Raw genomic sequence first — 272,366 nt, 5'->3', positions numbered from 1 at the left:
TTAATGTGAGCTGTAATATTTGAGCATTATGTATATTCAACAAGTTCATTAATGCTTAATGCTAAAATATAATTAGCAAATGCTCAACTAGAAAAAAATGAAAAACTCAACTGGAGCTACTCCTGCATGCTCTCTGCTTTCAGCCTATCAATGAATTTAACAAAGAGTCATTTCAGGAACTGCAGCCTTAATTGCTTAACTCACACTGTTTGGACAGAACTTATTGCAGTGAGCCTCCCTGGGTAAAGGAAATATATATAAATAAATAGAGCAAATCGAAACCAAGAGTAAGCAACGTATTTGACAGCTGTGCTTATGAACACCAGTGATGCGTAAACCCTAAATATGGCAGGGAGATAACAGCAGTGACAGACGTGTCCAACCCAGTTAACTGTCACTGGGCATCATCTTATTGCAAGCCTCATTCTTGCCAGGCCAGGTTTAAGCAAGGCCCTATCTTGCTGTTCACATATCTCTATGTGCTGTTCTCATCTCGACTTTGCTCAGCAGGCAAAGTGCAGGGTTCTCCCTGTATGTGCACACCCTATTGTAGGCATATGTATGTAGGCATGTATTGCAGCATAAAGACGCACAAATAAGGGACTGGTGAGTGTGTCCTGAATTGGGAAGAGAGGAAACTAGTGTCAGTGTTATGGCATTTCCACTTTGCAGGCATTGTCTTAGAGATCTCTGAACATCAGGAAGCAGGCAGAAGCATACTTTGCATTGTGCCACAAATTCATCCTGTAAGGCTTTCGGAAAGAATAAGGAAATTTTACTGGCATCACAACAGTAAACACATGATACTTGTGAATTTTTTAATTTAGAGGAGTATAGTTTCCATGGAAAATATTACACTGATCTCTCTCATCGTGATACTTGTTTTATACCTTATTAGAAATGTGAGACTAGGGCAAACATGATATATTTTCCTACAGCAAAATGCAGAGGCAGGTTTGAATCGTTGTAAATCCCTTAAAGTGCAGATTAAAGAATGAAGATCATACAATCACAGAATCATTAAGGTTGGAAAAGACCTCCAAGATCATTCAGTCCAACTGTATACCTATCACCAATGTTGCCCACTAACCCATGTCCCTTTGTACCACATCTACACTTTTCTTGAGCACCTCCAGCGATGGTGACTCTACCACTAACTGCTAAACAACTTCAGAAATATTTTGAGTAAAATTATGGGAAATTTCTGCTCTAGACAGATTTGAAACTATTATTGTTGTTATTATTATTATTATTATTTTAGGAGATGTGAGTTTGTGGCAAATGATTTTGTTTACATGTGATTTTGCAGAACATCTCAGTATAATTCAGTTCAAGGGTTGGTCCCTTCACTGAAGGGGTCATGGGCTCAAGGCCTCAGTCAAGTAATGTTTATCTGAAGAAGACTTCCTTTGAACCCTAAATTAGATTGCAGAACTGAGGAATGTGAAACTTGTTTTGTGAAAATTAAAAATGAAATAAAGAGATGAATATTAAGTAATGTGGGGCTTTTTGAACCCAAACCTAACACTTTCTTACTTGGTGCTTGTATAGATATGCCAGAGTGCTAGATTTTCTCATCAGCAGGACATTGCTTTGACATTCCGCTTGCTTATTTAATAGACAAGTCCAGCCAAAGAAGAAGCTTGGATGGGGCATGGCAGCAGTCTTTTAACCACAAAAGACTGTAGAGGGGAAGAAAGAATTTCCTTCTGTCAGGGCCAGGGGTGGAGAGGACAAGAACCACATTGCTACTGTATCACTAGACCAAGCTTTCCTTGTGCATTCTTGGTGCACATCTGTATGGTGTATAGGAAGGAGCTACTGGACTGGTTCAGGAGCTATGGGCCTAGAAGGGAGTCATTGCATGGTTTGGGAGTTACTGGTCTGGCATAGGAGTCATCGCCTGGTTTGGGAGTTAGGGTCTGGTTCAGGAGTTAACAGCCTGGTCCAGGAGGTACCCCAGTGCTTTGATGTCTGCCCTTTCTGCAGCAGGCAGGACTTTCTGCAGCAGGGAACACCAGAAAAGGTTGCCTTGAGACACTGCAATGCCTTACGTCATCGCTAGTTGCTAGTGACATCACATGAACTTTGGCCAAGAACATGGAATCCTGCATGCCTGAGAGCCAATGTCAGTGGCACCTGTGGGGACTGCCCTGCTGAGGTCACACAGGGAATACCCCCTGCCCAGCCAAGGGATGCCAGGAAGCTGTGAGACCTTGCCCCATTTCTCCTGCCCTAGAAAGCCAGCTGAGGGGCTGGTTACCTGCCATCTGAGTAAAATTAAGGGAAGTTTCTGCTCTAGACAGATTTGAAACTATTATTTCTATTGTTGTTATTGTTATTATTATTTTAGGAGATGTGAGTGTGTGGCAAATGATTTTGTTTACATGTGATTTTGCAGAACATCTCAGTATAATTCAGTTCAAGTGTTGATCCGCTGCACAGGGGCTCGTTTATGGCTGTCTATACATGCAGTGAGGCTGCATTGCTGCAAAGTGCCAGGAAGCTGCCCCTGCCCTGAGAGGAGGGCATATCAATCCCCACACGACTTCCAGGTGAACACTTAAAATGGAGGTGCAACAGGCAGAGGATCACACACGAAACACCTCTATTAATTTCGTATTTGCAGGGCGTTCGATTACACGATGAAATGCATCTGTTCCCTTACGCTCCCCCTCCCCCCTACCCTTCCACGCCCACCTCGCCAACAAAAAGCGACCTTTCCCCTTTCTTTCCCCACCCCCAGCATCACCACCGTGTTGACATCACCGGAAGGCGCGTCCCGTCCCGCCGGCCAATGGGGAACGGCTCGGCTGGTGACGGTACGGGGACTGAGGCCGAACCCGGAAAGCTCCGCGTTCAGAGCACCGCTGCCCGCCCGAGAGTTCACGTCGCCGCCGTCCTCCTCCCGCTTCGCCTCTCCGCGCGCAGATGGACCCGGTAGGAGTCGCCGCCGCCCCCCCCGAGGCCGGGCCGGGCCCAGCCTGGCAGAGCAAGGTGAGCGCGGTGTGGCGTGGCGGCCTGCTGGGTTCGGGCAGGCCCCGGCGGCGGCCGGGAGTTATCCTCTCGTGGAAAGGCCGGTAAACGGGGCTGTTCTCCGCGAGGCCTCGCGGGGTGTTGTTGGTTGGGCTGTCGGGGCAGCGAGCTGCCTGGGTTCCAGCCCTCCTTCCAGCTGTGTGCGGGTTTCTGTTTCTCTAAAGGCAACTTTACGGCGTAAACTTGTAAACAGACTTTGTGGGAAGGCTTCTTTCTGTCTTCAGGCGGTGGTGAAGCTTTCTTCCTTCTTGTCTGTTAGGAAATGACCATCGATGTCCTTTCAGTCACACTCTTCTCAGCTTATGGAGCTACTCCTAGAGATATGAGGGGTGGATAGTGATAGGATATGGGGGAATGGCTTTAAACTAAGGGGAGGTTTAGGTTAGATATGAGGAGGAAGTTTTTCACACAGAGGGTGGTGATGCACTGGAACAGCTTGCCCAAGGAGGCTGTGGATGCCCCATCCCTGGAGGCATTCAAGGCCAGGCTGGATGTGGCTCTGGGCAGCCTGGTCTGGTGGTTGATGACCCTGCACATAGCAGGGGGTTGAAACTGAATGATCATTGCAGTTCTTTTCAATCCAGGCCATTCTGTGATTCTATCTACTGTGCCACAATTCCTCGTACTTTCCTCCATATCTAGAGAGCACAAGCTCTTATGGGATTACACCAGCTTGTTTTAGAGCTGCTGGTAGCTAATTGTCCTTATTATCAGTGTTGCCATTACATTTCTCACTGTCTCAAACAAAATATTTATTTACAGTGTCCCTGGGGAACTCCAAAAACTGCCTCGATATCATGTTCCCTTGCTGATGTTATGAGTGAACAGCTGGCGAAAGAGCTGCAGCTGGAGGAGGAAAATGCTGCTTTTCCTGAAGTAGTTGCGTAAGTTTAAAATCCAGGATTAGTGAGCTCTGCAGTTGTAAGTCGCCATTATCTGTCCTCCTCTGTGCTGTGTGATTGTAGTGGAGCAGTGTAGTAAGTGCTTTGCCTATTATTTTCTAGCTCTGTCTTTCCATTGATGGTGGCTTCTCTAGTTAAAACTCTTCCTTAGAGACTCTTCTGTCCTTTTTTGCTATTTCTTTTCTATTATTTTGATTGCCTTAAGTCAGTCCCTAAACTGCGTTTTGACAAAAGTTGTCAGAAATGTAATTTCTTCTTTTTTAGAGGGTTTAACATATATACAAATTCAGTTTTCAAACTGTCTGGTTGTGTATCACTTGTATTCTCCAAGTACTTTAAAATTCTGAATACTTACTGCCAAGAGTTTACAGGACCTAAATTCATGCCAGTTCTACCTTTGACCTTCTCTGTGAGGCAGAACAATGCAATGCTGATTATGCAATGCTGAACTTGTTAGAGCATGTCTAAAGAAAGGCTGCACAAATCATCTAAGGGATGCAACACCTTCCCTACAAGGACAGGTTGAGAGAGATGGGACTATTCAGCCTGAAGAAAAGAAGGCTCCAGGGAAACCTGAGAGCAGCTTTTCAGTATCTAAAGGGGGGGGAGGGGGTGACTATAAGAAGGAAGGGGACAGACTCTTTAGCAGAGCCTGCTAGCAAATAGGACAAGGGGAAATGATTTCAAACTAAAATAAGGGAGATCTGGATTGGATGTAAGGAGTTTTTTTTGTTGTGGTGGTGGGTTTTTTTGTTTGTGTTTTTTTTTTTTTTGTTTTGTTTTGTTTTTTTACAATGAAGGTAGTGGGGTGCTGGGACAGGTTGCCTGGGTGCCCCATCACTGGAGATATTAAAGGTCAGGCTGGATAGGGCTCTGAGCAACCTGATGTAGCTGTAGGTGCCCTGTTCACTGCAGGGGATTTGAACCAGGTGACCTTTAAGGGTCCCTTCCAATTCAAGCAGTTCTGTGAGACTCTAGTTTTTATTTTTGGATATATATTGTATGTATTTTCTGCATGTATCTTTCTAGCTGTGTTATTTCTTTCCCTTTCATACGGGGCATCTTAAAAAATCATGCATCATGCTGCTTATAGAATGGTAAACCAAGACACTGAAGTAATGTTTGCCTTGTAAAGGAGTGGCAATAAGAATTTAGGGAGTCACTGTTAAGATGTGTTAGTTTCTATACAGCTCTACACTAGGGTTTTTTTGTATAGAGTGATCAAATCATGTGAAGCAGTGTTTCTGTGTAGATTATTGTACTTAGTTTTTTCTGCTTTGCTTTTCTATTTTTATATAGTGTTGCAGAAGGACCATTTATTACAGGAGAAAATGTTGACACTTCTAGTGACCTAATGCTAGCTCAGATGCTGCAGATGGAATTTGACAGGGAATATGATGCACAGCTTCGGCGTGAAGAGAAGAAATTCAATGGAGACAGCAAAGGTATTTTTGCCTTGGAAATATTTGAGGCATTCTACTTATACTGACAGAGCTATGAAGGAGTAGCAAACGCTAATAATCACAGATGTGCTCATTTGTTTTGTCTCTTAAGTTTCCATATCCTTTGAAAATTATCGGAAGGTGCATCCCTTTGACAGTGACAGCTCAGAGGATGAAGTTGATTGGCAGGATACTAGGCATGATCCTTACAGGGCAGGTATGTGGTAGTACCAACCAGTCTTGTGAGCATTAGTTATGTTTGCTTTGATGTCAGGTTTGACATATTTTTTCTTATTGCTGGCAGATAAACCTACTATTACACCAAAAAAGGGTTTCATAGGGAAAGGAAAGGACATTACTACTAAACATGATGAAGTGGTTTGTGGAAGAAAGAACACTGCTCGTATGGAAAATGTAAGTAAAAGCTTGGGAAAATTCACTCTGCATAGCATATGTGAAACTAGAATGCTGAAATTTAATTAAAAGGAGTAATGTTTGCCTGTCTTTACTGCTGTATGTGGTGCTGAATTTTTATGTCCTCATCAGACGAAAACAACTTGGTTTAATTATTTGAACTGGCAGTTTGATTTGTGTTTTCCCCTTCCCCCCCTTTTTTTTTTTTTTTTAAACGTCTATTTTGATAATAGTTAATTATATATTTAAAGAACTTACACAGAACTATTTTGACAAAACAAAGCTGTCAGCAAGTTTGGAACACAGGCAAATAAAACATAATTGCTATTCCTACATAGTCAAGCTGTCATGTAACAATTTTCTTTTGTGTGGTTAATTTTGCCTGCTTAGCTAAGTAACTTATTTTCAGTCAGTGGTTTGATATACAGCTTTTCAATCTACTTATCCATACTATGTGCCTTCTGTTTTTAACGTAAGTGGTGTTGCTGCTCTAAATAAGGAAATGCTGTAAGTGCTATTTCACAGGATGTTAGGTAATATCATATCAGCTTGGGCAGAACTGAGTACTGAGCTCGGAGCAATATGGTTTTGGACACTTTGAAACTCACTTTGTGGCATGTTGTCCCTTAGGTCTTAATATGCCCTAGATTCTTGCAGATGAGAACGAAAAATTCCTGCTTGTGCCAATAGTTGTCTGCTAGTACCAATACTTATCTCTATTTGTAGTTTGCACCAGAGTTTCAAGTTGGGGATGGAATTGGGATGGACTTAAAGTTGTCAAATCAAGTCTTCAACGCCTTAAAGCAGCATGCATACTCTGAGGAACGTCGAAGTGCAAGGCTCCATGAAAAGAAGGAACACTCCACTGCAGTATGTTCTTTAAATCTTTTTATCCTCTTTATCTTATGTAACAGTGAACTGCTGTTTTGGTAATTCCTTGATTAAAAAGAACTGTTTTACTAAAAACAATATTTAAATCAGTCTCTAACTCTGCTAAATGAGCTTAGAGATTGCGTATAGAAATCATCTAGCACATGCTCTGAAGCATGTGGCTCCAAGCATCTGTCCTCATAGCAAGTCTCAGGAAGATGAGGTGACTAAATTTTTCCTTAATAATTTAGGAAGTCAGTAGATAGCCTTAATGAATGAATCTAGAACTGTGCCTGTGGTAATTCCTGCTCTGAAGTCTTTCAGGCTTGAATGTTTTACTTTACTTTTGCTGATACAAGAATAATATAACATCTCGGGATGATTCTTGAAAACACTGTAGAAAGTGCTCTTAAGGAATAATCTGAATCTGGACCATGCAGCAGAGTGTACCCACAGTAAATTAATGGATGATGTGAATCTAGGAGGTCTGGGGGAGGTAGCTGGCTCACCAGAGGGCCATGCAGCAATTCAGAGGGATCTTGACAAAATGGAGAGGTGGGTAGGCAAAAATCTCCTACAGGTCAGCAAGGAGAGATGCCAAGTCCTGCGCTGGGCTGGAACAGTTCCTGGCACCAGATGGGTGCTGTAGGCCACCTAGGTGGAAAGCAGCCTGGAAGAAAAGGATTTGGTGGACAGTGAGCCAGCAGCATGTCTTGCAGTCAAGAAAGCTGATGGCATCCTGGGCTGCTTTAGGCAAGGTATTGCCAGTAGGTCAAGAGAGGTGATCTTTACCCTCTACTCAGCCCTGGAGTGTAGGGTCCAGTTCTCAGCTCTACAGTATAAGGGAGACATGGGCAGAGTCCAGCAGTGGGCCACTGAGAGGATGGAGGGGCAGGAGTATCTTTCCTATGGGGTGAGACTGGGAGAGCTGGGAACATTCAGCCTGGAGAAGAGGCTTGAGAGTGCCTCATCAGATATATAAATACCAGAAGGGAGCAGAGAGGATGGGAGCCAGGCTCTCTTCAGTGGTGTCCAGTGCCAGGATGAGAGGCAATGTGTGTAAATGAAATGTAAGAGTTTCCATCTGGCACTGGTGCAAGTTGCCCAGAAGCTGTGGAGTCTCCTCCTTGGAGATCTTTGGCAGCTGCCTGAATGCAGTCCTAGTCACCCTGCTCTGAGTGTCCTTGCTTGACCAGTGCTTATGCCAGATGGACCCAGAGGTCCCTTTTCTCTGTGCCCTTCAGCCAGTCTGAGGTTCTATGGTTGTGTGATAACACTGTATATACTGAATGCAGAATTGATAAAATACTGGCTGCTACACAGCTGACAATGTATCTGAGTATTTTTCTCCCCCACCCTGTCAATGGAGAGAGCACTCTTAATATGCTATTTTTCCCATGCAATTAGGCACCTGTAACTTACAAATACTATAAACTCATTGTAAAAGTGAAAGATTATTTTAATAATTTGTATACTTCTTTCTCACCTATAGGAGAAAGCAGTGGATCCTAAAACACGTTTACTTCTGTACAAGATGGTCAGTGGTGGAATGCTGGAGACCATCACAGGCTGCATCAGCACAGGGAAAGAATCTGTTGTTTTTCATGCATATGGAGGAAGGTAAGTATGTTGTTTGTTACTGACAGTAGCCTGAAGTGCCAGAGAGAGCCTAAAAAGGAGAAACCACAACATATTTGAACAGTCTGTGTTTATTTCATTGCCAGGACTTAAACGTTTACTTCATATGTATGCAGACAGTGATAAGTTCTGCAAGCCAAATAGTGTTTATTTTGAAGTATTTAAAAAAAAAAAACAAAAAACAAAAAACCAACAACAAACCACCTCCACTTTTTTTTCTGGAGATGAGCTAGGGACAAATCAACTGCAGCTTTCTGTGAAGGTCTGTTTCCACTGACCTAACCTGGACTAGAAAGCCACTGTGATGACCTTGGGATACCTGAAGGTTGTCTTTCCATCACACTACTTTTAACAGCTCAATCTATGCAGCTGAGCAAGAGGTGCTCTCTTATTTTTGGGTTACCTAGATGGTTACCTTTGGGATGCTGTTCACTTTGCAATTTGTGCAAGTCTCTGGTTTTAAAGACTACAATGCTCAAAGGATTTTTGTGCATTAAAGATTGCAGTGCATGGAAACATTGGTCGTTTAAAGTATATGAAGAAGGAATTAATAAAACCCAAATTCAAATAACTTGTTTAGAGATGTCAGGAGTGAGATGATGTTGGGAGAAGGTTGGTTGGTTGGTTAGTTTCTTCTACTTGACCTCTCCTGAACAGTGGTAAGAGTGACCTTTTGCTTACTGTTATTCAAAGGGCAGTGTGTTTTGAGGTGCTTAATAAAACATGGTGACACTACTATTATTGCTCTAAGACATGGATCTTTTTTCACTTGTAGTGGAAGTAATTACATCTGTTAACACAGCTACTATTAGCTATAATGCTTAATTAAAATTTTCACAGGCTGGGAGATGGAACCTATTGGATAAGCAACATGTGATCAAAGTTCCAAAAATCAAATATTTCCTATTTAAGCCCTTTCAAACTTGAAGTGATTTTCAAGCTTGATATCAAATCTTTTCCTTTCATGTTAAAAATCTCATTATCTTGCATCATTTTAAAAAAAGAGAAAACAAACATGAAAAAGCAATAAAGCAGCTGTGCATTTTCTTGCAAGGATGTGAACAGTTAATTTTATTGTGTGCTTGACTCTTTGACTCTTTCCACGAGAAGTGCAACTGAAGGTGATAAAGTTATACCTCCAGAATGTGCCATTAAAGTGTTTAAAACAACTCTGAATGAATTCAAAAACCGTGACAAATACATCAAGGATGACTACAGATTCAAAGACCGCTTCAGTAAATTGAATCCACGGAAGATTATTCGCATGTGGGCTGAGAAAGAAATGCATAACTTAACAAGGTAAAAAAAAAAAAAAAAAAGTCAAATTCTTGTTGGTTTCCTACTCTCTGTTTTAGAAAGTTAGATTATGTCTGGGTAGAAGTCTAGATTTGATGTTGGCATAGACTGAATAAGCATCTGGTTTCTTACAGTTTAATGAATTAAAAGCATCTTCTGGGATTTGGCAGTAGAATTTATAGGCCTGTCAAGTGATCAGCCTCTAGCTGTAAAAATAATTAGTTTTCCATTACCATTTTTAGGCACGCTTTGGATAACTCAAATTTTAGAGTCCTAAGTGAAATGTAGAGGGGGGGGAAATATATAATCAATTAACAATCCTGTCTGTTTCAAAGACTACTTACTTCTGGATCAAATCTCTGGCATGCGGCTTGGAAATGAACAAGCAGTACTAGACTTTTTTTTTTTTTTTAATTGTTATGGCTTTGTTTTGTTTTCTTAATCAGTGTCTATTTGTTTTTATCCACAGAATGCAAAATGCAGGAATTCCTTGTCCTCAAGTGGTTATCCTTAAGAAACACGTCTTGGTTATGTCTTTCATTGGCCAGGATCAAGTCCCAGCACCTAAACTAAAGGATGTAAAACTTAATAGTGAAGATACGAAAAAGGCCTACTATCAAGTTCTTAATGTAAGGCAGTGCTGATGTGGCGTGTACTTGTACTGAATAACTTAAAGGACAAATCAGCATTTATTTACTTTCTAGGATGCTTGGATAAATTTCCATGTATGGAGTCCAAAGGCTTATTTTGCTGCTGTTTAATGAGTAACTTAAAATAAATAAGAAATGAAGCATTAGAAAAAAATAATCTGAGCAGAGGACGTGCTTTCGAATTTGGTGACAGGGTATTTTACAACAGAGAACTCATGAGCTAGTAGTCCTCCTTTTATAAAGAAAGTTCTCTGTCTTTCTGGATTTACAAAACACTTAGTTGATGATAATTAATCATGCTCTGGTAGTAAACCACTTTTTTTTTTTTTTTTTTAAACTAGTGTAGAAATTGGAGAATGCATTAGAATATGGCATGTGTTCTTCATGGTTCAGACACGTACCTTCTAAATATCTGTTTTCTATTAGTTTCCCATAATCAAAAGAGCGAGCAAAAACCAACAGCAGTTTGGTACTGTGAATGATGTGTATGTCAAATTTTGAGACTGGTAGAGCAACGCAACCCTGTTTTCAATGAGCAGAGTATCAATACTGATCAGGATTCTAAAACTGGGCCACCTTTTCCCTGTGTGATTGGGCAAGAGTGACAGATACATTTAGAGAATGTTTTTGTCTGTCTAATGTGCTCAGTCTGCTGGCAGGGCTGATGTGAGTTTTATGAGAATGACTTGACAAAGGTCAGTGATTAAAAGGCTTGATTTGCTGGCATTTCACCAGAACTGCAATTCCCTGTGAAATGTTATCGAAGGCTTGGAAGAAATCATAGAAATGTGTGTGGGTGGGAAACACTTCATTGTGTTACAGTTGTGCAACTGTTATTTATTTGGAATTTAGCACACTTTGTTAATTGTTTTGTTTCATTGCAGATGATGCAGCGGTTGTATAAAGAGTGTAATCTGGTCCACGCTGATCTGAGTGAATACAACATGCTTTGGCACGATGGAAAGGTGAGCGTATTTTTAATGATGTAGGAAGAAAAGGTTTTGTCTAATATGAAATGTTAAAGCAAAGTGAATTGCTGTCTCTGCTTACAGGTTTGGCTTATTGATGTCAGTCAGTCTGTGGAGCCAACTCATCCTCATGGACTTGAATTTTTGTTCAGAGACTGTAGGAACGTTTCACAGGTAGGACCTCTTCAGCTGACAATCCTCTGTTACAAAGGATGTCTTTCTAAGATACAACAGCAACAGCGGAATACAGAATTAATAAAAAGTCAATCAGTATAACTCCACGAAATAATTGTGGCTGGATTTGTGTAAGATTCATCTTGCATGATGTCAGTACTGACGGCGTTCTTTGAAAGGCAAATTCTGGGGTAGAATAGGACAGTGCTGGTGGATTTAAAACTTCCCTCAGCTGTTACCTATCCATCAGCAAAGGCAAAAACATCATTTTGTCTAAAAACTTCTAAAATTATAACTCGTGGAGAAAGAGAAATATTTTGTTTTCTCTTAAGTGTTTAATGTGTGCTTTTTATTTTACGCAGTTCTTCCAGAAAGGAGGTGTGGCAGAAGCACTTAATGAGCGTGACCTCTTCAATGCTGTCTCAGGTTTAAATATTACAGCTGAAAGTGAAGTGGACTTCCAAGCAGAGGTACAACTTTGTGGTTAACGTTTCAATTTGGTTAGCTTGTAGCCACTGCAATACTTAACTTTCCAAGTTTCGTTTGTATGATTAATGTGAGCATAACTTCAGAAATCATTTTGCACCTCTCTTTTAAGTGTTGATTATTTCCTCCTTATAGAAGCAGTTTTTAGAAACTCTGACAGACTTCCTCTCTATTCCTGATGATCTGCTCCCAAATATAAAAGGTCCTTGTGCATAATTGCACTTTCCAGTGCTAAAGGAAATATTTAGTGATCCGTTTGCATTTAAAAGATAGTGTTGTTGTCTTGCCTTATGGCTTTCCTTTCTTAGAATAAGCTTTTGTTGAAACGAATAAATTGCTGCTTATTTTTAATACTTCAAATGTAAAGTCTTTCTTATAGGCTTGCGTTTTCAATCTTCAAGCCTAACATTAGACATATGAAATCATGTTAATCTAAATACAGACTAGGAGTTTGTGGTCACCTTTCACTTTTAACTGTCAAATTGTGGTTATCGCTCCTCAAGGGGTGCATCCTGTTCACAGACACTTATAAGCTGTCAAAAATTCCCCGTCTACTGATTAAATTAAGGCTACATAGCAATTCTACTTGAATCTTGATAACATTGCAGGTTTATGCTTGTCCAGGATAAACAGGTCGGAGCATTTAACTTGTGGTGCAAGTCCTTAAACTGATGAAGGGAGCAAAATAGTCATGAGAATTTCTTAGGCTATTCCAAGATTAAGTTACTGATTGATTTATTAAGGGTGGGAAGGGAGAAATTCACTCTCACTGACTTCATTGTGAGCTTTGGTACGTAGGAGTTTGTCATCTCTCTTTACCTATGGCTTTTCTGGGAAAGACTTATTGCTGTTCATGTGAAATTGAGCAGTCCATCCTTAAACTTAAGCTTTAGATTGGAGTGGATAAAATTACCTCCCACAGAGTACAAGAGGAAGTAATCCAAACACAAGCTGGAGGCTAAAATAAGCTATCCTACTGTGTTACATTGATTGTATTAAAAAATTGAATAAATAAAATAAAAAAATTAAACAATGACAGTCTTCTGCTTTCACTACTGATAATAATTGTGGTGAATTTGTAATCTTAATATTACTGAGAATTTCTCCACTGTTGTTGGATTAGCCGAGTTACAGCAGAGGTGATTAGCAGTGGAGAAATAGTTACGTGCATCGTGGAGTACAGATGAAGTCTTAGGAATCACCCTGTCTTTTCTGCAACTCCTTGTGCTTCACGTGCTGGACCCCAAGGGTGACACAAGCTAGATTTATCCTGACACACACCAGAAATCTTGGAAAAAGATATAAATATGGAAGGAAACAAACTATATTTTGCAGTGGGGATAAAATATGGCCTTGTTTTTTCCTTGAGGATAATATATATGTGTTTCAGTTGTTGTATGAAGCTGTGAGGAAGTGCAACTCCTTTTATTAACTTCTGAGAACAGGTGTTTTGAGCTGTTTCTAAAGCATATTGCCCATATGAGACAGAATAAATGAAATGTTGTAAGTACTGATCAGTCATCTCAATATACACTTCTTATACTATTTAGGAAGATTCTAGAGCAAGCGTGGCTTTCTAATTTCAACGTGAGTTTTTTTGGTTCTCTAGATTGAAGCCTTGGAGAAGATGAATGAAGATCACGTGCAGAATCACGGAAAGAAGGTGTCCACGTTTTCAACTGATGGAGACCCACCTATATATAATGAATAGCACTGGGTGTGTAGCTGCTTTAAAAACAACAACAACACAGACTTGCTGCTACTGACATTGTTGGTGCAGTGGTAAATGTCAACTACCAATGTTGAGAGAGTGGTTGACTGGGATTGCCAAAATGGAAAACACAGTGAGCGTATGGTGATGCCTCAGTGTGTTTTTTCTTTTTGTTTGCTTTGTTTTTAACCTGGCCCGCGCATCAGGCTGGCACTGGGAGGATGAAATGTCACTACTTCTGGGGATGGTCTGACAGCATCACCAATTGGCTGCTCACACTAGGCTGATATAGCTGAGGTGGTCATATTTTGCATGATTCAGAGCTTCTGTTTTAGTAGTTTTTCTTTCTCCCAAAAGTTACACATCATTTAAATTTACTGAGAAAGCACACTAGGAGAGTCTTTTTTTTTTTTTTTTCTATTGATACTTCTAAAACTACTTTAAAATTGTAGATGGAAAAAGTGTCGATGAGCATCTTGCCCTCTTCACCCCAGCCGAAACCAAAAGTCAAACTGTGTGCTGTAATAATTAAACTGTTTATTTAACAAAATAATATCTTTATATGCACAAAAACCTAAACCTTTCACTTAAGTACGTGGAATGTGGCTCTAACTGTCTCAGTAAATACAATTAGACACTACAAGAAGTGGGTCTTAACTAGCAGAGGACTACTTTGACATGCTAAGAAATCCAAGTTGCTGAACAAATTAAGTTCAGTTACCTTTGATCTTTAAAAAGAAAACAAAACAAAAAAACCAAGTAATTAAATAACTTGGTGGAAATTATAGGTTTTTTTTTTTTTTTTGCTGTTTTTAATCTTGCATCTCCACTGAAAATCTGAGTACCAAACCTCCTAGTTCATCTAGAAGAGACTCAAACTCTGAAAACAAAATACTGATCAGAATTACTTTTAAATGAAGCTTACTATTTGTAAGTAGAAAATTTATCTTTCCTGTTTTTATTCTTAATGTCAGCCTATTTTATCAAGTTTTAAAAGTCTAGTGATGTTTCTCTGCAACACATTTAAAGATGACTTGATCTAGTGGAGTGGTTTGGAGTTAAGAATTTCTGATCAACTTTTCAAACTCTGCAGTTTTGGATGCTGCTCTTTATCAAGCAAAATATAATGTTGCTGTGTGAAATTCTCCCAGTGTACTGTGGAAATGATTTGGGTTTTGTTTTTATTAATTGGAGGAGTGATGGCAAAGTAAAAACTGAAGATCTTGCAGTGGTATTCTTGCGTGGTTCTTTGTATTGTACTAGTCATCCCTGATCCTCAGTGCTTTGAATGAGACAATCTTCTTGCTTCTATTCCTTGTTTTTGGTAAAGCAGCTTATGACTTGTAGAGTTCGTTTCTAATCCCTTAGTGGAAAAAGTTGCCCAAAATAGGGACCTCAGGGATAGAACAGAAAGGGTACTGACATGGAGTGATAGAGTTAACACCTTAAGAAGGAGTGAATGCTGTTGTTGTCAAGTACAACCCAACCTTTTTCAAAGCATGCAGAGGATAAGGCTTTTTAAAAGAAAAACTCCTCATAGCTGGAGGAGAGATTTAGATAGGATATGAGGAAGAAGTTTCTTACATCCCTGTGCATACTCCAGGTCAGGTTGGCTGGGGCTCTGAGCACCCTGATGTAGCTGTAGGTGTTGCTGTTCATTGCAGGGGCGTTGGGCCAGATGGCCTTCAAGGGTCCCTTCCAACTCATGATTCTGATACAGGTTCATTGTAAGTTTTTATCCTTCTAACATTTCTCAGCAAAACAAATTTTGCAAAGCAGCTGCTACTCCACTGCAGCGGTCTTGTCAGGTAGGGGTGTTGGAGCGATGTGGATGAAATGCCTCTGAGGAGGCAGCAGCAACCATTGGAAGTCAAGGGGTCATTTTGAAGCACAGGAAGTTTCTCATGTCGTTGTTAAATAGAAGGCTTCCTTGTTTCTGTCGCTTTTAATGTCTTTGCAAAATAGATTTGTACTGCAGTTACAATAAGACAAAGCACTTAATGCTGAACTTTGAAGTGCTCTGGAAGAACACGTCCTCCCCATTTGCTGTGCGCTCATAAGCTCCCTCTGCTTCCCCGTCGAGGGTGGGCCGGGCTGCGAAGGGGGAGGTTGAGGGGCGGGGCTTCCCCGGGGGGGCGGGGCTCCCGCCTCCTTCCCCTTCCGCCGCGGCCTGTGCGCCCTGCGCCTTTAAGGCGGGCCGCTCGCGCGTCACGTGAAGAGGGAGTGTAAACAGGAAGCGGCCGCTGCCGGGAGGCGGGTTGGGCACCGTTGGCGCCGTGAGCCGCCGCCGCCATGAGCCGCGAAGCGCCGCCGCCGGGGGAGGAAGCGGCGCCGGAGGGAGCGGGAGCAGGGGGAGGAGGAGGAGGAGGAGCTGGCGGCGAGGATGGCTGCTACCTGGCGCTGTGCGCGCGGCCCGTGCACTTCGAGAAGGCCAACGCCGTCAACTGCGTCTTCTTTGATGAGGCCAACAAGCAGGTGGGTGCGGCGCCGGGGCCGGGCTGCGCTGGCCTTGCCTCGGGGGGCCGCTGCCTTTTGGGCGCCGGCGGTGCTGGGGTCAGAGGTAGAGGCAGCGGCCGGCGGGCGCTGGCGGTGCCCCGCGGCTGTGTGGGCTCTGCTCGGCCGGTCCCGTCCCGTCCCTCGGGCCCTGAGCCTTCCCGCTGCGGGCCTGAGCAGGCCGCGGGGCTGCTCCACTGCGGCTCTATTCGCTACTGGGTCTTTGGTTCGTTTTTCTTCCCTTACGAGGCGCTGGCGCAGCTGCCCATGTAAACTGTGGTGCCCCATTCTTGGAGGTGCTTAAGGCCAAGTTGGATGTGACCCTTGCCGGCTGAGTTGCTGGGGGGGCAGACCTGCCCATGCATCAGGGAGCTGGAGCTGGGTGGGAAGGTCCCTTCCACTCAAGCTATTTTGGGATTGTATGTACTGAGCATTTGGCTCATCATCTTGCTCCAGTGGGGCTGGTACAGTGTGATGGTGTGCTGCTGGAGGGCTGTGCAGCACCCTGTCACCTCACTGCAGATACCACTGAGCCTTTCCCAGATATGCTTGTTTATGTTTTGTGCTGGATGTCACCTGTCTTCTTGTTGTCCCTGCTGTCGCTGTCATGAGGTCTTTCTGGAGGTCTGCAGTGTCAGTGAATGAACTGGATTTTTCTGTTTGTAAAGCTGAGTGTGTTCATAAATAATGATATTTGTGGTTTTCTTTGTGGCTCTGAACAGAATGGATGCTTTGCTTTACGTTTCTCAACGTTAGTTCTTTGAAATGCCTTTCTCCTTAATATTGCTGTGGAATTCTCTGTAGTCAGCTCAGCATAGCTACAGGGTACGTCACGGTGCTTGGATTGATGTGGGTACCGTCAGCTGCCTGATTTCTGTAGCCATTCTGTGCAGTATTCGCAGCATTGAAGCATTCATGCTTTCTTCCCCACAGAAGTGGCACAGTTTGTGAAATATCCTTCTCTGGAGATTCTCAAGACCTGTCCGGATGCTTTCCTGTTAAACCTGCTGTGTAGGGAGCCATCTTTGCAGAGGGCTTGGACTAGATGATCTCAGAGGTCCCTTCCAACCCCTGTGATTCTATGATCATGTTTCCAGAGGGGAATAGTATTTCTGGCATTTGTGTCATGCTGCTGCTTAGCATTTAGAATGATTGGTGTCCTTTCTTTTTATAAATCTCAACCCTTATATTTTTGAGGACTGGTTGAAATGTGGGCCCTTTCATGTGCTTGTATGGAGGCACTGCATCCTAGTGTAGGTGTGGTAAAGCTGCACAGAAACTGGTTGTTAAAAGCTCACTTGAAACGTATTTTCAATTGTAAATCTACTTCTTCACGTTTTCTTGATAGTCTAAAATGGTTTAATTACCAGTGTGCCCCTAAATCCTCTTCAACCAGCAATTTCAGTGGTTGTTTTCCCCCGTTAAAACCCTGCTGAGATATCGGTCCTTGCTGTCTTTTCATCATAAAGTTTAAGAGAAAATGGCCTTAGTTTTCTATCAACATCAACATTAAAAGTATTTTAAATCAGAATTTGCCAAGGCTAAGGATTTGCATGCAGCTTATAGCCTTGAAGTCTGTATTCCTGGTTGTGCTTACTGCACCACTACCATTAGCCACACTACAGAAGAAAGTATTGATTAGTCTGAGACCTGATGTGTGTGTCTGCTGCTTCTGTGTGACTTCCCAACTCTCTAACAGCATGACATCTCTAGCAGGTTTTAGATAAACGTATGTGTAGTTGTAGTAAGGAATCCTTCATGTTATTAGTGCAAGTCAGCTGAAACATCTTATGTACAGGCGAAACTGTGGGTTACTGTTGAGCTCTTCGTATCTAAGAATGTTTTCTGACAAGATAAACTTTCTGGTTCAGTGAGTTGTACTTCTTCACTTCCTGGTCCCTGAGCTGTTTTCCTGAAACAGTGCTTACTGGCTTATCTGATGTCTCATATGTTTTTACTGATGCCTGAGTTAGGAAAATAAGAATATATAGAACAAATCAAAAAAGGTGATACAAATTTACTATTTTATTTTGCCAGCAGTTTAAGTATTGTTATGAACTTGAATTTTCAGAGGAAATAATTGAATTTAAAAATTTTTTTTTAATATATATTTATGTTTTTAATAGGTTTTTGCTGTTCGTTCTGGTGGAGCTACAGGGGTTGTTGTTAAAGGTTTGGAGGATAGAAATTCCATTTCATTCAGGTAAGGCACCTTCACCTTTGTCTGAGGATGGTATTCTGCAGTCATAAAATTATGTGGCGCTTAGGCCTCATCTATAGCTGTGAGCAGACATAATCTTCTTGCAGTTAAGCTGGCGTGTTTTTCTCTTGCGACTCTGTAGTCTTCTGAAAGTCATTAAGCTGTGGCTCTTCCTATAACAGCAATACTTCTTTAAAACATGCTGTAAATGTGTGAGTGTGGGGATTCAAATTGTGATTCCTTCAGCAACTGACTTCTCCAAGGATCTGGTTTAACAAGTCCACATGAAGTCAACTTTAAAGTAGAGGGAACTAAGGCTTCCAAATTTCATGTGTGTGATTCAAGCACAGTATTTTCTAATTGTGGATGTATTGATTTCTGCTTCTTCTTTAATCTAGTTTGCTTTCTTTTACATTTTCCATTTCTTGTTGGAAGTTTTTTGTTTTTTTCCCTGTTTGTTTTTTGTTTTCCTCTACAGAATCTGACAGCAGTGTTTTATCTCTAGGTAACTGTTCCATAAATACCTATGCTAAAAGGGTTAAAGAGGGTAAAAGCTCTTTGTTCTCTACTGTTCGTTTGTTAAGGAAAAGCTGCTGAAATCCAGATGTTTGAAGCAATTTGTTTATTGTGATGTCTGGTGTTTTGTGGGGTCTGCCCTGAAAGTTGTCAGTTCTGGCTTCCTTATTTGACTCCCTTGTCTGAAATCCTGATGGAGATGAAATTACACATTGAGCTCCAGAAGGTTCCACAACTTGTTGTCTGTCTGCCTGTGTAGCTCTCTGTTTATCTGGACTGAGTAGTGCACACTGGCAGTAAAATTCCCTTAGTTGTGCCAATTGTACTGACTCTGGTTTGCTAAGAATTGCTTTATATTTGTTGTTTTTTCCTAATGGTGTGAAAACAGCCTCACTCTGCCCTTTGACTTCAGAAATTCCTCTAGGGGATGTATCCTAGTGGGGAAGAGAGTGGATTTGGTTCCATTAGCAGCAATCCTGGTCATGAAGGAGCTGATCAGTGGATGTCAGTGAGTGTTACAGGACTTGGAAGCATTGGGACTGAATTGAGATCACAGGCTTGAATATTACGCTTTTTTCCCTCTCATCCTCTTTTAGAGGATGCATCACAGAATTCTGTAACAGACTATTTTAGATGGTATTTCCATAACTTCTTTTACTTCCTCCATAGGATGGAAGACAAAGGAGAAGTGAAGTGCATCAAGTTTTCCTTGGGAAACAAGATACTCGCTGTGCAGAGAACATCAAAGAGTGTGGTAAGACTCCTGCACCCTGCAGGCAGGGAGGGCATGGGAGCCAAAGCTTTGGTACTTCAGGTACCTGAGTAGGAGCCTCTGAGAAGAGAGAGAGTTCTGTTGGCTGTCAGCAGCTGTAGTGAAAATTCTTCCCTAACTCTGGGGCTGAGCAGCTGCCAAGCAACATTATTGTTGTGTGAGTGTCATTGCTTAAGAAAGGTGGGGTGGGTGGAGCTGGCTGCTATAAAAAAAAATTCTAGCTGTGGTGAAGTACTACGTAGTAAGTCAAGCTTAGTTCTAATATTTATCTTGTTTCTGTGATATTCCATGGTTCGTAATTGCAGTCGTGCTTCATGTGTATTGTTGCAGGATTTCTTGAATTTTATTCCAGACAGCCCTCAGATAGAATATACACAGGAATGTAAGGTAAGTGAAGCAAACATCCAAAGCTTATGTGCTTGGGTGAAACTCTAGTGCTAGTTATGCTGGTGGCCTCTACTCTCTGAGAGAACTAAGAGATACCTTCCAAAACATTATGTGGAATAAACGAGGTGCATAGTCAGTGCTGTTTATTTAAATTGAGGTAAACCAACAGATGACGACACCACAAAAACACTCTTCATGAATCAGGCACTTTAATCCTTTCCTGGAAGGGACTGGAAATGCTGTGGAGCAACAAATGTTGAGGTTTGGGGAGGAGAAGAATAAGAGTGCTGATTCTGAAAAAACAGCCAAGAGTAGTTCTGCTGATACTTGATATGTTAATTTGGATGTTTTGCCCTGATTTCACTGATAGGTGACAGTAAGCTGTTAGTAGTTTGTATACTGTTAGGTAATTTTTAATGTTTAGTATATCATTGTCTTTGGGACTTCCCAATCTAACAAAGAGAAATTAGAGTTTAGGGTAATATAATGCTAAATTAATTTTTTTAAACATTGGCATTTGTGAAGATTTTTTAATTGCCGTGGACTCTCTGGTTCACTGTTTAGGAGTATGAATTTGAATGAACTGTTCTAGCAAAGCATTTGTGGTAGAGTTCTGAGTGAGGCCATGGGAAGTAGTTCCACTATGGTTTGCATAGCTTGGAAGGAGCAGGCTTTTCTTGCCAGGAATTGGCTGAACGGGTCAGAATGGTTTGAACCAGAAGAACTTGGTTGTGTTCAGGGGGTAGAAATAAAACAGGCTGTATTATAAACCTGTAAATCTTATATGCTACCAAAAAATGAGGCAAAGAGGTATTTATGCTCATGCATAGTTTTGGGAGTCTTCTACAAAAGTTTCTAATGTGTACTGGGAATTTAGCTGGCAAATGTGTTAACTCCAGGGGCTGGATAGCCAAATAGCCTTTGATCTCGCATTCTTCATTTAATAGTGTTAGCTTGTCTGAATAGCTAATTTTCCTAGTAAAAGATTGTTTGTGTTCTTGTTTGTTAAAAGACGAAGAATGCCAATATTCTAGGATTCTGCTGGACAAGTTCTACAGAAATTGTCTTCATCACAGACCAAGGAATTGAATTCTATCAGGTAATCCATATAACTCATGGAGGACAGACGTGCTTTTGCCACTATCTCTGAATTCTTCTCTAGCTCTCAAATCAGCAAAAGCATGTCTTTTGTTGTTGCTGTTCTGCTCTTTTTTTAGGCCGGGGTTATTTTTCTTTAAGATGAATGCTTTGTTGGGGGCCGGGGGAAACTTAACAAGTTATTTAGCACAGCTAACAAAGATCCAAAGATGAAGGAGTACTGAATTAAACATTGAGAACTCTAGATGAAGAGATGCTCTTGGCTTCTGTAGAAAGGAATATATAAATTTATTGTGAGATATTGCTGCGTGCAAAGCAAATCTGCAGTGGGAAGGATTTATGCATGCTTAAAAACGTTGCAAAGGACAAATGTTGGTTAAGGTAGTGATTATCCCTCTGCGTATTGGCAGCTTCCTTTTGATTCCTTTGAGCTCCTCTGTGTTTTGTTACCTTTGCCTGTGTTTTTGGAGAGCTCTGACAAACAAACAGCCCTTTCTGGCACTCGTGATAAGGGAGGGATATTGTGAACTTCCTCCATAGCCGTGTGCTACTGATGCTGTTGGAATCAGGAGCATTACAATGGTAACATCTTGTGCTTCCAGGTATTACCAGAGAAACGAAGTCTAAAACTTCTGAAGAATCAGAGTATCAATGTCAACTGGTACATGTACTGTCCAGAGAGCTCTGTCATTCTTCTGTCAACAACTGTCCTTGGCAATGTCCTGCAGCCATTTTATTTCAAGGTAAATTCTTGTATTCCAAGCTTTTTTCATTTTATGTGCTGCTTTTGTAAGGCTGCTACTTCACTCAAATATTCTGTTGCTTTCCTCAATTTCTTTCAAGAGGGGTGTGCGAGTTCACATCTTTTAATGGCAATGAGCAAAGGAGACAAAGCAAAAATGTGTAAGCTAGTTCACAGTGAATGCCTTAAAATGGTCACTTCTTTCCAAAGAGGACATGAGATAGAAGGGTGCTCAGCTAATGTTGGGAGCTGATCTTGAGAAAGAGGAAGAGAAAATGAATGATGTAATACTTGACAACTCATACACTTATATGAAAAAAAAAAAAAGATATCTTTAAAGATATTATTTCTAGTATGGATGTTTACACTCTGTAGGGATGATTAAGAAAAAACTAAGGGTCTTTCACTTGTGATAGTAACTGTAATCCTCCATTTGTGAGTGCTTATGAGGCACTATTTATTTCTCTTGGTGCTCTTACCTGTGAACAACACTTAAGGTTACAGTGAAAGTGTTTGCTTTGTTTTGCTTCTTTTAGGATGTTTTCCCTGGTAGCCCAAGGGAATGCTTTTAAAGGCAACGTATTCAGATGGGTTTTCTGGATTGCACTGATCTCTTAGGGTCTGTACTGGGTCCTGAAATGGTGTTCTCTGAGGTGTCTCAGTATAACCTCTTCCCACTGCTTTCTCTGTAAGGACTCATGTCGTGCTTCCCTCTCCTTAATACTGTGTGCCAAGGTGTAGCTAAGGAACTAATTTTGTGTTCAGGAGGTAATCTGTAAAATAATTGAAAATATACCTCTGCTAAAGGAGAAATTTCTGTAGTGCTCAGGTTGGGAAAGACCTTGAAGATCATCATGTCCAACCGCAACCTAACCATACTGCCCTAACTCGAACAACACTAAGGTGTTCACACCTTACGCTGAAGAGTGAGTTAATGGGAGTGATTAGTGGAGCTCAGTAGAAGTCTTGGGACTTTGGCAACTCTGACATTTTGCTCAGAGTTCACAAGAGAAGAGGGGAGAGGATGCCTTGCAGGGACACGCTGTCACTGTAAAGCAGATTCTGGATTAAGCAGGAACGAAAGTAGACTGTAACTAGTAAGAATTGCTTACTTTTTCCCCTTCCCAGTAGCATTTATTAAAATTCTGGACTGCATGTTTTGCTGTCAGAGAGGAAGTGGGGAGAACTTTAATTTGAGATCTCAAGACCAATTTAAATGGAGTTAGCATGCAGATTTGTATTGACTTAATCAAAATTAAAATGTTTTGCTAACTGAAGCTGTGATATCAAGGTGAAAAAGCTGCTAAATTTATAATACAAGAAATATGTGTTTAGGATTCCTGCGGAGAAGTGCCAGTCTTTTTTTCTTTATGACTGTTGCCACTCTTCACCTCATGGGGGTGCTATTAACATAATATTTGGTTAAAGGTTGGTCCAGGCCTGCCGGTTTGGCATTGTAACGGTGGATTTCTGTTTTGTTGTTTTTTCAACAGAGTGGGACGATGTCAAAGCTCTCAAAATTTGAAATTGAGCTACCTGCAGCACCCAAGTCCTCCAAGCTCAGCCTTTCTGAAAGAGATATTGCTATGGCTACAATGTATGTATCTGACTAATCAAGCCTTATCATTCTGTGGGAAAGTATGACAGTTGGGGGGTGCTGAGACAGGGTTGCACTTGTTTTTTCCCTTAGCTGTACTGCTGCTTTAGGGAGCTTCAGTTACTGCATCGAGCAAAGTCTAAATGACTCTCTTGAGGTACAGTGGGGAGGAAAAGCTAACTGAGATCTCTTACATGAAATTATTTCTGGTTTGAACAGGCATCTTGAATGTTTCATTTCTGAACTGATTTGCTGGTAGAGTTGGTCTTGGATGTCTAACATGCGTGAGTGTTAGGCTGCACGCTGTGATTTATCAAATCTTGTTTTAGTGTTTCACTTTTAAATAATTGCTTCATTTAGGTAATTTCATACCTTTTCATATAGGATAAAACCTGGCTTTGGTATTCTGGTAGAGTAAGCTTTCAGCCTTTGCTTTAGAAGGACATCCTTGTTCTCACCTCTGTCCCCACTCTTTATTTTCATATAATGCTTTAATGCTGTTGTCTCACTAGATACGGGCAGCTTTATGTTCTCTATTTGAGGCATCACTCAAGGACCTCCAATAGTACAGGAGCAGAAGTAGTCCTTTATCACTTGCCAAGGTGAGAGAAAAACATTAGTGGCACCTCACATGTACCTAAGAGATTTCTGGCTTTTCCCTTTGAAATAGGTTTTCTGACCAGCTCTTCTCTGTTTCCATAGAGAAGGCTCCTGTAAGAAGATGCACATCTTAAAGCTGAACAGAACAGGAAAGTTTGCTCTAAATGTTGTGGATAACTTGGTGGTAGTACATCATCAGGATACTGAGGTCTGATTTATTTACATTTTCTTGCCTTACTTTCAGAAGTTACTGACATATTTTAATAGCTCTACCTGTTAGTTCTAGAGAATACTTCTGTGTGTGGTTAGCTTTGCCAAAAGCCAGAGTATTTACGGGAAGAACAAATATGAGGCTAACAGAGTCTAATGCATCCTTTTGCCTTTTATAGATAACATAGGGGTTTTTTTCTAATGCCTGTTTTTTGTTTTTTTTTCTTTTTTGTACTTCTTATTACTTTACTGTGATACTCTGCTGCAACTCTGTATGCTTTTAAGGCAGTGCAGAAAGTTAACTTGGATACTTAATTATTTATCCTGGCAACTTCTTGTATCACAGTAATTGGAATGATCAGTTTATAGGACAAATACTTCAGCTCTTTTATCTGTGCAGTCTTACAAGAACACATATGACCTTAGGCATGTGCTAGTGTAGGTAAAACTTGTCCATAGTCTCTGTAACCTGGCTTGAGCAGTGGGAAATCTAATTATTGCTTTGTGCTTAATGCATGGAAAGGCTTCGGCTTCTGGCATTATCTTCTTCTGTGCTCCTTCAAGAACTGGGCTAGCGTAAATTGTTAGGCTAACTAGTTGATGTAGCATTCATATGAATTATAACTGAGATGTATTAGTGTAAACCCAGAGCTCTAATTCTCCAGCATTTCACTCAGGATATTAACATGACCATATGAACATGGAAAACAAACACCACACTGAGTAGGTGGCTGCCAAATCGTGGTACTTCGGCACTGACAGCAGTGCTGATTTCCACCATGCAAAGCTCTTGCTAAGAATGAATGATAGCCACACTGGGTGAGGATGCTAATGAGATAAGTTGAACAAGACTGAGTGGTGTAAGCAAGAGGGTATCACAGGGGGGTACTGAATTTGCCTCATAGTGTGAAGAAGCAGTGAAACTCACATGGAGAGCACAAGTTAGAAACATGAAAAATGATCAGAATACGTGTAAATATAGGAGTGGGAACTCGTGTTTGTGCAAACTAATTTTTCTTCTCAATTTCAGACTTCGGTCATATTTGACATCAAGCTAAGAGGAGATTTTGATGGGTCCACAACCATCCATCAGTTTGTTCTTCCACCTCGGTCAATACAACCCTATCAAGTACCCATAGCAGGTAGAAGTACTGTGTAATAAATAGTTTGGCCTGTTAGCAAGACTACTGAAATGCAACAGCTGGTATACCACAGTGCTTCAGCCACTGTACATATTTGGGAAAGAATGAGGGAGGGAAGAAGATAACAGGGAACTGAAAAGAAACTCTCATCCCAAATCATGCCTACTACAGAAAAGTAGGAGTTGTTATTTTAGCTGCACACTTACCATAGTTTAACACTGTAGGAAGTGTTAAAGCAAAGATCTTTCAGTCTCTGTTGCTGTGCAGGCTGTCTGCATACCTCTTTGCTTCCACGTTAAACACAGCTATAAAAGGTCTGTACTCCAAAGCACTTCACACACGTATGGCCTAAGCTCTGGAATCAAATCAATACTAATAATGATGCTAGGATGTCAATATTTAGATTCTTTTTTCTTTGTCTTTTTGCCCTCCTGTGCTAAACGTGTTGCAGATAATTTCCCAGCTTGAAACTAAGTGTTAGCTGGAAACAGTCTGAGCACAGTTCTGCTAGCATCACTACAGAAGAAAAACTCTTCTATAGGAATGATGGTACCTTAAAAACTCTTCAGCATCTGAATTTTGAAGTCACTAAATGTACGTGTGGTAAATCGGGAAGGAAAGGCTTGTACTGAAGTGCAAAACCAATTTTGCTTTTTGAAGGAGTAAAAGTGATAATGTATGTAAGTAAAGCAAATAGGAACCTCTGCATTTGGAATCACAATATTAAGAGAGAATATCTCATTGTGAATTATTTCACTTGATTGAAAAACAAAAGCCTTTTTAAAAAGATCTTTGCTTTCCTCTACAGTTGAGTTTTCTTCAGAGATATTTAGCTACAGAGCTAATCATAACTTCTTTTTCTGCCTGCATGCTGTAGGACTGCTAGATGTGTAATTGTAGGGCTTGTAGTTTGGTAGCATGGAGAGCAGCCAAGTACTACTGTCTTTAACTGCTGTTAATTTTTCTGCAGTTCCGGCCTCTGTGACAAGTCAGTCTCCTGTTCCCTGTAAACTCTGTATCCTTTAAATACTCTTAAATGTCAGTTGCATTCTACACCTGGACAAAGACAGCACTTGATGATATCCTGATTAGCTAAATCCAGCTTTAGCTATTAAGCCTAACTACCTCTTCAAGAGGAAATAGCAAAGGCTCCTACGAAGGATATGGCGTTCAGTATCCTAAGATCCTGAAGCAGTAAGAGATGCCAGAGTGAGGGAAAGATACTGAGAAGATGAAAGCAAATACAATTCCAGAGGTATGGTTCAAGACTTTGCAAAGGAGCAGCTGTGGCAGTAAATGAAAGTCTGTTAACCAATTCTGTTTCAGTATAGTAACTGAATGTAGTAGCAGTGGTTCTGAATCAATGTTAAGAAAGGTATTGAACCTTAATATTTAGATTCATCATCATGGATTGTCTTTCAACCTGATATCATCATCAGTGCAAGTGAAGGTGAGCAGTCTGACTCTGTGGTAGTTCAATGTGGTAAAATGGGGGGTGGTAGAAGTGGTTTAACCTCAGGAGGAATCCAGATACCTGTTCCCCAGCTGGGTGGGGAGGTGAATCAGTGGCTGAAGTGGGAAAACTTGCGGGTTAAGATTCAGTTCCGTAGGGAAAGTAAAAGCTGCATGTGCAAGCTGAGCAAAACAAGAACTTTCTAATTTTAGGAAAGCAGGGCTTCAAGCACAGGAAACATTTATTGAGAAGACAAATATCATAACTCTAACTGTCCCCACTTCCTCCTCCTTTTATCCTCCCTGTTCTGATGGTTGAGCGTGACACAGGGTATGGGATTTGCCTTTGGTCAGTTTGGGCGAGCTGCCCTCCCTGGCTCAACCCCTCCCTTCCTCCCTGTGCAGCCCCAGTTTGTGTGCTGTCAGAGCAATGTGAGAAATAGGAGAGACCTTGATTGTGTATTTGCAGCTCAGCAACAACCAAAACAGTGACAGTAATCAGCATTATTTTCAATCATAAATCCACAACAGAGCTCAGGTGGTGTTATGATAACAAAACCTTAACTCTGTCCTTCTCAAGAGCAGTATACAAGTTTATAGCTTTAGTACAATGAGGGCATGAGCAGCTGTACCTGATTAAGTGACTGCTCTTCACAGTGGTAACTGGGCATGAACATATTTTTACTAAAATGTTTCTGTGGGTAACACTGCTCTAAAACAGTTAGAAAGGCAAACAATCTGTGTGCTGTGTTCTCATTTGAAGTGGAAATATCTAACCTGTACTATCTGAGGTCATAAGTTTATTTTATTCCTTCAAATTAAGGTTATCTCTGGAATCTTCAAGTGAAACTTGAGCCTGTAGTTAACCTTTTGCTCGATAAAGGAAGACTAATGGATTTCCTTCTCCAAAGAAAAGAATGCAAAATGGTTATCCTAGCTGTGTGCTCTCAAAGTAAGTGTAAAACACTTATTCTGGAAATGCAGACAGTGCTACACTGCCTCCTCATAAGTACTTGTACAGGTTAGCTGGACTGTTCTGAGATTTGAGTTCACCTCGGAAACTAGCTTTGGCGTATGGAATGGTAGATAACTGTAGTACCTTCAGTCACCATTCTAAAGAGAAATTAGCAGCACAAAATAATTCAGCTTCCCCCACCCCCATTTAGTTAAAATACATTTGATATTGAACAAAAGCTCTTTTAAGTTTAGCACAGAGTAGAGAGATTTCCTTCTGGAAGAGGTAACGTCAAAGCCCTTTGTTATTTCTCCTCATAGGTTTTTTTGTTTTTTTTTTTATCTTTTCAGTGCTCAGTGAGCCAGAAAGGGGATCACTGCCTGTGATTGCAACTGTTTTTGACAAACTGAATCACGAATATAAGAAGTACTTGGAAGCTGAGCAAAGCTATACTATGGTAAACCATGTTAGCTACAGCAGCTTACAGAGATAGGGTAATCCTATTTGAATTTCAGGTTACATGATAGCAGAGCCAAAATATCTGCTTGTGAGTTAGGAAAGTCAGACCTACCCCCAGGTCAGTCCCTGGCAGCCTCAAGCTTGCAGTAGAAAGTGTTGTGCAAAGTGCAGGTTGTCCCCCATAGGAGATAACAGCTTTGTTCAGCGCTCTGCTACAGTAGGTGTGGTATAGTTCGTCTCCAGCAAGGCAAGTAACAGACTCTAGCATATGTTAAAATGGGATAAGGGTTCAAAAAAAACAGCTTTGAATCTGTAACTATTAAAATAGTCTCAAGACTATTGAAATAGTTACCATAAAACATATCTAGTACATTTTGTCAGAATTACTTCCAGCAAATTAGCATATTCTACTCATATCTACTCATTTATCTACTCAACCTTATGCTAAAATCCTACTAAGGGAGTGGGCCTGCAGCAGTATAGTAAGCTTGCTCATTTTCTAGATTTGAGATGCACAGCAGTAGCTACATCTGTCATTTAGAAGCTGTTTTAAATTTAGAGGTCCATGCTGTGAACAGAGTGCACCCAGTGATGTGAATTCACAGATACAAATTCTCTGAATAACAAAACATGTTTTCAGCTGGGAACTATAATTGCAAACATTCTGTGTAGATAAGATTTAACCACAACTATACTCCCCAAAGTACTGTGTTCTTAACTTATTTTTTCTTGTAGGTGGTAGAAGCAGGCCAGAGTAGAAGTAATCCACTCCTGAAACGGCCAGTCCGCACTCAAGCAGTTATTGATCAGTCTGACATGTACACCCATGTTTTATCTGTATTTACAGAGAAGAAGGTAAGTTAATTGTAACAGAAATAAAACCTTCTGCTAGGTTTGCTGTGAGACTACGTGCAGGATCTTGTTTCCTGATCTGGGTAAGGGGAGAGGGCATAACTTGTCAGGAGGTTATACTTCCATGGCTTTTCCTGCTAATACTTCTTTTCTTGTCCAGGAAGCACCTCATAAGTTCACTATAGCAGTCTTGATGGAATACATTCGTTCTCTTAATCAGTTCCAGATTGCAGTTCAGGTAAAGCATTTACATGCATGAAGCACCACTGTATCATCTCACTTCATGAAGTTACTTGAAGTTTCAAACCAGTCTTGGTCATGTGTTAAATCCTATGCAATAATCCCACCTTCTACATCTGAAGACTTGTACTGAGACATGCCTTTGATGGTGGTCTTTCTGTGTTCACAGCACTACTTGTATGAGCTGGTCATCAAAACCCTCGTTCAACACAACTTGTTCTACACGCTCCATCAGTTTCTGCAGTATCATGTGCTCAGTGACTCAAAGCCTTTGGTATGTAAGGCAAGTTGCTTCCAAAAACCAGGAGTGGAGGTGAAGAGTCTTCAGAATTTCAGTGTTATTCCTGTTTTTGCTCTAGGCTTGTCTATTACTGTCCCTGGAAAGCATTTACCCTCCTGCACATCAGCTTTCTCTGGACATGTTAAAAGTAAGCATTTCAAACTGTAGAATCTCCATGTCACATGTGGCTTAGACTTACCTGACTGAGCTTCAGGTGACAAGCTTGCATCTAACTTATCTGTTAAAAAACAGTCTTAGAGCTGTGATTGATTGATTTTACAGAGGCTTTCCACAGCAAATGATGAAATAGTGGAAGTTCTGTTGTCCAAACACCAAGTTTTGGCTGCCTTACGATTCATCAGGGGTATTGGAGGACATGACAGCATTTCAGCCCGCAAATTCCTTGACGCAGCAAAACAAGCAGATGATGAGATGCTTTTCTACACTATTTTCAGATTCTTTGAGCAAAGAAATCAACGATTACGGGGAAACCCAAGTTTCACACCAGGTAAGCAATTAGAAGCTAAACAGATGATTCAAGCTGTGCAAACAGAACTGTGACACACTTCACTTATCAACTGAGCTGGTGTGTACCATGAAGATAAAATGCACTGAGTTCTGTCTATATTTAGGCTTACCTTCAAGCATACTTCCAAAGTTAACTTGGCTTACCCCTTTACACAGTGCACTTAAAGTAAAGCAAGTTGGAGCCAAATACTCTCAGTTTATGCTAACTTGGTTGGCTTGCAGTTACCTGCAGTGCTTAATTTAGCAAAGCTGGTATCTCCAATTAATGCTTCTTCCTAAAGCCACAAACTTTGTGGCTAAAGTCAAGATGCAGCATTTGCATTCAGGTGCCTGTTGCCATACAGTATAAAATGCAAGGCCTGGTTTATGCTGCTGTTCCTCTCACTTTAAAACCTAAGCAAAACTGCTTGTCCCAGAAACATTTTGTTAATCATGAGTTAGCCGGTAGACTCAGAATTCAATGTCAGCATCTTGAACCTGAAGAGTAGAGACCTTGCACAGGCACAAGTCTGTTGCTTAGAGCTGGGAACTGGATCAGACACCTGCTTTACCACAAGACAACTCAAGCTGTGCTGTCTTGCTTCTCAGTTTCTCCCTTCCCCTGTTAATATTAATTTGATTTTTCTCTTAGGTGAGCACTGTGAAGAACACGTCACCTTCTTCAAACAAGTATTTGGAGAACAAGCTCTTATGAAGCCCACAACATTCTGAAACCCTCTTCCATTGGAATGTATAAACTTAATTTATTGCATTTAAGTAGAGATTTTTGAACTACAAAATTGCTATTTTATAATAAAGTATATACAAGACATTTTGGCAAATTGTACTAAAAAATATTACAACTTGTGATGGCTTCCCCCCTAAAAATAGAGACAAAAATTGCATTGACCTGCATTTAAAATTAGTGTCAGTGGTTGAGCAGTCCACTCTCATACAAAACAGCTATTCAACTTGTAATGCAGCTGGTTTAAGTTTCTAGAAGAGATGCAACCTCTTGAAAACAGAAGTGTTTTAGTAACCTTAACACATCTAGGTTTAGTAATAATACTGTTACATGAGCCACACGTAGCATTTCCTGAGTTTAAAGCCGTGTCCAAAGCTGCAGCTGCTATCTCCTAGTTGAATCTGTGCAGGAGTCGAGTCAGTGGTGGTTACAGTGTGATAGTCATAGAACACTGCCGAGCTTCAGTTCTTAAGAGGAGTTGGGCCTAAGCCACAGTTCATAGAGTCCACTGAACACTGTTAAAAACTAGAAGTAGAGGAGTCTCTCTCGTTCTGTGCCTCTGGACCTCTCCTGTGCAGCACGAGTTTTAGCTTTATTTACTGATGGACCTGAGCAAAAGAAAACAGTGTCACTCCAAAGTCTCAACATTACAGCATATCAGTCAGCAGCTGCCCACAGGAACCATCCACAACCTTGGTCTTCTTTGTCCAGCTTAACACTGAGAAGTGTTCAGCTAGTAATAGCTGCAGCAAGGGCAATAGCTAACAGGACTGACAAAGATTTGCTGGACTTACTGAGGGAAGAGTTAAGAAGTCATACATGTGAACTTCCAGATACAAGGAAGACAGCATTTAGGCCTTCCTAATTGTGACATGAGATCATTCACAAATGGAACCACGTCCCACAACAGGTTTGTAGCTTCACCCATCATCCAAGTTTGTTTCCAAGTTTGACAGTTATGCCACACATGCCTAGGCAAACAACTCCATTATTAATGGTGCAGAGCAAGCACACTGTACAGACTGGTTGCTTCAGTTTAACATGGCTGTAACAGCATACTGCCAGTCAGTCCTGTTAATCTAAGGGATATGGCTGCTTGCAGATTCAAGTACTGCCTTTTAATTTTGCAGTCCATTTCATTTAGCTATAGGAAAGTATCTACAGGTAGCTAGATGTTTTTGTTTTAAGTGCACTTTAGAGTAGACTGTTAGATCTTACCAATGTAACTAAGCAGAACTGGAAGAAATATTAGTCCATGTGTTGCTCCCAGCAGAACCATAGCTAGATACATCCTGAAGTAAAATATCTTGAAGATCTGAGACTTGGAAAAAGCCAGTACTACAATTCCTCCAAATTTGGTTAGTGTGATCCCACTGAAGACCTGTTGATTAAAAAGCAGTTATCACTTATTTGTGAAAACAACAATTTTTGCTGAAAACGCTTACGTCATTTGAGGCTCCCAGATACAGCGTGCTGGCTTCCCTGTTAACCTTTACAACCAAAAGCCCTACTCAAGAGAGGCATCCACTTCCTAGCTCTAACTTGATGCCGCAGGCTTGGTTCAATATGGTACCAAACTGGTATAATTGGTACAGCCAAACATTCTAGTTTGATTCTGACTTCAGGCAGTTACATAGTAAATAAGCCATTACCTGAGGTGACTCACAGTTCAGTGAAGTTCCTTTCCTGGGTCAAGTATATCCAGCACTAGAACAACTTGTTCCAACCACACCCAGGGTGCTATTGTAAAACTAAGTGAGACAACAGTAATAGCCTGCTTATGTTCTCAAAGCTCCAATGCCATCCCCTACTCAGGACTTTTCCCAGACACCTCCAAGCATTCGGTAGAGAAGCACATACAACTTCAGTGGGACAACTCAATTACTCTACTGGTTCAGCTCAAACTTTTAGCTCCATTTTCTAATGCTAGGTAGTATTAATATCAGGTTAACATAAGTTAATCAAGTCTTGATCAACCCTATTACTTGTAGAAGCTTAGGTTGAGTCTTCAGCAATTTTGGTCATTTATTTTCCCCTAAAGAAGCAAGGCTGTCTTTACGACTTGATACTGACATAGTCTGAAGTTCCAGCTTAGCTACTCCTTTTCCCCTCTTTACAATAGACAGGTACTTACCGAACTGCCCATGTGAGACAGAGCTTCTTCTGCACGCTCCACTCTACTGCCCTTAGTACTAACAGTGAATGCTCTTGTCACGTGGCTGCAGAATTCCACAGCAATACCACAGCTCTAGATGGCAGAAGAAAGAACTGACTTAGATGAGCATTTTGATGGTAACATCTCTTCTCAGAACTTTAGACAGGCTATAAAAGTACAGGCTCTAGATGAGTTTCCAAGGCTGAACTTGCCACTGGAAGCTACAAATTCAGCATTAGTTTGTCACTAAAGGCTTTTGAGTGCTGTACAGCACCGGTCATTACTGAGCAGGCAATCCAATTCAACAAGTCACAACGTGGAGTGTTTTTAAGAGTTCCAAAGTTGCTTGATGTTGAAGGAAGCCAAACTCAGCAGCAAATGCTGAGTATGGTAATCAGTTTCTAGACTCTAGTTGCAGTAGCATGGCTTTACAGTAAATGAGTATATACACACTATTGGATATCATAGGGTTAGGGAGTTTAACACTTAAGGATTATTATTTCTTAAGAGAAAATTAATCATTTACTACAGTGAACAACTGGCAAATGCTACTTATACAGCAGGTAGATTGGATGAATACACACACCTAGTTGTAACATAGGACAAATTTACTTTTCCATAATATTCTCAGACCAGTTGAGAACTTCTGAAAGTAAGGTCAGCTGCAGCTCTGGCAGCACTCAGCTATTACAGTTCTACAGTGTTTCACCAAGGGACTTGCTGCCCAAGTTATTTTATCCACTTCCATATATACACATATATTTGACAAACTACTTCCACAGCCCATCTAGAAGGATTAAGACAGTTCCACTACAGTCCAAATGCATCAGAGTTTTGCGGGGAAATACTCAAGTGTCATGATACTGATAACTGTTCAATACTTGGAAACAGAAAGATCTTGTTAACTCACCATGACAAGATTTACTAGTGAAACTGCATTCAAGCTGATGCCCCAGAGCCACATCACTCCAAACATGTTGACGATTATCATAGCAATAGTTACTGTAACCACAACAGCAGCCCATATTTCAAATCCAAGCAGCACAGCTGTCACCAAAAATATTGATCCCAAGGAGATGCAGAGGTTAAAGATGGCATCATTCACAATTGTCAAATATTGTTCATAGAAGACATAAAACACACTGTAGAAAGAACAGATGCTTTAGTTAGGCATCCTACTTGCAAGGAACAGAACTGTTTCTGCACAAATCCATGTTATTTCCAGACTTCAAAACCGTTCTTAATCCCCTCTGTATTAATTCCATCATAGATAATAGATGTGCTTTAAATTATACTTCAAAGCACTGAGTGAATATTTAACAAAGCTGCTTAAGGTGGTCAGTATCTACTGTAATTTGCTATTTGTATACAAGTCTTAAGACCAGAGAACCCTGAAGACACAAACCTTGGAGAAAAAAAAAAAAAAGAAAAAAAGAAACAACCAACTACATCTGTTAGATGGAGCTAACAAGATTGCATGATCTGCATTGCTTAAATTAGGGAGATCTCTACTGATTTTAAGTGTACCTCAAGAGTACTGTCTAACTTCTGTCCAACTAGAAACAAGAAATATACTACAGAAGTCATTTACTACAGAGAAGATTATGCTCGTACTGGATTAGCTTCTGTGATAAGGATAGTATCCTTGTTATGAGGGTCACCAACAGGAACTGGCACCCCAGTGTCAGTAGTCACTCCTGTGGAACACCAGCTAAAGTTCAACTGAAGTTTGAAGTCAGTACACTCTATTACAACTTGCTACTATTCAGGGCTACGCATCTGCTTAAGTTAGTATAGCCACAGAAGCCTACTATGGAAGCTAGAAGAGGCCTGAGTTGAGGCTTGAGCTGTAACTCTAGTGAAAGACAAGCTTGTTGATTTAAGTTAGTTATCAACCACAGTGAAGAAAATTAGTGCTGGACACAAATTACTTTTCACCTACTATTTGTGGCTTTCTTAGACAAAACAGAAAACTTGGATTTCTAAGATGTTAGTCAGAAACTTGGTTGTAGAAATTAAATTATGCCCCTTAGCATACTTCTTACAAAAATGTTTTAAACATACCTGTAAGGAAACACACGATAGTTCTTCTCTTTGATACCCATGGTTTCAGTGATGTTGTCTGCTATGTTCCGAGCTTTCTTCATAGCATCAATATAGTCAGATGATTTTTTCAGGACAGTATGGTACGTCATAAAATAAGTAGCCCCAACATCAGTTTTATTGTTTATCAAGTCAACAGCAGAGCTATATGCAGCATGTCCTCTGTAGTAACAGAATTTTACATGTCAATGAACACTAACAGCATCCTGGGGTGCATTAAAAAGAAAAAAGCCAACAGGTTGAGGGAGGTGATCCTCCTACTCTGCTCTGCCTTGGTGAGGCCCTATTTAGAATATGGGTGTCCAGTTCTAGGCTCCCCAGTTAAAAAAAAAAAAAGACAAGAATCTCCTGTCTTTGTGGCCTGGTGGAGGGCCGCAAAGATAAAAGGCCTGGAGCATCTTCCTTGCAAGGAAAGACTGAGTAAGGTAGGGAAAAGAAGACTGGGAGGGAGGTCTGATTAACGTTAATAATATCTAAAGGGAGGTGGGAGGCAAATGGATGAGGCCAGGCTCTTCTTGGTGCTGTAAAGCAACAGGATAAAGAGCAATAGCCTAGAACTTGAGCATAACCTGTTCCATACATGCAGAAGAACTTCCTTAGGTTAAGAGTGAAGGAGCACTGGAACAGGTTGCCCAGAGGGGTTGTGGAGTTGTCTTCTATGGAGATATTCAATATCTCTCTGGACACACCTGTGCAACCTATTGCAGGGAACCTGCTTTAGCAGGGGGGTTGGACTTGATCTCTTGAGATCCTTTCCAACCCCTGCAATTCTGTGACCCACTCTAGCTATATAACACATCACTTTTATAAACTTATGTCTCAGAAAATCATATAAACAGGTGAGATTTAAGTGGCTTATATGAATTTTAAAGGAACACTGAATATCCACACAGAAGAATCACACTTCCAGAGCAAACATCTTTGACATCAGTCTACAACAGATATGTGAAATAGGGCTCTTACCCTTTGCCACATTTAGGATTAGGGTTGTCAGACAGGAACATTGGCAAAAATGTCATGAAGTCTTCACCCTGTGGTCTTTGCTTGCCTTCTTGAGTCAGTGGTCGACAACGAGTGCAAGATGGATCTGTGACTGCAGAAGCACAGAAGATAGTTGGAGGTTGACAACAGGTTAAAATATTCTTTGTCTTAACACTACTAACTTCTGATTTGCAATATTACCAGATACAAATCCATAAAAAGCACTTCTTTGGAGCATACAACTGAACAGGCCCACAGTTCTGCATTAACTTAGTCACAGGTGTTTTTTATTCCTACTAAGACAAGGTCCAAAAGACAACTGTTATTTACTTCTGCACCATCTACATCAGAACCAGTAAGAATTATATCTAACTGAAGGATCTGAACAAAAATGGGTAGTAAGCTTTTGCTGGTTTCATTATACATCTAACAATCCCAGTTATTTTGGAATAGTAATCCTATCGATCATCTAGGTGAGCTATCTTCCACCAGCAGCATGCCAGTACAAAACAGTTAAAGGTCACTCAAACAGCAGTTCAAACAACTTAGAGTGCAACTCAAGAGACTTCTACTCACATGAAGGAAAGCTATGTGTTTTGTGGTATGTGTCACTTGACACATACCATAAAACATTTTGTGAATGCCCTGTCAATGAGATGAATGGCAGTACCTGAAGCATTGCAGAACTGTCCCGTGGTATTGTAGACTCTGCAACAGGATGACTGTGGCTTCACCCAGTCAAAATAGTCATCAATCCAGGATGATGGGGCATAGCCTATCCTTGTGCTAACAAAATAACATACTCATTGGTGATTTAATATTTCATTCCATAACATCTTGGATTTTTCCAGTGCTAACTTATTCTCTTTCAGCTAGTTAGGATCCAAACTCCTTACCTTACCGCATAGTCCTCTACTCCAGTACCTCACCTAAGAACTAGTTTTGCTTGTTAACAGGGCAGCTAGAAAACAGTAGGAACTTCTTTTGGAGTTCCATAGCCAACCACAACCCTCCATACCCCTTGCCCACTTCACATTACATCTACTCCCAGCTATCACTGCCTGTTTCATCAAGCAGAGCTTCTCATTTAATTAGGAAGAAAGAAAGCCACTGAACTACAGCAAAATGGATTCAGAAACTTCTTTCATTTACACTAACTGCTGATCCAAATGCAATTTCCACTTACAGATGCCAAAATATTACAGATTTGTTGGGCTGGTTTATCCATATTTACAGTCTAAGCTTTTCTAGGTTTCACTTTCACTTGCAATGGCAACTACACTAAGAGGTTTTCATGAGTTTTTCCTGCAACACTTCATGATTCCTCGAAGGATCATCAAGGCCCTCTTCCAAATCCAAGTACATCAGTACATCCTACTAGTTCACACAGGATCCAGCTTCACCTAGGAGACCTGCCACAGCTTCTTCCCTTCCTCCTACCATAAACCTCAGTATATAGTGAGTACTATAGTGCCAGTTGTACAATCAACACTGTAGCACTGGTCAACTACATCTCTTACTTATGTAGAAAAAAAGCATAAAATACTTACTAGCTACCAATTTCTGCAGCATTGAAGACTTGCTGGACAAGTGAATCATTATTACATCCCGTTCCACCACACACCATGTTTTGCCCTTCCAGAGAGGTGTAGTTGTGCCCTTCTTCTAGAACAAAGTAGACAGGAGGACCTGCGTGCATGTATTTGCCAAGCTGTTTGAAGTAATTCACTACGTAGGAATCCTTAAAGAGAAAGCTTTCAATTACTGTTACAGAATCTTGAAGTAGCACAAGACTTCAAGCTTCAATTTCAGCTTCAAACTGAAGAGCAGAGACAGTCTTAAGACTTACATCTGGCATTGAAAGAGACTGATCAAGTCCAATCTCTACATTGTGTATCACTGCTGTACTGAACGACAGAACGCCCACAAACAAGGCAATCTGCAAAGAAAGCAGATTCAGGAAGTGAGAGCTGCATAAAAACAACAAGCAATAAAGTTCTAGAATTTACTAAGTCAATACCAATATAAAAAGTCTCTAGCTTAAGCATGCTACCCAGGCTTAGTAGAACAGTAGCAGTAAAACTTAGGATGACAAAAGGGACTGATTTCCTAAAGAAGAATTTACACACAGAAGGCAACAGCAAAAGATATGCCTTCTGTAAATAAGCACAGTAACTTCAAGCTGAGCCAGGCACTGTTCTGCAGCAGTGTAGAGGTACTCTTGCAGGTAGGAGATCTCATTCCAATACTAATGCTGGAATAAAAGAAATGCTAGAGTTTTGTTTTGTTGCACTGAAGATATTTCTTCAGTATAGAACTTTCAGACACAGCATTCTTGGTCAAATTTAGATGGCTGCTTACTGTAAATACAGTATACATACCACTATTGGTCTCATCCAATCCTTAAGCAGATACGGAGAATACAGGTTTTTGAAGAACAGAAATAAAATGCTCTCGGAGCGTTGGACTCCCCTCATTTCTTCACTGCCTTTGATGCAACACAGAATATCCAGTCTATTCATCTGGAAATGAATTGCAAAGTAAGCTGGTTTTAGTACAGTTCTGCAGAAGATGACATCCCTATCATACAGAAGTTACAGACATATTCATACTCACTTCTTGGCGCCTAATATCCAAGCCCAGGAGACTTACAAAGCAGGTGACTTGAAGGATAAAATCTATGAGCACAGCCATTCCAGCAAACAGGGAGAACGTGCGAACTGCTGGCATGGTAGACAGTGTCCCTGAAAAGTGAGCCAGTTGAACAAGTAAGTTCCCTCTCCTCTTGGAGAGCCAATAGCAAATTACATTAGATGTAAACCAAACTCACTGTGAGACAGGGCTGATTTACACTTGAAGGGTGCCAGCATAAGATACGCCTCCAACACACTGAGGGTGAATCTCAAATAGAATCTATCACAGGGACATCTTTTTTCCAAGCAGTGGAAAGATCACTGAGTGCAATGAAAGCACTTTCTGATATTTGGTTTGTTTCCAGCACCAAATTTTCAGTTGTAGTGACAATACAGTACAAAGCTCCAGCTTTCAATCAAAAACACATTCTGAACCTGTCAAGTTCTTCACACAGAATGTGACCTCACTGTGCCAGTCTTAGAGCCATCTCCAACTGAGAAGCTAAACTTGATTATAGCAATGAAAAAGTGAAGCTAAAACTTCCTCTAGAACTTCTGCTCTATTTGTGTTTTAGTTTTGCAGTTATTCTTAGAATATGTAAGTACAATGCAACCTCTGTAACATTTGAACCTTACCTAAGAAGAATGCCACAGTTTCAGAAAAAGATGAGAGAAACATGCTAGGTGCCACATCTCCCAGGACTCTGCCAATCTGTTTATCAAGAGTTTCACCCTCAAGACGCTCATCTCTCTGTTTTGAGAGAGAATAAATTATTAAGTTCCATGATTCCTAATAAGTTCTTTCATATGGTTTTAAAATATCCAGATATCCCAGATTATCATAGTTATCCATGCAGCATTAATAGGTGTTGTATTAGAGAATCAGCTTATTACAAATACAGCATAAACACTTCCCTTACTCCTACTCTTGCTGTCTTACTACAATATTGTAAGTTACATTTGAGGCAAATTCAATGCTTCAGCCAAAATCACACATTTGCCAAAAGCAGCACCAGGGTTGTGGTTTTTTTTTTTTTTTTTTTTTTTTTTTTTTTTTTTAAGGACATTAGCAAGCCTGTTAAGTTGGAAAGCAGATTACCCTCCCACTAAATATTATCAAAGGTTGACAGTGTGAGCATATAGTTTAGTAAATGATCACTGCTCACAACGCACTGAAATATTAAAATAGTGCAAGAGTTCTACAACTAACCAAGGGAGATGTTAAAAATTCATTGACATATCCTTAGGTGCATTCTAGAAGCCAGATTAAACAAGTTAAGTATCAATCAATAGCTAAACATGAATAAAAGTTTCTAACTTCATTCTAGGAAGGGTGAAGAGCAATTACATATAATCCTGGCTTTCTTCCAGGCTACTAGATACCCAATGAGAATCTAGAGCTGCTCACATCGGGCTGAGCACTGGAGCACTGAAGACTTCCTACTCTAAAGTAACGTAATTCAAAAAATAAGAAATAAACATTTAAAAAAACTGCACAAAACAATAAATACCTGAAGTGTCTGGACTATAATAAAAATGTTGTCCACCCCAATAGCCAGCACCAAGAAGGGAATAACTTCTGCCACAATCAGTGTCACTGGGACTCCAAAGTAACTGAAAATGCCTATGGAACATGCCACTGAGCTCAGGACAATCAGGATGCCTGCAATACCCAGGGAGATCTTTGAATCCACCTAGAAAAGTTTTTTAATTAAAAAAGTTTTAATGACCTTTAGCCAAACCAGCATCGCCACATAAGAGACTATAACAAAGGCAGAAAGATACATTCTTATGTAGAATGTAGTTAGTAAGAAGCTTACTTCTCTGGTTCTTCTGAAGAGCCAGAGTACTTAGACCTTGAGCTACAAGCCTTAAAAGTTGAAGTTAATTACACATCAAATGAAAACAGATCTAGCAGAGGCTACAAAGCACAAGTGAATTGTCAAGTATAACAATACGCTGCTTCCTTCAGCTCCTGCCCAAAGAGGACTCAATGCTTTCTGACAAGATGGAACACAAGTGTTCAGCAAAACTATCTGGAGAGCTATTTAAAACTAAAGAGTTTAGAGAAATGAGAACAATAAACATACCAGCAGCCTTCCCCAGCTCTGGATATGTCCCAAAGCTATGGAGATATACACAAACATTACAACATAGCTTATTAGAACAGTGCTGACATCACTCCTGCTTTCACGATTGATTTCATCTTCAATGCTCCGTTCAGCAGAAAATGATATAGTCAAATTTGGATTATCGTAGTTCTTCAAAAAGTTAATAAACCTTAAAAAAAAAAAAAAAAAAAGGAAGAGTCAGTCATACTTTAAAGAGTAAATAAAATGTATCAGATGAAGGGAATCTCACAACCAGTAATGGTCAGTCCTTTACATGTTATACTGTTTCTCAAAACATCCCAATTAGTTAGACCAATAAACAGCCAGTGCAGGACAGCTGTTTTGCATGCATTTATGTATAAAAGTTGCTTTCATTTCTATATACATTTCAGAATACGAGAAGGCTACTTACTCTTTTTCCCATGCCAGTGCTTTCATTATCTTCTTGGAGTCATTGTAGTAGTTATTAACAGGAAGAGTAATAACAAGAGCAGTAGCATTATTATAGTTATCACCTGTAGAATAGAAAAAAGTACCAGGCATTATGAAATTGAACTTATATTGTAAAATAGGCAGGTGTAATTAGGTTTTAAGGGGTATTGTCCAAAGCAATTCCACCACTAGAATTCCACTGACTGTAATCTTTTCAATCACACTGAATGCTGAAAGATGTTACTCAAATAGAAATGAGTTGGTAAGCGCTCTGGATTGCACTATAAAAGTAATCAGTCATTACCTATGACGTTCATGGTACCCCAGCATTAAAGTGCTGCATGGTTAGACAAGGTGTTGTTATTTAACTAGTGCTTATGACTTAATCTGGTAAGAAACCGGATGCAGTCCTCCACATTGTACTCTTGCATGCTTAGCATTTACTCAAAGTATGTAGAAAACAATCTTCAGTTAATCATGTGCTTGACTTTAATAGCTGTTTCAAACATTTGACATTCCAATTAAACACAATTTGATAGACAAGTTGCTTGAACAAAATTTAGTCTTTCTAATAGTCATGGAAAAGCTTCCTTAGCAAACATCTTTACCTGTTCTCAGCTGCTTTTTCAGATCAGTGACACAACTATCTCAGAAGTAAGATACATGCACATCCTAGAATGTCAGCTTAAGATACTTCACATCTACTTTCTTGAAACTAGAGATCCTCAAGCAGGCTCAAAGCAGATTACACATTCACATGCATGTGGTCTAACTGAAACATGCTCGTCCTCTTAATAAGCATTTGTCACTTCTGGAGTTGTCTGCCTTCCTTCTCAGCACTGACCTACTAGCAGTTCAGTTAAAATATCCTTACTTAGTTGAAACTTAACAAAAAAAATAAATCAAAGTTTCTCAGGAGTGCTTTTGAACAGTCACATCAGTGAGAATGCAAAATGCAACAAAAACAGCAAGCAATAAGGTACTGAAGATTTTAACTGCACCACTGTTTCATCACTTACCATCATATCCCCCCAACACCAGCCATGGAAAGACAGGTCCACCAAATGCTCCTAAGCAAGGATCGTGAAGCAAACTTGTGTCATTCAGTGATGCTGGAGCCCTGAAGAGATGACCAGCAATAATTATCAGCTTACACTTAGCAAGTGAAGCACAGCACCACCAGACAAGAACAGTAAGAAGCTGATATTTTACAACTGTCCAAAGGAAATAAGATAAGTCTGCTAGTGATGCACTGTCCTTATGCTATGTTTGCTTTAAATTTAATCAGTTTTCAAAATGTCTTCTAAGCTTTTAGGGAAAGGATTGGCTTCTACCTCACTATAAACTTAAATGAAAGCTTAGCACGTGTCTTCTCCATCAGAATTCTATTTACCAGACGTGTTTGAAACATGCTTTAAGTAAACCACAGCTAGTGGTTTAAACCAAAATTAGCCTGAAACCTCAACAAAATAACTCCCACTGAAGTACTAGGTAGAGAAATAATAAGACAAACACACTACGCTGATCTGTACTTTAACATAGTATTGTGGAATGAAAAAGGAATAAGTAGTTCAAGGAGTTGACAAGAACTAGCTAGTTTTGTCTACCAGCATGAGAAGAATTCAGCTTGTCTACAGTCTGAAAAACACCTAATCATACTGCTTACCGAACACAATATAAGAAGTGAGTGTGATAGTCAGCATAGACAAAGAACTCATCCCCCACAGCGTGATCTAGAACAGAATGACTGTTTTGGAAGTAGTTGAGTACACTCAATATAGTGCAGTTGTTGTTGTAGGGAGCAAGAGGAGCCACACAGATGTCTTTCAGCATTACAGTTTCATTGTCAAAAGATGCAACAATGTTCACGATAGCATCTTGCAAATCAAGCACCTGAAAAAAAAAAAAAAAAAAAAAAAGAATTGAAGTCCTTGTAAGACAAATTCTTTCTTTTGCTATTCTTACGCGTGTGTTGTATTTCTAAAAGTTCCCAAAGGCGATGGCAAAAGTCAATAGGAGTGTAAAACTAAGTCACTCTTACTTTGCTGTTCACATTAAAATTGCTGCATTAGCCTGCAAGCTTACCTTGAACAGAAGATAAGACACAAGGCTTATCACAAGTAAGGATTACAGCAAATAACGATTTTATAGCATGATTTCTGATGTACCTAGAGATAACTAATGACCATTTGGCTAGACACATCACCTTACAGATGGAAGACAACTCCTTACAATTACAGCTATTACCAGTGTTTGGGTTTTTGCTTTTGAAGTCCTAGTTACCTGATGGAGAATATCCTTATTGAGTGGAGGTCCAAAAGGCACATCTGCTCCTGATGGGTATGGTGAATAGATGTCTGGACGGCTGTTTGGGGCTTGAATAATAAGTTGTTCAGTACGAAAGAAAGGCCCAAAGTGTTTGTCAAAGTATTCCTTCTCCTTGCGGGCTTGGCTGCTTGGAGCTGACCAGAGATCTACAGGGTTCGTAGTTGCTTTAATATATACAAAGCCTGAACAGCACATAGCAATAAAGACCACAGAGAAGAGGATAACTGGGCGTGGGTTTCTGACACAGAAAGCACCCCATGATGTAAATGTCATCCTTAGGCCATTCTCAAACCTTTCACCAAGCCTCTCACCACAGGTAATTTTCCCTGTAAGAAGTAAATAGAGAACGTTTGAGTAATCATTTTAACAGCATTTCTTTAAAACACTTTGAAACAGCAGGATTTAAGCACTTAACCACTTAAGCACTGGAAGAAGCATTTGCACTGACAGTCAGATGCAGGGATTAACCTTTTACTGGGGTCAAGGGCCAGAAGCCAGCTCATAATTACATTGCTTCTTCTAATGCAAGAAGATACAAAGCACTCTAGAACTTCATAGAAATATTACTACACCCATAACCTGGGCAGCAAGGGCTTCTTGTATCCAGTATCTTGCATCCAGTAAAACAGAGTTAAGTACTATTGCAAACCTAAAGCAATACTAGGCAAACAATTTAAATATAGTACTTTAGGAATAGATTATATGGGCTAGTAAAGCTAAATGTCTCAAGTCTACCCATAGAAGTAGATGAATTTAAGCCAATTTTAATAAATCTGATGCTTTCATCCAAGACATACCATTATCACGATGAGAGTTCACAGAAAAGGCTACATTACTGTCAATTGGTGTATACTCAGAGACAAAATGCCGCCTCCTGTAAGAGAAAAAGACTGTGTTACTCTAATTCCACAAGATTCCTTGCACATGTACAGCAGAAATAGTTTCCAATGCTAGTAGTGAATTGGGCATATGACTCGCCCAGAAAGCTTAGACATCTTCCTTCCATCCTCAGTCAGTCAAGTTGACTGAGTTGTCCTGCTAATTTTATCACTCTGCTATAATCATTGTAAGGTTCTCTCTACTGTGAATGCTACTGGTGTTCTAAACTTTACATACAGAATATATTCTTGATCCAAGCTAGAAAAGCTTAAGACAGCTGACAAGGCTGCAGTCTGTTCAGAAGGATTAAAAGAGCTTGATCCCCAGCAAGAGATATCCACATTAGAAATATTTGACTTCAGTAATAGCTTAAGTTACATGCACTCAGGCTAACAAAATAACAAAGTGAAGCAAGAAGAAAAAGCATTATTTTTCTGTCCTGAAGGCAGAACACTTATAGTTGACCTATATTGCTTATGGTCTTATCTAATACCTAGAGCAGGAGATAAGCACTACGCTCTCTTCATAGCAATCTCATCAATAGGCATCCAAATTAGGGACAGGTATTTTTGGCTATGAATCAGACATATTGAATACTCTCACTGTTTCAGTTAGTTAGCCACGTTGTTTAACAAGTTTACCAGACAAGGCTAGTAAGCATGGCATAATGTTGTTATACATTTGTTATACACACTTGTCCTCCTTGTCCACAGAGATTCAAATATTATTACACAGCAATTTTAGATTCCTAGTCATAACTGAACAACATTAAAGTTGCACAGAAAAACACAACCCTGCTTAAGGATGTCAGGCAGTTGAACCCTCTGGAAAATGCTATCAAGAAATATTAATAGGCTTCCATTGCTCATGATGGCTAGTACAACCACACCAAAGCATTTCTAACATAGCTGCTTCTGATCTTACTAGAGAGCATTGTGTAGCACAGAGAAAGTGCTTGCTATATATTACTTTACAAAATGCTATAATCACAGGAAGCTCAGCATTAGTATTTTCAGAACAGGATGATAGAGAAAAGCAGCCAAGCAGCACTATCTGTATTAGGGCAGCGATTGTTTTGGTACAGGCATTAGCCTAAACATACATTTCAGTTAGTCTGCTATAACTGCATGTGGCCACCAATATCTGATATTGCTGTCTCCCAGTGATTATGAGTTGAGTTTCTGCAATTATCTTCAAGAAACTTTCATTTCAGTGATTCTTCCCCCAGCCACATGTCTTGACAAAGTAGGATTGGGAGAATACAAATACTTTGTTTAATATCTAACAATAGCCAGAAGTAGCAGAGGTTTTAATGAAATAGCCTCTCCATCACTGGAATTTCTTAAGTCACTTCTATTACTTCATGAACAACATAGTTTGAGGAAAAAAACAGGATAGCACTTTATTTACTATATATTTACTATATTTATTTACTTATACACTAAATACTTTATTTATTTATTTACTAATACCTATATTTATTTACTTATATTTTACTCTCTTGTAGCACATTTGACTTACCTAAAAATGTGTACTTTAGGATTAATAGAAATATGAAGCCCCCTGAAACTGTTTAGAGCATCAAGAACAGTTCAACAGTGAGAAGCATGAGCTTGTTTAAATGTAGTTGCTGTAGACAAGATATTAGTGAACTAAACTGGTTTTAAGCACTTGTAACTATGTGCATATGTAAGTAAAGCCTCTTGGCTTCTAGAGTTTGACATGATTGTAGTTTACTTCACTCCTGGAAGGCAGTTCTTTGATGTCTTAATTGATACCATCCAAAAAAATGATACAGTTCAAGTGAGACTTTACTCCTTACCACAAAAGCCTTATGTCAATCAGGGGAAGCAAATACACACATTTCCTCAGATTTTCATAAGCATGAACTCAAGTATGCAAGTCTTCTGCAACTGCACGTGGCCACCAATATCAGATATTGCTCTCCCCAGTTGCGTTGAGTTCCATAATTATACTATGAAAGTTGAAAATTAGCCTAACTCGGTCCTGAGCTAGGCAGCAAATGAAAGTTTCATATCAGCTCAAACCTCCTGTATTCAATTCCTACAACATACTTTGTAGTATTCAAACAGCCTCTGCAAGCATAAGCATCTGCCATACAACACAGCTTTAGGCTAGGTGATCCCAGAAGCATAAGCATTCCGTACAAGGCAAAGTTTTCACAGAAAAAGCAAGTTACTTTCAGAGCTGTACATCTTAAGTGTTTTACCTGTAACACCAGACTCCAAAAACTAGAGCAAAAAATATGAGTAGAAACCCCATGTAAGAGATCCACATGATGATATATACAGCATCCAAACCAAATAAAAGCCAAGGAACAGGTAATGGAGGGGGCTGAGGTTTTGGACCACAAACAATTGAACAGTCTTGACAGCTGCACGGTCCTGTCGAATCATCCACAGACTCATTACAGCCTTTGGTAGCATTGTTCATAGGATTCATTCCATGGACAGGAACATCTATGAAATATAAAAGTCACACATGCAGAGTCAGTTTACTACAAGGTAAAAAATATATAAATAAATGTAGTTTTACAATACAAGCTTCCTAGTTTAACGAATGAACCCTTTACATGAAAGTCCCCTTCAAAAGCAGTAGCTTTTCTCAGTCCTGTAGCAGATAAAACTATTGCTTTCCTGCATGCAGGCACTAACTCCTTAGATGCGTATACCTAGTAATCACGTTTTTAGAACACTTTAATCTGAAGAACTAACAAGCACTCCTACCAGCCCTAACAATAAGCTGTCATCTGTTCAGACTGAGGAATAGAACAACTTCCTTATAAAAACCATGAAAAATTAGGGCACTGCCCTATATTTCCAAACAATACAAACTACCCAGTTTTTCAAGATCAGTCCATCTCTCGATGGGTTTTAGGCATCTACAGTAATAAGTTGAATAGAAAACAATTACAACTTTGAAGAAAAAAAAAAGGTAAGATTCAGCTTAGGTTATATTGCTTTGAAAGCCTGACTGCGGATACTCATCACTGGACAGCCATTTGATGAGTTAACATACTGACTATTGCATACAGCCCATGACAGAAGATTCACAGCCAATTCTTATTTTTTCTGCTTTTTTTTTACCTGAAAAGATAGGAATAATGCTGAAAGGAGTTTGTCCATTATCTTTACTAAACATGTATTCAATCCAGTTGGTAGCGTTGCAGTCCTTGGCATCCTTTCCACACAGCAGCCCCAATGCCTTAACATTACTTGATGGAGCCTCCACATCTTTGCAGGCATTATACATTTCTAGAAAGAATGTATGAAGACAGAAGTAATTAAATCAGTATTAGCACTTGAACAAGTATTCTGAATTTGGGAACTAAGTGAAGACTCATCAAGTTAAAAAAAAAAAAAAAAAAAAAAATGCTTATAGCTTTCAAGAGGAAACGTTGTAAGATAGCAAAGTAATGCTTTCAGCTGTATATACAGCAATCAAGGTTACAGTGTTTTGCTTCAGCTATCTTAATTTAAGCAGGCCAGCTGCATCTCCTCTGCACTACCAGAACCTTCTTTATTAGATCATGTTCCTTCTAACAATATGAAGTGTCTCTTCTGGGAGAGGTTATGACTAAGACAATACTTTTGACCCCTTGGCCATAAGTCACTTTCAAATGCCTCAACTTATTTACAGGTCACTGTACAAAAAACAAGAAGAGACCAAATTAGTTCTTCATGTTTGCTATAAAACTAAAATATAGACTAAATCACCTGTTTTTAAGAAAAAAATACTTGCATTTAGTAAGAAACTATAATAGTATCTTTTCACAGTGAAATAATCTATGTGACTCAGAAATAAGGTACAAACAACACAGTACAAACTTCGTATAGGTGAGTTAGCATATTAGGCATGCTTGTGATACTCAGAAACAATTTTCCTTTTCTGAAGATAAAGTCATCAATGTTATCAGCTATTAAAAGTCACAGACGTTCAGTCTCAGCTGAGCCTTCGAAAAAACAAGTGTCAGCATAATGTCTCCTATCAAATCTAGATGTTTCAAAGGAGACCTATGGCATCTATTTGATGCCTTGTACTACAGAAGACAGTTGTCCCCTGTTCACCTCCCAACATATCCAGAAAGAGGCTTGTTCCTGTTACCTTGATAAAAGAGCATCAGCACACTGTTTACTCACCATTTGCAAAGCGTTCCCCAATGAAGTACTGCAGCTCTGTAATGCTAGTTTTGTTTTCTTTTGAAACTGGATCATAATAAGGTATGGTGCTTGTAACATTCAAGAACTCAGACTGATTTGGACTGCAAGTCAGTTCACAGAAGAGGTTAATCAAGTTGTAGAAACATGATGGACACCTGGGTAGGAAAGTTAATGAACAGCAATCAGACTAAGAAGTAAAAATGAAGCATATCTGATTCGACTTACACCCCAACTGTAAACATTCTGCTCAGTGCTAAATAAAAACTTTAAATGCTTTGTTTTATCATATTAATACATAAAAATTGAATACACTTAAAAAAGTAGTTACCCAAACAACAATAATTGGTGCTTAAAGTTGTTTCATATTCTTCAGTCAGAAGTATCAACATTACTTACTAGAAAATTCCATCTACCTCAAATAGCTGCTACAAGCAACAGTTGACAATTAAAAGGAAGCTTAACTGCTGCTACTAGAAAGGCTGAACAGTACTCTGTCATCCTCTTCTGAAGACTTCATTACAAATGCAGTAGCTCAAGACAAACTAAATCAGCGTTAATGCTACCAACTCACTCAGTCCAGACCGTAAGAAATCGCTTTACAGAGTTAAAGTTTTCTGACAGAGATAAGAAAGTCTTTCCAAGAGCTCACTGCAACAAGCCTTAAAATGAAATTACCACATCTACAGTTTGCTTCAACTGAAGTGTCCTGATGTGCTTTCTAATTTTAAAAAGCTCTGGCTGCTTTGCCATTCATTAGCATACCTGGAAAGAAACTGCAAAGGCAGCTGCAAGTTGTTTTTCAAAGTCTGAAGCTGAAGGATATCACAGCAAGTACTGACATTGCCAAAGAATAAACCTGGACAGAGTTCCTAAAATATAAACAATACTGAGATTATCACAAGGGAAGGAAGGAAAAGCATGCTTAAAATCTCAAAACTCATTGAAGTTTTATTTCAGCACATTGCAGAACATAATTGTTGTGGAAGATGAATAAAAGAATCAGTCCAGCCAATAAAATTCATTAGAGAATATGGATAGAAGAATTATTTGTACTATTCAGGGTATCATTTCCTTTAAGAAGCTCCTTCAGATGATCTTTAGTCACCAGGGTCTATATATAGAATGATAATCGTATTTGAGAGTCCATCAGTAAGAGGACAACACATTTACCCAACTCTGAAGTATTCCTGCAGCTTATCCTTCAATGCATCTCCTGAACAGCATCAAGTTCAAGTCTCAGAAGACAAGCCACTAAGCAGAGTCACCAAATACATGGAAAAACTATTTAATATCCAGTTTATAGAAAAGAAATGCATTTATTTTAACACTAGTGTTATCCATACTGCACATTTCTTGTATGTTATTAACTCCTCCAAAAGTGTAACATAGCCAGCTCACCTACATATTTAATTTGTTACTGCTAACAGCCAAGCCATTACTTTGTAGTTATTCCACACTAAGGCCTCAAACCATCTGCCAGAAGATGAGTCTGGCAATATCACCTTATGTTAGGCATCAAAACCAGAACATATTTTAACTTCAGTTTTGTTCATCTTGGAAACAAAAACTCCGATAGGGAAACACTGTCTAATACTATGCACAGCTACAGAAACAAAACTTGGACAAGGTTTGCTCCATTTGAATGACTGGTGTCAGTTACTGCCTTCCTAATTAAGGAAGGAATCAGAACCATTATCCGTCAGAATAGAATTTTAGTCTTCTTTAGAAATACAAAAGACATAACTGATAAACATCACAAATCAGAGTCCTAAAAACAGACTAACGAGTGCGAGCGCTCAAAGCAGTGAGAAAATAAACAGGGAAGTGCAGCATTCCTCTATTTAGAATTTTTGTGAAAGTTTGTATGTAGATCACATGGTTTGGAGGCATTTCATACACCTGAATAGAAACAGCAGTCTATCACCTTCACACAGCTGGGGCTACAAGCTAGATCTGAGAAATGAGAGAATCAATGTTCACCTTCCAAAAAAGTGAAAATTAGATAGCTAGAAGTCACAGTGCAGGTCCAACAAAACCCAAAACAGAACTCTCAAGTACAAGAGAAGTACTTTTCAGTGGATGTACAGAAGCAGCTCACCTGCATCAAGTCATAGCCATCCTCTGGTAGAGCTATAGGTGGTCCATCATAAGCACAGTTGTATCTCTTGTCTCCAGATGCAATTCCACATTCTCCGTACCAGACGCACTGTTGTGGAAGTACCTAAATCAACATGAGGAACCTGATTAGCAGCAAGGAATAATTACTTATTTTTTCAACTACTAGATAGTTTGCACATTACTATTCCAACAGCCACTTATAGTCCAGATTAGGTAACTTCTTGTAATTCAAATATACATGCTACAGAAAGCATCCATCAAGAAAAGCATGTATTGACATGGCATGCATGAACAGCGTTGCATCTCCAGCTCAGCGTTCCACCCCTCTCTGCCCAGCCACTGACAGCATTATTCCTAAGTGCTAGAGTTATTGAAGAAAAACCTAAACCAATACTTGCAAAGCATTCCCAAATAAAAGGGAAAAAAACAGTTTATTTATGTAGAACAATGCACGTGATTAGTGGGTTAAACTTATTTCAGTGCAAGTCAGTGAACATGAAGAGAAGTACATTATTCACATGTAATATTTTCAGTTCTCTCTACAACCTTTTAGTCCTTCTTGCAAATCCATCCACTCACTGACAGATTTGGAGGAAGTAACAGCATAAGAGAATTCCAAAACAGGACTTCACAGCTCTGCATTCACCACAGAATGTCATTTATTGCAAGAAACTGAAGGGATGCCCTCCATTAACTCTTGTGCTCAAAAACATGCTGCATCCAAACCGGGAAGGCCAAGCAGCATTTTAGAAATCCCTACATCAGGAGAAAAATTCCAATCAGTCCTTTATTGTACGCATAAAATGAAGGAAGTTAAAAGAGCACAGCTGCACCTTGACTGCATTGCATTTCTGTTCAGAAGTGCTTGTACTGAGACACCTGAATCACTAAATCAGAGTATTTATCCTTAAAATTAAAACCTTTAAGAAAGAATGCAACAACACACTGTTTATAGTGAAAGCTATAGAGAACAGCTCCAGAGTTTTGCTGAACACCTGGACTGCAAGCAGAATGTGGACTGCATAAACATTTACTGTGTTTCTGCAAGCACACGAGCATCAGAAGACTGCATGGTATGGTTTAAAAGATAACTGACCTATTTTTATCTCCTGAACAACCTTGACTTCACATCTGTAGAAACACCATATGCTTATGCAGCAAGGACAGACTGCTGAGCTGCGCACTTGACCATGAATAAAACTGTTTACTGACCAGGGAGGCCCCTGAAAGGCTGAATTCATCATATCCTAGAGCTATCTATGATTACAATAGCGCTTCCATGACATCCATTTCTATGCTGAATCACACCAAATTCTTTGCAAAAGCATACTGGTAATTGGATTCTTGTGACTGATGAACACCTGTTGACCTGAACTTGTTAGTTTCCCCCTTTAACTTAACCTAAGAAACACAGCCCAAACCCAAGACATTCACTGTAAACCAGAGGGTTCAGAATTCAATCTGAGTACCACACGTCCAGACTGCTACTTCATTTCTCTACTTAAGCATTTCTTCTAGCTAAACCTGGAACCAGCTGTTAAGTATTCCCATATTCTTATACACAAGCTGGCATGCATCCCTTAAAAATCACATTCTAAACACTAGATGTTTAACATCCAGCATAAGCCAAGACTGGTAAATTCTGCTGTTTTTACCAATGTTACCAATTCCTCGGTTATAACTACACAGGCACAACAAAATCAAATACAGACTGTATTATAGACAACTACATGATAATAAATTCACCTGTAAGCCTTTCTACTATCATTCCAGGATGAAACATAAAGCAGCTTCCTTGCACAAGAAGTCATGCAACAAGAAGCATTCAGCTAAAAACATGAGAAAATAAAACAAGACAAGGTATTTTGGCTTAGTTGCAAGATTATACTTGTAACTTGAACATACAACTTAAAGCCCCATTACTGAAGTTTGAGGCAGATAAAACTTACAGTGGAAAAAAACAACACACTTCCCTCAGACTTCTGGCCTGTTTAGAGAAGGTGAATGTGTCAGTTACCTGTAATACATCACTTAGACCTAGAACTGTAACTTATAAAACTTCATTCTACTTCCGTGTAAACACTAATAATCCAATTCCAGTGAACAGATACTCACAATGTGACCCAGCAGGATGTCACTAAAAGGAGTCTGAATTACCTCCCTGGAGTAGCAGGGCTCTGGCGTTACCCGATTTACAAGAAATGGGTCAGTATGCATAAAAGCCAATCAAATCATTTGAAGTCATCAGTTAAAAGTCAGCAACACAGCTCTCAGACAGTGGCAATTTAACAGCAGGCTCACCTCTGAATCAGCTACAAAGTACAGGAGAGGGCTGGGCTCCTGGTTTTCAGAGAGCAAGCAGGGATACCACTAGTCATTAAATAACTACTTTATCACTGATAAGATAGAGCTGAAAGTTCTTTCCTGAAGCCCTGTAACAAAGGCTAAGTCAGAATAAATACTTTGTTCTCTCCACTCTTCCAGAGAAGCATTCCTTCACAGGTAGGAAAGGATACAGATGAGTAATCGTTATTGTAAATAAGTCACAGGGAACAAAGCTACTGCTTGTAGAGTCAGGTTTCCAAACAACTTCATCATACTTAAATGTGCAAAAGTTCCCCTGGTCCCAGGATACAATAAGATATGCTATACTGAACCAAATTCCCTCCTAAACAATGCAAGATACTCCAGAAAGCTCCACTGCAAGTATTTGGGAAGACCACATCAAGTCCTCAGTATTATGAAATGAGACTTCCATTAGTACTTTTCCAAGCAACAGAAAGTTAGCTTTGAATTAAAGCCGTTTTCCCCTGCCCAGTAGAGTTCAGAAACCACCTGGCACTACCACTATCCTCCCATATACCCAGAGCTGAGGAAAGTAAATTCCTACTTCTGGTAGAACTATTCTGTCTAAAGAGAAGCTTCACTTCGGGTCTGGGCTCCAGGGATCCCGATAATAAACTTGCACACAAGCACATATTAGCATTCCATGACTATCAGCAACACTCCACACAGGTTCTGCTACAACTTTCCTGTTCCCAGGCATTATCGTTTGTTTGTAACAGAACTGGCATTTCAACAGATCATAAACACATTTACTTCAGTCCAAGTTTCTTCAATGGCACGTCAAAACAAATCCATAACCTTCAATGCTTCCAGAAACATTAGCCATCAGCAATGATTATGTAGCTGTGAAGCATACAAAGAACAACAACATCCCTGTATACAGAAACAGAGACTACTTGTAACTCTGCAAATTCCAGAAAACAAAAGAACTTTGTTTGGCTCCCCAAACTAAGATTACTAATGTATGGAAAAGGCAGCAGCATCAGGTACAGCTGTTTCCCCCTTTCTTCATCTAACATAGTACATTTGAGATATTATATGGCAAGACAAGCAATTCCAAAGAATAATATACTTCCCACTCTACCTCCATTAATACCTAGTCCATATCACCCTTCATAGTGGATATGATGCCTTGGCTCGAAGAACTGAACTCTAAGGGAACATGGTACTATGCCATCTTTAATAAATATAGTATCGGCTTATGGAGGCAGGTGACAAGTCCGTAGATCTGCCCACTATCTGACAGCTCTCCCTATCACAGGGGGTCCCTGGACTAAAGAAAACTATACAGGTTTCTAGTTCTTACACTGTCTCTTCCAGTCCTCTGTACAAATGCAACCAATCTGGAGACAAGCTCAGTCAGCTAGGTTCCTCTTGTACCTTCGCCCACAAGTAAGTGACTGTTCCCCTCTAGAAGGAAAAATAATTAGGTACTCCTGGTCAGGCAAAGCAAGTCCTAGCTCTGGAGTTACCCAAGCACATCACAGGAACATGACAGTCCAGTAGGAAGAAAAAGCTGCAGTAATTATGGTAGTTGAGTATCTGGGGAAGCAGGCTGGTGTTAACTGACAGTGACTTGATTTTATTGGGGGAACAGACAGATGCACTACTACTGTGTGCACAGTCTGAAAGCACAAGGCCCCAACAGCATTGGCACAAGAAAATATCTGTGATGCCCTACAAAGGAACAGTAAGGACACCTAGACGGAGTGTTTTGGCTACTTGGACGGTCAAGCAATGTTCCACTCATTCACCTCAGGCATTTCTCCACTCCTAAGACACCTTTCTCACTTTCCATCCAGAATGACAACGAACAAGTCACTCCTGATTTTCCAGGAAGCATCTACTCCTACCGTTCTGTTGAGAAGTTATGCTGCCACCCCTGACATGCAGGTTCCTTCACAGAGGCATTTCAGACCTTCCCACCATAGGCCACACACAAAACTGCAGGTCACCCGACAAGGCTGGGACTGAGCAGCATCAGCCACTAATGCCCATCAGTAAGGATTTCAGAAACATTTAAGTTAATCTCACCTTGTACCTTGGGATCCCAGTTACTGATGGGAAACATTGTCCAGCCTTGCTTAACCGCTAATTGACAGCCTATGTTTTGGTATAATTGCCAACTGCATCAGCTGACATTAAGCACACAAAATGCCATCTAGCATATTAAAAAGTTGATAAGAGAACAAGAATTTAAGAGGCTTGGTATTCTTTACTCCTTAACTTAAAGAACTTACAATCCACACTCAAAAAAAAAAAAAAAACAAAAACCAGGAATAAAAGAGCCAAGGCTCTCAATGCAGCTCTTACATGGGTAGTTAGCTCCCAGCCAGCAGCAGGTTACTTGACACAAGTTTGGCCCACACCACAACTGAAAGCATGAAAACATTCTACCAGCATGCTTGAGAGGGAATGAGTTAACCTTCAGAAAGCTTCTTTTCGGCAAGCAAGCACTATACAGGTACAGCCTAGTTGGAGGTCTAGCTTCTCTCTGAGATATATCAAGGTTTACTTCTGGAATGTTAGGATGTAAAAAAAAAACCAAAAAACACATAACAGCAAAGATTTCAAGTCAAGTTTGTTTTCATTCCCCTACTTTGCCACTCGAATTTTGCCTTCTTACATTAGGCATACAGGCTTCAGTCTTGTAAAGTCACTTTGTCATGTTAACCTCTTGTAAACCACAAAGCCACGTCCCCTACAAGATCCTGTAGAGATCAACAAGGCCCTTCCGCAATGGAACTTCTTTCACACTCCTGGTGGGAGGAGGATGTTGAGCTATAGAAGTACAGTATTTCTTCGGTCCTGCCCAGCCCAGGGCACACTTCATCCCTATGCTGTTCAGTATGTCCTTCCAAAACCATTACAGAAAGGAGTGCTTGGAAGGTGCAAAGACTATCAGCTACCCACCTGGAGACCACGAGTCACCAATGAACAACCCAGCTTCTCTGGAAGGAGTTTCTTGCTTTCTACTCAATCTCCAAGGAGGAGCAGAGGCTGCTACCACAGGAGAGCCTCAGCACACACAAGGTGACCAACTCGGCAGCTTAAAGTGAGCTCGGTATAAACCCTGACTTCGTGCATTTCTAAGTCAGTTAGAGAAGAAAAAGATGACACTGAGGTGTACAAGATAGTTTGTTTCTCAAGAGCATGTCAGAGCATCTCACTGCCGCCTTGAACAACGAGGCAAACAAACTGACCGAGAAAGGGATTAAGGTGTTCCCATTCCACCCCACAGCAACTTAGCAAAGGAATTCCAACTCGTAGCAGACAGAAGCGCGCACACGCCGATCAATAGCAGGCCTCACAGGGAGCTGCCACCTTCCGCAGTAAACACTCGCAGCAAGCCGCGCCAGGCACCGGTGACACTCGCAATGCTCCGCGCGGGCACGTGACTGCACGGCTACTCACACGCACCCGGCATTGCATAACAGGGCGCATCGCGGCAGCCAGCATCCGGACAGCTGCCGCTTTCTGCAGCAGCAGGGCACAAACCTCGCTCAGCCCGCACGGCTCAGCTTGCTTTCTGGGCCGCTGGGCCCCCAGGCCAACCGCAGCCATGCACCCGGCAGTGACACCGCGCAGCCCAGCCGCCGACGCCCCACGGCCCCTCCGGCGGCCTCACACCGCAGCCCGAGCGCGGGCAGGCAGGAGCCCGGCTCCAGCTGAACCGGCGCTGTTTCCCCCCCCGTGCCTCCATACCTGTGCTGGGGACAGCAGCAACAGGAGGAGGAGAAAGACGAGCAGGCGGCAGGTGCCCGGCCCGGGGCTGCCTTGCGGGCCCCCCATGGCGACGCAGCAGCGGGCGACAGCGAAGAGAGACAGAAGGGAGAGAAAGAGAGACGGCCGCGCAGGTCCGGAAGGGCAGCTCCCGCCAGGCCGGGCGGTGCTACAGTCCCGCCAGGGGCCGCTTCCAGCCCGCCGTGGGGCCGCACCCGTTCGTCTCCGCCAACCGCCGCCGCCTGCGGCCCGCCCCTCCCCGGCGGCGGGCGGGGCCGCGCCTCACGCCACGGCCGGGCCGCCCCTCACGCTGCCGTATGAACCGAGTCGGTCGCCGGTGCCCTCCTGGCGGCCTCCGAGCGCTCGGTCCCGCGGCCTGGCGCTGCTCGTGACCTCTTGAGTTACGCCTCACGGCTTCCCTGTGGTGTCAGCTGCTCTGAAAACGCCCCGAACGATGGCAGTGCTTGCTGGAGCGTCGAGATGAGGCAAGCTGCTGGGTTTTGCCAGTGGCTCAAGCCTGCAGTCATTGCCTCAACGACAGTGGTACGACCACGAAAGTACCACGCTGCCCTCTCACAATGGCCGCCTGATAGTCGTGTCCTGAGCAAGCCAAGCCCTAGAGATGGAAGTAAACTTGCTGTTAGGGGAACTCGTAACTACTTAATTTAGTTGGGTCTCATGATCTGCCTGAGTCTCGTGGCCTGCCTTTGCTGCTTCTTTGCACACGGGTAAAGGTTTAGTGACAGCTGCATGCAGTGGTTTGCTGTCTTCAGAGCAAAGTTGTGCCTCCTCAGAACGAGAGGGATGTGGGTTGTACCAGCAGTATGTTTGCTATTTTCTTATGAACATGAAAGTACTAATCACATGGCTTACAATTGTATTTTTACTGTAACAGCATAGGCAAAGGCTTCTTTTTTTGGCTTTAAAGTTGTTAGCTTACAGCCCCATGTGCATGTGGCCAGGTGCCACGGCAGTACAGCTGCAATAAAAATAATGCCCAAGCGAGGCAGCTCGGGTTGCATGGCAGAAATCAGCTCTTGGTGTTGATTTCACAGGGACTTTGCTGCCCGTGGGTTTGTTTTCAGGAGTCTGTTTGCTGCGCCGATCCACTGACATCAGATGGCCTGACCAATGTTGCAACCACTGGGTGTAAGGAGATTCCACTCTGCTGATCTGTTTGGGATCTGCCTCAAAGGAAACGCGACAAACAGGTGTGGCACATTCACCCCAGCTTCTTGCTGATTCCCCCTTTACTTTTTTTGCCTTTGTTTCTCCTTAGTGCACATTATACTCATGGAATAAAATCTGTAATTTAAATGCTATTGCCATCTTCTGAAAAAAATGCAGGTTGTCCTTGGTATCATATATTTAAGGGCTAATTAATGTTGGCAGGGACCTCTGGAGGGTCACTGTAGTTCAGCTTTCTGTTGAAAGCAGAGCACATTTAGGTCAGGTTGCACAGGGAATTTTCCACTTGTATTTTAATTGTTTCAGAGATGGAGAATTCACAGCCTCTCTGAGCAAACTGTTCCACCGTGTGACTACACAGATAGTAAAATGTTCTGTCCTGCAGTTAAGGAGGTTTACCCATGTTCCAGCTTGAGTCTGTCTACCACTGTGCCTGTCAGCAGTGTGACTCCAGCTTCCCTGCATCTTCCCATTTTGTGGTCATGGAGAGCAGTAACGTGTCCCCTGAGCCAGGCTGAAAAATCACAGTTATTTCAGCCATCGTGCTGGCATTAAACTTGACTTGCCCTTGATCATCAGTGTCTTTTTATTACGGGGAGCTCAAAACTGGTCATAGGAATCCAGGTGTGGCCTTACAAGTCAGTGAGGAATAACAACACTTGACCTACTGGCTACGCCCTTCCTGGTACAAAGTAGTTGTCTTTCTGCAGTGTTGAATCATGTTCAGCATGTTGTTCAGTCCAACCACCATGTTTTTGCTACAAAATTGTGTGGCAGTTTCCACCATGAGCTAATTAAGTCCATAACATCATCGTTGTCTACCACCTATAGTACAGAGAGGTGGTAATACTTTAACCTTTCTCTGAATTCTGGCTTGATACCTATATTTAGAAGGCTGTGTACATTCATGTTGTTATTCCAGTGCAATCCCTTCATATAATGCCTCCAGATTTTCTACACTCACTCCCAAGAGAAAGCAAAGTGGATTATAAGCAAAGACTTATTAACAAACGCTGATCAGACTAAGCCTATCTTGGTCAGAGTGAGTTTTGAAATCTTTTTGCTTGGCAGATGTGGAAATCTGAGCATATATCTGTGCTTATGTTGCCTCTGCATGCTACCAGCCCACAGAACAGGGCTGGGTATTCTTTCAGTCGTACTACAGCCCTTGGTCTTGGTTTCAGCTCTCTGCCACAATTAGGGGATGAGTATACAAAGCTAGCTGTAGCTGCTCCCTGGTGTCTAAGTGTTGTGAGTGTTGTTGTTATGAAGCCAGCACTTTTGACTGCTTCATCTTTAAGTTAGCTTAATGTTAGGAAAAAAGTAGCCCCAAAGAGTTAACTCAGATCAATGCTGCCAGCAGCTCATTGCCTTTTCTGTGGTACAGAAATGCCTGTCTCCACGGCCAGCTATTCTTGCTTAAGGACATCTGTCAAGTTACATTTTTTGAAGCTCCTTTTAAGCCCGAGGTTATACGTAGCTTTCAAGGATTGTCTCCTTGGAAGGAAGGGGATAGTTATTTTGATTCTCAACCGGTATACACACAATTAAGTTTTCCTGCCTGTAAGAAGGTGCTAATTTTAATTCATAGTGTAGGATGACATTTGGTGTCCTGCTACACCAAAACAGTCCTGACAGTTGGACTAGATGGTCTTAGTGGTCTTTACCTACCTTAATTACTATGATTCAATCATCCACTAGGATCAGATAAACACTTTCCTTCACTGAATATCATTTTGGTGCAGAAGTGTCTGCCTGGAAGCTAGCATAAAATAAGTACCTGTTTTCCTTGTTCTACTTTGACAGAAAGCCCTGAGCTTTGCATTCAGAAGTGTTTTCATTGCTTTATGTGCAGAAATGAGACTTGTGTCATCTAGTGGTAATGACTGTGCAATTTTCAGATTGCAACCTGTCTGAAGAATTAGTTGCACATCCAAATGGAAAATGTACGTGATCACTTTGCAGCAAAGTCAATTAAAATGTCCATTGCTGCTTTTTTTTCCTCATCATTTATTACAAGCCTTTATTATTTCTGTTGCGATAGCACCCAGAGGCTATTGCAAGAAGTGGGAGCTGTGTTAAGCAACATGCTCCACAAGCACATAGGAAGGCAGGATATTCTGCTTGGAAATCTTGCAACCTTTGTGGAGACAAGCTACAGCAGGTGAGTTTGCAGGTTTCTTTCAGTTTCTCACACCTCCACATTTTGGTAGAGCCAGTCGAAACCACTGTAACATGTTCCAAGAATATTTCTCCAGCTAAATCAGAGTAGTACTTGTACTAAACAAAGCTGATGTTTCCTACTTAGCATTGTAAGCAAATTTTTTTTCATTTGTTAGCCTTCCCTACCTGTGGAGACCTGTTTGACTTTTAATTACACTCACCTCAGTGTAGCTATTAATTTGGTCAGATGCTCTTGGCTTCAGACTCTCCACATGGAATCAAATCACACCAAAGGAGCTAACAGCAATCAGCCTGAAGCTGCCAGTAGTGTTAAATATACGTGTAGCGTGTCAGGTGGTGCTGAATCAAGTCCTTTTATCTTTTCATCTTTGTATCTGCCCTGGTGTATTTGTATGGCTGCTCCACCAACCTGTTCCACTGTGTCCCTGTCTAAACTTAGTAAGTCCTATAGTCACATATTTTCTGCATTTATTTTTGACACAACTACATTCTTGGTGGAGATATTTATTATCTAGTTGCATAAGCTTGGGAATTGAATTCAAAAGATTCAAAGCTTGACCCAAGTTTGCAGCAGACTTGCTGAATTATCTGAGTGGGTCCTAATCTCTCCAGTACAATTTGCTCTTCCTTAACATGGTACCAATTGCATGGCAAAATGTGGTCCAAGATATTAAAAAGCAGGTATGGATCGGGGAGCTGTTGAAGAAAAACATTGTGATAAGGCATCTTATTATTGCAGCAGAATTTGGAGATAACTGATATGTTGCTACAAGCAAATACCTAAGTGTGTACCTGTGCTAGATACCATGCATAAACACTAATATACTAACCAATTCAGAAGTTTACCCTATAAATGGCTTTTTAAGGCCCTGGGTTTGCATTAATATCAGGTTACTGTTCCTTGAGTACCATGCTGCCATTTGATGTTTAACTCAGGATTTGTTGTCAAAATAGAGAATTTAAGCAGAACCATCACACAAAGTTCCTGTGGACACTGCCAAATGCAACTGGAGAGGAGGAACAGGAGTCAGGTTCAAGATCCGCAGTGTTCTTGAAGATCAGCCTGTTTATCTTTGGGCTTGGAGATATTTTGTAAATTTTAGAAGTTGTCTCAGTAGGATTTGATGGACAATCATGGGTAGTGAAGGACCTTCAGAAACTGTTCTTGGAGTCCTCAGAAAATGAGTTGTTCTTTTGCTTCTCCACGCCATACAGTCCAGACAATCAGAAGATGAGATTCATGTATCCCATTTCTGAAGTGATTATAGAAATTTATACATATACATGGACACCAAGTATGCACACATATATATAAATATATGTATATGTATGTACCCTACAAGAACAGAAATGTGCAGTACATATAAAACCGCAGACATTTTCTGGCCTGTGTTGTATGTTAGTGTCATGCTCTATCCGTGTATCTGAGTCAGTGAAACATTTGCCGTGGCAAAAATCTGTTCTGACATAGCTGTGTTCCCAGCTGGCACAGCATAGGTTGCTGTGCTGTTCCCTGCTCGCTGACAAAGCACGGCACTTTGCAGAGTTTGGAGCAGCTCTGGGTGAACATTAAAAGCAAGACATTATTAAAGCATTAGTCCAGTGAGAATGGCTTGTCAACATAGAGCAAAATCAGTTAGTTAACAACAGCTTAGATACGTGTCTGAGACTCCATTTTGCTGGGCAGACAAAGTTGCTAGGCATGGGACTTGTTATTGATCTCCTGAGAGTTAGCATCTCTTTAAATCAGCGAGAAGATAAAGCAACAAATTTATTGACACATATATTTTAAGGTCAAGAAGGCTATTATTATCACATAATGTTACTTCTTGGATATTGCATTATTTCATTCACAAAAATCATAGAATCACAGAATGGCCTGGGTTGAAAAGGTGATCAGATGATCATCTGATTTCAACCCCCTGCTATGTGCAGGGTCGCCAACCACCAGACCAGGCTGCCCAGAGCCACATCCAGCCTGGCCTTGAATGCCTCCAGGGATGGGGCATCCACAGCCTCCTTGGGCAACCTGTTCCAGTGCATCACCACCCTCTGTGTGAAAAACTTCCTCCTAATATCTAACCTAAACCTTCCCTGTCTCAGTTTAAAACCATTCCCCTTGTTCTGTCCAGGCTGGCCATTTTAGCTAGCATGCTTTGAAAGATGTTGCTTCCTGTATATAACTAGCAAGCCATCAAATATTGTCTCCTCTTCATTCACAAATAAACTTTTGGTTTTGCACAACATTTGGGGAAATTAATAGATTAAGCCTTTAGATGCTGCTTTTTCACTCATGGACAAGTCACAACCCTTTTCTTTGATATTCTCTGAATAGATAGAGATGCTTTCTTGAAGTGTGACTGTATGGATTTTTGACATTAAATCAAAATATAGCTCATCAAAACACAAAATTGTACAAATGAGGCAAATGGCCTGGGATGTCAGACACAGACTTTGTAGTGTGGATTTTCCCCTTTTACAAGAAGAATCCACGGCTTACTATAATAAGTATATTGGCAGGATGTAGACTTTTGACTGAAAGAGATTGGATCAGCATAAGAGTCAGCATTACATTTACGAATAGTAACTGAACCACCAAGACTTGTTTGACTAACTGAATAGAGATATAGTCTTACTCCTTTGTTTCTTGAGTTGCTTTTTTGAAATCTTCCCTTTAGATCTGACCTAATGGATATTAATGTCAAGGGAAGTCTGTCAGTGATGTCTGGATCTGTGAAACAAACCTTATTTTGTCACGCTAAATTAAATTTTCCTGTTTTTCAAGCCAGAGCATTGGCTTTATTTGTTTTGTGAATGCTATCTCACCCGAAAAGACCTGGAAAATAAATAGAAGTCTAATGAACCAAGTAGAATAGAACAAAGTGGTCTTAACATGAATAGAACATTAATTCTGGTATTCTACAAATAGAAATAACAGAATACAGAAAAATATTGAAATAACAGGTGGCAGATAAATATTGAAGTGGATGGACAAGTGTGATAAGCTGAATAATATAGTCATTTTTATTGAAACAATGGTATGGAAAAATATGTTTTAGCAAAGCAACATTCTTGTTGTAGAGTATCATCAGGCTTATGCTGCGTTACATTTATGTAGGTTTTATTGAATGTGTAGAAGGACAGGTCAAAAGAAACTGGAATTCAGACAAGTATGAAACTAAGATGACATTTGAAAGGACTGAATGCAGAGGTGCTGTGAGAAGGCACAACTCTATTTAGTCCTGTATGTGCAGTATGTTACTCCAATGCTGGAAAAAAGAGCCATATATATGATCTTTGGTTGGATTGTTAGCACACATTAGCATTTTAACATCACTGACTCATGGAGCATGGGGTAATGACAGGGGTTCCAAACAACAGTAGTATTTTGTGTCTGTTCGGAGTTTGCATTAAGTGAAGGACAAAAAGTTTTTGTGCTGCTTCATTTTATGTACAACAATTCTGAAACTTCCAAGACAACATGAAATTTGATTTACTTACTGATTTCCTAGTAGTCGTTATGATTGGCTGAATAAAGTGTGAATTATTCCTGCAAATAGATTCTGAGACAAACAGTGATTGTTACAGTGCATTAAATCTGACCTGCGGCTATTTCATCTGGTGCTCTGATCTTCTCAGCTCTTCTAATCTAAACAAAGGTGGGTGGATCAATAGCAAGGCAATTTTGCTCCAGGGAAAGAATGACATGTGCAAGAAGTGGCATTAGGTCAGGAGGTACGACATTACCTTTTGTAACCCAAGTACCCATCCCTGTACATTGCACAGCAGTGATCATCCTAAATAAAGGGCTCCATATATCTGTGATCTCTGAGGCCATACCACTACCACATCTCCGATGGGATGCCAGTTCTCTTTGTACCCACAGGTCTTTCCTTGTGCTCATCTCCATCCTACAATGGCTAGATATCTGAAACACAGGCACAAAGCTTTATATACTTTTCCTTGGCTCATGTGGAGCTTGTTGCACAGCCTCTGTATTCACTTGCAGCTGATAGGAAGTCAGCAGCCCATAATACCTGCGCAGATCCCAGATAGAGAGGGCAGCAGGCTAGGTCACTGGATCTCAGTGTGCAGAGAGGCAAACCTAAAGCATTGTGCTACTGGCACTGTTGTTTTCTGTGAGATACACATATTTATGGCACTTCTTGGAAAGCATTTTGACTCTTTGTCCTGTTTCATTTCTACTTCATGTCCTTAGCCAGTACCTACCTTCTTTCTGTCATCTATGAAGTGGATTTGGTACCCCTTGATTTCTGGTCTAAGTTTATTCTTGCCTATTAATGTGAACAGGTGAGCAGCTGCTGCGTTTGTTTGGTGTGTGAATGAACTCATCTATTTCCCTGCCTATCCCAGAAATGCAATTTGGAACTTCCAAAGATGATTGTGTCTGCAGAGCACTTTGAATCCCTCACACAAAAAGCACTACAGCAACATGAAGAGCTACTGTTGATATCAATAAATCACTTCAGCCAGAAAAGGAATGCGGCTTTCCGTTTTAGAACAACAAACAAACCACAGCAATATTTACTGAGCACTTTAAAGATAACAGTGGTTACATAAACACTAAGAATTATTAAGGTTTCTTTGTGAAAAGGTTAACTGCGTGGTGGTAAACAGTATTGCAACTTCCAAGCCCATCTACAGCCAAAATAAGCACCTTTTGGTTACAGGGAACTCAAAGCCAAATCCAGCCCTCTCTTCAAAGGCTCCAAGATGAAGCGAATACCAGAAGGTCTTCATGCCTAAAAACCCCAAGCTGGATGAAGAGGGTCTTGGCTGAAGCCAGATTCAACTTCAATCTGAACATGGCAGAGAAATGTTTTCCTGACACTTCTTTACCACTGTTGTACAGCCTGTGGACCTTACCATCCAGCATTAAGGAGAGCCTAGAGGGAGCTACGAGCCTCTCCCTTCAAACTGTGGCAGAACCACATTTTAAATATTCTTTAGATACAAGAAAAGCCTGTTACTACAGCCCAACACTACTCAGAAAAGAAGATCTAGTAAGTGCATCCCATAAGAAGGCCATCAGATACCCATATGGGACGTGTCATCCCAGATGTTCTTCACCTGCTGCATTAGAACATAGGCTGTGGTAGCCAGTCATGGAGGCAGCAGGGAACAGGACCTGGAAAGTCCTGCTGTGAATGGTGGGGAGCATTTTCTCATGGGCAGGCATAGCTCAAGTAGCTCTTTTGTTGAGTAGCTGCCCCTTTTAGGGCGAGACTACCTGAACAAGAAAATATGCCTGGCAGAGAGGTTACCTGCAGCCCATCTGATAATAATCGTTGCTCACCCAGAATGGCTGGCTACTGAAGACCCTCCAGTGATTATCCTTCCCCTTCACAACTCTGACAGAGCTTTTCGTCTTAAGGATGTGTTTTTTTCCCATCTCTATATGAAGAAACTTTAGGGAGAAATATCAGTGTTGTGGCAAGGCTGCCTGGAGTCCCTGTAGCTTTCTCCAGAACAGTATGTTCACCTTCAGCCCGCTGTGGCCTCCAAATGAACTTGTTAAAGAAGTTAGAGTCCAGCCCTGTAAAATGCTGTGCAACAAACTTTCCCAATAAGGCTCTCAAGATTTCTACGTGCTCAATTTTTTTCAGTCTTTCAGAGGATTGAAACCTGGATACAATCATCGTCCACATGTCTTGCATAATTCTTTGGTTCTGTACCAATTCATCTGCGAAGTTTCAGCGAGGCACAACATTATTTTAATTTGAAAAATACAGCAGCATGTATTACCTAAGCAATTAGATTTTTTCTGATGTTGCCTTACACTGTTGGAAAACTTAAAGCTTTCCTTTCTAATGCTGAATTAAGAGAAATTTCAGCTGCCAAGCAGCTCTCTTTATCCAACCCTGACTTCTTACCTCACTTACTCACAAAAATAATAACTTTATGATTTGGTAATATATATGGCTAATTTGCTCTACCGTAAACTGCATTTCTTTGCGCAAACTCACTATTTTTTTTTTTTCCCTCCAGACACTGAAGCAAAAGTGCAAAAATTGAGCTAAATCCTAGCTAAATCCATTTTTAAAGCAGAGCATACTTTGTGCTTCCTTACATTTTTTCTCTGTCCTCAACATCTTACATAATTTTTCAACAATTTGTCAGAGTCTGAAGACAAGTGAAATGTCTGGACTTATATTCTGGATTAACATTATATCTGAACTCACTGCAAAATAATCTCTAATGTGTTTGTGGCTAACAAGACTTAGTATGTTTATGTTTTAGTATATACTGCAGAAATGTCTGGGTTTTAATGTAGCAACTTATAGTAATATGGTTATAACAGCTCTTTACAACACCTTAACAATTTGCTCTGCTTTCTGCACACAGGCACCAAGTAGCATGTCTCATTCTAAGCATCTCAGCCACAAAACAAAGGACAAATTTGCTGTTGAGAATTCATCTTCCAGGCCCACATTCATTAGTGGGCCTGTTCAAGTGTGGCTACATGTAACCCTCTCACCAGCTGTTAAAAACACCTGTATGCTGTGAACTTCTTCATTAACTCCCATCACAGAAGAGTGCATTGCATAGTAGTAGTGGATATCAAACCATAGTGTAACATACAGGGAAGGGCATGCAGAATATACGTAGATTACTTGTAGAGCATCTGTACTGTTGTGTCTGACAGCCAAACTTCTGATGTACTTGATTTGCTCAGAAACTGATCCTGTCCTTTCCTGTGGAAAGGCGGGTATGTATGCTGTAGGGCTGAGGATACCTTCCCACAGCACTGCATACACATTGCAAAATGCTGCATGCTGTCCCACTGTGTCTCTGTCGCTGGACAGAGGAATCAGTCCAGGTGCTACGTCAAGGAGGAAATCACTTTTAGTTATTATTTGTTTGGTATCTTTTGGCATAATTCATAATGCTCTGGATCATTTTACAAAGCTCTACGTAGAAACCAAAATGTTACCAAAGCCTTGGGCTGGCAGGAGGACTTCTCCTGTTGGGATGTCACAGATGGGATGTCCCTCTAGCCTTGTGTGGCACTTGGTGGTACAGAGGAATTGGCAGAGCTAGCGCTGCCAGCAAAGGGATTGCAGCAGCACCATGGGGACCGACTGACTCCAAACAGCTGCAAGACCTGTGTGTCCTTTTGGCACAAGGGCTGAGTGCTCCCAGCCCACAAGTGCACCCCGAGGCACTCATCACTAGGCGTGTGGCCATGCCAGTATGGGAATGTGTCTTTGAAACACTGGGAGCACTTGGGTGTGGGGGGATGCACAGACTGCAGGCGTGGAGGAGCTAACGTCCCTGGTGCATAGGCAAGTCTGTATGCAAACACTGCTCTCAGGCCAAACCCTGCTCTTGTCGTCATCCTTCTGAGTTCAGAGATGCCATGTGGAGGCGCAAGGGCATGGTGGCTCCCTGGCAAGGGCCTCACATGTTCGCAGTCATATGCTGGAGAGGCTGATCAGTTCTGCAAACTGTTTCAAAAAGCCCTTCTTGGTCAATCTAGGTTTACTGTCATGCTAATGTCATCGGGGCTCAACTCTGCCAAAACACATTTGCTGCATTAGCTTTTCCTTTGTTTTTCCTTTGTGCGGAGGAGTCGGAGAATACGTTCATTTTTTGTTAGTTCTGCTGGCAATTCATTTGCCTGGAACAAAAAACCTCGAAGTTAGGAAAAATAAGCAATTATTTCCTATACATTCTTTAAAAGCATTCAGTTCTAAAGAACATGGTGCTGAGCTTAACCATTACCTGCTTATTTCAACGTTGTCTCTACCACTGTTGGAGATATCTCAAGAAGTAATCTTTGCATGCAGTGTGCAAGTATCACTCAACTCTTCAGAATAATCTTAGCCTGGGATCTGTCTGGTCAGCTTATTTTGTGCTGCCTGCCCAAACTAAATCGTATCCTTTGAGTTCTCTTTGCTGCCGGCACAAAATTTAAAGAGAACATTGCTGCTGAGTTGTTTTTTTGGGAAATACAAATCAAAAGAAAGACTTTAATTGCTATGAAATAGTCAGCCCTATTCTTTAGGATAGATAATATAAAAGCAGAGTTTGGTCTTCTTTACGTATTGAAAAAAAACAACCTGATAACAGAAAATACTTATAATGAATCTACTTCTGAAAATCAGTAATTCTGTTTTGCAAATGTACTCTGTTTTACATCAAATTAAAAAAAAAATGGGTAGGTTATAAATGCAGACCTTTCTATGCTGCACACTCTCCTACTGCAGATTGCCATCAACAGCAGAAAAATCTTGCACCTTGGAGGAGAAGAACAGCAAAACTGCCATACAAGCAGCATTAACTCTGCTGCCATCAAGTGGATTGATATAGAAATAACATGCCGATTTTATCAATGCATATGCTGGATTATTTGTATTATAAAATTTCATTGACATAATAATAAACCAGAAGTAAATACCAGTGAATTCATTCACAGCTTAACTAAGCCAGCCAGATATCAAATGCCAACAGCAAATAGTTCATAAAGACAACTCAGAGGAAGATACTTCCATAGAAATGACCAAACATACAGTATTAAAACATTTTACAGAATAAAAAAAGCCAAATTTCTGCAAATGAAGAGTTGCTGTCATAAAAAGAATCTGAAACTATTTCAATAAACTAACATATTTACAAGAATGTGGTGGAAAGGTGTGTAATTTTGAGGTATTTTTAATATTAAGAATGTGCTAAATCCTAAGCAAATTGTACCAAAGGAGCCCGTATACACATTCCTTACCACAGAAATATCCTCCTTACACATCTGCCATGTAAGACACAAATATAAGTTACGGCTTATGGAAACAAATAACAGATTACTGTTCCCCAGAATATAACCTAGCTACCATGTGACATGCACAGGTGCTCCAAAGCTCAGTGCATCCTTGCACAGAGTGTCATGCCGGGACGTACCTTGTTCCTCAGACATGGGTCTGCTCCTGCTTCCAGGAGCAATGCCACTGTCCTAACATTGCCACTCAGAACAGCTGCGTGGAGAGCAGAAGTACCATTCTGGAAAACACCAGTGGAGACGTTTGAAATCAAAAGAGCAGTGAAACAAAAACGTTCACAATGAACAAACATACAAACAGTAAATAATATGGAAAAGGTTATGCCATCAAAGAGGATGACTGTGATTGAGACAGGGTGCAGGCAGGCTAGTGAATTACAAAAGAGATGATGTTAAATGCTTTAACGAAGAAAGTCAGGGTGTTTTTTATCACAGTAATGTCTTCTTTTAAAAGTTGCCCTTGACAATAGATCAGAGGTGAAATGAACTCAGCACTTGCTGCTGCCTGGCAGTATCAGTCATTAGCAAGTGAAAAACAAGAACAAGCAGTAATGGAAACCATCTGTGCATATTATTTCTCTTCTCTGATGATTAATGTTCTCACTGGCAGACAGCTGAGTGGTGATTTTCTTTTTTTTTCCATAGCTGACCTTTTGCTCATGTCTGCAAACTGACAGCTCAAGTAAGTGTAGAAGATATTTCATTCTTGTAATTAACAACTCAGCTAACGACACCTGAATTTTCAAGTATATCAAAACTGCAATTAGATGCATCCACAGGGTCTATCAAAGTGTGTGATTTATGAGTACACTCAATTTCATTCGCTATTAAAATGCAGCTTCCAAAGAACTGCTATTATTTTTAAGTCATGTTTTGAATTCAAAAACAAAAAGAGAATTGCTCTCAGATCCCAGGATCCCTCAGGATCCTAGTTTGCTGACTAAAGTCAATAAAGCGCAGGGTATAATGCTAAAAACTGCATCATGAGCAATCTGTTGACAGATTCTGTCAGCTGACAGAAACTAAGATAATTCCTTCCACAACACAATGTGCTTCCTCATTCCAAAAATCAAATTCACAGCATTTTTTCAAGTGATTTGTTTGTATGTAGCCCCAGTGACTAAACAAGTTAATTCCATTTTTCTCTTGACTTTTTGAGTTTGAGGTCTTTATTGTCTTCCACTTGCATAATTAGGAACATTAAGGACTTTCATTAGACTCCTTGACTCTTTGTATTTGTCTAAAATTGTATGTTTCAATACTAACCTTCAGCAGACCAAGAGTGGGAGAAAATTTCAGTAACTCTTCTATCACATTGTTGTACCCTTTAATGGCAGCCTTCAGTAAAGCAGTGGTACCATCCTTTAAAAAAGGGAAGAAGATCAGTTCAGTTGTAACAAACATTTTATCCTCATTCCCATAGTCTGGAGGGCAACAGCAGCTGACCCCTACATCCTGGGAGAAGGGTCTTACTCTGCTTATCACCTTTGAGGGGGCATCTCCACAACACATGCTGCTGATTTCAGGGCATCTGGAGGATTGTACCCCCAAGAGGTGAAAGCTTCAAGGAGAAATAAACCAGTGATACTCTATTTCATGCTTGTTTCTCATTTGTGTGGACATCTCAGAGGGCTGCAGCACCTCTCCTGTGAAGAAAGGTTGAGGGAGTTGGGCTTGTTTAGTTCAGAGAAGGCTCTGGGGAGACCCAGTTGCAGTCTTCCAGTACTTGAAGGGAGCTTATAAGTAGGAGAGGGACTGACTACTTACATGATCTGTTAATGCTAGAACAGGAAGGAATGGCTTTAAGAAAAAGAGGGGAGATTTAGCTTAGATGTTAGGAAGCAATTCTTTATTCAGAAGGTGATGATGCACTGGAACAAGTTGTGCAAAGAAGTTGTAGATGCCTCATCCCTGGATACATTCCAGGCCAGGTTGGATGGGCCCTGGGCAACCTGATCTAGTGGGTGGCAACCCTGCCTGTGGCAGGGCGATTAAAACTAGGCAATCTTCAAGGTCCCTTCCCACCTAAACCATTCTATACTATGATTCTATCTCCAATCCCTTATTCCAGACGCACATGGAGAAACAGAGCCCATGGGAGAATGTTACAACCTGGCAAACAGAATAAGCTCTGGGAACACTGGGCCTCCCTTCAGAGAGCTTTGCAGCCTGAAAACAAACCAAGAAGAATCTGCAAAGTGCAGCAGTGCTACTCACATCCCGTGCAGCGTCCCGCTCAGCTCCCCGGAGCAGCATGACTCGCACCACTTCACTATGGCCCATCTGCGATGCAATCCACAAGGGTGCTGTCCCATCCTTCAAACAAAATAAGACTGTTGAAGGTTTCACTTTTATGTGCTGTACTTCTTGTCTATGGATACAGATGAACTTCAATTCCTCAACAAACTCCTGCACCACAGATAGACAGATAGGGACTGGATGGTTTAGAGGTCTTTTTTGACCTTGGTGATTCAATGATTTTATGAAATGCAGACATGAGAGCTCACTGCATGAAGTCAAAAGTTGTGGTGTAGGGCTACCCTTAGATATTTTCTCTTGCACAGTTGACTTGAAACAAGCATTACTCTTTGAATTCTTAAAGCCATCTCTTAAAGCCCAGATGTGCCTTAAATACATAGGGAAGTTGGGAACATAAAGGCCAAAGGTATGCTGCATAGTTCTAACTCTAGGTGGCTAGATGTGGCAGAAGATACAGGTAAACCTCAGCATGCATGGATGAATTCAGCAGCTGAGTGTTTGTACGTACTCAATGGAAGCTGTTTATAGAAGCTAAGGAAAGATTTTAGATGATCACCAACTTTCAGTGTTGAGTTAAACCGTCCCTTCTTAGGGAACCTAATAAAAATGTCCTGACTTACAGTAATAGTGAGCACATTAAGGATTTTATCTGCCAGAGCTCTGCTAGAAAACAAAGCACTTTTCAAAGAATACAGTGCAAACCAATCTGGTTTAAAAAAGCAAATAATAATAATAATAAAAAATCTTATATAATCATTATTTGAGCAGAAAATCTCAGAAAATAAAATGTATGCTCAAAATAAGCTAAAATTATTGTTGGGTTTCTATCTCAAACGCAAAGTATTTCTTGCTGCAATTGGAGTTCAGTTTCATGATCATTTCTCCTTTTGCTTATAAACAGACAAGTTTGCTTCTCAGAACTAAAAGAGAACTCCAGCAGTTATGTGGTGCCAAATTGATTTTCATGGGCCTTTAACTAGAGGCTTTTCCTGTATGGACTTCAACTTTTAAGTGAGGCCACAAGTAGCAGGGTGCCTTCTTGTGCCCTCAGTGCCTGCCAGTTCCTCTCGCCTCACTCAGCAGCCTGGAGACTTGGCAGGAAAGATAGGAGACAAAATATACTGGTGCCCCCAAAACAGCCTTAATGAGAAGTTTTGGAAGAAAACAGCTTTTTATTTTAAATGAAATATTTCCACCTTGATCAAAGAAGCAAACTTTTCAGTGCCAAATGAAGATTCATGTGACCTACTAAAGCTATTCAAAAGCCTTGTTGAACCAGTGCTCTGCCTTCTATGGGCTGGTGGCTTAATCCAATGGAAGAAACAGAAAACTTATTTCCTCTTTTGGTGAAGTATTTTGGTCTTTCCTCTTTCTGATTCTGAGAAAGAGCAAATGTGAGTCCTGCTATCTTCAGTCTGTGCAAATGGTGAAGAACAGGGTCTTTGTCAACTCTTCTATCAAATCTCTATAAATGATCACATAGAAGTTAGTGGCTGACCTCATTCTAGTACATAACCTGTTAATACAATGAATGGTCTTTATGATTCAAAAATAACAAAGGCTCTCTTACACACAGAGCATGTGATTTTAGCGTGATAGCAAAAACCCTTTCAATTTATACTGTTTAGTAAGCTGTTAGTAAGCTGACACCATACTTTTTTTCCACCAGAGGGCTCTAGAACGTAGCAAGAGAGACACTAAAAAGCCTGTAGAATTGGAAAACATCTGAGAGATGTCTGCACCATGTGATGTGCATGAGGAACTAATGCTATGTGAAACCATGCTTCTGTTTGCATAAGAAATGCAAATACAGGAACAGCATAGGGAACAGGACAGCTTTCTTTCACTTACAGTGACATTTATAAGAATGAGTCTTTTCAGTTATGAATGAGAAGAAGTAGAAGGAAACACTTGTGTTAACAATAAACTGTCTTTTATCGTGCTGCTATTAGACATCATCAGTTATAGGGCAGAGGCAGAAATACATTGTGAGAAAGTGACCATCTTGGAGAACTTCATTTAAAGGGAAGAAAGATGATGAAGATGATGGTGGGTTCCCACTGAGTGATGCCAGCTTCTGTCTTTTAAACAAACAGTGTCTAACATTCAGGTTTATGTAAACACATTTATATGGAGTAGATTCGATTTCTATCCATTTTCATGTTTGTGTGGGGAGCAAAAGAGATATTACATACTACTAAGAAGTGATGTGAGGATTCCTGTATAAACAGATTAGAACTTGAAGATGAGTCATGAAAAAAGCAAGCTCGGGGAAAGAAGCAGTTCGAAGTATACTTTTGTCCTTTCGTCTCTGCCGCCAGCAGACTGGAGACCTCTACATTTATAGAATAAACAGTGTTAAATACTGCATACGTTTTAAGCTGTGTTTATTTCCTTATTTTATAAATTATCTTATATCTTATATTATTTTATAAATTATTATTATTATTATAGATTATAAATTCATTTTAGATACAAACTATATTTCATCTCATCATGTCCAACAATCCCCAACACATCCTGATGGAAATTTCTGATGCTCCTTCTCAGTGCTTGCTGGTGGCTTGACATTTTAGGAAGGCCTGGATTAATGCAGGAAGTGAAATAACTCCAGTATTCTCACTGATAACTTTCTGGGACAGAGAGCCCTTGCTATCAGGCCGTTCAGTGTCACTCCTCCCCTGCCTATCAGTCTTCTTGTATCATTACACCAGCTGAATTATTGTTTATAATAGGTAAGCCAAGTCTGAAGTCTGTACTCAGTGTGGTTTTACTGGCTTACATATATGTGATTACACTGCATGTGTAAAAATATTAATTTTCAGAGTATTTTGAATCTACTCAGCCAGTCAAACTAAAGCTTGCTAGGACACAGGCTGTCAAAACACAGTGTAAAACTCACTGGCAAATACACTTCTAGCTTTGCTTTTGAGTTAGAGAAGCAAAGAAACAATGCCTACATCACTCTGCAGTCACTGTCCCAAATTCTGTCTAGACAATAAGATGACAAAAAAGAATTCCAATCTAGCTCCATGGAGACCCCATCACAATGTCAGGAAGAGTAGAAGTAAACTAAAAATCAAGAGAAATGACATTTCCAGGAAAGAAACTCTCCAGAAGGCTTCACTATTCAGCCTTGTGAGAGCTGAGTCAGAGGGCCTGCACAAAAGCATCCAGTGCCACCAGAGATGTGCCCATGTGTCAACGGAAACCTTGAAGGACTAGAAAGTGGGGCACAAGACCCACTGTGGAAGCAGGAATACATGCATAATGAACATGCACATGGTCAGGAAAATGAATTATGACCTCAAACTCACAAGATGGAGAGGAAAATGTGGACATATGAGGAAGGGAAGAGAAGCATGAACTGATGCTGGATGCCCTACATCCAGTGTTAAACAGCTTAAAATGGTTTCCTACAGCAGGAAGAGCAGCACAGTTTATAACTGATGGTAAGGGCCATTTGGCATCAAAACTGCCCCATCTAGGCCTACATTCCTGGTGACCACCATGTCACCTTTGAACAGAGTACAAATTTGTTAGCAAGAAAGAGGCTGAAGTCCATCCAACCATTACTTTACTAATTAAACAGTGAAAACATTTGATTTGTTAAGGAAATCCTTCAGATTACAGTGGGCCTAAACACAAATGCCTCAGACCTATCCAGCCATAATCTTAGCAGGGATCGGAGGTACCCTGAAGCAAACTAAGCCCATGCTGTCAGAGACAAAACATAGCCAGGAGGAACATTCACATGGAGCTGAGCCTCTGCCTCAACTAAGATGCATCACAAAGCATTGTGTTATAGAAATTGTATTGGAGAGCTGAAAAGTACTGTCAGAAAAAATTAGCTGAAGCATTATAATTACATTTTTTTTTTCCCAGTAGCTGGCATAGAGTGTGGTTTTTATGGTGACATAGACTAAACTGGTTGAGGTAAATCTAAGGTTCCCCAACTTTGCTTTAACCCACTCAAAAGGCATTAATGCATACAGTGATCTATCTTTCCATATTGATTTTTTAGACTACATTAACTAACAGCCAACAACACTCCATAACCTTGACCTAGGGAGACAGCGTGTAAGCAGCCTAGGAGCAATGAGAAGATCAGTGCAGGGCATGCAGGGCATAGCTGCCAGCCTCCCTCTCTGTTGGATAATGCTCCAGCCTGAGTTTCAAAGTGCACAATGAGAGTGCATAGTAAAACTACATGTGAAAGGCTTTGTCGAAGATTAGGTTTGATGTTGATACATATTTTCAAAACCAGGTATACTAAATACAATACTGTATTTCACAAGCTTTTCCAAGTGTTTCCAAAATTTTCAAAGAACAAGGACGTGTTAACGTTCACAAGTAACTTGGTACAGCAGTGCAAGAGGTAGTGCAAGGCACTTACATCATCATCAAATACAAATTGAGAGTTTCATTTTGATTTAGCCTGGTAGCATGGCCCAAGCATACCCAACCTGCACGTGGTTCAAAGTTGTCCAGAAGAATAGCCAGATGTCTGATCCCTGTTTGGTTTGAAGCACAATTATTGGACGCATAAAAAACACAGCTTCTAGTTTCACTTTTTACAGAAACAATCTAGGTTGTGTGCAAGCAGAAATGACTGGGGTGCTTCTTTCAAATCCACACTACCAATCTGAACTAAAACACAGGTACACGCACAGCCACATTCCACCTTCCAGTGAAAGCCCCCCATGGGAACCCAATGCCCAGTAAAAATTCCAGTGTTAACTTTTAATAACTGTAAAGTTTAGTAATTAGATACCAATTCTGCCTTGAAGGGTGGAGCTTACCTGCCGAGGCTGGTTAACTTTTGCTCCTGAAGAAAGCAGCAATCGGATGACATCCAGATAGCCTCCTTGAGCTGCCAAGAAAATTGCAGAAGCTCCATCCTAAGAACAAATACCTCCAGCTTACACTGTGTTGCAATGACATAATTTTTTAATTAAAATAAAACCAAGTATGTTCTCCCTTCTAATCCATTATGCACTGGAACATCATATATACAGCTAAGCTCAAGAAACAATGTCTAAAATCACAAGTCTTGTTCAACCAGGCTGGATGGGACTTCGAGCAACCTGGTCTAGAGGGAGACAACCCTGCCTGCAGCAGGGGGGTTGGAGCTAGGTGATCTTAAAGGTCACTTCCAAACAAAACCATTCTGTGATTCTATGATAACAAACTATAGTAATAATTTCTTTCAGCATGCATAAATACCAGCTGCCATTGTGTATCACACTGAGCATTAAATCCTGGGTCTGGAATACCAAACATCTTGTTTATCACCGAGGTATAACTTCATAACTAGAAATCCATTCATATTTAGCAAAATGTTTTTATTTAGGTTCACTTAATTTTCTGTGCCTATACAGAAGTGCTCTGCCACACAGATGCACATGATGAAAACATGTCCAAGTACTTTGCAGGGCTGAAGACTTTAGCACTGAAGCCTGCCCTTTAGACTGAAGGAGTGAGTACAGTTCTACATTGCTGTGACACGCCAGCAACTACCATGTTGCTGCTCTGGCACATCTTGCAGAAGAGACTGACTCTGTAGACAAGCATGTAAAAGTAACACATGCAAGACAGGGTATCTCCTAGCCTATCAGAAACCATCATTTCCCTATGGAAGGCTTGTGAAAGAATTAACTAATTTGGGATTTATTTTTCCTCACCATGTCTTTCACATGGAGATACCAGCATTAGAAAACGCACAACGGTTGGATTCACATAAGATTTTTTCCACAAGAAAAAAATTATGAAGTTTAATATATATATATATATATTTTATTTTTTTTTTTTAATGAAAAATATTCAAACTACACTGAAATCCATCCAAGGGCAACACACTGCATTTTGAGCATTCTAGGACAAGTATTCCCAGAAAGTGGGATGTTCTGGTTTAAGTAGAGCCATGAGTGAACACCCCACCATGTCTCAAATGTACAGGTGTATATCTTATGGGCACCTCCTGTTTGTATTTTCCAAAATACAGGGCATTTTGGCAGAAACCCTTTTTCAACTTTGTTGGTATATCACCAGGTTGGAATGAATGCTGTTATCTGCTTACACATACTGTTGAGGTCCTCCTCCTATAAAACTCAGGCCTGAAGCATGAGCTGAATAGAGAGCCCAAGAATTGGAGGTAAAAATTTTGATCTTGATTTCGTGACAACTGCCTTGGTAAAGAAGAGAGATATCTGCTGGTACTGCAGATGAATATTTGCCCCTGGGTCCTCAAGGAGGCTGTTTTCTTGGACTGCTTTGCAAATGCATGAAATAGGGTGATGATATTGGGTGCTTTGCAGGCTTCCTCAAGAGGCACATATAGCAAGAACACATCCATTTAGAAAGTTTACAAGGTTGTGTAATATTAAATGAGATCTTAATTATAGCATCAACCAAGATAGAGAGCTTTGGTTTGCCTATCATTCAAACATTTTTCAAAACTAATTATTTGGTTTCTGTACTTGATTTGAATAGATGCTGCAACAAGCTGCTTAGAGGCCATTAAATATTTCTGCAAGTGATATTGTTTAGTTATTCTCTTGTCTTCTCCTCTACTCCTCACATGAGTCAACTTAAAATTAAAACATCTATCTTGATCATCTGGGGGAGGACTGCCCAAGAGCATGCTCAAAATCCTTCTCCTCTGGCTGCCTGCCATTAAAACTGCCAGCCAGATACTGCTGCACAAAGCTGCTTGGCAATGTCCCAGAAAAGGAGCCAGGTTAACATTCATTTTTAAGAGATTGCGTTCTTATTTTTGAGGCAGCTGTTACTGACCGGTTTTGCTTAATGACTGAAAGTCATAGAAATACATCTCTAAATCTGAACGCAAAAATTTCTCATTCCTAGGAGAGGCAATAAGGAAGTCATTTTACTGCCCGTAAAGTATCTGCAGGTGTGATAGTACTGCTATTTTTAACCAGGTGGAAAGTCCTGGGATTACCAAGCACAGCATGACAAACTGCCTTTAGGTTAGAAAGGTTGTTGCTACTTGACAGCAGTGACAATGGAACACCCGTCTTTATAAATATGGGGTGGTGGCCTCACAGAGCTGGGGACTCCTTGTGCAACCAGCACATGGCCCCTGGCATCTTGGTGACTTCTGTCGTCACCAGCCCTCAGACTGACAGCATCCTGCAAATCCCATAGGAATGGCTGAAAAACTTTGTATATTCACAGTGAACAAATTGTTCTTTGTCAGCCTTGTCGTCTACCCTGGAGTAGGAGAGAGAGGCGGGAAGCAAAGAAAAAACCTGCCACTCCTTTCTGTTGAATGCTGAAAAGTTCAACTTATTTGAGTTTCTGTTGAAGTAAATTAATACTTCACTGGCTCAATCTAGCTTTCTGAAAAGCCAACTAAACACTGTTAGTTCAGTCATTTTAACATTCTTTGCCAAAAGAACTGACAAAATAGAGATGCAAAGATACCAAATAACATCTTTTTAACTGATATTTAAGGAAAAAAACACAAAACAACTGACTTAAAGAAACATAATTTCTGCACTTCTTGGCAGAAAACTGATGAACTGATTCTCAAATACCTCAGTGGGCTTAGAGTTATTCACACTTCTGTCTGCAATGTAAACCTGATGTGACAGAAAACGACATTTTGAGCTTTTGTTCAATAGTAAGAGACATCACAAATCTGATGCAGATTTGAACTCAGCCTTCATGCAGACAATGAACCACAAGGAAGCTAAATCATCTTTTCTGTTTTTGTAGCACTTTTCCCAAAATAACACAAAGCAGACAGTTAACAAAAAAAATCACAACTTAGAGCAGCAGAGAACTAAAAAACCACAATGTTTGGCAAATGCTTCTCTTTGCTGGAGCTAGAGTATCTGCTGCTGTCCAACCAACAGCACATTTGTTCCATCCACAGTATTATCAGTATTATCCGTGTCAAGTAACTCACATAAAGTTGATCGTGAATGTTGGCACCATGTTTCAACAGAGTTTCCACTACCTTTACATGCCCGTACTGACAAGCAGCTAGAAGAGCAGTACCTCCATCCTGTGAACAAAATGAAGAAAGGGTACAGAAGGTTGAAAAAGAAGATGCTGGACTGAACTTCACCTTACAGCATAAGCAAATTTTAAGGCTTGCTTTTCAGAGTTTGGCACACAATACACCCTTTACCTGCTCCAGAAGCTACCAATCATCTTCTCTTCTTTGACCAGAACTTCATGCCCTGTCATGTTCTGCTTTTCAGCTGCTGATTGTTGGCCTGAAGGAGAGCATGGAGGATGCATCTAAAAGCGTGCTAGCTAAATGTGGAGGCTTGTATCAAATCAAATCCATAATCATCAGTGATATCCCCAATACTTTTCTGTGGCAGTTACACTGAAGGTAGGCCTAGGTGTGCTCGTTGAGTCTGGCTTGCACAGCTGATTCCACAGGAGACATCTGGGTTGGAAAATGCCCCGTTGTTGCTGGCTGACAACTCCAAGACAGAGGAAACAGTGGAGACACAAATGCAGGGGTCACCACGTCCTGGTGAATGCGCTCAAAAATTGCCATCATTTCTGACATTGGTATGGAGAGGTTCTTTATCTTCTGCCTGGGACAGCAACATGGATGATGCACACCCCACATCGTTTGATACCAAACATTTCCTCTTTCCTTCCTTAATTTTTCCCAGTCTCAAGCTGCTCTTCCACAAAGCATTTTAAACAAATGGCTTCCACAGCTGTTATTAATGTGGGCAAAATATTGTATTTTCCCTCAGCCTTGTTCTCTGAAACAGTTCCAAAGTCTTGTCTGAAACTTTCCACATGGACAGATAGCCAGCAAGAGAAATTACACCCGAATGGCTGAATGAATTTTTTATAAAAGGATGTGCCAATCAAACTTATTAATCTATGGTGCTATTTCATGCCTATAACTCTTGTGAAAACTCAAGGTCTGACATGGCTGAAATAATCCACAGAGACTGTCTGTAACTACTCTTAAAGTCTCTTACCTTTCCCCCATGCAATATTAAAAAGCAAGCAAGGCATCGCTGTCAGCAAAGTCACAGATGTGAAACCATTACGTGACAATTTAAGAATTGCATATTAATTCTGGGATATTTAAGTAAATATAAGCAGACAACCTGGTCAGTGAAGTTAATTTGCTCTGTAGCTACAGTGAGTCTCTAGATTTCCTGTCATATTAATAGGAACTGCTGGAACAAAACATGAAAGCAACCACAATAGTTCCCGGATTGAAGCAATAAAAACAATGAAAAACAACAGAAAAATACACACAAAAAAACCCCTACCTCTACAAACTTGAAAACAATAGCAAAAGCTAGTAGCTTCATGAAACCTATTTCCTATCTACAACCAGCTGAAAGCCATTTTGCTTGAGTACTGAGTTGCCAGATCAAAGGACTTCAAATGGAAAAAAAGAAATAACATGGATATTTTAAAGAACTTTCCCTGAAGGAAACTGTACCTCTCCATGTTGATAAGCTAAGAAAAACTGAGCTATCAAGAGTGGTCATCCTCTGTAGAGATGTAGGGAAGGATGACTTACGAGAAGCTTAAAAATATTGAGGCTCCCCATTTGTAAAGAAATGGGCGCATTCAGATGCATATGGGAGTAGTTTGTTTATTGCTTTATGACCTGCTTATTGCTTTATGACTTGTTTTTCATTTTCCAAAACCCTTGTGTTCTCCACAAACTGTTATTTTAAGAAGATGGTTTGCTTATTGACATAATTTCTGAAGGCAACCAACTGACAGATCCCAAACAAAGAGCAGGCCTAACCACAGTCAGCACAGCAGAGCATAAGCAACGTGTCTGGAGCAGAACTGTGTGATCCCATGTTGGAGATGTCACAGCTTTCACACAGGTGGAAGTACCACTATGATAAACAGCAACAGGTCTTGCTCCAAGAAAGGAAACTGTGGACAGGAATCCTTTACACAGAAAGCACCTTATGGAAGACAGCATTCAGTTAAATCAAGGAATTCACAATGTTTGATAAAATGCTACAAAGTTCCACATTTTATAATAGAAAAAAAAAATCATCCTCCAACTTCTATTGAGCTTTCATCTTGCTTTCCCTTATGCTTTCTTCCCCTTTGGCCAGCACAAGAGCCTTTTCTCCAGAAAATTCTGTCTGGAGAGCCCACTGTTTTATAGGCTACAGGGAAAGTAGATGGAAGGATGTAAAAAAAAGAAGTAAATGCCTGAGTTTTAAAATCCCTTGCAGCCATGTGATTCCCACTTTATTTTTTTTGGCCTCAGCTGAAACAAAATGCAGAAACAACATCCTTGATACTGGCAAGCCTCTTGGAAACTCCGAGCAGGGCAGAAAGTGGAAGCAGCGACATGTGAGCAATCACAGAGGCACTTCTAGGGCAATAATTGCTCTGTAGCAGGAGGTTAACAGGCAATAGCACTGAGAGAAAGTGCTCAGCCTTGTGCTCATTTGCTGCTCATACCCTGTTGTTTTGACACAGTGTAGCTTCCAATAATCCTTCACTGCAGACCATTCCAGCAAGCTGGGAACTCAGAGAGGAGCCAGTCCTCTCAGCTAACTCTGCTGTTCTTTTCTTGAAACAGTTTTATCTTATCCCTACCTTGTTCTCCCTACTGGCAGTGCATACATTAGCTGCCAGTCTCCCACATAAGCACTTGGACAGCATCCAATAAGAACATGCTATCTGGGATGTACCTCTCCATTTGCCTGCCTCTTCCTTTACCTCTGTCATCATTGCTTGCAAGTACCTTAGAAGTACACAGTGTTTTACTTTCTCTGAAATGCACTACAAGGGAGGGAAATTGGTTTTCTGCCATTACTACCTACTGAAAAATGGTCTCCAACACACCGTGTGACCTGCAGCATCGCTCAGGAAATATGCCATCATGGAAACCACACACATGCTCATAACATGTCACAGACTAAGAAAAAAAATAAATCTCTAATCCTTATTTCTAGGGATGTTCACTTTGCCTGTGTTGTGGTTTAACTCGGCAGGTGGCTGAGCACCACAAAGTTGTTTGCTCACTCCTCACTTCTCAGTGGGTTTGTGGAGAGACGAGTGCAACTCATCAGTTGAGATGAAACTATTTACTGAGATAAAGAAAAGGAAAAGAATAATACTCATGACCACATACACATATATATGAATGTATATAGAAAAGTGATGCACAAGCAATTGCTCACCCCTCCCATATCAATGCCTATCTAGCCCTCCATGCAGTGGAAGAGTGCAAGATGCACTCCCGCTCCCTTCAAAACTCCTTCTGCTTGATGTCGTATGGTATGGAGTATCCTTTTGGCCAGTTTAAGCCTGTTGTCCTAAGCTCTGTTCCCTCCCAGCTGCTCGGGCCCTTTGCTGAGAACTTGGCTCTGTACTGAGACTTGGCTCTGTACACTGCTTAGCAGAAACTGTAAACATCGGTGTGTTATCAACATTGTTTCTTTTCTAGAACCAAAACATGGCATCATAGCAGACACTCTGAAGAAAAATTTATACCAGTTGATACTAGACAGACTGTCACAGTGAATATCAACTGAAATGATACAAAGCGTAACAAGAATTCTTGTTTGTTCTCCTGAACTCTTGCATATAAGTAACAAATGTAATTAAAATTTATAGAGAATAGCATTGCAAAGAAGACAGTGGGGTTTGCATTGCCTTGTTTTAAAGTGTCTATTTCCTAAGTTACCTTTAATCTCTGATCGTATTTTAATTCCACATCTTCATTTATAATAGAAAGTCTTTTGTAAATCGATGAGTTTTGCAATGCCCTTTGAAAAGGGATCCAGGCAGGATCCTCATCTTTTCCAGCGCTGCTCCCAGCTGAGTGCTTCAATCAGAAAATGCCTTATCTCTGACTTAGAAAGGCATATTTTGTTAGCTTTTTCATCTCTGGGATTTGGAGGGTGGGATAGAGAAGCCTGTTATCTTAGTAACCCATTAACAGAAAAAAAAAAAATTGATGTAATAATTTCAAGCTATGGAATTCATACTATTAAATCAGAAAATTGGACACCAACAACAAAACAATCCAAAAAACCAATGGGAAATGCATGCCATCAATGCAGTATGTTATCAATGGTGCCTCAAATAGAACTGCATTTGTCCAATAGTGGAAGGAATCAGGAGGGACTGAATGCAGGATTTTCCCGTCATTTGAATCTTTGCACCTTTTTATCTGTCTCAGTGACTCACAAATTTGTTTTGCATTCCTCAAAGCAGATCACATTATTGTCATGAAGGATCAGATGATTGCAAGCCTGCTGTTCATCTTGTGGGCCAAGTCTCAACTTGTTTACAAACACCTAGTTCACAACAAGCCTGTGCAAAGGCTTGTTGAAGATGTGACTGTCCCTATACACATAATAAGGTACTAAGCCTCTGCTTTCCATCCTTTCCTGCATTTGCTGCATTCCCTCCCTCAGTAAAAGCACTGCCCACCTTTATGCTTTGTCCCAAAGAGTAGTCCAGGCTTTTTGTGGCTGGGACACATTTTCTCCTTCAGTAGGGTTTTTGTGGCCTGACTACAGGTCAGATGATTCAAAGAACAGTGTAAATTAATTCACCCAATTTTATACAGCTGAATGTGAGAAAAGAATATTTTTCTGAATCTTGCTAACTTTACATATGCTTCATCCTGACTCTTGCTACCCTCACTGTGATGCTTCACCCCACAGTAAGACTAAGAAGCAAAACGTATTTTAACATGCAGCTTTCTCCAACAAATGAGGTACCCAACCCTTTGAAATCCATTGCAACCTCCTATGGTGCTAAGTTCTAACACTGTACTCCACATTGTGTTAAATCACAATTTCATTCATGTTTTTAATTTTACTCGTTGATGCTTCTGCTGTGGTCATGATGTTCCTTACCATAAGCTGCCAAAACACAGTGTAAAACTCCCTGGCAAATAAACTTCTAGCTTTTCTTTTGAGTTAGAGAAGCAAAGAAACATTGCCTACATCACTCTGCAGACACTGTCCCAAGTTCTGTCTAGACAATAAGATGACAAAAAAAAAAAAAAAAAAAAAAAAAAAATCCAACCTAGCATAATTCTCTGCAGTACCAGAAACAATGCTCACTCTACTGTACAGACATGCATGAGCTACATGACCACAAAAACCTATATGTTTTTGATCAGTAATATCTGCTACAATTCCTAGAGCTTGAAGAGTTCCCAGTGATGTTCCATCAGTTCTCCATGTATTTAAAGCCTATGTTTTAAGGGATCCTGAAAAGCAGGTATGGGTTGAGGTAGCTATGATGACAACATCTTGAAAAAATGGTTGTTGTTGAGTAAAGAGCTATTTTTCTTCACATACATGTCACTATAGATGCCAAGTTAAGTGACTGGTAGTGTCCTCCCCAGATTATGGAAATGAAGAATTTCAGCTACATCAGCCCCAGTGCTCTGAAATGTGGCCACCACATCAAGGGCAAGAATGCTTCATGAAAATCTGGTGCTTTTGACTCTGCTTGCTGAAAGCAGAATGTCAGTACTGCCTTGAGCAAAGAAACTGAGTTGATGTACTGTGGCCAGCATACCTGCTCTTAATGCCATTTATTCTGTGAGAGATGATGAACCAGACCCAAGCTCTTTCAGTTACTTTAAATTTTGAAAAAGGGCCAGCCTGAACAACAACAACACCAAATAGACATTATAAGGTGTATTTCATCTTCCTGTCACAGATGGCTAAATGGTAATTTAGGGAGAACTGAAACCATTATATTCTTATGTCTGCTACGGTGGTATGTAAAGACTTGCCAAATTTCTGTATGCGCAAGCGGAGTAAATATACACCTAAAATAGAATCCTACCTGACATGTACAAAGAGATCCCTTCTTCTCGTGTTGTAGAATGTCTTCAGAGGAAAGATTGATCTCACCATCAGTAGTCTGATCTCTGACCAAATTATGCCATTAAGTCCAAGTAGCATAAGTAAATATTTTCACAAGTTAATATTTTCAAAATATATTGTACTACTCACACTATTCAGAAAATGTTCAAGTGAGAAAATCTTTTTTATCATCTTGCTACTGCTAGAATACATTTCAAACAAAGAAGAAACAACACCCTTGACAGTTAGAATGTATCAGCACACAAAACCAGACTCTTCATCTCACCTTATTCTTAAATTCAGTGGAGGCTCCAAATTCAAAAAGAAACTTCACCACATCATTGTGACCTTGCTGTGCAGCAAAGAACAGAGCAGTTGCACCTGACTGTATGGATTAATTAAAAAAAAAAAAAGGATTAATAAAAACCACAAACACATAACATGCTTGACCACAGTACACATTTCAGATTAAAACTTATTAAGCATAATCAATGGAACATCATCTGAAAAGATACAATGATTTTGAGGGCTCCAGAGGACACAAAGTATCTTAGGTGAGGGGTCAGTTTTCTTCTCATTGCACTGAGATAACTGGTTAGCATCACATACTGAATCATAGAATCATAGAATGTCCTGGGTTGCAAAGGACCACAATGATCATCAACCCCCTGCTATGTGCAGGGTCACCAACCAGCAGACCAGGCTGCCCAGAGCCACATCCAGCCTGGCCTTGAATGCCTCCAGGGATGGGGCATCCACAGCCTCCTTGGGCAACCTGTTCCAGTGCATCACCACCCTCTGTGTGAAAAACTTCTTCCTAATATCTAACCTAAACCTTCCCTGTCTCAGTTTAAAACCATTCTCCCTTGTCCTACCACTATCCACCCTCATAAACAGTCATTCCCCCTCTTGTTTATATGCTACCTTCAAATATTGGAATGCTACAATGAGGTCTCCTTGAAGCCTTTTCTTCTCCAAGCCAAACAATCTTGTTTATGCTTGGAGAATCACAATAAAGTTACGCTTTTGTGCACAGTTTCTCTTATACACTTCTCAGGATTCATCTACCTCTCTTCAGTCTTCAGACAAGGAAAGAAAGCCCAGAGGTAGAAAACAGCAGTGTCACACAGGAGACAAACAGCCATTTGAAATCAAGCCCTCTACCACCTGTCGCTACAGTCTGAGATAAACAGGAACACGGAATGAACTTAAATCTAGGTGTGGAAAGACCACAGGGGTTATTCAGCATATCAGAGCTCCACTTTGCTTGACTATGCACTAGCGAAACATTGTTTCTCTTGGCATAAGTCATCCTTTTCTTTTGGATGAATATCTTCCCATCCAGCTAAGCAGCCTTCAAGCAGCCTTCAAGCCAGCCCTGTTGCTCCTACTTTCCCTTAGCCTTGATAGAGAAATGAAAGTGCATACTTTATACTCGTTGCATATGATACATCATTGCATTGACATTTTCCTGAATAAATAAGGAAAAAAAAATGACTTCGGAAGATTTTAAAGGTTGGACAGAAGGGAAAAGTTGTAAAGAGGAAAGAGAAGCATGCTTTCAAAATTTTGAGCTTTCTCATCACATGCTAAAAGTGCAGGAAAATGGAAGTAAAGATGAAATTCTCCAGTGCCAAAGACTTCTGTGATAATAGCACATGACCCATAAAGACCAGTTTAGAGCCCCCTCTCACATGCTTATCTATAGGGCTCCCCTTTCCATGAGGTTCATAACAATTTTGGGGTACAAGAGCATTGGTTTGAGTATGTAGATTTACTTTCAGATTAGTGCCCTTGGTCTTCAGGGCTTAAATTTAATCTATTTTCTTTCCTCTCAGCAACAGAATGATTCTGGAGGATTACAGTGTTTCTATTTTTATTGACTTGCTGATTCAATATGTCCAGAGTGATACTCAACAGGAAGTCCATAAAACTGTCCACAACTTTTACTTTTGTTGCTGCTTTTCAAGCAGTGTTTATCTAAGGGAAAGTACATGTTTAAATACATGTTTTGTTAGGACAGGATACACTGAAAGATACTAGCAATCATAGTTAAAGCAAGCTTAGGCCAGTTAGTACAAAGACATTAAACGTGGCATCATCAAGTTTAGCATTCACTGACTCAGTGACATCATCTCAAGATTAATGATCATGTTTCAGGTAACAAAGGAATATGAGAATCATTTGCTTGGGTTGTTAAAGTGATAAAAATACTGCTGTCTTGCTCTTCCTGCCATCTTCCCATGTCACTGCATGTCCTCATCAAACTGCAATTCTTTTGGGACAAGTACAGCTCTCTTTGTTCCAGGGCACTGTGCTCTCTTGTAGTCATCATGCAGGCCAGAATGGTCGTAGGTACCCCTTAGTATTACTTGAGCAGAATACAAGAGGAAGACACTTTCACAAAACTAAGTGCTGATATTTTCCCTTCTGCAAACAAGCACACAGTGGTGTGAGAGATGTCTTGAATGCAAAGCAGACAGGCAGGATAGGGTATGGGTGATTAAGAGATGTGATATTTAGAGTTGGCTCAGAACGAGAGGCAGGAACTCCTGGGAATAACAAGTCAAAACAATGCCTGGGCTAGCAAGGGCACTCCATGTTAATGACCAAATTCTGCAAATCATAAGGTAAAGGACTTCTCCTTATCAAATTACATTGATGCTGTCTGAGGTGTTGTAAATTACTGTGACAATTAGTAACATGATAAATGCACAAGTGATGTAACCTGAGGGTTACACCTGAGATATTACTGTTCCACACCAACCTCACATGCTGCAAATGTTTAATGAATTATTTATAAATATGGCATCTCATTTTCTATTACAAGTTCCAGACATCAGATTCCTTGATGCCCTTAGGAGAACAGACCCTGTTCATACACTGCACAGCAATTGCAGTTGGCAAAAAGCAGCAGACAACATATTTTTCTTACTTGCAGTAAATCAGTAGTCACTTAATCAATCCCTGTTTCAACGTAGAACTTCTCCTACCTCCCTCTGCAGGTTGATATCTGCTCCTTGCAACACCAATTCTCGTACACAGTCTATGTGACCGTAGTAAGATGCAACCATCAGAGCTGTTGTGCCAAGCTGGGAATAAAGAAAAATAGATCAGTATTTTCAGTAGACACCTCCAGCAATAAATCAAGCTTTCTGAAAGAGCTGAATCAATAAAACAAGCTTTCTGAACAGCTGAAGGAAGCTTATGGTCAGTGCTCAGAGATCCTGTTCACTCTTTTCCAGAAAGGGGGAGCAGTCTTTCACTGAACAGATTCTCAGACAGTTTAAAACTTTCTATCAAGAACACTTGGAAAATGAGTAATTAGCAAGTGTTAAAGCAAATAAATTACAGACTTGCCTGCAGTGCAAAGCCTGATCATTCAGTGAACATTTATCCAATGACTTTACATTACTGTCCTGAAACAAGTGTAATAAAAATATCAGTAATATTTTTGGCTTATACATTGCTTTTATCTGAAAATCTCAAAGATCTTTATATCCTTTCCAGAAGAATAACCTTAGATACAGGTTGCAAGTGACTTATATGAGTTATTTAATTGTGAGTCATAGTCAGCATTATGACCCAAGTGTCTTGAATACTAATACCCTATCCAAATGACTACAGCAAATTCTTTCTCTCTCCATGACTCTTCACATTGCATCAGAGAACTTTCCAGACCAGAACAACACATCCATGTTTCTTCAGTACCCCAGTAAGTCCACTGTTGCATTAACTGAAATAAGACTTATGTTACATGTATATGGTGTACAGGCAACATAAAGACCACACATGAAAGTATAAAATGTATCAGTCTAAAATCTTCATATGTACCAATTCATCCTAAAGAAAAAAATGTGTGATGCTGCAAAAAAGCAGCATACAGCCTTAACCATATTAAAATATTTTAGTAATATTTTAGTCTAGAAAATGTGTATGTCTGACAGGATGACAGGATATTTTGCATCACATTGTAAAAATTCTTAATCAAAGTTTGTCTTATGTTGAGAAAAACTGAGCAGTAGCAGAACTTCTTTCTTTACGTCTATTTCTATCCTGCTTACTTCATGCATCCTTTCCTCCCTTGTCAGAATGACAAGCATCATCTTCAGAAGTATTGCATGACAAGTCATTGTCTACAGGGTAAAAATGAAATACAGATAAATAAAAAATAGCTTAAAGCCAATGAGCTTAGAAAATCCTTGCACTTTGAATGCATTCAAAGTAAGAGAGGATGTGGCAGGTTCATGTTACTGGCTAGAAGTTCACATTAAGGCTAGATTTACAGGCATGACTGCCTGTAAGTTAGTCTCATCACCAATCAAAGAAAAACCGGGCACTTCTCAATCTTTATTTTCCCTGGCTTTCTGCAGTAGCTTGGCATAATCAAGTAACTGTCCATATGGTAAAGATACGCACATTATCTCTACTCTCAACCCATTTTAAATCTCAAAACTAGTTTCAACTCCTCCAATTACAATAAGGAAAACCCCTCTAAATCTGTCAGTCATAGAATCATAGAATCACACAATGGCCTGGGCTGCCCAGAGCCACATCCAGCCTGGCCTTGAATGCCTCCAGGGATGGGGCATCCACAGCCTCCTTGGGCAACCTGTTCCAGTGCATCACCACCCTCTGTGTGAAAAACTTCCTCGTAATACCTAGCCTAAACCTCTCCTGTCTCAGTTTAAAACCATTCTCCCATGTCCTATCATCATCAACACACATAAAAAGTCATAAAGATGTAAACAAGTCACGTATCTGTGCTTCTCTATACTGGGAAATCCTGCTGTCTCTTCATTCTAGGCTCAGTGTAGGGGACACTGGGGCAGGAGGAAGAAGAAGTTGAGAGGCCAACAGTTCTTCTGTCACCACCACAGGTTGTGTCTAGCTCACCACATGCATGTGAGGTGGGAATAGCTGCACATCAAGAATGACTTCTATGTTGCTTAAATGGAAACTGCGGTCCAGGGTTATTTTTTAAAAAGCTAATTACGAGGAGCTCTTTTAGCTGACAGAATCATTGCTGCTAGGGCTTGGTTGAGTTGGCTCTTCAGAGTGATCTATTACCACAATGATATTTCCTTGCAAAGAGAAGCCTGAGGTGCTAGAATCTGTGTTTTTAATGTCAGTGCCACAAATAACTATGTAAGACACATTTTTGAGTGCTGGCAAATTCCTAACCCTTTGCTACTGATGTAAATCATCATGCTATTTTATCTTGAGTTTCAAACTTGCTTTCTGACAAGAAAAGGTTTTAAATCATGTCCAAGTGTCAAAAGACTCTCAGTGTCTGAAGTCAGATCCCTGCCACACCCCTGTGCAGCAGGCTACAGAAAGCAAAGTAAAATCAGTGCTGTGGTTATATGTGCACTGTGTGCATACACTGTCTTTGCAGTCTACATCTACTCGCCCACTGTTCAGCAGCAGCTGGAGAAGAGCCAGGTTTCCTTTTCTTGCAGCCCAAAATGCAGCATTGGCGAGCGGCGTTTCTTTCTGGTGAAAATAAAAAGCAGAAACAAGAAAGATTTTGTAAGATGCATTGGACAAACACAAATATGTGTTGATAGTGTGCTGATCTTTTACAGCTAGAGCATAGGAGGAAGGTAACTTGATTTCGTTGTGCAGCTAAAGAGATTAGTCTCTCTGTGCTGCCTCATGCTGTTTCATGTCTTCCCTGTGTCCATAGCAGCATGACTTCTAGCCTGCTCTGCACTTAGAGCTGATGATGCTAGTCCAGATCCCCAGGGAAACATCACAAAAAACAATGAACTGGACGGTCTCCTTCTGAGGCGGGGCTAACCACAGTTACAGAGGGTGAATCATGTCCTGCTGCAGGACATCTTCCTGCAATTCAGCCTTCTGCCACCTTTTTCCTTTCTACATATAAAGTCCCAATATACAAAAAGTATTGTTCATGTATCTTCAATACTATTAGGTTTGTCTCTTCCCACAATTAACACCCTGTAGCTGTGGGCTTAAGATATACCTGCTGGATGATGCTAGAAAATGAAGGCTAGATTCTTGCTGTCTACAGACTTACAAATTCATTTACTATACATGCAAGACAAAAATATAAGGTAAAATTGGAAAACTGTGAAATCTTGATATCATGGACCAGTGTTAGGCACACTGGTAGCTTTCTCAGTCCTACAAACAATGCCACAAACTGGCTTCTCCTTTGTATGAGTAAATTATTACCTCCCCAGCATAGAAGAACAGCAAAAAAAGGACACAGATTTTGCTTGCAACTTCCTAGTCTTATCCACCTGGGCAGCTGCCAAAACATCAGCCTGATGGATAAGCGATGTAGTGGCTGTAGTGCTCAGATGACCTAAAGCTGAGGTGGCAGTGGTACGTACATCCCAGGGCAGGCTATGCCTCTTGTTTTTATGATGGCATAAAGGCCCAGTATCACTAACAGTCTGGGAAAGTGTCATTTTACTGATAGTAATCTCAGGCAAAAGAGTGTCAATATAACTAAGTATCTTACTCTCCAGTGAATCCTGCCCCCAAGATAACCCAAAGAGAGCAGAGTGGAGATAAAAGTCAGTCATTCTGCTACAAAATATTTGACACATATTTTCCCATATCTTAATGTTGATGCACAAGAATAATGAGGTAGACAACCAGAAATGAATAATTTTTCTGGTTGTTACCAGCAGACACAAGATCAGTTATTTGTGAACCTATTATAGATCAGTCACACCGAGCATTTCTAGTTGGTTGCCTTTTTAACACTCAGAGGCATTACCAGATTGTTGAACAGGCTGCTGTGTGAGACAAGAGCTCTTAAATTTCATCCATTCAATAAATTTTAAGATCATTAAGATTAAGAATTTCAAGATTTTAAGATCATTAGCAGTATTTATTGTACCCATACCCGTAAGAGAAGGAGACTGAAAATTACAGAAGGAACAATGGGCTAAATTCTTATCTTCCTTTTACAGCTCATAAATTGCTTTTCCTCTTGTGAACTGCTAATAGTGTCGATTAAAAGAGAGCTTGCATTCTATACCCTCCTTGCTGGTAACTGGTCAGGAAGTAGTTTGTCCACCTTTCCCCTTACAACCACTAAAATTTTATGTAAAAACAGACAGGTGACCTAAGCACACAGTGGTCTATGTTATCCTTTTGCTCTAGTTTATTAGGCAGATATTTATTTATAAACATCACAGTCAGAAATATAGTTTATATTCTTTTATTACGTGGAAAACTATTGCAAAAGAACAAACTTTTTATCTTACAGAATGGGAAATCAAATTTTATTGCCTAACTCCATCCCTTAAAGTTTTGGAAAATTGCAGGGTATGATAATATATCCATAGAAAGATTTATTTTATCCAACTTGGTTGTCCGTGAAAGGGCACAACAGCAATGTGATTTTGTTTTATTATACAATACTTCTATAGATCAGGCATGACTATTCAGAAGCTCTTCACCTGTGTTCATTAGCTTACATGAAGAGAGAAGAGAGCCAAGTTGCTAGAATCAACCCAGTCTGAAACCAGACATCCAGAGTTTTCAACCTGGCAAATCATGAACCCCCACCTCTTTATTACTTCTGATACCCCTAGAATAGTCCTCCAGCAAAAGCATCCTCATACTTTGTATCAGATAAAAGGTAGGGAAGAACTCTCAAAAGCATCAAGGACACAAAAACAGGTTTTTCCCAGTAGTGTTTCTGACCCAATTTGGAATGACTGCTATCAGTACTTCCCCTCGTGCCCCCACAGTGCTGGGGATTCCTTATTCAAAAGCTGTATATACAGAACACTCAGATTATCTATCAGCTATGCAGTGTTTAGATAGAAAAAGCAAATTAATCGGAGCTATTCTATCTATTCTATACTCTGAAATGAAAAGAATTTGCAAAATCATTTGTGCAACTTGGGAACTTTAAAGAGATGACCACATGAAGTGCTATGTAGTGATTTTTCTTCTGCCTTCAAACCAAAGATTTACGACTGTGTGCTCTTTACTTTCAGTTACTGGCAGCAATGTTGACATCACTAGAAGACACAATATGAAGTATTACCATGGGATTAATAATTTGATTAGCTGAATAGCTTGTAAACAATGAGCTGGTTTTATACCAGGGGAAATGATATGATATAGACTGCTGTTGTCCAGTTAAGAATTCAGTCTTGTCATGTCAGATACCTAAGGAGAAGTAATGTTGAATTTCAAGAGATTAACTGTTTAAAATGTTGGTAAAAGTCCCTGCCCTACCATTACCTTGCTGTTTGCAAAGAAGTAGCAGCTCATAGTAGGGTAGGTAACAGCTATGGAAGAAGAGTGTAGTTCTGAAGCAATGAGTTTAGAGATGAAAGAAAAGAAAGAGACTAAGGACAGGAGAAAGAGAACACTACTCAAGGACTGGTTCGTCCTACTGTCAAAATAAAAGAAAATACCATTTTCCCATTCAGTTTCCAAACCAGTCCAGATAGAAAGGAAGAGCTGAGAAAAAAGTTTTAAAGAAAAATAACTGGAAATCAGAATCAATTATGACATAATGGGAAATGCTAGTGGAATGTAAGAGGAAAGACAGAGGTCTTTATTAGATACTAATGCATCCTATACAAAGGGTCATGAGTAAAGAGAAAAGTAGTTGAAGGTACAGACATTAAGCTTAGGCAGGCAAAAGCACAGAGAACGTGGTCTAGAAGAGAGGATGTTGGTGTATATAGGCAATGAGAAAAGAATTTTGACTTGTGAGTAAGAAGGATAAGACAGAAAGCATCAATAGACAGCCACAATAGGAGATGTGTCAGACTCCTAGGTAAGCATACAGACTTCTGAGAAGAAGAAAATACATCAAGTAAAAAGACAGAAAGGAGGGGACTGCAGCTCTCCAGATGGAAAGGGAACAGGCAGTAAGCCACCTTCAGCAGGAGGAGACAGAAAGTGGGCAATAGGGCATAGAAAGGAGCAGATGGGGATGGACCGAGCATACAAAGGTGGGTTCTGATGTGAAATGAAGGTGGGAACAACTCATGGAGACAGAGCAGAGGGACAAAAGAGGCTAAAGAATTATGGGGCCAACGAAGGACCAAAACTGGGGCAAATACTGAGATTTCAGCACTCTATGCAATGCAGATGCCATGCTCCCCCATATGTGGGCTTGAGCTGCAGGTGGGACCCACCTGTGGCATCGAGCAGCCCCAGCATAGGAATGATACAGTGACAGGTAGGAGGAGGCTCAGTGAGGAGGAAAGCAATGCAGCACAACCAACACGGCCAAGGGCTGGCACGGGGCTGCTGATCAATAAGAGAAGAGCGAACGCAGCATCCAGACAGAATTGAGGAGATGTACATTTAGCATAAATGTTCTCTGTTACCAGCAGTTATTACTGCTCGCTAAGCTCTTTGCCAATTGATTTTACTAATCCTGTCCTCGGATTTAAAAACTTATTTTGGGCAACCTTTCGAATACGGCTGCTTTTGCATGGCTTTGGAAGCACGCAAAGCGACGGGAATCGCAGCGAATCATCAGTGGCCACCGCAGCCTGGGACGCAGAGCCACGGCCGAATGCCGCTCCCAACTATTACACAACCGATCTGAAAAGTCAGAGGGAAGCTCCGACCGCACCAAACCTGCGGCACAGAGGCACAGACCCTAAGCGAGCGGTTTATGTAACGCTAGACACGCATCCTTCCCGGGATGGCAGCTGCGGAAAGAGCCGGTTCCATCAGCAGCTACCGCAGAGCTGTTGGGGCACCCTACAGCCCGGGCAGGGCTCACAGACGCCACCGTTTTGCTAAAATAAATAAAATCAAGCCCACAAATCTAAAGATACGAGAGGGCAAACAACGTGAAACACATCCACCCCTCCGTCCCCGCGCCCGGCTCACCTTGAAAGACATCCTGCGCACCGCCGGCCCCGCCCCGCACTGATCAGCGCCTCAGCTCCGCGGCCCGGGGCGGGGCGCGGCCCGGCGCCTCCCTCCTGACGGGAGCTGCTCGCATCGGTCCCGATCGCAGCTATTAAATCGAGGGGTGCAGATCCCCCTCATCCCCTGCCCACCCCCGCAGCAGGGACAGCATCACCCGGCAGCTGGCTCAGAGCTGGAGACCGGGCCTGCACCTCGGAACCAGCAGTGAAACGGCCTCAGCCCGCAGCACAGCATCCCACCGCCAAGTTGCTGCTGTCCCAAGGGCACCTCCTGTACGTTCCTGTCTTTGCCCTTCACATCCAGGGGAAAAACAAACAAACAAACAAATAACCAAAAGCCAGCACTGTACGCTCAGCACCCTGCACATGATGGGGAGCATCCCATCATCCTGCACGCACCTCCACCATTACCACTTGTATGGATGACGCTGCCCTTAGGAAGCCAGTGAATTCTTATTGGCTTAATTTTAATTCTGTGCCAGCACATGTCCTATTCTGCCTGGCTGCAGGTTTTCACTCCAAGCCTGCATGATATAAAGTAGGCAAAGCGAGGCTTGCTGTGGTGGGGGATTCCTGAATGTCTTTGCTTTTGTTGGTTTAAACTGAGCCCTGGGGGATTTTCTTCTGTAGATGTGCACACATAAATCTCATTCACAAATTATGTGTGTGCATTGAGAGAAAATGTTTGCTGGAAGATCCAACTCATTTATTCCACAAATCTGCAAGCAGAGGATTTGCTGCAGATCTTTTTCCCGAGGCAAAATTCATCTGCGTATACAGTAAAATGAACTACAGAAAAGCAGATGAAAGCTGCTAATAGCATGAGCTCACCTTAGACTGTATGGCCTGGGGTGAACCTAATACTAACCTCCTTTGCCCAGGTGGTGGACTCACCCTCCTTGGAGGTGTTCCAGAACCCTGCGGATGTGGCACCGAGGGACTTGGTCAGTGGGCATGGTGGGGATGTGCTGATGGGTTGGACTACATGATCCTAGTGTTCTTTCCAACCTTAATGTCTCTATAGCTCTGATTACTGTGTAGATCATACAAACGAAGTTGATCATTCTGATTGTTCCTGAAACTTAACAATACTGAATGTGCTCAGCAGATTGCACAGTTAAGAGTCATCCTTGCTCTGATCCAGTTGCACAGCTGTGCTTGCCCATTGATAGAGGAAAATATTAGTAATCTGCACACACTCCCTGCCTCACCCCTGGAAAATCCCCATACTTATCCAGCCTATTGTAACATGCCAACCATTTAGCATTCTTCAGCCAGTATTCTGACAAGGAAAAACAAAAAATTCTTTGGATGAATGACAAAATAGAAGACTAATGCAATACAAGCCTTTCCCACTCTCTCTCCCCCCCCCCCCCCCCCCTTTGTACTTATTTTAAACATCAAGGAACAAATTGTGAAGTGCCTTTATTAACTGCCCACAAAATCTGAAACTACACCTATTTTCAGTTGTGTATGGTCTGTGATTAAAGCAGACGCAATTACTGTGTAAGAAGAAAAGATAAGTCTATGTAGAAAAATAAATCTATGTTAATAATTACGCAGTTAAAACAGTTATAGACGTCCTCATTTCTACTCCTTTCTCTGATATTATCCTCACCTTTTCCCTGCTCTGCCAGGTTCTAAAGTTGGAGGTTTCATTCTAGTAGTGGCTTGGGATGTTCTGGTGAGTCGCCAACTGTCCTTCACTATGGGGAATATGATGTGCATGTTGGTGTCTGCTTACTCCTTCTAGGATCTGCACAGGGTCATCTGATATGTTTGCTTACATGCTTTTACATGTTGCTCTTTATTCACTCGTCTATGTCACAGAATCACACAGAATCACAGAATTGCAAGGTCTGGAAGGGATTGCAAGGGATCACTGAGTTCAACCCCCTGCTAAAGCAGATAGCCTACAGTATGTCACACAGGTAGGTGTTCAGATGGATCTTGAATATCTCCATAGAAGGAGACTCCACAGCATCTCTGGGCAGCCTGTTCCAGTGCTCCATCACTCTTACCATAAACAAGTTCTTCCACATGCTTGTATGGAACTTCCTATGCTCAAGTTTTAGGCCATTGCTCTTCATCCTATTGCTACACACCACCAAGAAGAGCCTGGTCTCACTGATTTGCCTCCCACCTCCCTTTAGACATTTATAATCATTTATCAGATCTCCTCTCAGTCTTCTTTTCCCTGGGCTAAACAGACCTGAGTTACTCAATCTTTTCTCACATGGGAGATGCTCCAGGACCTTTATCATCTTTGTGGCCCTCCACTGGTCTCCTTCTAGAGATCCTTGTCTTTTTAAAATAACTACCAAAGTCTAGGAGCAAAAATATGCTATTAATTTCAAGTGAAATTGTTGTTCTTGCTCATAGTCTATGGACAAAATTTTCAGTAACATAACTTCAGGAAGATCTGATACTTGAGATACTGCCATTAGAAAATCCTACCATGTGATGACAACTTGTAGAAATAATTGATAGGACTGCATCAAGTTAATTAATGTTGATACTCTTTTCCAGTATATTTGCACTTTCTTTAATGAGACTGATTGGAGGTTTTGGGAATGACTTGTATGGGAATTCCTTAAGGAACATCACCTGGATTTGTTGAAATCTTTGTTGTACAAAAACCTAATTTAATTTCATAATGAAATACTGATTTAATTTCATAATGAAATACTGAAAAAAAATCAGAAAAAGTTAATCCAAATAGATTCAGAGACTGTTCATTTTGCAATTACCAGTAACAAAATAGTCTTTAACTCGTACATAACACTTTTTTATGCAAAGATCTTAAATTACTTTAAAACAGTCATACAAGTTGGGAGGCTTAATAAGAGAAACATTTTTTTCCCTAGATCATGTCAAAAGCTTGTAGGAAGATCCAAATTAGATTATGTGTTTGGCTGAAACAGTGTATATTCCATGTAAAGTTTTGAAAGTTTACTTCTTGTTCAGTCCGAAAGTTGAACTCCAGCTGCACAGCATCCGCACGTCATCTCCACTGACAGTAGAATAGGCTTCTTTACTAGAGTCCTTTCCTGTGTTAGAGATACAGATACCATGCTGCGTATCATTAAGAAACCTGTGTACTGTAAAGAAACCAGAAATTCACATCACAGCTCTTTAGCTATGATCCAGTATGAATTATACCTACATAATAAAGCAGGACAAGGTCTCTCATGAAGCTAGCATAGGACATATTTCACTTCCAGTACTTCACAGAAAGAACTGTGAACAGAAAATGTAATGACTGGAAGTTTCTGCCTCTTAAACAGTACTGCCCTTTCAGCGATACATTTTTCTACCTGCTCTGCTTTGTTCAGCAATTTGAGTTCCAGCTGCTCAGAGCTATATAACACAAATCCCTGCATGATACAGCAGCTGATTCTGACTAACATTTCATGAGATCTTTTCAAAGGCAGAATGCTGTTATTCTTCTAAACTTTGTAGTATATTTCACATTACCTGATTTTATTATTTTTAGCAGACCGAGAAATCTTGAAATTTGAATGTGCTGGAGATACCTGTGAAATACTCAAATTTTAGAAGAACCTAATAGAAAGTTACTTCCTTACAGTATAAGGTGGGCATTATAAACATCCTACAAATAAAGTGCTGCACAATAATGGGCTTGGTTTAAGTTTTTCTTGTTCAGACAAACACATTCAAACCATCATCAACAACTAAAACAGTCAATAAAATAATTTCCATCTGGCCTATTTTTTATATTGATTTCCCCTTTTCTAAACTGCAGTATAACCTGCTGCGTGTGGTTTTTTTTCTTGCTGTTGTTTGTATAATATTTACAAAAGTACAGGCCAATTCTGCTAAAACTTGTCATGTAAACAATATATTTTGAGTTAGTCTTTATTTTAAGAAATACCTTTGGAAAGGAAGAGTGATAACAAGAGAAATAGAAGAAACAACTCCAGAAACAAATTCCATAGCTTCTCAGGCAAACTAGGTTGAATATTTATGTATCCTACAAACCTTTTAAAAATAGTATGGAGAATTTACAAATCTGAACCTGAAAAAGGAAAAGTTTATCTAATAATAGAAATAGTTTACCCAACATGTTCATAACTGTGTGCTTTCATCCTTTCAGGAATAAACAATCTTGAATTTTCCTGTTAGCTCTGTGGTTCTTTTGCTTTTATGATATTTTTACGACTATTCAATATCAAAATTTGCTGGTATAAGCCAGTGTAAGAACACCAAGATGCTAGAAATCACAAGTGCATTATTAAATGCTTTCTTCATGTGGACTTCCTAACTGATGTTAGAAGCTGGCATTTTACTTGAATACAAAATAATTTCCACAGATGTTCATTTGAGTATTTCAATACATTTGCTCTTTTATTTCCTCCTTCTCAGTTACTCACAGTAAATCAATGCTTTTAGACACAAAGATTGTGACACATTGAAGAGCTCAATGAAAAGTCTACAACTATAAGCTAAGAGTAATTTTCAGTCCAGCATATGCACCAGTGTACCATTTTCCCTTTTGTGCAAATACATTTCAGCACTCAAGCAGCTGAGCTTAAACTTTACCCGTCTGTTAACATCTGTACAGGTATATTATTCCTTACTTTTTTAATTCTTCCTCAGTGTTGGAACTTTGCCTTCCTGAAGTTTTACCACTTATGTTACTGTGTACAGATCAGCTATCATTTCCATTTCCTTTCCCTACTTATCCTCTGTATATGTTGATTTTATGACTCAGTTGGAAGTTAACTGTTTACCTATCTTCCATCTGCCCAGCTAGAGAGAAACCAGGGAGCCTGTATTCAGGTGCTTTGTGTCTGTGGACATTCAAACTCTATGCATACTACCTAATCAATAACTGATATTGCTGCAGATATTCATAGCTGCAGTTAAAGTCTACGGGGAATAAAAATACCGTGGGAGGGAAGGGACCCTTAAAGATCATCTGATCCAACTCCCCTGCAGTGAACAAGGACTCCTACAGCTACACCAAGTTGCTCAGAGTCCCATCCAGTCTGACCTTGAGTATCTCCTGGGATGAGCATCCACCACTTCTCTGGGCAACCTGTTCCAGTGCCTCAACACACTTATTCTACAGAACTTTTTCCCTTATATCCAATCTAAATCTCTCCTCTTTTTGTTTGAAGCCATTTCTCCTTGTCCCATCACAACAGACCTTGCGAAAGAGTCTGTCCTCTTATTTCTCATAGCACCTCTTTAGATATTGAGAGGCCTCTCAGGTCTCTTCATCAACAGGCTCTGCTTTATCAGCTGGCCTGTAGTAAATGCCAACCAAAAAGGCACCCTTTGTTGCCTCAGTCTCTAACTCTCAACCGTAGGTTTTTAACTCACTTATGGCCATTCTTCAGGGATAGCTCTTCACACTCTATTCCTTCCCTGATGTAGAGATTATATGGGCCTGAGAACACTCACTATTTGTTTTGTTTTGTTTTAAGATTCATCACACATCTGAAACACCTGGTCTGTGCTTTGCTTATTCTAAGGTAATAGTTTTCAGGAAATACCTTCCCAAATGCTTATTTCCAAGAGTACAGAGAGACAGGGGTGACAAAGAAGAGTTTAATGTTCAAAATTAAGAAATACTACATACAATCTCTGTAATTAATGCTGTTTTTTTCAATTTAAAACATTCATATCAAAAGAATTGTTGTCAATATAATCAACAATCGCACCACAGGTGTAAACTAATTTCCCCAAATGTTGTGCAAAACCAAAAGTTTATTTGTGAATGAAGAGGAGACAATATTTGATGGCTTGCTAGTTATATACAGGAAGCAACATCTTTCAAAGCATGCTAGCTAAAATGGCCAGCCTGGACAGAACAAGGGGAATGGTTTTAAACTGAGACAGAGAAGGTTTAGGTTAGATATTAGGAAGAAGTTTTTCACACAGAGGGTGGTGATGCACTGGAACAGGTTGCCCAAGGAGGCTGTGGATGCCCCATCCCTGGAGGCATTCAAGGCCAGGCTGGATGTGGCTCTGGGCAGCCTGGTCTGGTGGTTGGTGACCCTGCACATAGCAGGGGGTTGATGATCAGTGTGATCCTTTTCAACCCAGGCCATTCGATGATTCTGTGATTATCTGGCTACTCTGAGTACGATGATTTTGTAATCTGCATAATTTTAATCTTCACCAGTTCCTCTTAATGACGTACTTCATAGTATTTTTTTTCCTTAAAGTACTTAAACATTTATTTTCTACCAGGAATGTGCTCTGTTCAGCTTTCATTCGATTTTTTTCTTTATTCCTATAATGATAGAAAACACAAATACTCAGCAAATTAATAGATAGAAGGGCACACGTGCTCTGCACTTAAAGGCTACTTAGATACTTTCAGATGTTTTAAAAACTGATTTACTCCAGATACCTTACTGTTTAACAGATTTTTAAAAGGTGAGTGCAAATCTGATCTGATAGTTTAGCATCTCATTTAATGGAATATTTAAAGATGATATTGCTTAATTGTTTTTACAATTCTCCTTGCTTTAGCAAGGATTTGGACTTCACGATCCCCAGATGTTCCTTCCAACCCCTGGCATTCTGTGATTCTCGTAGTTTTTATGAAGTACAAAGTATCATGGGAAGTTATATGGCAGACATGTGCATTAAGATAATTTCATTTCCCCCAAGTCATAGTTGGGAAAAGAGAATATTTTTAAGCATCTATTGCAAAAATACCCAAGTCTGATGTATTTACAGTGGAAGCACACAATATTTCCTACGGAGGACAGAAAAATTGCTTCCCACAGATGTTTCTATGGTGTGCTAAAGGTGTAGTGACACAGGGCAAGAGGTGGTGATATTTGCTTGCAGACAGAATCAACAGCTTGTGGTTGGCGCTTCCTGAAATAGATCTCCCTTGCTAGTGCTATGTGACATGAAGCATAGCTTTCGTGAGTTATGAAATCCTTTGCTACTCACATGAATCTCTATTAAAATATTAGAGCTATGTGTATCTTTGTGTCTGAATCCTATGAATTTTGTTAAGAAATCTGAGCAGTGGACGTGTGACCGTGCAGGGGGGAGGGAATGGGAATGGGTATGAAAGAGGATAGCAGTGTGGTGAAGCTGACGGGAATGGTTTGTTTTTTTAGCCCCTTTCTCCTTCCCCGACTTTGTTTTCTAAAACCTGTGCCAAATACCTTAAATGAGATGGCAAGGTGCCTTCCCGAGAGCCTGCAGACAGCAGCAGGGCACACCTTGACTGAAACTGTAGGAGAAAGCCTGCAAAACCTTAATTTTATGTGAGACAAGCCATGGCTTGCGAGGGTGGGATGCTCGGAGATGTCTCTGCGCTCTGTTAGCGATATGTTTCCCGAGGAGGGGGAGGATCAGCTCGATATGGCTGCGGGGCGCGCACCTGAGACAACCCCAGCAGCCCAGAGACCCTTTCGCTCGCCCTGGCAGCCGCTGCCATGCCGAGCCCTCGCCTCCTACCGAGGAGCTCCGCGCTCCCCTCCGCCGCCTCGCCTCAGCGGGGGTGTGTTCGCGCCTCTCCCCGCCCCGCACACCGCGGCCGGGCAGCCCCCGGCCTCCGCCCGCCTCAGCTATACGGCCGCCCCGGGGGAGGCGAGGGCAGAGCCCGGCTCAGGATGGCTGCGACGCGGGGCCGCTTTGCCCACGGTACCTCATCGCAGGGCTGCCGGCTCCTGTGGGCTCTGCTCCCGCCGCTCTTCTCCCTGTGCCCCGCGCAGACGGAGCCCCCCGACTCCCTCGGACTCAGCCTCCACCCGCCCTACTTCAACCTGGCCGAGACGGCCGGCATCTCGGCGACCGCCACCTGCGGGGAGGAGGCTGGCGGCGGGCGGCCGGAGCTGTACTGCAAGCTGGTGGGGGGGCCGGCCGCAGCCCCGCTGGGGAGAGCCATACAGGTAACGGGTGGGGACGGGCAGGGGAATGGTGATGGCGACGGCAGGCCGGCTCCCACTTCAGGGGTGAGGGCAGGTTGCACCTGCAGAGGGACAGAACTCCTCCAGAGGCGTTAATGGAGATACATTTTTACTGTGGTAACTCTCCTTGCGTGAGCGTGCCTGTGGGAGGGCAGGCAGCGAGCAGCAGGTCAGTTTTGTGATGGACTGGGGTGATGTTTTATATCAGCTCTGTCAGAACTCTGCTTGCCTCAGCCCTCCCAGAGCTCTTCCATTTGTACCTTGCAACTGCAGAATGCCCTCTCACAAAAAGCTTGGAGTGCTTTGAGGTGCTTTCAGGCTGAGAAACATAGTTTACCTATTAGCAAAGCTGGGCTGCAGGTAGTAAATACTTCAGCTGAGGTGCAGTGATAGGGAAACTGCATGGTCTGCTGTTTGTGACGTGATTATTTTTGTATTTATTCCCTTGTGTACTTGCATCCCATTGGAAATGAGGGCTTGCTTTCTGTAGAAAGAGAGTGAAAGGATGGGGTTCCTCTTTTTAAATTTTGATGTTGCAGGCCCTGGGTTAGAGGGCAGTTATGGGTCAGGGTTGATTCCATTCCCTGGAGGACTGCTGGTGCGAGCCTGCTGTGCCTCCTGCCTTCGTGTAAATGTGGATGCAGCTGCATTGCTCTCTAGTTCTAAGAAAACCCCACTGAGGTACAGCACGTGAATACATCTGTAGTTGTTGTGGTCTGAGAAAACTTGGAAAATTCCTTCCCCAGGCCAGGGAAATCCAGCCATGGAAAATGTGATAGCAGCACAATGTGCATATTATCAGTCCCCTCCACTTCGTGAGTTCAAAGTCACTGCAAATACAAGAGTCTTGATTTTGTTTTTTTATTGGTGGAAAATTGGACAGAAGCACATTAAAGTGTTGCAGAAGTTGAGCCTATGTTGATGGATTTAGATCGGCATAAGCATTTGTGTGTTGTTTCTTAACAGTCTGAGGGAGGATCAGGCAGCTTTTACATATGGTGGCAGAGATGGGGCTGCTGTGACAGTCTCAGACTGAAGTTGTGCTGTGCACCTGAGTCACTCACCTCTGGAGTCTGTCCAAAGACGGATGGCGCTGCTGTGCCTATGAGCAGGGAAGTCAGAAAGAAGGTGAGAAAAGGGAAGAGACAGCTCCGTTACGGTACCAACACAAGCAATTAAAATAAGGCAGAAAGAGCAGCTCAGCCTCATTTCTGCTGCTTCTCACAGAATTATAGAATGCCTTAGGTTGGAATTGCCTTAAAGCCCACCCAGTTCCAACCCCTGCCATGGGCAGGGCTGCCACCCAGCAGGTCAGCTGCCCAGGACCCCATCCAACCTGGCCTTGAGCACCTCCAGGGATAATGGGGCACCATAGCTTGTCTGATAAACATGTTCCAGTGCCTCACCATCCTCTCAATGAAAATGTTCTGCCTAACATCTAACTGAAGTCTCCCCTCTTTGAGTTTAAAGACACTCCCCTTGTCCTGTCACTGTTAGACCACAAAAAAGTCAATCCCTCACCTGTTTATAAGTTCCTTTCAAGTTTCTTGCATTGGCCTCTTCTTTTCATCTTGTCTTTTGGTTCTTTATATGATTTATTGTATTCCTTAGCAGAGCTCATCATCCCCAGCAAATCCTGGAAGAGCAGTAAGAGGCTGTTGGAAGCCCTTCAGGTGTGCCATTCCTTCAGGTGCAACTTAGTTCAGCCACCAGGTGTAGTCTGAGGCTTGTGAGGCAGTGCTGGATGTACGCTGAGGAAAGCAGTGTTTCTGTTACTTAGTGTGTTGGCAAGAGGGACAATAGCTTAATAAGAGCAGTGCTGAGTGAACAAATGTGCTGCAGTGCAAAATATTTCAACAGCTCTGGCAGATAAATGGCATGCCTGGCTTTGCCTGCAGGTCTGTCCACAGCAGTGTGCGGGTGTGAGTTAAAGTTAGTTGCATGCCTGTCCTGCCTTGCCAGTGGGTATGGCTCCTCTAGGTATTTGTGAACAAATCCTTCATCGTTGTAGCTTTTTACTATATACAGATGAGACTTTTTTTCATCATTTTCAGTATTTCAGCAAACTGCTTTATGCAGTTTCATTTCTCTCCTCCATGCGGGAGAACTGAGGGAAAGAGGGTAACGAGGTCACCAGCGGATGCACACCTACCTGGCCGCTGAACTGCAGCCAAATTCAAGCAGTGGCTGGGTGCCCAGGGTCCTGGATGGAGATGTGTCCTGTGGCAGGCAGGCTGGGGGGAGCATGCCTGCAGGTATTGCCAGGGGAGAGCAGGGAAAGCTGCTCAGCCCAATCATTTATTCTTTCTTTCTTTCTTTCATTTCTTTTTTTTTTTTTTTTTAATGTCTTTTTGGCAGGTTTGCTGGAATGTACTTTAAATAACTGAAACTCCAGTTGTTGAAATGAAATGCTTTGAATTATGTGTTCAAAAAGAAAAAAAAAAAAAGTATCTTGAGTTCAGATCAAGTGTTCTGGTATACTGAAATACAGAGTAGATGTATGTAAATGTAACTCCCCCATTGAATACTCCTCACTGCTTTCTTTTCATTCAGCCTTTCTTGAGGCTGTGGCTGGATCAAGGCTGGAACTGCCATGGCAGCAACTGTTTCCTGTGTATTTCCAGCCAGAGCATTGTGAATGTGGAGTAAAGGTGATGTTTCATGTGTCCTATGAAACTGTTTAGGATAGGCTTGTGGTGGTGTACTACCTATATCAGAACTCTAAGCATGCATTCACCAGAAAATCTGAACAGTAAAAATGCACTCATGTGGTGGCAACTGCTGTTTTTGGTCCCTGGATTCATTTCTCAGCGTATTGCTTTTGCGGATTGTGACACAATGTTCTCTGGCCTCATTGCAGAAGCTGGCAGTGTTACTTGTAGCTAGCACAGCCTATGTGGTGTCAACTATGTTAGAAACCCATAGCGTCCTGGCATACTACAGTTGTTTGTACAAAAATCATCCAAATCTTCTCTAACAGTTAGAGGAGGAATGTGTTATAACTTGATTGCCGTGGTTAGCCAGCCTATGTGCGTACAGATTTAGTACATTTTTAAATAACTTTTTCAAATTCATAGAATCATGGGAGAGCTTGGGTTGGAAGGGACCTCAAACCCAGTCCCACCCCGTGCCACGGGCAGGGCTGAGACCCAGCAGCTCAGCTGCCCAGGGCCCCATCCAACCTGGCCTTGAGCGCTTGCAGGGATGGGGCACCACAGCTTACATGGGCAGCTGTGCCAGCGCCTCACCAACCTCCGAGTGAAGAATTTCTTCCTAAAATCTAAACTGAATCTCCCCTCTTCTAGTTTAAAACCATTCCCACTTGTCCTATCACTATTAAAATGAGTTAAAATTTGATTTCCCTCCTATTTATAAACTCCCTTCAAGCACTGCAAGGAATTCTCAAGATTAATGATTCAGATCAACTGATCAGCTAATGGTGGTTGTGTCTTTTGGCACCAGTGTCATATTCTGAGCTTGCCAGAAGAGCAGGATTAGGACAGAACTACTGCTCTCATTCCTGTGTTAGAAGTGGACAAGTGTGACCTCTCTAGTTAATTTGCACTGATTAGTGTGACAGCAGTGGCAAACAAAACAATGACAGTTGTATGGAAGTGTGTTAATACTTCCAAGGCAGGTGCATATTTAAGGCTAGACAACAAGGGTTGTGGAAAACCTTTTAACAATCACATCTTGTTAAAAATTTGTTCAGTTAGAAAAGGAGAAGGTTCAAATGTGACATACTACCTTCTTTAAAACACAAATCCAACGCAGTGTCAGCATGTCACAGACTGAACTGTTCAAGCGACTGTCTGGCTGAAGTAAACTAAGGGGATTGTAGCATTTAATGAAAATGTCATTTTTCTGTTGAGGTTCTACAAAGAAAGATCTGTGCCTGGCACAGTTTCTCTCACATCAATTATCTACACCCAGTGACTGGAATAAGATGTGAATTGGACAGTGAAAAGATTCCTTAATAGCTAATTTTGATTCTTCAGCACTAATCTTAGTAGACTGTACAATGCAGTTTCTTGAAGATAAAAATACTGCTATGAGACAAGCCAATATGCCAAATTAAAATTAAGTTTCCTGAAGTTTATTCATCATTACGGTATGGAACAGCATAAAGACCTTTAGAAACTACCAAAGAGAGATTATCAGGGCATATCCGGAGTGTGGCTTTAATAGTGGATTAAAATTGTGTGGTAACTTTGGCAGATGAAGATACAATGGGATTCTTTCATCGTCCTTAAAGGGAACACTCTGTGTAATCCATAGCACTTTCCATAGATGTGTATTTCTTCAGGTTTCTGATTCAGAATGTGTTATATATGTAACACGGATATATATTTTTTCATGCTATAAAATTGTAACTATAAATTTACGCATTCGGAAGTTGTAGATGATTTTTTATGGGTTTGTTACTATTGGTCCATGTATATACGTTGATGTTTCACAGCCTTTTAGGAGGATTGAGGGTAAATTTTATGTTGGTGTTATCCCAGCTATAAGTGTCTTTGTTTCATTACATTCCTGTGGAAGTGCCTGCAGATGTAATACAGATAATTTCAGCAACAAAGTGTCAGTAAATGTATTAATAAAATAAAAGATGTATTGCTTTTTCTTTAAAGAGATTTCTGAAATTTCATTCTGTATTTCAAGGTATAAATGTGAGTTTTAATTGCAAGAGAAATCATTGTACAAGCACACTATATACATAGAGAAGCAAGATTTAACTCAATTTTTAGGCTGGGCTCCAATTCAGAACCTCAGTGAACAAGAGCATGCATCTGCAGCATGTACAATCTTGACTGAGACAACCTCTTTAATTTTCTGTGTTTCAGGGACAGTTTTGTGACTACTGCAATGCTGGTGATCCCAGTAAAGCTCACCCAATCACTAATGCCATTGATGGAACGGAGAGCTGGTGGCAAAGTCCTCCTCTTTCTAAGGGCTTAAAGTACAATGAAGTCAATGTCACTTTAGATCTGGGGCAGGTGAGTGCGTGAGCTGTTGTTTAAGGTATGATCATTTCATTTCTTGCATCTACATAAAAGCTGCGCAGTTGGGAGGGATGTTTGAACAAGTGATTTTAACTTCCAATACCATATTTTTTCATCTGTTTCATGTTCTCTTTTTTCTTTAACAAATTCAACTTTATTAGAGTGATTATAATGATGTAGATTCTTGCCACAGGTATCGCCCTGATTCAGTGACGTTATGCTGTCATGAAGAGACATTGAAATTTGTTAATCTGAGGGGATTGGCCAGGTGAAACTGGGGCTCTGCTTACATTGCAAATTCTCCTTTTTCATGAGTCCATAAGGGAAGAGATTTCATGATCCTTTGCATACACGCAATTTGAGAATAATGTCCAGAGTCTGCTTTTGCCTCAGGGATTCTTCTGGTTCCTCTATCATCCAGCAAGATCTTCAAGATAGACAGAAAAATATTGATAACATGGCCTAAAAAGGTGGAGACAGCAAAAACAGCGTAATAGGAAATAGTATGATGATAGTAACAAGAACACCTGTATTTGTTCAGCAGGTGATAGGCAAATAGCTCACAGTAAAACCTGTAAATGTAGCTTTCAAGCCACAGGGCTGGATTCTCGGCTGCCTTAATTGGGCACTGATCCAAAGAAATTAGTTATGCTCTGCAATTTTACACCAGCTGAAAATATGTTGCTATAAATATATATTGGGGGCTACAATATATGTGTGTCTAAATATAATTGTTTTTTGGTCAGTAGTAACTATTTACTGATACTGATGATAGATAGGACTGTTATTGTTATTATTGTTTTTAAATTGGCTTTCAATTTAGTTAATAGCAAGAGGAGAATAACAAAGGAAAAAAAAAATCTCTATGAGGCGTTGCTGCTACTTTGTTGGGGATTCAGCTGCAAACCTTTTTACCTCTTCTAGAACTGGGAGAGAGTCATGTATAAGCTGATAAAGTTTTATGCCAGAGTATCCTCACTAGCATAGCACACCTTGGTCTGATCTCTCTGAGTCATGCTGCTCTTTCTGATAAAATGCACTATTGAGAAGTATAGCATTCCCTGATACTTCGTGCTCCCAGGAAGTGAGCTGCTTGCACCCATCGTGGTCTTTGCAAAACATAGAATAAGGTTGCAGCCTAGAGTCTGTAAATTGCTTTGCTGTGTAGCCCTTCATATTTGCAACCAAAACTTGAATGTCATCATCAGAACATTATGTAGCGCCCACAAAACTATTCTAAACTGATCCAAACCACTGTTTCCTCTGAGTCTTTACTAGCTTCTTTGGAGGAGCTGCTGATAGTCACTTAATCTTTTATGGGTTGAGTAAACTTCTGAGAAATTGCTTTCTTTCAGGGTAGGGATGTTGACTGAATGTCCTTTTCCTGTGGGACTCCTTAGAGACCAACTTTGTGCTGAAATTCTCGTTAAAGGATTTCTCAGTAGGAAAGACTGTATTTCTCTTTACACTGGTACCTCTTAGAATGGTGACTCCAAAATCCCTTGTGAGGAAACGAGGGAAACAGAAGACTAAGGTCAAAATGATTTCAGGTCTCGTGATCAGGAAGGGATAATTTTATTTGGTGAATGGATGAGGATTTAGTAGGGCTCATATGGTTTGTTTCTTTTTCACTTCACAGACATTTTCATATCTGTGTTCAGTCAGTTAAACCCTAATCTCAGAATTGGTTTGAACTTGAGATTTACTTTTGACGTTTTGCTCAGTATTCTCCCATTCCAAGTTCAAGCTGTAGTGCACATAACTAATAATAAAGAGGAAAAGTAAATACTGTGACAGAGTAAGTCTACCCAAGCAAACAGGTAAATACTGAGACCTCAACACTCCTTACCTTATTTCAGGTTCCTAAAAATTAAGACCTTACTCTGTTAATCTTGCAGACTTTCTATGCAGTTGACAGTGACAGGCAGACAGATACTTTTAGAGTGCTATTTTGCTTTTTATTTAAGGTAAAATTAATGTGCTTGAAATCAAATGTGTGCCTAAATGCCTTGCAGAACTACATGCTGTGATACTAGAAAGGTATCACAAATGTGGTTTTACTCACTGATAGTTTGTTCTTTCTTTTAATGTCACCTTTTTCTGAAGACAAAACAGAGAAGTACTTTTGCATGTTTATGCATGTCCAAAATACAGCAAAGAGTAAGGTACACATGCATGCAGATAAGCAATGACTGAGTTGTAAGTTTGTTATCAAATAATCACAATTAGAGGAAGTGGAGCTTAGAGCACCATCACAAGACTTTTAATTTGCTGTGTTCCTGCCATTATGTCTTTAAGACTCAGAGTGGAGTCCTAGTGGAGTCTTTTGCTAGTATTCTGAAGAGAATATTTAATTGAATAGTTGAAAGCTTGAGAGTTTATTAAAATGGTATTAGAGCACCCACCTGCTACTGTTCCTGTTTTAGAAGGACTGGGGGAGATTTTGACAGTCAAAGTTCCTTCAGGATCTTAAATCTTTAAATTAGAAGATTGCTCACTTTGTTGTTCCTGGTAATATGAGGAAAAAGCAAAAAACTTGAAGCCCTGCTTTACTTCCCTTTCTGACTTTCTGCACTACAGTTACAATTCTAATCAATCACAGACCTGAATAATAATTATAATGTTGATCCCTGAGGCAGTGTCTCAGTTTACATACTTACTTATGCTTTGGCTGTTCCTCACTTGTTTAAAATATTTGGATCGAATGAAGATTCACATATTCCTTTAATTGATCAAAATCTTCCCAACATAGTTGTCAACTCATTTTTAACTATTCGGTAACGTCTGAGTGAACTTAGCTGCAGTTTCTGTGATGCTTTGGATTGCCTGACTATAGCAGGTGTGCTCTTGTTTTTGGCTTTCTTAATGCCTAGCAAATATTACACCAATATTCCCCCAGGTGTTTTTTTCCTGAGCTCTTCTGAAGTAGAAGGAGAAGTTTCTGGATTGTGTTATAGTGTGTGGTGCAGAACAAATCTAACTAAGGTCTAACTGTTAATCTTTATAAAGTGTTGTCCATGATTTTTTTATCATAGCTTTTAGTTATCTGTACTTTTTTTACGGTGCTTTTTGTGGCGATAGTATGGTGCTGAGAGACTTAAGACTTAGTGAGATCTTCTTCAGTAATATGTTAAATGCTATTTTTTGTAGTGATGTTATTAATTAGGTAGTATTGTAAATTGAAGGCACGAAATGGAATGTAGTGTACAAAATAGTACTTTCTGTAGGCAGGGAAGGAAACTGAAATAGATTTCAGATTTATGGTGTGGCCTGTGGAGTACGTCATGTTTTTGTCACTCCCAATTGAAGCATGTAAAGAATTTGTAAAAACCTCTCATGGTTGTATATATTCTGAGTTGCTTTTTCATGGTAGATATTTCTTATGGATTTAGTTTTTGTTTTATAGTAATCATCTGGGTGTAGCTTGACAAAAAATATTTTTTGTTGGGAATATTGACTGTGTTTATTAAAATAATTATTCTTAACTTATTAATGCTCTGACACTATTTCTTAAAATGGATCTGAAATTACAGTTGTTAATTGAACAACCATTCTGTAAAATATAGTGTCTTGTAAACCCTTCTCAGGAGAAGCTATCAGGGTAAGCTGTACTAAACTGCCTCCAAAAGTAGTAATTGCATTCACTGTACTTGGCTGCTGACAACAGTTTATAAAAGATGATCCTGAAATTAGATCCAGATAACAAATGCTCCATTTATTCCTCTGCCCCAATACAACCATCCTAAGCAGAGTTGACAGATGTAGTCACCCTAAAAAACCCTTCCTTGCTCATATTTTATGCTCTGAGAAAGGCTATTTGCTGTTCTCTTAAAAGTTTAATTATAAAAGACAAGTTGAATGGCTTGGTTTATTATTATTTTTATGTTTGCAATAAGGCATATATTGGTGTTGAGAGAATTTAATTTTTAAAATGTACAGACACATACTTGAAGGATTGCTCTCCCTAGATTTCCTGATACTACCTTATTCTGGTTTTTCAGCATCCAGTTAGGAAGACTTTTGTTCCCATTTACTGATTTCACTTACTTCCCTCAATGTCTGTACTTCAGCTTCTGCCATCTCCCCCTCTGTGGTCCATCTCTATGTTACTTTGATCTGTGATGCGTTGTCTTCACTTTCAACTCAACATAATAAAAGCAGAACCTCTGTTGATAGCCTTCAACCCTCCATGCTTCCCCATGTTTTCTTCCAGTGCTGACAGTACTTCTGTGTTCTTTGAACTTTGGATTGTAGCCTTCATAAGGGGGTGTTTATCTCCTGAACAACTGAGGTCTGAACTATATAAATGCTCTCCCAAATGAATAGCTTCAGTGTTCTGTGAAGAAATAGGCCATATGTAAGAAATAATTATGAGCATTGAGTTGGTCTTTGTCCAATTCCCAATGGAAAAATGGCTGCATGAGAAGTTACAGGATTATAACTGACAATAGTTGATGTATTTGCCTGCAGCCTTGGCAAAAAGACCAAGGACAGATTGAACCTGGACAATGGACTACCCTTTCATTTCCAAAAGCATTCCTTCCAGAATACTGCCTGTGAAATGTGGAGTGATTCTCCCTTTTGATCCTGCACACTGACTGTGATATAGAGAAAAGAGTTAGCATCTCCACTGAGGCATGTTCACAGGCACGATCTTAGATAACTAAATCTAGGAGCATAGCTTCTTAGCACTGGTGACTGGTCGAATGAAGAAGTGGTATGAATACAGCGTGCACAGTTCTAAGTGAACGATGTTGGAAGTCCTCTGCTTATTTCTGGCTTCTGTACCCAACGGGGTGAGTCTAACGTGTAGGGAATGGCTTCTGTGTTCCGCAGCGTGAGCTTCTCCAGTCACTGTCGTCATTTCTGCAACATCAGCACTGCTGCATATGCATGTGTGTCATTAAACTGTATGAAACACATTCAATTGATCTGATGCCTCTCAGACACTATCCATGTGGGCTTTTCTCTGAACCTCTACAGTAGCTTCTTTTCCAGATGCCTGCCAAAAATGCTGTCTCAGCTCTCTCTACTTGACGTTTTTGAATTTAATCTGTAAAATCCATGGTTAGAGATCGCTAAATATTGATTGTTGGGAGTGACAAGTAAGTCTCTGCATTTATAAGAGTGCTTCAGGTCCTACTGAGAGCTTACAAATAAAGGGGGTGCTGAACTCTTTGCAACAACAAAGTTTCAGTTGGATCAGTAACACATAGGATTCTACTTCATTTAAATATATTGTTATTTTTATCAATTGGTCTTTGAGAAAAATCAGTGCTTGAGACCTTAATACTTCATTACAGCAAGAAACTTTTGGGCATGCACATGCCAACCCTGAGAAATTGGTGGTACTGAGGAATGTTTTGGAGGAGTTGCATAAATGATAACTGCTGTTATTGTGAGGTAAGAGCAATTCACGCTTCCTTAAAATCCCACTCCTGCATTGGCCCACATCTGAGAGTTTTGTTTTATCGACTGAATGATCATCAAATTTTTACCACTTTCTCACCTGCTTTTCCAGTTTACACAGCAAGTACAGTAAGATCATACCTTTGCTGTTAAAGGACATAGTTTGCAGTCATCTATCAGTGTAGGAGCCTCACTGTCTTCTGGGTAATGTGCAATGCCAGCCACGTTAGCATCATATTGGAAGCAACAAGAACAGTCTATTACACTGAGGTAATTTTGGTGGTGTAGATATACCTGCTAATACTGTCTTGAGGAAATATTCTCCTTGTGGAAATAGCTGTTCACCATTCTTTTAACATTTGGATTATATGAAGAGGAACTGTTGTGGTATCTCTTTAAAACACATCCTGAAACCTTCAAGTTGCCTCAGATAGATGGTGTATCTGACCTCAGTTTTCTTATTACCATATCAGAAATTGTTATTCTCCATGAACCAAAAATGGAGAATGATCCTTTCCTACATCTGCAGCACACAGCAGAATTGCACAGAACAGAGTGTGTCTTTGTTTTGTACTAGTTTATGTACTGTACTTAATGAACAAGTCATTTCATTCTGTTTTGAGTTTATGGTGGAGGATGGAGAAAAATAATCTATAATTTTGTATAGACACATCTAACTTTCTTATGTTTGCAAATACGTGTCAAGAATCAAACAAGTCTTGGGAATTCCTCATTTAGAAAATTGTTTAAAATTTTAAGGAGAAAATAGAGACACAATTTTAAACAATTTTATTATACTATTTTAAAATTCCCATGAGGATACAATATGTTATAGGGAATTTTGTATTTTGTTAGCATAAATAATATGCATGTCATTAGAGATCTCTAACATTGTATCATTACAATCGTGGTGGTGTGACTATCAATCTAAGTGAGCTCTTTTAAGAGTCTGACAGTAACCTACGAGACTTTCTGTGGAAATATTTCTCTCTTTGTGGTAGTTCTTAGTGATGAATTTGTCATTTCTGTTCTCAGATGATGAAGATATTTTGCTTATTTTTCCGGCTTATTTTTTTTTAATGTCAGTTTTCCTTTAGGGAATTTCCAACGCCACTACTTAGAAGAACATTTCAAATCTGAAAAAACCTTGAGCAAACAGGAAAATGTCACATCAGGATGGAGCTGGTTAAATTCCATTTGTTGGCAATCCAGGATTTAATCTGTGCTGATAGTTTACAACTGGATATGGTGTGGGGAAATTTACAGGAATGCATCCTCTTTCAAGCATGTATTTTCAAAGTGGAACAATTCTGCTACTGGAAACAAAGTTCGGTTTTTATTTTTTTTTTTTTAATTGAGATGAGAAAATGATCAGAATTTTGATTAAACCATATTTTGGATTTTTTTTTAATTTTCCCCCTCTCTTTATTTTGATGCAGACAAATGCTATGGTATGCTTGTACCAAGATAACAGTTATTTTTACTGCTTTGCTACATTTCTTAACTGTCCTAAAAACCTATCTCCCTGCTCTTTCTGAATGTGGTCGTACAAACCCAAGCAGCACTTCAAACTATGGGATGCTGGGAGAGCCTCACGTGGTCTGAAGGTTCCCATGTGCATGAGTAACTTGAAGTTGCTGTACTTTACTTTGTTCTTTTGTGGTTTGCATGGAAGCCTGCAAAATCTGGTTCTTTGAGGCAGATCTTCAAGGTCTAGCAGAGCTGGTAGAAGAGTGGGCTCTCGATGTAACACACGTTGGACAGTACTTCAGCTTCACATGCATGGTACAGTCCTAGGCTTGAGCCAATTCCAATTTGCACAGGAGTTGGACTTGATCTCTAGAGGTCCCTTCCAACCCCTACAATTCTGTGATTCTGTGAATTCCACAGCTGAATAGCAGTTGTCACACAGCTGTTTGAAGAGCACAGTGTGTTAATCCAGCTGTGTTACATAGGAGACTACTGTGTGCAATCGTGTTGGCCGCTGTTCTCTTTCAGTGTGTTTAAAAGGTTAAAGTCTTGGGTAACACTGATATGTAAGTGAGCATTTGTTATAATTCAGTTTTTCAGCAGTGAAGAAGTCCAGTGGAAACAGAATTTACTGCTATTATTTTGCTTGTGCTTACAGAATTACCTGTTACAAGATGAGATGGGCTGTATCAGCACTTTGAGTAGCATCAGAGGAAAAGAATACAATGTGTGACAGGCTGAGACAGGTGCCGCCAGCTTTTTTGGAGAGTAGGTAGAAGGTCATTGTTGTAGTGATTTAATACATGGCTACAAATAGCAGTGCACTGGAGGACACAGCCTGCCTTTTTGTATGCTTCTTTTGTGTCCCCATGAGCTTTCTAAATTGCTTGTCTTGATGAAGTCTGATCTGATTTGATTGATGCAGAATGTCCTCCATCCTCAATAGAGCATGTGAGGATGGAATTCCTAAAGGCATTAAAGCACAGGGGAAGTGAGAATACTAATGGGTAAGCAGTTGCCTGCCCAGTGCAGACCTAGCTTTGAGAGATCCTGTTGTCCAAAACTGAGAACATAAGCCTGTTTTCTTTTAGGAATTACATAACCGTGGCCCTTCTCTGTGAGGATACCCGGTTTCAGTCTGAATGGCCATACTGAATTGCATGTAAGGGCTGTATGGCCAATATCCCTACTCTTACACTTGGCTGCCAAGTGGCGGAAGCTACTTTGGCTGAGTATCAGAAACTCAATAGCAGCAAATTTCGGCACAGTCTTCAAAGTATTCAGCTGTTTCTGACATCTGGTTTGGGGACTTTCAGTCGGTAATTTAAGGACATTACTTCACCTGTGTAGTCACCATGTCTAGCCCTTGGAAAAAGAATGATGTTGTCAACAGAATGACTGCCATTTAATTTGCTTGATACCGTTACTTAGTAAATCATGTACAGTACTGGATGGGGACAAAGATTTCTGCTCCTTTTTTTTTTTTAATAGGCCATTTGCATCTGCTTTTGGTGGCTCTGACTGCTGTGAGAGCTGCTGAATTGGTCCTGGCTGACAGCTGAATGGGCCAGGCATGGCAACAGATGGCAGTCCTAGTTTGTGATTGGGAGCTTGTACATATTTGTAGTTTGAAATCTAATGATCTAAATTTGTAATAATGAACCAAATTTGACTTAGAGTAGGATTTCATGTCAAATCCGTATTTGCTTTAGTGTTTGGGAGCTTTCTGCCTTGCGGTCTACGTCCATATTCTGAGTGGTTTCAGAATATGGAAGATCTGCCAGTCATAAAAATCTCTCCCATTATATTTGATACACATGAAACTCTGCAGAGACTTGCTTTTGCTACTCACAAAGTGGCAAAATTATCTAGAAATATCTTTGTAGTGAGGGAACAGATAACGTGAATTATTATCAAATACAACCAAAGGAATATCAGTGTAAAGACTGTGTGTATTTTTACTAATGTGATTTTCCTTAACTACAAGCACAGTTATATGTCTGGAATATAACAAGCAGAGAGAATGTGCCAGGATTCTGTAAAAGTATTTTATCTAAGTGAATTGAGATGCTAATTTTTCAAGGCTAAGTACTATACCCTTAACACACCCAAGCCATCAGTCAGATGTGGAACAGAACCACTCTGAAATGTAACGGATGGCTTATAGCGCAGTTCTACTGCAGCTTTTTTAGTGTATTGGAGCACAATGCCAGTTGAGAAGGGTTGATACAAATACTTAGAGAACACCAGCTTGGAATCTGGCCTATTATTTTAATGGGAATGAAACAGCAGAGGATAACTTTCTCACTGTACACAGCAGAAAAGGGATTTACTAGCATTTGTTCTAGTATGTGGTACTTCTGAGGTGTTCAAAAAGCTTCTAATAATACTTCTGTATGCTCTGTTACCAGCTCTTCCATGTTGCCTACATTCTTATCAAGTTTGCAAATTCTCCTCGTCCAGATCTCTGGATCTTAGAAAGATCAGTGGACTTTGGAAGAACTTACACTCCCTGGCAGTATTTTGCTCGTAAGTATTAAGTCTTGCATTGCTGCTCTTTTGTAGGCAAGTTTCTTTAATCGTTTGCCCAGTAGCAGGAAAATCAGGCCATGTATTTTGCTGAATGTTTTAGCAGTAATGGAGGCAGTGGGTGTCAAAAACGTTTAGTTATAGATGATAGTTTACAGTTTATATTTAGGAATTTTCATTTTTATGCGCTAAGTGAAAGAATCAGTTGTTGTTTCTCTTTAATTAGGGGAAGAAATTCCCTGAGCTTTTGGGTAAAATTTCTTTGTTAATTCAGATTAGAACAATAGTGTATATTTTCATATATAAAAATAACTCTGATTTGACCAGACTCCAAAGCAGATTGTTTGGAACGCTTTGGAAAGGAAGCAAATGTTCCCGTGAGGAGGGATAGCGATGTCATTTGCACTACAGAGTATTCTCGCATTGTGCCTCTTGAAAATGGAGAGGTAAGTGCTTTTAGAAAAATGATATGTAATGGTGGAAGTGAACAGTTTTAGAAGTTTGCAGTTAAAATAAAAACCTAGAACATAAAGTAATTTATTGGTTATTACTGCTTGAAACTAAATTAATAAATCCATAACCATGACTTTAAGTAGATGGTGAAATTTTTGGAGGATGAGCTGACTTTTCCTAACTTACACCAGTGGGCAGGGCCGCATGTATGGATTCCTTGTTGTGGTTTAGGTTACCTCTCTTAAGGAATATGCATTTGAAGATACTGACTGCATTTTCTGTGTGGTTTCTGCGTCTGAATTAACTTACTGCATATGAATTCCTCATGGGACCAAATGCTGTAGACCACTCAAGAATAAGTAACTATTTAAGAAAAAAATATGTAAAATACTACATTTTTAAAAATAATATACTACATGTATATATATATACACATATATACACACTACATGTGCTTGCAAAAATATTGCTTTGAGTTTAGTTGCTGTTCCTTGCTAAGCAAAAATGTGGCTTGTGTGACTTCATTTGAAGCTAAACTCCTGGCTGTACTGTTCACTCTTGCTGATGTTCTTGTTTTGTGTCTTAAGCAGTGAGAACACACATCTAAACCACTCCAGAATTGTCCAGAGTTTTGTGCATATGAATCTGGAGTTGTAGTTTAAAGTAGATATTGCCTACTAATGTAACTGTAAAATTTTTAAAACAACAGTTTATGTAGAAGAACATTGCTGGTGCACGCTTCAGATTATTGCAGATGTTTGAAACTAGAAATCTGTTGTCTGACTGTTTTTAAACAAAGTCTCTTACTCAGAGGTCTACATGCACACTGGATTGCTTATTTAATATAGATTCATGGTTACTAGGCTGCTGGCACCAATTTCTTCAAAAATAAAGAAGTGCTGGAGCACCTGTTTGGGAAGTCAGATAAACCTGCTTTCATGTGAAAGGATTTTGTAAAGTAACACCATGTACTTTCCTTAGGAGACTGTTAATGTGCTCTTAGGCATTGGACCTGGTAACAATAATATTTTCCAGGAATGTTTGTGCCTTAACCCAAAAATAAATGTGCTTTGGAAAAGAGCCAAAATCTGGCGTTTTCACTCAGGCAAAACTTCCACTGACACCATCAACTGTTAATGTAACTATTTGTAGCTGTTCCTGTTTTTTTTTTTTCCCTGTCAAATTGTGTTCTTTCCGTGTAATCACTATTGTGGGTACACTATTAAGGCAGTGTGATATGAGCAATGAGAATTCAGGAGAGTCCAAGACATGTTTTTTTTTCCCGGTGCATTTTATGTTTTGATTTCAGCGTGAAATGTGCTCAGAAACAATAGTAAACCTTTTGGTTCTGTTATTAATCAAAACTTGGCTCTGTGCCCAGTACTGATACTTACAGCTGATAAGTTTTAATAAAAATATACTTACTTCTCTTGTTAGATTGTAGTCTCTTTGGTAAATGGCCGCCCAGGAGCAAAAAACTTCACTTATTCCCCTAGTCTTCGAGAATTCACAAAAGCAACAAACATCCGCCTTCATTTTCTCAGAACTAACACGCTTCTTGGCCACTTGATATCAAAAGCTCAACGAGACCCTACTGTAACCCGCAGAGTAAGTACTGTTTTTTCACAGAGGTGTATTCGATATTCCTTTTTTTAAAGTTTGCAACATTGAAAAAAATAAAAATTTGCAGTGACCCATCTGTAAATCCCATTATTTTCTTCAGGTCCATTTGAGGTAAGAAGGTGGCTGAGATAGCACAGGGTTAGAGAGGGGAAGTAAAGATTTTTAACAGACTATCTTCTTTCCTGGTTTCAAATATTAAAAGAAATTGGATGCATCACTGGAACTGTTAGGAGCCTGTCCAGAAATCTTCTGAGCTGTCTTTCACAGAGCTGAGGAGCTAGATTTCATCAGCTTTATTTTACATTGCTTTCCCTTATTTAAAGAGATTTTCATGAAATAGTACCTGAGTTTCTAAAGGAGCAGGAATCAAAGAGCATACTCAAAAGTTGCCATTTGTACACTAATTATTTGAGATGCATAGGAGTTTTCAGTGAATCTGGGGCTATCCCCTGGGGCTGAACGGCCAGAGCCCTGTTCCCATGTAAGGAAATCCCTTAAGGGAACAATGCATAGAAATTCATATACTACAGAGGTTGTAAACTTCATATTATATTGTTATTTTTAACCTTTTTATTTAAAATGAAGAGTCAGTAATAATTGGAGGAAGCTCTGGGGTGAGGCACTGTGTATGTGTGTGGGTTTCTGCATCAAAAGTAACTAAAATGTTCCAGCTTCTTGATAGCATTCACATTAAGTACCTTTATTGCCTTAAGTAAATTTTAAGTTGTTGCTTACAGGCAAGTGTAAATGCAGTATTTACCTGGCAAGGAGCATAGTCTTAATGTAAGGTACTTTTGATGTTATGGCTATGGCATGTAGGACAAATGAAAAAAACATTGAGTGTTATGTTGAATTGCTAGAAGAGAGCACAAATTCTCATTGTGGAGACCTTCAAAGTCTAGGAAAGAGTTAATATTACTAAGAAAAGTCTGAGTGTTCAACTTAGTAGAGAAACAGATGAAAACCAGACGAGTTCTCTTATCCTGTCCAAGTAACTGTCTGTCTTCCATTAATGGTTTAAATTCATGGCACATCAAATTTTATAAGGTATGTTTTATGTCTATACTGTGACCTATTAATTGTTTTGGCCTATTACTAATATGATTTATTACTAAGCAGTAACAGTACAACTACTGTTAGTAGTACAGTATAGCTCTGCTAAGCTGCACGTAACTGTAGACCTGGTTGTGAAAAATCTTACTATAGAAAAAAAACCCCAAACAGTTAAATATGATTACAAGAATCACAGTAGTTATTTCTAGCTGTGCTTGAAGGCACTGGAAGCACAGATTTTATTTACAGTCTGAAAATGGTAGGCACAGTAAGAAATTAAGTTGTATATTTGAATAGAGATTGTTCAAAAAAATAGTGTAGATCTCATTTCCCATCTTCTGTTTTTTACCTGCCTAGAAAAAAGTAGCTTTACGGAAGCCAGACAAGGGAGTTGAAAAGGCTCTCAGCCTTGGAAAAGCTTCTTTCTGTGCCAGACAACTTCACCTGCAGTGCAGTGTATAGCCTCTTACATGGGCTATATTGTGAACGGGAGAGCACAGGAGATATCCACTATTTTTATCCACTAGTGGCATTAAAACTGTCCCTTTAATTTTTTTTTCTGGAGGTACACTGAGATCAAAAATTACAACCAGCTCTTTGTTCTGCTTGGTACATTAAGTAAACAACTTCTCAGCTACAAAAAATATGTATGGTAGTTACTATTGATATTATGTGCTAATGAGGTTTTTAGTGAGTTGAACTTATTATATTTTTATCTTCTGTTGCCTGGATGCCTGAAAGGCATTAGGATGAGTTACAGAGCAGTTTGATTTCAGGTCACAATTTCAAATCTAGCTTGAGTCACAGTGACTTTTGTCAAAGAATTGATCTTCTAGAACTGTTTCTAGTGCTTAGTGACAACATATGATTGAATGGGCAAAACAGTGCTGCGCACACAAGCGTGTCCTATTTGCTGACCAGACCAAGGTCTCACAAACTGATGCTGATGATGTATTTTACTTCTCCATCCTCAAGCTGGCTTTTAGCAAGTTTTGGGCTCAGGTACTGATGGTTGCGTAGCTGCTGGAGAGTGGAAGGCTAGAGCAGTATGCAATTGTTGTGAGCTGCACAAACCTGCAAATGGATTTTGTTGCTATATGGGCTTTGACTTCGATTTGCTGGAACTCACACTGAATCATAACATCAATGCAGATTTGACTATTGACTGCTTGGCTTTGCCCCTTTGTAAAATCATGCCTTTAATATTCTGATAGGCAAGGTTTAACAATGTAGATATAATTGATGTTGATATTCATACCATTATACAAGAATATAACTCTGCTTGTTCCATAGTATTACTACAGTATAAAGGACATCAGTATTGGTGGTCGATGTGTTTGCCATGGCCATGCTGAAGTATGTAACGCGAAAAGCGCTGAAAACCAATACCAGTAAGTAAAGTGAGCATGATGTTAATTTCATGCCTGCAAATGTTTTCAAATGGCCTTTTTTTTTACTGCCAAATGTACATTTTCATTATATTTTAAAAACGAGAATCTGACAATAATTGATGTGAAAACATGTCAAGAACTATTCTATATGAAATATCACAGAATCATCGAATGGCCTGGGTTGAAAAGGATCACATTGATAACATCTATTTTCAACCCCCCCCTGCTATGTGCAGGGTCGCCAACCACCCCACCAGACCAGGCTGCCCAGAGCCACATCCAGCCTGGCCTTGAATGCCTCCAGGGATGGGGCATCCACAGCCTCCTTGGGCAACCTGTTCCAGTGCATCACCACCCTCTGTGTGAAAAACGTCCTCCTAATATCTAATCTAAATTTCCCTTGTCTCAGTTTAAAGCCATTCCCCCTTGTCCTATCACTATCCATCCTCATCAACAGCCGTTCCCCCTCCTGTTTATACACTCCCTTCAAATATTGGAAGGCCACAATGGGGTCTCCCCGGAGACTCCTCCAAGCTAAACAAGCCCAGTTCTCTCAAACTTTCTTTGTAGAAGTGCTCCAGCCCTCTGATCATCTTAGTGGCCCTCCTGTGGACCCGCTCCAAGAGTTCTGTGTCTTTCTTGTGCTGGGGGCCTCAGGCCTGGACACAGTACTCCAGATAGGGCCTCACAAGAGCTGAGTAGAGAATAATAAGTATTAGATTTTCTTTTTATCTGAAATAAGATTTAATAATTCATTAGAAACCTTTAATCCTTTTTGGAAAACGTAGCTGGATATCATCTCCCAACAGAAGAAATTAGAAGGCCAACTTATGAACAAAGTGAACACACTGGAGATATGGAACAGTATGGAGCTCAGACAAGATCCAATGCTTTTGACAATTATTTGGAAAAATAAAGACAGAAACTGAATGAATTATACCCTTCTCTTAGAACCATAGAATCGTCTGTGTTGGAAGAGATCTATAAAGGTCATCTAGCCCACATCCCCTACAGTGAACAGCTTTTGTCTTGTTGATGGTGAAATGGCACTTCTTTTGAGTGATCTGACTATATGAATACTTATAAAAGTAACGCATTTCTTTCAGTATTGTACTCTTAATTTATTAATGAAAACAGCCATAAAGTTAGTAAAAATGTCTCCATTTTTCTGCTTGAATCTTTTGTTGGAGCAGAACTTGGGACTGATGACTATTTGTCCTTTGGATATCTGGCTCTAAATAATATTTGTTTAGAATAATAGTTGCAAAAACTGTATCTGGGATATTTTACAATTATCTTTACAGTCTTTTAATTGTTTAGGAAGTGTTTTTATTGTCACATACATGAGCAATTAGCAAACAAAATGTTATTTCAGTCATTTGGCAGCAGGAGTATACTTATGTCAAAGAATGGTTATGTTATCTTACTGTACCTTCATTTATAAATGTACTTTTCTGTGAGTGAGCCTGACTTAAAAGCAATAACAGCTAGTAATTCACTTATCTGTAATCTAAAGGAAAGTTCCCTTTCCCTGTGAATTTTATGATTTACATATTGATTTCACAAGGACGTAGATTAGGCCTTTGTGGTTCATCTGCTCTAGGAAAATGGCTGTGAATAATCAGGCTTTCCAAAACACATTTTAAGAGCCTAGTTTAAAACAGCTGTTGCTTTTATCCATGGTGGCATTTAAACAATCAATGTAATGTAATAATTTAAATTGCTTTCTACTGAAGAATAACTGGGCAAATGAGTACTTTTCAGACGCCTATGCTGGGGAAAAGTAAGTGCAGAAAGTGTGAAATCTACCAGAAAAGAATGATCACACACTAAAATTCTATTGCCCCTCGGTTATTAGGCTACGCAGATAATGGGGAAAAGCCTTTCCAGTCTCAGGGGTCTATTTGTTACTCCTAGGACTCAGTTGCTGTGCATGATAATAAGACCTAGCTCATAATAAGAGCCTGCATTTACGGAGGCTATTCAACTAAATCAAAATAAATATGGTGTATGTTTTCTTGATGAATAGTATGAGCTACTTTAAATGTAACAAGGTGAACTTCTTATTGTGGTTTAATAAAGACAGTAATTGTAAGCCAAGCATAACTGAAAAATGACGAAAGCATGCATAGAAAAGGGATAGATGTTTTGATTTACTGTAGGTCAACATGCCTGAGCCTTGGAATGAAACTAAAATAGGGTACATCCTAAGCTATTGATTTAGCTTAATTTAATATTCTAGCGTAAGATTTCTTAATCCAGTCTATTGAATCCAGTGATACATGTTCTCTATAACTCGTTTATGCTAACAAGCCTGTAATCATATAATTAAAGTAACCAGTCATGAATAATTACAAGCAAGTTCTACTATGCTCTAGTATCACTCTTTGAATTCTCTGCACATAAACTTATGTCCTTTTCACAATACATGTGAATCTTGGACTGCAAAAAGATTAAGGGAAAAAAAAAAAAGATTAAGAAAAAATAAAATCCAACTTCAGTATAATAAGCGACTTGTATTTTGCAGGTTTCATTGTGAATGTCAGCATAACACTTGTGGGGAAACCTGCGACCACTGCTGCCCTGGATATAATCAGAAACAGTGGCAACCTGCGACAGCTGGGAACACAAATATATGTGAACGTGAGTAGTCAAAAATAAGTTAGTTTGAAAGGGACTTTGAGGGGGTAGGAATTAGCCTTGGTGAGTACCTAGCACACAGTAGGTTTTGACACTTTTTTTTTCAGTACTGAGAAAATTCTTTCCACACAGCAATAAGGACTAAATGATGCAGTGAAAATTATTTGTGTTTTTTCTCTTCTCGTTAAACAATGAATATCATCATACCTGTGAGAATATTGCATAAGCAAAGTGGAAATCCTGTAGTATGTTAAATCAACATCTCCACCTAGTCGTCACTGTGCTGACAAACCATGGGTCTTCCCTAGCAGAGCAGAGATTATATGCATCTTGTACAGCTTTGAAACTTGCCTCCCTGTTGCCAAAGGTCTTTGTATTCAGAAGAGAGAGAGAGACTGCATAAATACTTAGTTTTATTAAACTTGCAAACAGTTCACTCTAACTTGATGTGTCAAGGGAGAACTCTTACTGTGACTTCTAGTTTTTGCTACTGTCAACAGAGGGGACTCTGTAGGTTTACCTGTGTGGCATGAATTTTTGTTTTTGGAGGGAATAAGAAGTACTTAGTGAAGTATAGCAAGATGCAGTCAGTCCCCCTTATGAAACAATGAAATATTCAGTAAGAGTTTGCAGCTGGGAATTGTAAGACATAATGATACAGTCTTTGCTGTCTTTTATTGGGAAAAGGATCTGAGTTATTCATTGGTCTTGTCATTGTAGCTACTATATCTTTAATATTATGAAGGCACACAGTTCAAAAGTTTCTCTCATAAAACAGTTTTTTAGAAGAAAATCTGTCCTTTGGGAATTGAACATGCTCACTGTTTCAGGAACCAGTGCAAAATGTCATCTCTCCAAAGACTCCTAAATTTACAATGTAATAACCATGAAATGCATCTGAAAATCCTTTCAGCAGTGGAGTCCTGCCTTGGCGGTATTACACATTACCCGTAAATCAGTGCAGTACTTCTGCCTTGCTTGTCTTGGGCTCATAAGCAATCTACTCTGAGCTTCCTGTCATTTTAACACTGACAGGGGTCTGGGTTGTGCTCCCTTCTCAAGCCAGCAGTTGCCTCTTGCTGACCTGATGCAAGTGGTCACAAAGATGTTCCTGCTGAGGAGTCCCCTCCACATGTCTTTCTTTCTGTGCTCTTTGTTAAGGAGTTTCAAGTGCTTTAGACCCACAGACTGAACAGTCAAGCTGGAGAAGCCCCTTGATCTTTTTTCCATCTTCCATGTGTTTAATCCTTTTGTTAAAGAAAATGTAAAAGTGAAAGAGTGACCACATGGACCGTCTTCTCCTTGAGGGATATGTAGTGTCAGACATGAGTGTTGTGCGTCTTTTTGACTGGAAAACAGTGTCTGTGGTACGGTGCTAGCCATCTCTGTGCATGTTCTGCTCTGAGCAAATGTCTTGGTAGCATCTGGTTTCCCTGATGTCTGGCCTAAGCTATTTAACTTGTCTGTAAGATTGTTGTAGATTGTGGGTACAAACCGTTAGCAGGGGAGGCTTATCCAAAAGCCAAATAGATGTACCTCTGTAATTAGTTTGAGGAATAAAGAGACTGCCTGTTGAATCTAAATTGCAGTGCTTAGAGTGTTGAGAGGAGGGAAAAAAGAAAATAAATTATTAAAACGTTTGATCCAAGATAGGCATGTTGGGACTCAATTTTTGGACAATGTTTGAAACCTCATCTGAATTCCCCTCTTTGAAAGAAAAATACTTTCTGTCAGGAAGAGATAGACAAAGAGTATAAATAATGTCACGTCCTTGAAAGAATGAGTTTATAAAAGTTCACCTGCAAGATCCAGAGCCAAAACAACTTAGCTTCTAACTGCCTCTGAAAAAAATATGGTTGTTAGAATGGATTGCTTCTAGCACTTCCAGCTGATTTGCTGAGAATGTTGGCCAGGTGCAGGCCTCTTGTGGAAGCTGGTAGTGAAGGAACTAAAACAGATTCATTAACTTCCCAGCAGCCTGAGATTCCTTTGGGGGAGCTGGAAGAGCTTGGTGGGAACTCGAAGAGATGGGGCCAGTCTCTATAAGTTTCCTAGAACAGTGTGGGTCACCAAATGGCTCAAAGTTGTAAGAAGCTGCTTTGTGAAGTAGAAGGGTTTTATGTTCACCTGCCAGAGAAAATATTACTTTGACCAAATTATTTCTCATCAGTGTTAACTGACATACTTGTGAGCTGTGTGTAGCTCACAGAAGATTTGGCTAGAAAGAGCTTTTGTTCACAGTACAGAGAAAGGGAAATGTTCATTTCTGTGCACAGATCCTCATTTTGTCTGGCAGTTGGGCTGAGGGTGAACAAAACATCCTATCTTCATTCCTTTCAATTCCTTCCAGCAATCACTTTTTTTTTTTCCCCCTCCTGTGTGATCGCTTCTTTTATTTGCTAACTTAATGTCTTGAACCAACATCTTATTTGTCAAAACCCAGCCAGGGAACCTGAGCTTGACCTATCTGGTTCCTGGCAGCAAACCATGAGGGAATCTGATCGTTTTCCTCAGCTCTGTTTTTGACAATTTCTATGAAAAGGCTTCCTTGTCCAAAGCTATTAAGACATGAGGGCATAGAGGAGATGCAGAGAATGATTCAGTTTCCCAGCTTTGTCTGTACGATCACACAGTGCTTGGAGAATGGGTTTTCCAAGAGTTATGCTCCCAGTCGTACTAGGTAATTTGAATAGTATTTGGTAGGATTACATTATAAGGAAATTCTTCCCTCATCATGAAATAGGGCCAGAGTTCTCACCTTTTTTTTTTTGTTTTGTTTTGTTTTGTTTGTTTTGTTTTGAGGCACTTCCAGGAATCCTTTTATTTCCAGATTGTCTTATCCCCTAGTCCAAGCAAAGGGAAGGTTTTCCCAAGTGTCAAGTCCACTGCTTCATAAAGTCAGAAGTTGAGGAACTCCTAGGAAGGTTCTCTTGGAGTGCTTAGCATTTGTAACAAAATCTTATGTAGCATCCAGATGCTTCTGGAAGCCTTTTTTTTTTCCTGGAAGAAAAAAGAAGGAAATAAGGTAAGTTTGTGTTAAAACCATGGTCCTGCTTTTGATTTGTTCTGCTTGTTTATTGTTATGGTTCATTCTCACTCATAATTGTATTATGAGTATTGTATTCCAGTTTTGGAATGTTTCAGTGAAGACAGAACTTTCCTTGAATGAAGGCATCAAAATTAAGAGATTAATTCTGACTAATATCTTCCATGATGACCAAATTATAAGTTACATATAGCAGATCTATTGTAAATTAGATACGTTTTCTTTACTCAAACTGTACTTGTAGGATCTAATAAAAATGTAGAGCTATTTGTCAACTTAACCCTCTTCTACAAGCCTGTCGTGAACATTGGGCTAGTCCTGGAATTTGTATTGTTTGGCCTTTTGGCCAAAGTTAAAACAGTAAGGGATTTTCTAGCTTTAGGTCTCCCACCTTGATTGGTAAAGCCAGCTGATGCATATACAACACCACAAGCTATCAGCGGAAACATCTCAGATGTTCTCAGTAGGTGATCTTCCTAGGCCAGGGCATTTGCAAGTGACATTAAGGTGCCTAGAAGCAAAGTCTCTCAGATATGTCTCTTTCCGTCTCTTCAGTCTCTTCTGAGCACTGCAATATAGACATCTGTTAGAAGGAATCAAAAATGTAACAGAACAATTATTCAGAGATGGAGTGACATGTATATATCCTCTGTGAGTTCAACTGTTACCTTTACTTGGCTTAATAGAAAGGAAAATACAGGAGATGAACTAACCACGTAGTACCCAAAGTAAAATTTGTCACAGCTGAGGCTGTAAACAACCATAAACTGGGGAAAATTCATTTTCTCAATCACCTAATTCTGTCCTTTTTAACATTGCAAATATTATTATTATTACTCTTGTTACTGTTCTTTATACCGTGTTTTTTCAGACAGTACATCTTTTTGAATCCAAAATTCTCAGGCATTAGAATGAATTTATACTTAAAACTTCTCCATTAAGAGAACAGCAGCTGGATAAATATATAGCTAAATTTGTTGATATCTCTTTATTTATGGTTATGTGAGTTCCTTTTGTATATATCTTTTTATTTAAATATGTATAACTTATCTATAACTGTTTATTTGAAATAAATACATAGTAAATGAGTGAATGCAGATACATCAACCCAGATGTATTTTTGGAAATGGAAAAATAGAATAAGCATTTGAACATGTTTTTCATGTATTTTCAAAACTGCTGAGACCATACATCTGGAGATTTCTAGTTCTGCTTTTATGCATATAGTTTTGAGATGGTGCAACTATTTTTTTCTCTAAAAAGCCTAGCAGCATGTCTTCCTCATGTCTAGATGATCTTCCTGTGTTTCTAGCATGAAAATCTAGTTGGTGATAGGTAAATATATGCTCTGGAGAGTACTACAAAACATATGAGCGTTTGTATATATAAATAATCTAGTTGTTTTTTTCACCTCTTCTGTATTGATGATGAATGGAGTTGAATCTGATGATGTCATGAGTGGCATTCCTCAGGAAGTCAGCACTGGGGCCTGTTTAGTCTTTGTTGATCTAGTTAAGGGTATTGAGTGCACCTTCCGTAAATGTGTGGATGACACTAATGTGGAACGAAGTGTCGATTTATTTGGAGGCAGGAAGGCCGTACAGAAAGATCTGGACAGGCTGGATAACTGGTCTGAGGCCAATGGGATGAAGTTCAACAAGACCAAGTGCTGGGTCCTGCACTTTGGTCACAACAACCCCAGGCAATGCTACAGGCTTGGGGCGGATTGGCTGAAAGACTGCAGAAGAAATGAACGTGGAATTGTTGGTCAACATTCAGCTGAACATGAGCCAGCATTGTGCCCAGATGAAGAAGAAGTCCAATGGCATTCTGCGTTGTATCGGAAATAGTATTGCCAGCAGCAGCAGTGAAGTTATCAGCACTCTATACTCAGCACTAGCGAAGCTACTACTTGAGTACTATGTTCAGTTTTGGGCCCCTCACTATAAGAAAGACATTGATGCTCTGGAGTGTGTTCAGAGAAGGGCAACAAAACAACAAGTTGCCCAGAGAAGGGCAACTTGTACTCCAGAGGGGTCTGGAGCACAAGTCTGATGGGGAGTGGCTGGGATTGTTCAGTCTGGAGAAGAGGAGGCTCAGGAGAGACCTTATCACTCTCTACTGTGGCCTGAAAGAGGGTTGTGGTGAGGTGGGGTTGGCCTCTACTCCCACATAACTAGCAGTAGGACTAAAGGGAATGACCTCAAGTTGTTCCAGGGGAGGTTCAGATTGGATGTTAGGAAAAATTTCTTCTCTGAAGGAGTGTTTTGGTGCTGGAATGGGCTGCCCAGGGAGGTGGTGGAGTCATCATCACTGAAAGTGTTCAAGAAATATTTGAATGTTGTAGTGAGGGACATAGTTTAGTGGGAAATACTGGTGGTAGGTGGATGGTTGGAGTGGATGATCTTGGGAGTCTTTTCCAATCGTGGTGATTCTATGTTTCTATGAATTCTAGCATGATAATGAAAGCTGACTTGGAGTATTACTTTTCCAGCCTGCAATTGTCATGGACATGCCACTGACTGCTACTATGATGCTGATGTTGATCAGCGTCGAGAAAGCCTAAATATTCATGGGCATTATGAAGGTGGAGGAGTCTGCATTAACTGCCAGGTAAAAAGATTTTGGTCATTTAAGTGAATGGTTTTTGGAGAAGGTGTACTATAGTGTTGTTGTGCCTGCACTGATAGTTATGAGGCTGACCAGTTTAGATAGCTCCATTCCTCTACTGTTACTGCTTGTACTTAGAGTAGCAAAATAGGTGTCTGAAAATAATTTGCATCATACAATATTCCTTGTCAACGTATAATGATACATAAATTATGTTTATGCGCAGTTCTGTGTGACTCAAATAAGGCCACACAATAAAACAATTAAATTAACTACAAAAAATTCCCCTTCCTGTTATTATGAAGTCTGCCATTTCTCTGCTTAATAAAGGGAAGTAAAATTTCCTAAATAAAGTACCAACGCAGTCTAGTTGATTCTTTATTGAAGCAAAACGCCTCAAAACGGAAGAGAACTCTCCTTCATCATCAGGACTAAAGGAGGACAAAGGTGGTACCAAGAAGGAAGGTTTTTGGTATTGAAAAAATGTGGAATTGTAGGATGGACCTCTGGAAGTCATTTGGATTAGAGTTCCATTCAAACCAAGGATAGATGCAAGTAATATCAGTTTGCATAAAAAATGTCCAGTCCAGTTCTGAAAATTTCCAAGGATGGAGATTGCATAGCCTCTGGGTAAATTTATTATAGCACTTAAGTACTCTAATGTTAGAGAGGTTTTTGTTGCTGTTCAGTGGGAATTTCTCCAATTGCATCTTGTGGCAGTTGGCTTTTGTCTTGCAATGCATGTCTAAGAAGACATGGCTCTGTCTTCTCTGTAACCTCCTCCTAGCTATAGAAAACTGCCACTAGACTCTGTACTGTCCTTAAATGTATACTCTCCAAGCCAATCAAGGCTCTTTTCTCAGTTTCTCCTGACATGTTATGTGCTTCAGACCCTTAGCATCCTTAGAGGCTTGGCTGGTTTGGACCAACAAATGTCAATTTGGAGTCAGAGACTTCACACTATATGTCATTAATGAGTAATACATTCTTGTAAAAGAATCCTTCTCATCCTAAGTAACTTTTATAGTACTATGACTACTATCAGAAAAAATCATACAAAACTCTAAACGACTTGATCTAATCCTGGTGTTATCTGTGCTTTGAGTGAGGTTGGATCACCTGAACTGCTGAGGTTTCTACCAATATAAATTTGTAATTGTCTGTGATTTCTGGGTTAAATATAGCCAGAGAGATTTAAAAATCTGTCTTCCTTTTGTTGTTGAGTCTTCAGAAGTATGATGATAAGGGAAAATTATCATTAAGCCTATTCTCCTATGAAACCTACAAATAATGATTTGTATCTATTACCGTGTTGTGCATTTGAAAATATGGCTGTATTTAAGAAGCAAAAAAAAAAAGTTGATATCTAGTAAAATTTAAAGGGGTGTTTTCCATCTTATTACCACAGTATAATCAAGTGTTGTCCAAAAAGCAATCAGAAGATAATAGAACTATTTTTTACTAGCATGAGCAGAAAAAATGTTCTTTTTCTCCCAGTCAACATTTCTGTGCACAGCTTTGTTCATGCTGTCTGGTAGGTTCATCTTGTTAGTCCTTCCTGCATGTCTCAGGATCTTAAAATTCAGTCTCGTGGTCACTGCATAATGCTGCCCTCAGCTTTCACATGTTCTCCCAGTTCTTCCTTGTCTGTGGGAGTCTTCTTGAACAGAGTATCTCCTCCTTCAGGTTCATAAGCCCCTGCATCCTAAAACTGCCTGTGATAAAGTAAAATTAACTTCTGAATTGCTTACTCTCTGCTGCATTGGGATGGTTAAAATTATCTTTGAGTATCAAGGCCTGTGATTGCAAGATCAGCTGCCAAAAAAAAAAATACTTCATCCACCTTCTTGTTCAGGCAATCTGTAACACACCTATTGCAGTATCAGTGGTGTTGTTGTGTTTTCTGACTCTTATCAACAAGCTGTGCCAATGTTCATCACCCGACCCAGAGAATGGCATTCACCACCTGCAGCTCTGTCCAGGATGAGGCCTCTAATGTGCCATGGGTGTTAGGAATCTCTGAAGACCATGCCCTGCAATGTGTTGAGTCCACTGCTGCATAATCTTCAAGTAGTTCTGCAGTCTTAAGCAGTGTTACTGGGTCTTGCCAGGCTACGCGCTGCAACAGCTGTTGTGTCTCCATCTACTGTGAGATGTGAGGAGCACCTTCCCTAATCTACTGTTAGCCTTTCTCAGCAGTAACTCAGTTGTGGAGGTGCTAGAGGAAGCACCTGGCAGAACTACTAGGACTATTGAGCAATGTGAGAACACCAACCGCAATAGCAACGTACTGAGTACCCTGCTCATCAGCTGCCCAGCCAGCTGAACCATTTCGTCTCTGCAGCCGTGTGTTGCAGCATACCCTGAGGAGGAACTAAACAGCACGAGGGGGCTGAGGGCAGATGTCTGCTGCTTTGCTTGCTCCAAAGCAAAATTTACAACCTTCTCTCATCCCTTGCTCATGAGACTGACTCCACCGGTGTTTTGTGACTCCTAATTACTCAATTTATGAACGCCATTACTGGTGCATGCTCCTGTCACCTTCACCATGAGGGAGAGCTTTACTACAAGAGTTACTTTTTTTTTTTTTTTTTTTTTACTCAGGACTTTTTTTCACCTGAGATGTATTTTTACTGTATTTCAAAATACGTATGATGTTTTTTTCTGTGTTTCTAAAACGTATTTGTAGAAATGCATATTTTTGTAATGGAATAACTATTTTGTCTGTGTTTCATGTAGACTGCTTAGGTTTTGGATTATATTGAGGTTGCTAATATTGGATAGTGTATTCATAAGAAATAATAGCATGAGGAAAACTCCATGCAGTTGTCTGTATGATGTACATGTTGCAAAAAACAAAACAGAAAGCAGTATAAAATAAATATAGTGATAGTGTAAAAAGGAGGAATTGTATTACTAAATTAAAATTATTTTCTGTTAAGTAGCTCATTTTCATAATTTGAAGTTAAAATTTGGCTACTTTATGTGAGAGTACTGCAATACAGAAAGCTGTACAGATGAAGTAGTTAAAGAACATCAAATGACAAATGCTGTACTTATTGTGTAAATACTTCTTTTTTTTTTTCCTTTTCCTGAGATGATCCTTTCTTAGTTGTGTATAGGAAGAGTGTTAAGGATGTTATTGTTTCTTAATTCTCCTTCCAAGTTCCCTTTTTTAGTTCATATTCTCCTCCTGTTTTATTTTGCACAGCATAATACAGCTGGTGTTAACTGTGAGAAGTGTGCAAAAGGTTACTATCGTCCTTACGGTGTTCCAGCAAGAGCTCCTGATGGCTGTATATGTAAGGTCTTCTGTATTCAGTATCTTCTCATTGTGGTAGTGATGTTCTGATTTAGTGGGTTTTTGTTTGTTCGTTTGTTTTGTTTTTTTTGTTTTTATATAACAAGTGCAGGGGATGCATATTTTTGGGAGGGAAAAAAAAGATATTTGAAAAGAACTGCAAACACATTGTGTTGCTTTAGACCCCCTCAATGATGTTCTTCTCAACATGTGTGGCTTCAGGCCAGCAGCAGGACAATAGCAGGAAGTAAGCCATAAAAGGCTGCTGAGGAGGTAGGATCAACTACACGCCCCACAGCTGGCATGACCTCTGAGAAGCCACTCTTATCTCATAACCTCGTGACTTTGCTTCTCTTAGCTCTCTTATTTACATATCTGTTGGCTCTTAGTCACTTGTAAATTTTATTTTATAACTCAAAAGGTTCTAAGGATTGTTGCTCCTACTTTATCTAGTGCTGAATCATCTGTAATAAATAGTGCAATGGGATAATTGCTAATATAGCATTTAAAAAAGATGAGCTGCGTATAGATAAGAGCGAAGAGCCAAATTATGAACAGGCTGATGGATCTTTGTGTTAAGTAGGAGGAAGCTATGGTTTGTTGTATTTGATATGGATGGAAGGTCAAACAGTGATGAAAGTTCTACTGTAATGCTGCATGTGATGTGTAAGGGAAGGTGGATCCTCAGCCTAGACTTTGGAGAGAGATGAGCAGAAGCCACAGAAAAAATAGATGCTGTGCAGAATAATAACGTAATGAAGTGCAGCTTTCTGAATTAAAAAAGTTAAACACTAAGAGCATCTCACCTCTAAGGGGTGTTGTAAAGATTAACTGATGATATAGAGTACTTGGGGAAATATGAAATGGCATGCTGGTGTTAATTCTTGAAATGAGGAGATACTCACAACTGTAAATAACATTATAATGCCATGTTGCAATGCTCCAGAAGACAAATTAATTCATTTCCAAGAAGTGCTAAATTTCTTATCCTTGCTTAGCTTGCCCTTGTGATCTGGAGCGTGCGGAGGGCTGTGAGGAAGGATCAGGCCGCTGTTTCTGCAAGTGGAATTTCCAGGGAGAAAACTGTGAACACTGTGCTGATGGATTCTATAGTTTTCCATCTTGTATCCGTAAGTATGAAAATAAAAATGTCTCTTCTCTTGCATTGTAAATGTGCTTTAAAGGACTGTTTTCCGTACACTTGATTTATTTCATCTGTTTGATTCATCTGGCATTTCAGATTTTCATGTTCACATTTTCTGAGAAATCAGTAGTCATAACACTGAAGAGTTTGGTTTACTTACGAAGCAGTGGTTCCCTGAAAATCAAATAGGTTGTATTGCATTCTCAGAATTCGTCTCTGTCCCTCAGTCACGCATTCCAGTCCTAAAGCCATTGGAGCAGTTTTTCAAATGTGTCTCAGGGTCATTCTGTATTACTTACTTGAACTAGAAAGTAGGCTATTACTAGGGAGAGAAAAAGGAGAAAATGGTTTTGTGTTTTCTAGGTCTCAAAGGATTTGGAACTTGCAACCCTAATAAACCAAGTTTGTGGGCTTTCAGAAGATTCTAGAAATAATTTAAAATAGTTGTAAATTACCACCTGCATAATGTTGGAAAGGCCCTCCTGGCAGAGCATAAAGCTGTCAGTGGTGCTTTCGTACTTTTGCTGGACTGCAGATAAGTGCAGATAATATGGTTGAAGGGAAGGCTACAGGTTTGTTTAAGATTTAATTGATTCAGGGAAAGATGTTTGTAAAGCCAAAGAAAATAAATGCATGAGAAAAAATAACATCACACAAATGCCGAGTGCCTCCATTTATTGAAAATGGTAACAGAACGAAATCAAATGTCATTAATTAATTGAAAATTAGATTTTTACTTTAACACAGATTAAAACTATGCATTGGCAATTGAGAAAATTAAATGTTTTCCCCTTAGGAAGATGATATAACATCGGAATTGTGTTTACTGCAAAAAAGCTTATGACTCTGTGATCTGATTCTAAAAATGCAACAGTGAGAGTATTTTGTCTCAGATGCTGGGGTTTTGGGTACTGAGTCATAATGGCAAATAGCAGGAGATGAACTTTCAACTGGAAATAAAAACTTTGAAATAAATATGTAGTTTCCCAGATACTCTCTTTATGCTGTCAAGAACAAGAAAGCTTTCTGTATGGGAACAGAGAGAGCAGGAAAGCAATGTACTAGCATTTCCAAAGGATGTTTGGCCTTTCATGCGTTTCTTTGTGGACAGACTTTTACCTGATTTGGAGAACAAAAGTTAAAAGTTTCTTAGACTTTCCTAACTGAAAGAGAACAAAACGGTAGTTGATTGCTTGAGTCATGTAATTATCATGCTCTTCGCCTCGACAGGACAGTGCTTTATAATTTGTCATGATTTTTACTGAAATAAGTGCATCTCTTTAAACTATACTTTATTGTTTCTTTTGTTTTAAAGATATTCCTGTTTATCCTTTTACTTCTCCAAATCCAAGAGATGCTATAGCTGGTGACATAATAGGCAAGTTCTTTGTGTTTTGTTTATCTTCCCACTTTAATCATTTTTCATTATTTCAGTAGTGCTTGTTCTTTCAGGAAGATTTATTCAGTGTTGCTATTTATCTTTTGAAGCGCCTTTTTTCTTACCAGAAGTTCATTACATAGTCTTACTCATATTAAACACTTTAGTAGGTTAGCTCCAAAAAAGTTATGGATCAGAAACAAGTTTGGCGACCCTCCGGCAAACATCTGCAGAAGATCCTGACCATCTTGTTAAATACTCATGAACAGATCCATCAAGGCTTTCTGACATGTACCACTTGTCAGCTGCTTTGCAGTGTAAATCTCTTAGGGCTAACTGGCCTCTGTTTCTAGGCTGTCTTCTTACACCTGGCAAATTGTACATTGCCTTTGGCAGTAAAGAACTTGCATTTCTGAGGGATAAGTATTTCTTATTTGGCCCACCCCGAAGCTGTCTGAAATACAGTGATTGCCTCGGTGGGTTCTTTAGCATATGTCATCATACTGCAGTACTAAGACATCACAGCCTGTGCCAGAACAAATGACTACTTCAAATATACTACAGGATTAATAACTTAAACAGACAGACAAACAACAACAACAAATATTAGAATACTTTGTAATATCCTGAAAGCAACATAATTCCACTTAATTTTCCACTGGTTTTTGCAAAAAACACCCACCAAAACCCTTCCCCCCCTCCTCCCCCCCAAAAAAACACCACAGAACAAAGCAGGGATAGGTAGAGAGTGCACATCCATTTACTAGTTCTAAATCCCTTGAAAATGTCTGCTGCTAGTATTACAGCTCACAAAGCTTTAGTTTTGGGTAGACAGTTATCATCCCTGGATAGCATCAAAAATGTATCATGTAGACTTAAGGTATACTCTGTTGCATATTCTCTTACATATGTTTAAAATAAAGAAGAAAAAAAATTGCAATGATAAAATGAGGAAAAGTATGCAGAAGAAAACAGGTCTTAAAACTATTTACATTTTCAACAGTAGTATCTCAGTCTGAAGGCATAGGAAAGGTGGGTGTCTTTAAATGGAAATTTTTGTATCTGAAGAATTAGTGCTCTCAGACTAAGCTTGTGATTATGATTTACTTTTGTAATGAGATTTGTGTGTAAGGATCATGCAAATACTTTTGTTAGCTCAGTAGTAATAATTACTAAGGACCAATATCATTTTCTCTGTAAAAATACGAGGAGTTGCATATTTTCATGTCCTAACTTCTGTTCCTTTCTGTCTTTTTGTTCCTACTATAACTAGAAGGTGGCTGCAAAGCAGGATACTTTGGCCCCCAGTGTCTGCGTAAGTTCTCTAGTTTCTTTTATGCTTGGAGCCGGATTTCCAGTGTAAGTGCCAACATTTGGCTTTCAAGTGAAATACTGTAAGATTCGTAACACTGCAGATGTTTTCTTTGCAATGTTCTCTCCAGCGTGCCAGTGCCACGGTGCAGGAGTGCTGGGTGGAGACTGTGATGGAAATACTGGGCAGTGCAGATGTCGAACTGGATTTCAGGGATTTTTGTGTGATACCTGTGCAGCTGGCTATTTTCATTACCCTTTCTGCCAGGGTAAGCCAAAACATTCCCTTTCAGCAGCTATATCCAAAAATAAAGATCCACACTTTGTACTGAGAAATGAAAATCTTTTGACAAGGAGATGTGTTTATAGCAAACTCTCCCAAAACTCATGGAAGTCAAAAAAGAAGAAAAATTTGATAAGGAGTGATTCCTAACTAAAAATGCCTCTATTAATTGACTGCTGACTATTTTATGATGCAGATATCAGATTACAGTTAATTTATGCTTGATGATATCTAGAATACCAGTTGAAGCATTTCTGTTACTTATCTTTTTTTAAATTTAATTTTAGTTTGTAACCTTACTTTGATGAGAAAGGGCAGCTTGATGTATCAACACCAGAAAACTGTCTCTTTTTAGAGTACTTTAATTATTTGTACTGCCTTCTTATGCATCTTACTAACCCTTCCCTCCTGAGACTGTAAATCCCAAACCATAAATTGTTTAATTTTAGCCTAGAGAAGGGGGAACTGCTTTCAGTGGTTGAAACACCACTTAGGATTGATGAGTCTGTCCATGAGTGAGGACAGACTGTGTGCTTTTGCACTGGCATCGAACTCCATAGTTACTTTGAGCCAGATTCTTTCTTTAATAGATTTTCATTAATATCTACCTCAATACTAATTCCTACTGATGAGCAATCAATAAAAGCTAATAAGAAACAAATCTGACAGCCTGAAAAGATTCTGACCATCAGAGAATGTTTTTTTCTTTCGTTCTTTCTTTCTTTTTTTGTTTTTGTTTTTGAAAGATGAAAGAAGAGAGCTCTCTAGAGACTGCATCTGAAAATTCTTTTCTTGGTTGCAGTGTGTGAATGTAACTCAGTGGGTACCCAGCCTGAAGTCTGTGATTTTCTTGGAAAGTGTCTTTGTCGCTCAGGGGTAGTTGGACTTCAGTGTGACAGCTGTCAGCCTGGCCACCACTCTTTCCCTGTCTGTGAAGGTAAGATTGCAGACTGCATGTATGGAATCCAACAGACCCTTGAGTAGGCTAACTGCAACGCTTTTAATGTTGAAGGGGGTTGAAGTTGTATTCACAGCACTAAGTGAGCAAGACACTCTTCTTTTTTATAGTGAAATCCTCATGCATTTTCATTCTCTAAGCACTAATTCCAGGCATTGTTTCCGTACTAGGGAATTACGCAGGCTTTTCTCGTAATCAGACTGATTTAGCTTCAGTTAGCACAGCTGCCTTAATAATAACTAAAAGATATGAAAACTGTTTTAATAATGGAGGCCTAAAACAACAGAAAATACTTGATTGCTGGCAAGGAACTGGCATGGTTAAAAAAAAAAAAAAAAAAAAGAGCTGTGGAGAACTAATCTACTTTTGCAGAAGATCTGTTTAGTTCCTCACACAATGTGTCTTTTGTAAATTTGAAAGTGACATTTTGCCCTTCACAGTGATTCCTTACTCATTTTAGCATCATATAGCAGGCCTTGAACATATAAATGTGAAGCATGAATGATCTCTATGTAGTTTTACCAGTGTATATGATGTCAAGGACTAGCCTACTGTTTACATGAAAGGAAAATCGATCAATACCAAGGGAGTATGCTGTTGAAAAGCATAATACTTCTGTGTGTTCATGAGGGTACCATCGAGTCCTATCTGCCTCTATGTTCTGTCTGCCTTTGCAGTGAATGAGAGAGACCCTTAATCCTCAGTAATTCTTGATAATCCCTGCCCCCAACAGTAGCAGGGGAGTGGAAATTGATGATCTTTAATTGATGATCTTTTCATTGATCTTAAACCGTTCAATGATCAGTGAATTTTACACTGAAAAAGAATGTAAGATATTGCTGAATTTTGATGCTTAATTTCCTGTACAGAATTTATATAGAACATCGTGATTCGCCACTTTCTTCCTTATTACTTCAGACTATGGCAGTCTTCTTCTTTTTGGACTTTGTGTACTTGTTTATATCTAGTAAATAGCTGGATTCTTTAAGCACTCTCAAAGACGTATTGCACTGTGTTACCAAACACAATGGTTAGAATAAAATAATACAACATGACTGTATCTTAATAGTCTGGAGTAGATTAGCTTTTAAAAAATGAAAAACATAAAATCAAGTTTTGTGTTGGTGCACCATGCTTAGTGGGCTTTAAAATATTGTAATTTTTTTCTTTGAACTGAATTAAGTAGAAATCTTTAAGCAAATCAGATCCGTATTGAATATGTTCAAATTTATAACAACAAAAGCAGAGAAGAGACGTAAAAGTTTAAGAAAGCATGCAAAAATGAATAGCAGAAGGCAGGCAAAATAGTTGAAAACACAACCAGTGGTATTACTCAAAACTGCTGCTGTTTGCAACTTGTTCTATTAAAATAAGCTGCTGTTAGTCAAGTTTAAATTAATGCAGCATGCTGTAAACTGTGGTCGAAGATGAGCAGCTCAGGCTAATACTCCTTGGAGCTATCGTATTCTGAAGGGAGGTAGTTCTGATAGCTTCTTGGCTGCTGCAACTAAAACTGGCCTCTCTGATCTTGCCTTGTTGAAATCTGTAGTATTCAAACCTATTCAATAGCAGCAAAAATCAAAGTAATGCTTTTAAATTAATTAATGCATTTAAAATAAGGAGAAAACATTATATAGTGTTCAGCTGAGAGTAGACAGCTGTGGTAGTGATGATTTTGGAAGCTTCAATGTTTATATTTTTCTTATGCTAACTTCCTAGCAAATCCTGTGTCTTTCCATTATACTTTGAAGTAAACACAGCAAAGCATAATATCCTTGGCTACAGTAAAGGAGGAACTGAAAGGGGAAGCTGGGAATATGAACATGGAACAGAAAGATAGTACTTGAGCAGTGTTTGTTTTGTATTTCTGTCAGACAGTCATTTCTGTTAGCTGTATAATACAAGTGATTAACTGCAGACCTTAGCAACTGGGATTCCCAGATGGGCTCCCATTCATGTACCTTAAAATGTTCACTTGTGTAAATTCCAGCATCATTTCCATAAAATAGCAGGTCTTACCTATGCTAGAACTATTAGCCTAAAACTGATAAATCCAAGGGAAGTACCCATCCAGCTAGTTAAGTCTTACAGTGTGCCTGCTGTATCATACTAGTAAGATTATTCTCAGGCATCAGACCTAGTTTAGCCTTGTAGTTGCTTTTTGTCAGAGATTATTTTTTTAAAATGTTGAGTACTTCTGTCATGTGCCTTTACTTTCAATTTTAAGATGCATTTCTGTTCCTTACACAGATATTTTGTGAGGAATAAGAACAGATCTAAAAACTGTATACCATAGGGTTTCAGAAAGAACATGATTATCAGTGTTTGAGCAGGCAATTATATTATAAACATTTATTTCAAGATATTTATATTTGGTGAAACTGCTTTGTCTGGATTCCCCATGATTATTTGACATTTAAAGGTGACTTTTTTTTTGGCAAATTCTATTTTAAAATAACTACTTAGAGATGCATCCCTCGGGTTATTTAGCTATTCTTTTTTTCCTCTGTGCAGAATGCAATTGCGACTCTACTGGCTCACTGGACAATACATGTGATCTTAGAGGACAGTGTCAGTGTCATACTAACTATGCTGGATTTAGATGCGACCAATGTGCTCCAGGTTACTACAGCTATCCCAGCTGCTTGCGTGAGTACTCTCAATGAGTTCTCAGGATCTGTGCACAATCTGTGATTGCCCCAACCCAATTGCAGCACCTTACACTTGGCCTTCTTGAACCTCACTCAGTTCATGTGGGCGCACTTTTCAAGCCTGTCCAGGTCCCTTTCTCTGGCATTCCTTTTTTCTGTCATATCAATTATACTTATTCCTGTCAATAAGATGAAAACAGTGTCAGGATGGAACAGACCATCTCCAACTTCTACCAGCAGAGCTGAGAACCCTGTGAATTACTAATTTCAAATAACAATGAAGAACTCTCTATGAAGTATTCAAAATCTCTACTGTAATAGAGTTTTTGAAAGTTATTGCTTGATATGTACAAGATGAACACTACCAGTATTTTTGACACTGTTTTATATTGTAGCTTGTCAGTGTTCTCCTCGTGGTTCCCAGCACAGCATATGTGAGCCAACGATGGGGCAATGCGAGTGTCAAACGGGCGTTACAGGGAGACAGTGTGACAGGTGCATTTCTGCAGCCCACAATTTCCCCTACTGTGAAGGTAATGCTTGAGATGGAAAATCCTCCATTTAACTTATATCTCCCCCCATTTTTACTGTGGGATTCTCCTGGACATTCTGCTTTGTGGAATTTTGTAGAAACTTGCTGAAGTGTGGGAAGGGAGGGCCCCATATGGAGTCACAAGGTGTGCACATTAGATGAATTCATTCATCATTCTCTATGTTATTCTAAGAAAATATCTCTCAGTTGTAGGTTGATGCTGTATTTTTCCAAGTGACTGCATTGCATACTGAAACAGTCTAAACTAGGCTAAGTAAATGTTTGAATAACCATTATAAAAGGCTTCTGTTGGTCTTAAAGTATTTAAGTCATTACAGGGTGACTGGATTAAGGAGCCCTTTGAAAGTTGCAAATGTTATATTGTACTTTTCCATTACTGTATTTCACAGCTGTTTTTCAAAAGATCTTTTAATGTTTTGTTTTTTAAATTTCATAAAGGAGTCAACAGTGAATGTAACCCTTCAGGTAGCATTGATTCTCATTCTGTAAGTATTCTGTTGCTGCAAAGAGCAGTATCTGTTAACAGTTCATGTACAGTCTAGGTCTTTGCTGGCCACATTCACTTCATTGCCTAAGTGCCTAAAGCCTAATTTTCGACTGCGAAAGAATTACACAGACTTATTTGTAGAGTGAGAGTGGAAATGACCTTTGTGTTTTGCTCTTTGATTGTATCAATGCAGTTCCCTCCTGAGGGTGATGGTGGTTGTTCTTTTTATATATTTTAAATGTGGAATATGCATACTGTTTATGTACTTGGTGTTCTAGAATCATAGTATATGCATGCAGATATGCGTTCGTGCCTGTGCATGTCTGATTCTGGGTTGATATAGAGCATTTTAGCACCAAATTATTGAAAAAATTATTCCTACTAACTGCTGATATTCTGCTATCATCATTTTCAATTCTGTGATGGTTATTAGTAGCATGCTATCAGAAATCACAGTCAGGATCAGAAACTCTTATAACCTGTGCATATGGATTATGATGAAGACTGGCAGATGGCAGAGTTAGGTTCATGTACACATTTGTGTGCGTTTTCCACATTTTCTTTAAGTTAACCATATTGTAAGATAGTTACTCCCTGGAAACAATATTGATATATCTGAGCAAATAATACTGCTGAGAGACATCTATGACTCTTTTACGGAAAAGGATAGAAAAAAAGGAGGTATGAAAAACAGAATTCAGTGGTATTTGCCTCTGCTTGTCCGTGAGAACAGATGCATATAGGAATAAAAAGTGTTGTTGTTGCCTCAGAAAAATATGATTTAGCTCTTAATAATTATTTTTTCAATTATTTATGAATGGAGAATATGAGAAAATATGGTGGAGAGAAATAAAAATGTGCCTAAATCAATTCTATAGAAAGAATTGGACCTCATATCTACTATTAGTATGCCATTACTATAATTTGAAAAAAATTACTGGTAATACTAACGTTTTTAATTTGAATTGGTTCACATTACTGCTGTCTTTTCTACTGTGCCCTCCTAAGAAAAAGAGAGCAATAAAGGAGGAAAAAAGACATGAAAATTAATGACTACTTTTAAGGAAAATTGTATTTTAAAGTTTTTGCAAAGCAGTTAATGCTTTAGAGCAGTTCTAACAAGTCCATAAAAGTATTGCAAAGTGCATCTGTTGGGAGATTTATAGTAATTAGATATGGGAAAATAAGCAGTCTGAAATAGTCCTGTGCTGATAGCATGAGAAAGAAAATCCAAGAAGTCTAAATCTGCCTCAGTTTCCATGCTTCTGTGAAAGTCAGTAAGCTGCCTGAGTTGCTGTTAATAAAAACAGTAAGAGCTGTTTTTGTGAAACAGATGAATTTCTTTTAACTCGTTTCTGTCATTAGGGCTATTGTCAATGTCTTCAGCACGTTGAAGGTCCTACGTGCAGTAAATGCAAACCGTTGTACTGGAACCTGGCTGAAGAAAACCCTGAGGGATGTACAGGTATGGCTTCACGACGTCTTTCTTTGGGTAATGAAATGTGCTTTATTCTTTTGAAAATATCTTTATTAGCTGTAGCCGCCTTTGCTACGCAATGACTTTTTCAACTTGTTAAGAGCATGTTTTTCCACATTATTTAATTTAGACACCTAATTACTTGTGACAGCAAGGGATATTATGTATGACAGCAAGTGTTCTCTGTCTTGCAATGATTTATGCTTCCTATGGTCTTACTGCAGTTTTACAGCATTTCTGTACTTAACGATTGAGACCAGAATCTGGCTTATTATTTTGAGAAAGCAGGTTCTTATTCATTTATTATTATCTCCTCGTTTGTGCATACATCTTTCATTTTCGATATTTAACAGTCCAAGCATCTCAGATTTTGTTTTCCAGACTTCTCATGTAATTGGTCATCTTTGATTTCAGTCACAAAGTTAGTACTGGATTTCACCAAACCTCTAGGTCAGCATAGCTCATTCCCACAACATTTTCTTCATCTGTATTTCATATGAGAAATTGTGCTGGTCCCAAAGTAGCACTGTAAAATAGGAACTGCCACTCAGGGTGAAAGACACAATTTTGCTTCAATTATCTTAATATTTCTAAGAAAGCAAGCAATTCCAAATCCAAACTCAAGACAGTTTTTATTAGATACAATTAGAATTCTTTAAAATACATCAGTTAACTGCACATGCGCACAAGTTTTCATTCTTCTTTGCTCTTTCTTCTCACCTTGTGCCAGTATCCATTTGCTGTTCTGAACCTCCAGAGTAAAATCCCCCATGTTGCACTATGACTCAAAATTTGCAGGTTAAGGATGGTAGTGGTTGTTGTTTTCCTGCTATGTATCTTGGAAAAATGAAATGCAGATTTTCTTTTTCTCAGCATGCCTGTGCGATGTGAGTGGAACACAAAGTGGAGTTGGGGAGTGTCGGCAGGTAAAGTGAAATTCTAAGAAAGCCATGAATTCAGTGATTTCTATAAAGATAAAATACTGTAACGCATGGTAAGGTAGAATTGCTATGACACAATAAGTGACTACTGATATCGTAATTCTAAACATTCTTAATCATCTTAAACATGGAGATTTTCTCATCTTTTCATTAAACTTCATGAATAACAAAAGTTATGTCCAGATAATACTTTTTTTAGTTGAGATTAGAGCAATTTTTATTCTTTATAATTGCAGTGAATGCGAAGTATTGAAAGAATGAAGTTCTGGAGAAGGTGCCGAAACATTTTTGATTAAATTATTTTCTTTGTAGGAATCTGGACGTTGCTATTGCAAATCTAATGTGTGTGGAGATTTCTGTAACACCTGTGAAGCTGGTTATTATGCTCTTGAAAACAAAAATTATTTTGGCTGCAAAGGTAAAGAATGTTTCTAGTAGCACACTTGCATTTAACACAGAAGCGTTCAGCATTCCATAGGTTACTTTTTCAGATGTGGATTTATTTACTGAATCACTTTTTCACTGTATTTTGTACTATTGCTTGTAACAGAAGTGCAAGTCTCAGTTTGAGCTGAATGAATTTCGCACGTGAAAATTTTCCTTTGTCTTCCAAAAGGAGAAAGAGCAAGGCAGATGTTACCACTGTAGTTCTCTGAAGTTTTGTGACTTTCAAACTTGAGAAAATTTGTTTCACTTCATCATCTTTTGTCTCTCCATCCCCAGTACCTTGGTTTACTAACACCTGTCTGAGGATTTGTTCTCACAGCCATTTGTGTGATTGCACAAGGAGCTGCTGAAGGTTGCCCAGCGCAGTGTAAATCAGTGTAAATTTGTGCAATCCTACTCTCTGTGCCTGGCATTCATTCCTGCATGTGTGCTTGAGCCTCATTAATGAAGCTCATCTCATTAATCCATTTTGAAGTCTAATACCTCCCACTCTGAGAGGGTTTCGGTGGAGTCAGGAGTTAAAATTCAGTACAAAGTATAATGAGATACATAAAACTCTCAAAATACTTCATCCTAGTAGAATACGTGTCATAGGTAAAAGACAAGAGATAAGGTAATTGAAAGTCATTCCTTCTCTTACTCTTATCGGAACACAGGGCAAGGCATGTTTGATTTTCCTGTAGGCATTATTTGTAAGGGTGGTAGCTCTCTGTTCTGTTTAGCACTTTTCTGAAGTCTTCTGTTGGATTAAAAACTTACCCTGATATTTTTTTTTTCATTTTTTTCTGATATGTTTGTGTATTGCTTTAGGCTGAGGCTCAATGTGTTTTGAAGCACAGCATAGCAATGATATAAAGGAAGCAGTCATTCTCCTGAAGGATACTCACTCTGCCATGTATCTTTAGGGCTGTAGGGCTACATCAGTGGATCCTGTCCTTCCTTGCCCCACCTGGGATTTGGATTTGTTCAGTTTATTGAAAACACTTTCACTGTCTTCAGTGTCCAAGGACGATGCATTTATTTTTAAAGCATGATGTAATTTTGGCAATTATTTTATATGTGCAAAGTGAAAAAAAAAAAAAAAAAAAAACCACAAAAAAAACAACCAACCAAAAAACCCAACAAAACAAAGACAGATCTATCAAGTAAACCTTCCATGCTTAATTTTCAAACTGAAGATCTAATGAAAAGGATCTGTCTTCACAAAGTTGAGGAGTACTTTAGTTCTCCTTGATTTCAGTGAGATTACAGATGCTCAAGATTCTGTAAATATGCTTAGGAACTCTCAACCTTTAAGTCAGTTTTCAAATATTTAGCTTGTTCCTTAGTATGATATACTATGCCTCATTATTAGAGGTGTCCTTTACTTCTTGCCAGGAGACCTGTCTCCTGCATCAAGTCATTCAGTGCTTTTCAGTATTGGTTAAAAATGTGTATATGCACGTATGATTTTGTTATGTTGTGGTACTAGATTCTGAAAAATGAACTTCTTTCTCCTTTTGTAAGCTAGATGTTCTTTTAAATAATCAATCACCCTGATTTTAACACAGAAATTCTTGCTTGTTAGCAAAACATTTGAATGGCTGTTCTACACAACTGTGGTTCAGCATTTAATACATGTGGCTTTTTATTTGTGATTTAAAAATAAAATAGTGGTCTAATGTTACAAGCAGAAAAAAAGAAAACAGCATTAAAAGTGAGAAGCCAGAAATAATTGCAGTTTATCTGTGGGTGATTTGATTTGAGGAGGTCTAAAGGGCTCCGGAAGGAGGAAATGAGTTGATAGTAGTGCTTAATTAGAGGAAGTGAGGTGTGTTTTCTGGGAAGTTTTACCATTTTTTCTGATCAGATATTTGGCTTCTGTTCTTTACCTGGCAGGCTGTCAGTGTGATGTCGGAGGATCCATCAGCTCTGTGTGTGCTGAACCCTTGGGTGCCTGCCAGTGCAGAGAGCATGTTGTGGGGAAGGCCTGTCAGGAGTGAGTCTGACTGTAGCAAAAAGCTTATGCTTCAGAATAGTTCATTTGAAACTGCACATCAGTTCTTTGCTAGCTTTTTACACAAGATTGTAGATTTATTGATAAATAAGCTGGTAAATTGTTGTATGCTACTCATTTTGTCTAACAGTTTTCTTCTTTTGCCTTAGTAAGATTTTTTAAACTTGGTTTTCTTAAATAACCAATACAAGTTTTGCAATCACAGTGCACATATATCAATGTATCTGTATCTATCAACAGCTATATAAAAAGGCATAGCTGTAAAAGCTCCCGATAAGGGAATTTTCATTCAATTTTATTAACTGCTATCAGGATTCCTCAGTGATCAATCGATCATTTCCCTTCATTTTTTTATTCTTATAGTTGTAGACCACACAATGATTGGTAATTCTTTCAAATTATCATGGTGGTTGCATGGAGGTTTCTTGCCAAAACATGCTGGAAGTAGGAGTGATACTCAACTGACAAATTACAAGGAAATGCCATAAATAGTTAGCTGTTAGCTTAAATAGTGGTGAAATGAAAAATCATTTCAGAATGAATCTGTTTTAGCTACTGAGTGACATGGTTTAGGTGCATTACTTAACATATCCTTACTTCCAAGTTAATATTAAAGGTTCAATTAGTGGTTATATTTGTATTTTACACTGGTAGGAATTCCTAAACTGACAATGAGAGCAAACATGAAGATTCAGAGGAAAGAAAAGTTTAAAGTTTCCTTGAAAATTTAACTTTTTTTTTCTCCCTTCTTCTTGGAAGACCTGAGAAAAACTATTTTTTCCCTGATCTGCACCACATGAAGTTTGAGATTGAAGATGGTACTACAGTCAAGGGAAAGGAAATTCGGTTTGGCTATGATCCTGAGGAATTTCCTAGCTTCAGTTGGAGAGGATATGCCCGGATGTCTGCTATACAAGTAAGGTGGTATTTCGCTCTATGCTTTGGGTGAGAACATAGATGTATGATATGTGTTCCCCCATTGTACTACTTTATGTGCGCAAGGTCATGAGCAAAACTGAAGAAAGGACAGGATCTCACTGATCTGAACATTTTGGCACTCTGTCACTGTTTCAATTATTAACTGTTCGTGTTATCTAAAGTTGATTGTTGCTAGTGCAAATGTGTTCTTTAGCAGTGTCATTTGAGAATTGGTTTGGGGTTGTGTTTTTTTTTCTTCTTGAGATGCATTTCAATGTAGGTTTAAACCAAAGAACTAGTAGATTTAAAGTATTAACTGCAGGAATTAGTATCATTATGACGACAGCCAAAACAGCAGAAGATTGACATTTGGCTAAATCACTTGGATTACAGAGATCCATAGGAGTCTGTATCCATGAGATTTTCATCACAAAGGCAATGACAAAGCCTTCACACTTGCGCCTCGTATTGACAAGGAAGAGAAATTTTCCAGCTTCATGAGGAATTATACCTTTCCATTACAGCAAACTGGAAAAAGTGAGTCAGTAAAACAAGATGAGAGCAGCAGCTCTCACTGGCAACATTTTGTCTCTTGACAGTCTAGAAATAAACAACAACAGAGGGAATAAGTACATTGCTAGAAGAAAATCAGCAAAATTTAATTGTATGAGGACCTGTTCGTGGACTGAATTGCTAAGCAAGTGTACCAGGACTTTAAAACAGTAGATTTGAGCAATATGGAGCAATATTTGATGGAATCAAATGGATTCCATCAAATGGATTCCATCAAATGGAGTTTTTTCATTGTAGTCTCGAAGTAGTACTCTGCTGTGTGTAGTACTCTGCTGATGAGATTTTTCAGTCCTCAGTTATAATTGTACTCAGCCTCTGTAAGCTGTCTGAAGGCAGATGGGCCACTCCAGACAGACACGAGTACATAACCATTGTGCAAGCTGACTGGTTTTCTTTCTATTATTCTTTTTTTCATTCTTTCTTTTTCTTTTATTCCAGAACCTCCTTTGTGTCTGGAGTTGTTGGTTTTGGTTGTTTTTTTTGTTTGTTTTGTTTTGTTTGTTTTTGTTTTTTTGACTCTTCAGAATTATTTCACTTTCACAAATGAAGGCAACTGCTCAGCAGCTGTGATTTCTTAACTTCTGCTTTCTAACTTGGAGACTTTTTGTGCTTATGTCCATCTGGCATTTTGTGAAGAAGTAGTGAGCAGTTTCTAATCTTGCTGGTAGCATACATTACTTTGCTCACCTGAATAAAGCTTTTCAAGTCGTATAACTAATTGCCATATCTAGGCACTCCACAGTTAGATCCTTGCATAAATAGTTGTATGTTGTCCATTTCAAGGGGCTTTCAGAATTTTGGCATAGCTTGTCTGTATCTTACTGAAATATTCTTGATATTTATTTTCTGAAAGATCAATAGCGTTACAATATCTGTCACACAAAATTCTAATGTAACAACTTTTTGTGAAGCTAATTTTTTTTTTTCTGAAGTGAATAGCCTGTGGATGGTACACAGTGCTGCTATGCTGCATCCATGCTGCTGACATGGGTATTTCATTATGGACTGAGAAGCTGAGAGCTGTATCAAGATTTTAAAGCACTGCCAAGAACTACCTAAGTTTGTGGCAGAGTTCAAAGAATAATTTTTCACCATTTCCTGCTTTTGCTTGAAGCCAAGAACTGACATGTATTTCTCCCTCATTGCTCATGTATGTCAGTTTTCTTTCTTCACCTGTGTCTTCTAGATATTCCACAAAAGCTTAGGAACCCTTTTGTTAAACTTTCTGAGGCATGATTATTTCTTTCACCTTTTCTTTTTTATTTCTATCTATTTTAAAGTGTTCCCTCGGTGCCTGTCTTATCCTTCAACAGTCATTCTTCCCCATTTAAAACAACGGTTGTAAAACCTTCCCCCACGTTTGTTTTCTCTCCTGGTCTGCAGTTACTGATATTTTGTCCATCTAACCTTTGTAGATCTCGCATCCCTGTGATCTATTGTATGTCTGTCTTTGCTTTCTGCTTTGCTATTTAAAAAGTGGAGATATCTGTGATGATCAGAATCATACAGCGCTGGCACTGTAACAGTTTTAGCAGGAAGAGGAAATTTATGCTCCCTTTGGAAAGGCATAGAATTTGGAAAATCTCTGTGCTTTTGGAGATAGAGAATCAGCCACAGTGGTGGGAAGGTTAACATACCAGAAGTGTCTTGAAATGGGATGCTGAGTGGATTATGATGGTGGGAGTTGGATTGTGATGGAGGCTTTATAATTTAAGATGAAAAAAAGAAACCAAACTCTTGAGAATGCACCAAGCATTTTTTTTTTCTTTCTTTTTTTTTTTTTTGTCTGCCAGCAGCATTTGAACAATTCTTTGCTGATTCTGTTCTAAATAATGGGAGCTGTGTGAATTTGGTCTCCTGTGAGCTCAATGCCAGACCAGGGCTGATGAGACCTTATAGTTCCAGAGATGTCAGTTCAGCCTCATGGCAAAACAGTCATGGTATTGCATATCTAAGATGCTGAGTGATGTGGTAGAGGACTAGAAGAAGTTGCAGTATCAGTCTGAAATGTCTGCATGCTGTGGAGCATCGTGTGTGATCTCAAAGTAAAGTCTATTCCCTTAATGCCGCATGTTGCAGAGGCAATGTCACATAATGCAGAGGCAGGGAGAATTCCAGTAAAACACTGCCCTTGTTTCAAGGTGTAATATCAGCATACATGCTAGCTAAGTTATTCTGTATCTTTCTGGGTAAGCTATTAGTCAACAAGAGTTTTTACAGGAGGTTTAGTTCCATATTCTTTTGTAAGCTGCCTGAGCCTTCCTTTTCTGTTATAGAGTTGTCTTTGCCAAATGGTTTTTCTTTCTCTGGGTGCTAGTAACAAATAATATACTTTCCTTTCCTCCTTTTTCTCTTTCTTTTTATTTTTCCCAGCCAGAGGTGGTTGTGACTGTCACTGTGGCTTCCCCTAAGCTCTTCCACCTAGTCCTCCGCTATGTCAACCTGGGTTCAAAAAGCTCTAAAGGAAAGATTTCAGTTGCTGAGGGAAAACATTTTGGCACTAATTATACTTGTAAGTGAATTAATTTTCTCATTAGGCTTACCTGTCTTCATCTGTTATACGCAGCACTGTCATTCTTGTATGTACTTGTCTGCATGTGCATTTTTCTTGTAGGCAATCAGTGTGGTGCTTGCATGGCTTCTAACTGTTCTTCTGTTTAGCACTTTATGGCTGTTTTTGTTTATTAACTTCAATTTTTCAGAACGAAGTGAGGATATCTTTGAATGTGGAAAAATCAAACCTCTCCTTATTTCGCATTGTCCTGAGATATATTAACCCTGGAGGTGAATCATTATCTGGCCGCATATCTGCTTGTCAAACTCGGCCTGAAACAGGTAGGTACGACTCAACAGCACAGCAGCAGATCAGATAAATGATAGATCAGAGAAGCCATTTCAAGATACTACTAATTCAAATTTGTATTGTCACTTAAAATGCATTGCTTTTAACAGTGTCAGTGCTTCTGTGCTTTTCCTAATATATTTTGCTGTAACTGATGTGGCTATGTTTGCATGAAACTTCTGCTTGCAGTGGGAATCAACTTTTGTTTTTTAAAAGTTTACCAAATTTGGTACTTTCAGTTCTGTCCACGAAAGCTCTGAACTGTGTGTTTTTAGGAAGATTTCAGATAAAGGATAACAGCACTTGATTTAGTTGCCTTTAATATTTCAGTTTAAAAGTAGTTTCTCCCTTCCTGCCATGAATAATACTTATTTCATGATGAACCCTATCAATCAAGTTAGTTCTGCTTACAGACCTCAACAACATGTGATGACAACGTGTGCTCTGGTAAAAGATAAGTACTCCATATCCTTTGAATGGCAGAGGCATTCCAAGTCTGCATTCAGGATTATCTTGTATTATGCCTAGCATTATCAACCTGCTGAGAATCAGTGGAATTTAGTCACAGTTCCTCTCAGTAGTTTGGAGAGGACAGATCTGAAGACAGATCTGAAGTCAGGTACCACTCATTAGAATAGAAGCAGCTTCATAGTCAAGTCTGGCTTACGTTGCCTGGCAGACAAGGGAACCTGCTTTAAATAAAGCTTTTGTCTGTGTCTTGGAGCTTCCAAGAGGAAACCTTTGCTATCCATAACATTTTAGGTGCTTTTGAGAACCTCTGGTATCTAAAATATGCAGCAGAAATTTGTATAACAGGCCTTGTGTCTGTCACTAATAATGGGAGATAGAGGGTAAGAAAACATTTCAGAATATTGCAAAACTGGCTATTATAAGGGAAAAAGCTCTTTATTATGAGAGTGGTAAGGTGCTGGAACAGGCTGCCCAGAGTGGTTGTAGATGCTCTGTCCCTGGAGGTGTTCAAGGCCAGGTTGGATGGGGCCCTGGACAGCCTGGTCTAGTATTAGATACGGAGGTTGGCAGCCCTGCCTGCGGCAGGGGCGTTGGAGCTTTTGATGATCCTTGAATTCCCTTCCAACCCAAGGCATTCTATGATTCTATGAAAAATTTGCTTTTCTGAACCAATTTGCTCAAGACTAATGAGAGTGAAGATTACAATAATTGCATAATTCTGTTATTTACTGTGTGCAGTTATTAATATGTATTAATAGAAGAGCATTGATAAGCTCCTACTGGACCAGGTATAATATATGTAATAATAAGTCTAGAGCAATAAGCAGCTAGAGACATTTTACAGTCTTTTATTTCTATTTTTATTTATTTATTTCTGCTTGCAGGTGCTTCTCAGAGCAAAGAGTTTGTCTTCCCACCCAGCAAGGAGCCAGCTTTTGTCATGATCCCAGGAAAAAACTCCACAGAGTCTTTCTCACTGGTTTCAGGCACGTGGACTGTCAGTATAATAGCAGAAGAAGTCCTCTTGGTAAGAAAGCAATTGAGGAAAACAAGTGGTTGAAGACTGTCATGATTCTGTAATTATTTGCCAGAAAGAAGTCTGGAAGCAATTGAAATCCAGCATTAGTGAAAGGAGTACAGTGGCATGATTACTTTCAGACTCTTAGTCCTTTTTCTTTTTTTTCTTTTTTTTTTGTTTTGTCCTCTGACTTTTATCTGCTCTAATTTTTCATGTACTTACAGGCTTTCAGTCTATCCAAAATATGTACCTTCAAAGGATGAAGCAGTATTAATATATGCAAGTGGTTGAGCATAAAAGCTCATATAAATTGTTAATTCTTACGTATCAGGTGTCATATTTAAAGCTTTGCTACAGATGCTTAAGTTGTTAGTTTTCTAACAAAAATTCATCAGAAAAATATTAAATGGTGGGCTTGATAATTAGAAGGTGATTTTCTAAATGTTTTTAATGCTTCTTCCACACACTTAAGCTTTCTGTGAAAGCAGTTCTGGGAAATTCCTGTTTAATAAATAAATTAATAATTGTGGTGATCGTTTGTGATCCGACATCTTTAAGTTTGTTTGTAAAGATACCACACTGAAATTCATGTGTGTATTTTATAGAGCTAACAAGTACCCACTATCTTTAGTCATCATCCCTGAGGCTCTGTTAAATTTATGCAATATTGTGTAAAATGTTACTAAAAAGCTTGCATGCATATTTCTTACTGAAAGTGACAGTACTGTTGTGCCTGGTTTTTTTAATAATACCTTTGAAAAGGAATTTGTTAATGATCTTAGCCCAGAATGTTTTCACACACACACACGCACAAAGTTTTTTTAAGTTAGCTTAAATATATTTTTATTGAAAAGGCAGAGCAAAAACAAGCCAGCATGTCTTACCAACACACAAAGCACATCTTAAATAGATTAAGCAACTGGATCATTGAGGTTATAAACCAAGATCAACCTTGAGTTAGAAGATATGTGTTTCAGAGCTAACTCTTAAGTAGGAGAGGCTTTTAGTTTCCAAGGCTCTGGGCTTGATGTGTCCTGTAAGGTGGTGGGGATATGGTGGAGAAGCTCTTTTATGAACACCATTCTGTACAATACATGATGAAATAGTGGCTGCAGAGTTTCCCCGCTCACAGAGCAGTGCCTTTCTCCCGTCTCTGTGAAGATACAAATAGAGTTAACAAAAGATAAGTAACAACAAAAGCATGTGTCTTGCAGATAGATACTCTCCATAAAATTTGTTTATGTAGTTGGTTTTGTGCATTGCTACATTGTGAAAGTCTGGAGATGTTTCTTCTGTATTTTTCTGCATGGTCTTGCAGTTGTTGTATTCTTTGTTTTTAGGATTACATGGTGCTGTTACCTAGAGATTATTATGAAGCATCCATCTTGCAGATCCAAGTTGCAGAGCCTTGCACCTATTCGGGGCATGTTTCAACAGAGAAGTCAGTATATATGCTGGAAAATAAACCATTGTGTTGGATTATATTGTTATTATCCCGCTGCAACTGAAAGCAATAATAATGATGTGCTCTGTTTTTTGTTTTGTGTAAGCTGCTTGCTCTATCAGCATTTGCCATTGGGCAAATTTTCCTGTGTCCTTGCTTCAGAGGCACTATATTTCAGTCATGGTGGAAGACATGGAATGCCTGTCCGACAGCCAACTCCTGATCAACCAGTGATGTCACATATCAGTGGAAGTGAGGTTAGATTCCTGCATGCTAATTGCAGTCCCATCTGCACTATTAACTATAAAACTACTGGATTAAAACAGTTGCAGATTCATGGCTTAGGATTTGCAGATCTTTAACTCATCCCTACAGCAGACTCTGTGTTAAGTTCTAAATTTTTATAGATTTTAAAAGATTAATATAGGCACGTCTATAACCTTGACCAGAGTAGATGTTTCACTCTGACATAACTGTCTTATTAAATAAAAATCTCTGTGTTTCAGGCATACTGTGTTATTCAGCATACTGCTTAATTATAGTAGAAATTGCAAAAGGATTTGTCATCAGTGACTCTTAATCTTTTTTTTCTTTCCCTTAAATAGCTATAGTTATGTAAAATTTTTACTTCATTTAAAAAGCAGGCAGAAGAAAGTATGCCACTGCTGTAGATACACTGAAAGAGAAACATGTTTTATGAAATTGAAAATTATACTAGAAACACGTTTAGTTTGGGAAAAAAAAGAAAGAAAGAAAGAAAACATTTAATTGTGTGATAATTACATGTAGAGTGATGATTATGTCCTCTATTACTGTGGTATTAGCTTTTAAAAACACCAAGTACAACAAGGATACTTATGTGCCACAGGCCCTGGTGCTTGTTTGCAACTACTGGTAATTTCAGTGAAGTCAGGATGGCTGTTGACAGAATTATTTGCTTGCTTAAATGTTCATAGCTTCAGGACATTGAGAAAAACATCTTAAATTTGAATTGTATGGCCAAATGTAACAAAAAACTGCAACCACAGCACTTTCCATTCAACTACTTTGGAGTATTTTCTGTAAAATATTACTTTAAGCAACTTGCAGAGATGAACTAACAGAAAAAATAGTTTTTTCAGAAAGTGGCAATGGCTACGTGGAGAAGGTGCTTTCAGTCTTCATAGGGAATCAGTACACACTACTTCAGAAGTAGGAATTATGTTCATGGAAATGTTTATTTAGCAGAGAATTATAGTTCGCTTTTATTTGTTTTTAAAGATAGGCTGGAGATGAGAATGACAATTTATTAGCACCTTTAGAATTTCCTCACTGGTAAATTCTACTGTTGATAACAGAAATAATAAGCCTCAGCTTATCTTGCAAATCTGCTGTTATCTTCCCAGAACTGTTAAATGGCAGCTGTTTCCTGAATTTGATTGACTCTCATTAGTAGACAAAGTGATAATTTATAAGCACTACTTCTATTCTGTTGGATTGTCCTTTGCTGTGACAGTACTAGGTTGGCTCTAGACTAATGCTGATTGGTTAGGTTGGAGAACAGGAAAAGGGAGCTTCCTGCAAGAAAAAAAAATGAAAAATCTAAAGACTTTTTTTCAACATTGCTTGACCTAGGTCAATTTACAGATGACCATAAATGTTCCTCAAGTTGGTCGCTATGTTCTTGTTTTTGAATACATCAATGAAGATGATCAGTTATACACTGCTGAGGTAGCAGTAAATAGTCCTGGACCTATCACAGAAGGCAGAGTGAGAATATACAGTTGCAAATACAGGTGAGAACTTCCAAGTTAAATAATAAATGGTTAAGCAACCATTCAGTATATAATTGTACCTTTTATATTTTGGAATCCATTGTGCTATATACGTTGTTCAAATACTGGATTGACTAAAAAGCAAATACGTGATTGTCTGGGTATTGTATACATTTTTAAGTCTGTGCAGTCAGCACATTAAATATTGCTGCTGCTTTGGTGAACTTTTTCTGTACAAAGAGATTTTTTATATACACTTAAATCTTTATAAATTATGAATCTTGGTGTCCAGTAGCAGGGCATCCAGCAGCTCTGTTGGCAGCAGATGTCTGCAGTATTTATACTTGTTTAGTTAAAAGCAGTCTGAGGGTTTGGGCTATAATGAAAAGTAGCAGTCAGTATTACAAGGGTGTTCCCACTGTTGTAACAAGATTTTTTGAAGCAGATGTATAAATGTTTCTCTGAGTTTCTGAGTGTAACCATCCTTTGGCTGTTGGGCTGTAGGCAAGGTTGTAAACCATATGCTGATTTATCCTTGTTGACTGCTGAGATTACTGGAGATGTTTCAGAGATTTTGCCTGTCCTGGTGAGATTGTCCTTAACACTTGAGCAATTCAGAATATGACTCAAATGTGATACTGCAAGTGTCCGTGCCCCTGGGAGCGTGAGGAGACTGCTGCCATGCATTAATTTTTCTTGTCAGCCAAATTTTGGACAGATTGGAGGCTTGAGGCTGTTTAGGATGAAACTGCCCAGTAGGAAAAAATTGTTTTCATCAGCATATTTGTGATACAGAGCAGAGCTATGTGAAGCAGTGACCTTGCAAGGTTATTGCTAGACAAAGTTCTTATTTTAGCCTGTTGTGTAGTACTTTGAGCCCCCAAACACTTTTTATAGAGCTTCAATTTTATTGCTTTTATAGCAAACATCTCTTATGGGCTTATTTTGATCTTACTCGTTAGTGTATCTGTTACACTAAGAGATTAGTCATGGAAAAAAAGCAACAAAGAAAGCCTTTGCTACTTAAATGTAGCAATGCAGTAAATCCCTTCTGCTGCCATTCTACATTAAGCTAATAGTCACATTGCAAGTAAATTGCTGTGTCATCTTTCCTGAGCAGAAAGATGTGTGTCCCTTCTGTTAGAAAATGAAACAGTTGAACCACAATGAAGTCTATGCACATCAGAGAAACTTGAGAAATCACAAGTAAAGTGTGTCAGGCCTTGCTCAAAGGGAACTGTTTCCACTCCTGTAAGGCTGTAGGAGTCCTGCTCCCTCAATAAAGCAGGGTTCCAAGCCTCTAGCAAGACCCTTCTTAGTAAGTATCTGTCTTTACCGAAGATCTAGAGCTAAATGAAGGTAGTCAATAAGAGACACAGACTAGCAATTTTTCACTTGCATTGAGGAGAATCTCAGAGGACAGTTTCATAAAATCAAGAATTGCGCAGGTGCCATTGAGTGGATAATAGCTGCTAGTCCACACAATCAACAACGTGTAGTGATATGAAAGCAGAGGCTGGTACATTCTGGTACCTCAAGGAGCACAGACCAGGTACTGGATGTTAATTACATGCCATGTAACATCTGCAGACGGCATGTAAGTATGTTTCAGCATCAGAGCTGAGGTGTGGAGGTTTGAACTCTGTGTAGATCAGCCTAAAAAGGACAAGCATCATTTTATAGGTGGTGCTTCCTTTGTGAGGTTGCTGCGTGTTTACCAGTGGCCAGCCACAGTTGTTACTTACAATCCAGCAGAATGACCGGGCACCAGTGGTGAGGCTAGCTAGGCAGCTGAGTTAGGCAATAGAATAAACAGCATGGCCTTGCCAAGAGGCTCATTTTAATCCTGTTTTCTGTCTCAGTTTCCTTTGTCGTAGTGTTGTTGTTGATGATAGGAATCGCATTGCAGCTTATGACCTTCTAGCAGATACAAAGATACATCTTAAGGCATCATCAATTGATTTTCTTCTGGTAAGTTTTCATTTACTTTTCTCTTTTGTAATCCTTATTCCCCAAGCAGATATACATATGATTCTATGATTCTTCTTATGTTCATGTGTTCTGTGAAAGCATGTAATTTAGATGCTTGAAGATGTTGGTTTATATATACACAGAGAATACTGAGTCAGGCAAGAAAGGTAAATTCCTGTTTATATTCTGTATCACCAAGAGTATTCCCCCCTCTCTTATTTCAGAGAGGCTTTATTTCAGTGCCCTTCTGTTTTCTATATGCAGAGTTTAAATTAAAAACTTCTGGTAGTTTTTTCTTCTTCTTTTTTTTTTTTTTCTTTTTTTCCTAATCCTCAAAATCTATCTGAGAGTTTCCCAAGTCTCTTAGTTTCAGATAATAAATTCATTTTAGAAACGACAGAACTTTGAAATGCTTGGAATAAAAAGCCTTCGCTGCCATCTTTTGGTCCACGCCAGTAATACGTTTTTCTGGACACTGATTTTTTTCCTAACTGTTTCTGTTTCAGAAACATGAAGACGGTTGAAGTCCAGAGTTAGGATTAAATTATAAACACACAAGTAGTTTCATAGAAATGTTATGAAGAAAGCATTATATCAGTTATTAATCCTTTCTGGAGGCAGTGTTCAGTGTGAATAAATACCATTTGAACTATATGTTAACTCCCTGTAGCAGTTGCTGTGCTAATGTGATCCATATCCAGAAGTTCACAGAATCACAGAATCACAGAATCACCCGGGTTGGAAGGGACCTCAAGGATCATGTAGTTCCAACCCCCCTGCCTAGCAGGGCCACCAAACATACACATTTAGATCAGGTTGCCCAGGACCCCGTCCAACCTGGCCTTGAACACGTCCAAGGACGGGGCATCCACAACCTCCCTGGGCAGCCCGTTCCAGGGCCTAACCACTCTCCTCGTAAAGAACTTCCCCCTAACATCCAACCTAAATCTTCCCTCCTTCAACTTGGATCCATTTCCCCTAGTCCTGCTATTGTCAGCCCTTTTGAAGAGTTTACTCCCCTCCTGGGTGTAGGTTCCCTTCAGGTATTGATAGGCTGCAATGAGGTCGCCCCGCAGCCTTCTCTTCTCCAGGCTGAACAAGCCCAACTCCCTCAGCCTGTCCTCATAGGGGAGGTGCTCTAGCCCCCTGATCATCTTAGTCGCCCTCCTCTGGACCCTTTCCAAAATCTCCATGTCTTTCTTGTACTGAGGGCTCCACACCTGGACACAGTACTCCAGATGGGGCCTCACAAGAGCCGAGTAGAGAGGGACAATCACTTCCCTGTCCCTGCTGACCACCCCTCTCCTGATGGAGCCCAGGATCCCATTTGCCTTTCGAGCTGCCAGAGCGCACTGCTGGCTCATGTTGAGTCTCTCGTCCATCAGGACCCCCAGGTCCTTCTCTGCCGAGCTGCTCTCAAGGACCACTCCTCCCAGCTTGTACGGGTGCCTGGGGTTCTTCCGGCCCAAATGCAAAACCTTGCACTTTGCCGTGTTGAACCTCATTAGGTTCACCCGAGCCCAGCTTTCCAGCCTGTCGAGGTCCCTCTGAATGGCATCCCTTCCTTCCACCGTATCAACCGCACCACTCAGCTTGGTGTCGTCAGCAAACTTGCTGAGGGTGCACTCAATTCCCTCATCGATGTCATTGATAAAGATGTTAAAGAGCACCGGTCCCAAGACAGACCCTTGGGGGACACCACTTGTTACCGGCCTCCACCTGGACATAGAGCCATTGACCATCACCCTCTGTCTGCGGCCTTTCAACCAATTGCTTATCCATCGGGTCGTCCACCCATCAAATCCACTTCCCTCCAATTTGGAGATGAGGATGTGGTGGGGGACCATGTCAAAGGCCTTGCTCAGGTCCAGGAAAATGACATCGGTAAGTTGTTGATACTATCAGGCTATATATCTAAGTATGGAGGTTTTATACTAAGAATATCTTTATTTTTATTTCTAAAATGCAGCAGTATTTTTCTGAATAACTTACTTCGAGATTGGTTTGAATACTCTCCTGATATATAGGAAATATCTGTTATTTACAATACTAACTGTGCTTATTTTTCAGCACAAGGTTTGTATTATATCAGCTGAAGAATTTTCATTAGAATATGTGAATCCTAAAGTGCACTGCATAGCTGTTTATAGGAGCACTCATGAAAGAAGGTAGTGTAACTGTTCTGCTTTTTTATGCTTTCTGAAAGATATCGTGAAAGGGAGACCTTTTTAATTTCATTCTTTTTAATGAACCTTTGCTCAGTGACTAAAAGTTGGCTCGTAAGCCACTCTTACAAGGTAGAATTAGTAAAAAAGTTGAAATGTTGTTAATTCTGGCCTTTTCCTTGCCTATCTGAACTACTGAGTGCTAATGCACTAGAAAACAAAAGTATTTCATTTGCTGTCCAATGTGGTAAGTGTCCAAGCTCAAAAAGCATTTCAGCTCCTGTTAATCTTGCCTGCATGTCCCTAGTGATTTGAGTCTTAAGCCTTTTTTCTGATTGATCTGACAATGAGGAGAGCCTCAAAGTAAAAGTTAATATTATTTGCAAGACTTCAGAGGCAGAAAGTGACTAAGTGGCTAGGTCTGCTAGTTTTGCAGATGGTAATTCCTAATATAATGGCTGAATTGAAATAGAAAACAGAAAAACCTGGATAGCAAATTGGATAAAAGTATGCAACTGTACTTGGCTTGCCAGCCTGCTTCAGTCTTACAAATGAGAGTAGCTTTCTAATATGGAATGTACTTGTCCTGGCATGATAGGAATTTTGCATTCCTAGGCGATATATACACCAAGTAAAATGGGGGAAAAAAGCTGGATGTAAAACATGATTTAAAATAAAACTAATGTAGATATATATAACTTGGGTTTTTTTTAGTCTCTTTCTATATTTGCATATTTTGCTATATGTTTCTGTTCCATTTTTAAGACCAATACCTGGCATAATTTTTGCTCTCCTCAAAGTGTTTATTGTTCACCAAGTTGAAAGATGCAGAATCTTGGCTCAGTTTAATAGTATTAGAAGCAGATGTTGCACATGGTTTCCTGCACAAGCCTGGCAAATAGATCTCAATCTCAGAACTGGAACACAGTTGGCATTCCAGTTCCTTGTCTGTCCTGAACAAAGAATTATCATTGTCTTCTGAGTACCTACAAAAATTGAACAAACACCAGCGTGAAACCCTCAAATAACATTTTCTCTTGAAGTTTTGTAAAACATTTATCTCAATCAAATTATTAAGAATTGAGTATACCAAGTAAAAATTGGTTAAACACAACAGTGGATGACTTGGGATGCTTTCAAGGAGCACTATTTTGGCTTCGGTTCTACAAATATTTTGAGTACATACTTAACTTTTAAGTACATAAGTAGTCCCACTGGCTTTGGTGGGAAAACTTACATTTTTAAAGGTCATACCTACATAAATATTTGCAGAACTGAGAACTCGGTGTTAGCACAGACTCTGCTGAAGGCAACTAACAGCATCATATAATATTTTTTTAAATTATATTTTAAAACTCTTGGTTTCTTTAGAAAACTATTGATAGCTGTTTAGTTTATGGAAATTTTGAGTAAATAAAATCAGTCCACATACATTTTCCCCTTTGTAAGTTAGCTCTGTACCTATTGCTTTCATTTACTTTCTGACCATGTCCATAAAATTCCAAAGAGTAACAGTGGTTACTGTTGCATTGTTAACTGTATTACATTCTACCATGTTAACTTCCGGGATTGAAATGCATTTTCTTTCATGGTGCTGAAGGAATGTTCCCAACCCCAAGAGTAATTAATATTATTCTGTTTTTAGTGTAACATGCATTCCCTCAGTGTATGAAACTCCACCAGCAACTTTGATTTTGGATGCATTTGGGGATGGGAAAATCTCTGAAGGACAAAGAAATATACTTCATCATCCACTGAGTGCCCCTTTATCTTCTGACAAAGTTGATGGAGTCACCTTGACATCATTACAGGTAGTTCATATTTTGGAACTACTGTTTCTAAAGTCACAAATGATGTTCTTAGAAAATTTCTTTAGATGAAGCATTCTAAGAAAATAAAAACTAAATGAAGTGATCAAAATAATATTGCAGACTGAGTAAGCCACAAAGATAATATACCAAAAGAGAAACAATGTGCCAGTTTCTTTCTAAACCTATACTAAACTGTAAACCTACTAAACTGTAGTCTTGGAAACTACAGAAGTGCATTATATGTGCTTGACATGTTAACAAGTAGGAGCATGTAAAGTCTGGATGTAATGCTGTAGCCTTTGAAGTTATTGTTAACTTCCTGAGAAATACCAAGTCCCCTCTTTACTGTTGCAGCTAGGAGATATATAGAAAAAAATATATATTGTATATATAGAAAAGTTGATAAAAACAATAATATTTCACAAAAGAAATGTACTACTAGAGCTGTTCTTGCTTCTGCAGAACCAGGTAACCATGACTGGCAGAGTGCCCCGCTTGGGCAAATATGTATTTGTGGTACATTTTTATCAGCCAGCACATCCAACATTCCCTGTACGCGTGCATGTGAATGCAGGACATGTGTGGTCAGGTAGGAATCCAAATTTAATCTAACTCCTTTCTTTTCTCAGCGTTTTGACATACTGGTCATTGTTTGGCATTACGCTTCTTCTAGGTTCCTTCAATGCTTCATTCTGCCCTCATTCTTCTGGCTGTCGGGATCAGGTGATTGCAGAAAACCAAATTGAGCTTGACATTTCTGAACCTGAAGTCTCTGTTACAGTAATGATACCTGACAGAAGAATGCTGGTTTTGGTGAGTTTACTACGTAAGTGTACTTGAAAATACTATTGTAACTTCACCAGCCATTTAGAGATAGGTGCAAGGATGAAAACTAACAAGAAAGTATTTGATTTTTTTACATAGTGTTTCAAATTGTTAGGATCTTGTACGCTGCTTTTAAGTTTCTAAAATATCATGCATTGCTTTTATTGTATGCTGATTTTAGAGTAAATCTGAGGAGGAGGGTGGGGATACAGCTTCCGAGTATGTTTTCCTACCTTTTTGTTAAAATGTGATATTCTTGGGGGGCAATCCAGTACTCATAAAGAAGTAACATTAAAAAATATAAATGCCTCAGCTTTTTTGCGTTTTTTTTTGTTTTGTTTTGTTTTGTTTTTCCCTGAAATGTACAATTCAGCTTTTTCTGTTTTAAGGAAAGTGTCTTAGTTGTTCCAGCAGACAACTACAGTTACAAAATTCTTGACAAAAAGACCATGGACAAGTCATTTGATTTTATTACCCAGTGCGGAGGAAACAGTTTCCACATCGAGTAAGCATCACTTCCTAAAAAACTGGGCTTTTGAAAGCTGGTATTTAATATTATTTTCACTTCTTATTAAAGAAAAATAAGTAAAAACTTCATCCCTTTGCTGTGTTAAAATGCTTTTCATGGCTCATGCTGGCTCATTAATATTGCATGAATCATTTTTCCATGACTTTCTATTGTAAATGAAATGTAAAGGTAACTTTATTACTCACAGGATGGAAGAGGAAAATCTATGTCATCTTTCTGTCTTTGGTATTTCCATCTTTGGTATTTTGCTTGGCCTGCTGAACTAATATGACTAATGTACATACTTTCTTTGAAAAAATCTCTTACCTACTCTTACCTATCTACATAATGATCAAAATCATTTACTACTAATATAATTAATGTAAGTATGTCCTTGCACGCCATCCTTGTTTCAAAGACTTGTTTGAAAGATAGGACCATAATTTACAGAACCACTGCAAAGTATTCTGATAGCAATTTCCAAGTTGCAATACTGACAAAATTTATATTTCAACTTAAACAGCCCAGAAAGATCATCAGCCTTCTGTAAGGATTCTGCAAGATCACTTGTGGCGTTCTACAACAATGGAGCAGTGCCATGTAATTGCCATAGCGAAGGTTCCATGAGCCCCACCTGCAGCCCTCTGGGAGGACAGTGCATTTGCAGACCTAACGTCATCGGGCGTCAGTGCAGCAGATGCCAGACTGGCTACTATGGATTTCCATTCTGCAAGTGTAAGTACATGCTCTGGCTTATTCATACTTGAGAAGACCTTAGTTATTTAGTTCTCTCATTTCATTGCATGGGCACCACACCTTCACTCTTTTTTACAGGGCAGGCTGGTTGAGTCATCTTAGATTTATCATAGCTTTCAGTTTGATGCAGAGATAAACTCATTCCCTTTAAGTGCACCTAGTTCACAATGAAATGTGTCTTCATGTGAATTATCTGATTGGGACTTACAGTTTTACTGGTTATAATCCATATTGCTTCTCAGTTAAGTTGATTTTTCTGCACTGACTTCTTAGTAGTTGCTGTGTTAACACTACTATATCTCAATTTACACCTTCAAGATTTTCCATTGATAATCAAGGACACATAGCATTCTTAATTCCTCTCATTGTGATATTGTTCTTAATAACATCAACAGATCTGTAGATCATGCCCCTAGTCCTCATCTGCCTTCCATATATGATTCTCTGTTAATATTGCTTTGTAGAAGTGATCATCTTGAAACCAAAACTATTAATTGTTTAATACTTGACAGTTTGGGGAAGTTTGAATTCAAGCGACCAATCCATGAAAAAGAGCCAGGGTCTCAAGCTACTCTTTGGAGCTACAGTTACAGTCACATAATCATGTTCCATGGCCTTGGCTGATCTCACTCTCATATCATCATGATAGCTGGAGTTGAATAAGCCACTTAATAATAAACCACCTAAAGTTTGAAAATTGTGAAAGAGAGAAAAGAAAAAATGTAGCTTGTGTTTGTTTTATATTAAGATTTTATAAGAATATATCATTGTAAATTGAGATGTGATTGATTTGTAGAATGTTTTCTTTGACATAGTATGCAACTGTGGGCAGCGTCTTTGTGATGACTTAACTGGCAAATGCATTTGCCCTCCTCAAACTGTGAAACCAAAATGTGAAGTGTGTGAGAAACATCACTTTGACTATCACCCTCTTGTTGGCTGTGAGAGCTGCAATTGTTCAGAAAGAGGAGTTGTTAATGCAGCAAGACCAGAATGTGAAAAAAACAAGGGGCAATGCAAGTAAGTTTGAATTATGTGCATTATACATGATGTATGAGTTGTTTGCTTCACTATTCTTTTTGGGCATGTGGAGAATGTGGGAGGATACAGGGAACTTTTACAATGATTAGCAGAAATAGAAGCGATGTTTGACAATAGGTAGAAGTCAGCTGTTACAGGGATACATGCATTCCTCTGTAGAAATCTGTTTTGTGCGAGTAACTAATGGCGGCATTTGAGATACCCAGGCGTGCATTTTGTTTGCTGGGGATGTGTCATGTAAGCTTATTCAGTGCCCGGATAGCAGTTCACCACAGCCTGGAACTCTGACATATCATGGTGTATGTTATCTCCCAAATTCTTAAAAAAACTTTGCATCTGACATTCCACAGTCTAAAGTGTGGGTTTAAAATCCAGTAATGTTTTTAAGGACTATAAAACTCATGTGTTTGCATTGCAGTGAATTTTTAAGAGCTTAAAATAGATGCTGTGTGTATGGAAAATATCGTACATTTGGAATTGCTTTATTATGCCTTCTATATGATATGGTTATTTTTATGTATCTTGGTATGCTGAGGTAAAATATTTTCCTCTATTTATCCTGTTGGTTATATTGTCTAAATTAAGTAAAGCATACATTCACAATTGTAGGGAAGCATCTTAAATTCAGATGCTGTCAGTATTAGTATAGTTGAACATTTCTGTTTATTTCCTTGGGGGAGATAAACAGAAAGTATACACGTGTGAGAGCCAATAGGTTGCATAAGGCTGAATTTGATACAGTTTAATTGGATTGGATATGCTTTTGCAGAGTCCTAATGAAGAAATATAGTCTTTCCTACTCTGCCATTAGTCCCATGTATACAACAGAGAATACTCACTTTCGGAATTCATATTGGAATTCTGTATTATTTCCTGAAATTGAACTATTTTTTCATGTCTGTTGATTTTGCATGAACTGAATAATTGTTTTATCCCGATGACGAAACAGGAAACTGTTTTCGTAGATAGAAATCAAAATCAGGATTGAAGTGTAGCATATATGGAACAGACTGCCCAGGGAGGTGGTAGAGTCACTGTCCCTGGAGGTGTGTATGGATAGAGTAGGTGTAGCACTTAGGGACATGGTTACGGGGCAATATTTGGTGGTAAATGGACGGTTGGACTAGATGATTTTAGAGGCCTTTTCCAACCTTTATTATTTCTTTTATATTCTGCACTGATACACTTTAATCTGATGGGACTCTGCTTTCGTTTCCCCCCATAACTTATTCTTACACAGGCAACAAAGCTGTACAAAAATAGATCAAATCATTCAGTCAAATAAAATCTAATACTTTAAAGATAGGGCTTAGCACGTTTCTGCTCGAGTAAAGCTGAGGATAATTTCTGCAGAAATAGATTTTCTTTCTCAGTGAAAAGCTGTACTGCCTGATTGTAATGATGATATCTCTAACATGCAGCCTGTGACATAAACGAGATGACAGCTTACCTGTTAAAAAAATATATGTATTCTAAAGCAAAATCTTACATTTGGCAAATATTTTTGAACTGATTTGGAAGTATAAAGCCAGCTAAGGCATTCTGATTAATACTTTTCCTTCTGTGGATTACATGAAGTTCAAAGTCCCCATCTAACTCCAGTTATTTATGTGTAGGGGGTAATGCATTCAGAGAGACTCTGAGAAACCTTACCCATTGTTTGGTGAACTGAGTAATTGTTTTTGTATTTTACATGAAGTGCAGTATACCTCGTCCACACACTTAACTGTTTGTTTCCATGTTTGTAGTGTAGCGCATGTATAAATTCGGTGCAGAAAACCAAAGGAAACTCCAACAAATCTCTGATTGTTATAAGAGTGATGTTGTCACAACCAAAACATAAAGATGGTGGTGGTGATGGAAGACATGCTTTATAAGTGGGAATTTACTGTCTTGAAATCTTTAGGCTATTAAGGGCAGATTACTGGAATAAGCAAGTTAGTATAAGCAGAAGGAAGAAAGGTCATCAGACCTACAACTTCATTGCTCTTATCAGTCCGTAAAAGTTTGTCCCAAAGGCAGGAGAAAGGCTGTCACAGAAAGATATTTTAGGTTTTCTCAAGCCTTGTTTTTGTAGTTTGGTGTCTTTTGCATAATGTACACTTCACTCAAGTAAATCCTTAAAAAGAGGGCCCACAAAAACTAAGGCCAAGTGCAAAGTGTTGAACTTAAGTCAGGTACAAGTACAGACTAGGAGATGAGAGTAACCCTATGGATAAGAACTTGGGGGTGCTAGTGGAGGAAAAGCTAGACATAAGCCAGCAGTGTCCTCTTGCAGCCTGGAAGGCAAACTGTATCTGGGGCTGCATCAAAAGAAGGGTGGACAGCAGGGAGAGAGATGATTGTCCCCCTCTACTTGGATCTTGTAAGGCCCCATCTGGAGCACAGTATCCCAGCCTGGGGCTCCCAGTAGAAGCAGCATGTAGAGCTGTTGGGACAGGTCCAGAGGAGGGCCATGAAGATGATCAGAGGGCTGGAGCACCTCTCTTATGATGAAAGGTTGAGTGAGTTGGGATTGTTTACTTTGTAGAAGTGAGGACTCTGGGAAGACCTCATTGCAATTGTCCAGTACTTGAAAGAAGCTTACAAACAGGAAGAAAACTGAGTTTTTATGCATGTAGATTGTAATAGGACAAGGGGGAGTGAATTAGATTAGATCTTAGAAAGAAATTCTTTGCCTAGAGAATAGCAAGACACTGGAACAGGTTGCCCAAGGAGGTTGTGGATGCCTCATCCCTGGAGGCATTCAAGGCAAGGCTTGATGGGTTCCTGGGCAGTTTGATCTTATTGGTTGGCAATCCAATAAGTAATCAAAATATCCCTTGTGAACAGTTGCAAACTAACACAAGACTTGTGTCAAGTTGATGTCTCCATAATTATTCATAAGACTGGGATTCTCCACATTTTTGTTAGCAGGTGAGTGCCTTGGGAAATGCCCAGTCACATCCTTCAGCTGTAAATCTCCCAGGTGCTCTTATCTGTATATAATATTCATGTTTCACTCTTTGCTGTACAGAGTAGCTCTGTGATGCAAACACTGATTTGCTGCAGAATTCTAATTCCATTGTGAGCTTTTATATCTTTCAAAATCGAATCCATAATTTCCATGACCACTATAAAATGTTGCAGTTCTTCTCACCATTCCACTGAGAGCAGTACTAATCTGCTGCTGTTTCTTCATGAAACTCAAAGTTTTTTCAAAGACATGCGTTTGCCTCAAAAAGCCACCAGCCTCCCACTTTCTGTTCCTGCCTCTCTTGTTGATTCCTTCCTGCATGTTTCTTTGTTTGATAAAGATGCAAACCAGGAATAAGAGGACGACAGTGTGATCAGTGTGCTCCAGGTACTTATGGTTTCCCAAACTGCATACCATGTAATTGTAACAGAGATGGAACAGAACCAGATGTTTGTGATCCTCGAACAGGAATTTGTCTCTGCAAGGTCAGATAAATCAAATTATTTCTGCACTCATAGGCATTGTTTGCACATCAGTGGTTATTTCAGATTTAATGGTGAATAGTGTGTGTTGACCATTAAGAATTAAATTCGGCTGTAGAAAGGCACAACTTGTATGTGCAGATTATCTGCATTTATTTAAATGAGTTCAGTATCTGTTGGTTTTACAGTTCATCTCAGTTTTTACAGGATGTTACAGCAATACAATGAAGATGTTCATTGATTTACTGAAGCAGTCTGTACCCTGCACAGATCTGCTCTATGTATCTGCATTTCAGCTTTTGGATGTTAACCAGGTCCTAGGCTTTTTTTAGCTATATTATGTCAGTTGACATTTCACTACAGCATTGTATCCAGGAAATCTTCCTTTGTTCTGATTTGCATAATTAGATATGATAAATGTGAACTTTCACAAGTGACCTTTTATACTGTAGGTTTCAAAAAGCCAGCAGGAGGGTTTTGGCAGGGAAGTTACCAGCTGTCTCTGACTAATAGGTATTATTCAGCAGTTAACTTTACAGACCGTAAAGACAGCCCATGACTAAGATAGTCTCAAATCAGTCAGTTCTATTTGTATTTGGAATATGGAATATACAGACAATCACATTTCATTCATGTTTCCACGCACTTAAATAAATATTCTTTCAGAAGATTTGTTTTATGTGCAGGAGGTTTTGGGGGCCTTACCAAAATCAAAAGGAAAACTCTGAGAATTCTTTCAACCATGCCTTAACAGGAGAATGTTGAAGGTGCAGAATGTGATATCTGCCGACCCGGATCATTTTACCTGGACCCTTCTAATCCCAGGGGATGCACCACTTGTTTTTGTTTTGGGGTAACAAGCAGCTGTCGCAGCACAAATCGCCATCGAACCAAGGTGTATTTGATATTTTTTTTCTTTGCTGTCATGAACCTACATTTATTCCATTATGGAAATGCCAGATATCTTCTGAAATTGCAAATACTTTTTATTAGTTGTGAAGGATGAGAAATGTTCTGTAAGCAATGGTGCAGATTTGGTGCAGCATGATTAAATCTTAGGTGTAGTCTGAATGTGCCTGTTAGTTGAAATGACCCTCTTTTGTAGTAAACTTGAATTGATGTTTAGAAGATTTCATCTAATGGTTACTGAAGACTGTTCTTGAAAACCTATCTATCTGCTCATCTTACTACTCTGAGATGTTCTGGTAGATAGGCGTTATATCTTCTTTTCCCTAGCGTAATAATAAATAACAGGTTGTATAGTCCTTAATGAAACAAGAGCCAAAGTCTGAACAATTTTCTCCCCCTGTTATAGTGTTAATTAAGCTTAATAGAAGATGAAACAAACTTTTATTTCCTTCGATATATTTTCAGTTTGTGGACATGAGAAATTGGCGCTTGGAGGCAGTGGATGAAAATATTGACATTCCTGTCACTTTCAATCCAGTCAGTAATAGCGTGGTGGCTGATGTTCAAGAATTGCCTGCTTCAGTGCATAATTTGTACTGGAAAGCACCAACATCTTACCTGGGAGAGAAGGTAAATGACACACGACTCCACTGTTTTAATAAACTGTTCTTTAGTTCACTTTTGTTTGTGTGTGTGCCAGCATTGTTGATATAGAGTCTCTTTGTATTCCTTGGATGCTCTTCTCTCTCTCCTCACTAGATTCTTATCTGCCTTTCCTGAATTGCCAGCAATCATAACATGTGACTTCTGAGTAGAAGGTTGTGAAAAGCATGATAAGGAACTGTGGTTTGGAGAGCTGGTACCTTAAGGTACTTCCCTGAAATTCAGAACACACAGAGCTTGCCAGTGCCATAATATTCTTTAGATTCCCTAGAGCGTACATGTGCAACCCACTGATTTTATGTTTTTGTTGCCCTCTTTTTTTTTATATTTTAATAAAAAAAATAATAATAATAAAAAGATTTTTTACTTATGGATGTTAACTATATTATAATTTGTACATGACTCAGGACAATTCCTCTTCACTCAATGCAGCCTAGGCAAGCCAGAATGCTGGACACCCATACCCTAGAGTATTCCAAAAGAATAAAAGCTCAACAAAGAATAAAATACTCAGCAGCCAACAAGGAAAAAAAAAGAAAGAAAAAAAAAACCAACCAACCAACCAAACAAACAAAAAAAAAACAAGAAAAAAGAATAAAAACCCTTATTTTTTAATATGTTGATGGAAAGGCTGAAAGTTGTGTTGCTTGGTTGCTGCATTACACCAGTACTACATTTCTTGCTCATAAACTGTACGTTTGTTGTTTCTGTCAGATGATGTTTCAATGAAGGGAAACACAGCACTTTCTTTTTCATGTCTGTATTCTTTCTACTGCTTGCTTCTCATTCTGTTCATAGATAGAGGCAGATGCTTGCTCAATGTTGGTAAGACATTTCAGACTGGAGCCAGGAGGATTTTGCTGCTGGTGTCTCAAAGGCCCAAAGTCCTGGCTTCCTTCTTTGTACAACAGTGTGCAACTGAAAGAGTCTACAATTGCTAACCAGTTGTAGGACATACAGGTTTTTCAGATGCAGTTCTGATATCACATATGAGAAAACAATGAGAAAGGCATGATAGTATTAAAAAGGAAACAATTTTTCAAGTTCCTCTTTAGTTCCCATTTTAAGGACTAGACCACTGTTTTTTCATCCTGTTCTCTTGAGCTTAGGTATAAATACCTTTCAGTTGAACAACATCTGTAAGCTTTCTGTTTATATTGTAAGGCTTCTTGCTGCAATGCCTAAAAACAATTTTCTGAAGTAATTTCACGAAGTATACTTCATCTACTATAATGCTAATCCAAACAAACTTCTTATTCCCATTACAAAATGTAAATTGATCTATTATTGCTTTTAAACACAGCTGCAAAGAACAGTGCTATGATTTTTGTATTCTATGTCGCAATATCAAACCAGGCATGCCATGTCTGTTTTTCATCAATAACTGTCTGTAATTCATCAATATATATAGAAACAAATAGAGCAAATGCTGGTGTCTACCTGCAGAACACTATAACCTGACAAAGCAATTTTTCGCATGTCAAAACAAATACAAGTTATAAAAGCAAGCAGGAAAGGGTTGAAAACAAAGTACTGTATCTGTGGCATGTATCTGTTCATTTTTCTTCAAAAATGAATTTCTCATTTCTCTAGAACCAAGAGTCAAATTTCACATATTTCACTTACAGCTTATGGTGTAGTATTTATTAGCCAAAATCAAGAGTTAGCAAAATATTTTCAATTCTGATAAGTGCTGCTTCTGATTTTGATCGTTCCCTTTCAAAGTGGCTGGAAAATCTTTATTCTTAATTCTGTATGGAGAGCAGACTTCCAAAGGGAAGTTCATAAATTTCCTGTATACATTTCAGGCATAAAATACTCTCATATTTATGTGGAGGATTTGATGATGTCATCTTTTCTCATAATCGTGAGAAAAGGAAATTTAAAGTGTTAGCAATTGCTGCATGAGAAGATGTTAGTAATGGAAACAGGAGATTTTTGAATGTAATATTTTCCATCACAAAGACTGCAAAGGCTCCTATATGGGTGTTGGAGAGATCAAGACATAAGAAGCCCCCTACTAGCTCCTCCAAGGTTTGTGTTTCACCTAGCACCCATAAAACTTTATAGCAAGCTCTTCTTGGAAGAATAAGTGTTCAAGCTCTGCCTAGAGCATCTCTTTGTCTCTATATAGTATATTTTAAACAGAAATTCTCATACAACCCAGAGAAGCTGTTTGACAGATGATTCAAACATGCTTGCCTAAGTGTTTTATGCAGTGGAATGTTAATCTGGTTTGGTTTGAGGCCTTTTGAGGTCTTCTATAGCTGAGCCAAAAGACAGGTGGATTCAGCTCAGCCTGCAACAATGGTCTGTTATCATTTTGCAATAGAGATGATGCCAGTAGAAATTGTATCATCTACAAAGTGGAGCAAAGATTTCCTGTTTGGATTCATACCAGCAAGTTAGGAAAATGAGTTAGCCAATGAAACACATTCAGACATGGTTAGTTTTTGACTTACCCATATATGTTCATTGGGTATAAATGACCAATTCAGTAATCAGTCTGATATCTGCTTTTGATGAGCCAAATTTGTTCTGTAGTCTGGGGAGGAGCAGCATTTATGCAATTATGTGATTTTGTTCCACAAAGCAGATGGCATGAACCAAGATATAGAAATAACAACATGTATTTTCACATTTGGCCTAAAGAACAGAAAAATAATATATTGTTTACAGTTCTTGTGGTGCAGTAAATTTGAATACAAATTATACTAATATCAAGCAATAACAAGTAGAGTAATTCATGTTATGTGTATTTTGATCCAGCTTTCTTCATATGGTGGCTTCCTAAGTTACCAAGTGAAATCTTTTGGCTTACCTAGCGAAGGCATGGTTCTTCTGGATAAGAGACCTGAAATAAAACTAACAGTAAGTTTTAAAACACTTTTTTTGTCTTTCAAGCAATACCCATACCATGATTTTTTTTGCTTGACAACTGTGGCAAATATTGTACCTATATTACACTTAACTTTTTATAGCAACTTGCTACATTTCTATAAAAGTGATTTTATTGCATTTTCCTCGGAGTGATCAACATACTTCTCTGATACCAAGGTAGCATATTATTAAGCATAAATAACTTCAGAGCAAATAAAAATTTAGATGAATTACTGTTTTTTTAAATTCCCAAGACAATGTTTTTGTTTCTTGGGACCATCAAAACATTAATTGAGTGTTCTAGAATATGCCTTATGCATTACCCAGTCATTTGAGCAGCAGGATGTGAAGTCAAAGTGTTCCTCAGTCCTATATTTGTATTTTGTATTCCTTTCTGCATGCCAACCTTTTCTAACACATGAGACTATGAAAATGCAAAAAACAAAAACAAAAAAAACAAAAAAACAAAAAAACAAAAAAAAAAAACCCTGGAACTGGTATCTAATTTTTAATGGCAAGCATTAATCAAATTATCTTGTGTTTTATTTAAAAGCAAGAATGTCAGTGGGGTCAAAGCAGAGAAAGCACTTCTGACAATAAAATAGTGTTCATTACTTTGCTTGTTATGCTTTCCTTACAGAGTGATATACAATTACTATTAGTTGTTATTTTCCAAATAACAAGAATAATGTGCTTTATCAAACTGTATTGCATGTGAACACTTTGCTATTTTACTGCTTTTTGTGGCAATGTTATATCCTTATTCTCATGCAGGGCCAGCAAATGAAGATTGTTTATGTGGATCCTAGCAACCCTCTGCCTGACCGTCAGTATTATGGCCTTGTGCAGTTAGTTGAGGTAAGAAATGGAAATGGAATGGCCTTCCATTTTCTTCCCTGTGGTACATTTACAAGTAATATATAATTGAATACCAAATACTTACTAATATTAACATAAATTTCAATACTGCAGGTCACAAGTATAGACTTTTTTCTCTCTTCACATTGAACCTAGGTTCTGTTTCAGGCTATCTAGTTTTAACACTTCTGAGTTAGACATTCTGTCCAACTTAGTCCTTGGCACTCCCTCCAAAGCCAGTGGTGTAATACTGAATTAGTCACCACTGGAAGATGACTCAGTGCAGCCCCGGATGTGTGCTTAATAGGGATCATGGAATCATAGAGTGACTTTGCTTTGGAAGACACCTTAAAGATCATCTAGTTCCAGCCCCCTGCCATGGGTAGGACTGCCAACCACTAAATCAGGCAATAGATCAGGCTGCCCAGGGTCTTAACCTACCTGGCCTTGAACATCTGGGATGAGGCATCTTCAGCATCTCTGGGTAACCTGTTCCAGCACCTCAGCACCCTCTCAGTGAAAGATTTTCCCAACTTCTAATCCAAATCTCCCTTTTTTGTTTAAAACTGATGGAACGAACTGTTTCCGGTTTTCTTCCTATGAATCTCAGAGGAGTCTAGGTGCTTAGTTTAGATTAGGCATCCAATGTCTGGGGAGGTGAACCTGGCAAGGATTATTCCTTCCTTAAATCTGTGCACAGAAGATCAAACTGAGTTATATCCGTCTCGTGTAGGTGAAAAGATAATGTATCTATGAATTTGGATGACTGAAGAAGAACTTGTATGCTGCTTCACTTTTTGATACCTCAAAGCCATACGTACCTTGCAAAGCACATCTCTTTTTGTACTCATTATTCCTTTCCCCGCCTATCCTGTGTTTACATTCATTGTTCTTATTGTACTGATGTTTGCTTCCCTCACACCACTGGGACTTTAGAACTTTGTTCACTTTTTTTTCTCCTTTTTTTTTTTTTTTTTTTTTTCCTCCTGACAATCCTGTCTTCTTCGTAGGTTCTCTTTTTAAGAGTCTGTAAGGCTGTGCTCATATTGTATCCTCCATGCGCAGGGAAACTTCAGACATGCCAGCAGCAATAACGTTGTATCCAGAGAAGAACTGATGATAATTCTGTCTAGACTGGATGCCTTACACATCAGAGGCCTTTACTTCACTGAGACTCAGCGGTTAACCCTTGGTGAGGTTGGGCTGGAGGAAGCGACCAGCATAGGAAGCGGCAGCATTGCATACAATGTAGAAACATGCTCCTGCCCTCCAGAGTACGCCGGTGACTCATGTCAGGTAGGAAATGTTTGCCTTCATACCACACCATTACCTGCTGTCTTGCCTACAGCTATACATACTAGTTTAGTTAGAGGAACAGGCTAGTTATTAAAGTACTTAAAGATCTTTTAAGTGCATGCACTTTTGATGGCTCAAATACTTTCACTGTCTAAGTAAAGACCTGTAAGGCTATTCAACTCTTAACCGCCATTATGGAATTGTAAATGTCATTTTATATGTGTAAGGCACTATAATGTTGTCCAAGAGAAACAGCCTGGATACTGTCCTATTCTGATAATGACTGATGCTTTTCCTATTTTTATTGGAAAATGTTTGAAAATTGAAGTTAACATATTTGCTAAACTGTTTGGAGATATTTTTCTGAAAGAGGATGTAAACAATGCAAAATAATACTGCTATCTGAAGAACGGTGGAATCATAGCCTCAGTTGTGTATTCCGTCCCTGATGCAGTTCCTGTAGATGTAATTGTTTTGGTTGTCACTTCAAAGCAGAATAAAGTACTGGAGAGATAAGCAGTGTACAAAACGCACCAATATGAGGAATTATTCTCTCAGAAGATGGTTGATGGTTGCCATAAAGCAGCAATTGCTGTGCTAACCTTACAAACATTTTTGAAATGAGAATGAAAGAATAATAGCTACACCGGAGTAGCTGCAGAGAAGCTGAACAAAACATTTACAGTTGGCTTTTGTCTCCTATGTGCATCCACTGCTCAGGGTAGCTATTCATCATCTGTCAAATGTCATTTTGGAAATATTGCTAGAAACTTATTTTTCACACATCTGGTGTTCTCTGCTATGTGCAAAATGAGAATTGATTGAAGTCCCTACTGCCATCCCATTGCTTTCAACATACTGCCTGCATTAAACTAAGGTGGATTTTTTTTTTACACACACTGATGAAAATACATAGCCAAAGGAAGTGATCAAGACACTCACCTGGGTAATTCATAAGAGCTGTATGTTTATGCAGTGTTACTCAGGCAGTGATTTACTGTGCTAATCATCTAGCTCTGTCTGACTGCATTAGGTGGAGAGAAGGTGATGCCTGCCACACCCTGAGTTAGGTATATATTGAGCTGCAGGAACTGCAGAGTTACTTGTTAACTTCAGGAACTGCAATGTGTGCCGTACAACTTGACTCACGTATAAAGTTTAAAGGTGGGGCCCATCTCAGCATATAGCCTCATTAATCTGAGTCAGAAGCTGGAGAATAAGGGAGAGTATAAGGGAACGTGTGAATACTGAAAGAAAACTGCATGTTAACAGTTGAGCTGAAGTAAAATGATGGCCCAAGCAGAGGGGCTGAAAAACACAGGCTGGCAAGTTGTTGCATTAGTAGCCATGGGATGTTGTTTAACACAAGCTATGCAGCAGAGGTTATTGTTTCCTCATCTTCAGGATAGAAGTCAACAGCAACAAGTTCAAAGGGATTTTTACCTCAGACAGGTAATTTATTCAATTTTTTCTTCCTCGTTTTCTTCCTTCATTCTCTCTGATTTTTAAATGATCCATTTTTACGACAGGTAAAAGTAATAAGGCAAATCTCCTTACATCTCACAGTACTTTGCTAACAAAAGTATGTGCATGTAGTTTCTTTTGAATTGTTGTTTACTAGAAAAAGATCAGCCTGAACTCCTATGTACTTGAAAGTGCCTAGAGTTTTCTCTTCACGTGGAATAAATTTTTCAGTATGAAGAATGTTGCTTCTCAAACAACTTGCCCACGCACTCCAAACGTGTTGGTTTAAAGTTTAAAGAGAATGTAAATAGGAAAAAAAAAAAAAAAAAAAAAAAGCTGTGTAGTTTGGTTTTTTTCCCCAAATGCATTTTTATACACTTCTAGAACAAGTGATTCTTCTTGCTTTCTGAAATAAGACTTTCAGTAAAGAAAATCTATATGCATTAGAACCTATATTTTACATAGTCATGCTGTTTAATGTTTTTCAGCCCCTGATTTCTGCAAAGCTGTGTACACTGACTCCCTGTTTTAAAAATATATCTGAAAAATTCCAAGTTGGGGATGCTCATTCTAAATAAAGTCCTTCCTCACACTGAAGCCAATATAAAAAGAGCTGTTGGTATTGTTAGTATTCTGCACACATTTTTTTCCTCATTTATCCCATATGTGAGGAAAGCAAAGATGCCACTAGTAACTGTTGTTTAAACAGTGATAACTCGGTATTCCTTTTGGGATCTGCTTTGGAAGAGGTGATTTTTTGTTGTTGTTTTTGTTTTATTTTGTTTTCTCCTCTCTAGTTGCATGGTTAATAAGTTCACTGGTTATTTCTGTCCCTGCTTGAATACTTTTGTCTCAACCAACTGCGGCACGTGATTTGAGGCGCTGTCCCTCAAACTCTTTGCTCTTCAGATCATTCCCATCGGTCTTGGTGGTACAACTGCATGAAAAAAGATTTATGGCTTTGGAGTTTCACGGTGACTTGTTTTCAGAATGTTGTTCTGGGAGTTACAGGTGAAACGTAGGTACAGTGCAGAACTGCATCACCTGCGGCAAGAATGTGGGAGGTGTTTTCTTCATGGGGAGCACAGCTTTCTGCTTGCTTCCAGATAACCTCTCACTTTCCTTGCACCGTGACAGCTTAGATACTAGTGAAAAAATTTAGGAAATAAAAGCTCATTTTCAGTGTTGTGGGTATGCTAGGAAGATATTTTAGCGGAGGATATGGGCAGGAATTTTTGAATTGGTCTGTGTACGGTCTGGAAGAATTCCTTCTATTTACCCTGCCCTTGTACTTTTCTACCCACGCCAAGCAAGACTCTGTTTTTTTAAATGCTAGTTAATACTTATCTGATGCAAGTTAGCAAACCAAATACCTCTTGATTCATTCATAATGTTCATTCCTTCAGTTCTACCCCCTGTTTAAACCCAACTTTGATCTGACGTGCTATGTTTCTGCTCATGTGCTTTCAATAGCTGAACATTCTTTTCATGCTTCCTGCGGCTCTGGGACAAGCCTGTACTTAAAAATTAGACCGCTGTATGTTTTGTAAGATCACCAAGCTCTTTGTCTAAGCATGGCTTTGTCTAACTCCAGATGGACTTATTTTGGAAGTTATGATGAATTAATGTAAAAGATATATCATAGAAGTATTTCCAAGGAATACACAGCAGTTAAATTAGCATCAGGATTTCACATAACCACTAATGGCTAACGTGTGAGACTTCCACGTGTTCATCTTTGCGAACATTGTGGTAGGAAACAATGTTCAATTCTTTTTCTGTGGTTCAAAACTCATGTTCTGTACCTTTGTACATACCCACAGGAAACGTGTCCTGCTCAGAGGTCAGAGTCAAAATTAAATCGCTGCTACCACAAAGTGTAGAACACAAGGCACAGATATTTAGGCTGAAACCTCATTACCTCTGTTCTTCACTGCTATTTGCCGAGTTAAAAAACTATTTAAGCAATAATATGGACTCAGAAAAATTTGTCAAGAAATATATATCTCTACTCCTCCTTGAAAATGGCAATTTCAAAATACCCATCCCATAACCTGTAGAAGTTTCTTTCCACCAATGCTCACTGTTTTTTTGTTGTTGTTGTTGTTTTTTTCTCTCTGCTTACTGTCTAGGAATGTGGCCTTGGATTTTATCGTGAAAATAAAGGATTATTTACTGGACGTTGTGTCCCCTGCAACTGCAACGGAAATTCAAATAGGTGCCACGATGGTACTGGGAAATGTATTGTAAGTAAATATTAACATTCAAAAAATTGAGTTTGAATAAAATCAGAGAAAAAGCATGTACCTTACTGCAGTACAGAATGTTCAGCATTGCTGAATTCCTAGCAACTAAAAATACCCCTTCCTGTGCCTCATTCTTTGAATCTTATAGTGCTAAGGAGCCTAAATTGTATAAACATTTATGTTATGCATGTTTAACATAACTGTGGGTGGTTAGAACCATTTGTACTCTCTTTTTTTTTTTTTTTTTTTTTTCTTTCCTTTCAAAATATCACCAAATTAGCACATATGTAAATGTTTTCAGTTACTTACAGTAATTTTGGAATCTTATCCTTGCATACGCAATCTTTCATTTTATAAATATACACTAGGGTTTGCTGAGGATGACAAATAGTGTATTCATGCACTATTCTTTGCAGAATCTCTTGTTTAATTAGTATCATTAAATCTCCACTAATACAAATTTACAGCTTAAAAAAATAGCGAAGTAAATGATAAAGGAGATAAAAGTTAGATTAATTAGAATATGCCAACTGTTGCGGGAGATATATTGGGGCAGAGTCTGCTCCCTGGCATACCATGCTAAAGGTAAAGCAAACTCAAAGGAGCTGATCAGCCCTATTAACCTAGGGAATGTGACATCTGGCTGACTGTGCTTCTCTAGCTTGTATCTATGACAGTCCTTTAAACAGTTTGTTCTGAATAAATTCCTACTTGAACTTTTTTCACTGATTTTTTTACGTACTAAGTGAAAACAAGAACCTTGCCAAAGTCTTTCGTGGTTTGTTTTCTCTGTTATTTCTTCCTTGTTCATTCTGAATCCATTCTGCCTGCGGTGCATTCCTACGCATTATGTAATTCCCCTCGACTTTGTCTCAACCAACCCTGGTGTTTCAATGGAAGCTGTAAACCAATTCAGCACATTCTGGCAAATGACTTACAGTCTGCTGCAGTGGTGAGGCTGGGCAGGCCGTGACAGGAAAGTGCTGCAACAGAACTATAGAGATGAGGAAGTTTTAGTTCTAATGAAAATTATGAAGCCAGAAAAACGCATATTTCACATTTGGCCATGAAATGAAATGTGTTTTAGGTTTCTCTTTATCCCTTCTTCCTCCCAGCTGAATCAACTTTCAGGTAGATAGAACTAAATTGACACTTAAACTTGAGACAAAATTTAAGGCAGGCAAAGTCACCTGGTATTATGTGGTGAAAAATGAAAGCCTGGAGGGCCTGTATTTCCATTATGAGCCTCCATCCAATAAAGACCAGGTTCTTCTCTCTATACAAGAGCCATCAAACAGAGACCTGCAGCAGTGCTGAGAAGGCAGCACAGAGGCATCAAGTTTCTGGTGTATCTGTTTCATATCTGAAATGTAAAGCTTGGCCTTCTCATTCCTGCCCCTCACCTGGAGCACTGGACTCAGTACCTTCTCACATCAGCTGGTCTCCAGTGATGGCCTCCATAGAAGGCTATTTGAGCTAAGCCCCAGCCAACTCCTCATGGCAGCAGTAAAGTGCTCCTCAGTTAAGGCAAATAAGCTGCTGCATGGTGGTGGAAGGAGAAGAGTGCAGTGCTGCCCTGTTGAATGGGCAAGAGGATGGAGGATAGGAGGAGGTGTTTCTGCTGAGGCCCTAGCACACTGTATTCTCGCACCCACAAGGGTGTCTGGAAGTCAGCTTAGAGTCTGACTTTCAGAGTTTGCAGTACTGGACAGCAGGGAGATGCTGTGACACCAGAGCTGTCTCTGCTCTTATCTCCCATGCAGGCCCTAGGAAACTTGAAGGAAGACCCACGTGGGAGTTGCTGATCTGTCTTCATTTCTCTGTGCTTTGGGAGCACTGGGTTATCTTCTTCACTCTGTATATGCCATGTAACCAGAGGAACACTGTGATACATTCAGAGTGGCTTATATACGTGAAATATCTTTATTCAGATATTTATGGAATTGTTTCAGTTTCTATAAACATTCTTGAATGATAATATCTTCATATTTCTTCAACTTCCCCTAGTTAAATGCCCCATATATGAACTGGAGCTTTTCCTGTTCTTTCCCAGGGCCTTTCACAAGTGAGCCACATAATCAATCCTTGTCCCGAAACAAATTATGGGTTACTATGTGCATAGTCTGGGGCAAGTACTGTTGGTGTGTTTGAGAGTCTGGGTGTGAAGAAAAATGCAGTATGAGAGAAGGTGGGAAGGACAGAAATGTTGTTCATCCACAGGGGAAAATGTCCATCTGCTGCAAATCACAGTAATAGGGCCCTCAGCCATAGCTTGAAGTCAGTGTCCTAGCAGTGGGAGTGCAGTCTGCTCAGTGACTGCTTCCAGCCAGTTTCCCACATTCTTTTTCACTTTATCAGTAAACACTCAAATCTGTGGAACGCTGGATTAGTCTGTTGCACATTGAAGAAGACAGCTGTAGAACTAGGGAGCCTCATGGATGTTGGGTACATGGAATTTTTATGGCTGCTCAAAATGTATTTCAACAACTTCTATTTTAAATTAGGACCTCTCTAGATAGAGCAAAAGCAAGTTGCTTATCCTATCCTCAGAAATGTGTTTGACATTTGGACAACAAAAGGAATAAACATGGTTTTAAAATAAATTGAATTTAAATAAATATTATAAATATGAATTTCCACAGTTTTGTCATGGAAAAATATTTCAATTGTTAATCAATCAGTTTTAATTTATCTTACAGGCTTTTCTTTTTATTATTTATTCCAGTTATTTCAGGTTACAAATTATGTGTACATTGGTGAAAGTGCATGAAATTCAATTTTAATCTTAATCTGAGAAGATATTTAGTTTTGATGGTAATTTCATGGGATTTTTAGGAATGTTCTTGAGCTCAATTCATTGCCTGTTTTTGAATTGTCTGTCTTCTAATTACTGTTAAGATGCAAAAGTTGTGTTTAAACTGAATTTTTCATAGATACCATTGAAATACCAAGAGTGTGTATCAAGTGAATGATAACCAACAAACTATGCATCTGATTAAACTTCTATTTTTGTACTGCTTGTTTATCTGTTGCTTTTTCATAACAGTGAGTAAAATGTACAATTAGAGAACGATTAGAATCAATCTATCCTGGTAGTGAAAGTAGTTTAGTGAAAAATGCTTATTTATGTAGAAAGAAAAGAAAGTATCCTCCAAGCAAATTTGCTATAATTATTTAAAATAAAGCCATATTGAGTAGGAAAGCACTGCTAACCATCTTGTTTGTTTCCTTTTCAAGAACTGCCAGTATAATACCGCTGGGGAAAAATGTGAGCTCTGTAAAGATGGTTATTTTGGAGATGCCACTCAAGGTTCCTGTCGGATATGTCCTTGTCCATATACTAACAGGTACTGTAAAATATTGTGAGAAGCCAAGGAGAGGGTAAAGGGTGGGGGGAGGGAGGGAAGAACAAAATCCTGCTAATATGATAAGATAAGGATATTTCCTTATATTCATGTATCACCCAACACAGTGGGGCATCAGACCCACTTGAGATGTTGGTCCAGAAGTAACTTAGTGTTCGATGTCATGGCATTGCCAGTTTTAATAAGCTGAATATTCCAATTCTGATTCAGTTGCTGAAACACAAAGTCATGCTGTGACCTGGAAGATCACCAGGCACTTGTGGTGTGCCTATTTACAACAACATGAGTAACTTCTAAGTAGTGAGTAAGGCAAGGTGGAAGCATTTTCCATTACTAAGCGAATCTAGAATCTTTTTTTAAATGGAATGCTAAGTGTAAGTTATCTTTAATCTCATGTTGAACGCCATCTAGGTAGGAGATATGTGGCAGCGATGAAAGAAGCCTTTTTGATGAATTCAGAAAATTAAGATACAGAAGATAGAAAACACACACCAGGTAGCCATAAGTAATAGATCTATGCTAGCAGACAATAGTCAGCTTTTTTGTTTATCAGAGAACTCTTCAGTACATCTGTTTTTGACATCATTGGCCTCTTCTGCAGGTGCTTGCCTGAGGCTGAAAGAACATATTTTCACTCATCTTTTGGCTTAAGAGTGTTGAAATATCTGAAGAGGCCATGAAACCTGCAATAACTTTATAGATGCACATTAAAGTGATAAAGAATATTTATTATGTAAAAAATGCACTCCACCTGGCATTACTGCAGTTGCTTTATGCAACTGTTAGTAAGTTAAAAAATGAAAGTAGCAAACGTGCCTTATCCCCTCTTCACCTCCTGCCTTCTCCTTACCAAACACTGGCCAAGTAGTTGTTTTCCTCAAGAAAAATTTGAATCTAATCAAGTCTTCCAGAAAGAACAGAAGAACAGATAGAAATTTCCATGTTATCAGAAATACTCCCCAAATTGGTGTGCAACTCCATTCTGCCTAAGTTTAAAAAAAAAGAAGAAGAAAAATGCTATTAGATACATAAAAGTAACCTCTAATTTTTCAATCCATTAAAAAAAGCAAAAAAGCTATCTGAACAGGAAGAAACTTTGTTCAGCACAGGGTATTGATTCTTGCCTGGTAAGATAAAATAGCTGTGTAGAGTTGTTTTATTTTACAACATCGTTATTAAGGTTTACTTTAGGCATTGCTTTGGGTAGTGAGCTATAATACCCAGCTCAGAGGGCCAGGAAATCATTGGTTTTTGGTCCAGGGATAGAATTTCAAGGAAACATAAGAAAGAATTCAAAGAACTAGTCAAATCAATTTATTTGGAGAAATGTCTTCAAACATGAAGAGGAGGCATTTAGACTGAATATGAGGAAAAAGGGGTTTTTATGGTAAGAGTAGGGAAATACTGGAATGGGTTGCCCTGTGACTTGGTGGGTGCCTCATCCTTGAAGACATTAAAGGTCAGGCTGGATGAGGCTCCATTCTAGCTGTAGGTGTCCCTGTTCATTGCAGGGGAGCTGGACTGGATGACCATTAAAGCCCTTTCCAACACAAATGATTCTATGATTCTGTGATGTATTGATGATTTAATTAGCTGATGGAATGAAAAACATTTAATCACAAAAACATTTATTTTTAGCCTCTGGACTGTAAAATCTGTTTGTGCTTTCACAAAAATATTTTGGTTTCTTCTCACAGGTTTGCAACTGGCTGTGTGGCAAATGGTGAAGAAATTCAGTGTCTCTGCAAAGAAGGCTATACTGGAGTTCGTTGTGAACGGTAAGTGACTTGATTCTCAAGACCAATAAAAGGAGGTCTGCATTATATATTGTTGTATGAATGTACGTAATATGCAAACACTTAAGGAATATATATATATGTATGAACAACTTCTGTAGTGTGGTCCTGTTGTGTAATTGTAGGTATAACCCAACACTCCCTTAAGAAAACCGTTCTCCAAAGACTGTTTAGTGAATACACAATTTTTACCAAAAAGGGAAGTGTCAGCCTCTTGCTGAAGTGCCCTGAGTGTTGCCTTGACTTCTGACTGTCTGATTATAACAGCTCCCACTTAATTTGTCCTTGTTTCAATTGAAAACGATTTCCCATTTCTTCCAGCATACTTTATGGTGCTTCAGTGTTCTTAATTTGTTACCAGTAGCAACTATGTAACACTTAACACCATACCCTTCACCCCAACCCATTTTGGTGCACTTCCCAGCTGCAGTGCACAAACACAATACTGAAGCTGTCTCTTTTGCTGGAATGCCACAACAGTTTGACAAAGCAGAAGAGGTCCAGCTATTATAGCAGGATTTTATATATATGGCATGTACAGCAGTTTATAGCAGGAAAAGGAAACAATTCTAGCGAGTTTCAAGTCTAAGAGGATATTCAGCATAACAGAGTTGTCTGATTTGGAAACTTGAGGCCAGTGAGTCCTGATGTCTCTCCTGAAGACAATACCACCAGTAGCACATTATCTTGTACTTCAAGACTGTTACATTTGACATCTAAACTGTAGGTTATAAATTTTCTCTTCCAGATCTAGCCATAACTCAGCTCCTTATCATGGTCTCTAGATTTACATGTTACTACTCCTATAGATCTTATAGCAGAGTTACTTTGAGGAGTACTAGCTAGCAAGACCAGACAATACATTAACCCCGTAATATATTCAGGGAGCACTCACACAGACTGCTTTGCTGACAGATGGCAAAAGGAGATATCACCCAAGAGATGGGTGGTAACGTTCAGTACCTCTGATGTTTGAAAACTCAATGCATGTTTGCAGTATGACTCTAGTTGATATTTGATTTCTGGTGGGATCACAGATCAAAATGGTGTTGTTATCCCAGTTAGGTGTTGTAAAATTCTCTCATTATGTATGTATCTATGTGCATTGTATTTTTACACATGAGATGAATTATTCTTATATGAGTATTGTGGGAGTTTTTATTTTTAGAAAAATTTCTGCAGTACTAGAAAAGAGATTTTTAACATATGGCAGTGGATACTGAAAAGCAAAAATACCTTCGTTTTGTGTAATTCAAGGTGTGAAATCAAAGTTCCTGACAGTTTCTTCAAGGGAAAGACTTGTTTATTTTTGTCCAATGAAAGTATATTTGACAAAAATGGGTTCAAATATTTAATGGGGAAAAAAAAATGTCCCTCTTTATCTAGCTGTGCTCCAGGATATTTTGGAAATCCACAAAAATATGGAGGCTACTGTCAGAAATGTAATTGTAACAACAATGGACAGCTGGCTAGCTGCGACCACCTGACTGGAGGTATGTAAGGGTCTATGGATGTGGAAGGTAATGTTGATTTCTCTCAGAGAAGCAAAGAGGGAAGGTAATTAAGTTGAATGGAAAAAGAGCTCTCAACATAGAATAAATGTAAATCGTTTCTAACAAAACAGAAGATTTCCTAAAACATAAAAGCAGAGCAACATACGGCTGGAAACTGCAGCATAGGAAGTTCCGCACAAATGTGCGCAAGAACTTCTTTACAGTGAGGGTGACAGAGCACTGGAACAGGCTGCCCAGGGAGGTGGTGGAGTCTCCTTCTCTGGAGATGTTCAAGACCTGCCTGGATGCCTACCTGTGCGACCTGCTGTAGGGAACCTGCTTTGGCAGGGGGGTTGGACTCGATGATCTCTGGAGGTCCCTCCCAACCCCTACAATTCTGTGATTCTGTGACATAAGGATCGTTCTGAGTCATTGAGTTAATCTTTGTAAACCATTTTATCATATATTTCCCTTCATAAGTAATATTGATTGTATTTTGCTCTTAAGCTTCACAGTCACGTATTTGGATTCATTAGGATTCCTCTTTTGACATACTCAAGTCATATCTTGCCAGTCTGTTATGAGCTTATGAAACAAATCTTACAAACACTCAATATGTCTTTTTTAAATGTATCTGGGACAGATTAGTGATATTTTCAGAGTCTGCATCAGACACTGCCATCTTAGGTATCCAAGCTAACTGTGTTAACAATGAGAGTCAAACATCTTACAAGGGCTGTTTTATAAATCCTGCTATACACCTATATGCAATCTGAGACATCCTTGGTATTTCCAGTATCAGTCATATGTACACTCCACTTATAATAAGCTCTTAAAAGAATATAATGCCAGAACTATATTATTGTACCTGCTTTATAGATTACTGTTCTGAAGTAAAAGGCTCTATCCTGCATTCCTTAGACTGGCTTTACCTCAATTCACCTCAGTCTCCTTAGATAAGATACTGGTTTATATTTAGAAACACACAAGTCACTGCACTTGAAAAGAGCCTTGATTCCCCCAAGTTTTTTTTCTCTTCAAAGTTGTGCTTTTCTTTCCACAGATGCATCTTTTCTTTCTGGTGTGTTTAGTGACATGCCAAACCAATAACTCTTCATGTTTGCACATTATTCATTTCTCTGCACTACCGTTCATATTGCATTACAGTGACTTCAAGGATCACCTTCATTTTCTCTGGTCACAGAAATTAGGAAAACAGTGATGTGAACTGCTGTTGGCACCTGGTGCAATTTTTTCAATAGGTAGTTCTCATTTTGTATTTCATTGAAGTAATAAATCTTCATTATTTTTATACTTCATGTGGAACAGATCCAAGTGGCGTTTGATGTTTTCTCATTCCATTCTTCTCGAAGCAAGAGTTTGCAAGGACAAACTGATCCGTAGGGCAAAATTCAACAAGCAAGTTTCTTTTCAGTTTGATCAGATGGAGACAGCCATCTCTTTCTCCACGTTAGCAATAAAACCCTCTGTGATCATCAGCACGGCAAGTTCTAGCAGGCTTCCATGTGCGTGATGTTCGGCACTTGGCCAGATCTATTTTATCATTTCTTGGCTGATGTTGTTTGTTCACGAGCTGTAATAGTAGTTTTATTTAATTGGTACTTCATGGTGACAGCTGAAATGTATCTTGTGTAAGCCTGAATTATACAGCAGCAGAACCACATATGTATTTGCATTTAGAATAATCTCCTTCCTTCTCTTAAAAATACATTCTTTGTGACTTGTTTTCTTCTGGCAGCAGCACTCAGTACTCATACTGTTTAACTTTCTGATGACTTAATGTGAAAGTGCCAAAGGAAATGGCACAGCGAGGCATTTTGTTCCAGGCTGTTCCATGCTGCTGTTAAATTTCACATTCCATTTTATCACTGCATCCTCTCACAGTTAAAAGCTGTTGTTGACTCTTGGCAACAGCAGCCTATGCCAAGTGCATCCTTTTAATTCAGAGTAAAAGATGTGCACAGCCCTTCTTGTTTTCAACAGGAGTTGGCAGTACAAGCAGTTTTGCAGTAGCCAGTAGGACCAGATCTGTAAAGGGAACTTGCACATCAAGACAGGGAGATTCCCATCCTATATAAAGGCACTTTTACAAGCCCTTTCCAATCCTGCCTCCTAGAAGTTAGAATCCTGGCTTATGATTGTACATACACCTAGAAAGTATCAAGCTTCTTATAATGGGATTTGTAAAACAAGCAAGCCAAACAGTACACTGAACATATAATTGCTTGTGCTAGCCTGTTGGGAAGGGCAATGAGGGCAATGTCTGTTGCATACTACTTATACCAATGGCCCAAGCACCATGCTTAAGTATAATGTATAGTGCCTCCTTCCATACATAGTCTGGATTTCATTCAAGGCTGATTAATCCCTTAAACAAGCAAGCTGGAACACATATGAAAGAAGGCTATAAATGTTTCTCAGCATCTAAAGGGTAAGACATCCTTGTGGGAATTAAGATTTGTGGTTTGGATGTGGATGTTAAAGTAGATAACTGTTTTGCACCTATGTCTTCTGTAAAATGCTTTAACTAATAGGCAGTATAGTCTTGGCTCCTGTCACAGTATTATTACTCTAGGCAAATTCTAGGAATACACTCAGTGCAAATGATATGAGAGATTCTGCTTTTATAGAAGTTGCATATCTACGGGTTACAGTCAGTTTCCTTTTGAAGGATAAAAAAGATGTTGATCTCATCAAAGCATAGGTAAGAGCTGAATTTTTCAGCATGCTCAAGCCTTATAGACATTCTAGATCTTGCATAATGGACGTGGATTTATGAAAGGAGAGCACAGTGTTTTAGTATCTGCCAGATGAAAAAAATGAGGGTTAAAAATGCAGTCAGTAGTGGAAAGCTTTGGTAACTGGTGATTGTCTTTGGATTCCAGAATGTTTCAATAATGAGCCAAAAGATGTGGATCCCAATGAAGACTGCGACTGTAAGTAACAACACAGAATTGCACAAAGATGTCTGCTGTTTTTGACTACATGCCGGTGACTCTTTTAAGAGTGACAAAGTTGAAAAAGAAATGGTGGTGTTCTGTAATGAATGTTTTAAAAGCAAAGATTCAACCAAACAATTGGCCAAAAATGATGACAGAATTCAGCTAGCCAGATGCAGATGGTGCCTTCTTTCTCTTCATTTCTGGATTTGGTACTCTCCTTAATACAGTGGGCTTTGTTGTTTCCTGCGTTATTTAGAGAGGGTGACAGGCATCAAATTTCTATTGCATCTCAGTTGTTAATGTGTTCAGTGAAAAGTTCTCTGTACAAATAACTTTAGTATGTATTGTTTTCCTCTGCTTATGCTCCCTTTAGCTTGCGATAGCTGTGTAATTACATTGCTGAAGGATCTGAGCACAATAGGTGATGAACTTCAGCTGATTAAGTCCCAGCTGCAAAATGTTCGTGCTGATGCCAACACACTAGAGCAGATGAGACAGTTGGAAATACGCATCAAAGACTTAAAGGTACTGTGAAGTAAACTGAAAAGTTGATTCAGATGAAGCAGATAAGAGTTGAACGTAGGAATTCATGCCATCTTTTTATGGGCTTGTAGGGAAACACACATTAACTTTGGATTTCAAATTCTGAACTCTGACAGCAGTGGGTTTCACCTATGGGAAGAGGGTTATTAGTTCAGCACAGAGCTCTCGAAGGGACCCAGCATCACAAGGCCTGCTGGCCTTGGCAGCTGTATCTCTGAGGTTTTCCTGTAGGTCTTTTCTTCTGGCACTTTGTGCCTCTGTGTGACCAAAAAAATAAAACAACCCCAAATTCAAATTTCCAATACCAAAATTCATCCTTAAGGAATTTTCTTCACTTAGAACAGCGGTTGCTGACCTCACAGAAGGAAAAGCCCAGTTTTTGGGTAACAGTTGATCAGGTTTGATAATCACTCGTTATCTCCTGTGTCTTGGTGATTCACTGGATTTTGTTTTTTGATTTCTTTTCAGGTCTTACTGAACAATTACCGTTCTGTTTTACATAACCAGGGCTCAAAGGCAGATGAACTGGAGAAAGAATTCAGTAAGCTAAATCATGATGTAAATGCTCTCCAGGAAAAGGTAGGTGATTGACATATTAATTTAAACATGTGCACCTCTTAACTATATATTATTAGCTAAATATTTCCACATTTTTTTGAATTATTTTTTTTTTCCTTTGCTAGGCTGAGATGAACTATAAAGCAGCTGAGATACTCTTAAATAATTTTGGACAAACTCATCAAAAAGGAAAGGATTTGGTTTCAAGAATACAAATAGTTGTCAATAATATACAAGGTAAAAATAGTAATAATAGGTTTTGTTTCATTAGTTCATTAAAACAATATTCTTAATTAAGCATGGGATTAATTTGTGTTTTTTTGTTTGTTTGTTTTTTTAAGAAATGACAAGTTAGACCTAGCTGCAGAATTCACTCTTCTTATTAAGAATCTAATACATTATGCTAACTTAGGAGCCTGCCTTCCCTTTTGAGTGAATAGGTACAAAGAAACTTTACCAGTGGGAAATCTAAGGCACTTAATTGACTATCCTAACTTCAGCTTTATTTCCATCTCTGTTGCTATTATAGGCTTTCCTAAATTAGAAGCTTAACATAATTGCTGAATTTGGTCATTCAGGAAAAACTTCATGGCTGATGTTGTCTTGGTAACACGGATACTTTTTAGCTTAGTGCAGTTAGTGCAAAATCCTTTCTGATCTACTTCATTAAAGGATTCAGGAATAGGCATGTCTTTTTGGAAAAGAGACCAGCCCGTCATTTGAATGTTCTGCATGGTGCATTCTCTGTTTGAATTTGACATTGCTTTTTTTTTTTTTTTTTTTTTTTTTTTTTTTTTTTTTTTTTTAATTCAGTGCTCTTGGAACAAATAGCTAGTACGAACTCAGAAGGTAACAATTTGCCCTCGGGTGATGCTGCCAAAGAACTGGCTGAAGCTCAAAGAATGATGAGAGAGATGCGAAATCGCAACTTTGGCCAACTGCAAACAGATGCAGAGAAGGAGAGAACAGAAGCTCGGCTGTGTAAGAGCTTGTTCTTTAAGCTTCGTGCTCTCTAGAAAGATCAATTTTAAACCTGAAGCATTGCTGGCTGTTTGCGATGAAGAATACAGAGAGGGACAATTTGCAGTGTATTGCTGGGACTTGTAGCAGTTAGCCAAAATGAAAGCAGTAGTTCTGGAGGAGATTTAAAGGCTTTCTTACTTTGTTAGTAATAAACTGATTTGAAATGGGGAAGAAACCCAGTAGAGCCCTCTAATAATGAAATGAATCTCAGTAAAGATGTGGCCAATTATACATAGTTAGCCAGTGCTTCTGTGCATTATAATATATATGATACAGCATATGAGGTTGTTACAGAGAAATTACACTTGTAATTTAACAACAGATGTTAAGAAGCTCTTAGAGTAGTACATGGGTCAGATCATACAAGGATGGTTAGGCTAGTTTTCTGTTTTCTGTTTTCTGTTCTCTCATTAACTAGTTGTAGTCCATTTTATGTTCTCCGTATGTAGTTGGCTGGGACATTCATAAACCTTATATTAATAACAGTGAGGTCAGCACAGTCACAGGCTTATCTCCTAACAAGCACTGTAGTAGAGAAATGTGAAAGACGTGATTGATATTAATTTCCCCTAACTCTGAACTTTGATACCTTCCCATCAGTAACTATTCTGTATCCTAACATGTAGGCATTGAAATGGACGCTCTTGAAAGTGTGATTCATTTGATCTATTTTATGTTTCTGCTTTCTGTGAAACATGCCTGAATCTGAGCTGATTACAGAGGAAGCTTTGATGTGTAGCTCAAATGTAGACGTCTACACTGCAGGTGAAATTGGTGATGAAACAATTCAGTATTTGCAGAAGATTAACTTCATCCTTATTTAATTTAGAAATAGCCAAATAAACACTGATCTGTGCTCTGTGTCTGCAGCAGCAAATTTGTGGGCAAATTTAATCCAGTGAGATGCTGAATAGTATCTCTGCTACAGTAACACTGGATCTAGTGCTGCAAAGGATGTTCTGTAATTTCTGCAACCCTTAGGTTTTTTTTAACCCTATATGTCAGACCTTTCTAAAGGTGGTTTGTTCCAGTTCCCTTCTTCTCTGAACAAAGCTTTTCTTTCTGGTCCCGATAATTCAGTACTGGCACGTGTTAAGAGTGAACTGCAGAAGTACCACCAAGAAAATCATGGACTTGTTAAAATTATGAGGGATTCATTGAATGAATATGAATCCAAACTTAATGATCTTCGTGAAGCTCTGAATGAAGCAACAGGACAAACCAAACAAGCTGAGAACTTAAACAGAGAAAATGGAGTTCTATTGGAAGACATTAAGGTACTGCTGGAGTTTGAGAGAATAAAGTTAAGTTTCAGGAGATAAAACTACTTTTTATTGCCACATTTGACTGTACAAAGCCAAGTAACACTAATTCTTCACACATATTTTCCCAAGATCTCTTTTTATCTTTTGATGTATGCATGTATGACCAGGTATAAATGTAGTCTGCTCCCACTTGCGACCTTTTGATGTAATGAGAACAGGGTGATAAGGATGCATTTCTGATGAGAGGGCAAAAAGAGTCTCTGCTTGACCATTATTCTTTAGTTGCCACTGCTTTTGTTTCCTATTGTAGATCAAATCGCTGGTTCTGATACACATCCCATAGTAAGTTTCTTGATGTAATTGGCCACAAAAGCTGTAAAAGATGAGGAAAATGTGTCCAATACTGTTAAATTATTTGAGATTAATAGTCCACAGAACTGCTTTTGAAGTCTGATGAGAAATGTGACAATGCTTCCACTCCTGAACTCTACTTGATTTCTCTCAAGCTGATAGTAAAAGAGAGATGAGTGTGCTTCAGGATGCATTCTTTTCAGCAAATTGTATTTTTGCTGAAGTGTCGCTGTTTTGTAACTCTCATGTCTAGCCAGTTTGCTAACACTGCTTGAGCAAAATAATTTCTATGTTCAACTGCTCTTTAAATGTTGGACTGCACCTTTATGTGCATGGACTATACAGTGCATGTGTTGGCTGAGTGTGCACAGTTGTCTGAAAAGATGGATGCATCTGTTCATGTCATAAATCTGCTGCTACACTTCTCTGTTAGAGAGAGACTTTTTAGAATGACAGAAACACAACTGAGGAGAGTTTAATATCCTTACCTGCATTACCTCTTGTCTAGTTGTGTGTAATGCTGTGCCATTACCCTAGAGCTACTCTGTAAATTGTCACAATTACTGTTCTAGACCAAGGACTTCCATTTGTTTTCCCATCAAGAAAGTAAAACGGGAAGGGTTCATGCCTCCTTTTTAGCGACATCCACAGATGAAGGGATGACTTAAAGATCTTATTTCTACCTTTCAGAGAGCAGAAAAGATCAGATTTGTCACTTGGGAGGTGTATTTAAAGATTCCAGGTTTGCAAGGACAAACCCTTAAATGGTCTTCCCTGACTGTTGATCTAGGCTGACACATACTACTACTATCTCGACTGAGTAACAATAACTGAACTACTGTGGTCTTGCTCAGCTGTCTTGGTGAGCTATGTGCTATACCACTGCAAACTCCCAAGTTCTGTCACTATTCTAATCCATAGGATTAGATCCTAGACACTACAGATAAACACAGCAGTAGCATCTTTGGAAAAAAGCCTCTGTTATGCTCTAGGTGATTTGTGTGTCCTGATGTGCTCACAGATGTGATTTTCCTGCTTCTTAATTATAACCCAATCATCCGATATTCAACCATTTATTTTTCCCCAGAAACGAATTGATGAGACAAATGTACAACAGAACAGCATCTTGGATATTTTGAGCTCTGCCCGGACTTCCCTGACACAAGCTGACAGTATGCTTGGATTACTGCTGAAGAGCAAAGAGGTATTGTTAACCTGTTTAGGTTAAGATTTAAAAAATCCAATACTTTGCTGATACTTTAATATGTAGCTGAGCTCAGTAAAAGCAGTGATCTCAGCACATTCTATACGGAGAATCCCTGCCTGCATAAATTTTTGAAAGAGCAGCTTGTTAAGGGTTGTTATGTGTGTCTGAGGTAGACCCTGAGCTCTGGATATCAGAAATTTGAGAGAATGTTCTTGAGAAATACCAGAAATGATTGTGCTGTTCCTGTATTTCTTTCTAGGCAATTGCTTCCACCTGGGCAATATGCTAGGCCTCTGACTTAGAACAGCAGTTTTTGTGCTTCTGTATCCATTGTATTAAAAAGATAATGTAATGACTAGCAGTTGTTTCCAACAAATTCCAGAGTATGGGAAGGGTTATTTTTCTCCTTAGTCTTCTCAGGGGTGAGACTTACATAGCACTGATGGTGATAAATTTATTTTTTTCTTTATAAATGTGTAGGAATATGAAAGCCTGTCTGCTCAGCTTGATGGAGCACGGAAGGATATGAATGGAAAGCTCACGAATAGCTCCTTATCAGCAAGCAAAGAACCTTTGGTGGTGAGGGCTGAGGAACATGCCAAATCTTTGCAAGAGTTGGCAAAACAACTGGAAGAGTATGTTACTGTTCCTGTAAATGAGACAATTCTGTACACAATGTTCACAGTTGCAAAGCTTTGTGTGTAACTTCACTTGCTTTAATGACCATTTGCAAAGTTAGGAAAAAAAAGTCATTTTTTTCTGCTTCTGCAGAGATGTTTTCTTTTCATCCCAAACCCGAGTCATCTTGTACTTTTCCTAGTCACAGGAAATACAGCTCCATTTTACTGTACTAACTATTAACAAGAGAGATTGTCCTCAGGTAGAGAGCAGATAAGTGCTAATGGTATATTTTTTTATGATGTTAATTCCTGTATCTGTAGTCAGGGATGCCTTTATGATGTCATTGAATTGGGGTAAATAACTGTAAGATAAGCCTTTTTAGATTTACTGAGGAAAATAATCCTATAGTTTTCTCATCCTTCAAGGAATCTTCTGGAAAGGCAATATGAGGAGAAAAAAAAAAAAAAAGAGAAATCTGATATGAATCTGTTATTTCTCCTTTACTTGTACTTTATGTTGGAAATATGAGTGAGGTTTTGGAGGCCTTTCACAGTATATCTGTATCACAGTGTATCAGGACAAAATGAAAGAAAGTAAAACCTTTTTTTTTTTTTTTTTTCTGTGCAAGTTGTTTGCATTTTGTCATCACGCCAATTAGAATTGTCTGTTGTTTCTGGCTCCAGAGCTCATGCACTGTTTCTTTGGCAAAAACACAAGTGATCTTGAAGCTGTTCCATTGTGTGTGTCATCTACCACTTCTGTAGAGTGCTGGAGCAGCCCGAGATCATCTGGAAGCCACTGTTCTCTAAACTCCTCTGAGCTGACCTGTATTTGGGAAGCTTCAATGAAGGAGGCTTATTGGCCTTGTGCCCTGGGGAATATTCCCCATCCAAATCAGTTAAAGACTGTTTGGAGGCCTAAAGTCGTATTTTTCCAAGTACTTGAACTCTTCCAAGTTCTGAAGAATCATTTTGTATATTGAAATTTTCTACTTTTAATCAAAGTTCTAAATGAAAAATGTTTCCTGTATTAGCATTAATTAGAAAATACTTGGTTCAGGTCTCTTCTCATAGTCCACAGTCTTTGCAGAAGGGTACATTTTTTCACTCTTTTCCCCACAGAATAAAGAACAATGCCAGGAAGGATGAGCTGGTAGGCTGTGCTGTGGAAGCTTCTACTGCCTATGACAATATTATTAATGCCATCAAAGCTGCAGAGGAAGCAGCCAACAAAGCTGGGAGTGCAGCTGACTCAGCTTTGTCAGTAAGTACCTACAAGCAGCTAAAATGATGGTACAATAAGTGTTGTTTGTTTGTTTGCTTGTTTTGTTTTTTTACTCTCTGAGAAGCACCAAAATTGAAGTCCTCTGTGTCTTGGTATGTTGTATTGATTTGTGGCCATTATTTGGGGAAGCTGCTATTCTTCACATTCATGTATTTGCCTTGCTTCAGCACAATTCAGACTTATTACTGCCTTTCTGATGAGGCTGTCCATCTGAATGTTTCTTGTCCATTTCAGTGCAAAATAGAGTGATGAATGAGGCAAACCCAGTGATCATTGAGAGCTCTTTCAGCTATTCTCTTTTACTTTGCACTAGTAATATCCATAAGCTCTTCAGCAGAGGATTAGCATGTAATAGCTAATTGGTTTTTAAGGTATTATTCTTTGTATAAAATCACTGTCCTTCTATAGCTGTTTTTATAAAACTGGATTGGGCTTTCTCTTTTACTTTTTGAATGTCAGATTAATGATTAAAGCAGTCTTACAATCCTATGCTTCTATGACCAGACTGTGAAGAGAGAAGACCTATCAGGAAAAGCTGCAAAGTTGAAAGCTGAGAGCAGTACACTCTTGAATCAAGCACAGGATACTGAAAGGACATTGAAAGGTACTGAGGAATAAAGTGAGAATAGAAATGTTATCATAGACTCACAGAATCATTTAGGTTGGAAAAGACCTCTAAGATCACCAGGTCCAACCATCAACATGACACTGGTAATTCTACCTTAAAATCACATCCCGAAGTACCACATCTACATATCTTTTAAATACCTCCAGCGTGATGGGTCAACATCAGAAACCTTCATTGAATCACAAATCTTCACAGTTCCACAAAGCTCTGTAGCATGTATTTTATCAGAAGAGGATAGTTCCATTACTGCGGGACACATCATGATGGTTATTTCTAAAATAAAAAGACAAGAAAGTGAATTTCTCACCTTTACTGTGCTGTCTATATTCCTTTGCAGCACTCAGGCCCAGCAAATCCTTAGACCTGCATAAATGTTTTACAGTGCATTCAAGCCACACAACTCAGCCAACAGAGAGGTGATATTTCTGTATAATGTTCATAAAGGACCTTCACTGTTTTGCAGCTATTGGTCCAACCCTCGAAGACATAAAGCAAAGACTTGGAGTCACTGATGGAAAGAAGAACACGCTACAGATTGATCTTGTTACTCTTCAAAATAATCTTAATGGGATAAACAGAGGTCAGTTACTTACTCATCACTTCTCTTTTGCCTCTTTCACCAGTTACTGTAAGAATCTACACATGCATTTTTGTGCCTTTCAGATGACATTGACAGCATCATCACCAGTGCAAAGAACATGGTAAAAAGTGCCAAGGACGTGACAACTAATGTACTGGATGAACTGCTCCCAATTCAGGAAGATGTGGAAAAAATGAAGGGTACTTATGGAAGCACGCAGAGTGCTGGCTTCAACAAAGCATTGACAGAAGCAAACAATTCAGGTTGGTGTTGTTTTCTATTGTGGATTCTTGCTGTCTGCTTAGTCTCTGCTAATCATCTAGAAGTTGGCTGTCTAATCTAAGCCAGTATTGTGAACTTCCTCCACTGCCAGTCAGAAGGAGCAAGCACTGCAGAAGGAGAATTAGTCTGTGTTAAAAGGTAATATCATGGCTCATTTCAGAAGACTTGGAGGCCTGTTATCAGTGGTGTACCTAGAGGTCCATACTGGTTCCAACGCTGCTTAACATGAATGACCTGAATGGTGGGGTAAAATGTACCCTCAATAATTTTACCAATGACGCAAAACTGGGAGGAGTAGCATTACTCCACAATGCCAGAGGAATTGTGCTGCCATCCAGAGGCAGTGGTTCTACAGGCTGGAGAAATGGGCTGACAGGATTTTCATGCTGTTCAGAAAAAGGAAGAGGAAAGTCGTGCACCTGGTGAGGAAGAACCCCAGGCACCAGGACATGCTGGGAGCCCCCCAGCTAGAAATCAGCTCTGCAGAAAAGGACCAGGGGATCCAGCAAGTTGGATGTGAGCCAGCAGTGTGTCCTTGAAGCAAAGAATTCTGTAACATGTGCCCTACTAGGTCAGACCAACAGTTCACTTATGCTGGTATTCTCCCTCCAACAGTGCAGAAGGACATGCTACTTGGGGGGATGCACATAGACCTGATTCCTCTCTGCTGTTCATTATCCTCATCATTATCTCCATTATCCTAATGAAAACAGTTCTGTTATCACCCTATTGCTTTTCAATTATGTATTCATACCCCATAATTCTATATGTTTTCCTGCTCCATTCTACCCTTACTAATGTGGATTTTTTTTCCCATTACAGTAAAAAAACTGACAAACCAACTTCCAGATCTGTTCAGCAAGATTGAGAGTATCAACCAACAACTAATGCCAATGAGCAATATCTCCGAGAATGTAAACCGCATAAGAGAGCTGATTCAGCAGGCAAGAGATGCTGCAAATAAGGTCTGTCTTGAACACTGCAATCATGCTTGTTCTTAGTGTTTTGGACACTGCAGTGCTTTTGTTCCTCTTTATAAATCATTTTGTTAAAACATTTGTGAAGGATCAGACATAAATTTATTAGCATAACCAAGCAGTTAAATTTAGTATGTTGATGAGAAGTGTAATTCATACATAAGAATGGCTGGATGCAATAGCATCCAGTTTCATCCTTCTCATACAGTCTAATTTTCCAGATCAATTTTCAGATCTTATTTATTCAAGAACCATTTTTCTTCCAGTTACAACAGGGTAACTTTGGCAGCAAGGGGCAGAGTCAGTTCTGCAGGCTTAGAGGCAGGGATCTCTACCCATTTGTGGCCAGTGGAACGCTGGCATTTTCAGAAAACGTGCAGCCTTGTGCCTTTGTATCTCCATCTGCCTTGACATTTCAGGCATCAGCTATAGGCGTCTCGCTCTTTCTCCATTTAAGCAACTGTGGTAGTTATAGTATCAGTGGAGGGCATGGCCTCAGATGACAGCAGAAACATTACTGAGGTAAACACAAATAACATGCAGTATATGAGAAGAATTTGTGACTGTGCTGTAAGTAGCAGTAATAGGATATGTATTTGTTATTATCAGAGGTGCATTACAATTTCCAACAGATAGTCAAGTCCAGAAAAGTGAAGCACTGAGATATGTATGTAGACATGTAAATAATTAATAGGCTTGCTCTTTGGAGCCACAAGGCACATCCTGTCCATTACATGTAGTGAAAGTAACGATTATTTGACAGAAGTAAGGTTAAGGCTGGTTAGTGACTGGAGTAAAAAAAAAAAAAAAAAAAAAAAAAGTGCTGTGTTAAGTCTTGAAAATACAGAATATGGCATTATCCATTCTGTTTTCTAGTTATGTTGTTTGCTATGATCAGAGTCTAAATCTTTAGTGACTGGTAGTAGGTAGGTTACTTAGCGATTGAATAAAGAAATAAGTAGAAGCCGTAGTAATAGATTCTTCTGAAGTATTGAATTTTATTTTTCTTAACAGGTTGCTATTCCTATGAGGTTCAATGGCAGCTCTGGTGTAGAGGTTCGACCTCCAAGCAACCTTGAAGATTTGAAAGCCTATACTTCACTTACTTTTTTTCTCCAAAGACCTCAGAAAAGATTAGATGCCCCCCAGAGGGCATCAAATAAGTTTGTCTTGTATCTGGGCAATAAAGATGTAGGTATACTCAAAAATGTAATTTGATTTTTAGAACAGGCAACATGCTTTAAGGAACAGATGGGAGAAAATTTGTTTTGACTGAAGTTCATAGCCACTGATAGCCTTCTTTTTTTAATAATTGCCATCATGTGGTGGAATAAGTATTTTGTGAAGAACAGTTCATTCCTCCACTGGCAAGCCAACTTACTGAGTGATTGACTGCTCATCTCTTTGTTATTTTGCTGTTTATTTATTTTCCTGGAATTTATTTCTCAGTCATAAATATCATCATACAGTCTTGTCAGAACTATCAGCATTTGCAGCCGTCAGCACAAACAACGTGACCCTACTCCCACTTCTTTGGCTCTTACTGTAGCACACACGACTGTGAATTTCTCTTCTGGTTACGATAAAAGGGTCGGTTCCCCTTCAGCTCTTAATTTCTCTTCTGAATATGCAGAATAATACAGAGTTGCTTATGCATTCATGCTTGCTCAGGAACCATCATTTTAAAAATATCCTGCAACGAGGTTCCTAACAACGTGTTTTCAATTCTTGTTTGCAATTGTTTCTCTAGTGAGTCTCATTCACATACAGAAAGCTGATAAAAGTAGTTATGCTATATAGACTCTCACCTTTTTATCCCCTGATAAAAAGGATGCCCTATCCAGAGAAGGGCAACAAAGCTGTGAGGGGTCTGGAGCACAAGTCTCATGAGGAGTGGCTGGAAGAACTGCAATTGTTCAGTCTGGAGAACAGGAGGCTCGGAGGGAGACCTTATTGCTCTCTACAGCTGCCTGAAAGGAGGTTGTGATGTGATAGGAGTAGGCCTCTTCTCCCTCATAACTAGTGGTAGAACTAGAGGGAATGGCCTCAAGTTGTTCCAGATGAAGTTCAGGTTGGACATTAGGAAAAATTTCTTCTCTGGAACAGGCTGCCAAGGGTGGTGGTTGAGACACCATCTCTGGAGGCTTTCAAGAAATGTTAAATGTGATACTAAGGAAAATGGTTTAGTGAGAAAATATTGGTGGTAAGTGGGTGGTTGGACTGTGGATGATCTTGGAGGTCTTCTCCATTCTATGATTCCATGGCTCTAAGTCAACTTAATAGGAACGGAGTGTTGACTGAGTGCTGTTCCTAGCACCTATTTTATTTCATGAATGTTGCATCTAAATTTTTAGTAAATGCTATGGCTTCAGCTGAAAGATGTTTTAGAATTGAGAACTACCTTAACTTTTACAGCTTTTTATGTTACAAACATAAAAAGCCATGCATGTCTCTTCAATTAATTTATAACCATACTCTCCAAATATTCTCTCCGAATAATCATACTCAGTGCAATGCATCATTCGTTAAATTAGCACAACACATCTGACTACAATTTAGAATAGAATAAAATAGTTAAAACAGAAGGGGCCCAAAAGGATCATTGAGTCCAACTACCTGAACACTTCAGGGCTAACCAGAAGTTAAAGCATATTATTAAGGAAATTATCCAAATACCACTTGAACACAAACAGGCATGGGGCATCAACAGCCTTGTGAGAAAGCACGTTACAGTGTTTGTCCGTCCTCACAGTAAATACTTTTTTTTTCCTATTGTTGAGTCTGAATATTCCCTGGCACAGTTTTGTGCCATTTCCACACATCCTATCATTGCTTACCAGCAAAAAAAGACTCATAGAAATCTCATAGAAAAGACTCATAGAATCATAGATTGGTACCTTCTTGTCCATTTCCCCTCCTTGGGAATTTGTAGAGAGCAATGAACTAACCTGCTGGTCTCTTTTTCTCCAGACTATTTATTATTCCCAGAAAAAAACTGGTAAACTTAATAAAATTCTCATCATTGGGTGGGTGAATTGCTTTGTGACTCATTCACAGTATGATGGTGTCCCTGAGGAAGGGATGTTGTATTCTAACTTCATTAACATTAGTCATTAATTAATGATTATTTGCTTTGCTGTTCTTAGGCTTCTAAAGGATATATTGGTATGGCAGTAAAAGACGGTCATCTCACTTGTGTCTATAACCTGGGAGATCGTGAAGTAGAAGTTGTTGCGGAACCTCTTGTGATGGAAAGTGACACCGAGGAAGCCATTATGGATCAAGTTAAGCTTGAAAGGTATAAGATCCATAGCACGCAACAGTCTTTTCCAAAACTTGCTCGGAATGTCTTTTATTAGTGTGATGTGATATTTTGCCTGTTTGTTTTGGTTTTAGAATTTACCAGTATGTGAAGCTGAATTACATCAAAGCAGCAACATCAACTTCTCCGGTGTTTGAAAAGCCTTTGACTGCAAACAGTGGAGATGGAAACACTCTCCTAAATCTTGATCCAAGCACTGTTGTCTTCTATGTTGGAGGATACCCACCGGATTTTAGGGTACAGAGTCATTCAGTCTTTAAAAGAGATTTCCGTGTTAATCATTCTGTTACTCTTACAAGTAAAGGTTGGAATTAGCAGTCTTTCAAAGACTATAAAAGTTTGATCATGCCAGCAGGAATAGGGTGAGTGCAAAGAAATGCTACTTCTTACAGAAGCTGCCTGGCTTGTAGTTTGCTGGAACTCAAAGAAGGGAATATGATGGGTTTTATTCTTCCAAGGACACCACGAAACCTGCCAGCCTGCTGAGCACTCTCCACAGTCCACTCATACGATTCTGCTTTAAATTGTGCTGCAGTGCTCCTGGGGTGTTATCAGATGGTTTGGTTATTATGTCCAGAGATACAATAATACAATAATTTCTTCAAATTAGAATGACACATTCTGTGTCTTAGTAATACTTGCAATAGGTCCTAGCAGTCACATTTCAATGTAAAATTTTGTCAGCTGATGTTGACAGCATGTTTTTTAATAACACTGTTTTTCAGCCTCCACGTAAGCTAGACTATCCTCATTATGAAGGCTGCATTGAATTGGACAACTTAAATGAGAATGTTATCAGCCTTTACAACTTCAAGAGGACATTTAATCTCAATACCACTGAAGTGCAACCCTGCAGAAGGTACGATACTGAGGTAGAGAGATTGATGGTTCTGTGACTTTATCAGATTTTTGTGTCTTTTAATATCCAGAAGCATAAGCACTGCAGTTACATGAATGACTTTTTTTTTTTCTACGTCTTGGTCATTAATACGTATCATAGAGGAAATCATCAGAGTTGGTGTTATTCACATGTACAGCAATCTCAGTCCATTGGCTAACAATTTGAATGATAAAATAAATCACTAATTATTTTAAAATCAGGTTTTTCCTCTCTAAAGATCATATGTAAAATTAATAGAAGCCAGTGGAAAGGTTTTTTTCTTTGCTTGGATTAACAGCTGTCCCTGTTAGTGGCTCTGCACTAAATGCTTTAAATTCAGTTTTTTAAAAATGTTAATGACAGTAAATCCATGTGGTAGTAGATTTTACTCTTGTATATTCACGCCTGTGACACTGAATTATTACAGGTACAAAGAAGAGTCTGACCAAAGCTATTTTGAAGGCACGGGTTATGCCAGCGTCTCATCTAAAGAAACAAATGCAAATGTACCAATACGCTACGAGCAGACAATTCAGACTACTGCAGATGAAGGCATAGTGTTTTTTGCAGCAAATGAGGTAATGAATGCGTTGTTTAGAGGTCTAGGAAGTTTTTTAAAAAGTTCATTGGCATGAGAACACATTAGATTTACTTACATGTAGGTTGATCTGATAGTAAAGCTTCCATGGAAACTACAACAGCTACGAAGAGCACAATAACACTATTTAGTAGAGAAAATTCTCAGCTATGAAACACTATTTTTTAACATGCACTGATGCCAGCAATGAACAAGAATCTGCGTGCTGTGCTCATAAAAATCTGGACCAGTGGAGGTGACCCGCTGTTTTACAACTGCTACGGCAGCATTGTCGCTAGGAAAATGTTGCCCATGCAGTCCATTTTGCATCTGCCTGAACAGGTTAAAGTCAGAAGGTGCCAAATCGGGACTATGTGGTGGGTGTGGTAGGACAATCCAGCCAAGCTTGGCAATGTGCTCCACAGTCTTCAAACTGGTATGAGGCCTGGTGTTATCGTGTTGCAGGAGAAAGGTTGTCATCTTCTCTGGCGTGACTTTGGAGGTGTGAACCTTCATCTTAGTTAGCCTTGCAATGGAGCAGTCAGAGTTGATGTCTGGGTATTAGGAAATCCAGAAGGATCATTGCTTTCCTCTGATGTTGTGGGCCATCATCATAAAATAGGAGGCATTACTTTCAGAGCAGCCCTAATAACTTCCATAAAGTTGCTTGAAACTGTTATCTTTGTTCAAATGGCAGATGAGTAGATTCTGCTGGGTGTTCAATTGCTGCTGAATACTGACTTTGTCAAAGCTAACTGAAAATTGTTCTAAGTAGTTCTTCTGATAGGCAGTGCACAGGATTTGGACTTGTGTGACAGAGGGAGGGTGCAACTTGAATCAAACCAGTCTCAAAATACTGAAATCCTCCAGAAGTGCAAATGCTTTTTTTCCCAAGTCTAAACTAAGGGAGAACGTAGGAAGTGACATGGTGACACCACGGTCACTTATACCTGTGAAAATTGCTGAAGAACAATAGCAATTCTGTTTATGTAATAGTATTATAGGAATGATAACTATCACTGTGATATCATTTAGTAATATCTCCACTCTGTTGAAGTAAAAAGAAAATCAGTAAACATTCTGAAATGAGAAAAAGTCCTCTGGAGATTTGACAGCTACATCTCGAGCTGATACTAGATCTGTTTCTAAGATTTTTTTAAGCATTCGAAATTAGTCTTCTAAGTTTTACTGTTCTTGCTTTTATGCTTTTAACCAGAATAAGATTGAATCAGCTAGATAGCTTCGTTACAATAATTCATGTGACACTGACATAAATATGAAATGTTGAGCAGTTTGTGCTTTTTCTTGCTGCAGGATCAGTACATCAGTGTGCTTATTAAAAATGGCCATCCGGTTTTTAGATACAAAATTGACTCTGAGCTTCCAAAAGAAATAGAAAACAATGTGACTTTAAATGATGGGACATATAAACAAGTAAGTCATTTTAAACAACTGATTGATTGCTGTTTGTGGGAATATAAATTTTCTTGAAGCTAAACCTTCTGTTGTAAAGATTTGTTGTGAAGTTTTTGTGTTGAGGATTAGTTTGGATGCAAGCCTTCACTATTTGCTGTTATGTTTATCTGTGAGTAAATTTAGTTTTAATAAAGCAGTTTCCAAAGGATCAAGCCCTTTGTGACAGAACATTGTTTTATGTGAAGAGATCTGTGATCACTGTACATACCAACATTATTTTAAAACTTAAGTTCATGCTTTTTACCATATAAAGGTGTATTTCTTCAGAGGTTACTTAACAGTAACAGAGGTTACTTTTTCAAAGTCTTTGTGTTGTTGCTGACTTATTTAGCTTCAGTTTGGCTGTTTTGTACAGCTACTAACATGAAATCCTAAAGACATTGTTAAAATCTCTGATTGCTATTTTGATTAGTTCTCCCTCTTCCCCTTCTTACATTTCCAACTAAGTAGTGTAGGCTGCAGTGACTGCTGGAAGAAGTCTTTATGCTGCTCTGGGCTAAGTTGCCTCCAGTCAGCTGACTGATTCAGCCTTTGCAGGAGGCAGCAGCTCCTGAATCTTCAACTGCAAGTGGAAGGCGATGTTTGAACGTTTAGGAACTTTGTCCTAAAAATTCACCTCATCTAAGTACAATAAACTTCACCTCTTATTTGAATAGTCAAGCATTTTGTGTAGATGTTTGCTTTGACTAAGTTCCTAAATTTTGCCAAGTACCTTTGAACTAGTGCTGCTATTCTGGTTCAGAGCATTAGTAAACAAGAGGAGGAAAAAAAAAATAATGTGTCCTACTCTTTAAATGTAATCTGCTATATCTTGCTCTTCTAATGTAATATGCTTAATAATTTTGTTCCTAGTAAGTGAAGTAATTCTCATTGTTCACGTATTTCAGATTAGAATATTGATTGCCCGAAATAAGAATATTGTTTATGTCAGCTCTGATATTACAGCCAACGTTAAAGTCTTTGATTTCACTAAATATTATCTCGGTGGCATTCCATCTTCTCTAAGGAAACGGTGAGTAGCTATAAAAAGACTGTAGCACTTCGTGTGGTAAGTCCATCTAAACTCTTTCCTTAGGCAAGTTCTTTCGTGCTCTGTATTATGTATCACAATCATAATCTGTGATTTTTGGCTAATGGTGAGTTTGAGTGTGCCCTGTGGAGCAGGTTTGATCAGTATGAAGTATGTTTGTGCAATACAGATTGCTCGTTTTATTTTTCTACTTCTTATATTGCCAGCATTTACCGGTTGTTATACTGGTATCTGTTTTGAAATAGCAGTCTACTGAACTCTTTCTCCTCCCACTCCCTGAAACCAGCTTTGATATAACCGTACCTCCGTTCCGAGGCTGTATGAAGAATGTGAAAAACCCAAAAACTGCATCTGTTGTTTTTGATGAGACTGTTGGTGTCAGCAAGAAATGTTCAGATGACTGGAAGGTAAATAAAAGCATTCTTTTAAAATGTTTGGTAAAGTTCATAGATTCTGGTTTGTCTGTAAAACCTGGGCATTGTCTTGTTCAAATCAAAAACTGCCCTTGGTTATCATGTGATGGCCAAGAAAGAAGCCAACAGTAGTGTGAAGATACAAAGAGAAAGGAATCTGCACTCCTGCTGTGATAGTTTGCTCCAGTACATAGTCCATCCTCTTAATACTGTATACTACTAAGAATTCATATTTACATTTGTTGGCCTCCAGTTGCTGTTACTGATTGGGCCAGAATATGTAGTCACTTAATACTACTCAGGATCTTTCTTCTCGCTGAGGTGCTTATGCTTTATAATTAAGTCACATCTCAATCTTTCTCCTTGACAGAGCTAAGCTTCCACTGCAATCTCACATAAAAAAAAGCAATTGCTCCACTTACGTGTGTTGTGAAATCTCCTGTACACCCACGAGTTTTGCTACATTCCTTTTAAAATGAGACAGTGTGGCTTTTTCAGTGTTGTCTTACCCAGTGCTGCATGGAGAAATGAAAATCAACGTGTCTGCTTCTACCTATTGCTCCTTACGTGGTTTCTTTCTCCAATGGCACTGTCCCGACATTTTCATTCCCTCTGTGGAATCTAAACAACCACCATACAGGTTATTTCTCTGTGCAGAAAATCTAGCCTTATTTCTCTTTCTGAGTCTGTATAACTCCTGTATATTAACAAGTATTTTGTTAAAAAAAGGCCCAGGTATGATCTGTCCTATGACTCGCATAGCCTCAGATACTAGATCATCTACATAGCTCAATGTGTACAAACCATTCCTCCAGCTGCTCACTTTGGCATTCTCAAATGCGAAAACTTTAAAAAAAAAAAAAAAAAAAAAAAAAAAAAAAAAGCTTCCCTGTCAGTGCAGACAGTAGAGATGAACGATGTGTTATGCTCAGCTGCCCTCATCTCCCTGTAGAGCTTTGCACATCAGAGCTAATGATACTGGAATGCATTCAGTCTGTCTGTTCTATACTGGAATTTTGTGCTTGCAGTTTGCCTTGCGCGTAGTTCAGGTGGGAGCTGCTTGCAGTTATGTTGAGTAGTGCTTTTGTTGTCCTCCGTTGCCAATTCTTCATATTGGAAGGAAAAACACTGAAATTGTTCTCTTTCAGCTTGTCAGATCTGCAGCTTTTTCCAAGAAGGGCACACTGAGCCTGAGTGCAGCGAGTTTCCCATTTCCCAGAGATTTCCAAGTTGGCTTTGGCTTTCGAACAATGACATCGACTGGAACACTCTTAAGTTACAATCTATGGGTATGAAACGAGTTCAGCTTAGAATATGTACATTTTTATTTCTGGATCAGTCATGTTTGTCTGTGACCATGTCAGTTTGTCATCACTACTAAGTTTTACATAGATTCCCATATTTTAAGGCAAGAAATAGCTAGTATAAACATCTCTAGATGCTGTCATCTTGCATGTCATAGGATGGAGAAATTCATCCTGGCAATTTCTTCATTCATACAAAGCTAATTTCATGAGTAACTGATCCTTAACCTTGAGAATTCTGTATCACAGCACCCCCATCCCAATAAGGTGACTGTTGCCTAATACAGTTGGCTGGAAATATTCTGAGTAAAACTGGCCTTCTGCCCATGCAAAAATGATACTGTGATCAAATATGCAGAGGAAAAGGCTGATTTGGGCCATGACCTGTCAAAACACAGGAAGGTTCAAGCTGAAACGCCGTTCTTGCTGGCTGAAAAAGAAGATATGGAAGTACACACTTGATATTTAAGAAAAGAAAAACTGAGTCCTCTGGTATTATAAAAACAATTCAAACAAGTATTTTAAATAACTGGTTACTTAAGAGAGATTTTAAAATGTGAACTATATTCATCATAAAGAACTGGGAGTAAAATCTGGTACTAGATGACTGTGAAATGCAGTTTTTGTCTGAGAAAATAGAGACCACAGAGAACTTTATTAATGATGATATAATCGAGAACTAAAGGCATCTGCATTTAAGGATTATTTTGTGCAATTCTTTTTTAGCCTAATATTCTTACCATCTACCTGAGCCCTGGCTTTGTAAATGCAAAGATAGGAGAGAATGAAATGAAAGTGAAGAAGGAGTATGAAGATGGGTCAATGCATTATGTGACAGTAACAAGAAAAGCTGACATGTGAGTCCAGTCCTTTATCTGAGTGTTTTATGTTGTAGTTGGAGAAAGATTAAAATGTTGTCTGACTTGTAATTTGGGTATACAGGAGCAGAGCGTGCTGAAATAATGAAGCAAAAGGAGATTTTTGGACAGTGGGTGTGCATATAAGTCCCTGTGATATTTCAGCTGACGATCTGAATTCAAAGCTGATCGATATGCATGTCTGATTTATTGAGTTTTGTCTACTTGTTAAACTGGAGCTTGGAAGCTCTTCCACTTCCCCATGGCCTTTACATATGTCACTGTAAGTTAGAGGTGCATCTAATATGGGTCCAGAGAAGAAGCTAATATTGTCTGTTTTTTCAGTTGTGATCTATTTCATAGCTATCAGAAAAGTCAATTTACAGGAAAGCTCCTAAGTCTCATTGATTTCTGTGCCACACATAAAATGAAATAAGTGCTCATTACAGAGGAAAGTTTTGAATAATTGTAACTTTGGATGATTATAAATTTCAACATTATCTGTAGTTGCTGCTGCTAATGCAATTTTGATACAAAGAACAAAGAACCATTTTGATACAAAGAACAAAATCTTATCCTGTAGCTGTCAGTGAGAGTTTTCAAGAATTTCATTTGGATCAGGATTTCACTGTAGGACTGAAGGACTGAAGACAGTCCTTGCTCAATATCTACCACCAAAAAGCAGAGTAATTTCACATAAGTTAAATTCAGTGTAAGTTTTTATGGAAAGAATCCCAAAAGTAAACAAATGAAGCTCTAGTGTATTTACAATGCAATGAGAAAACACATCAGTCACATGTTTCTTTTTAAAATATATATTTCATTCAAATCCATGGATGTTTTTCTTTAGGTTTCATGCTCATTTTTCTTTGCTTTTTTTCAGAGTAAAACTGCTGGTTGATGATGATCTTGATTCAAAATCATTTGATTTTCTGAGGTCACAGACGTTCACTCAGCCTATCAGATTTGGTGGAGATGATTTTGAAGGTTGCATCTCAAATGTTTTTATAGAAAGGTATTTGGCTTGGTAGTCTTTCAGTTCCATACTTTTTTTGTCTTGTGTTCCTTTTTAAATCACCTTTTTAAAGATGCTTTCTTTCTAAATTGCTTTTCTTCTACATGTATGAAATCTTCATGAATGTTTAACTCTGCTGCCCCAGAGTATTTTCTAATCCAGACAGTATCAACTTGTAATTAAATCTGTTGTTCAGATGTAATGGAATTTTTGTCTGAAACAAGTTCAGGTTCTGCTCCCAGCTCTACCACTCTTCTCACAGAAAATGACGGGCAAGGAGTTTCACTGCATTTTCTCAATTGTAAAGTGTTTTGTAATTTAATCATCAAAGATGATCCATGTGACTTATAAAATGATAGTATTATTTAATAATATTCTTTATCCACAAAGGAAATTGGTGTCGACAGTCTTTCTGATATTTTGGCTTTAATACCAGAACTGCTTATTAAGTTGTGATGGGCCTTATGCTTTGACAGCTCTCATTACAATGTCTAATTTGCACAGGAGGGTAAATTACTGTTTCCTTTTTTTTTTCCTTGATCTGCCTGGCTATGCACATACTAACGAGTAAAATTTCATTGTCTGATCCAGAAATCAAGACTGCTTTTATTAACGTTCATTTCTGTTTAAGTAGATATCTTTTAGTACAAAAGACTGTGTTTAGAAGAGATGAGAAGGAAGCATCATAATTTGGATTATTTTTTTGTTTTGTTTTTAAGCCTGAAAGGAAATGGGCAGAAGTAGGACAAACGTGAATATTTTTTTGCAGTGTTGAATGTGAATTTTTCATCAAAAGATGAAAATTAGTGTTTTAACATCAGGTCACTGGGAATTCCATTTTGTACAGAACACAGTTTTACAGTATGTAGTTGATTACATTAGAGAAAAGGTAACCTGTGTCACAGAACGTATCGCTTTCCTCACTCTAGGACAGGTCAGCTCCCTGAAGTTCAAAATCTCATGAATTTTACTGCAAAGACTGATGTATCCCTTGGAGCTTGCCACCAGTATGAGAACCTTGAACCAATGCTGCTGAAAGAATTCAAAAATCCACTCAGGTTTAAGATGCTCAAGGTATGCCTGTTATTACTGTCATCTTCACTCTATGTTGATGCTGAGGCTCTGTCTGCACAGCCATGATTTATCGAGCCCAATATTACTGTTTGCCTTCCATCTCACTTCTGAATCAGGTTCTCTTTGTGTTGAAGTTCCACACAAAGTCTGTACTTGCTCAAGAATGAGAACAGCTTCTCTGTCATTTAGAGAAGGGCACTGACTGCCTCAGGTGGAAATTCTTGTGTAGATCGAATTTATTATTTTATGCTCATCCATAGTAAATGTTTTTATTCTGCCTCCCAGGATGAAAAATACTTTGATCGTTTGACATATTCTAATGTACAGCATGACCAGCAAAACTACACTTTACTAACTCAGTTAAATGTCAACAGTGAGGCGTATCTCCTTGGAAACACCCCCAACAGTTTTATATCCTACACGTTTTCTTCATCTGCACCTATGGACAGGTAATACATATGTTATCTCTTCACCTCCCAATACTTGAATCTTCAAAGCTGCTTGAATCTGTAAGTGCTAAAAGCCAGGATTCTTAGTCATGTTTCCATCTTTTGGCACAACAGAATAGTGATTCTAAAGGTTCAGGAAATTTTCTTTTTCCATACTTCCCCAAACTATGTAGATTGACTTGGTTATGGTGGGCAGCTATGGTGCATATTGATGCCGAGCTCTAAGCCTGAGTAAGTCAACTTTAATTCACGTTCAGAAGGTGGGCGATGCAGAACACTGTGATTCCACCCAAAATGTCTTCTGCAATTCACAAATCGAGTTTCCCTGATGCTTTTCTGATGAACAGGGAGAATACAACACCTGACAAAATAGACATATGTTTGAGTATGCTTACTTTCCACTACAGGTTACATTTTTCTGTGGATATACGAACGCGATCATCAAGAGGATTAATCATTTTTATGGAGGGAAAGTCTGAGAACTCTTACACGGCTCTCCACATTTCAAAAGGACGTTTTGTCTTTTCGCTTGGTTCTGGAAGAAGACGAATCAAAATCAAAACTAGTGTTAAATACAATGATGGACAATGGCATACTGTAAGTAGTATGACACAGAAACCACGTTAATCTATGACTAGCAGTCATGGTAGGCACAGTCTGAATTTCTAAGTTATTAGGCAGAGGCAGGGAAGAAAAAAGTGAAAGTGTTCCTTGTGGTGACCTGAAGTTAGTTCATTTGCCTCAAAGCTCATGTGACTGACAGGTCTCTGTTAGGAGAGAACTTGCAGAGACTGATGGTCACCGCATTATTTTCAGTTCAAATATTTCAACGTCTCCCATACAGATCACTAAGATGCAGAATACAGTGAGGTGTTTGGGTCAGGCAGAATTCTGATTTCAGTCACACACAGAGTGAGTGTGAAGTGACTCCATTTGCAAGCCCCAGCAAGATGACCAGAATCTGAATCTCTGACAGTCTGAATGGTTGACTTGCAAGATGCTCCTGGTTTTTAAATCATCTTGATATTCAATTGAAATATCTTATTTATCCTCTTCCATTTCTACTTTTGCTAGTTTCAGACTATCCTGAAAATATTCTCTCTATTTATACTGTATATGATTCACTTTTTAAAAGCACAGTTTTTCAGTTCCTGTTTGGTACACTAGCTCTAATGGCTTTCACTGGCATTGGGGTTTCTTATTCTATTATTTGTTGCACCCTTAAAAGGTGGTATGTGGCAGAGATGGGAAGAATGTCCTCCTGGTTGTTGATGGTCTGAGGGCTCAGCATGGAAGATTAGGAAGATTAGCAAGAGGTTCCACCACTGAAATTAAGTCACCAGTCTACCTGGGAGGGCCACCATTGCTGAAAAGACAGGTAAAGAGCTGATGCAGGCACCTCTACACACTCCCCAAGCTGTACTGATTACATGCAAGTGTTAATATGAAGGATTTCCATGTTGAAAAGCTTTAGTATACATTTCCAAGCACTGACTGAGCACCTTAATATTAGTGTGAAATGTGTGTTGTTCCTTTTACTTTAAAAATTAGACAATTAAGACAAGTTAAAATAAACAGCCTCTTAGGAAATGTTGTACTTGAGATCTGACAACTCCCGTTGTGTTGAAACATCATTAGGAAATATCTGTGCTGCAAGCAGGAGTTACATCAACTCAAATTTAGCTCTTACTGTAATGCTTAAAGCACTTTTTATTGCCAGGTGTCTTTTCACATCAGAGATGGGGTTTAGGTACCCTTTATGACAGATGGCTGTCTGTAGTCCAACAATACAAAAGATCTAATGGGTAGTCTTACTAAAAAGATGGCCATCATGCTTTGGTATTCACGTTTTGAAATATGGTTTCAGAATATACCAATGAAGAGTTTCAAGGGTTGCCTGAGAAATTTTAAGATGAATGGAAAAGTCATGAATGCACCTCAGCAAAAAAAGGATGTGCTTCCTTGCCTGGATGCTCCCATGGAGATGGGGATTCATTTCTTTAAGGAAGGAGGATACATTGCTGTTGGTAAGCTATGTAGAGATTATGATATATGGAATTATGCCTTAAATGTGTATGTATGAGTGTAGAAGGATGTTTTCTGTATGTATTTTTATGACGATTTCCAGTTTTTCTTCTACCCACTCTTTGACTCTCCACAGGTAATTTGCAAATGGGCTTAGATTTTAGGATTGTATTTGCCATTCGTCCAAGGAGTTCAACAGGTGTACTCCTCCATTCTGGAATCAAGCCAGGCAATTACTTGACTATTTACATGAAAGAAGGAAAGGTAAGAACAAGCTGCGATTCCATTACAGCTGTATTACTCTCATTCAGCAGGGAGGAGTTCTGACCTTGAACTCTGGGCTTATGTATTACGTTTGTCTCCAGGTTTAACACTGAACAACTTCCTTAGAGTGGTTTCAAATCACAGCATAGAAAATTAAGCATTTAACCTGTCTCTATGCCTACACTACCAGATTCCATTGTGTGCATGCTAGCTCACACATGTTTTCTTCACATGTCAGCAGGAGGGCACAGTCTTCATTTTCTTAGGCTTTTCTTGATACTATATAATCTAGTGGGATCATACGCTATGCAAAAACAACCAATGTCTCCCAGATTTGCTTGCAAGCTACTTCTCTAGTTGACAGGTATGTCGTAATGTTGATTTTTTTGTTTTGTTTTATTTTGGCTTTTTTTTTTTTTTTTTTGTAATGTGATGGCCTCAGAATCTGAATTTTGGACCAGAAAACCATTGTGCTTGGTTCTGTAGGGACCTCAAATAAAAAGATGTCTCTGCTCAACAGAACACAAATGCACATAGAAGCAGGGGCACCAACAGTTGTGAAGCACTTGTGGGTGAGATCAGACACTTTTTTCAGCAGTAACTTAGATTCGTGCTGGCTGTTAGCATGGACAGGATGCAATAGGAAGTAAAAACAGGTCAATGGAACACCATCAGAGGAACCTGGTAGAAAATGGATTTCAGCATATCAGCTACTTGGCCATTACCAAAAGAGAGGAAGATGTCGATGACAAATAGCCTGCTTACAGGGAATAAAGAGAAAGATGTGAGAAAACACAAGGAGATTCTTGTTGGAGATGTCATAGTAAGTAATCAGGCTGCAAGCTTCCTGAGTGAATTAATGTGAAGGTCCAGGGAAATATATTGCAGTGATTCTATCTGGAGATGTGAAGTGTGTAGGTGACTGCTTTAGGAATTGAAAAGTAGGTGTAGAAGAAAAGACTTTGATGCAGAGAGATTATTTCAAAACCATTAAAACCATTTTGTAAGATGTATTTTTGCTTTTAAAACTTGTAGAATATTTGTTCCTGAGAATCTGCTAGCAAAATTTCTGGAATACGTATACAATGACTGACTCTTAAACTAGGTGAAACCTAGCCCTCCACAAGTTCAATAAATTACTTCAACTACTGCATTTTTCTGTTCCTTTCTTTGCAGTAACTTAACCCAAAACTGTTTTACAGGTCATTGCTGCTGGAAATGGTAGAGCAGGAGAATTCCAGACATCAGTCACACCTCAGCAATCTCTGACTAATGGACAGTGGCATACAATCACAGGTACGTTGTATCACACCAGTTCTTCTGCAGCTTGGAAAGAAGGGGGGCACAGAGCGTTGCAGCCACAGATCTTAGTTAATCATTTCTTCTGTGCTTATTCTTATAGCGCTCTTAAGAACAATGTAAGTGTTTTGTGTTAATTCAAGGCTTTACATAAGAGGGCTTTTTTTGGCTGTATTTAGCCCCAGAGTACCTAAATGTGTCAATCTGACTTTGAATTGAAATGAAATCTGTTTTTCCTACAAGTTAAATTTTTTCACGCCGGTTTAAAATAGTGTCCTAGCTGGTTGGTTCTTCAATAGAGTTGAGAAAGAGCTCTCATTTACTTTTTTTTTTGCAGTCTCTCAGAAGGTGAACACTGTGCAGCTAGAAGTAGGCACGGAGAGTAACTACACCATTGGACATCCACCTTTCTCTCCTGAATATGTGCATCAGGCTCTCTACTTCGGCAAAATTCCAGGTAAATTATTGCTGCTTTGCTTTTAATGTATCTACTGGCTTTTATTCCGTTCTGAAATGAAAGTTCTGTTCGTGCATTCAGTTTTATATCATTCTCCCTCTTTTGAGAGCTTCACATTAGTTCATCTTTAAAATCCTTCTTGTTTTATTGACTTTATCCTTCTATCTCATTTTAGCAAACTTGGACTCACACTGGCTTCCCGTCAAAGATCCATTTTTTGGCTGTCTTCAGAATATTAGCATCAATGGCAAGCCTGTCTCCACCAAGAGAATTTCAGAGGTTCACGGGGCTGTGAGTTTGCGTGGGTGCCCGGCCACGTAACTTTGCTTGTACATTCATCAGGTTGGGTCTGCTGAAGTACTGTGTGAATTCATATCTTGTGGGTTCCCCTTTTGCTGCTTGCTGTGTCACAGAGTAGTTGGTAAGAAAATGAATCCTTTGGATGTGGATTGTGCCAAAGCAAATTTGAAGTATCGGCTTTGATAAACTCCCTATTAAATGTCATTGATTTCCAGGGTAATCCATCGTGTCTTTGGAAACATATGCAGAAAAAGCAATTGTATATACCCTGCTGGGTCAAATTCTGCTCTCACCCACAACAGCGTATAGTTGTGTGGAATTCCAGTGTCTTAATTTCAGGAATTTGCCTTCATGCTAAACTTGAGAGCAAATACGATCCGCCGATGTAAAGAAATTTATAAAAATAGTCTCTTTGGATTGATGAACAGAATTTTTATACAGAAATGTACATTAATGTTAAAAATAATAATATAAATGGAGTTTGAAGCACTTTAAGGAGTGAAACTCTGAGAGTTTGTTGAAATACTAGAAATTCTGGAACCAAATAAAAGTAGTATGTTCTTAAAGCCACCCATATTCTTGCCTGGTTATTTTAAATCAAGTATTTCTTCCTTTTTTCAGACACCTAAATCCAGCTTGCTTTGTACATCTGGTTTAAGGATCTGGTTTGCCTAGATAAGCAGGAGTCCATCACTGTTGCTTCTTAGAATTGTGTCACCTAAAAACCTCAGAGAATTTTTTCTTGTAAGCTTCTTAGCCAGAAGTTTCTTCCATCGATTTTCCTTCTGATTAAATGAAGGCAAGTTAGATTATGAGCAGTAGTTGCACATGCTGCAACTCTCAAGTGTGAATTGCAGGATGAAAACAGCAGACTGTGTTCTTTGACATTCACATCTTTGCACCCGATCATGATCCGTGGTGGAGTGGAGGAACCCGGTTTCCATTTTTCTAAATACAGGGTTGGCCCAAATAAACTTGACAGGGCTTCTCCTTTCTCTGTCCTTGTACTTGCAGCTGCAGGTCTTTGGGGTGGGATAGCTGTCAGAAATCTCTTCATTGCAAAGTCCTGCAGTACATCTCTTCTACAGCAACTCCATGGTGCAGAGGGTTCTCAGCTGCAGAGCTACTCTGCTGTAATGGGATGGGGTGAAAGTGAGTGGGGTTGAGGTCTTTAAGCAAGCAGAGGAGTGGCACACAAGGGGAGACACCTTCTGTCTGGAGATGCTGCAGAACCACTTCTCCTCTGTGGCAGCCTGCCATGTGGAAAAGGAATACCCAACTGCCTGGAGGAGTTGCATTTGGAAATCATCTTATCAGAGAGCAACAACTGAATCTTTTCTATACCTGATGCCTTGAAGTAACCCCCTGCCTTTGAAGTACATTGTCAAATATTCAGATGACCAAAAGTGAGGAAATTTTCATTTTATTTGCTGGCCTTAGCTGGAACTGACAATTCTTATGAGAAGAAAGGGAGAACAGTTAAACTTAATCAAGATATCCTCTAGTAACATTTCAATATCTCCTGCCCATCAGACTGCTCTCTGAAGCAGGTTTTCCCTAACCACAAAAAAAAAAAAAAAAAAAAAAAAAAAAGCCTTTTCTCCACACAGAAGAAGTGAATACAGCAAAAATGTTTGCATCACAAACTTGGAGCCAGGCCTGGATTTCAGTTCCCTTCCATTTGATTTTATTTTGTCAGAACTAGTTTTAATGCTGATAGAAAATAAATTTAAAACGTAAGAAGACCTCAGTAAATCTATGGTGTAGTAACCAGTAAGTGTCAATCTTAATACATAACAACAAAGTTGGAAAGCCCCCCCAATTTTCAGGGTGGTTTGTTTTCTCTCCTCCATGATTACTTCAGTTGTATTGTTTCTGAAGAGTTGGGCTGTCATAAATTGTTGACACAATCACTAAAGGCCAGCCAGAGTTCTGAGCTTTGTACCTAAACATGGCCAGCTCTGTATCAGGCTGATACAGATCTCTTAGTAGAAAGAAATTGACTCAGAAGAGTCAGTGGATAATTTTTACGTGAGGAAGGAAGTTGTCCCATTTAGGTCAGTCTCATGAAGAATTCTCAAGAAATCCACGTGCACGCTGAGCTGTATTCCATGCATTTTCTGATCCGTGCTCAGAACGTTCTGAGTTCACTTACATGTGAAATATCTTCTGAAAAATGAGAGATGAATTAAGTAGTATTTCAAGTAATTAATGGTGCGTGAAATTTCAGTTGTGAAGACATCTTTTGTTCCAGGTTCACCAGGAAAGATCTCTGGGAGAATAAACAGTTTGCCCAATGCACTGCAGACTGTAAGTGACCAAATGTACTAAAATGGAATGTTAAGTGAATAAAAAGCGAAGCAAGCCTTGGGTAGACCTTTTGTCATGTTATTTTTATTCTTATAAATAGTATTTCCAAGGCTTTTGTCATTTGAGTATTGGCATTTGCTAGTTAGTTCCATATATTATTTACTTCTTTTGACTATACCACTTCATATGGACCCCTAAGTCTATCAATAACTCTATTATAATAAAAGTAAACAAATCCCACAAGAGTTTTTCCTCTCATTTTTTATTCTTTAGTCATCTTTACTATTTGCAATTTGAGCCTTTAAGTAATGCTAATATTTTTAATTGCAAAAACTCTCAGCCTTGGCCATCCTTTCTAAGCCTGCATTATTACTCATCACCTGTATTCAGGGGTGCAGCGGTATTACAGCCTGAATTTTGTTTCTGTTGTTCACCTTAAAAATAATTAAAAAAAAATTATATACCAGTGTGTGTTTGTTCCTCTTTCAATTCAAGCTTTTGAGGAAGGTTTTGAAAAGTTTTATGGGGAAATATGAAATACGGTGCTCAGTGCACTGCAAGTACATAGCTGAATAGTTGGGCACGTTAGCACTGTGTTTAGGTTGACGTGATGACTATTTGAAAGGCACATAAAATGGGCAGATTGCCTCTCTAGACTGAACTGCATTGGCTTTGCTATTGCTCTCTTACCTGTGTAAGAATCAAGAGCAAAGGATTCCTCTCCAGTTGATTTGGATTAGATTCAATGGGAGTGTGCTACCTGAGGTGAATGACACCAAGTCCAGTGAGTTCCCATTAATTACATCTACAAAATGCAGCCAAATGATAATAGGAGCTGAAAGATAGTTAGCAGAGCTAACAGTGGGAATTGCAGGCAAACAAAATGTAGTAGGTCACAGGGCATTCTCAAAAGAAACATATAGTTACTGTAGGAAAAAAAAGTGTGTAAATACAAGGGAAATATAATTAACTCACTGCTTATTAATGATATTATTACTTCTGGCTCTAACAAACAAAAGTATCCCAGTGAAACATCTTCAAAGACTGCTTGAAGACTATGCTGCTGCTGTGGAGCTTTCTTGCAAATGCAGAGCCCCCATGCTTTTACTTCAGTAGGAAGCAATGTGAGTTGCTCGCTCTGCTTTTGTAACCGCTTGTTAGGAAGGATTCCTTCTTGGAGCTTTGCCTTGTCTGTAGTCCCTGGGGAGTTACTTGTTGGTTGGTTTGTTGTTTTTTCACCCTCTCTATTTCCTTTTTGCTCCTCATAAAACAGTGGTGTAGCCTGGAAAATGTGGTCTCACTAAGAAATCTGTAAATGCATTGTGACTTTGTAAATGAGCTCAGAGCTTTTTGCCTCTTACCATTTTCTTTGTGGTTTCCTCATTTAAACAACTTCAACATCTTTCTCCAGTGATGTAAAGAAATTTAGGGCGCTCTGACCCAGTCTTCTGTAGTTTTATCTTTGTTTTATCTTTGTGTTCCAAAAATATACCAAATGGATGTCCCTGGCAAATGGAAATGCTTTGTTACAGGAGGTAGTGCCATAATACTACAGTATAGCTGCACTTGGGGCATTAAGATTGCAAGATGTAAGCATAAACCTACTTTGCGCAGCTTGCCCAGACATCTTAAAACAGCAAGAAGCTACTTGCTGCCAGAGTTGCACTAAGCATCCTCTGACTATAAAGAACTGAAGGCAGAATAACCAATGAATTCTGATTTCTCTGCCACTTTTTGGGACCCTCTGTACCAATGAAATCAAGTTCTGACCTGTTTTCATACCATGCTGTCTCTCTTGTTTTGCAGCTGGTAGCATTCAAAGTATTTATTTTTTTAACACCCATCTACTGCTACTTTACATCTCAGCCAATTACTGTATTTTCCTACAGGTTCTGAATGTGAAGCGTTCTGTGAGATGTAGCTTCTTTGTGGGGATGTCACCTTCTCGTTGATAAAAATTGAGCATTATTACATGGGATGAAAAGACAGTTGGCGTCCATGAGCTTCTGTCTCTGTTCAGTTATATTTAACTTGGAACAGCAATGGGTTTCTCAATTGTGTGTGAGCCCATGCCAAAGATTCCTGTCACAGAACTGTGTGCTGCTAAGAATGAATAATTGCATGCATGAGAATCTTAGTTCTTTATAAATTAACAGGGAAGACAGCTGTCACTGTTGGAATTTAAGCCTGGAAAAAACTTTTCAGATCTAATTGTTGAGGCTTGAATTGATAACAAAGAGCAGTTTTAAAGTATACTGAAATAAATGGCTCTGTGTCCAGCTTTTGCAGACAGTTGCAATTAACACTGTGTTAATAGCATAACTATTATGTTATTCTAAACACGGTTGTGGGCAGCTGGCTGTGGGTGACTTGGCTTGAGCAGTCAATAGACCAGATGACCTCAACAGGTCCATTCCAAACTCAGCCCTTCTGTGGTTCTGAGCCAAGTTCAGTATAAGGTACTTCTTTGTATAGAGGATTTACCTTGTGAAGTAATGACACCTGCCACAAATCTTATTCCTAGCCCCTTCTGATTACTTTCCAATGGGAATTGCTTTCTGGATACTAAATACCTGGAGGGTTAGCAGTATTAACTATCACCAATTCCTGGGGCTAAGGCAAAGCTTCCGAGGAATAGAACTTTGCTCAGAGCAAGGTGACAAGTATGTAAGAAAGTTCTATCTTTCTCTTTGCTACATTCAGTTACACCAAAGGTAATGGCACGCCTCTGGAGACAGAGAAACTGAAGTAGAGAAGTTAAAGGCACTCCGGGCAGTTCTCCAAGAAAACGTGTAGGCATGATCCGAAGTTCAGTGCCTTAATGGGAAGATGTAACCACTGCACAGGACTTTGGCTCATACACCTTATTAAAACATGCATAAGGCTCTACATACAGTTTATAAAACTGTACTCAAACTTATTGGCAAGCTTTATAGAGAATTTTTATTGCAGATTAAATTGATTATGCAATAACTGACAGGACAGAAGCTGCAGAAATCCTGACATAACACTTTTCTCCATAAATATGCATAAATGTAAACTTTTCACCAATACAGATGGTGTTCACAGCAGCATTAGGGATGGAAGTAGGGAGGCCAAGGAAATAAACTGTGAATGACAGGTTTTGGGGTGAGGGTGAGACTGCGGGGGAGTCCCAAAAAAACAGCCATGAGCCCATTCCTCTGAGCCTACCTGTCCTCAGGTTCTTCCCTGCTCCTTCACATCTGAAGAAGCTGCATTTGTGCCTTTGTCAGGCTCAAAGAAATAAAAATCTTTCTGGGAATTGTGTTAGCTCTGTGCACAAAAGAAAGAGGTGATTGTTAAATCTCTGTATATTGCATTTATTGTGAAAGATAAAATGAATCAACATGATACATATGCTCAGAACAAATTTAATTCAAAACAGACACCACAAAAACACTAATGATCATAGCTGTTATTTAATTAAATGGGAATGAATAAGTTAAACCTTTCAAAGAGAGGTTGAATGCCTTGAAGCAGAACAAAGGCCAGGTGCAGGATCAGTATAAATCAGCATTGCTTTATTGTTACCTGATAAGGGCTGACAGAAGAAGGCAGTAGTCCTGTTTGTCTGGACTCCCGGTTCTGAGTGTTGGGAATGCAATGTGTAGATCTTACAAAAAGCATTTTCCTACAAAGAGTTAAAAGAATGTTCAAGTCTGTTTCTGTGATAAAATACTGACTTCTTAGCAGTCAGAAAAAAAAAAAAAAAAAAAAAAAAAAAAGCAGTAAGAACAGATGCGAGCCTAGACAGTAGAAAAGGACTTGTGATGAAGAAGAAAGAAAGATGAAGAAGGAAAGGTGAGCCTTAAGACTGCTAGGAGAGGAGGTACCCCTACCAAGGGAAATGCCTTGAGGAGAAAAGCAAGCCAGGAACACAGAGAAGTGCTGCTCTGCTGGACAGTTGCAGGCTGTGTGGGGGCAGCCAAGAGCCCAGCCCCTGCTCCCTTCCAAGTTGCTGCTGGGTGCTAAACCCCATTCATCCCACCTCAGCCCCTGCTGCTGGCCTGGGCTGAGAGCTGCTGGCAGTGGCTGTTCACAGGCTTCACTTCTCTATGGATGTACAAATCCGCACTTGGAAGTCAGAAAAATGGTGGGACAGGCCTAGCATACAGTAGGAGGGAATACAGCATGAAGCTGCCCCTCCTAGCCCCTCTTAGTCGGCTCTCCGAACCTTTTCCTTTAGTTTGTCGTACTTTGTATTATGCCAGGGAACATCTGGGCTCTAGTGACTGCAAATGAAATTTGCATGCATGTAGCAGATAATTAAACACGTGTCTATCCACAGCTGCAAACAGCAATTAGTCATAAGACAGTTTCTCACACCCCTTCGTGCCTTTCCTGCCATCTCAAGTGTCCCTTGAGCAGACATATCTGCAAGGCAGAATATTGTCCTCCTTTCTGTTTGTGTAGACAGCTACACAGCTGAGTTTAAACCCTGCAATACAGCTTTGACTAGCATGAATGTCCTCTGATATACAAATTTCTAGAGGAAACTGCTTTCTGTGTAAGTCGTGATACAAGTGGCCAAAACTCAGATTCCTCTGCCTGCCTCCCAGCTGAGCTGGTTTTGTTCCCAATTGTACCATTCAACTGCTCACTTTCCACCATTGGTATCTTCTGTGCTCGAGAATCTCAGCAGACGCCCTTGGCAAAAGCTGGGTTCTCTTCTCCTTTCATCTACTAAGAAGCTTACATTGACCCTGGAGCTTCCACTCCAGACCTATGAAAGACATTTTAAAATCATCCCATCGTGTAAGCACTACATCTGTCTTACCAGAGAACCCTCTGGCAATGGAGCTGTGGGCAGCACTTTGTAGCCTAGGACAAGTGCCCTGATTTCTCAGGTAATAGAGTCACATTCTTTAGACAGGCAGAATAGAAAATGCCCAGGGCTACAACCAAGAGATAGCATTTGGTGTCATTTACAAAGCACAACTAAATTCTAGTTTGGTGAAAACCAAAAACTGCGTCATCTATTTCTGAATTATAGCCCCTGGCTTTGTATCTTTTAATTTATCTGTATACTAAAATAGAACATACTAATAGGGTGGGCTGTGACAAAGGCAGTCACGAGTTGGAGAGAAAAGGACTGGGATGTGATTGAGGGCACCGCTGTGCCTTGCGCAGTGCTTAGACTCAATGGAATTGTATCACAGTCTGGACTATGGTGATCATTCCATGTGGTGTCAAGCAGTTTGAAAGTATAACTGCAGCTTCAGAAACTTATTAAGACCTGTCTGGAAACAACATTTTCTTTTCATATAGATTAAATGAAGCCTTCTGTGTTTCAGTGGGGAATGCTAATGTGGGGCTCTTGTGAATGTCCTGTAACAGCAATGCATAAAACCAGCCTGGCTGGCACCAACAAGCACTGTTACATGCATCTGCAATTCAGGCATAGCTATGCTTACGAGAGCACATTCCACCACCAAATCCAGACAAAAATGTTAAGACTTTTACTATTAGCATAGGTTAACTCATTATTTTTTTATCTGGGATCCACAGAAAGTTCCAAGATATGTGGACCTTCTTGATTTTAAACAAATGGAAAGGCTAGACAAGAGCTTGTGTGGATATGACACTGCTCAGTAGCACTGGGACTTGTGATACAACATCTACTTGAATTCAGTAAGACCCATAATGTTTTCAGAGAATGGTTATTCATCTCACAATTCTATTTACATAAAAATTGGGTATCTACTCTAAGTTGTCCTTCTATCACCTCTGTGGAGGGAAGTTAGTTACTCCACTCCAAAACATGCAGCAATACGAGGACATGGCAGCAACAAACCCAGCTTCAATCTCCCAAGGATCCATCTGGAGCAGCAAGAAGTTCACTGAATAAATTCCCTGAAGGTGAATGCAGCACTTGACTACAGGACTAATAATTGCACTGCCTTGCTACCTAGCTGTAGAAAAGCCATTGTACAGTGTTGTCAGCAGGCCACAGCAAAGAAAAGAACAAGCCAGAAAGAATTATCTCACACTGCCAATTACAGGGAAGATACGTCATTATAAATGCGTTTGTTGCTGGTCCTTTCTATTATTGAGGTACCCAGATAAAGTGCAGCCAGCTCCTGGCATCTCTGTATTATGATGCTGCAGTTCCTCATGTTAATTTGGTGCTTGGATCCATAGCAGTAGGTCTGCCAGCATTTCTCTACCTTCTTATTTTTCAGTGCCTTGGTGCTACCACTGAAAGAAATCTCTATTGACTGTACTGGTTTTGTGATGAGCCAGGCACAGAGATAGATGGGTTCATGTGCATCTTCTCAAATTTGACCCTACACCAATGAAAGTAGTATATATGAACTGCTTTTGTGCTTTATATGATTTGAAGCTTGAGAACCCATGGAGAAAATTTCGCTGAACCCCACGTGAAAGGCATGTAAAATAGATGCGAGATAGAATATATATTTCCATGTGCTTACAACCCTCTAAAAATAGGTAAGTGAAAGACTTAATAAATGAAAGGAATGGAAGGATAAAAAGGGGAATGTTTTCTGGAAGCATTTGAGAAAAATGCTAATGGAATGAAAAAAGGGAGAGTGTACTGAAAAAAAATAAAAGATGATTTCTTCTTGTGCTATGTCTGGAAGAGGAACACAGGAAAAAATGGCCTGTAGTAAAAGCATAGCTTTTCTCACTGTAATACTCTGGTTATTGCTGTGCATAACTCATAATAGCTAAAATTACGCAACACAGCTTAAGGTACTTACATGGTTGGTAGCTCTCAGCTTCACAAAACACTGTTGGTAGAAGAATAAATAGTGAGTCAGTACAGAACAAGTCACTTGATATATGGCTTTAAAGGGCACTGTGCTGTTTAAGGGCAGGAATGCTTTCAAAATCCAAATACACAAAAAAAAATGATAATAATTAAAGGAGGGTATTACGTTTGTCATTCTGCTGATTCTGCTGTTATTTTCATAAGAACTCTGGCATGTTAAGATCTGCAAGTGATTGTGATTGTGATTGCCATTAGATGCACACAGTCTTGACGTTGCCATTTCCCTTTATCTGCAATGCAGTGTTTCTCTTGCTGAGCACATGCTCTATGTGCCACTTCTGCTACCCACATTCTGATAGGCGTTGTTCACAAGAATGTTTCACTCACAGAAATGTTTGTTAACTCACATACTTCCCTTGACTGACAAATGCCCAAATAGGAACATATTATAAACCAGATGGGACAGAGAGTGTATTCCAAACAAACAGCCTGTGTTTCCAGAAGTGGAAGAATGGAAAAATCTAATGATAAACAAGGGAGAAATCACTTTATTTTAGAGAACAGACCCTTAGTCAATGGTATGCTTCTGCTGATTTCATTAAGTATCAAGAGGTAACACTTGGTTCTGCTTAATTTCCCTTTGAAACTCACAATCAAGCCAGTCAAACATCAGCTTCTAGATTCTCAAATTCTATTTCAAATTAAATGCCAGGTGCCAAAAATAATATCTTCAAACAACAAATACATACTTTAATGTCTGCTTTATAGTTTTGCACATCAAAATGGGAAGAATGTTGTATGAATTTAATCAAATATTTATGAAAGAAAAACTAGTAGAATAAAAACGATGTGAGCACACATCTACCTAAGCTGTTTTCTCTAGAGAATGCTGTAGCCTGAGTGTATATAAATAGACATACTGTTTGAATATATACTTAATAGAAGATGATCTCTTTGCTGTAAGTTTATACAAATAGATGACTTTTCTTGCATCCTCTAATTAATGGTACAACTAGTCACGTGTTCTTGAGAGAAGCAGAAGTGTTCAGACCAAAGCCCAGGTTTTGCAGATGAGAAGTTACTATCCAGAAATAAAAATTCTGATATCTGGGGTAGCATCTGTCTCTCAATATGCTTTTCTGGCTTTTTTTCTGTCTTATGATACATGCTGTAGATCATACTGCCTCTTTTAAAAGCCAGTTGCCATGTCTGTGTGTGCAAGCCTCGGAGAAGAGTTTTGTAAAGAACAGAGCACTGTGTTCCAGGAGACAGGATTAAACTCTGGAAACATAAGGAACTGAAATAATCAGGGACAAAGATATCAGTAGCTAACAGAGTGCATACACAGGGGAAGAAGCTCGCCATTTTTGTAGGCATATACACTGCTGGCAGGGCTGCTGAAATGAACGTAATCTCCGTGGTCTGTTCCAGTTAAAGAAAGTCAAGATGCTTTTGTCTGAGGTGGCTGCAGACTGCTGAATCTTACGGCACCAGTACTGAAGCACAGACGTTACAAAGTTATCGCACGTTACAATAGATAAGAGAACCCATTCATAGGGAACTTAAGTGACTTGATAAAAGAGCAAGGTTTCCTTGTTGCAAGTGACACAGGGTAACTTTCAGGTGGCCATGGTTTGCGTGATCTTGAAGAGGAACCTACAAAACCTACAGCAAAAAGAAACTGAAAATGCAACTGAAGAAGGACATCTGCACAGGAATCCACACTTTGCAATTTTCCCTAATGCCAGGAGATTAAAAGTTCTACCTCAGCTCCTTCATATGCCTTCTTCACAAGCTGAGCTCCTGGTGCCTTTCACAGCCAAATGGCAGCTGGTCTCTCCTTCATGTTTTCTCTTTACCTCAAGAACTGGTCATGGCAGTTGTGACTACCTGACTACCTCTCAATAAAAAGACCTGGATGATGTATCTATGCATAAGAAACAACAACCTGCCTACATAAATCTGTGTTTTGTGTCACAATAAGGTTGTTGTCAATGGGGTCTACTGATTTTTCCTCATTAGGATTTTTAACCAAATATTCCCTGCTCTCAGAAAGGTGAGTTAAAGGGACTGCACATTTCAAAACTGAAAAACAACCCTGAAGTCTAACATGACCAGAAAAACACCTCTGTAACCCAACAGAGGCCATTCTACTTTTGCAGTGAAGGACTGAGGAATAAGAAAGTGGAAAATGTGAAGATGCTAAATATAAAGTGCATGTAATGCCAAAAGTTCCAAACAAAAGTAGAAACGTAAGAACGTTGCCGACAAGTAACCTTTAGACAATCTCATTTCAAATTGCATTATGCATCGAGCAGCTTGACACCTTTGAAAAAAATATTTACTGCTAAACTACTACAAGAAAAATATGCCTTAGCAAGATGTCATTTCATTCTAAATACTTAAAAATATGCTCTACTAGGATTTCTGATTTCTAAATTACAGAGACTAAGAGGAGTACCAGCACAAAGGGCACTTACCAAGGCTGCTACATTTGCTACAGGCTATCTGTGGCCTTGCTGACTACTCATTTTTCAACCTAAATTTGAAAGCACACAGGCCCATCCTCAGTAACTGGGCAAATGACTTGTTTGTGAACACTACACACATAGTGTAGTGTATATACACACATACAAGGGAATATATTGAGATAACTCCTTTTCAAATGTGTCAGAGCTTAGAAGTGGCTTCATGCACAAACAAGAAATGCAGGAAGACTGGAGAGAACCTCCAAAGCAGATCAGCAAAAATGATTAGATGTTTAAGATTTATATCCTGCTTGCAAAAGATCAGGGTAAATGGCTTTGTTATTTGTTCTAAAATAAGAAACATTCATAGGAACCCAACCAAGTTCCCACAGTATCAAACCAACAATATTGTATGGAACAAATAATGTTTATATATCCCAGTATGGGCAGCCTACCTCTCTCTCTCATACACCAAGTCACCGAGCTCACCAGTTTTCATTTGCTCTTATCCCTCTTCTGTAGCAAAGATGCAATCGATTGTTTTCAGTGCTCACTGGAGGGAGAACAAGAGGGAAATCTAATTTGCAGACACTCAATAGTGAAAGTACTTCAAGGACATTTAGAGAAAAATTTGTCTGTTATGACCTACATGAACTCATTCTGACTCCCAAGAAAGGGCCGGACAAAAATTAGTTGATTTCTGGTAATCACTTTATTCTTTGTATTTCACTCCCTCTGGAGTGCCTGATTGAGCAGATATTTTTGCAATCAAATATAGCTCTGAAGCCTGTAAGAAGTTATTTCTCCAAAAGTAAGACATCCTAAATTGGCTCTTAAAATTCGAGTCAGATGATGATTATTTTGTGTAGAAGCTTTTCCAATTAATTCTCATATAACAGGCCAGCATGTGGCTGCTGCCTCAGCAGAGCAGCTGTAAGTATTTAATACTTTTGCATTCCTTTGTTTTCTCTGGAACTGTGTGCATATGCTTGGTGATTAGCAAATTCTGAAGGATAAAATAAGCAACACACTGAAACGCCCTGCCACTTACCAGATTTTATATAGCAAAAATTACACACCTTCATATGCTTGAGTGAAAATAACTCTGTGACTGCACACGAACTCATCTCATTATGTGACTGATTATTCAGCCTAGAGCAACTGTATGTGTGGATAAAAAGAAACATTATCAAACATAATCAAAATATTAACTACCACCACCAACAAAACAGCAAAAACTGAGCAGCAGCACCAGCTAATAATGGTTAGAAATGCTCTTACTTGCTCCATCTCACGTTTCACTTTCCTTTTGACTTTACAGGAACTTTATGTCCTCTGACCCAGCCATCCCCATGACTTCTTGGTGCAAAACTGCCACGGTTACAGACTGCATGTTCTGAGGAAACAGAAAAAAGGGCAGCCACAAACGAATGCTCAAGAGAGCAGGACAAAGGGATTGGTTGCTTTTCAGCTGGTAGTTCTCAATAAAGGAAGGGCTGCCTATGAAAAATAAGCAAGAAAACCCGAAAGTTTATGAGAGGAAGGAGTAGTAGATTCTGGACTAAAATCCTCTCCCACAAGCAGAAATTGTTCTTTTAACTGCTACTGTTGTAACACTCTTTAATCAGAGGAAAGAGTCAAGAGACTCAATTTCAGTACCCCTGGAATAATGTGGATGAAGAGGCTCATGAAGTGTGTTTTACCAGGAGATGTATGCATGGCCTCTATTTATTGACAGAAGAGATGGTCATTTCAATGCATGTCGTTAGGTAGGGGTTTAGCCCTTAAAATGACAATAGATGTTAATAGGAAAATACAAAGAGAAAGCTCTGAAGATTGGCTTAGCTTTGTAGTATTGCTTAGTTGCTGCTCTGTGTGGAAAATGCGTAATGATAACAGATGTAGAGCTCACCACTCATTAATATTGAAGCGATAAGACACAATAGGCAGAAACCTTCATTACTGAGACCCACCGCTACAGTCTGAGGCACAAAGCACAAGAACAAGTGGCTCTGGCTGCTTGAAAATTACATTTCCTTAGAAATGTACTTAAGGATCTTGATATTCTTTTCCTTACAAAATACAATATATTCAAACAGAGAGGATACTCACTTTCGTGTATTCACCAGCTTGAGTCCAGCTTGACACAGAGAGCAGTGCTTCCAACAGCTGGTGCAGAATAGAGAGCTACATCCTTGATTCCTACACCCCTGCATAATTAGCAGTGGGTATCACCTGATATTTAACTGGAATGGCACATCTTCCAAAGGAATTCAAAATTACAGCAGCTCTCTCTGCAGGCTTGTATTAGCTGAAAAAATGTGGGAGAATCTGAAGATTTTCACTAGTATTTTCCACACTTTATATGCATATACAGTCAGGCTTTCTGCACTGCAGAAGAAATGCTAATGCAATCCTGCAAGATTTTACTTCCCTTTACTTAAATGAACAGTGGCTCTTGCTTAAGTGCTGGTGATCAAATATTCCAAATTCAATGCTGACATTTTATCTCTATCTTAAGAAGTGTAAGTTGAGCCAGGCTTACTGAGGTGTTCCGGAATAGATGTAGAATTTTGGAACAAAACAGGCAAAAAGAAACCCAACAAAATCAGATTTAGGGCAGTCTGAGCAAGCAGCAAGGGGTTGCATTGCCTCACCCAGACACACTGGAGAAGGGCCCTGGGACAAGTGGGATTTAATTTATAGAGTGAAGAAATGAAACTCAAAAAAATATTACCATAGGACTTTCTTGTTTCTAACTCCTTCTCTCAGATGCTGTAGATAAATCTTTATGCTTTCTTTAATAATTGATTCTCTCTTACTACCATTTTTGCCATTCTCTGTGACTCATGGAATTTATAGTAGTGTTAAATTCCAGTTAGACTTATGGAGGAAAAATATTGCTGAAAAGTTATTAACTCAGGGATTCTATAAAGATTGCGACTGTAGGAATTTTCCCTGTCAGAAGCACAAAGACAGGTCAGAAGCTTGGGAGAGAAATTTAGTATCCAACGACAGACAATATTGAACTACAACAACATCATCCTGCAAAGGCACTATAAAAACACTACATTTTCATCTCGTACAGAATGCAAAAACTGTAGCTACTTTGCCTTTTATCTCTTTAACAAGTGCTAAGAAAAACAGAGTAAAGATCTTAGAGATTTTAGACCAATTAATTTATTTACAGTACAGTTCTTGCTCCCCATCATTAACTCACTGTATTGTCCTTCAGTGATTACAAACCAATTTGCTCAATCTCTTTATATAAGAGAGGTAACAGTAACATAGATTATCCAATGCTGAACTGCATTGAGCTGTGGGGTAAGTGGAAAATTGGTCACTGGTTGAACCTCTCCTGAAATTACTGGCTGACATTCTTGTGAGCACCTATCACACCGATAATGCTATGCTGTCAGAGATTAAAATATATGTATATAACAACAAAGATGTCTATAGTGTTGATATTGGGAAGTACATATCAACCTAGGTCAGCCAGTACAAGTAACACGTGTCACTCCATTTATTTCTGTGCTCCCCAGACCGTTCTTGGTAGGCTGAATCAGCAGTACCACATCCTGCATGAATAAAACTAACGGTAACCCATCACAAGACCTCGTCTGCTGATACTTGGCAGACATACAGCCCTGCTGGTTTCTAATCAAGTTCTTCCAAAAAATGCAGTTCTAATGCAGTCCATAACAATATGGGCACTATAAGACTGCTGTTGCTACGTTCTTACATGCAAACTGCAGGTGTCACACTGCTTCATTAGTGATGTTTACATATGTTACTTTTCTACCAGAGCAGCTGAAATACAGAACTATTCTGCCCAGTTCTTCTACAGATTTAGAGCCATGTTTCTGGAGACTTGATTCAAATACTCATAACTGGTGTTTCAAAATGAATAGCTATCTACCGAAGAGTTATAAAAGCATATGTAACAGAAAACATGATCATTGCCTTGCCTGAGCACAGTCTGGGTGCTAGAAGGAAAACCACAAAGAATTCCTGCTCCTTAGTGCAAGAACCCTGCAGAACAAAAAGCCTGTAGAGAGCACACAGATCCACTACACTATTACTCAGCCAGGGGGATGAGGAAATAGGGTCTAGCTTTGGAAAAGAAGCAGTTGTTTCACAAAGGACTTGGCTCATCGCTGCTCTACAGAAATAGTACTCTGAGGTAGGAGCTTGCATCCTCTGTCCCTGATTCTCAGGGAACCCACCAGATTCATTGCTTCCTGGCCAAACTGATTGTATATGGCTAAGGGAAATCAAAATATAAACCACTCCCTGCCCACAAAATCCTGCACAGTAGATAAAAATAAATAATTAAAAAAAAAAGAATTACTTCTATATGGTTATCTGCAATGCAGTGCCCTACACACAGCTGAAACAGTGAGTAAACTGCAAGCTGCAACTTCCTTTTTATGAGGCTGTTTGAATACGGGAGGCCAACTTTCACAGATGAGAAATAAATGCACAGGAGAGCTTGTGGTTCCCCACACCCTCTGTGCTGACTTCCCGAAAGCCTTGGAGATGTTCTTTGGTAGATATGCAGTGTAACAGAAGGTATGCTCTATTCAAACCACCTGAGTATCAAGCTTTGCTCGGAGGAGCTGGGAATCAGCCAAAGCACCTGAGTAGTACCTGGCAGATTTCAGAAAGGCTCCCAGCATTACACATCCCTCACTTTTCAAAAAGCACCTTTCCAGGAGGGATTGGGTACAGAATATTTCCCTAGGTGATGGTAGCTATTCCCACAGGAATTGTTGTACAGATATACTGCTACTTGATTCACAGGAAAAAGATGTTTTTCTTGACAAGGAAGAGGGGATGTTTCTAAAAATAGTCTGTGGTCCCATTCTTTTGTATTTTAGTGAGGAAGAAAAGAAAAAAAAGAGCGATACTTCAATTTTCACAAGAGCAGCTGAGCTGTAGCATTGCCCTAGCTGGCAGGAGCAAGACCAGGCTGTAGGCAATAGCCTTTGTCTCTACCTAAATTTATTTAAGCACAATAAAGAAATTGTTCTTCCTGCAAAGGGCGGTGAAAATATCACGGGTGAATTTTCAGTCCAGGTACTTGGCTCTTTGGAGCTGGAATGGATCTATTTTTGCAGGTGTACATTCTCACACATCCATTGTTTGGAACAATGTGCAAAAGTAGGCTGAAGACAACTTGCAAAACGCTGTGATTATTGCTGCCAGCTCCATGGGCAGCTTCACATTACAGCTAATACAGGTGTTGAGGGGCAGGGAAAAAATACCCCAAACCTGTTGGGCTTAGGCTGGGAAAGTCAAAAGCCCTGCTCTAGAAACAAGCAACTGCAGTCACTGCTGAGTGAATGCTGCCACTAATTAAAATCGCTATTTAAAAATGAAAAAAAGAAGAAGAAGGCGGCTATTTTCCTTGCAAAAGGAAAGGCACGTTAGAAGAGGTCTTCATTACTTTTACACCAAAGGAAAAACCTAGTGGATTCTGTGGAAACCCTCACATCTATTTGCTGTTTGCCTACGAGGAGGGTAGTGCAGCAGGAGGCAACGCTGCAGCAACTGAGGAAAGAAAGAAAAGGTAAAAATACACATATGTACGTGTGTGTGTGTGTGTGTATGGAAAGAGCTCCACAAAAGAACTCCCTCCAAGCTTGCATCAGCACCCGCTGGGGGTCAGAGGAGGGGCAGCGGCCATATGAGGGCGGCAGACCTTGCTACGAGGAGGAATCCCAACGTCATCCTCCTCACCTGGTCACTCTCAACCGACGGAGCTTCCTCTCTTCAGAGGACCCAGCAGGCTTCTAGACCTCCCCAACAAACCCACAACCCCTCACAGCAACTCCCAAAGCTCGCCGGCTCCGCACAACCCCTCCCCCGCCTCATCCCTCGTCCACCCAGCGCAGCCGCGGGCGGATCCAACCCCCCGCCCGCTACCACCCTCGGCCCGCCGGCCGCCGAGGCGCATGCGCGGTCCCCTCGGCGCCTGCGCGGTGCGGAGCGAGGCGGGCGCCGCCGCGTTCCGAGGGCTACGGGCGCGAGGCGGCTCCGCGTCGCTGCAGCGCGGGAGGGCGGCTGACGGGACGCGGCCCGGCCGCGGGCACCCGGCGCCTTCCTCCGCGGTAGAGACAAGGAAAGGACAAAGCCGGCCGCGTCCCGCTGCCTCCTCGTCCTTATGGCCGGCTCGGAGCAGCCGCCGGCGCGGCGGGAGGACGGGGAAGCTCCGTTGCCCATCGAGGACTCGGAGCTGGCGCTGGCCGGTATCAACATGCTGCTCAACAACGGCTTCCGCGAGTCCGACCAGCTCTTCAAGAAGTACCGGTGAGCCCCTGGGCGCCTCCCCGCCCCGGGCTGGGGGCGGCGGCTCTGCCTGCCCTCGTTTGTCTGAGCGGGGCCGGGGCTGCTGTAGTCGTGCATCTCTTCTGAATAATTGATGTGCTCTGTGCGGCTGTTGTCTGTGTGATTAAAAATACCTCCGCTGGCTTAGAATAGCGCTTCGTCAGCGATGCTGTACTTCAGCACTGAAGTTTTATTTGCTAAAGATGAAGCTTGGTGCAAAAGGGTGGCTGGAAGGGGACTTGCAGCTTCAGAACCCCCCCCCTTCATAGCAGAGTATTGCATCGCTGTGCACCTGCCACAGCCTTAAAGGTTTTGTTCCATCCTTGGTGCGTGTTGCCCTGTTCCGTAGTGCTGCCTTGCTGCCAGCTGGTTGTGTGGTGTAGAGCTGATTGCAGCGCTGCAGGTGATGAGGAAGGTCCCAGCTCTTGTGTTGGCTGATGTCATAGGTTGCTGTAGGTATCTTTTTTTTTTTTTCTTTTCTTTCAGGGTGCCAGTTAAGGAAAACCTTACTGTTTTTCTTGCTCTGCCCTCTCTGTGGTTGTTCTTTCTCTCACTGATATGAATCTAGGAGCAGTCCAGGAATCCTAGATATGCAGTGTTCTTGTGTTGTAGAATAATGCTTGGGAGTACAATGGGCATGGTTCCTGTTCCTGTGTTCAAAATGCAGTTTAGTTCTCCCTGCAGTACAAAGAGAATAAGTAATGATATCTTCTACAAATTCTATTCTTGTTTATCTGTAACATTTGCTTCTATAGATCTCACTTGAGAAGTGCAGAAGCTTTTTTTTTTTTTTTTCCAGGTGCGGGCTTCTTTGTTTGATTTTTATCAAAAGGTGTCCTTTAGCTTAAGTGTATTGTTTGATCTTGGCCTTTAAACACTACCCACAAGGAGTAAATTGGAATTCTTTCATTAGGTTAAGTGGTTTTGCCATTCATAAATTAATAATCACCATCTTGTTTTTTAAAAATCTCTGCAAAAAAAAAATTCTGCAAAAATCTCCAGCCTCGTCCCAAAATATGTAGCAGGGTTCTTGCTGGAAACTGACGGCCCTTAGTTGAGATGCAGGTTAGGTGTATATTGCAGTTTCATGTAGAGGTGAGAAAGAAAATACAGCAAAGCATGCTTAATCTACAAATTCCAGTTCTGGAGACATCTGGGGAATGGAACTTCCCTTGGTCAACAGCTTTCAGTTCAGTACTGGTTTCGGACATGTTCTTCCCTACAAGGACTTAAGTAATACAGTTATGTGTTTATTTGCATACAGCCCTAAATAAGAATGTTTTTGTTGGTATGCGCTTGAAATTATCAAGTAGAGCCTATCCCAAATGGGATTGGTAGGCTGAAGGAGCAGCTTTTGGGAGTTCTCCCTAGTTTGGTGTTGATGTTTGTCACTTGCAGCATTAGGGCTCAAAGCTGTCTGATGAAATGCAGCTTTTTGAACTTAGCTTGATGTGAGTGTGTGTTAACAGTTATGCCTTCACTTTTAGCAGTTATCATCAGATAAACGGAAAAAAAAAACCACCGAAAAACACACTACAGAAACTTTTCAGGAACCTATAAGGTTATTTGTTTGAAAACTTAACTACACGCTGAGACTTCGGTTCTCTTAACCACATTGTTTGATCAATCAGAATTGTTCCCTAGAGACTACTGGTTTTGCTTCTGCTTTTTATTTCTTATTTCATTATTACCTTTGTTACTTCCTCACTTGCTACCAGAATGATCTTGTGAAAAATCAGTGCTGCTTTGAGACAGTGGACAACGTTGGTGACTCTAAGGAGAGCTGACATTCCAAAGCGAACTCAAACTGGTTTCTTTGCTACATGGTGCCTGTGGATCTTCCAAAGAGCTGTCTGAGCCCCTGATCAGTTTAAAAAAAAACAACCCGTAACTGCTTGTAATGCAGTTCTTGAGGAAACAAAGGTGGAAATCGCAGTGTATGTATAACTGCAATGATAAAATTCTGCCTTTGAATTGGTTGGCTTTGGAATCATTGTTACTATGTCATGCAAAGACATAGTTAAGAAAATACTGTGCCTTTTGATCTTTAGGGTTTGTGTATGCCTGTTTAAAACCGAAAGAAGTCACGTGCAGCATATAGCCAGAACTGGATTGATTATCACTGTAAAGCCATTAGTCTTTTGTCAGGTGTAGCCCGTGACTTTTTTTTTGTTGAACCAGACTTGACAGAAGTTATGGGAGCTTGAAAAATCATCTGCAAGCCACATTAATAAGTGCATACATTTTTTTGTTTGTGATTTCTTTTTTTTCTTTTAAGAAACCTAGATTCCCCACCTGATGGTTTTGTGGACTTTCTGATCATGAGCTCAATATGAACAAATACAATATTTTCATAGATCTGCAACAGATGGCACCACTGCCTTTAATTCCTTTAGCGTTATCGTTATAAATTTATAGTTTAAACTGTCAGAACTGATATTAATCAGTACTAGTATTAATCTTTCTATTCAATATGGGCAGTATTGACACCATCTGAGTTCTGATGGGGTTAAACTGGTGGTGTGGAGGTTAACCAAGGACTTGGCATAACAAGTGGAGCCCAGAGCCAGCCTGCGGGATGGCATTGCTTTGGTGGACCACTTTGGCACTAGCAAGAATACTGAAATGGAGTGTTCTTTCTGCATTCCTGCTTTGTGGGATTCCTTAACATTTAAGAATAGAAGAAAGAGGCTAAAGGCGTTTTTTGCTGATTCTTCTTTTTTTTAAGAGCATTTCCAATTCAGAAATGGTTTAAAAAACGTCCTTCAGCTAAGAAGAGAGAAGACTGTCAAGTATAATCAAAAGCTCTTTAACTGAACGTTGACTCACAGCGTAGAGCAGAAGATTAGGGATATTATAAATCCAGCAGCCTTCTGTCTCCTGCTGCAGAAATGTTTGGCTATTATGAATGGCTCTTACTTCTGAGAGGGATTAATGAAGTTTTCAACTTTTGTGTAAATGAAAGGAGGAATGGAACAAGGTGGGTAAGTGAGATGTATACTGTAAGGTCTTCTCAGAAGAAAATAAGGACAGTGTGGTGGAAATGTGATTCTAAAACAAAACATGTACAGGTTTAAAGGATGGGGTCGGCAAAGAAAAACGTGCTGTATGACCTGTTTGGTGAAGGAGATCTTGCAGAAAAATAAAAAATGGAAGAAAATAAAAGAGAACCAATAGAAATGCGTAGTACATGAATTTTTAAAACCTGGAGTTTTTTAAGAGGTAACATTTTAGACAACAGATGAAAGTAAGCAATAAAAATACAAGGTGACATTAAGCCAGCATTGATCAGTAGGTAGATTGTCTCACTGCTGTTGAAACTCTTGTTTATGGAGCTCAGCTAAAGAATGTTAAGAGGGAAAATGAAATGTAGATGTTTCAGTAGCTTCTCTAAAGATAAGGGCAGGAGAGTGGGAATTGACGTAAGTCAGTGGGGTGAAGGCTGATGGCATCCTGATTGACAGCATGCAAAGAAGTCCTGAATGCCCTAATAGCAACCCAGTGAGCTATTATTTATTACAGTGACAGAGACAGGAGAGCAGCTGCTAGATAGGAAGGAGATTATATATATATGAAGGAAGCTGTTTTTAGCAGCACTGTTTAACATGTGTAGTAAATGTGTATCTTAAAGTAAGATTTCATTTCTCAGGGTTAGTGCATTGCACTAAATGGTGCACGTAACTAGAAAAGTGACCTGCATATGTGGCAATCATGTTGAATGTGACACGTGGTTTTTTGGCCTTCAAGTTGGAAACAGGTATTGCTGCCAAACAAAGTGGTAAAAAGGGTGGAGGGGAGGTAAAAAGATCTGTTGGCCAAATGGAACAGACTCAGACAGTTCATGGGTAGATGACAGAAAGGTAAACAGAAATCCAAGTTATTAACTAACTTCTAACTCAGAAGTTAGAAGGCAGGCTGGTGGAGATTGTAGAATTGTGCTTCTATGTGGATCTTATGTTAAAGCCAACTAACTTATTTTAAAGAAACTGACTTTGAAGGGTGGCTTGCTATTTCATATGCCAGTGTCTGCTGAGATGTGTACTCGTATAAAGAGCCAGCCTATGTCTGTAATCTCACAAGTAATTTTTGGAATATATTTGAGAAAAATCTTTGGCCAGAGGAGCGGTGTGTTTTTGCAGTAAATTCCTTATGGTTGTGTGTATGTTGCGTTTCTGCTTGTTTTAAAATATTCATTAGCTGCTTCTATTTTTATCTATGAACTTAGACAAATTCTTAATTTTTCATTACGCTTCCGTCTCCTACTTTGGAGGAGAACAATTTATTTTGTTTCATCCTGAGCATCACCATCTGTGCGACTGGAATTCTTAATGGGTCGTGGCTGAAGCAGCAGTGCCTAGAAAAGCTGGGGGTCGTATTGGTGGGTTAGTCACTCTTATGTTATTTAAAGTTAAATGTGAGATGGACTGTAGTAGCTTTAGAATCTAATGTTTGATTTGCAGGGGAAATACTATCATGGAAATGGATATAGGAAAAAATGCTGGGACATTTTTTTATTTTTATTTTTTTTCACTTTTAGTGATAAAATAGTGCTGTATTGTCTCAGCCTTAGTAAACAGAGGCTTAAAAATCCAAAATTTGTTATCATCATGTGTGAAAATAGGGCATGGTCAATGCCTTTCTTCTGAAAGTGAGCTATCATCTTGAAGCTGTGCAGTGAAAGGAGGTGAATGGCTTGGGATTTATTGGAAGAAGCAGTGCCTCGTGTAATACTACTTTCATATAGTTGGAAAAGAGATCTATTTCGGTGAGTTTAAGTTTAGTAAGCTTAGTATTCACAGAAAGCAAAGGTGGGAACTTTGCTGTGATGCAAATGCTTATCACCAGGAAGGTGGTAACAGTAATAAAAGAACTTATTTACCATTTGATGAGCATCTTTTGAGGTATCACAATGTACCGAACACCCAGCATCAGTCTAATATTTTAAGAATTTCTTTGTATTGCTGAGCTTTTTTCACCCCTGCCATCAAGTGTGTTTGTTTTGAGCACACGTGTGGGATTTAAGAAAGCAGTAATTCCTCAGAGCTGAAACAGTGTCTACTCCTTATCTGGTGTTATGAGTTTTATATTCATTTCATACGTTGCACAGGCTTCATCTTCCCAGCACTTATGCCTTGAAAAGAGATGGTGGGTGCGCACAGCTTACTTCTATCCTTTCAAGAATGCCTGGGTAATTCAGCTCTTTGGAAGCTGGCAAAAAGTGATTGGCTACCTTCAGTGTTTAGGATCTTTAGTGTTATGGTGTTGTGGTGCTTTGTAGCATCCCTGAAGTGTGATGCAGGTGAGACTTGAATTGCACTCTCCCCTCAGATATTTGTGAACTTTGATGAGTTTTCCCCTGAGCCTCCTCTCCTGCAGGCACAACAGACTCAGCTCTCACAGCCTCTTCTCACAAGAGAGATGCACCAGTCCCTTCAGCATCTTGGTGTTCCTCTGCTGGACCGTCTTCAGTGCGTCATACTTCTCTTGAACTGGGGAGCAAAGAACTGGACCCAGTGCTCCACGTGCAGCTTCACCAGTCTCGAGTATAGGGGAAGGATCACCTCTCTTGACCTGCTGGCAGTGCCTTGCCCAACACAGCCTTCTCAGCAGCAAGGGCATGTGGCTGGCTCATGTGTACCTCAGTGTTCATCAGAGCACTGCAGTCCTTTCCTGCAGGGCTACTTAACAGCTGGGTTGTCCACAGTGTGTCGTGGTGCCTGCGGTTATCTTTCTCCGTGTGGAAGACTTGTTTTATCTATTTGTTGAACTGCATGAAGTTCCTGAGAAGACAATGCAAAGATAACACAGGACAGTCCACAAAACTATATGCATGAATTTGTGAGAGAAAATGTAATTCACTGGTTTCAGTGTGGGATTTTCCTGATCCTGACACCAGATTTCCCATTTAAAAGTCTTGTGACTGTTCTTCACTCAGTGTAGGTTATTGCTTCAAAGTGGTAAAGACAACTTGGATACTGCAACATCCCCGTGTTCATTTGAATTGAATTCTATAACTCATGTCCGTGTCAGTATAGCCATTATTTTACTGTTAGTGTTATTTCAAGTGATGCTTTTTCTTTTCTTTTTTTTTTTTTTTTTTTTTTTAATCTTACATCTTTTGGGGTTTTTGAGAAGGATGTGAAGTTGTGTCTTCAGAATACGTTGAATGGAGGGTTATTTTCTTGGAAGTGTGCTTTTCTCAGAAACTTATTTTGGTCATCTGTCATGTGTTAGTGGTTGCTGCGATTGTACTGTATCATTACCAACTTTTTCCTAGCTCTAGAGGTGAAGACAACATTAAGCTGTTGAAGAAATTATTTAGTAAAATGTTTGTGAAGATTGAATACTAAGTGCAGTTGTTGCTTAAAATGGACTTTAAACACTGAAATTACGTCTACAAATGGTTTTCCATGAAGTTGCAACTGTAATTTCTATCCAGTGACTAGGCAGGAATATGGTAAAGCATTCCTTATCCCATGTATCATAGAACCATAGAATCCTTAGAGTTGGAAGGGACCTCTGAAGGCTGTCTAGTCCAAATCCCTTGCAATGAACAGGGACACCGCAGCTAGATCAGGTTGCACAGGGCCTGATCCAGCCTTGCTTTGAAAGTCTTCAAAGATGGTGCATCAACCACATCTCTGGGCAATCTGTTCCAGTGCCTCACCACCCACACTATAAAAGATTTTATCTAACCTAAATCCAGCCTCTTTGAGCTTGTAACCATTTCCCCCTCATTCTGTCGCCACAGACCCTGCTAACGAGTTTGTTCCTTTCTTTCTGCAGCTTCCCTTTAGATATTGAAAGGCTGCTATCAGGTCACCTTGCAGCCTTCTCTTCTCCAGGTTAAACTGCCCCAGCTCTCTCAGCCTCAGTCCTCGTAGGAGAGATGTTCCATCCCTTACATCACTTTTGTGGTCCTCCTCTGGACACTCTCCAACAGCTCCATGTCTCTCCTGTACAGAGGACAGCGCATCTGGATGCAGTACTCCAGGTGAGATCTCACCAGTGCAGAGTAGAGGGGCAGGATCACCTCCCTTTAACTGCTAGCCACACTCCTTTTGATGCAGCCCGGGATATACAGTTGGTTTTCTGAGCTGAGGGCACATTGCTGGCTCATGTCTAGCTTGCCATCCATCAGTAACGCCAGGTCTTTTTTGGCAGAGCTGTGCTCAATCCTTTCATCCCCCAGCTTGTATTGATAATTGGGATTGCCTTGACCCAGGTGCAAGATCTTGCACTTGAGTTTGTTGAACTTCATGAGGTTCACCAAGGCCCACTGCTCAAGCCTGTCTGGGTGTAGTGATTGCACCCCACAGCTTGGTGTCATCAGCAAATGTGCTGAGAGTGCCTTTGACCCCAGTGTCAGTGTCACTGATGGAGATATTAAAGAGAATTGCTCCCAGCACTGACCCCTGGAGACACCAGTCATCACTGATTTCCATCCAGGCATGGAGTTATCGACCACTGCCCTCTGGACTCAATCCTGCAGCCAGTTCTTTGTCCATCAAGCAGTCCACACATCAAATCCATATATTCCAACATGAAGAGAAGATGTTGTTGGGTACAGTGTCAAAGGCCTTACTGAAGTTGACATAGATGACATGAGTGGCTGTTCCATTGTCCATTGATGCAGTGACACCATCATAGAAGGCCACTAGGTTGATCAAGCAGGATTTGCCCTTGGTGGAGCCATGCTGGTTTTTCCATGTCAGTTCCCTGCCTTCCATGTGCCTTAACATAGCTAAGGCGAATTCAGTTGTGATACAAACTAAGAGCAAGAGTCTGCTGCTGTGAAATTGCCATGATTTAGTTGCCAGACTTTCCTGGTCTCAACGAGAAGCATCTCCAAGATGCAGTATAATGTTACATGTTGTGTTTTCTTGCTTCAGGGCCCACGTGTTCTGTATTGACAGTGCTTTTATATGGCGTCGTCTTTAATTTTCAGTCATTCAATCTGCAGCATTTTACCTCATGCATTACACCAAGTGATCTTTTCAGAATGATGATTTTTCTCTCATTTTTCATTGTCTGGGTAAGAATTGTAAGTCATAGAATCACAGAATGGTTTGGGTTGGAAGAGACCTTTAAGATCATCTAGCTTCAACTCCCTGCTATATGCAGGGACACCTCCCTCTTGACCAGGTGGCTCACAGCTCCAGCCAGCCTGGCTTTGAATGCTCCCAGGGAGGGCACTGAGAGTTTCAAAGAGCTGTGTTGAAGTGTACTGACAAATATTTATTTGAAAAATTTCTCAAGTTTTCTTAAATCAACTTAGGCAAATATGCTTGAAAATCTGTCTTTCTTAAATTTTTTTTTCTTTTAATGATTGTTACTTGCTATAAGCAGTTCAGAGTCTTGTAATCCTGGAAGAGCAGTTGACTCTTAAATGTAACTACTGCTGTATTCAAATTCTCCCAATAGAAATATAAAGGCTTTCAAAATGCATGTGTAGGCATCAATATTTCAATACATATATGCACTCTTAAAAACAGGTTCCTACATCCTAAAAAGGTAAGGCAAACAGGTATTTTGGAAGATGTTGGAAGGGCCTGCTCCTTTTGGTGTTTCTGTTGAGGTGCTGGATGAGATGCTGTGCTGTTTCAATCTCCACTGTTGTGCTGTTTATGCAGTTTGAACAGCTTTGCTCCCAAACGTGGCCTAAATTCACTCGCTCTGTTTGAAAATATTGTTCCCTTGGTAGGGAATCACTTTACATCTGAATCTGATGTATTTCAAGCTTTTTAAGCTTCTGCAGCTATTTCTGTAACAGAGTATCTGTGTTTATATATATTCATTAAAAAAAAAAAAAAAAAAATAACAGCCTTGAATTGAAAATATTTTCATATGGATCAGTTCTACTATTTGTTCTGTAGTTCCACAGTATTTAATTTGCGTTTATACTTCAGTGAGAAGATTCCTGTATTCCTTGCCAAGTCCTAAGGAACGCGTGGATGCTGCTTCCTTCTGAGAGCCAAATGTTGCTGCATGTATTCCTTCAGTTTCTGCGTGTGGAGGAAACAAACCCTCCCCATCTTGGTTCTGTTTTGCAAAGTTTTAGTACAAGGCATAAAACTTCAGGTTTTTTTTTTTTTTCTTTCATTTTAACACATGTTGAGACGCTTGAATTTTAATTTCTCCCTTAAAAAAAGTAACCTCTTGATCCGTGCCTAGTAGCAAAGTGACATTTTCAGTGTGGATGGAAGCTGAAGAATGAGCTCGAGAAGTGCGTTCTAAGGATGTAATGGAAAGTACAATCATTATTTATGGCACACCTTTTGGCTTGTTGATCTTTTCCCCCGTGTTTTAAAAGTCTGTTGAGGGCGACGACTTTGAATTTGCTCTGAATGGATTTCAGTATGAAACACTGACTATCTACAGGTGCTGAATCAGGATTCTGACACGTCGTTTGAAAATACATCTAGATATTTATCCCAAATTTGCTACCTTGTTTGCCTTGGCCGTCCTGCTTTCTCTCTGAATACGCAGATCTTGGGAAGCTGAAAAATCTTAGGATCATAGAGTCACTCAGGTTGGAAAAGACCTTAAAGACCATCAAGTTCAACCACAGCCTATTCATACTACCCTAACTCTAACAACTCACTGCTAAATCATGTCCCTGAGCACCACATCCAAACAGTTTTTAAGCACATCCAGGGACGGTCACTCAACCACCTCCCTGGGAAAACACTTACTTTATATTTGAGCTTTCTTGAAGGTATGATGTAAGTGTGACTTTGTACATAAGGGCACGAGCGTAACTATTTCTTGTGCTGGTCTGTTGGGCAGCTGTGGGCGTGCAGTGTTGGTGCTGCAGTGCTTGTGCCCTTGAGATGTATGGTAGAGGTTACACACTCTGGAGCAGGGTGGTGAGGCTGGGAACTGCATGCCTCATGAGTTACAAGGAGGATGATGAGATAGGCAGCGTGTGCTGAGAGTGCTGGAGGCAGCACATTTAACTTGTGTAGCTGACTGCTGCTCTCTTTATAACACAGCTGTTGGTAGGCAGCAGTCCAGATAGGGAATAATAGCAGAGGTTTCCTGGTGACTATTCACGTTGACTCACAGCAAAGAGAACACCTGATGTAGTTTTTTAAGCAGCAAATTATCTTAGAACTGTTCCATGTAGTGGAGTAAGATATGTATTCTTTCTTTAGAATAGAGCAGCAAAAACCCACGTGCTTTGTTGCAACTTAATTTCTAACAACTTCTGTGGCATGTGATTTATTATTTATAATTGAAATGAATTAGCTTTATGAGTGGAGGGAGAAGTGGGAATCCTTTAATAGAACCACTTGACATTTGTGTGCAAAGTCAAAATAGTAGTGATAGATGGTGAAGAAGAGTAAAATCAGTGGATTTTGAAAGTTTGCTACCTTGAAATTATTTTTTTTGGTCATGTTCGAAATGTGTTTTCGTGGCAGTGGCTGCTCTTAATAAATAAAATCAACAGCTTAATGTGCAAAAATTATTTGAAGATATATTCAAGTCCTAGTAGAAATGATGAATAGGTATGCCCACATATAATCATAATTTGCCTTTCCATTTCCATTAGGTTTTGCTGAAGGATGCAACTCAACACCTAAAAAAGCCAACCCCACCAACCAGCCAAAAAAAACAAAAAATCAACTACATTTATTTACTGACGTATTATTCAAAATCAAGAAGTGTAATATCAGTCTTTCCAATTGAAAATGTGTGTAGAGTTAACTGCTCTTTGTTTCCTTTTCAGAAATCATAGCCCGCTAATGAGCTTTGGAGCCAGTTTTGTCAGTTTTTTGGTGAGTAGATGGGAGCAGAGAGTAACCATAGATCCCTGCTCTTGTGGTTGATGTCTGTACGTGAATGCTGGAGTTTGTAATGGTGGAGGTGAATGTTTGTATGTGAATGCATGAATTCATAGTAATGGATACTTTAATCTGTTTGTTTTTATGAGACTTAGTTTTTTCAAAGTATTAGGTGAAGGGTATGAAGAAAACAAGTCTTTATGTTATATAAAACTTGTTTACTGATGTGGTTTAAATAGAAAGTAAATGTCTGAGAAGCTGAATCACAGAACATATGAAATATTTATGTGTTCCAATAAGAGAGCCATAAGAAAACCCTCTCTTGTATGTGCAATAGAGGTATTATTACAATAACACTCATAACATTTTCATAATAGCTTTTGCTGTTGCAATTAAACTGTATTAAAAATGAGAATATCTTTTTAAAAAAGGGAGTAGATCTTAATTTTAGACTGTCTTTATCCTGATATTGCTGCTTAATGTTAGATTGCACCAGGAACTGCCAGTGCTAATATTCTTTTTAAAGTCAGAATTTATGCCATTTGCTAGAAATAAATAAGTTGTAAATGAAGTTAACTTGAATTCTCTGTAAGGTTTGTATGCAGTACAAGGGAAAATATTGATTAGGAAATCTGTGGTGTGTGATTTGGTTTTGAGTCCAGGAAGGGAGAAGGGAAAGAGGAAGAATCTCCCAGGTTTGCTTATCTGAATTGATGCATTGAACCAGTGTAACATCAGAGAACAGCATCAGTGGATCTTGAACAGATTTTGCTTAGCTACTGTTCTAAACATAGCTGCAGCACTCTGCATGTCTGTGTCTTTCAGGGCTTTTGTTTAGTAAAGCAGTGAGAAGTTACTTGTCCCTAAATTCTTTCTGAATTCGTCCAGTGATAGTTGGTCTGATGCATGTTTTCTTTTTTCTAATTGGTTTTTCCTTCTTACACATGTAGGAATTCTGGTTCCTATTTACTTATTATGCAGTAGCTGTCACGTATTACTGACTAGGTTGCCCAAGGAGGTGAACAGTTTCAGAGAACTTGATAAACAATTGCTGAGTGCTACTCAACTAAATAAGAAGACAGGATGATTCAATGGTCACAGGGCTGGAGCACATCTCCTATGAGAAAAGGTTGAGGGAACTGGGTTTCTTTTAGCTTGGAAAAGAGAAGGCTCCAGGGACACCTCATTGTGGCCTTTCAGTATTTGAAGGGAGTGTATAAGCAGGAGGGGGAACGGCTGTTTATGAGGGTGGATAGTGATAGGACAAGGGGGAATGGCTTTAAACTGAGACAGGGGAAATTTAGATATGAGGAGGAAGTTTTTCACGCAGAGGGTGGTGATGCACTGGAACAGGTTGCCCAAGGAGGCTGTGGATGCCCCATCCCTGGAGGCATTCAAGGCCAGGCTGGATGTGGCTCTGGGCAGCCTGGTCTGCTGGTTGGTGACCCTGCACATAGCAGGGGGGTTGAAACTGGACGATCACTGTGGTCCTTTTCAACCCAGGCCATTCTGTGATTCCATTATTTCTATGGATGAGTTACATAAAAGCAGTATCTTTTGCATGGAAGCAAATGGTGCCTTACGTAACAAGAATTGAAAGCGAGTTTTCACAGATTCCTCTTGCACTTAATGCAGTGTGACAACATACGCAGTTTGATAGCATATGAAATTTTATTAAGACAAGGGGAGAAGTCTTAGTTAATAGGATATGATCTGGTAAGTTGTATGGTTTTGGTAAGGCACGCTCTGGTTCTGGTTCTGGTTTTGTTCTTTGGTTCTGGTTTGCTTCTTTGTAGAAGTATACGTGCTGATGTATGTGTTGATGTTGATGCGTTAATGAAAAAGGAGATTTTGTAGTCAGATTTCATGAAAGCTTTCATCGAAACTTCCTGCAGCTTTTGCAGGAATAGTAATATTTCATTTTTATCTCCCAAATTTGTGTTCTGTTTTTTGGCAGAATGCCATGATGACGTTTGAAGAGGAGAAAATGCAGCTGGCATGTGATGACTTAAAGGCTACAGAAAAGCTGTGTGAGAGTGACGAAGCTGGAGTTATTGAAACAATCAAGAATAAAATTAAAAAGAATGTAAGAGCATTATCTGTAAAATATGGAATCATATATTGGATAAATGTTTCTGGAAACTTCCCTTCTGTGCTTTGTTGGCTGTTTTTTTTTTTTTGCTAGATGGTTTTTGATATATGAAGAGCACTTGAGATAAACAGTAAACGTAGAAAGTAAGTTGAACATCACAGTTTGAAATCTTAAGTGTCATACAGTAGTCACATTTAAGCATTTCCTCTTTTAAAGTGGGATGTTATGTCAATGTTAGCAGTTATTTTCATCAGACCTCAAATTAGCGAGCTACTAGAGTTATTTCAGGAAGCTCGTAGCCTGGCTGATTCAGGCTGAGTTTCATTCATACACGCTCTAGCAATGCCCAAAGGATAAGATTGAGCCTGCATGAAAGTGCCAGGCATATTCATAGGGAGTTTTCCCCTTTCTAGATTTTTCATTCTAAATAATGAAGGAAGAATAAAGCATGCAGACTGAGACGTAAGACATGGTATTGATAGGAAAACTTTGAATATTTGCTACTTATTAATCAGGAGTTTGTTTAATGAGTTATCAAAGAAATTTTAACATGGTTTTGCCCATGAAAATGCTTGCGGTTGGTTTTGGATTTGTTAGTTGTCAGGTTTAGACTAGTATTCTTTGTTATCTTTGCTAAAATTTCTGTGCTTGTGTTATTCCAAACAGGTCGATGGGCGAAAGTCTCCTCTATCCATGATAGATCGTCTGCAAAGACAAATCATTGTAGCGGACTGTCAAGTCTACTTGGCTGTGCTCTCGTTTGTAAAACAAGAATTATCAGGTGCATTGTGGCTTTAATGTTTGTATGTATTTTTTGCTTGTTATCTTTGTAGTAAAGCTTGACCTTAATATGGCAAGATAAGTGTTCACATCAATTAAGTTGATTCTGTTGTAAGAGAATAGTTCCATTTGAGACAAAGGGTGAGTGTCCCCAGTTTGGTACGCTTGGAGAGGTATTTTTCTACCATTGTATATGTAATAGTATGATAAATAAGTTGTATTGGTACAGATTACAGCTTTTCCTCTATTTTTTTTTTTGGAACCAACAGATTCACCTTAGATTGGTTGGAATCTTTTGCATAGTCCCATATGGGTGTTAGAGCAGTTGGTACAAAGGTGGTTATCATCTGTGTGCTACTTGTGGCCCGCGTGAGAAAAGAGGCTATAAAGAGCTGAAGCCCAGCCACCTGTGTGTCCCATAGGCATTATGGCTGTGACGACACAGATGACAAGATGACAGTGAAAGTAATTTTAAATGAACCATGTTCAAGTTTAAACTGATGAATCAGTTCTTACTCTTCGGTCACCCAGGTGTGTCCTTGTGTGCCAAAGAGGTTAATCCCGTCTTACTGAATACAAACCTCCTTGTCTCATCTGAAAAGCTGCTCAAAAGGTTCTTCTTATGCACAGTCCTAAAACACTCCTTCATTCATGAGTTTACAGAGAAGGCAGTACAGGTCACGTGCAAAGGGAACACGTTTCCAGGTTCTTGTAAGAATTAGTGAACATCAAGAGGTGGCAGCCAGAGCAGGCTATCAGGGAAATCCCTGCTGGTCAGCTGTAAGAAATTTGGGGAAATAACACTAAGATCCTTTGAAACATTAAAATATTCCTGTGAAGGACAGAGTTACTTCTGTAAGACAGACTTGGTTTCTTTCAAGCCAGGTTGGCTAGAAGAAATTCAGGGCATGCTTTTGATTGCCATGTCGATGTCAACTGCTGCAGAAAGGTTTTCTTATTTTTCATGCTGTTGTAGGTCTTTGCTTTCTTTTTTTTTTCTTTTTGCCTCCCTTCCTACCCTCCAGCTTTGTAAGTGGGTTGGGTACTATAACTGACTGGTGCGTGTGCCCTTTCTCTCCTGTGTACTGCTCAGAGAACTGAAGTGGGTAGCAGAGATCTGCAGAGCATGCACTGTATTTGGGTTATTCTACTGAGGAAAAAATAAACCTGAAATCTTTAGTTAAAATTTAAAACAGTTACATGCAGTGTCAATGACTGTTAGTTACTGCCACTGTGACACCGTTTAGCTAAATTGTTGGGTCAGTTATTTCAGGTTTTCTGAGTGTATTATCTTTCTGCTTATGTATAAACATCTTGCTTTTGTGGTGATGTTTCTGTACTGAAATAGCAACCGGATTACTGAAGTGAGTCTCATTTCAAAGTAGTACGGAGGCAGATACATTTTGCTGATCAGTGGATGATGAGTGAAAAATTTCATACGTTTTTCTTCAGTTTGACAAGAAGCATATGATGACATGCAAGCTGCTTTCTCATATGCCTAGCACATTTTCAGTTTTCCTCTCCACCCTCGTGCATGTAACAAAAATAGTTTCATCAAGAAGTTACTAATACAGCAACTTGCAGTAGCTTCCAACAGCAATATTGAACTACCTTTTCTTAACTGCTGTCATGGACATGATAGCTACTTTGAGAAGTTCTTCCTGAAAAATCTCAGCTTGGTGATTGGGCTTGGTTTCTTTCTTACGTTTAAAGAATCATAAATTCAGTTTTTTATTGTATTAGATGATTTTATCTGAGCATATCAAATCTGTAAATCTCCTGGTCTTAACAAGCTGTTAGTGGCAGCTCACTGGTGAAGATAAAGCCTCGAGTTATACTATTTCCCACTCATGTCAGTTCTGCTTGATGCCCATGCCTGAATATAGTACTTTTTCAAAGCTATTAACAGTAATGTGATCTATAGGATAAGTAAAACGTCTTGGTTATCTTATTGGCAACCGTGCACGTAGCAGGGGGGTTGAAACTAGATGATCATTGTGGTCCTTTTCAACCCAGGCCATTCTGTGGCGATTTGTCTATTGCTTTACTATTAAAAGTTGTTGAGTATTCATCTTGTGGTGAACCACATAATTCTTGAAATATTCTGCACAGCCAAAAAGTGACCTAATTGCTGAGAACTGGACTAACATAAGTCTCATAATGCAGCTGAATCACGGCAGCAGATTTGCTTTTATTCTTGTAACGGTTTAATACGGAGCTCAAGATACAGGATTCATTTTAGAGATGCTTTCTGTTCACGTTGACAGCACCCTTCTGTCACATCCGGGAAAATAAATGTTGCCATCTTTCTCACTGTAATTTGAGATTATCAAACCAGCTTTGCATAAACAGAATTGAAAAAGGAGTAATCTAATCAGTGGTGAATTTACTTATTTATTATGTCAAATACAGAGTGGCTGGGAATCAGCATTTTCCTGTTATTTGATGTAAGCCACAATTTCTGCTCTACTTCTGACATCACTGATAACGCTGATCTCTGCAAACTCGGTGGTACCCATTTAGAACACCACTGCTCTGTCCTTTTATTTTTTCTCATTTTCAGTCCTTTAAAACCTCTGTCAGTGCAGTTTGTAATTCGTGAGGCTTGAACACAGACAGAATGCTTATGTCAGCTTCTACAGTGAATGCACACAGGTATATTCTCTGTTTGCTTTCTGTTCACCATTTCTGCTATTCTCCAGGGATGTGCTGTAACCAGGATGGGTGCTGTGCAAGCACAAAGATCTGGCATCATATTCTGCTGTCGTGTCCTCCTGTAGAGTGGGCAGGAAGGCTCAGGCTTCCCATTCTAAACTAGGAATGGTCAAGACCAAGTTTTTAGGGACATTTAAGTACCCAGCTTGCATTTGAAATTTAAGAAGCTAGGCAACTGAAACGTATTTGAAAACATAGATTTTTAGTCTTTTTTTTCCCCTTTTCTGTTTTTATCAATTATTTTTTTAAATTATAAATTCCTGTATTTCACAGTTTGAGGGATGGGGGTAATAATGATGTTGAAATCCTTGTTGTCTGACCCAAGGGAAGGATTTTTGTTTCTTTTCTCCATTTTAAGTGTTCTTCCATAAACTTGCTTTGAACGTGATTGGAACTTCAGGCAAAACCTCTTCCAAACATTTCTCTGCCAAACAGTGATTTTGTCTCTATTGTGTAGTGGGACAGAATCCAGCATGAAGCTGTTTTGGTTTCTGTATTTCTTCCTGCCAGTTGTACTGCTGGATAGCTGCAGGAAAGTCCCTTTGTGTGGCGCACTGTTTAAAGGTCTCTGAGAAGCACTGAAGTTTGTATGACTCAATATGAAAGATCTCTTGTACGTGACAGTAGCAGCTCGTTTTGCAAAATGCTTTGTGCAGTGTTAATTTAATGCTGATGGAGAGCATCCTGGGATACGTGAAACAGCATTTCCTCCTGATTGTGTTCCGCTTCTGAAATACCTTTCTTGAAATGTTTTTTTCCTTGACATTTAGCATACATAAAAGGTGGATGGATCCTCCGAAAAGCCTGGAAAATTTACAATAAGTGCTATACGGACATTAATACACTACAGGAGATTTATCAGAAGAAAGCTACTCAGGAATCCTTGACTTCTGACGCTGCAAATGATAATCATGTTGCTGCAGAAGGTGTAACGGAGGATTCGCTAAACAGACTGAAAGGTGCTGTTAGCTTTGGATATGGACTTTTTCATCTTTGCATATCCATGGTGCCCCCAAACCTGCTCAAAATCATCAACCTGCTGGGTTTTCCTGGAGACCGCCTGCAGGGGCTTTCTTCACTGATGTATGCAAGTGAAAGTAAGGACATGAAGGCCCCTTTAGCTACGTGAGTAGCTATATTGAAATGCTTTGGTAGATAACATAGTACTGAAAGTAAGTAAATGGGGGAAAAAAGATCAAAGCCAAAAAAAAAAGTCATGTTGCTTTAAAGAAAACAACAGCAGGTAAAATAAACTTGCAGCTTGTTGTTTAATATGCCATGGTTTAGTGAATTAATCACTTACTAGTGCACTAGATCTCTTTGCTGACAGTTGTTTGTGTGCTTGGGGTTTGTTGGTGTTGTGCTGTATTCTTCAGCTCCTTTTATTCTGGTGTCTAGTAACCCATATGTTAGTAAATACAAACATCCCTGGAATGCTCAGTAGATCTCTTCTATGGGGAGAGCGTACCGTTTTGTATGAGAGTAACTGATGTCAATCATTTATCCTTAATACTGACCAACAGTCTTTCCAGTTTATTTTTAATTTTAGATCTGGGGAAAATTGAGTGTTTCCTTACTGTCTTTTTGTTCTTTGACCTTTCATATACCTATTTTTCTCCAACTCTTTGTATTACATTCAGGTCTTTTTCTTAGATGAAGGGTTACTCTGATGTTATTTAAAGCTATTTATGAGAACAGTTTATCACATTCTCTCCAAATTAATGCTTCTATTGTTGGACCTACTTTAAGTAATTTCAGATGTCGCTTCTGAAATATTGACATCAGAGCTAGTTTCTTCTGCTTGAGGAGATATATTTCTTAAAGATTAAGAAATGTTAAGAAAAACATTAAGGTTAAATGTTGCTTTTGATTTCTTTTGTGTCATTTCTGGGGGGGAAAATGCAGCATTCTTTTCCCCAGCGTGATGGTGAAGCAGGTATTCCTTCAGCTGGCCCTGGGAAGCTCTGTGCTCTGCCCTTCTTTTCTTGTGAGTGATGTAGGTCATGTAGATGTCTGCCCTTCCAAACACCAGATATATTTCTGTTTTACATTGATTTCAGGTGTGTATATGTGCTGGGGAGTGGGGTTGGTTTGTGTTATTTTTGTTTCCCAGTGAACGATTACATTCTATTGTTTTCCTGTGGGTTTTCCTGTTTTAAAATCCGTAGGCTTGTAAAGAGTTAATGGATATGATGCTTTGATACGTACTATGAGCTTGATGGTTACTTGCTTTTGGTTAAGTGCAGTGAATTGTACGTACGCTGTGTGGTGGCGCATGGTGGTAGAGTTGTGTTCTATAGTCAGGCTGTATAAGAACTTAAAGATGCCTCTCTTTTGTTTTTCAGGATCATTATCTTGAAATCTCTGTTTATGAGCTGTAATCACTTCTGCTCTTGTGTTCCTTTCAGATTAGCTCTGTTGTGGTACCATACAGTTGTTCGCCCCTTTTTTGCTCTTGATGGCAGCGATAACAAGGCAGGATTGAAAGAGGCAAAAGAGATTCTTGCAAAGAAAGAATCTGCTTACCCAAATTCTTCTCTGTTCATGTTCTTCAAGGGAAGAATACAACGATTAGAGGTACTGCATCTTTCTATTCTTTTGGCTGATGTTTTACCCATCTCCTCCCCCTGCTATCTGATGTTTTTCTGATGTGAATGAACTGGGCAAACTTTAATAAACTGTGACTGAAGATACGGATGTACAGTAAGATAAGTGAGAAGAGAGGATTAATTTCTTCCTAGTTGCAGGTTTGCATGCCAAATCAACCCTTGTGCTCCTGTCTGTTTTATTAGCACTTTGAAATTCTAATTCTTACACTGTATTGTAACTCTGTGCTGTAAGTAACCTTGTTTGGTAACTTCTTGTGGTACAAATAGGCATTAGGGTTTCGCTTGTCAAGCTGAAATCTGAGTATTAGCTACTGAGTACATAGCATTTATCTTCTGCTTTTCATTTTATGCATTGTTCGCTTACAGCTAAATCATCTTCAGTAATTTCCCTCGAATAATTGCTTTTGCATTTAAGAGAACAAAACAGGATGTTTTCTGTTGCTATGGTGAGCCATGACCCAGCAGAATGCATTCCATGGAAATGTGGTTGTGAATGCTGTTGCAGAATGGTATTCTTCTAACATTGCAGCAACCTTGTGGCTTTTGGCTCAATTATTCTTTAAGAATAATCCAAGATGGTAAAAGTACTCCGGACAACTGCACTGCTGTGTTTATCAGTCCAGAGTATTTCTAAGGCATTTAGGCATTTGTAAGGCATTCATCATCAAGGAAACACAACCAAAGAGCACAAAACGTTCTTCTCATAATTTAAGAACTTGATATTGGTGGCCATTCTTTTGCTACGGTTTGCAGTTAATTATCACAAATGCAGCTTAATTTTGAGGAAGGTAGCTGCAGCAACAGAACAGAAGAGCAGTCTTCTGTGGCCTATATCATTTTGCAGGCATCCTCTTGCATGTGGCTTATTTATTGTGATGCGTTTCTTCTGTCATTCTGGAAGCAGTAGAGAATTATACTGTTGCAAGTGTTATTTTAGAGTGCTTGTATATAAAATGGTGCTTTTTATAGATGTCAAAGTCTAGCTCCAATTAAAATAGTGCTAGAGGCCACGTGGCAAGGTTAACAAAGTAGTTAGCTTGAGTAGGCAGGATACCATTTGTTAGGCTCTGTAGCCATGCCATGGTCAGCAGAATGCTTTCTAGTTGTAACAGGAATTTGGTCCTTTCCTATACACACATTTGTTTGCATGGGAGCTGACCATTCAATAGTTGGGTTTTTTCCCTGCTCTTGCTTTGTTTTCATGAGTGCTGTAGTGCTGAGAGATTGTTGAGTGTCCGTATAAATATTGCAGATTTGGGCATTGGTTTGCAGCATTTATCCAACTATCTGAGCCAGAAGTGTGCTTACACTCACACTGTAACTAACATACAGCTAACTAGTTTCTACATCATGGAATGCCTTAGTTTGAAGAGACATAGAAGTTCGTCCAGTCCCACCCCATGCCATGGGCAGGGCTGCCACCCAGCAGCTCAGCTGCCCAGGGCTCCATCCAACCTGGCCTTGAGAGCCTGTAGGGATGGGGCACCACAGCTTACATGGGTGGCTGTGCCAGCGCCTCACCAACCTCTGAGTAAAAAATTGGGAAAAATAGTGTTCTGGATCTGATGTATTTCTGCCTTTTAGCTTGCAATATTGCTTTCTCTTTTATGTAGACAGCAACACCTTTTAAGGATCTTAATCTGCTTTTATAAATTGGACAAAACAGCCCAAACATCTTAAAAAGAGACTGATAGGTTCATGTGGAGGGAGGTGAGGGCACAGGGCAAAACCAAACTATGAAAGAATCCCGAATTGAGCAAGGTCACTTCTCTTTGCCCATATTCTGGGTATGTATATATAAACACCTCTTTGGGCTGGGACGAAAACAAAACGACAAACAACCTCATGTTCTGAGGCTTGATCTGTTAGATTCTGACATAGTTGAAGGCAGAAAAATTACCAAGTACTCCTCTGACTGGCAAAACACCACTGGTTTGCTCAGGTGTGCTATAGTGTTCAATCTGCAGAGTAATAAAAATGTCCAGTGATATTACATTCCTAAATACACTGCTGGCACATTCTCTTGATTTTTTTCATTTATCTTTTTCTAATGTAGGGTTGGGGTAGTGTGGAAAGGAGAACTAGGCTGGGCAAGAGTAAAAAGAAGCACTGAAACTGAGAGTGAGTTTTTTAGAATGAACTTTGTATTGTCTTTGTGTTATGTTCAAGAGAAGAATAAGTAAAGACCAAGGAATTACACATTTGTGTGTACATTTGTATTTGTCTAACTCTCATTATTTTAACTGTAAAAAGTCAGCTTTGATGTTCTACTTGCTGACTCATCTGCCTGTATAATTCTTATGTTCTGCTCTCTGAAACAGTAAGTAGGTGGTAATTAATTTTATTTTAAGAATTAACAATATGAGTAGAAATTCGTATTTTGCATGTTGTCCCAATGCCTGGAGATAATTGATACTTTCAGTTATTGAGGAATATTTCTGTAGCATGCTCACTGAGCTTGATGCTTAAGGAAAGCTTATGCAGAAAACACTTGGCACTTCTGTTCAGTTTTTTCTGATAATGTGTGTTGAGGAGCCTGTGCTGCTGTAGAACAGAGCAAGCTGTGTATTGCACAGGCTCCCTGATAACTTTGAGGGCAAATATGCTCAACAGAAAGGCAGATGGGTTACACTCTTCTGTCATACCCACAAACATCTTCATTTAGTCATTGCTTTGTTTTCTAAGTATTCAGTGTTTATACTGTTACAGCTACTGTAACTTTGGCAGTTGTGCTGTCTTGATGCAGTGTAAAGCATCTCAAATGGTTCTCCCTGAGGAGACAAATGAGGAAATCGAATGAAATCCTCTAGAGCTGGGCAGGGGTAGGGCAGGGAGCAGTGGCATGTCCTAAGGTACAACTCTGCCAAGTTTTACAGTGAATTTCAGATTTAATAGTGAACAGAAGGAATACAGACACTGGTCTCGAAGGCTGAGAGGTTATCTTAACAGACTGGGAGTTATGGGTGATCATTGTTACATTATTAAACTCCTCCAGTATCCTTCCACTTCCCCCTTCTTTCTCTCTTGACGTGACTTTTTGAAGGCAGGTTCCATACCATAGATTCAATTTTTATTTTTGTATGTGTTAGAATTGATTATTATTACTTTGCAGGTACGTGCTTTGTGTTCTTGTGTAAGATTTCATTTAAATATAGATATATAGATATATTTTATAGAGTTGTTTTTTATTAGTGATACTTCCTTTTTCGCTTTTAATTTGGTTATTGTATTATGTTTTCTTGTTATTGTATTACATTATATTGTTAATATGAAATGTGGGGAAAAATCCTTCAGTATAGGACCTATTTAAGAGGTGTGCTCATTGTTGTAAATAAAGGCTTTGTCACAGTTTGTCCCTGCTTCCATTCAGAAGTGATCAGATGTAAATAGGTGGGAGGAGGGAAGCTGGCCAAAGTGCAGTGTGTAGCTGGTATGCAAAGGAGTGTTATCCCTTCTCTTTCAGTTAGCTCCGTGGTGACTTTTAATTGGTTTCAAGTCTGAAATTGGTGTTTGGTGGAGAGGAAATTTTCCTCTCACTGCCTCTCATCTAATCAAACCAGAGGCTGCACTCTGTATTACAGTGCTATCTGTTTTCACTCCTTTGTTATTTTTAAACTCATATTAACACGAAGCTGATTGTGTTCTTTAAAATGTGATGGATGATTTGATTTTGATAACTTCAGATATATTAATTTTTTTTTAATCTTTTTTCCCCTCCTCCCTCTTTCACCTTTGTTAGTGTCAAATCAATAGTGCCTTGGCTTCGTTTCATACTGCTTTGGAGCTTGCAACAGACCAAAGGGAGATTCAACATGTCTGCTTATATGAAATAGGTAAATGGGATATCTTTATGCTATAAATATTTCACTTTCAAGTTTTGACTAATAACTTCAATAAAGAAAAGGAACAATTTTGGTTAGGGTTATTAAAAAAGGTTTTAGAATACTGGCTCCTGTCTCGACCAGATAACGTTAATCATAGAATCACAGAATGGCCTGGGTTGAAAAGGACCCCAAAGATCATCCAGTTTCAACCCCCTGCTATGTGCAGGGTCACCAACCAGCAGACCAGGCTGCCCAGAGCCACATCCAGCCTGGCCTTGAATGCCTCCAGGGATGGGGCATCCACAGCCTCCTTGGGCAACCTGTTCAGTGCGTCACCACCCTCTGTGTGAAAAACTTCCTCCTCATATCTAAATTTCCCCTGTCTCAGTTTAAAGCCATTCCCCCTTGTCCTATCACTATCCACCCTCATAAACAGCCGTTCCCCCTCCTGCTTATACACTCCCTTCAAATACTGAAAGGCCACAATGAGGTGTCCCTGGAGCCTTCTCTTTTCCAAGCTAAAAGAAACCCAGTTCCCTCAACCTTTCCTCACAGGAGATGTGCTCCAGCCCTGTGACCATCGAATCATCCTGTCTTCTTATTTAGTTGAGTAGCACTCAGCAATTGTTTATAGTTTTCAAGTTCTCTGAAACTGTTCACCTGCAGAAGATTATTTAAAATGGAACCCCTGTTTCTATGTCAGAAATGAAAAGATTCTAATGGAGCTTCAAAGATTGCAGGGCCTATATTTTGTATTTCATTTTATGTTGCTGATGGAAGGAAATTACTAACATCAACAAAAAGTGTCATTCTTTTCTCTGCTTTTAATTTTCATGGAAATCTTTATAGTAGAGAAGCTTTAAATGTGTCTGGTTAAAGAAGAATAAGGGAGCTGGTAGTAGCTAAGGAAGAGCTTTTGGTGACCGTTTAGATTTGTTGTTAGTGTGAATTGGTTTCTTTGTTTTGTACAGCACGAATAACTCAATACTTTGCAGTTAATTTAAACAAGATTTAAAATGTGTTATTGATTAGTTTTGGCTTTAAATTTTCCAGTTATTGGTATAATTGTTAAGCTAGCTCCAGCTCTCGTAAGCAGGTGGTATTCTTCAGTAATGTTTACACCATGTTTGAATTACTGTGCTTTCATTAAGTTGGTCTCTTTTAGGCTGGTGCAGCATGATAGAGATGAATTTCAAAGACGCCTTTGAGTCCTTTGAAAGGCTTAAGAATGAATCCAGGTGGTCTCAGTGCTATTACGCTTATTTAACAGCAGGTGAGTATTCAGTAATGGTTGCAAGTGATAAATCAGTGATGTGATGTGGTACTTTCGGTGTTCACTTGTGCTCTTAGTGTGTTCCACACTGCTGCTTATGCAGCTATCAGACTGTACTTATGTAATTTTGTTTATGCAATTTGTTAATGCATGTGTATATAAGCCCTTGCCCTCCAGATATGATTATTACATGACTATTGCTAAGCTGACAGCATACTGAAAAGATTTACTTAATAAATCCTTAGGTGTTAGGTGATACTATGTCCTTTAATGGGTGTGGAAAACATACAGACTTGTTAATGATCTCAGAGCATACCTGGGAGAGTTGGGATTTCTGTGTTCATCAAGTCCCGCTCTAGGTCCTTTGCAGAAGTGCATGTTTTTTTTTCCTCATAACTCTGATGTCTGATCTTTTTCCCCTCCCCTCCCCTCCCCTCCCCTCCCCTCCCCTCCCCTCCCCTCCCCTCCCCTCCCTCCCCTCCCCTCCCTTCCCTTCCCTTCCCTTCCCTTCCCTGTTTTTTTAATCCCAGCAGTTAACACATTTTTGTTTCTGTGTCATAGTTTGTCAAGGAGCCACTGGAGATGTCAATGGTGCTCAGAATGTGTTCAAGGAAGTTCAGAAGCTTTTCAAAAGAAAAAATAATCAGATCGAACAATTTTCAGTGAAAAAGGTTTGGTTTAGCATAAGCTGACTTGTTTCAGAACAGTAATTTGATAATTGTGTTTCATTCTTTACCGTTATTTGTTTTTTGAATGAAGTATCCATTTTCTCCTATTTTGCTTTTGTTGCGTTAACAGGAAGGATTCAGGGGAGGAAACAAAAGTAGTGTCATATATTTCAATGACTTGGTAAACAAAATGTGAATTGGCTTTTCAGCTGAAATAAATATTAAAGATACAGATACATAAAGAAAGGTCTCAGGCCAGGCTGGATGGGGCTTTGAGCAACCTGGTCTAGAGGTATGTATCCCTGCCTATAGCAGGAGGGTTGGAACTTGATGATGTTAAAGGTCTCTTCCCAACCCAAAGCATTCCATAATTGTGATTTTCTCTCTAGCTTTGTTTTTCCTACTCTTTTTTTTTTTTTTTTTTTTTTTTTTTTTTTTTTTTTAATCTTTTTATGTCAAAACCATGATTCTTTTTGAAAGCCAAATTTGTCTTGTGAGTATCACCCAATTTAGGATTTTCAGATGTTGCAATGTCAGCATTCCGTCAGTACATATTTGGGACTGTGAAACAGAAGAGAACAAATTCAGGCTGCAAATAAAGAAGCTTTGCTTTTTGTCAACATGTAACCCTTAAATTAAATAGAAAGTCTTTTTTATTAGTCTGAAATTTAATTTGCCAAAGATTATTTTTAAGGAAATTGTTGAATGCTTTCATGCAGCAGTTCCTATTTGATAAACTGTTTGTGAGAATCATGTTCTTTGTAGAAGGGTAGATGGCAGATCTTTCTTTCTTCTTCCTTTCCAATTTGCAGGCAGATAGATTCAGAAAACAAATGCCAACCAAAGAGCTCTGTGTCCTGGCATCCATTGAAGTACTGTACTTATGGAAAGCCCTTCCAAACTGTTCCCTCTCCAACCTACAGCATATGAGCCAAGGTATTATACAGATTCTTGATACAGTTATTTATTTTAAGTGAGGTATGCCGTTTGCTACAATCATTTAAATTGTGTGGTAACAGTTGCAGAAGTATCCCTAATTTTCTAGTCCCAAAACATAATCGTGAAGCTTATGAAATCAGATTTAATCATGTAAAAATAAGCTCTAGTATTTTTTTTCTGTAGTTTTCCAGTAGAACAGTCCATTTTAAAGGTTGCAAACAGTAGACGCTTCTGTCCTGCATACTGAAAAGCAATATAGATCTTTCTTATAAGCTCCCAGCTGGTGGTGCACATTTTAATGTGACATAGCAATATGGATTAAAATTCAGAGATAAGCTTCTTGTAAGGCTTGATGCTGACAGATGGGTCTGCATCAGCACTCCTTGGTGGTAGGTTTTTTGCTCAGCGAAAATGTTGCTGTACATTATTTGTATCTCAGGAATGATGGGATGATGGAGTTGTTTTTTTTTTTAATTTGTTTCCTCTCTTCTTGGTCAATGTTTACTTTTCTGAGGGCTTTTCCTTGGGGCTAGGAGCTCTGGTTTGTAGGGATTAAGCTGTATCCACATGTATCTTTGTAAGTAAAATACCAAGTAACTTGAGACTTGTAATAAAAATGAGACTCAACAGTGCTACCTTTGTGTCCAAATAGTGTAGCCAATCCTTAGTTATTCATAGGTGGTTTATTTGGTGACTGCAGAACTGGTTTAAATCAAGCAGAGTTTATTACATGAGGCAGAACGTGAAGTTAAAGGAGCTCTACTGTTCCCAGACTCCCAAAGCTCCTTTTGAGGGGTTGAAAATACCTGTAGGCACCCATGTTACTGGGGTCTCTAGAAGCAATGGTGCAGACAGGTGCAAATGGTTCCTTGTGGAACTAGCCTTGATGTAACAGCTGTTCTGAATTGGTGCTAATAAGCCTGATTAAAATGGAGCCTGATTCATTCAGTGATGGTTACGAGCATCAGTGAATACAGCGCTATGCAGCTGAGTCACAGTCTGGCCCAACAATTAGCCTTAGCTACTCATCAGCACTGGGAATTATGATGCCAGAATTCTCTCATCTGGAGTTGTACATCTAGTGTGGATTCCTGTGTCAGTCACTTGCCTTCGGTTTAGAACAGATACACTTTATCTGAAATGTTTGGATATTTTGCCCTGTTTTCTTTGAACCATGGACTGCACGTTTTTTTCTTTCAATGCCTGAGACAACCCAGTTGCCCGTAGCACCAGGAGGAATGGATTGTTTCTTAACTTTAACTTTCTAGCTGATCATTCAAGGACAAACGGAGAAATGTGTTCTCTTCATGTGAGAGGAATGCACCAACTGCTTGTGACTTCAGAGGGCCGATTCATTCCTGACAGGAATTATTACATTAGTGACAGATTGCTTGATGAGATTGACACAAAATGGGTTGTATTTAAAGGAAACTAAATTACTTTGACATTGATTGTTAGTGGCATCTCACAGTTTCTGCTCGAATTTGGTCATTGGAGTAAAAAATCACTGTAGATTGCAATTCTTATCTGAGGAGAGATTTCAATCCATCTTGTTTGTTTATTGGAATGTTTTCATTAAGCTTGTCAGGACGTTGATGATTCATCAGCTGTTGGTTTGAGGAATTTGCTTCTCGGTGCCATACACAAATGCCTGGGAAATTCTGAAGATGCTGTTCAGGTAAGTTGTTAATTATACCGTCAGTTGTATTTTATGAACTATAATTTTATTAATCAGTAAATACTGTTGAGCAAGTTTGTTAAGCAAACTGCTAATTTTCAATCTATTGATCAGTCTGTTATATGAATTCTAACAGAATATGTTGGGTTCTTTTCTGAATTTAGGCCATTCTATTGTAAAAGCAATTGCCCAATGTTGAGCAAGCATGGCAGTTAATGTGTTCTGAGGAGCAAGAGTTAAGTGGGAACTGGGGTGAAGATTGGAAAAGTTCTTGTACTGCTGGGTTTACTCTGTACAAAAAAAGAAAATCAACTAAAAACAAACACAAAACTTGTTGATGGACCTTTTGAAGGCATGGATGTACTGCTTCTGCTCTAGGGCTTTTGAGCTATTAGACACTAAGAGGTGACGAGAGATTAGCAAATGCAAAATAATAACTCTGCCACTGTAGGCGGAACCTCTTTTTTTTCCTTCCCTCCCCAGGACTGAATACAATTTACATGAGGAGCTAGAGAGCTGTTGTTGCTACTACATCTCCCTCCCACCCCGCCCTCAGAAGTAGTTGAAATAATCTGTGTACTTAATCTCCAAAGTTAAAGTTCCTTGTTAGTCTTAATAGTTTCAAATATAATGTTGAAAAAAACCTTGACATGGTCCACTTATTGCTTGTAAAAAAAAAAAAAAAAAAAAAAAAAAGAAGCAAACTAGTAATTCTGCCTTGATTCATTGGTGTTAACAAAAACCTCCCCGTCCTTGCTTAAAGAATCTGCACCATTGGAAATGTTAACATATTCTCATGTTACTTTGGCTAATTTCAAATGCTTGAAATTGAGAGATACTTTTGGATTTTTAAGTGATCTTCTATTTTAAGATGTTATTTCAGTCTTTTTTTCTTTTCTTATTATAGTACTTTCAGCAGGCTGCTAAAGATGAGCTGTGCCGTCAAAACAACTTGTACATCCAGCCATATGCTTGCTATGAGCTTGGCTGTCTTCTATTAGACAATCCAGAGGTAATGGTATCACCTATTTTTACACTCTGTAAAAATATATATATATAATAAATGTGGTGCGGAATCAGCACAGCACTGTACAAGCAAGGAAACAAAGTTGATGGGTGAGAAGCTTAATATATCTGTTGGTAACACTGTAATGCAATACTTAGTTGTTACTGGGTTTTATTTGTACGTGAATTATTAGATTCTGGGATTCTTCAGAGGAGTTGCTACATTCCTGATTCTGTAGCAGTAAGATAAACGTGTGCAAACCTTCTGTCTTTCTGTAGCTGTGATGTTTATGGACAGTCAGCACTGAAGCAAGAATTTGATGCACTGGAACAGGTTGCCCAAGGAGGCTGTGGATGCCCCATCCCTGGAGGCATTCAAGGCCAGGCTGGATGTGGCTCTGGGCAGCCTGGTCTGCTGGTTGGCGACCCTGCACATAGCAGGGGGTTGAAACTGGAAGATCATTGTGGTCCTTTTCAACCCAGGCCATTGTATTATATGATTTTGATGAGCAAAACACTGTATTTTGATTTATTATTTATTCCTTCTCACCAACAAGTTTACACTTGTTGTAACTGCTGCTAAGTAGAAGGGTGGCAGGTAGTGAGGTTATCTGAAGGTTCTGAGAATTAGGAGCATTTTCTCTTTCCTTCTTGCTTTATATATAGCATTTGCACACAGTTAACAGGCTTCACGTTGTGTTTCAGGGCTGAATAAGCCTTGGCTTGTAGCTGCTGCTGAGAAGCTGGTAGATAGCACTTAGTGTGTGAAGGAAGCCACTTCTTGTGGCACTTGGTGAGGGAATAAATACTGCTTGTGTTACATGAGATGGGGTTGGGTGGGGAAAAGGAGCTAGAATTAGAGGTAAGTGGTGCTGTTTTTAGAAGATTGCACTCACTAGCTTGAGATATCGTGCAGTTCATATTTGAGAGCTCTGTAATGACTGTGAAAAAGATGGGAATAGAATTTTATAAATTACCATTGCTAGAGGGGATAAGTGTATTGAAGACTATGCATATAGAAAGCACACTTCTGTTAAATGTATGTTACTTTGAAATGACTCATAATTATATGTTGGATCTGTCATACGATCTGATTCATCTTTGTTAAATTAACCCGGTTAGAACCATATTCTGTGAGATTTTAGTATGGCTATGTCAATAATAAAAACTGTTTTGTAGATGTTATTTGTTTCTTATTTACTTGTAATACTTTAAATTAAAGAAGTACTCTATAATAAGAAATAATGCCTTGTTTTCAAGGTAGAGATGCTATTCTAGACTGACTAGGCTGTATGCTTGAGATACATACTGCAACATTTGCAATGCAATTCTAATGCAGTGTCTTTTCCTTTTGCAGACCGTGCCAAGAGGCAAAACCTTACTCCTCCAAGCCAAGGTAAAAACTAAGACACTTCACACTTACTGTTCTCAGAGGAGAGTATCTGAGAAGTTGTGGTGATTTGATTTGTTGGTTGGTTGGTTGTTTTGTTTGTTTTGTCATTGTCCATCACCTTTAATCTACAATGCTAACTTTGTAGGTACATATTTATGTATATGAAGTGCATTTGTGTTTTGTAGATACGTATTTATAGGTCATTAGAGCTCACAATAGTGACCTCTGCTGGACTGTTATGACTTTGCCATATTTTTTGGCTAAGATTCAGCAGTAAAAGTTTGGAAACTGCAGCTCTCTCCTTCATACATGTTCCTCTGGTCCCTGACTTTGGTCTTTGGTGCTGGGATCTTTCTTGAGCTATAAGACTTGCATAATTTTCCAGGTACTGTTAAACTGAATAGGATCCAAACAACACACTGAAAATTGAAGCTTTCTGCTCTTTTTGCCAACTTAGAACTTCTGTAAGCCAGAGATATGAATAGCAGTATGGAATCTCCACTTCATCTCTTCAGTCTGTTTTGTAGCTTGACTTCTTAATCATTATTAGTGAAATTATTTTCATATCCTAAAATGAAGGAATCTAATATTTGCATGCTTTTTTTTTTTTTTTAATTTCAGGAGGAATTTACAGGCTATGACTTTGAGAACAGATTGCACGTCCGCATCCATGCAGCCTTAGCTTCTCTAAGGGAAGTTGTTCCACAGTGACAAACAGGAAGTTGTGTTGTCTGTTCCCACAGTTTCTGCACTTTAGGATGAAGCAGAAGAAAAAAAAGCTGTTGGGAAGACCAGCTTTTCTTCTGGAAACCACTTGTGCCAGAGACACTTTCATCATGTGGTTAGGAGTTGGTATGGCTTAGTAAAATACTACAATTTCAACTGAAAGTAAATCAACCAAGCAGAAGGTTAAGTGACCTTGCGTATTTTAACTCTTCACTTTTTAGTTTGTTTAAACCGAGGGGAACACAGTTATTCAGTGACTCATCAGGGGAGCCTAAATAAGCACACAGCTTACTTCAATGTTGGCAGATGGGATCATTTTATTTTTGAAGTTTTAAAGCAGATCTAAATCTAAAATATGCTAAAGGGGAGGTATTTCTGTTTTGAGTAGAATACGATAAATGTAATTGGTACAAATGTTGAAGAAGGGAATGGGCAGAACACTTATTTTCTTGAAGCATTAGCCAAAACACAAAAGAAGGAAAATCGTTTAGCCACAAAAAGCAGATCTTGCTGAATTTTAGAGTTTTATTTCAGTGAATTCATGATGAATAATTTGCCAATTTAAAACCTCCCATTCCCTTTCCATTATTTGTTGCTTCCTTCTCAGCACGGCTCATTCTTCTGATACAAATTCTATCAACACTTAAGATCTTGGCTTCTGGTACATTCCAGCCAAACACTTTGCTTTGCATGTAATCACAGTGAGGGCGATTTTCATTTTGCTCTTAATATTCTGACCAGTGCATTCAGATAAGTAGGCCACATACAGTAATTTTACGTGTTTTCCATTGAAGCTGCTAAACCTTTATGGCAGTGACTTTTACAGCTATTAAATCAGACAAAACAGTACACCCACCACCCACCTCCAACCCTATTTTTGTAGTTTTACCAATGCTGTGCTATCTTAAGTCTCTACATGATATTCCAAATCTGTGGCGTTGACATTTGAAGTTGACTTACTGAAGACACTCTGAGAGCTTGAAACTTACATCGTGGTCCCATATATGTATATTGTTTTTAATACTGGCCATCTGTATCCTTGTTTGTAGATTTTTAAAAAGCAAAACAAAAAACCCAAAAACATTTTGTCTGTAGCATCTCCCTATGTTGTATATTCAGTTAGTATCATTACCTAGAAGGTAACGAAGGTATGTATTTATTTATTTTTTTTTTTAAAGAAACTCTTATCAGTGGAAATCTGACCAGGAAGTTAATTGAATTATGTTACTTTGCAAAGCCAAGAAAACTGGATATCTTCAAAAATAATTTTTGAAAAGCCTTATCTTTACTTTGGTCAGGTTGCCTTAAACAGTTCCTTAGCTTAAACGTTTTGCTTCTTTTTCTAACTTGTTGCAGAAGATGTTGCTGTGTTGCCAAGGTTTCATACCTTGCCCCACATAGAACCTCCATTGATTTGCTTTTGAGGTTGCATCTAAAGCAAGACTGACATGGAGGAGAAAAGTAATACTGGATTTGGTAGGCCAAAGGAAATTGGTTGCACTTCTAGAGCAGTTACACTCTTCTATTGCAGTTCCTGAAGGAGAAGAGAGACTTTATTTTTCTAAACTGTAGGTGTGTTGCAGATAGGATGCTGTCAGCTTTTCTATTCCACTTAATCAGTAATATTGAATCACAAAGGAGTGTTCAACCTTTTTTGAACTGGTCAATCCAAATAAGTATTGAATAGAGAACAATATATTGTGTCTGTATATAAGTAGTAAATTCTTAGAATCCAAATTATAATTTTCAAGAAAGGTCTTCAATATACTTGAAATTTTATTTTGTCCTACCTTTTAATATTTTGTGTCAGGGACACAGTCCACTCTGGATAAATAGATAGAAACATTGCATTTAATGGCAAAATTCCTTTCAAACACACTGCTTAAGTATACCATGAGCCTAGGCTATTCAGGACACAAAGCACCTGCATGTGATTGGTGTTGGGATGTCTGGGATCTACAAACGTTGGAGGTAGCTAGCAAATTGTAGTAAACTTGATTACAAGGCCTGTTCTGCTCACTGGGCCAAGAGGCAGTCCAAAAAGACACTATATATTCCTGTAAAGGTTTAACTCTGTGCAAGTTGCAGCTTTTCTGTGGATTTAGCAAATCATCACTGAAATGGAACCATTGGTTTCTGTAATTTTTTTCTCCCTCCGTAGGAGAATCTCCTGCTTTATAAATGTCACATTTGTTTTTTATGTTAGATTGTGCCTGTGATGAGAAAAATTTCAACTGTATTTTGTGCAAACCAATATGTTTTTATACTTTGGAACTCGGAGGCATGGTCTAATAGCAATAACAGAATATGCATCTTGCTAGTTAACATGTTAAGAATATCTTTACTGAGTCAGGTATTTTTTGTTGATGTTGATGCAGTTTTTATCTCAATATGACTCATTTCAAATAAATAACTAGAATTTATAGATGTCACAAAGTGGCATATTTATTGTGACGTACTGTAAATGTTGTTAATTTACAGAACTTGCACTTTTATATTTCTGAGTAAAATTAAAAGAAACGTGGACATGCGTTTTGTTCCCTGGCTCCTTGAATTTGTCTTTCAAACTGGTGGCTTCCTCAACAGGGTGGTGTTGAGGAAACACCACTGAGGTGCACTGGAAAAACTTCTGGGATGTCAAGTGACTGTAAGAAAGCTTTCTAGTCAGTAATTACCTCAGCTTCTGCTCTTCCAGTACAGTATCAGTCCCCTGGTTTAGAAAGTGAGTTACATGTGTCATGTTGAGACCAACCACAGAACGAATGAGGTTTAACATACTTCTAAGAGAACCCAACACAGTTGTGTTTGTTGTATCCCTACACTTTGGAAAAATGCTTCTAAGTTACTCTAAAGCAAACCCTTTAATTTCTCCTGTCTCTGATTGTTTCCTATTCCTATAAAGCTATGCTTTATTCTGAAATAAAACTCCCTGAATGTGGTACTGAATTGCTTTTCAGTTTACAGCAGTCTGGTTGTTTTCCCAACAACTGATCATGTTCTTGCTTCCAAACTGCATTGTAGCTATCTGAAAGTTGAACAGTAAGTATTACAGTCATGTAGAGCTGTATGGGGTTTTACAAGGGTGATGTTAGAACTTTTCAGTGGAGTAAAAGCAGAGCGTCACATACAAAATTTGAATTCCTTTTCCAGCCATTATTAAATACTCATATTAACAGTGGTAGCAATCATTGCATGAAGAACTGTGCAGTCACAAAAACAGAGGATTAAAGCTAATATTATGAAGTTATATTTTTAGCTGTCTTTGAAGGGGATTGGGCAGCCACTGGCATCTGAATATGCATGAGCATGCTTGTCATTGGGTCAGCAGAGGTTCTAGAGGCAATCTGTAATGTAAGTGGTAGACTACACTGAGCTTTGGGAGTAAGCAGTACAGGTACACTGCCTCTACTTTGTCATCCTGACAGAGCTGTCAAACAAAACTCTGCTAATGAGAGTTTTTGTAGATGTTTATACAACATTGTCTTTCATCCTGATGTTTTGAGGTGAGTAGAAAAGACTTCAAAAACCAGCCTTCTGCAAGTCTTTTGATATAAGGTGGGATTATACAAGGATACGAGTTCCGCTTCAGGCTCTTTGGAGTTAAATACTGAGCGGCTCCTATTTCACTGCATTTTTATTTTTTTAACAAGTTTGGGTGCCCCAGCTGGGACCCAGTGCAGGTCACCAGAGTAGGCGGTGTTGCTTCATGCTCCTGCTCAGAATCTTTGCCTTATCACCCAAGATTTTCATGACCTACTTAGTCCCTGTATTTTAACCAGTGTTTTAGCCACAGACAATTCTGTTTGTTTTCTTATTACCCCAAACTTTTTGATTGCCACTTTTTCCAAAATATTGTCTTGTCTTTTGATGTGACTTCTTCCAAGACAAAGTTCCAGTGGTGTAGAGGAAGAAAGGGAGATTGCTAGACTCAGTTGAGCAAGAAACATTTGCGTAACACCCATCCCTGTTTCATTCAGATTAATGTGTAACATACTGGGGGAAAAAATAACTTCTAACCAGTGTGATTTATCTTCTGTAAATTGTACTTAATGAAGAGCTAATAACAAACTGATTTTTCTTCTCAGAAGCAGAAAGCTTGTCTGGGACCTTAAGTCACTGAACTTCTGTCTATCAATTAGTCTCTAGCTCACATAAGACTTTAACATTGTCTAGAAACTGTCACTTCTGCATCTGGGTCAAAGGCTGGTGGGACGAGGTGACTGTCTCCAGTTAGGCTGACAGGCTTCCCAGTGTTGGGCCCAAGGCCAGTGTGTTTTAGTAGAGCAGCTGGTACTGCTCTTAAGATGGCTTCCAAAAATGGCATTCAAGTTCCAGTACAGTGAATTGGTTCCCAGTCAGTTTTTGTTTTTTTTTCCTGTGAGTTCCTATGCTGTGCTCTTCCATTTCAAAAAGATGTGCTTGTTAGTGACTGAAGCTTTTATAAGTATTTAGGCTGGATTTTGCTTCTGCTTGGTGAGCTCTAATTATACTTTTCCCTGTTTTTATAATATCTGTATCTAAACATCTTGAAAGCTTTTACTGTGCAGTTTCACAGACCCAGAGTTCTGACAGTTTTTGGAAGAAGGATGTCAATGGGTATGATGCATGAGAACTGTGACATCACACTCTGCTCAGCCCTGGGCAGGAGAGGCTGCAGTGGGAGCAGGTACCAGGGTGGTGTGGGGATGGCAGGTGTGCCCTGAAAACCCTTGCTTTAAGGTAATTGTCTTTTGTCATGTCATGGGGGAGGAAGAAGAGGTTGTTTTGGTGATGTTGGTGTTTTTTTGTCTGTTTTGGAAATAGGATATTTTTTGAATTACCGTTACGGTTTCCTAGCTTGCTGGCCATTCAGACTTCCTGCTACGTGAAAAGCCAGCGTTGGGGGTGTCACTGATTGGGTTCTTTAAGGGAAAGTGGCACTGGGGAGTATTGGAGAAAGGTTTGTGGTGGCCTAGGCCACTGCCATGGTGCTGCTGGAATCCCACAGGGATGTGCAGGTGCTCAGCTCAGGCATTTTCTTGCTGCAGATGAGAAGCTGTGAGCCACCCTCAGAGTGTGACAATGGAGCCTCCAGACAATGTTCTGAGCTGCCTCAAGACTTTGCTTGAGGGTGTGAGCAGAGCTGTCATTAAACAGAAACCAGAAGACATTGCTGGGTTTTTAGCTTCCTATTTCCAAGAGTTCATTGACTTCCAAAAAGGTTTGTTCATACCAATCCTTACCTGAATAGCATAAGCTCTCTGAGTGCATATCTAACTCCAACTTAATTTGTGCTTCTGTTTTCAGAGAATCCAGATTTGGTTTTAACAGAAGTGGTGGAAAAATTTGATCTTAAGCAGGGTAAGATAATTGTTGTCTGTTCTCCTAGAGTATTTTCAGATGATGTTCCAACATGAGTGGTTGCAAGTAGTTTTCACTTATGTGGGCTGCATCTCAACTGTACCTAGACCTGTGAAAGAGGCACATAAGCTCTGTGCAGTGTGTGAGAACATAGCCACCGCTGCAGGGTTAGGAATACAGTTAAGGAGCCCATGATTTTGAAGTGGTACCAGTGCTTTCTGAGTTTTCTTTCGCCTTCCTAATAGGAAGCAACAAACTTCCTCTCGGGAAGCTTCATAAATGTGCTGTAGAACATCTGATTGACTAGGCTGAAATCAATCTTCACTTAAATGGAAACATGTGCTAATACATTGCCATTAGGTGTTTGTTTTCTGCCTTTTATTATTTATTTATTTATTTATTTAATTAATTACTATGCAGAAACTTGGAATGGGGAACTGGAAGAGAAGACATCAAATCATAATGAGGCTTTGCTTTTTACTGAGTCCCAGAGAAAGGAATCGTGTACTGACAGAGAGGAAGATGATCATCTTGAAGACCTCACTTCACGTAGCTCCAGAGTAACTCTGTGCCCATCACCAACCAGTTCTGTTCCAGAAAGCATGCCCCCCACTGGACCTGACGGAGCTTTATCCCCTGAAGGATCTGAACTTGAGTATGTGCCTTCTGAACCTGCCCAGCTCCCTGCCCAGGTGGAAGATAGTGATTCTGTTTGTCTTGTGAGGGATGTGGCAACCACTGTGCAGACTCTTCAGGAAGATGTTTCTGCTGCCTCGGCAGCTGAGGCTTCTAGGTCACAACTAGGAGTGCAGCCTTGGTCTTCCATGAGTGGACCCTCCGACACCCAGGTCCTTGTTTTAACAACTGATACAAATGAGGTTTCCTCAGTCCACCTGCAGGAAGGACTCTCATCTCTTCCACCACCACCACCACCTTCTAAAGAAGAGTTGCAGGCTGTGCCTTCCTGTAGTGCAGCTAAGGTCATTTCAACCAATGATAAACTGATAATGGATGCAGAGGTTCCTTCCTACACACAGCAGTTTCCAGATAAAATAATCCTTTCCTTTAGTGGACAAGCTCTTTCTTCTGTAAAGCTGTCATTAAATGCAGGCCAGGTCTCGTGGCTGATTGCTAATGATGCAGTGTTCCAGCCTGAGCAGATGGAAGGCATAGCGCCGATGGAAGCAGCTGAGCAAGCTTGTTGCTTCAGGTAAGAAAGTCTGGGTCCTTGTCATCTTCCCAGCCCTTCAGCTTCATGCAATGGAAAAGCACCTTCATTGGTGCAATACATGGCAGCAATGGCTTCTAAGAAACTGCTGTATGAATGCCATCTGCTTGGCCCCAGTGCATGTGTGTTAGAGCTCTCTGCAATCTGTCAAGAAATGGGACTAGCTCTGGGCAAGATCCTGCATTCCCATGGGTAAATACAGATAAGAGTGATGGGAAGGGGGCCCTTGATTCCTAATAGTTTTGCTCAAAACAAGGCATATTTCTGGCATATTTCTGAAACAGATACTGGGTACTGAGATGTGATACATCTGCACTATTGCTAAAGGTGCAACAGGTTTTGATTACTTTCTTGAATGATATCCTGTTCTATCACTAATGTGAGGTTTACCACTTAAAAAAGAAATGGTGGTGGTTGCCTGTGCTGTCTTGGTGAGTCTGGTGAGTTTCTGCAGCTGGACCAAAGAGGCCAATTGGTTTGCAGCCATGAAGAAAACTGGTGCTCACATTTCCTGGTGGGGCCCTCACAAGCAGCCCTTCTCTATGCTAATGTGCCCAGCTCAGCCCTTGCCCAGCTGGAGAAACACTCCATGGTGGAGGTCCCCAGTCCCAGGTCTCCTGGTCTTGTCCCAGCACAGCTGTGAGGTATCAGTAAAGAATGGTGTAGGGGAAAATTGAGCTTAGGCAGACTGCAAATGAAAAATATTGGCTTATTAACAAACGCTTTGGGGGAAGTTTGAGAGACACAATTTCAAAAATACAAGTCAAATAGGTGAGTTCTCAAATGCTTGCTCAGCAGAACCTCAAGTAACTTTGCTTTTCTAGGCTGTAGCTATGGCAGCTGTGTACAAAACTGCCTTGCTATCCCCGATCTCTTCTCTAACATGCTTGCTTTAGATAGAAAGACTTGCAGTCTCTATATGGAATTCACTGTTTCTGCTATTAACCTTCTTGCCTTTTTATTGTTGTAGACGTGGCATCAAGTGGAGCAGGACAACCACCACTATTTTCTAATGTTTGGCCCTTGTCTAACTTAAATATTTGAAATGAGCTCAAAAATCTGCCATAAGCACCTGCTTCAATTTATGCTATGCAAGAAAAAAAAAAGGGAAAATGCTGCACCTTTCCTTTTCGTGGGCTCTACTGTTAAATAACATCCAGGACTGTAAATCTATTAGCTGTGTCTTTGCACAGCAAGATGCAGGTGCTAGGACACTCACTGGAGCCCCAGTCCTGGTTGTCAGCCCAGCTGATGAGAAAAAAGCCATGATAACTGCTGCTATATCATCCCTCTGGATGATGTATGGCTGCAAAAAAAGGCTGACAAGCCAAGGCTGAGCACACAGGTATAAATGTCCTTGCAGAAAGTTACACTAGTGCAGCACAGACTGTCATTACATCAGGCACCAATCTCAGAGTATTAATGAGTAGAAAAAAGAAAAATCCATTCTTAGGAAACAAAATCCCTCAAAAGAGAACCTGATGTTGAGTAGAGGTTTTCTTCTTAAATCTTCTGGGGAAGGCAGGAACTAAATGCTCTGTTTTTCCTAGAGTGGAATGTTCCATTATGGATGGCATGCTGAAGAACTGACACAACAGCTCTCAAAATCACTTAACAGCTGGGCAACTTTGAGGGTAAGACTTGAAATGCTGGCCACAGTGAAGACCTGAGTGCAGAAGCGATGAGGTATCCAATTTTTACCCTCACCATAAGAACCAGGCAACGCGCAGCCAAAAAAAAAGCATTTCTCCTCATCTGTGCAGATGGCTCCAGTACCACTGCCCTACCTGGGTAATTCTAGTTGCACACAGAATAAAAACAGAAAGCATCTCACTGCCTTTGTAGCTGTTCCACTAGTCCACATTCAAGGCTTGAGCAGTGGGCTCACTGCACGCTCAGAATGAATGCTTTGCCCCAGCTCCTGGTGCCAGACTGCTCCTACTGCGAGGAAGAGAGGTCACTGAAGCACACTACCCAGCATCACTGCAGCAACTTCAGAGGCCGGCTCAGAAAGGGTCACCACTGTCAAACACCATTCACTTTAGACTAGATGCAAGAAGTTTTGAAGCCTTTATTTAGTAGCAATTAAATTATTCAATTAACACTAACCTCCAGACAGCAGTTAAAATATTGTACAAGGAACAGCTCGCCCTCTAGAAGCTCTGTACACAGTTCAGTGTAAACTTACACTCTAAGATTGAATGTACCCCACTGAAAAGGGGTAAAGCAGCTGTGCACAGGAGGCCTCGCTGAAGTGCCTTCCTACCTCTGAGATGCACAAGGCTTCCTTCCAGGCAGCCTGCACTGTGCAGACAGTCCCACCGGGTCCCAGACTGATCCACTTCTTGCCTGTTTGCAGTGGTGCTGGGCACCAGAACTCATAGTGCATTGAACAGATTTTTTTTCAAACCTGTTATTAGTGTGCAGTTGAAATCCAATCTATAGGTGTTTAAATGGCTCTTAATTCCTTAAACCATAAGGCTTGTAGCAAAAAAAGGAGAGCAAAATTCAAAACACACTGCACAAAATATTGAATAAATACCTCTGAGTAACGTCACCAGCTTAAACAACTGCACGAAGGCTCCAGAGATGGGTGCCCTTCTGGGAGCTCTGACCAGAGCTCAGGATTGAAGGGAGTTACTTCAGTAAAAGAAAAGTCGCTTTATGAAAAATTGCCTCTGTACAAAAGTGACACACCCTTCTTTGCTTTAAGAACAGAATATTGCAATGACTTTGTGTGCTTTTAGACATTCCCATGTCATAATAAATAAAACCAGTTTTGCTTGTGCCAATGTTATCTACGAAAGAAGGTATCCACAGAACAGCCAAGGTGTTCCGTTCTTCATACACCACGACCTAATATAGGTTTATTCAGCAAAC

General features: G+C 39.5%; 6 protein-coding genes across 9 annotated transcripts; 4 read left to right on the top strand and 2 right to left on the bottom strand.

The window, feature by feature from the left end:
• Positions 1 to 2,931: 2,931 nt before the first annotated feature.
• RIOK3 (RIO kinase 3) lies at positions 2,932 to 13,587 on the top strand (the record flags this gene model as incomplete). Of its 2 annotated transcripts, none has more annotated exons than XM_079533240.1 (13): positions 2,932 to 2,997; positions 3,799 to 3,920; positions 5,238 to 5,383; positions 5,493 to 5,597; positions 5,685 to 5,794; positions 6,521 to 6,664; positions 8,157 to 8,284; positions 9,410 to 9,601; positions 10,068 to 10,227; positions 11,133 to 11,213; positions 11,301 to 11,390; positions 11,753 to 11,860; positions 13,486 to 13,587. In XM_079533240.1, 13 exons carry the CDS (start codon positions 2,932 to 2,934, stop codon positions 13,585 to 13,587), a joined length of 1,554 nt encoding a protein of 517 aa, XP_079389366.1. The 2 variants fall into 2 exon arrangements, with proteins under 2 accessions (XP_079389366.1, XP_079389365.1); XM_079533239.1 differs by having other exon boundaries at positions 3,784 to 3,920.
• Positions 13,588 to 15,879: 2,292 nt separating this feature from the next.
• On the top strand, positions 15,880 to 30,821 carry RMC1 (regulator of MON1-CCZ1; the record flags this gene model as incomplete). Of its 2 annotated transcripts, XM_079533624.1 has the most annotated exons (20): positions 15,880 to 16,062; positions 18,207 to 18,283; positions 19,466 to 19,550; positions 19,899 to 19,955; positions 20,968 to 21,054; positions 21,656 to 21,796; positions 23,289 to 23,392; positions 23,905 to 23,994; positions 24,095 to 24,200; positions 25,233 to 25,344; positions 26,315 to 26,359; positions 26,741 to 26,794; positions 27,620 to 27,748; positions 28,102 to 28,208; positions 28,946 to 29,065; positions 29,223 to 29,300; positions 29,472 to 29,576; positions 29,662 to 29,730; positions 29,865 to 30,090; positions 30,742 to 30,821. In XM_079533624.1, the coding sequence occupies 20 exons, from the start codon at positions 15,880 to 15,882 to the stop codon at positions 30,819 to 30,821; spliced, it is 2,055 nt and encodes a 684-aa protein (XP_079389750.1). The 2 variants fall into 2 exon arrangements, with proteins under 2 accessions (XP_079389750.1, XP_079389751.1); XM_079533625.1 differs by lacking the exons at positions 19,899 to 19,955; positions 20,968 to 21,054 and having other exon boundaries at positions 15,985 to 16,062.
• Positions 30,822 to 31,359: 538 nt separating this feature from the next.
• On the bottom strand, positions 31,360 to 56,893 carry NPC1 (NPC intracellular cholesterol transporter 1; the record flags this gene model as incomplete). Its single annotated transcript, XM_079533232.1, has 25 exons — positions 31,360 to 31,442; positions 32,053 to 32,215; positions 32,969 to 33,082; positions 33,900 to 34,131; positions 35,054 to 35,254; positions 36,056 to 36,185; positions 36,744 to 36,859; positions 37,624 to 37,814; positions 37,923 to 38,012; positions 38,455 to 38,595; positions 38,690 to 38,817; positions 39,343 to 39,457; positions 40,218 to 40,400; positions 40,797 to 40,986; positions 41,230 to 41,332; positions 42,269 to 42,369; positions 42,916 to 43,142; positions 43,533 to 43,903; positions 44,375 to 44,451; positions 46,687 to 46,936; positions 47,564 to 47,731; positions 48,617 to 48,792; positions 49,400 to 49,506; positions 50,736 to 50,858; positions 56,807 to 56,893. The coding sequence occupies 25 exons, from the start codon at positions 56,891 to 56,893 to the stop codon at positions 31,360 to 31,362; spliced, it is 3,867 nt and encodes a 1,288-aa protein (XP_079389358.1).
• Positions 56,894 to 67,754: 10,861 nt separating this feature from the next.
• Positions 67,755 to 96,244, bottom strand: ANKRD29 (ankyrin repeat domain 29; the record flags this gene model as incomplete). The annotated part of the gene is made up of 10 exons (XM_079533275.1): positions 67,755 to 67,838; positions 69,113 to 69,211; positions 70,257 to 70,352; positions 71,208 to 71,306; positions 76,052 to 76,150; positions 79,183 to 79,281; positions 85,368 to 85,466; positions 88,075 to 88,173; positions 90,467 to 90,577; positions 96,212 to 96,244. The coding sequence occupies 10 exons, from the start codon at positions 96,242 to 96,244 to the stop codon at positions 67,755 to 67,757; spliced, it is 918 nt and encodes a 305-aa protein (XP_079389401.1).
• A 6,343-nt stretch (positions 96,245 to 102,587) lies between these two features.
• Positions 102,588 to 214,588, top strand: LAMA3 (laminin subunit alpha 3; the record flags this gene model as incomplete). Its single annotated transcript, XM_079533015.1, has 78 exons — positions 102,588 to 102,866; positions 107,729 to 107,881; positions 117,178 to 117,295; positions 117,623 to 117,741; positions 119,186 to 119,356; positions 121,718 to 121,815; positions 124,343 to 124,458; positions 129,996 to 130,114; positions 133,323 to 133,413; positions 134,411 to 134,542; positions 135,872 to 135,934; positions 137,208 to 137,249; positions 137,377 to 137,514; positions 138,331 to 138,465; positions 141,001 to 141,135; positions 141,533 to 141,670; positions 142,129 to 142,175; positions 143,543 to 143,642; positions 144,528 to 144,580; positions 144,908 to 145,013; positions 146,921 to 147,020; positions 147,798 to 147,954; positions 150,903 to 151,041; positions 152,727 to 152,869; positions 154,201 to 154,301; positions 154,411 to 154,561; positions 155,919 to 156,079; positions 157,921 to 158,029; positions 160,100 to 160,197; positions 161,840 to 162,005; positions 162,468 to 162,594; positions 162,679 to 162,818; positions 163,220 to 163,335; positions 163,862 to 164,073; positions 164,910 to 165,114; positions 168,432 to 168,576; positions 169,328 to 169,468; positions 169,948 to 170,112; positions 172,915 to 173,016; positions 173,800 to 173,883; positions 174,949 to 175,179; positions 178,776 to 178,889; positions 182,127 to 182,236; positions 183,952 to 184,032; positions 185,437 to 185,543; positions 188,450 to 188,500; positions 188,880 to 189,031; positions 189,518 to 189,628; positions 189,733 to 189,844; positions 190,421 to 190,588; positions 191,711 to 191,907; positions 193,334 to 193,450; positions 193,934 to 194,088; positions 195,196 to 195,337; positions 195,863 to 195,962; positions 196,450 to 196,566; positions 196,650 to 196,829; positions 197,671 to 197,813; positions 198,840 to 199,016; positions 200,972 to 201,123; positions 201,222 to 201,384; positions 201,873 to 202,006; positions 202,455 to 202,605; positions 203,919 to 204,038; positions 204,968 to 205,092; positions 205,397 to 205,517; positions 206,672 to 206,812; positions 207,554 to 207,684; positions 208,568 to 208,699; positions 209,629 to 209,773; positions 210,059 to 210,222; positions 210,630 to 210,819; positions 211,451 to 211,600; positions 212,090 to 212,249; positions 212,384 to 212,511; positions 213,714 to 213,807; positions 214,148 to 214,267; positions 214,443 to 214,588. The coding sequence occupies 78 exons, from the start codon at positions 102,588 to 102,590 to the stop codon at positions 214,586 to 214,588; spliced, it is 10,347 nt and encodes a 3,448-aa protein (XP_079389141.1).
• Positions 214,589 to 243,162: 28,574 nt separating this feature from the next.
• TTC39C (tetratricopeptide repeat domain 39C) lies at positions 243,163 to 262,996 on the top strand. Of its 2 annotated transcripts, none has more exons than XM_079533645.1 (13): positions 243,163 to 243,210; positions 245,174 to 245,302; positions 245,978 to 246,089; positions 249,574 to 249,928; positions 251,212 to 251,380; positions 255,152 to 255,245; positions 256,402 to 256,509; positions 257,071 to 257,180; positions 257,990 to 258,113; positions 259,697 to 259,794; positions 260,702 to 260,806; positions 262,157 to 262,195; positions 262,814 to 262,996. In XM_079533645.1, the coding sequence occupies exons 1-13, from the start codon at positions 243,178 to 243,180 to the stop codon at positions 262,901 to 262,903; spliced, it is 1,566 nt and encodes a 521-aa protein (XP_079389771.1). In that variant the 5' UTR covers positions 243,163 to 243,177; the 3' UTR covers positions 262,904 to 262,996. The 2 variants fall into 2 exon arrangements, with proteins under 2 accessions (XP_079389771.1, XP_079389770.1); XM_079533644.1 differs by having other exon boundaries at positions 245,975 to 246,089.
• Positions 262,997 to 272,366: the final 9,370 nt, after the last annotated feature.

This window comes from Tetrao urogallus, assembly GCF_951394365.1.
Source record: "Tetrao urogallus genome assembly, chromosome: 3".
Lineage (NCBI taxonomy): Eukaryota > Metazoa > Chordata > Aves > Galliformes > Phasianidae > Tetrao > Tetrao urogallus.
This window is presented reverse-complemented; position numbering and strand designations above follow the sequence as displayed.

Excerpts from the sequence above, each read along its gene's own strand:
- TTC39C (XM_079533644.1), top strand. The coding sequence starts at position 243,178 with ATGAGCTTTGGAGCCAGTTTTGTCAGTTTTTTG. Across the intron at positions 245,303-245,974 it reads AGAATAAAATTAAAAAGAAT|GTCGATGGGCGAAAGTCTCC; the intron begins GTAAGAGCATTA and ends TATTCCAAACAG. Across the intron at positions 259,795-260,701 it reads ATTCTGAAGATGCTGTTCAG|TACTTTCAGCAGGCTGCTAA; the intron begins GTAAGTTGTTAA and ends TTCTTATTATAG.